Source organism: Apteryx mantelli, chromosome 4 (assembly GCF_036417845.1).
Source record: "Apteryx mantelli isolate bAptMan1 chromosome 4, bAptMan1.hap1, whole genome shotgun sequence".
NCBI classification, from domain to species: domain Eukaryota; kingdom Metazoa; phylum Chordata; class Aves; order Apterygiformes; family Apterygidae; genus Apteryx; species Apteryx mantelli.
In genome coordinates, this window is record NC_089981.1 from 765,060 (window position 1) to 1,017,796 (window position 252,737).

The window sequence follows — 252,737 nt, forward strand, 5'->3', positions numbered from 1 at the left end:
TGCCACCGCCTCTGCCCCGCGCCTGCCCCATGCCTGCCACCGCCTCTGCCTCATGCCTGCCACCACCTCTGCCCCATGCCTGCCACCGCCTCTGCCCACGCCAGCCCCTCTCTGCCCAATGCCTGCCCTATCTCTGCCCCATGCCTGCCCCATGCCTGCCACTGCCTCTGCTCCATGCCTGCCACCGCCTCTGCCCACATGAGCCCCTCTCTGCCCAATGCCTGCCCTGTCTCTGCCCCACGCCTGCCCCATGCCTGCCACTGCCTCTGCCCCATGCCTGCCACCGCCTCTGCCCATGCGAGCCCCCTCTCTGCCCAATGCCTGCCCTGTCTCTGCCCCATGCCTGCCCCAACTTTGCCCCATGCCTGCCCCATGCCTGCCACTGCCTCTGCCCACGCCAGCCCCCTCTCTGCCCAATGCCTGCCCTTTCTCTGCTCCATGCCTGCCCCATGCCTGCCCCAACTCTGCTCCACACCTGCCGCATGCCTGCCACCGCCTCTGCCCACGCCAGCCCCCTCTCTGCCCCATGCCTGCCCTATCTCTGCCCCATGCCTGCCCCATGCCTGCCACCACCTCTGCCTCATGCCTGCCACCGCCTCTGCCCACGCCAGCCCCTCTCTGCGCAATGCCTGCCCTGTCTCTGCCCCACGCCTGCCCCATGCCTGCCACCGCCTCTGCCCCATGCCTGCCACCGCCTCTGCCCACGCCAGCCCCTCTCTGCCCAATGCCTGCCCTATCTCTGCCCCATGCCTGCCACCACCTCTGCCCAGGGCAGCCCCCTCTCTGCCCAATGCCTGCCCCAACTCTGCCAATGCCTGCCCCAACTCTGCCCCACACCTGCCCCATGCCTGCTGCTGCCTCTGCCCATGCGAGCCCCCTCTCTGACCAATGCCTGCCCTATCTCTGCCCCATGCCTGCCACCACCTCTGCCCCACACCTGCCCCATGCCTGCTGCTGCCTCTGCCCATGCGAGCCCCCTCTCTGACCAATGCCTGCCCTATCTCTGCCCCATGCCTGCCCCAACTCTGCCCCACGCCTGCCTCATGCCTGCCACTGCCTCTGCCCATGCCAGCCCCCTCTCTGCCCAATGCCTGCCCTATCTCTGCCCCATGCCAGCTGTATGCCAGTCCCATCTCTGCCCCATCTTTGCCCTATGCCAGTCCCATCTCTACCCCATGCCATCCCCATTCCAGTCCCATGCTAGCCCCATGCCAGCTCCATGCCTGCCCCAGCTCTGCCCTGTGCCAGCCCCTTGCCAGCCCTGTCTCTGCGCCCGCAGCTCTCCGTGGACCAGATCAGCGCAGAGCAGCCGCTGGGCCTCAAGGAGCCGGACTGGGCCGAGCCGGAGGCGCCGTGCCTGAGCTGTCCTTGCGACGGGAGCCCCGACGGCCCCGCGGTCCCCGAGGGCACCCAGCAGCCCGCCGGCGCCCCTGATGCCTACGAGCTGCTGCAGAGCGCCCTGCGCCAGGAGGGGCTGCCCGGCACCGTGGACCGCACCGCCGAGCCCCGCACGGGTACGGGGGGCACGGGGGGGGGGGGGAGCGGGGCTGGAAACGGGCCCGGGGGGGGGGCGGTGGGGGTGGCTCAGGCCAGGAGCCGTCAACCCTCGCCGTGCCGGCAGGGTTCGGCCCGCTGGACGTGACCGTCTGCATCCTGGGCGCCCCCACCGCCTTCCTGCCGGTGCTGCTGGAGGGCGGCACCCGCTGCCCAGGTGCGTAACCCCCCCCCCCCCCCAAAAAATCCCCATGTCCCAGCCCCGTAGCGCCCGCCGTGGGGCGGCTCCCGCAGCAGGTGCCCCCGCAGGTGCCATGCTGCTGTGCCTGTCGCCCGCCTGGGCCACCCGCGCGCCCTCGGAGACGCGGCCCGGCGCCTGGTCGCTGCTGCTCTCCCGCGCCGTCTCCTTCGAGGAGGGCGGCCGCAGCGCCCTGGAGGCCTTCGCGCCGCCCCGCCGCGCCGCCTACGCCACCGGCGCCTTCGCCGCGGCCGCCTGGGCCGCCGAGCTGGCCCGCGACCTCGACTGCCCCACGGGGGGCTCGGCCCCGCTCGCCCGCCTCCTCGAGGACCCGCTGGCCGCCCGGGGGGTGCTGGCGGCCCGCGCCGGGCTGCCCGTGCCCCCCACGCTGGCTTTCGTCCCGCCGCGGACCGGGGGGGCCCTGCCGCTGCCCGGCGCCCCCGGGCTGCGCCTGGTGCGGCTGGGCGCCGCCGCCGCCGCCGCCGGCCAGGACGGCCTCATCCAGGAGGAGGTGGGCGCCTTCCTGGCGGGCGCCGCCATGGCCCCCTACGCCCAGGTGCGCACCGGCCGCGGGGCGACACGGGGCGATGCAGCGGCGCGTGGCTGCGGCAGGGCGGCTGTCGGGGTGATGTGGGGTGACACAGCAGTGCGTGCAAGCAGCGGCGCGGGTGTTGGGGTGATGCAGGGTGACGCGGCGGTGCGTGCGGGCGGCAGTGTGGCTGGCTGCCGGGATGATGCGGAGTGACATGGAGGCGCGCGCGAGTGGTGGTGCAGCTGTTGGGGTGATGCAGGGTGACACGGCGGTGCGCACGAGCGGCGGTGCAGCTGTTGGGGTGACACAGTGGTGCATGTGGGCAGCGGCACGGCTGTTGGGGTGGTGCGGTTGTGTGTGCGGGTGGCAGCGTGGCTGTCGGAGTGACGCGGCAGTGCATGCGGGCAGCAGTGTGGCTGGCTGTCGGGATGATGCGGAGTGACATGGAGGTGCACGTGAGCGGTGGTGCAGCTGTTGGGGTGATGCAGTGGTGTGTGCGTGCGGCAGTGCGGCTGTTGGGGTGACACAGTGGTGCATGCGGGCAGCGGCACAGCTGTTGGGGTGATGCGGGGTGACGCGGTGGTGCGTGTGGGCAGCGGCGCGGCCGTCAGGGTGACACAGTGGTGCGGACGGGCGGCAGCGCGGCCAACGGGGTGACACGGTGGTGCAGACAGGCGGCAGCGCAGCTGTCGGGGTGACGCAGTGGTGCGTGCAGGTGGCAGCACGGCTGTCGGGGTGATGTGGTGGTGTGGATGGGTGGCAGAGTGGCTGTCAGGGTGACGTGGTGGTGCATGCGGGTGGCAGCGCGGCTGTTGGGGTGACACAGTGGTGCGTGCGTGCGGCGGTGCGGCTGTTGGGGTGACGCAGGGTGACGCGGCGGTGCGTGCGGGCGGCGGCGCGGCCGTCGGGGTGACACGGCGGCGCTGTGCGCAGGTGGCGGTGCAGCCGGCCGGGTGGCGGTGGCGCGGGAGCGGCGCCCGCAGCACCCACGCGAAGGCGGAGGGGGCCGCGGTGGCGCAGGCGGTGCGGGGCCGGCTCCGCGGCCTGCGGGAGGAGGAGAGCGTCCTGCTGGAGGCCCTGGTGCCCACCGCCCGCCTGCCCGCCCCCGCCAGCCCCACACGTAAGCCCCGCCCACCGCCGCCATCTTGGCCCCACCCCCCCGCCCCGGGGCGGGCGGCCATCTTGGGCTCCCCTGGGGGAGGGCGGCCATCTTGGGCTCCCACAACCCCCTGGGGAGGAGAGCGGGGATTTGGGGTCCCCCCAACTGCCAGGGCAGGGTGCGAAGGCGGCTGCTTCGGCCCCCCCACGGTGCCCCAGGTTGGGATGGGAGGGCAGCCATCTTTGACTCCCACAATCCCCTGGGGCTGGGGGGGGGGAGGGTGGCCATCTTGGCATCCCACACCCTCCCGAGGTTGGGTAGGGAGGGGGCCATTGGGGCCCCGAATGGGTAGGGGTGGGGGCTGCGGTGCCGCGCTGGGAGCCTTCGTGGCGGGGTAGACACGGCCACCGCATCGGGTCCCCCCCCCCCCAACCTGGGGGGTGGAGGGTGGGCGGCCCCCTTGGCCAGCCCCCACGGCTGTGGGGTGGGGGGTGCCCAGCGAAGGCCGGCGCCGTGAGGCGCCGCCCCGTGCCCGCCCGTCCCTGCCCTCGTCCCTCGCCCCCCCAGGCAGCGCCTCCCCAAGGCCGCCCATGGCCCTCCGCATCTGCACCGTGGTCTGCAGGTCCTGGGGGGACCGCCCCCAGCTCTGCCAGGTAGGCCCCGCCCCTGGATCTGCTGGCTCCACCCCCCCGGGGGGGGCGGGCTGAGGGCAGGCAGCCAATCGGGGGAGTTGCCTCGGCTTCCTGGCTGGTGGAGTGGCTGCAGTCCCCGCCCCCTGCTCCCGTGCCCTGCTTTCAGGGGGTGGGCAGGGTATGGCAACGTGTGGCCCCGCCCCCAGGCAGTGAGGGGGCGTGGCCATGAGCATCCCCACCTGCCAGCAGGTGGGGGCGTGGCCATGAGCATCCCCACCCCCAGGTGGTGTGGGGGCGTGGTCATGAGCATCCCCACCCCCAGGTGATGTGGGGGCATGGCCATGAGAGGGCCCCCCCCGCAGCTTGGGGGCGTGGCCACGAGAGGCCCCACCCCCAGGCAGCGTGGGGGCGTGGCCATGAGCACCCCTACCTGCAGGCAAGTGGGGGCATGGCCATGAGCATCCCCACCCCTAGGCAGCTTGGGGGTGTGGCCACGAGAGGCCCCACCCCCAGGCAGCTTGGGGGTGTGGCCATGAGCATCCCCACCCCCAGGCAAGTGGGGGCGTGGCCATAAGCATCCCCGCCCCCTGGCAGCTTGGGGGTGTGGCCACGAGAGGCCCCACCCCCAGGCAGCTTGGGGGCGGGGCCAGGGACGTCCCCGCCCCCCTGGCAGCGCTGTCCCCGCAGGTGGCGTGCGGTGTGGGGCGGGCCGAGGCGCCGGTGCGCCACGGGGCGGCGCTGCCCCAGGGCCTGGACTCGGCCCTGCAGCAGTGGGGCCTCACGGAGCCGGGCCAGCGGCAGGCCCTGGCCGCCCGGCTGCGTCACGCCGCCGAGGCCGCCATGGCCGCCGTCCTCGACGCGGAGGCTGAGCTGACGCCCGAGCAGCGCGGCGGCGCCCGGGCGCAGACCGACGTCATGGGTGAGCGGCGGCCGGGCGGGGGGGGGGCCGGGGGGCACCGGGGCGCCCCGTGGCGCTGAGCCCGGCCTCCCCGGCCCCCAGGCGTGGACTTCCTGCTGACCTGCGTGGGCGACTCGCTGGAGCTCATGGCCCTGTCGACCAACGCGCAGCGGTGCCTGGAGACCTGCGGGCTGGCCGAGGCCATGGGGCGCGCCGTGGGCGAGCCCGCCGGCGACCTGCCCCGCCTGCTGGCCGAGACCATGCTGCACCGGGCGCAGCGCCACCTCCTAGAGGGCAAGGACATCCTGCTCATCGGGGCTGGCGGCGTCAGCAAGAGCTTCGTCTGGGACGCGGCCCAGGAGTACGGCCTCAAGGTGAGACCCGGGGCCGGCACCGACGGCCATCAGGAGGTTTCAGAGTGAACGCCCCGTGGCTGACGCGGGAGGGGGCTGCGGCGCCGGTGCCCCTGCCGCTGTGACGCCGGCCGTGTCCCTCGTGGGGGGGGGGGGGATGCAGATCCACCTGGTGGAGTCGGACCCGGAACACTTTGCGGCGGGGCTGGTGGAGACCTTCCTGCCCTACGACAGCACGGAGCACCGGCGGGACGAGGAGCACGCCGAGCGGGTGGCCGAGCTGGTGCGGGCCCGGGGCCTGCGCCCCCACGCCTGCCTCTGCTACTGGGACGACTGCGTGGTGCTGGCGGCCCTGGTGTGCCAGCGCCTGGGGCTGCGCGCCAACCCGCCGGCCGCCGTGCGCCTGGCCAAGCAGAAGAGCCGGACCCACCAGCACCTGCTGCGGTGCCGCCGCGGCCGCCCGCCGCCCGCCGCCTACGCCGTGCCCTGCTGCCACGTGGAGAGCCACGGCGACGTGGAGCGGGCCGCCGCCGCCCTGCCCTTCCCCGCCGTGGCCAAGCTGGAGTACGGGGCGGGCGCCGTGGGCGTGCGGCTGGTGGAGAGCGCCGGCGAGTGCCACGCGCACGCCGAGCGGCTGTGGCGCGACCTGCGGGCCGACGCCGACCACCCGGGCATCGGGCTGGGCTGGGGCAACAGCATGCTGCTCATGGAGTACGTGCCGGGCACCGAGCACGACGTGGACCTGGTGCTCTTCGAGGGGCAGCTGCTGGGCGCCTGGGTGTCCGACAACGGCCCCACGCGGGTGCCCGCCTTCCTGGAGACGGCCGCCTGCATGCCCTCGTGCCTGCCGGCCGACCGGCAGGCGCAGCTGGTGCGGGCGGCCCACCAGTGCTGCGTGGCGTGCGGGCTGGCCGACGGCGTCTTCAACGTGGAGCTGAAGCTGGCGCCGGGCGGCCCCCGCCTGCTGGAGATCAACCCCCGCATGGGCGGCTTCTACCTCCGCGACTGGATCCGCGAGGTCTACGGCGCCGACCTGCTGCTGGCCGCCGTGCTGGTGGCCTGCGGGCTGCGGCCGGTGCTGCCCGCCCAGCCCGCCGCCCGCACCCACCTGGCCGGCGTCATGTGCCTGGCCTCGCTGCACGGGCCGGCCCTGGGCGCCGGCGGCGGGCTGGCGGCGCTGCGGGCGCTGCAGGCGCGCGGCCTCGTCCGCCTCAACCGCCTCTTCGAGCAGCCCGAGGCGGGCGAGTACGAGGAGCCCTACCTGAGCGTGGCCTGCGGCGGCGCCACGCGCCACGACGCCTGCCTCCGCCTGCTCGGCCTCTGCCAGGCGCTGGGCATCGACTCGCCCTGCTACCCCGTCGCCCACTTCCTCTCCCACTTCAAATAGCCCCCGGGGAGGCACCGGGGGCCGGCGCGGGGCGGCGCCGGGCGGGCACGGCCGGGTGCCCCCGCCACGGGCACCCCGCCGCCCCGGCCGGCCTCCTCCCCTGCTCCCCTGGCAGCCCGGAGCCCCCATCCCCTGTCGTCCCCATCCCCTGGCACCCCCAAGCCCTGGCACCCTGCAAGCCCTGGCCCCAGCACCCCCAAACCCTGTCCCTGGCATCCGTATCCCCTGGCACCCCCATCCCTGGGCACCCCCCAAGTTCTGACCCTGGCATCCCTGGCACCCCCATATCCGTCCCCTGGCACCCCTGTTCCCTGGCACCCCCAAGCCCTGTCCCTGGCCCCAAACCCTGCCCCTGTCATAGCCATCCCCTGGCACCCCCATTGCCTGGCACCCCCAAACCCCACCCCTGCCATCCCTGTCCCCCGGCACCCCCATCCCATGGCACCCCCCAACCCTGGCCCAGCACCCCATCCCTGGCACCGCAAACCCTGTCCCGGCATCCCCCGCCCCAGGCGGGTGCAGTGCCCCCGTGCCGGGGCCACGCAGCATGGTGCCTTCGGGGACGTGCAGCCCGGCGCTCCATGCCGTCCCCAGGACGGGGGGGGGGGAACGCCCCGTCCCTGTCCCCAACACCGTGCTCACCAAGGCGGGCCAGAACAGCGGGCACAGCCTGCGGTGGGGCAGCCCGGCCTGCCCACGCTCAGCACCCCGGGGTGCTGGGCCAGCACCAGGAGACCCCGCAATAACGAACCGATGCGGGGAGACCCTGCAATAACACACCAGCACCAGGGGAGACCCTACAATAACAAACCAGCATGGGGAGACCCTGCAATAACACACCAGCACTAGGGGAGACCCTGCAATAACAAACCAGCATGGGGAGACCCTGCAATAACACACCAGCACCAGGGGAGACCCTACAATAACAAACCAGCATGGGGAGACCCTGCAATAACACACCAGCACCAGGGGAGACCCTGCAATAACACACCAGCATGGGGAGACCCTGCAATAACACACCAGCACCAGGGGAGACCCTGCAATAACAAACCGATGCGGGGAGACCCTGCAATAACACACCAGCACCAGGGGAGACCCTACAATAACAAACCAGCATGGGGAGACCCTGCAATAACACACCAGCACCAGGGGAGACCCTGCAATAACACACCAGCATGGGGAGACCCTGCAATAACACACCAGCACCAGGGGAGACCCTGCAATAACAAACCGATGCGGGGAGACCCTGCAATAACACACCAGCACCAGGGGAGACCCTACAATAACACACCAGCACTAGGGGAGACCCTGCAATAACACACCAGCATGGGGAGACCCTACAATAACAAACCAGCATGGGGAGACCCTGCAATAACACACCAGCACTAGGGGAGAACCTGCAATAATGAACTGATGCGGGGAGACCCTGCAATAACAAACTGGTGCGGGGAGACCCTGCAATAACACACCAGCACCAGGGGAGACCCTGCAATAACAAACCAGCACCAGGGGAGACCCTGCAATAACAAACCGATGCGGGGAGACCCTGCAATAACACACCAGCACCAGGGGACCCTGCAGTACAAAACCAGCACTGGGGGACCCTAAAATATTAGACCTGTGTGGGAAGACCCTATGATAAGGGACTATCCCTGGGGAGACCCTATGAAAACAAACCAGTGCGGGGGAGACTTTCCCATAACGTAAAGCCCCAGGGAGGACCAACAATAGCCCAGGGCCCCAGGAGACCCTACAATAACATGCCAGCATGCCTGGCCCAAGTCTCCATGTCCCCACTGTCCTAAGCAGCCCAGCAGAGATCCACCAGCGCATGTCCTCTCAGTCCAGGGAGACCCTACAATAACACCCCAGCACACACTGCTGTGTTGTGGTAGGGTCACAACAGCAGTGGTCGACAAGCCAATAATAATGTTGTGGTCCTACAACGGTGCAGCAGCATCCTCAAGTGACCCTGCAATAACAACCTGGGCGCACAGCTCGGGAGCCCAGCTGAGGCCACAGCACCACTGCAGTGCTTTTGTCACATCCCCGAGGGAGGGAGACCCTACAGCAACACACAGCCTGGGCATCCTGGGGGCCCCGCAATAACACACAGCCTCTCCGGTCCCTGGGACCCTATCGTAAAACTGGGACCTCCTGGAGACCCTACACTAACACTGGGACCCTAAAATAATGGTAGTCTGTGTAGTCGCTGAGAGCCTAAGACAGCATTGTACCCTACAATGACACACAGCCCGTGTATGCCCTGTGACCCTACAATAACACTAGTGACCCTCTAACACGCAGCCCACGTAGTCCCACGACCCTTCAATAACACTGTGGCCCTACAGCCCCATGCAGCCTGTGTACTCCCACTACCTGACAATAACACTAGTGACCCTACAGCCACACGCAGCCTGTGTGCTCCCACTACCCTGAAATAACACTAGTGACCCTACAGCCCCACGCAGCCTGTGTACTCCCACTACCCTGCAATAGCACTAGTGACCCTACAGCCACACGCAGCCTGTGTGCTCCTGTGAGCCTACAATAACACTAGTGACCCTCTAACACGCAGCCTACGTAGTCCCACGACCCTACAATAACACTGTGGCCCTACAACAGCACACAGCCTGTGTACTCCCACTGCCCTGCAATAACACTAGTGACCCTACAGCCACACACAGCCTGTGTGCTCCTGTGACCCTACAATAACACTAGTGACCCTCTAACACGCAGCCCACGTAGTCCCACGACCCTTCAATAACACTGTGGCCCTACAATAGCACACAGCCTGTGTACTCCCACTACCCTGCAATAACACTAGTGATCCTACAGCCACACGCAGCCTGTGTGCTCCTGTGAGCCTACAATAACACTAGCGACCCTACAGCCACACGCAGCTTGTGTACTCCCAATACCTGACAATAACACTAGTGACCCTACAGCCACACGCAGCTTGTGTACTCCCAATACCTGACAACAACACTAGCGACCCTACAGCCACACGCAGCCTGTGTACTCCCAATACCTGACAATAACACTAGCGACCCTACAGCCACACGCAGCCTGTGTACTCCCACTACCTGACAACAACACCAGTGACCCTCCAGTAACTGTGCGGCCTGACGCGGTCCAGGGTTGCTGTCTCTCTGGAGAGGGGCTCCCTGCGCCCTTCCTTCAAGATGACGTCACAACCAGACTCTATGAGGTCACAGCACCGGGCGATGACATCACAGGAGGGGGCGGAGCAACGAGGAGCACCAGGCGGAGAGCGAAGCGACGGAGCCCCCAGGCAGGGCGGCGCAGGCGGCGGGGGCCCCCCCGCCACCCCAATAAAGGCCGTGCACAGCCGCAGCCTCCCCGTGTCGTTGCCCCGCGGCAGGGGCCGGCGGCACCGCGGCGCTCCGCCGCCGCTGGCTCCCGGCGCGTCCCCGGGCCCCTGCGCAAGCGGTGACATTTCAGCCTGAACTCCTGCCCTTTGGCCACGGCCGGGCAGAGCCCCCCACGCCGCAACCCGATCCCAGCCCGGGCGCCGTGCCAGCCCGGGGGCCGGGCACTGCCTGCCGGGCAGGGGCTCAGCTCGGCAGCGCCTGCCAGGGCCCTGCGTGCGGGCTGTGCCCCTCGCCTGTGCCGGCGGCGAGGCGAGACTGGCCCTCTGCCCGCCCGGGGACACCAGCTGTTCCCGGTCAGGATGCCAGGTGCCCGGCTCCGGTTACCGGCAGGGAAGAGCTGCAGAGCCGGCAGGGAGGCAGGGCCGGGGCAAGGGACGTGCTGGCACCCGGGGCTGCCAGGGGAACCCGTGGGTGCCAGGCACCGAGGACAAGGGTAGCCACGCCGCCAGGGTGGGCCGGGTGGGGAGATGCCGCAGACCCCAGGGGGACACAACCGGGCTGGGGAGCAGGGAAGTGCCCTGGCCAGGGACAGTGACAGCCCGGCACAGCTGGGGACAGCTGGATACAGCAGGGCACAGTCCAGCACGGTCTGGCGCAGCCCGACACAGCCGACCTCAGCCTGGTACCACCGGGCACTGCCCTGCACCGCCTGGCAAAGCCCGACACAGCTCAGTACCGCCCAGAAAAGCCCAATAGAGCCCCCAAAAAAACAACAAGCCCAGCAAAGCCCAAAAAAGCCTAGCAAAGTCCACAACCACTCCAAAGAGCCCAAAACAGCACAAAAAAAGCCCAGCACAGGCCAGAACAGCCTTGAACAGCATCCCCCCTCCAAAAAAAAAAGCTGAAAAAAGTCCCCAAATAGCCCAGAAGAGCCAGAAGAGCCAGACGAGCCCTGCACTACCTGGAACAGCCCAAAACAGACCCAAAGAGCCCAAAACAGCCCAGATAAACCCAACATAGCCTGAAAAAGCCCCCAAAAGAGCCCCAAACAGTCCCCAAAGGTCCCCCAAAAGCCCCCAAACTGCCCCAAACTGCACAGCAATGCCCAGAACTGCCCAAGAAAGCCCAGCCCGGAACAGCCCTCCAAAGCCCCCAAAAGTCTGGCAGGGACCAGCACAGCCTGAAAAAGCCCAGCAGAGCCCAGCCCAGCCCAGCCCAGAATACCCCCAAACAGCCCCAAACAGCCTGAAAAAGCAAAAAAAAGCCCAGCACAGCCCCAAACAGCCCCCCAAAAGCCCGGCACAGCCCTGAACTACCCCCAAAAGCCCAAAGAAGCCTGGAAGAACCCAAATAGCTCAAAACAGTCCGACACCACCTGACAAAGCCCAGCAGAGCCTGGCACAGCCCAACAAAACCCGAAAAAGCCCAGCAGAGCCCAGAACAACCCAGCGCAGCCTGGCACTGCCTGACACAGACCAAAAAAGCCCAGCCCAGCCTGAAACAGCCCGGCACAGCCCAATAGAGCCTGAAAAAAAACCAACAAAACCCAGCAAAGCTTAGAACAGCACAACACAACCCAGCTCACCCTGGCACAGTCAGGAAGAGCCCAAACAGCTCCAAGCAGCCCCAAGCAGGCTGATATAACCCGAAACAGCCCAGCCCAGCCTGGAACAGCCCGGCACAGCCCGAAAAAGCCCAGGAACCCCAGACCCTGGAGGCAAGAAAGAAAGTCTGGAGAAAGGAAGACTTTCCCTTGGTTGAGGAGGATCAGGTTAGAGATCATTTAGGCAAACTTGACGCCCACAAATCCATAGGCCGGCAGAGCCCGACTTCAGCCCGGCAGAGCCTGACTCAGCCTGGACGCAGCCCAGCACAGCCCGACAGAGCCCCCAAAAGCCCGGCAGAGCCGAGCACAGCCCCCAAAAGCCCCAGGGACGCGGACCAGCTGGGGGAGAGGGGCGCAGGGAGCAGCTGGTGACCTGCCGGGGGCTGGGGGGACGGGGACGGGCACCAGCTTGGGGTGAGACGGCTGAGGACCTGGGCTTGGCTACAGGCGAGGGGGAGCGGGACCGTGCGGGGACTGGAACGGGGGTGGGATGGGGGCGAGGAGGACTGGGCCCTGCTGGCGACAGGGGCACGGGCCGGCCGCCACAGCGCCGGGCTCTCCGGCGGGGCCGGGCCGGGCCGGTGGCGCCCAGCTGCCGGACTCCACTTCCCGCGAGCCCCCGCGCGGCCGGACTCCACTTCCCGCAAGCCCCCGCGCGGCCGGACTACACCTCCCGTGAGGCCCCGCGCGGCCGGACTACAACTCCCGCGAGCCCCCGCGCGGCCGCGCCCCGCCTCCCAGCGTGCCCCGCGGCGCGGAGCGGCGCGGCGGGCGCGGGCGGCGGGGATGCCGCGGGGTGTCCCCCGGTGACGCGGGGCGCGCGCGCGGCGCGGCGGTGACGCGGCGGTGACGCGGCGGTGACGCGGCGGTCGGGGCGGGCCCGGCCCGGCCCGCCGGGGATCCCGGTGCGGCGGCGGCGGCGGCGGCATCATGGCTGGGGTGTTCGACATCGACCTGGAGACGGAGGAGGGCAGCGACGGGGACGAGCCCGAGCTGGGCGCCGTGAGCGGGGGCGGCGGGCCGGGGGCACCGGCACCGGGCGACCGCGGTGGGGGTCGGGGCTGGACACGGGCACGGGGTGGGACGGGGACGGCGATACGGCCGGGAACACCGTGCCGGGGCGCCGGGGCTGGGGTACCGGCTGGGGACGGTGACCGCAGCCGGTGCCCGTCCCGGTGCCGGGGACATGGAGCAGCTGGGGACGGGGCTCGGGGACACGGAGCAGCTGGGGACGGGGGTCGGGGACGTGGAGCGGCTGGGGGCAATGGGACAGGGTAATGGAGTGGCTGGGGGCGAGGGGACAGGGTCATGTACCGGCTGGGGACGGGGGGATGGGGTCGTGGAGCGGCTGGGGGCGAGGGGACAGGGTCATGGAGTGGCTGGGGACGGGGGTTGGGGACGTGGAGCGGCTGGGGGCGAGGGGACAGGGTCATGGAGTGGCTGGGGACGGGGGTCGGGGACCTGGAGTGGCTGGGGGCGAGGTGATGGGGTCATGGAGCGGCTGAGGACGGGTGTCAGGGGATGAGGGTCGGGGACATGGAGCGGCTGGGGACGAGAGTCGGGGACTTGGGATGGCTGGGGGCAAGGTGACAGGGACACGTACTGGTTGGGGACAGGGGTTGGGGACGTGGAGCAGCTGGGGGCGAGGGGACAGGGTCATGGAGTGGCTGGGAACGGGTGTCGGGGGATGGGGGTCGGGGACGTGGAGCGGCTGGGGGCAAGGGGACAGGGTCATGGACCGGCTGGGGACGGGGGTTGGGGACGTGGGGACAGGGTCATGGAGTGGCTGGGGATGGGGGTCGGGGACTTGGGGTGGCTGGGGGCGACGGGACAGGGACATGTATCGGCTGGGGACGTGGGGACAGGGTCGTGGAGCGGCTGGGGACGGGGATCAGGGACATGGAGTGGCTGGGGACGGGGGTCGGGGACCTGGAGTGGCTGGGGGCGAGGTGATGGGGTCATGGAGCGGCTGAGGACGGGTGTCAGGGGATGAGGGTCGGGGACATGGAGCGGCTGGGGACGAGGGTCGGGGACTTGGGGTGGCTGGGGGCGAGGGGACAGGGACATGTACCAGTTGGGGACGGGGGTTGGGGACGTGGAGCGGCTGGGGGCGAGGGGACAGGGTCATGGAGTGGCTGGGAACGGGTGTCAGGGGATGGGTGTCGGGGACGTGGAGCGGCTGGGGGCGAGGGGACAGGGTCATGGAGCGGCTGGGGGCGAGGGGACGGGGACATGGACCAGCTGGGGACGGGGGTTGAGGACGTGGAGCGGCTGGGGAGAGGAGGGCAGGGGCCTGGCTGGCAGACAAGGGGGCAGGGATGGGGACAGGCTGGGGATGAGGGGGGACCAGGATCAGCTGGGGACCTGGACGTGGACCAGCTGGGGACCGGACGGGCCTGCTGGGGTCTTTGGGACAGGGATATGGAATGGCTGGGAACAGGGGGATCAGGACCTCCCGGGGACTGTGGGATGGGTAGATGGACCGGCTGAGGGTGGGTGGGACCGGGACCTGCTGGGGACAGGGATGGGGGAGAAGTTAGCGATGAGGGGGACTGAGACCTGCTGGGGTGAGGGGGTCGGGGACAGGGACGGGGACCAGCTGAGAATGGGGACATGGACCAACTAGGGGTGAAGGGGCTGGGGACCTGGACTGGCTGCGGGTGTGGGGGACCAGGGCCGTTGGAGGACTGGGACCATCTGGGGACAGGGGATGGGGATGAGGGGCACCGGGCCCTGCTGGCAACAGGGGCATGGACCGGCTAGGAACAGGGAATGGGGACATGGGCTGGCTGGGGGTGATGGGATGGGGAGGGGGACGGGCTAGTGAGGAGGGGAACTGGGACCTAATGGGAACAGTGGTACAGGGATGGGAACTGGATGGGGGTGAGGGCGACAGGGACCAGCTGGGGACAGGGAGGATGGGGGTGAGGGGAACCGGGACCTACTGGAGATGGGGGGAGGAGGGATGGGAACGGGATGGGGATGGGGGAGTCGGGGTCAGCTGGGGACAGCGGGGTGAGGACGGGTATGGACTGGGGCTGTTGGGGACCAGGGCACAGCCAGGCTCGGGGTGTGGGGACAGAGGAGCAGCTGCATCACGGCAGGGCTTGGCTCCCCTCCGCAAGCTGGGCAGAGGGAGGGACCCGCTGGGCAGGGCTGTGGCTCAGCCCAAAAACATCCGGCTGAGCCGGCACGCGGCACGCCGGCACCTCGCCCTGGCCTGCATGCCGCGGGCACCCGCCCTGCTGCAGGCACCTTGCCTGCCGTGGGCACCCGTCCCGGCTGCCCTCCTTCGCAGCCTCCGACCGCCGCTGGGCCCTGCTAACCGCTGCCTCCTCCCCTAGGAGATGGAGCTGGAGCCGCGAGGGAACGGCCTGGAGTAAGTGCAGGGACACCAGGGTGGGCACGGCAGGCCCTGCCGGGGCTGGCGCGGGGGTGCTGCCGGCCCCGCTCAGCCCCGTTTCCTCCCCCCCCTCCACCAGGCCTGTGGGGCACTACGAGGAGATTGAGATCTCGGAGAGCAGCGTCAACAACGGCCCCGAGCACATCGGCCCGCACTGCTTCGAGCTGCTCCGCGTCCTGGGCAAGGGCGGCTACGGCAAGGTGGGGCGGGCTGGCGGGGCAGGGGGGCATTGCGGATGGACGGCGTTTCCCGTGGCGCGCTGCAGCTTGCGGGGGGGCGTGAGGGGGCCGTGACCCCTCCGTGGGTGCGGGCACCCCCTTTGTGGACCTCATCTCCCACCATGCAGCGTGGTGCCCTCCTCAGCCGCAGGAAGGGTCTGGGGGCAACTGTGCATCATGGAAGATGTAGTCCAGCTAGGACCAGTAGCCCTCCGTGGGGTGTAAGGGGGTTAACCAACCTGAGAGCCTCTGTGATGGAATGACTGGCTGGGTAGATGAGGGGAGAGCAGTGGATGTTGTCTCCCTTGACTTGAGGAAGGCTTTCGACACTGTCTCCCATAGCATCCTCATAGACAGGCTCAGGAAGTGTGGGTTAGATGAGTGGACAGTGAGGTGGATTGAGAACTGGCTGAATGGCAGAGCTCAGAGAGTTGTGATCAGAGGTGCGGAGTCTAGTTGGAGGCCTGTAGCTAGCGGTGTCCCCCAGGGGTCAGGACTGGGTCCAGTCTTGTTCAACTTCTTCATCAATGACCTGGATGAAGGCACAGAGTGCACCCTCAGCAAGTTTGCTGAGGATACAAAACTGGGAGGAGTGGCGGATACACCAGAGGGCTGTGCTGCCGTTCAGAGAGACCTGGAGAGGCTGGAGAGGTGGGTGGAGAGGAACCTCCTGAAGTTCAACAAGGGCAAGTGCAGGGTCCTGCACCTGGGGAGGAATAACCCCATGCACCAGTATAGGTTGGGGGCTGACCTGCTGGAAAGCAGCTCTGCGGAGAAGGACCTGGGAGTGCTGGTGGACACCAAGTTAAGCATGAGGCAGCAATGTGCCCTTGTGGCCAAGAAGGCCAATGGTATCCTGGGGTGCATCAGGAAGAGTGTTGCCAGCAGGTCGAGGGAGGTTATTCTCCCCCTCTACTCAGCCCTGCTGAGGCCACATCTCGAGTACTGCATCCAGTTCTGGGCTCCCCAGTCCAAGAGGGATGTGGCACTACTGGAGCAAGTGCAGCGAAGGGCCACAAAGATGATTAGGGGATTGGAGCATCTCTCTTATGAGGAAAGGCTGAGAGAGCTGGGCCTGTTTAGCTTGGAGAAGAGAAGGCTGAGAGGAGATCTTATCAACGTGTACAAGTATCTGAAGGGAGGGTGTCAAGAGGATGGGACCAGACTCTTTCCAGTGGTGCCCAGCGACAGGATGCGAGGCAACGGGCACAAACTGAAACACAGACACTTCCATCTGAACATGAGGAAAAACTTCTTCACTGTGAGGGTGACGGAGCACTGGAAAAGGTTGCCCAGAGAGGTTGTGGAGTCTCCTTCCTTGGAGATATTCAAAAGCCGCCTGGACGCGACCCTGTGCAATGTGCTCTAGTGACCCTGCTTGAGCAGGGGGGTTGGACTAGATGGTCTTTAAAGGTTCCTCCCAGCCTCAACCATTCTGTGATTCTGTGGTTATAGGCTACTTGGGGGCATCACTGCATGGCTGTGGACAAAGCTCCCTCAATCATTGTTGCAGGTATTCCAGGTCCGCAAAGTGCAGGGCACCAACACGGGCAAGATCTTTGCCATGAAGGTCCTGAAGAAGGTAACGTGCCCCCTGGCTCCCTCATGCTGCCTGGGGTGCCCCCGCTCACCGCCTCTCCATCCCCCCAGGCCAAGATCGCCTGCAACGCCAAGGACACGGCACACACGCGGGCCGAGAGGAACATCCTGGAGGCCGTCAAGCACCCCTTCATCGTCGACCTCATGTACGCCTTCCAGACGGGCGGCAAGCTCTATCTCATCCTGGAGTGCCTCAGCGGTACGGGCACCCGGGCACCACAGCCCCCGTCTGGTGCCTCCTCCGCGGCGAGGGCTGGGGGCAAGGGGTGGCTGGTGCCAGCCAGGACCTGCTTTGCTGCAGCCCTGGCAGAGCGGGCAGGGCTCCGTGGTGCCCGGCAGCAGGGATTTGGGGGTGCTGTGGTCCAGGGATGGCTCACGTGCCCCGTTTCTGCCGTGTTTTGCAGGTGGAGAGCTCTTCATGCAGCTCGAGCGGGAGGGCATCTTTCTAGAGGACACTGCCTGGTAAGGCTGGCTCTGTGCCCCGGGCACCCTGGCTGCCCCAGGTGGCAGGAGCGAGGGCGGGCTCCTACACCCTCTCGCTCCTGGCGTGGGAGGGGAAACTGAGGCAGGGGTGAGCTGTGCCGCTGATGCGGGCTGGAGCATAGAGAAGGGTGCTGGGATGCTGGCATATGTGAGGGCAGGGGCTGCCCATCCTGGTGTCCCCCAGGCACTGCTCACTGCCTGTGCCACAGTTTCTACCTTAGCGAGATCACGTTGGCACTGGGCCACCTGCACTCCAACGGCATCATCTACCGAGACCTCAAGCCGGAGAACATCATGCTCAACAGCCAAGGTGGGCAGCGGTGGCAGCCAGAGGTGGCCGCGTGGCCAGGGACCGCTGGTGGCCCCGGGGAAAGCTCTCATTCCTCTGTGACCTCCCACAGGCCACATCAAGCTGACGGACTTTGGGCTGTGCAAAGAGTCGATCCACGACGGGGCCGTCACGCACACCTTCTGTGGCACCATCGAGTACATGTGAGCCCCAGCGCAGCCCTGGGGGATGCACCGTGCCGTGGAGGGGGCCGTGCCGCAGGGTCTGGCCCAGCCCGGCGGCTCAGAGCCCCCATCTGTGCTCCCCGCCAGGGCCCCGGAGATCCTGGTCCGCAGCGGACACAACCGAGCGGTGGACTGGTGGAGCCTGGGCGCCCTGATGTACGACATGCTCACAGGATCGGCAAGTCAGACTTGTTACCTCCAAGGTGTCCCGGGTGGGGGGCGCAGGGACCCACAGCACCAGCTGTGCCAGGGCAGGGGGGGCAGGAGGTGCCCAGAGGGGACCCATGGGGGGGCTGCTGCTGTGCCTGGGAACGAGGGCAGGAGGTGCCCGGCACAGGGTGACAAGTCCCCAGCGGGCGCAATGCGGGGAGGCGAGTCCCTGCCTTCAGACTGGGCCCTGGCCTGACGCCAGCCCCGCGGCACCCGCCCAGTCTCTTCCTCGTCATCTCCTGTCTCTCGCAGCCCCCCTTCACAGCCGAGAACCGCAAGAAAACCATCGACAAAATCCTCAAGGGCAAGCTGGTGCTGCCGCCCTACCTGACACCCGATGCCCGGGACCTGCTCAAGAAGGTAGGCGCCAGCCCCCAGGTCCCAACCCTGCTGGTGCTTGTGGGGGTCCTGCTCTGTGTCCCTGACTGCTCCCCTTTCCTCCCAGTTCCTCAAGCGAAACCCCAGCCAGCGGGTCGGGGGGGGCCCGGGCGACGCAGCCGACGTGCAGGTACGGGCAGGGCGGGCAGGGGTGGGCAGCGGGGCTGCTGCCGGGCCTGACGCCCCCGTCCCCGATGCCTGCAGAAGCAGCCCTTCTTCCGCCACATCAACTGGGACGACCTCCTGGCCCGCAAGCTCGACCCCCCCTTCAAGCCCTGCCTGGTATAGCCGGGGCCCCCCGGGAGCCGGGGCGCTGCCGTGGGGCGTCGGGGGTCACCTGGGCACGGGGGGCCGGGGAGCTGCTCTGGGGGCTTGGAGGGGTCTGGGGGCCCGCAGGTGTCCAGGGACCGGGGAGGGCATGGGACCCAAGGCGTCAGAGGTGCGCTTTGGGGGGGGGTGCCCGTGGGGCCCAGGCGTCCAGGAGAGGCCCCACCACCACCACCCTGGCACCCACGCCCCCCGCCCCCTGCAGCAGTCGGAGGAGGACGTGAGCCAGTTCGACACCCGCTTCACCCGCCAGACGCCCGTGGACAGCCCCGACGACGCGGCCATCAGCGAGAGCGCCAACCAGGCTTTCCTGGTGAGGGGGGTGGGGTGGGGTGGGGTGGCCCCGCCTCCCTCGGGCAAAGGGGTGGGGCCTGTGAGTGACCCCGCCTCCCTCAGGCAAAGGGGTGGGGCCTGTGAGTGGCCCCACCTCTTCAGGTGAAGGGGCGGGGCCTCAGCATCCTCCCTGATGCCCCGGTTCCCCCCCCCCCGCCCCAGGGCTTCACCTACGTGGCCCCATCGGTGCTGGAGAGCATCAAGGAGGGGTTCTCCTTCCAGCCCAAGGTGCGCTCGCCCCGGCGCCTCAACAGCAGCCCCCGCACACCCGTCAGGTACCGAGGGCCCCGTGGGGGGTGCCGTGGGGGGCAACTGGGGGCAGGCACGGCTGGGGGGACCTTTCAGGGTGGGAGGGATGGGGACACTGGGGGTGGTGGGCTCCAGGGTGTTGCGGCAGGCACTGGGGGGGGCAGGGGGACTGAAGCCAGGGCTGGGACCAGGCCGGGACCCCCCCCACACACCCCAGGTTCTTGGCCCTGCTCTGCGGGCACCCGCTGCCCAGCCCCTCCGGGGTCCCCCGCAGTGGGACAGTGGTGTGGACTTCAGCCGGGGAGCACCCGCGCTCACCCCCTGTCCCCCCCGCAGCCCTGTGAAGTTCTCGCCCTTCGAGCCCTTCAAGGCGGGCGCCGCGGCAGAGCCCATGGAGCTGGGGCCCAGCTCGCCCCCCCCGCCCGAGGGCACGGCCCCGCTGCCCATCAAGACCGCGGCCGGTGCCAAGAAGCAGAAGGGGGGGCGGGGGCGGGTGCCCAGGTAGGGGGGGGCGGGGGGGGAGGCTGGGGACAGGGTGGGGGCGCATGACCCAGGTGAAGGAGGGGAAGCCCCGGGCCGGGGTCCCGCCCCACGGCAGAGGGCCCCGGTACCCGCCGTGGGGCCGAGCGGGCGCCCCCCCCAGAGCTGCTTGCGCTGGCATGGGGTGCAGGGAGAGGACGCGCCCCAGGGGGCCGGCAACGTGCTGCCAATCACTGCTGCCAATCATGTTTTTTGGGGGGGGGGCGCGGCCCCCCCGCAGCACAGGCAGGGCCCCACAGTGCCAGGCCCCCCCACTGGGGCAAGGGGGGGCGTGGGCTGGGGGTGCCCCTGCCCTGCTGCTGGATCTGTGCCAATTAAAGGACTTTGATCAGTCGTGGGTAGCCCTGTCCTCGGGGTGGGGAGGGGTGCAGGGGGTGGGGGGTGGCCCCCCCTGCCTGGGGGTGGAGGGACGAGGTGGGATCTCTGCCCCCAGGCCCTGCCCCCTTTTCATCAAGCCCCGCCCCTTCCCCTAAGCCCCTCCCCTTCCCCTAGGCCCCGCCCCCTCCAGCCCACAGAAGTGGCGGGCCATGGAAGGGCCAATCTGCTCTTTTATTGGTCAGTGGCTGCACCTGCACAGCCAATGGGGAGCCTCCGCCGGGGGCGGGGGGAGCGGGCGCCCAGAGCCTGCAGGGCCCCCCCGGGGTGGGGGGCGCAGCGGGGTCCGGGGTCGGGGACCCGGCCGGGGGGGGGGGCTCAGGGCAGGGCGTCACCCCGGGCAGGGGGCCGCCGCGGCCAGCAGGCCCCCCCCATGGCAGGGTGTTCCCCGGGGCTGGGGGACCCTGCGGGCAGGGGGCCCCCGAGGACAGGGGCCCCCCCGCAGGCCGGCCCCCCCCCCCCCCCCCCCGTGGCCTCAGAGGGCGGTGACGTGGGGCCGCGCGTCCCCCCAGGCGGCCGTCCCCGAGAAGGCGTGGAGGTCGCTGAGCAGGGCCTCGGCGCTGCCCCCCGCCACCTGCCCGGCCGAGGGGGGGGTCCCAGCCAGGTCCGCGGGCTCTGCGCCCGGCGCGTCGTCTGTCTCCACGGTCAAGGCTGCCGTGGCCTCCTCTTCCTCCTCCTCCTCCTCCTCCTTCTCCTCCTCTTCGTCCTCCTCATCCTGCTGGTCCTGGGCCAGGGCATCAGCTCCTCCTCCTCGTCGCGGGGGGGCCTCACCTCATCCTCGGCCTCATCGGGGCCCTGTGCCCGGGGGAGGCTGTGGCCCGCAGGCGGCTCCAGCGGCCCTGCAGCAGCGCCAGGGCCCGGCGACCCAGGGGCCGGGGGTGGTAGCGCCCGGCGGAGAGGGCGGCAGAGGTGGTGCCAGGCCAGGGCCAGCCCCAGGGCCAGGCACAGCAGGACGCCCACCAGGGCCCCCACGGCCCGGTCGCTGCGGCTGCCCACCGGTTCCGAGGCGGCCGCCAGCCCCGGCAGCGCCAGCAGCAGCAGCGAGCCCCGGGGGCCGCGGGCACGGCGGCGCTGCAGCCTGCGGGACGGCGGTGCCGGGTCAGGCAGCTCGGCACGGTGCCCGGCTCTTCCCTGCCAGCCCGGCCCGTAGGGTTTCCCCGCACGGTCGCAGCTTCCCAGGCCCTTCCCCGTCCCGGAAAGCTGGGCAGGCCCGGAGCAAAGGGCAGTGGGACCGAGGGGATGGGGACGCAAAGTGGGCCCCCGCTGCCACCCCCGCCTCCCCCACCCCCCCCGCCCCCCAGAACCCGGCGTCATGCTCGGGCAGGTGCCCACGCCAGCCCTGCTTGACGGGAAGCTGCAGGCAGCCGCAGCACCTGCAGCTGCAGGGCGGAGGAAGCCAGGCCTGCCGCCACCCCCGCACAGCCCCACGGTGCCTGCACAGCCCCACGGCTCTGTACAGCCTCGCAGCTCTGCAAGCAGCCTGTTGTGCACAGCCCCACGGCGCTGCACAGCCCCGCGCGCCGGCGCGGTGCCGCAGCCCACCCGGCCCCACAGCAGCTGCACAGCCCCAAGCCCTATGCAATTCCCCTCCTCCAGCCACACCTGCAAAGGCCCCTAGCCCTGCGCGCCCTGTCGCCCTGCCCCATAGCGCCTGCAAGGCCATGAGGCTGCAGCGTCCCACACAGCTGCACAGTGCCCACCCCAATTTGCCCCCCCCCCCCCCCAGCCCCAGCGTACCCCAGCAGCTCCAGAAGAACCAGCTCAGCCCATAACCCTGTGCACCCCTCCCTCCCCAGGGCCCCACAGCACCCTGTAGCCCCCTGCCCTGGTCTTGTAGCTCTGCCTGGCCCCACAGAGCCCAATGGCACCTGCTTTGCCCCCCCCCCCCCAGTAGCACCTGCAAGACCCCATAGCAAAGGCCTTAAAGCCTGTGCAGCCCCATAGTGCTGCCCCCACAGCCCTGCACACCCTATAGCAGTGGCAAAGCACCCCCCCCCCCCCCCCCAAAAAAAAAACCCCACCACATAGCACCTTCTCTGAGTGCTTCTGGGGAGGGCAGGAAAAGGGCTGGATTTGGAGGCAGCTCCTGCCTTAGGAGCCTGGTCCCACGGTCCCCTCATCCCCCCCCCCCCCCCCCCCCAGCTACCCTCCCCCTTTGGGATGCTCACCATCGCCGGGTGCTGCCGGAGCAGGTCCTGGTGCTGTGCTGGGGGGGCGGGGGGGGGCCCTCCCTGGTGTTTCCGGCCTGACGTGCAGCGGATGTATCGGGGGGGGGGGGGGGGGAGGATGGGTGCTACCCGCCTACCCGAAATGCACTCAGGCAACCCAGGGGTGTGAGGTGCTGCACTATAGCCGCGGCGGCCTGTGATCGGGCCCTGGCCGGGTGGGGAGGGTCCGGCGTCCCCAGCCCCTGCCAGCTCCGGGTCAGGAGCCCTAGGCCTGGCTCTGGCTGGGGACACAGTAGCCCCCCGCCGGGTGTGAGCACCCCCCCAACCATCCCCCCCACACACACACACCCGCCCGCGCCATTTCCTGCCCGAGGCGAGAGCGGGTACCCGTGACTGCTGCGCCTTCCTGCCCTCGCGCCTGGGGGGCTGCGGAGGAACACGCACGCACACACACACACACACACACACACACACACACCCCCCAGGAGCTCTCTAACCCTTGTGGTGCTTAATGCCCCTAGGCTGCCCCCAGCCCCCCCACTCAGCAAACGTCTTTCTTATAAAGAAACCTTTATTTGGAGTGAAAATATAGATTTTGACCCTGCACGGTGGGGGCGGGGGAGATGAGATGAGGGGAGGGGAAGAACCCCCCCCCAAAATATGGGGAGGGACACACTCCCATAGGCATGGAGTAGATGATGCCATGCCCCATAGGAGGGGTGGAAGACCCCACACCCCCCACAGGGACATGGGGGGGCGGAGGGGGTGCAGGGCATATAGCATTTGATCCTAGAACGACCCCCCCCATCCCGAGGGGGTGGTTGTGGGGGGCGATGGTCCATGATTTGGGGGGCACAGCCAAGGGCAGCACCCAGTAAGGCAATGGGGGTGATGGGGGAAGCGGCCACAGGACAAGGTGTGGGGGGGTTTGGTCAGCCGTACAAAACAAGGAGGCCCCAGCAGCAGGAAGGAGCCCCCGGGGGTGGTACTAGGGGGTCAGGGGACGGGGCTGGGGGTCCCTGGAGGTCTGGACAAGCACTGGGGGGCTGCGGGGCAGAGCCATGGTCCTGGCCGTGGTCCCTGGGGCATGCTGGGGTCCCCCAAGGGGGGGGCAGGGGGTCGCGGGGCGGCGGGCCCGGCCCCCCGGGCGCCCTAGACGTGCCGTTCTCGAGGCGGCTCAGCTGCTCCTCGAGGCGGAGATGCGCTGGCCCTGCTCCGTCACCAGCAGACGCAGGGCGGCCACCTCCTGCAGCACCTCCTCCAGCCGCCCCCCCGCCTGTGGGGACACCCTGCTCAGCCCCGCCCACCGGCCCTGCCCTGCCCCTGCCATAGCCCCACCCACCAGCCCCACCCCACTGTAGCTCACCCACCAGCCTCGCCCTGCCCATACTCAGCCCCACCCTGCCATACCTTGCCCACCAGCCCTGCCCCTGCCATAGCCCTGCCCACACCCAGCCCTGCCCCAGCCACAGTCCTGCCTACTGGCCCTGCCCACACCCAGCCCTGCCCCTGCCATAGCCCTGCCCACACCCAGCCCTGCCCTGGCCACAGTCCTGCCTACTGGCCCTGCCCACACCCAGCCCTGCCCCAGCCATAGCCCTGCCCACTGGCCCTGCCCACACCCGGCCCTGCCCCTGTCATAGCTCCACCACCAGCCCCACCCCACTATAGCTCCACCTACCAGCCTCACCCTGCCATACTCAGCCCCATCCCTGCCATAGCCCTGCCCACACCCAGCCCTGCCCCAGCCACAGTCCTGCCCACTGGCCCTGCCCCACACTCAGCCCTGCCCCAGCCATAGCCCTGCCCACTGTCCCTGCCCACCAGCCCTGCCCCCACCCTGCCCTGCCCCCTCTACCCCGAGCCCAGCCCAATCAGAGCCCCACCCCAGCGTACCGTGGAGCCGGCGGTGGCAGTGCCCAGGGCCGGGGGGGCGCTGAGGCGGGTGGGTGCAGCGGCGGCGGCAGCGGGGGACGCGGCAGTGGCGGTGGGGGGCGCCGCGGCGGGGCGCCCCTCATTGAGCACGTTCCGGCGGCTCACCTTGAGGTCCCGCTGCTTGCTGGGCACGTAGGCCTGGCGCAGGGAGACGAGCACCGGCCCCGCCGTCTGCCCCGCCACCCACTCCTCCGCCTCCATGGCCGCCTCGGGGCCCGCCGTGTCAGGGTACAGGTCGTCCTGGAAGAGGTCCGACTGCGCCCCGCCGCGCCAGTCAGGGGGGGCCGCCCAGGTGCCCCCAGCCTCCTACCTAGCCTGCCCGGGTACCCCCATCTCACCACTTATCCCACCGGATGCCCCCACTCCATCCTCCCGAGTACCCCCATCCTACTGCCTATCCCGCCAGGTACCCCCACCCCATCCTCCCACCCAGCTGTCCTGCCCTGCCCGGGCAGGTACCCCCAGCCCTCCCCGGCATCGCCACACCACCGGCGCATCTCCCGGCGCCCACTGTCCCCTCCCAGCACCCGGCTCTCCCTTCCACCAAGCAGAGCTCCCAGGGCAAGGGTAGCCAGGGGTCTGCTGCGACCATCGGCCCCCCTACCCCCGCTCCTTGCTCACCTTCCTTGGCACCGTCATGATGATGGGCTCGCACTTGCGCTCGTGCAGCTTGTAGAACCTGCCCGGGGTGGTGGAGGGAGGTCAGGGGGGCCGATGGGCCCTTCCCCGCTCCCACCCCGGGCCACCGACTCGCGCGGCCACCCGGGGCTCACCTGGCGATCTCACACTTGCTGACGTCCAGCCCGCGCTTGGGCATTCAGCCCATGCCCCGCTGCGGCTCCTTGCTGGTGAAGGTGTTGAGGAAGTGGATGTAGGGTGGCTCCTCGGTGATCTCGAAGTACCGGATGCTCGAGTCGCCCTGGGGGCAGGGTCGTTAGAGGAGGCCAGAGGGGCCGGGTGGGGATGCGGTGGGCACGGTGGGGGCCCTACCTTGCCGCACACGTAGACCACGTTGGTGTCGGGGTCGTAGAAGGGCAGCAGGGCCCCATTGCTCGAGTCCAGCTCCTGCAGCCCCATGGGCTCCTCCAGGTTCTCCTGCCGGGGCCGGGTGTGAGCCGCACAGAGCCCCGCCCCCTGCCCAGACCCCGCCCCCCTAGGGGCAGGGCCCCATCTGGGCCCCACCCACCCACAGGGACATGCCCATCCCCTCCACTCCACCCATGTCACCAAGGCAGCCAATCAAGAAGGGCCACCAGCCAGAAGCTCCTCCCACACAATGGCCACACCTTCCCAAAGACCCCACCCCCAAGACGCTCAGCCAACCAGAGGCCACATCTGTGGGAGGCCCCACCCTCTTCCAAGCCCCACCCACTGAAGGACACACCCACCCACCTGAGCTCTGGCCTCAGGCTCCCCGTGGGGGTGCCAGGCCCTATGGGCACCCCCGGGCCCCTACCCCAGCCCCACGGGCAACTCCTTGCCCTCACCCCTCGCCCCCACAGGCACCCTGTGTCCCCGCCAGCCCGGCCCCGCGGCGCAGCCCTCACCGGGTCCCACAGCGCCAGCTGCCGCTCGCTCATGCGGCTGAAGCCGGTGGTGAAGATCTTGCCGTCAGCCAGGAAGATGGCCCGCATGGGCCGTGCCCCCCTCGTGCGCCCGCTCCTTCTCCTGGCCGCAGGGCACAGGGTCAGCGGGGAGGGCCGGGGGACCCCCCAGGGACATGGGACAGGCAGGGAGGGCCGGGGGACCCCCCAGGGACATGGGACAGGCAGGGAGGGCCGGGGGACACCCCAGGGACATGGGACAGGCAGGGAGGGCCGGGGGACACCCCAGGGACATGGGACAGGCAGGGAGGGCCGGGGGACACCCCAGGGACACAGGCAGGGTCATGGGAGCTCCCCTGGGGACACGAGCAAGGCCAGGTTAGGATAGTCACCTTGGGGACATGGGCAGGGCCAGAGCAGGACAAGCACTGGGGGGCATGGGCAGGGCCAGGGCAGGATGGCAGCCTGGGGACACAGGCAGGGCCAGGGCAGGATGGCACCCTGGGGACACGGGCAGCAACACAGGCAGGAGGGCACCCTGGGGACACGGGCAGGGACACGGGCAGGACAGCACCCTGGGGACACGGCCAGGGCCAGGGCAGGCCAGCGCCACGGGCTCTCACCGCCACGACGGTGCCCCGGCGGGGGTCGATGATGCGCACGCTCTTGTCCTTGCAGGCAGTGCAGAAGCGGGCGCCGTCGCGGCTCCAGCTGACGCTGTAGATGAGGTCGGGGTGCAGCCCGTCGAGGCGGTACAGCTCCTCCGCCGTGCCCACGTTCCAGATCAGCACCGCGTTGTCGCACCCTGCGCGGGGGCACGGGCACGGGCATGGGCGCAGGCTCGGCCGCGGGGCCGCCCGCGCCCCCCCCGAGCCCCCGCCGCCTCCCCGCGGTACCTGCGCTGAGCAGGACGTTGCGGGCGGTGGGGTGCCACGTGACGATGCCCACGCGCTTCGAGTGCCCTTCCAGCACCACCGCGGGCTCCGTCAGGGGCTGGGTGAGCCCGTTCTCGGGGATCTGCCACACCTGCCGGGGCAGAGGGGGCGGTGGGCGCAGGTGCAGGCAGGGCACCCGGCTGCGCCCGCAGCCCCCCGGGCGCCCGCCAAGCCCCTCACCATGATGGTGCAGTCCTCCGAGCCGCTGGCGATGACGTGGTCGTTGTGGGGGCACCAGTCAATGTCGAGGACGGGGCCCGTGTGCCCGCACACCGTGGGGTACGACTTGTCGATGCGCCCCGTCTGGGGACAGAGAGACATGGAGGCGCTGCCCGAAACAAGCCCTGCTCCCTCCCCCCGCACCACCGAAGCTCGGCCCCACGCTGGTGTCACGAGCAGCACCGTTCTCAGCCCCGGTACCTTGTGCAGCGGCAGGACAAGGAAGGCGCCCCCACCACTGGCCTCCACGATGATGGCCACGAAGGCCGGGTTGACGGCACAGAAGGTGCTGTCCCAGGTGACCCGGGACACGCGGATGTCATCGTAGCACTGCTCCGTCTTCACCGGCTGCCCGAAGACGTGCCGGAACTTGCTCTGGCGTACCACCTTGCGGAACGACATGGCTGGGGCGCACCCCAGCGCGGGGGTCAGACGTGCCTGCTGGGGCGGCCGCAGGCAGAGCCGGGAGGCAGGGCCAGACACGCCACAAGCACGGCGTGGCTGTGGGGTCCCGTGAACCGCGGCACGGCCGGGAGGGGAGTAAGGCCCGGTCACGCCCCGGCCCCGGGGGCAGGCACGGCACAGGCAGGGCAGGGACGTGGGGCCGAGCAGCCAGCCAGCAAGGGCAGCCAGGCGCCTTGGCCGGGGCGCGCTCGCCGAGGGTGCTCCCTGCGGCAGGGAAGGTGACAGGGGGCACCCAGCCCTGGGGCTAAGGAAGGGGGGCGTCTCCCCCCCTGTCTCCCCAAATGGGCTCCCACCTCCCCCCGCCTGGGAGCATTTCTGGGGGTGGGGGGCGGCCAGGGCATCGCCGTTGAGGAGGGGGGGGGTCTGTCCCATCCCGCGCTCCGGGGTAAAGGGCGGCTGCTCTGCCACTCCCTGCCGGAGCCAGGAAGCCGGGATGGTACCTGCCCTGTGCCGGGAAGCCGGGATGGTACCTGCCCTGTGCCCGGCTGGGCAAACAAACCCCTCCCTGCCCTGCTGCCGGGAACTGGGGGGGCCCGGCCGGCCCCGGTGGGGGTGCAGGGGGCCCGGGGTGGGAGGCAGGAAACAGGGGCTCCAAGGGGGACAGGGATGGCCCCCACCCCAGGAGGGGATGGGATCAACCCGCAGGGGATGGGGACAGGGATCGCCCCCACGGGGAATGGGGATCACCCCGCAGGGAAGGGATGGGCTCGCCCCACCGGGATGGGGATCACCCTCCCACCCAGGGAGGGATCGCCCCATGGCAGATGGGGATCGCACCCCCCCCCCCCCAGGGAGGGATCGTCCCACCGGGGATGGGGATCGCACCCCCACTCCAGGGAGGGATCGTCCCACCGGGGATGGGGATCGCACCCCCACTCCAGGGAGGGATCGTCCCACCGGGGATGGGGATCGCACCCCCACCCCAGGGAGGGATCGCCCCACGGCAGATGGCAATGGGGATCGGCCCCCCCAACAGGGAGGGGATGGAGAGGGGATCGGCCCGCTGGGGATGGGGATGGGGACGAGGAGAGGATCGCTCCACGGCGGGGGGGGGGGGGGGATGGGGGATGGGGTCACCCCCCCGGGGAGGGAATCACCCCACCGGAGACGGTAACGGGGACTGCCCCCCCCCAGGGAGGGGATCGCCCCACCGGGGATGCGGACGGGGAGCGGGGTCGTCCCCTAGAGACAGGGCCGGGGCCGGAGCTGGCCTCGACGGGCCGGGAGGGACCCCCGGGGCCGCTTCCCCCGCGCCGGGCCGGGAGGGACCCGCGCCGCCGCGCACGACGGAGCCGCGGCATCGCCGGGCCGGGGCACCCCAGCGCGGCGGCCCCAGCCCCGCACTCACCGGCAGGCCGGGCCGGGCCGGGCCGGGCCCGAGCCGGGCGGAGCGGAGCGGGGCCGGTCGGGGGCCGCTGTCGCTGCCGGTGCCGGTACCGGTACCGGTACGGCCGGGAGGAAGTGAGCGGCGCCGCCCCGCCCCGCGCTGCCCGCGCCTGCGCACTGCGCGCCCGCGCTGCCGGGGGCTCTGCCGGGGTGGGGGGGCCGCCCGCGCCTGCGCACTGCGCGCCCGCGCCCCGCGCTGCCGGGGGCTCTGCCGGGGGAGGGGGGCCGCCCGCGCCTGCGCACTGCGCGCCCGCGCCCCGCGCTGCCGGGGGCTCTGCCGGGGTGGGGGGGCCGCCCGCGCCTGCGCACTGCGCGCCCGCGCCCCGCGCGGCCGGGGGCTCTGCCGGGGGAGGGGGCGCCGCCCGTGCCTGCGCACTGCGCGCCCGCGCTCCCGGGGGTTCTGCCGGGGGAGGGGGCGCCGCCCGCGCCTGCGCACTGCGCGCCCGCGCTCCCGGGGGCTCTGCCGGGGGAGGGGGCGCCGCCCGCGCCTGCGCACTGCGGCGCGGGGGCAGCGGGGGCCACGCGGGGCGCGTGGGGACGGGCCGGGGACGCGGTGTGGGGGCACCTCACGGAGGTGCCGCCGGGCGGCCCGTGGGCTCAGGGGCTGGTAGGCAGGGGGGGACCGCGGAGGGCACGTTGGTGAAGGACACGGGTGGCCCCTGGGTGGGGGCAGCGGGTGGCACCTTGTTTGGAACCGTGTGTGGGGCGTGGGCGGGGACAGCTGGTGGCACATGGGCAGGGACAGCTGGTGGCACGTGGCCAGGGACAGCTGGTGGCACATGGGCAGGGACAGCTGGTGGCACTTGGGTAGGGACAGCTGGTGGCACATGGGCAGGGACAGCTGGTGGCACGTGGGCAGGGACAGCTGGTGGCACTTGGGCGAGGACAGCTGGTGGCACATGGGCAGGGACAGCTGGTGGCACTTGGGCGAGGACAGCTGGTGGCACGTGGGCAGGGACAGCTGGTGGCACATGGGTGAGGACAGCTGGTGGCACTTGGGCGAGGACAGCTGGTGGCACGTGGGCAGGGACAGCTGGTGGCACATGAGTGAGGACAGCTGGTGGCACTTGGGCGAGGACAGCTGGTGGCACAGGAGCGAGGGCCGCGGGTGGCGCGTGGGCCGGGACCGCGCGTTGCAGGCGGGCGAGGGCAGCGCGCGTGCCGCGCAGCAGGCAGGCGCCGGCGTCGGCGCCGAGCAGGAGGTAGAGGAAGGGGTTGAGGCAGCTGTTGAGGTTGAAGGCCAGCCCCGTGAAGTAGAGGAGGTGGCCACCGCGGCCGGGTGCCACCAGCTGCGCCAGCTGCACCAGCTGGAAGGGCAGGTTGAGCAGCACGTAGGCGCTCAGCGTGGCCGCCACCACGCAGTGGAAGCGGGCGGGCGGGGCGGGCGGGCCGGCGCCGCAGCGTGCGGGCCAGGACGGCCCCGTGGCAGGCCGCGACGAGGCCGAAGGGCAGCACTCCCTCCAGCAGCACCTCCAGCCAGCGCAGCGGGGCCTCCCAGCCGCCCCGCTCGCTGAGGCACGCCGTCACCCCGGGCGCCAGCTCCACCGCCGCCGCCAGCAGCACGTTGGGCACGCTGCAGGCGCACGCCGCCAGCCACGAGCCCGCGCACAGCGCCGCCGGCAAGGCCGCCGGCCGCCGGCACCGGTACCACAGCGGCGCCCGCACCAGCAGGCACCGGTCCAGGCTGATGGTGGCCAGCAGGAAGAGCCCGCTGTGGTAGCCCACGCTGTAGAGCAGGTTGTGGAGGCGGCACAGCGGCGTGCCCAGCGTCCACAGGTCCCCCTGGGCCACTGTCCAGATCTGCAGCCCCGAGTTGGCGAGGAAGAGGAAGTCGGAGGCGGCCAGGCTGAAGACGAAGATGGCCAGCCCTCGGCACCGCAGGCGCCGGCCCGTCAGCCAGATGGTGACGGCGTTGGCCGGCAGGCCCGGCGCCGCGCAGGCCACCAGCAGCCAGCCGTCCCACGGCAGCTTGCCGGCGGGCGGCGGGGCGAAGGGCAGCGTGGTGTTGTTCGGCTCCATCGCCTGGCGCGCCGGGTGCTGCGGGGGGGGGGGGGGGGGGGTGGACGGGCTCAGGAGCGTGGCCGGGGCACCTGGTGGAGCAGCCCAGCTGGGCACGGCGACAGCGGGGACGCTGGCCCGGGGCGCCCTGTCCCTGCACGCCCAGGGGCCCCTCAATCCCCAGGAGCCACCTTGAACAAGGGTCCGACGTCCCCGCTGCAGCCCTTCACCCGTTGGCTGCTCTGGGGCTGCCTCAGTTTACCTCCTCCCGCCTCCGTTTTGGGCATGTCCCCCCTGCGCCCACCGAGCCCGGCCGGCACCCACCCCCAGGGTGGTGAGCGCGGCTGGACCTACCTTGATGGCGGCGAGAGCCCGAGCGGCGGACGGCGGGGACCGGCGTGGCAGGGCGCCCTGTTGCGCGGCAGCGGGCCCCTGCCTCAGTTTCCCCCTGCCTGGAGCCAGCCGGCGCCGAGGGAGGTGATGGCCGGAAGCGCCACCCGTTATCGGGCATCAGGAAACGCCGAGCGGAAGAGCAGAGCCCGCACCGAGGCCGCCGATGCCCGGAGCCGCACATGACGTACGCCGAGCTGGCACGATGCTATCGCGGTGGCCCGGCGGGGACGGGGACGGTCCTTATTTCCATGGCGCCTGACCCCCGGGGATGCCGCACCGGGGACGTGGGTGGTGGCCAAGCGCTGGGGGCACGGACGGGGACCGTGGCGGGTGTCACGGATGTGGCCACGGGGCGGCTCTGCGGGGGGACACGGGCGGTGGCTCTGCTGCAGCGCGAGCGCGGCGACGCGGACGGTCCCGCCGCTAATCCCCGCTAAGTGGCTTTGCCCTCCACAGGGCCACGGCGCGGCCGGGACGGGGGGGGCCCGTAAGAGCATTTCCCTGCCTCCTCAAGGCCTGGCCACCTCGGCTCCCGCTCCGTGCCCGCCTGGCTCCGGTGCCGGCCCCATGCCGCGCACCCAGGCCCCGGCCGGCAAGGGGGTCCCCAAGGACGCCGAGGCCTCGGGCAAGGGCGAGCGGGGGGAGGCGGCCGCGAAAAGCCCCAAAGCCCCCGAGGAGAGCGGCCCCCCCGGCACCAAGAGCCCCGGCGCCGAGTCGCGGCACGACGGCCACGGGCGGAAGAACAGCAAGAAGGGCCCCGGGGATCCGCACGCTGCCGCCGCCGCCAAGGCGTATTCGCCCTTCCTCAACACCGTCTTCGGCAAGGTGCAGGGCGTGGGGCCCAGGTGTCCCGCGGGCAACGGGGGGGTCAGGGACGCTCCGGTCCCTGGGTATGGAGGGGAGACGGGGGGCACCGGGGAGGGATGGGGACACTCCGGTCCCTGGGTACAGGGGGAGACAGGGAGCACTGGGGAGGGATGGGATGCTCCAGTGCCCGGGTACAGGGAGCACTGGGGAGGGATGGGGACGCTCTGGTCCCTGGTTATGGGGGGAAGACGGGGTGGGGGGGCACCAGGGCCGAGGCTGGGCTGGGGATGCAAGTGTGGAGCCGCGGGCACGGCAGGGACCGGACAGGGCTTTGTCTCCAATCCCTCTAATCCCTCCTGCAGGAGTTAATTTTGGTGCACGCTTAACGAAGGTGACACTGCTGTTTGCTTGGCGGGGGGGGGAAGGGGATGGGGGTTTGGGGGTCTCACTCTGCCCTCATGCCTTGCACGCCCATGCCCAGGAGCGGGACCTGTCCCCGGAGGAGCTGGACGGTGAGTACGGGGCTGCACTGGGTGCCCAGGGGTGTCCACGGGGCTGGCCAGTGGGCATAGCAGGCACCTTGGGACGCAGAGCCGGGGGGGGACACATCCCGTGGGGAGGTGTCCTCGGTGGTGCCCAGGTGCTCACGGCTGATGGTGGCCCATGTGCACGTGGGTGCGTGCGCGGCAGAGCTGCTGAATGCCTTCAAGGAGTTTGACACGGACCAGGATGGCTTCATCAGCTACAAGGACCTGGGCGCCTGCATGCGCACCCTGGGGTACATGCCAACGGAGATGGAGCTCATCGAGATCTCGCAGCACGTCAAGATGAGGAGTGAGCGGAGGGCCGGCTGCCGTGGGGCTGGGACACGGGGATGGGGGTAGGGGGCATGGTGGGGCTGGGACGTGGGGACACGGCTTGTGGGAGTGGCACCATAGGGGATTGGGGCATGGGGACGCAGGGACCAAGCCGCAGGTGGGCCATGGGGACGGGGCTGAAGGGTGGGCGACACAGGGCCAGAGGGCCCCCGGGGCAGTGCTAAGCCCACGCTTCTCCCGTGGCGCAGTGGGTGGCCGCGTGGACTTCGAGGACTTTGTGCAGATGATGAGCCCGAAGCTGCGGGAGGAGACAGCCCACATGGTGGGCGTGCGGGAGCTCAAAATCGCCTTCCGCGAGGTACAGCCGCCGTGGGCAGGCCACGGCCATGGGGAGGCCACAGGGGGACCGCAGACTTGGCGGGACCCTGGCCATAGCAAGACCATGGGAGGACCACGGCCGTGGGAGTAGACCACGGTCAGGGAGGTCTGCAGCTGCAAGAAGACCGTAGGGGAACCACAGCTGCAGAGCGGACCATGGCCACAGGGGGAGCACATCCAGAGGGGTGACCACAGGCATAGAGGGGACAAGAACCACAGGAAGACCATGGGGGACCACAACCACGGGGGAACCGTGATCATGACGGTGACCATGGCCACAGCGGTACCATGTCCAGGGGGGTGACCACAGGCATGGAGGGGACAAGAACCATGGGAAGACCATGGAGGACCACGACCATGGGGGGGATCATAACCATGAGGGTCACCACGGCCACAGGGAGAGGATGGCGGGGGCCAGGCAAGGGGGCAGAGGGGCCGTGTGTGGGGAGGCTGTGGGGAGAGGCCTGGGCCCCCCCAACGTGCTGGTGCTGGCAGTTCGACGTGAACGGGGATGGGGAGATCAGCGGTGCGGAGATGCGGGAGGCCATCGCAGCGCTGCTGGGGGAGCAGCTCAAGGCACAGGAGGTGGATGAGATTCTGCAGGACGTGGACCTCAACGGGGATGGCCGCGTGGACTTCGACGGTGAGAGGGCACCTTGTGGCCCCAGGGTTCCCCGGCCCAATGGCTCCGGGGGGCGGGGGGGGGGGTCACCAAGTGTGACAAGGGATGGGACCGGGGTGGCTGGGGAGTGCGGGGGTGACTCAGCCCTGCATCCACCTCTCTCCTCCCCTCTCGTCCCACAGAGTTCGTCATGATGCTGTCTTCCCGATAACGAAGCTGTGGGGGAGAAGGGGACCCCGGGCTGAGCCACCCCCACACACACAGTCCTTGTCAGCAGATCTGGGCACGTCCCCATCCCCCCAGATATTCCCTGTCTGGTGAGCGTTGATCATCCTAGCCTCTCTGGCCAGCATTAGGGTTCAGAGTGAACAGCTGGAGCTGAGCCCGTATCCGGGAGCTGGAGGCAGGGCAGACACGAGACCTCCCCTCCACCCCAATACCCCCTCAGAGGTAGCAGCAGGGGCCAGGGTGGGCAAGGTGAAACCCAATAAAGCTCTTTGTTCAGACGTGGAGGAAACTGCCTGCTGGTTGTGTGGAGGGGTGGGGGGTTGTGTAGGTCAGTGCCTGCAGGGGGGGAAAGGGAGTTTCCATGGCCACTCCAGACAGCCCTGTGTCCTTGGAAGGGTGCAGGCAGGATGCAAGCAGGTTGCAGGCAGGGTGCGGGCAGGTGCAGGCAGGGTTCATGCAAGTTGCAGGCAGGGTGCAGGTAAGTTACTGGCAGGACACAGGCAGGATGCAGGCAGAGTGCAGGCAGGATGCAAGCAGGTTGCAGGCAGGGTTCATGCAGGTTGTAGGCAGGGTTCATGCAGGTTGCAGGCAGGGTGCAGGTAAGTTACTGGCAGGTTGCAGGCAGGGTGCAGGCAGGTTGCAGGCAGGATGCAAGCAGGATGCAAGCAGGTTGCAGGCAGGTTGCAGGCAGGGTTCATGCAGGTTGCAGGCAGGGTACAGGCAGGTTGCAGGCAGGGTGCAGGTAAGTTACTGGCAGGGCACAGGCAGGATGCAGGCAGGGTACAGGCAGGTTGCAGGCAGGGTGCAGGTAAGTTACTGGCAGGGCACAGGCAGGATGCAGGCAGGGTGTGGGCAGGGTGCAGGCAGGGTTCATGCAGGTTGCAGGCAGGGTGCAGGTAAGTTAATGGCAGGGCATAGGCAGGATGCAGGCAGGTTGCAGGCAGGGTGTGGGCAGGGTGCAGGCAGGGTTCATGCAGGTTGCAGGCAGGGTACAGGTAAGTTACTGGCAGGGCTCAGGCAGGATGCAGGCAGGTTGCAGGCAGGTTGCAGGCAGGGTGTGGGCAGGTTGCAGGCAGAGTTCATGCAGGTTGCAGGCAGGGTACAGGTAAGTTACTGGCAGGGCTCAGGCAGGATGCAGGCAGGGTGCAAGCAGGTTGAAGGCAGGGTGCGGGCAGGGTACAGGCAGGTTGTAGGCAGGGTGCAGGCAGGCTGTGGGCAGGCTGTAGTGCTCACCCGTAGACAGTGGCTGAGGTGCAGGCCCAGGGGCTGGCAGAGTGGGCTGTGCCCCAGGTCAGCTGTGATGCTGCGCGTGCCCAGGAGCCGCTCGCAGGCGAGGGCTGAGGGGCCAGGCAACCTCCTGGGTGTGACACAGCTTGTGAGTCTTGCCAGGCTGCTCCATGCTCCTGCGCCAACATGCATTGGGCAGCCCCAAGGGACAGGGCAGGTCCCTGAAAGGGACATGGCACATCCTCGGGAGCGCTGGGGTGGGCAGCTGGGGGGGGGCGGTAGTCTGGTGCATCCCTAAGGGGGCAAGGCAAAAGTGGGATGTGCCAGGACACGTCCTCTGGCATAGTCCTAGAACATGTCACCAGGAGCAGGACAAGGACCCAGAGCATTCCAGGATGGGTGCCCACCGGTGGTGACAGTGTGTCGGGGGTGTCACTGGGGGGGCGATGGGGACAGGACCACCAGTGCCCATGGGGCAGCCTCGGGGTGGGGGTTCCCAGGGGGCTCAGAGGCCCTGTTGCCCCACTGGTTCCATGGTGTAGGGGTCATCACGTCTGCTTTACACGCAGAAGGGCCTGGGTTCGAGCCCCAGTGGAGCCAGCGTTCTCCTTTTCCCCCTATGTGGGGTCCTGCCAGTCTGCGCTCGGGGGGGGAACAGAGGAGCTAGGGCACCCCTGGGTGCCAAAGGGCAAAGGCAGTGAGTGGCCATGGGGCAGGGACACCTCTTGGGGGGGGGGGGGAACGGGAGACCTTTTCTTGAGGGGGGGATGGGGACAGTCCCTGAGGCAGGCGTCCCTGGGGGCTCCACTTTGGACCTGCCTGGGGAGGGACGGGGCCAGCTGCCCTACAGCCCCCCACATGCATCCCTGGGGCAAAAAGGGAGCCCCGGGGGGGCGTAAAAGGCCTGAGGCAGGGTGGCTCCACTGGGGCTCGAACCCAGGCCCTTCTGCGTGTAAAGCAGACGTGATGACCCCTACACCATGGAGCCAGCCCGGTGGGCACCCCCTGGCCTGGGACGTCACCCCGGGGGAGGGGACATGGGGGATGTCACCTGCCCCAGTCTCCACTGCTGCATTCCTGTCCTGGCGATGGTGGGTGCCCCTGCGCTCTGTGACACCAGGGCCACCCTCGGGTGCTGAACCCCCGGAGCAGGACAGGGTATCCCGGGGGTGGGGGGGGGTGTCCCGGCTGGGAAGAGGGGCCACAGGGGGCCGTGGGTGGCTCTGTGGCGCAACGGAGAGCGCGTTGGACTTCTAGCAGCAGCAGGCGGCATTCAAAGGTTGTGGGTTCGAGTCCCACCAGAGTCGCTGCTTTTGCTGGGGAAAGGATGGGGCACTGGGGTCGGCCCAAAGGGATGTGGGGTCGGCCCCAGATTGCCATGCAAAGGAGATGCCAGCTTGGCCCCAGGGGACATGGGGTCAACTCCAAGGGATGCAGGGTCAGCCCCAGCCCACCATGGGAAGGAGATGCCAGTTTGGCCCCAGGGCACTCTGGTCAACCCCAAGGGATGCAGGGTCAGCCCCAGCCCACCATGGGAAGGAGATGCCAGTTTGGCCCCAGGGCACTCTGGTCAACCCCAAGGGATGCAGGGTCAGCCCCAGCCCATCACATGAAGGAGATGCCAGGTGGGACATGGGGTCAGCCCCAGCCCACCATGGAAGGAGATGCTGGGTCGGCCCCGGGGGGACGTGTGATCAGTCCCAAGGGATGCCCCAGGCTGCTGCGGGATGGAGGCAGGGGGTTTGACCCAGGAGATGTGAACTTGGCCCCAGGCTCCCCGCAGTGGAAGGAGAGCCCCTGGGGGGTGACATGGCCCTAGGTCACCCAGGGCAGCACCAGAATGGCCGAGTGGTGAAGGCGTTGGACTTAAGATCCAATGGACATGTGTCCGCGTGGGTTCGAACCCCACTTCTGGTAGCCAGCAGCTCTGTTTTCCTGCCTGGCCCCATGTGCTGCAGTGGCCAGGGCCCCCAGTCCTGTCCTGGGACCCCCAACCTCACTGGGGACCCCATGGTGCACCAGGCTCTTGCGGTGCACCAGGGACCCAACCACCCCTTGGCAGTGGCACCCTGGTGACTGGAGCTGGGTGCTTGTGTCCTCACCCAAAAGGGCCTCCTGGGGAGCGGTGGTGATGGCCCGGCACCCATAGGTGCTGGCACCTGGCTCTGGGGTGCAATGGAGAGCACATTGGACTTCTAGCCAAGCACAAGGCAATCAATGGTTTGAGTCCCACCAGGATCATGCCCCCTTTTGGTGAGTCCCCCGTGGTGAGCACCCTCCTTAGGCAACCTGTCCTTAACGGGGTCCTGAGCCCCCCCCCCCCACAGCACAGGGTGCCTGTGTGATGCCTGGGAAGGTTGTGGGACATAGAGTGCCTGCAACGAGGGCTGGGGAGCTTGGTCTGCCCATGGTGACACTAGGGCACCCTGTGGGACATGGGTCCCCCCACCAGATAGTGCAGGATCCTGCATGTGGCTTCATCCTTTGTGCCCTGGAGACCCCAGGGGATGGGGACGCTTTGGTTCCCCCCCCCCCCATGCAGCCAGCCCCGTCCCCGTGTCCCAGCATGCCATGCCCTTGGGAAGGGGCCCAGCCACCCTCCGCCTCTCTAAAAGTGGAGGCCACAGGCCCAGCTACCAGAAGTGAAGATCGAACCCAGGTGGACACACGTCCATTGGATCTTAAGTCCAACGCCTTCACCCCTCGGCCATTCTGGCACACACAGGGTGGCACCATGGCCACCCCCGCTCCGCCAGGGACCCAGGTGTCTGGGACTGGCCTGGGTGGGGGTCATCACAGGGGCTGCAGGGGCAGCGGGACCCGTGCTCAACTTCAGGCACCCCACGAATCCTGCTGGGGATGGGCGCCGGGAGGAGGCCACCCTTCTCCGGAGCCCTTGGGCATGGTGATACCTGCCCTGAGTGATGGTTCCTGGGGAGCATGGCTAGGAGACAAGAAGAAGAGGAGGAAGAGGAAGGCCTGGGGGACCTTGTGTTTCCCGCCCATCCCCCCCCAATCAGAAGCTGCCCGGATAGCTCAGTCGGTAGAGCATCAGACTTTTAATCTGAGGGTCCAGGGTTCAAGTCCCTGTTCGGGCGCGCAGTGTTCCCTTTTGTACCTTCCCCTTCGGGTGCTTTTGTCCAGCTGCACTGTGGCCCCAGGTCAGAGCCATGCTGGGGGTCCCCAGCTCCCCCCGAGGTGGCCCCAACCCTGCAGAGCCACCTGGGCAGGGGGACCCATTGCAGTGCTGCGGGGGACACCGGGCCAGCAGGCAGTGCTGGGCCCCCTCCCTGCCTCCGTTCCTCCCACGCTCAGGGGCCAGGCCAGGACCCCCCCCCCCCAGGAGCCACGTTGGGGTCAGTGCGATCGTGGCAGCGTGGGGACGAACCCTTGACTCGGGCGGGTGGCCCCAGGAAGAGCCCACGCCGCCAGCTCTGCCCACCCCACGGCTCCCCCCAGGGCGATGGGGCAGCGGCTGGGCCCTGGCCCCCACCCCTCAGAGCACACGCAGCCAGGTTGGGGCATTCACAGGTTTTAATTTAGTTGTTCTTGTGGAAGGAAAGAAAGAAAGAAAGAAAGAAAAAAAAAAAAGAAAAAAGGCATCATACGCCCCTGCTTTCCTGTCATTTTAGGGATGCAGTGAGACCCTGCCCACAGAGCTGCCCCCCGGGAGGGCAGCTCTGCTCCCACCTCGTGTTTGGGGGTGCAGGGATCCCCTGCTTGCAGAAATGCCCCCCCAGGGGGACAGCTCTGCTCCCACCTCGTGTTTGGGGGTGGGGGGATCCCCTGCTCACCAGCAATCCCCTCCCTCCCCCCGGCCGAGCATCTCCACCCCGCTGTAGTGTTTTGGGACGCAGGGACACCCACTCGCCTGCTCCACGGAGATCCCCCACCCTGAGGGGCAAGGAGGGGATTGGGGGGGGGGGGGCTGGCAAGGGGAGAGGGACGTGGGTCACCGTGCCCCGCTGCCTCTGCCAGGGGAGGATAGCGGGCACAGAGCAGCCTAGCACAGCCTGCTGATGCCCGGGGCTGCCCCCTTCCCCTCAATAACCCCCGAGGAAGGCACCTCGAGGGGGGAGCCCAAGCCTGGGAGGGGCGGCACGGCCAGGCTGCACTCCGGGAAGGGTAGGGACCAGGGCACCGCAGACCCTGGAGCAGGGGCAGGCCGGGTGCCCGCTCCCCTCCGGCACTGCAGGGGAAGAAGGGGACCAGGGGCCCCTGCCGCTCTCTACATACATTATCATATACGCCTATAGAACAGGCTGCAGGGCAGGGCCCAGGTGTCCGGGCCCCCTGGCAGGGCACGCGGTGCCCAGGCGCCCCGAGCAGAAGAGAGCACCAGGCCATCTGGGGGCAGAGGAAAGGGGGAAGGAAAGGGGGGTGGGCGTGGGGGTGGGGGCAGAGACTAAGGCCAGCCTCAGGCTCTCCCCCGCGGTGCCTGCTGCCCCGGGCAGAGCCAGCACCCTGCCCTCCCTGGGAGTCGCGCTTGCTTCCCCCCGCCCCGGGCTTGCGCGTCCCCCCAGGGAGATGCCCAGGGCGCGGCTGACCCCGCGCTGGGGAGGGGGGGGCCGGGCTGTGCACGAGTGCATCCGGGTGGGATGGAGGGGGGAAAGCCCCCCCAGGGGAGCAGGCGCAGGGCCGGGCTGGCTCCCGCTCCCCACCCCGGCGTCAAGGTCAGTTTGGATCGGCTAAGGCAACCCCGGCAGGCGAGCGCGGCCGGCGCTCGCAGCAACACGTGGGGACGGACAGGCGGTTAAGACAGACGGACAGACAGATGCGCGCTGCAGAAAGCGCCGGGCGACGCTGGCCCAGCGCAGCTGCTCCCCTCGCAGTCAGCTCGCCTTCACCCTGCTGCTCCTCCCACCGCCGGCTCAGAAAATGTCCGGGCACAAGGTCCAGTCCTGCTTCTCCTTGCTCTCCCAGTAGCCGCCCTTGTAGATGTGCGTCAGCTCCTGGGTGATGGGGTCCTTCTTGCGCTCGAACCACAGCGGCTTGTAGGGGTCGTAGGGGGTGCCTGGGGGCAGCGAGGGGGTTAGGGACATGCGGCTGGGCAGGCAGCGGGGCGTGGGGTGGGGGCCCGCCCGCGCCCTCCTTACCGTCCTCCGTGGCCCTCGCAGCCTCAGCCTCGCGCCTCTTGCGGGAGATGCGCTGCTTCTCCTCCAGCCGCTGCTTCTCGGCGTTGGCCTCGTCCCAGCGCCCGTTCTCCATGAGGCGCTGGTCGGGGCGCCGGCGGCTGTCCGTGGGCGCCGTGCCGCTCTCCGGCGCGTTGAGTGTCAGCGCCAGCTCCGAGAAGTAATACATGTTCTCCGCGTACTTCCTGCGTCAGAGAGGGAGACCTCAGCCGGCGGCCTCCCCCACCAGCGGGTTTCACGTCCCGGCCCCTCTCCCCCACAGCTGGGCAGTGGGGGAGGCAAAGCCCTGGCCCAGGGCGGCCTCAAAGCCCAGCTCCTGCCTTCGGGACGTCGCCCCGGCCTGTGCCCCCGCCACGGGCGTGTGCTCCCGGCCACCCTACTCACGGGAGGGGGTTCCTTTTCCACAGCAGCACCCGGCTGTCCTCGGCCTCGTGGGCCCTCTGACGTCCCTCGGCGCCGTTGTCCCCCACACCCGGTATCACCTTGTAGCAGTCCATCTTCTCGTCCCAGGTGCCCAGCAGGACAAAATGCACCTTCCCGGTGGGGTCTGTCACCTCCCCGGTGACCTGCCAGGACAGGGGATATGGGGGACTCTGCGCCGGGAGGAACGAACAGCCAGAGAGACCCGAACCTCCTCCTCTCCTCTCCCACCCCGGAGCCAAACCAGAACTATTAACCCAGGGAACCCCCTGCTGCAGCACGCTGCAGACCCGCTAAATTTACATGGTTTAAAAGGCAGCTGATGGAGGAAAAGACAGAGCTCTGCCAGAAGGTCATTAGACCCTGAATCGTGACATCCAGGAGCCCCAGAGTTTGCCCTTGATTTACAGCCCCCAGAGGACCTGCAGCCAGGAGCGTCACATCTGGGCTATCTCCATCCTCATCCGGGGCAGACGAACCTCTTTCACCCCAGGGACCCTCCACACCCCAAGCGCTCCCCTTGGCGCCCCGCAGCAGCGCACCGCTGCCAGGCCACGCGGCAACATGGCCCCTACCTTCCTCGCCACGTCCCGAGAGAAGTAGCTGTAAGGAACGAACTTGAGGATGCACTTGTCTCCCGTCTTGTGATTGACGATCTCAATTTCTCCCGACTGCAGAAGGGAGGACAAGGTCAGACCCGGCCCATGGCCCCCCTTTCCCCCAGCAGTGGGGGGAAACTGAAGCATGGAGCGTTGACGCCTTCGCCTGGGACAGACGGAGATGGGCCCTGGGGACTCCTGGATACCTGTTGCTGGAGCGTTGTCCTACCTGGTCTATCCAGAGCTTGCCCACGATGATGTTGTGCACGGTGGTGGTGACCTTTTTCCACGTGTAATGGTTGCCGGAGGAGTGGAAGACGCAGTGGATGGTACCTGTGGAGAGGAGGGCTGCGCTGGGAACGGTCCCCTCGAGCCTGCCTGGCCCAGTGAGGGGCAAACGCCTCGGAGCAGGATGAGGAGCGGAAGCAGGTCATAGTCGGCCCCCCAACCCCTTCCTTGGGGATCATCCCATCCTGCACCTCCCAATCGCTCCCCTTAGCACAGCGCTCTTGGCTACCCGGGGCCAATGAGACCAAGGCCGACCACAGTGCTTGTGCCCGTGGCCACCTGGGCAGGTATGGGCCCTCCTCTGCTCCGGGGGACAGCCTGGATCCATGAGGGGATGAGGCGGGAGAAGGAACTGATGGGCATGGCCAAACCCAGGTCTTCCCAGTGCTGGGTTTTGCACGAGTCTGTCAGCCACAGTTCCTTAAGCTGGGCCAAACCGGCACCTCAGGAGTCTTCGCACAGCCCTGGGACCGCAGAGACTCGGTTGCACGAGCCACAGTCCTGCCCCTGCCACGCTCCCACTTAAGGCACGGAGACATTCTCCCTCCCTCAAGCGCCTCCCCGTGCGGCGTGCGTGCACAGAGCCACGGCGCTCACCCAGAGGCATGATGGAGAGGTATTTGCCCCGAAACTTGCTGGTGATTTTGATCTCCTGGCGAAGCGTCCAGCCGTGCTTGGAGTCGACGTGGTGGGCGGCCGCTGGCGGGTGGTGACACACCTGGCAGGGAGAGGGGACAGGTCAGCGCTGGCGGCCCGCAGTCAGCCGGCGAGCCCAAAGGAGAGGGGCTGGCGGTACCTGCTCGCAGAGGGAGCGGTAGCCATTCTCCTCCAGGCGGTCGAGCTCGAAGGTCTCGCCCAGGAGAGGGTTGAAGGGCTTGCTGGTGCGGAAGACGGTGGTGGAGTAGGACGAGACGGTGAAGGCGGCCACGTAGCACAGCTGCTCCAGGGAGCTCTCGCACTTGGCTGCCCGGTCGAGCAGCTCGGAGTACTCCAGGTCCTCCGTGAGGCGCTGCAGCATGGACAGGGGCTCGTTGAAGTTCACCTGGGCGAGAGCGAGAGGTGAGGGAGGGCCTGCGGGGTGCGTGGTGCCCGCCAGCCCGTCCCACCGGCAGCACCCCCAGCTCACCGGCATGGGGATCTTGGACAGCTCCTTCCCGATGCAGTTTTTCATGATGCTCCAGAGGTTGAGGCTGTAGTTGGGTTTGTAGGGGATGCGGGTCCTCTTCTCCTTCTTGGTGTCCTCTAGCTGGTGCTTGTACTGGGGAGGGGGGGTGACACAAGGGCTGCTGCCAAGCTGCTGCGATCGCTCCCCTTCTGCCCCCAGCCCGCTTCACCACAACAAAAGCTACACAGGAATCCACCCAGGAGGCCTCGAGCCCGGCCCTGCCTCGCCGGCTCAGAGGCAGCCGGCGGTCCCCCTGCCAGCCCTGCCGTCCCAGCGCTCGCTCGGTCGCGCCAAGAGCCGGGGCGGCTCACAAAGCCAGCAGAAAAGCCACGGTTTGGGGTTGGGAAGGGTGCAGGGCACGTGGCAGGACTGCTCCTCAGCTCTGCGACCCGCCGCCTGCTCAGCTCAGGCCTCTCCGGAGGGAGACCGCTGCTCGCGGCCGCCTGGGGCGCCTCGCGGTCCGCAGGACCACGCCGCCCCACGGCCTACCTGCTCGTCCAGGCTGATGTCGCTGCTGGTGCCGCTGATGTTGCTGCCAGTGCGTCTGCGGGGAGGAAAGGAGCAGAGTCGGGGCCTGGCCTGCCCCTGCCCTCCTCCCCGGACGGCTCCGGGCAGCGCGAGGCCGGGCCAGGCGCGGGAGAGCCGCTGGCCCTGGCTACTCACTTGTGACCCATGCTCTCCGGCATGGTGATGATCTCCGGGGCGTCAAAGAACTCGTTGTCGTCATCCTCATCGCTCATGTCTCCTTTCGCAGGGCAGCATGGATCTGGGCGGGGGGACAGGGACGGGCTCTACGCTTGGGCCCTCCTTGGCCCGGCAGGGGACAGGCAGCGAGTCCAGGGTCCCTGAGAGGGGCACTGGAGGGGTCCCCCGTCACCGCCGGCCAGGCAAGAGGCCAGCAGTCAGCCGTGCACCATCTCTGCCCACCCCAGCGCTAGGAGGCAGCAGACCAGGCTAGGAGGAGCCGGGGTCAGAGCAGACGGGGGAGTTTCTCACATCATAGGGAAACACCGCTGCAGGATGCTGCGGACACTCAGCTACATGGGAGGGGAGACCGGACAAATTCATCGCTCAGGGTTAGCGATATGAAGAAACCAGGCCTGGCTCAGGAAATGGTCTGGGAAACAGCTGGGGACTATCTAGAGAGCACCGCTGTTGGCCTCCCCTATTCCACTGCCCCCTTGGCACCACCCTGGCATCAGCCCCGCAGCTGCTCGCACCCCTCTGACTGGCACCCAGCACCCCGCGCAGGGGCCCCGCGGTACCTTTGGCCGAGCCTCCGGTGCCGGGTGCGTTGGCGGGCAGGACGGTGGCGCCGCGGAAAGCCCTCTCCAGGTGGTTGTGCTGCTTGGCAAGCTGCTCCAGCGTCTCCTCCAGGCGGATGCGCTGGTCCCGTTCGTGCTGCAGCGACTTCTGCCACTTCTTGCTGTGGGTCTGCGCCAGCACCAGAAAATCCCGGCAGGCCTGAAGGGAGCAGACGCCCAACGGGTGCACTGTTCAGCGCCCCATCGCCTCCGGCACAGCCTCCTCGTGCAGCACAGGAGGGGCGTCGGATTTATTCCCCCCGCGGGGCAGGGCGCAGACTCACGTTGATCATGGCGTTGGAGGTGATGCGGAAGAGGGTGGCTCGCTCGTTCACCTGCTTGATCTTCTCGGTGCTCTCGGCCGGCAGCCGGAGGGTCTCCAGCTCGCTGAGGGAACGCTGCAGGGCCGTGCCGTGCTTGGCAATGAGGTCGTTGCAGGTGCTCAGGTCCTCCACCTTGCTGGACAGGGTGCGCAGGGTGCTCTGCAGCTCCGTCTTGTCCGTCTGCGATACGGACTCATCGCCGGAGTCATCTGCCAGCGGGCAGGGTCGTTGGCACGGCGCTGCTCGGCCGCGGAGCCACCGGGCCGGCCCCGCTGCCTGTCCAGCTCCACAGCGCGGCGGGACTGCGCCGCTCCCGTCTCTCCGGCAGAGCAGCGCGGCCTGGAGCTCATCAGCTCCAGCCTCACGCCGAAACCGCCTGCCAACCCCCCCAGCTCCCAGGCGCCCAGGAGCGACCGCGCGAGGAGGCAGGTGCACCCATCAGAGCAGGGCAGGAGGCCTCTCTCCTTCCCGAGGAGGAGGAGGAGGAGGAGGAAGAAGCAGCAGCTGTGGGCAGGGAACAGCAAGGGCCGCGCCAGGCTCAGACCGCAGGGCTGCCGGGACGCAGCACGGCACGGCGCTGGAGGGAGAGGCCGCCGCGGGGCGGCACGCTACCACGACCACCACGGCATCCCAGACCGAAGGGCCACGGAGCAAGGTGGGAAAACGCCAGCGAGAGGCAGGTCAGAACAGACGGCTGAACTTCCCAGTGCAGGAGCAGTTACATTAGCGAGGGAGCGAGCGCCAGGCTGCTGGCGGCTCTCCAGGCCGGAGCCGGGCAGCGGGGAAGCCGGCTGCGAGCTGGCACAGCCGCAGCAGGCAGGACAGCACTGCTGAGCTCGCGCTCGGCCGAGCTCGCGTGCGAGAGCGCAACAAGAAAGCTGGAAACTCGGCAGGGCAGTCCGTGCCGGCCAGGAGTCCTGGCTTCTCAGAGGGCTCATTCGGAGCAAGAGCTGAGAGCGCAGGAATACCCTGGCGGCTCGGCTAACTTGCCCGCTCGGTGCCTCAGTTTCCCCACAGCACAGACCCTGCCAAATCCTGCTTTGGGAGCAACTGCGCAGCAGCCCAGGTCTGAGACATCCCTGGACGGTGTGCAGTGACACTGTCTCTGCACAAGAGCCCCGCAGGATCCCTGAGCAGGTGTAGGAGATGAACGGGAGGTGGGGGGGGACAAAAACCAAAAACAGGCTGCGTTTCGGGCTGGCAGCAAGCAGGGTGGCTTAGGGGACATGAGGGGACAGGGGCTCACATTCTGCGGAGGGGCAAAACTGCCCCACAGGCCCCGGGAGCAGGGCCTGCACAGGCATAGCAGGAGATGGGCACATGCTGCAAGGAGCTGGCAAGTCCCGGGGGCTGCAGCAGCACCAGGAGGGACACGAGGTGGCTCGCAAGGGGCTTGCGAAGCCCCGGCGGAGGCGCCCGAGCCCTCGCGGCGCACAGGCCCTACCTGACTCTTCCAGCATCTTGACAGCTTTGGCCTTGGCCAGCTCTAGGGCAGTGACCCAGCGCTGCCGCTCCACCTCCGAGCTGGCCTTGAGGTGGTAGGTCTGGGCGCCGCCGTTGGAGATGATGAAGTTGCAGGAGTCCTCCACGGTGATGTTGGCCGTGGCCAGGTTGATGGTGCCGCGGCAAGTGTGCCGCATCTCGGCTTTGGACCTGCGAGGGGGGGGCAGGTCGGGGGCATGGTGAGCGGGACGGGCAGCGCCAGGATCCCCCCCGCCCAACCCCGCCGCGGGAGCAGACGGAGCTGGGGGGGGGGGGAAGCAGAGCTGGCGGGGAGGAGTGGGATCATGCGCGAGCCCAGCATCCTACAGCTGCAAGAAACGCCCAGCTCTCCTCGGTAGCCGGGGGAAAGAGGCAAGGCAGAGGCGGGGGCTGGAGGGGGGCAGCCCCTCGCTGCGCCAGGCAGGCCGTCCTCGCCTCCCCCGTGTCCGGGCTGGCGCCGAGCTGCTCGGAGGCCACGGGAAGGGAGCCTGGCATTCCCCACGCCACAAGCGCGGCTATTAATAGGGCGAAGGCTCCGGCATGGGCGATTTTGCCAAGCCGGCCGGGTGGCCGCGCACCCAACGGCGGGGGGATTTCACGTGCTGACGGTGCGAGGGGGCCAGGGCCGGCGGCGCCGCTCCGGGGAAAGGCAGCGGGGCTCCCCACGCCCAAAGCAAACGCGAAGGCCACGTCGCTCGGCTGCGGACGCGCCTTCGCGGAGCGGGGCCGTGCCAGGCTGCCGCAGCCCCCCCTCCCCGGCTTCCACGTCACCGTGCCCCGGGTCCCGCCGGGCGGCGCCACCAGCCGCAGCGGGGCTGGCGGCACGGAGGCGCGGCGCAGCCAAGCCGAGCTCCGCCCGGGCCACCGAGGGCGGCTCGGCCAAGGTCACCGGGCGGGGGGACACGGGGGGGGGGGGGGCACCGGGGCCTAACGGCTGCTGGCAGGGGACGCCCGCGGGGGCTGCAGGCCGCGGGGAAAGATGACACCGGGCCTAACCGGGGGGGTGGGGGCGGGGCGGGGGCGGGGCCTACCGGTAGTAGCTGAGGAGGCCGTTGCTGAGGACGAACCAGCGGCGCTGGTAGCCCTTGATGTAATTGGTCCACTTGAAGAGCCAGCCCTCGCGCGCCGACCCGGAAGCGGAGCCGCCCGCCCCGGAAGCGGAGCCCGCTCCGGGAGCCGCCGTCACCCCGCCCGGGCCCGGGCCCGCCCCGCCGGCGGCGGCCGGCGAAGGCAGCGCGGGTGCCGCGCCCGGCCCGGGGCCTCCCCCCGCCGCCGCCGCCGGCAGCGCCATGGGGCCGGGCAGCGCCGCCGCCGCCGCCGCGCCGGGGCCCGGGGCCGCCGCGCGCAGCTCCGCCATCGCCCGAGGAGCCGCCGGAGCCCAGCGCCTCTGCCCGCCCCTCCGCGCGCGCTGCGCCGTCACCCGCCCCGCCCCCCGCCGCGCCCCATTGGGCCGCCGCCGGCCGCCTCGCCCCGCCTCGCCCGCCCTATTGGCGTGCCGGCCGCTCTGGGCGGTGCCCGCGTTCCTATTGGCCGGCAGCTCTCAGACTGCGCCCTCCTTCCCCCTCTTCAGCGGCTTTCCCGCCCGTCTGTCTCCTTGGCGGGCCAATCAGAAAGGCCTTCCTGTGGAGGGGGGGGAACCGTGACATCACCCAGCGCAGGGGGAGGTATTGGCCGAGCGGAGGGGTGACTCATCCCGCCGCGGATTGGGCGGGTGGCGGACAGGGGGCGGGCCTTGCGGCAGCGCGGGCTGCGATTGGCCGAGGAGGCGGCCGGCCTGGCAGCGGGGCAGCGTCGGGGCGGTGGGGAGCGACCTCCGACCCTTGACCCAGGGCGGCGGGGGGGGGGGGGAGGCGCCCCCTCCCCCCCCCCGCGCGCGCGGCCGCAGCGAAGGACACGCCACGCTCCCACAAGTATACAATTCATCTTTATTTACAATACCCTATAAAAATGTAAATTTAGAAACTTTATTCTCATGAACCAGAACCAAAAACAGGGAAGGAAAAAAAAAAGCACAAAGAAAAAAAAAAAATATAATAAATGAACTTTCCACTTGATCGGTCGGAGGGCAGTGAGGGGGGCCGGGGGGTGGTAGGCAGCCGGGGGGAGGGAGCCGGTTAATGCCAGGGAGGAGTTACAGGTCGTAAAATACCTACATGTGCAAATCTCTTGGTTTTCTTTTTTTTAAAAGCAAAGGAAAATTACCCCCCTCCCCCTCCCGCCTTCCCGAGGAGCAGAACAGCAGGATCCAACCGCAGAGGAGACGGAGGTGGCGAGCGGGGCCCGGCACCGCCGCCGGGGGCCCGGCCGAGCCCAGCCCGGCCCCGGAGCTGCTGGGACTGAACCTAGGTGCAGGCGAGCAAAGGGCGCATGAACGAAGGGGCTCTCGGGAAGACAAGGCAAGTGTGCAAAAGAGGTGTGTTCACGGGCCTGCTGAGCACGCTGGGGGGGCGGGGGGCCGCCGGGCGCAGCGGCCGACCGGGTCTCAGTGCTTGGTGGGGGCTGGGAGAGGGTCTCGCGCCTTCCCCAGGGCCGGGGGGGTGGGGTGGGGTGGGGGGGAGCGCCCTGGCCACCCCCCGGCCCCGGGGAGCCCGGGCATCGCACAGCCCCGCAGCCCCCCCTCCTTCCCGGGGCCGGGGGCCGCCCGCGTCCCTCAGTAGTGTGCGTGTGTCTACGCGGGGGGAGAAGCAGCAGCCGTTGTGAGGACACGGAGGGCGCTGGGGGGCAGGGGGGGGTCGGAGGCAGCAAGGACACGTAGCGCTCGGCAACCTAGTGGTGAGGGAGGGCAGGGGAGGGGAGGGAGGGCAGGGGGGAGAGACCAAACACACACCCAGCCAGGTTCACAGAGCGAGAGACACGTCTCCTGCACCGGGGCTCCCAGGGGAACGCGTCCCGTGAGGCTCCGCTTCGCGGGGCATCGCCTGCCCTCCATCCACTGAAACGCCCTGGTGCCGACGGCGGTGGGGCGAGGGGCCGCGGAGACCTCCTACCGGATCCCGTGCACCAAGCTGGTACCGGGAAAGGACGACGAAGGGGGTCAGAGAGCAGCCGCGCGAGCCTTCTCGCCGTGCGCGACGGTGCCTCGCTCGCGGGAGGGCAGAGGGGCAGCAAGCGGCGCCCTCCCGCGAGGACCGGCAGGAGCCCGGGCCGCCACTTACTGCAATTTTGTCTCCAGCAAGTTCAGCTTCTGCTGGTCAACGTAGCGAGAGAAGAGGGAGATCAGGTTCGAGGGGGTGGACACCGGCTTCGCCAAGGCCACCTGGGGGATCCGCAGCAGCTCCCGGGTTGCCATGAGCATCAGTTCCGTCCTGCCGGAGAGAGGCACAGGGAGGAGGGATGAGTGAGAGACGTTACTTAGCGCCCAGGAGCCAGGCAGCCTGGACGCTTCCCGGTTTCCCGCTGGGGACAGGGGCACCCCAGGTTAACGGGCCCTAGCGGCGTTTTGGCACTGGAACCAAGCAGGAGATGGTGGCACAGCGATACTGCGCCGTGTCCCCAGCGGCGTCGCCGCCTCCCTCCCCTGCACCCCGCTCCTCGCGTCGGCTGGGCCGCGCGACGCCCAAGGCGCAGCGAGCGGCCGGGCACTCACCACTGGTTGTCCTGCATTAGCTCCGTGTTCGCATCCGAGCTCTGCAGTTCCTCTCCGCGGCTCAGGACCAAGTACAGCAGGGACAGGCCGAACTGGCGGGGGGAGAGAGGCTCGTGAGGGAAGGACGCCGGGGGCAGGCTGGGCTCTGCGACTGCCGGCACGGAAGCGGCTTCCTGGGGCCGACGCAGATGCACGGCCCCCTCGTGCAACTGTAACTCTCGCTTCCTCTTTGCCACGGCTGCTCCCAGCTTTCCCCAGGCCTGCCGAGAGCAGCCAAGCTCCCGCAGCATGCAGGGAATGCTCCTGGCCGGACCCCAGACTCTCCCGCAGCTTCCCCGAGGCCAGATCCTCCTTCCCGCAAGGATGGACCACTCCCTCACTCACAAGCTGCTGGCTTTATCGACAGATGAAGTTGGTCCAGGACATGGAGCAAAGGAGGAAACCGAAGCACGGACGCACAGGAGCGACCGCGGGCCGACTCAGCTCCGGGACAGCTTGCCCAGGCCTCCCAACCTGGACCGCCTTCCTTCTCCCGCGACACTCCCCAGCATCACAGCCAAACAGCTCCTGCTCTTCCGAAACGCACGCAGCAGCCCAAGCTGAGAGCCCAGACGCTCTGGGCTGCCTGCTCACTCCCCTGCCTGGCTCACTGGTGCCATATGGTGACCGCATGGGTTTTTGGAAGCGCCGGCCTTACAGAGGGCCTGGATTTGGGCTGTGTTTACACCCAGCGGAGAAGGGAATGACAAACAGGGTAAACAAGCCGTTGCTGGCCTTTCGGGGGCTTTGTCGCACCTCACAAGGAAATCCCTGCAGCCGGGGACGGGTATGACAGGAAGAGCTTTCGTATCATTGCTCCTCTGTCCGAGCATTTTTAAGGTGCCTCTGGGAATCACCTCCGTCTCCTAATCCTCCCGGTACTCCCCACAAGCACACGCAGCAAGATCCTTGGCTGCCTTTACAGCGCCCAGGGAGGAAGAGGCCCCTTTATGGGCCTGAGTCATCTCACTTGTTTTAGACGTCCGTCCGTTGTGAGAAGCGACGGGCCGCACCCTGGAAGCGCCCGTCCCTGCCCAGACGGTAAAGGGAACCCGGCTTGGAGGGACACATTTGCGCTTCCAGGCGAATCAACCCCAGCTCCCGCAGCAGAGAAACAGCTGGCCAGCTCTGGGAGCACCTCCGGGCAGGCCTGGGCCGATATTTCAGGGAAGCAGTCTGAGAAAGGGACCTGGCTGTGGGAGCGCAGAGGAGGCCCAGGCCCGCTCAGACGGCTGATTATTCTGCGAGACCTTCTCATGAATCCCCTGGGGCAGGGGAGAGAGCCAGGGAGCTCTCTTGCAGCGGGGCAGGCAGCCCGTCGCTCCCGAGCTGTCCCAGCACAGCTCCTGCACCACGGCAGCGTCCCCTTCTCTGCCATGCAGCACCGGGAGCTGCTGGGAAACTGGATTTCCCAGCTAGGGGAAGCAGGACTGCGCAAGCTGACCTCCGGGATGCCACTGCCACGCCACAGCTGGACGCCCCGTCCAGCCCGTCCCACCACGGTCCTGGCTCTGAGGCGCTTGCTGACAGCAGAGCTGTTCCCGCAGCCGGAGACAAGCCCGGACCTCGCTGTGGCTGGCACGGGAGGGGAGAGATGGCTACAACCTGCCTCGCCGCGCTGCCTGGCCGAAGGAGCAGAGCAAGCGAGGGAGAGGGGCGCACCTTGTTTTGGAGCACAGCAGCGAGGTGCAGGTTGGTGGGTGCTGGCGCGGTCGCGCTCTGAGGTAGGTTCGTTAGCTGCTGCACAAGGCTGGTGACCGTCCCCAAGGGAAGGTGATAGAGAACGTGCGAGAAGGGCCTCAACAGGCAGGGCAGCACCTAGGGAGAGAAGAGCAGGAACCCCGTCTTGACTCAGGGCTCCAAAAAGGCAGGATGAGGGGAGCCAGCCTTTCCCAGGCATCCCAGCCTCGCGGGTGCCGCTGCCGAGACGGGATTTCACAGCTCCGGCTGCAAGTACTCCACCCCCGTGGCTACGTTCACCCACCTTTGAGCTGCGTCTCCTTCCCGGCAAGCACAGGCTCGCAGTGCAGGCTGCTGCTTTTGGCCGGGTTTCCCCCCACCCCAGGAGCTCGCAGCCCCGGCAGACCAGAACGCTGCCTCCGCGGAAGGGCTTGCTGCTGTTACACACACACACCGCCACTGCCGCCACCTCGAGCGGCCCTCACACGCTCAGGGCGCGACTCACCGAACTCTTTTCAGCAGCCCTTTCCCCCTCTGTGCATCCCTAGAACGGCACAGGCCAAAGCGGAAACTTCCCACTTTAAATTTAGGCTATTTTTTTCCTTTTTAAACAATCTCCTTTCTCAAAGCAAACTGGGGTTTATTTCACAGGTGCCTTAATTTTTGTTTCACATAGAAAAAAGACTGCAAAGAACATCTGATAACACGTCCCTCCGAAACTCCGAGACGCTGGCCTCTGCTTTCTGCCCTTGGAAGCTGGAGTCGCCCGTTGCCACCCGACGAGCCAGAGCAGCAGACCTTTAGCCAAGTTCTCCCTTTGCAAACGCTCGGCAAAGAGCTGGGGTCATTAAACAGAGGCACCGTTTATCGGAAACCCTCCCCGCCGGAGCCGGGCCTTGCTGTGCCGGCCCCCGGTGCCCCCCACCTCGCAGAGACGATCCCCGCTGACAAGGGGAGCCCTCCCGCCCCCTCGCAGTCACCTCGTCCTGAGCATCCTTCTTGATGAGGAAGGGCAGGTTCCTGGCCGTGGCCATGAGGACATCAGCTGCTTGCTCTGGTGACAAGAAGGGGAGGATACGGGCCACGAGGCGTTTTCCCTTCCGGATGCACATGATCTGCATGAAATGGTCGTCGCTCGGCCTGCCGAGGAGAAAAGCGGCTGGGAACGTCCCAGGGTACCTGGGGTGTCCCCGCGGCATAGCCCAGAGCCCAGCTCTGCGCTGGCGCCAGGCAGGGAAGACGCCTCCAACCAAAAAACGTCGCTGGAGAGAAGCAACGCAGGGAACGATGCCCCGTGGCCAAACTCTCCTCCAGGACAAGCCCTTCAGCTGCCTTGCCAGGCTGGGCTACCCCAAGGCAGGACTGCAGCATGAGCTCTCCCTGCCTCAATACGGACACAGCCCCAACCACCTCCACCTTTTCATCTCTGCAACACAAGCAGCGTTCCCCAGCTTCCAGCCATTTCAGAGACTGGCAGTGCTAAAAAGGATCCTCTGAATTAACTACGGAAAGGGCCAGGCCCGGTTTCCCATAGTACAGCAGAGAAGGAGCCGCCAAGGCCCTGCGTCCTCCCCTGCTCATCTGTGCCGCTGCAGCTACAGGTCAGGCAAGAGGCGACAGCCTTAAACACAGGCAGCCAGGGCTGTGCCGCGGTGCAGAGCTCGGGGCGGACCCACGTGCACGAACACGCAGGCAAGCGCCGTTAGCAGCACCCAAGCTGCCAGGGTGGAAGTTGTTACGGGTTTGTGACCACAGTGGACAATCGCATGGAGGAAAATGGCAAAACAAAGTGTGCGTGTGGGGGGAAGGTTATTTCACCCCTGTCCAAGTCGCCAGGAAGCAAGTTTAAACTACCTCTTATTTGGGAAATAGGTCACTGGAAAGCCAGAGACAACAGCTGCAAGTAGCGATAGACTGCATGAGCCCCAGGCAGCAACTGAGTTGCAGACGGCACATCTCTCCTCACCTCTCCTGCCCGGGTGCCTTCCCCCTCAGATTGTCATACATGTCACATATCTTCTGCTTCCTCTCGCCCATGAGGGCCGGCCGCTCGCCTTCCAGGCTCAGGAGGTAGCGTCTCTCGTAGTCTTCCACGTCCAGGAGGAGGCTGTACGTCTGCCGGAGAGACAGCGATCGCAGCAGGGCACGGGGATCCGCGCGCTCCTCGAGGGCGTTCAGACCAGAAACGAGTTCCTGAGCCCTGCCCCGCGGAGGCGCCCGTTTGCCCTCTCTCTGCCTTGCCGAGGGAATCGGGACATGCCAGTGGGGGTCACTAAATTTCGGGTCTGGTCTAGCCCTGCCCCACAGAGAGCTGGGACACGCTCGGCCCCCGCCGGGGCTCTCCTGTCTCCTTTGCTGCTACAGCAGCCGCATCCCTGCCCAGAACACGTCAAAGCCTCCTGGAGCCCCGAATGGCTGTGAAAGTTGACTGAGCAGGGACTCGGGGACCAGCGGCGGTCACCCCCTCCCGCAGCGGCCACGGAGGGGCGAGACGCTACTGCCTCCCTGTTGTGAATTGCCAACTGTCATCTACCAGCACGTCATCGAAATACGGCATGAACCTGCTCCGAATCCAGCGAGGACGAGGCTGGATCTTCTGGTCTTTAAAACCAGGGCACCTACGACTTCTTTCACTGGCCCCCCCAGGGGTTCCTCCGCACTGCACAGCGGTCTCGCTGGCCCCCTCCTCTGGCCCACAGCGGGTCCCTGAAGGTTGTGGCAGCCCCTCTCGAGCTCACCTTCTCGATCGTCACGAGGGTCTGGCGCCTCTTGTCTCGAACCTGCTTCTCCTTCGTCTCCTGCGGGGAGGGACAGCAAGTCAGAGCCGCGGCGGGCTCCCGCGCTGGCTGAGCGCGTGAGGCCACAGAGCCGTGTCGGAGGGGAGGAAGGGCCACAACTCACGTCGTCCTCGCTGCGGGAGGTCACGACTGCATCTATCATCTTCCGGGGGTTATTCACGCTGGAGACCGTGAGCTTCCCTAGCGAGCCCTCAAACTGCACTGCAGGAAGGGAGGAGAAGGGAAGCAGAGGGGGTCAGTCTGGGCCCAACCCCACGCCACCCTGGTTTATCTGCTGCCGCGGGTAGCCTCACGGCTGTCCCCAAACTCGAGCCCACACTGGAAATCCCGTCCCCAGCCCAGAATGAACCGCCACCCTCCACCTGCGGAGGTCTGGCCTACGCCTCCTGGACTGCCCGCTCTGTCCCCACTCCAGCCCAGTGCACAGCCAGCACTTACCTGGCTTGTAGGTGTGCTCGAGCTTTGCCACCTGAGGCGTGATGAGTTTAGTGCGTTCCTTTTTGGGACCGTCGCCCTGGACTTCCTCGGCTGCTGACAACTTCTCCAGCTTCTGGAAGTAATTCTGAGGCAGGGAGAGAGGAGAAGCTGTGACCCAGAAAAACGGCCGGCAAGGACTGATGCAGCACACGTGCCTTTCCCTGGCCCACGCCCCGCATACGCTCCGTCCCTCAGCCCATCGCTTACTGGTCTTGCCGACATCCAGCGTAAACCCCCTCGCAGCAGTTTAACCCCCTCGTTCTTCCCTCAGGACATAAAGAGGTAGTTATGTTCTCCTCTGGCATCCCTCAGGATCGCAGAGGTCTGTCTGGAAGCCTCTCCTCAGGCACCTTTTCCTTGATGCAACCAATGATTCCTTTGCTCTCTCGCTCTCCGAGGATTGCCAGTCCTTCCCAGCGTACTCCAGTTAGCCTGCATTGCTCTGCTAGCATCGTGCCCAGGCTGCACGCCGCGTCTGGCCGAGGCCTCCCACAGCAGCGCCCGTGCTCTGCGCTCACGAGCTGCTCCTGTCCAGCCCGGACAATGTTTGCCTCTTTCGCAACAGTGGGACTTTGTTCACTCACGTCCTGGCTGCAGCCACATCAGTTCCCGTCCTCTGCTGGGGATCAGCTCGCCCTCATCTCCGGTGAAAGCCCCAGGCAGCGCGAGCTGCCACGGCGTCCTGCTCGACGCCTCCCTCCAGCCTGAGGGCGAACACCGAGATCCGCTGCCCGCAGCCACCTGCGCCCACCTCCATTAGCTCTATCCAGAGCGCGTTTCCCCAGTTAGCCCCTCCAACCGCCAGTACAACGGAGCGGCCAGACTGGGAGCCAGGACGAACCGCACCGACCGCTTGTCTCCCCTCCTGCTGGGCCCTCAGCCTGCTGGGGAAGGAGGCTGGACCGCTTCGACGTGGGTCACCATGCCAAGGCCAAGCTGGGCGACTGCTTTCCCTGCTCGTGCTCCATGCTCACGACCGCGCGGCTGCTCCAGGACTTTTCTGGGAACCGTGGCTGGCTCCTTTCCATACCCTTCAGGAGGACAGGCGCTACACCTGCCCCTCTCCAGTCTTCTGGCTCCTCCACAAGCACTTTGAAATCGCTACCAGCAGCTCTAAGAGCTTCCAGGGCTCTTCACGCATCTCAAGGCGAAACGTGTCAGGCACAAACGCCCCAGGAACATCTCAGTACTTTCTGGGCTGTTCTTTCCCTAATTCTGATCTTCCCCATCACCCAGCAAAAGCCTCGTTAACCATCTTTAGCAAAGATCAGTGCTAAAAAAGGCGCCTTTTGTCCTTCCCTGTGGCGCCTGCTGTAGCCTTCCCTGCCTGTCAAACTGCAAACCCTTGTTTCTCCAACAGCCCTTGCAGGCTTCTGCCTCTTGCTGCTCCCTGCTCGGTTCGTGCGCTGGCCCTCGCCATTTGACCCCTACGTGCGAGCTGCTCGTGCCTGTAAAGGACAGCTCTGCTTGGCCAGGCCACAGCTCCACCAGGCCGTGGAGCCCGTCTCCCAAAGCAGATACCTAGAGAGTACAAAACCAGGTGGGCACAGGTGACGATTGCCCCAGATGCTCTCCCAAGCACCTTACAAGCCCGGCTCCAGGTGCTCCCACACCACACGTCCATGCTGCGTAGCTAAAAGCCCTCCGTGGATTTCCCCCCACCGCAGTGAAGTTGCCCTGTCTGCCCTCAAACCCAGCTAAACCTTGAGCATCCACCACCTTCGGCAAGAGCCCAACCGTCACCTTGCTTTGGCAGCTCCAAATCTGGCTCCTCCTGGCCCCATCTGGTGCTCGCTATTCTTGAACCGGAAGAGAGAGCGAGCAGTCACTCCCCATCCACCTTCTTCAACTTGCTGTTTGGACTCCATTGGCTTCATCACCATCCCCTCTTTTGGGCTAAAGAGCCCTCTCTTACGCAGCCCTTCCCTGTCAGGGCTACCTCGTACATTCAGGCCCCCTTAGGAGCCTCCCAGGCTCCTCTTTTGGGTGTTTTCCGCTGCCCTGGCATGCACAGCCGCTGGCTTAGACAAGCTGATTTCCCACTCTAAGGCCTTCTGCTTGCAGCACCCTCCAAATCGGTGCTGCTAGCAGCACCCAGCCTCTCCTCACCCCCGGAGACCCTGCTCACCAGTTGCCAGCACTCACTGCACCGAGGCAGGTTCTCTCTTACGGTCACCCCCGACTTCCCTTGCTGGGGAACGCTTCCCCCCCACCCCATCTTCCTTCACGGTCCCAGCCTGTTCCCTGCAATTGGATCTAGAAACGCTTCTTCTGCCCTCGTTTGCTCCATGGCTCATATCAGACTCTCAGCACAGCGGCGAGAGCCGCTTGCAGCGTTCCCTTCCTCCCCGACACCCATCGCAGCGCCCAGGTGGTGGGCGCCGGGCGACCCTGGGGACGCGCTGGCAAGACGCCGGTCCGGTGGCAGCGTTAAAGCGCTGCCCTGCAAGCAATCGCAGGCAGGCGAGAGGCGCAGCGCCAGCGGGCTGAGCGCCACTCTCCCCGGTACCTGGTAGTAATAGTCATCCAGGTAGGGATCAGTGCTCTGCAGCTGCATCATCTGGATCTTGGACACCCAGTCCTTCTCCCGTTGCAGCATGAGGTTGGCGTAGGGGTCTTTGCGCATCTGCTCCTGGTGGCCGCTCCGGTGGCCCCCTCGGTCCCCCACCGAGCCGTTGAGGCTGCGGTGCTGGCTGGCAGGAGGCAAGAAGGGCACCCGTGAGCACACAGGAGCTACAGGAAGGGACAGAGAGCAGTGCACAGGCTAGCCCCGGCAGCACAAAGCCCCCAGCAGAGGGTCACGCGAACCCTGCCCGGGACCGGCCGTCCCTCCCTGCCCGCCGCTCACCTCCGGTTCTGCTGCTGCCGCTGGTGCAGGAGGCGGCGGTGCTGGGGGTGAAGGTGGGTCGTGTCCGGCCGGAACATCTGCGGCTGCGGCCTGAGGAGAGCGGGAGGTTTCAGAGGCGGCAGGCAGCCGCGGAGGGCCCAGCCCCGCCCGGCGCGGGGCCGGAAGAGGCACGGCACCTACCTCAGGCTCTGCAGGTGGGATCCGGGGCCCGGCGGGTGCTGCGGCTGGGATGGAGGCGGAGCAGGGGGAGCCCCGAAGAAGGCACGAAACCCGCTGGCCGGAGACATCATCTGCCCAACTCTGCCCTGGAGCAGCTTGGGGTTCACAGAGGGAAGGGGGCTCCCGACGAGGCCGGAGACGCGGGCAAACTGGCTGGGAGACATTCGGCCAGCCTGGGAGGGCACAGAGGACACCTCAGGGTCAGCCAGGGAGAAATTCGGGGCCGAGGAAAAGGGCCCAGCCCGGGCAAGCTGCTTCCGCCCGGGATGGCCAGGAACAGCCACGAAGGGCAGCTGTAAAGCCAGCCCCGATGGCCAGACCAAGGACCAAGGAGAAATGCAGCACCCCCCACCCTGCCCAGGGATCTGCAGGAAGGGAAGGCGGAAGGGGGAGGAAGCGAGGCTTTACCTGGGCTCCTCCGAGCAGCTGCGCTCTCTGCAGGTGGGTGAGGACGGGCGAGACGCTGTGGGGGAACGGGTGGCCCAGGAGGGAGGAATTCTGGGGAAAGAGAACGGAAAAAGACCCTGGTCACAGCTCTGGCACAGCCCTCCCAGGGAGGACAACCCAGGGGACAGACGTGGAAGCGGGAGGGCACAGGACGAAGCCCCGTGAAGGTGCCCCAGGCAGGCTGGGAGCCAGGCCAGGCTCCAAAGAGCAGGGTTAACTCTGCCCGGGCCACGGCACGTCGGGGCGGATGGGCCAAGCTACGGGAAGACAAGACAGAGCAGTTTGCTGGCTGCACGCATGACAGCGCAGGCTCCAGCGATCCGAGAAAGCAGCTCATCTGCCCAACAGGGCCTGGAGTTACACGCGGGAACCGAAAAGGAACTGGGGAACGGAGCGGCCGAGATTTCACGGGAGGCTGAAGGACTTCACAGCGGCGCGGGCCTCGAAGGCAGCGCCCGCGGAAAGGGGTCAAGAGGAGACTCGGTACCGGTACGTTGCAGAGCTGATTGGGGGACATCCTCTCGCCATAGGGAGCAGGGTAACGCTGCTGCATGGTGGCCCGGATGTGGACAGGCTTCGGACAAAGAATCTGAGGGCAGGGAAGCAACACAATCCAGCGGTCAGTCCCCCGCTGAAAGCAGCCGGAGCCAGCGGCCCGCACGGCGGAGCCGAGCGCGGCTACCTGCTGGTTGAAGTTGGGCACAGCGGCCTGCTTGGGAGGGGTGCCGATGGGGACGGCCCGGACCGGGGGGCTCCCGATGATGGGGGACGACGAACGTCGGGGCAGCGCCCGCTCTGAGGGGTCCCGCTCTTCCTCCCGGGCCTGCGGGGGTCTCTGAGGCAGAGCGTAGTCCAGCACGGACACCGAAGGCATCTCCTGCGAGCAGAAGGGGAGAGAAACCTCCCCCCGGAGTGACAGTCACTTACTGGGACCGTGCAGACCAGCTGGGAGCAGGGAGGACCGGCACCACGCGTCCCAGAGATATTCAGCCGCGAGAAACAAACCCCTCCGCCTCGAGGTGCTGCCATTCCCAGAGCTCACAAAAGTGCGGACATTTCTGAGACAGAGCAGTCAGCGGGGATAACGTGCCGGCGATAAACCACCCCGGCCCGGCTCTCCAAGCGCAGAGGGAGCCAGGAGGGCAGGGGGAGATTGCCGAGAGGCAGCTCTAAATGAACTGGGCCACCTCGAACTGGACTCGGCAAGAGGCAAGCAGAGCGCGCTGCCCCGCTAGGCTGTTCCAGAGGGGCCGCCCAGCGCCAGCAAGCCCTTAGCGCTACAGCGAGTCTCACTCTTTAGGACCCTGCCGCAGGGCTCAGGGAGAAATCACGGGGGACATTAGGGAAGTCTCCGTTTCCCCTTTCAACAGAGGCTCCAGCTCAGCGATTTGGACACGAGATCCAGGACGGGCAAACCGCAAGCGCCCAAGCGCGTCCACACGATTTCTGCTCCGGGCGGGGTGAGCTGGGATGGGGAGAGCATCTCCCCTCCTCCCCGAGCAAGCTCGCGGCTGAGCCCCGCCACGTCCACACCGCGGCGTCGTACCTGAGTGAGAAGCGGCCCTCGGATGCGCCGCAGGACGGCCGAGCCATCCCAGATGCTGGAGTTCAGCCCTGCTGGCTGCTGGAAAGCAGACGGGGGAGTCAGCACCGTGGAGGCCACCGGGCCCACCTCCACCCTGGCCCTCCGGCCCCGCTCCCACCTGGGCAGGGGTCCTGGTTTGCACCGCCCGCATGATGGCGGGGTCCTCCAGCTCGCTGTCGATGACCAGCCTGGTCAGCCTCTCCGCCAGGGTGTCCTCATGGTCGCCCAGCAGGTCCGTGTCGTCCCCGCCCGGGCCGTCCCGCTCCCCGGCCGCCGCGGGCTTGTCTTCCAGCTCCGCCAGCCGCTCGTGGGCCTCCTGCCAGTCGTCGTCTGCGCGGGATTCGCAGCAAGGCCGTGAGGAGGGGCGAGCCCACCCCGCGCGCTGGCCTTGTAGCTCCCCCGCCGCAGGCCCAGCCGCGAGGGAGGCGCTCAGCAGGGCAGAGACGGCAGCGGCAAGGGTGGGGGCAGCAGGGGCTGCGGAGATTTCGCACCAGGGCACCGCAGCGGTGAGGGAATAAGGGGGAAACGCAAGCACTCACCAACAGCCCCGGCTCCAAACGTGTCATCGTTGAACTGGTCGATATCTTCATCTTCCTCGCCTAAGGCCTGGAAGGCATCTTCATCTTCGTCCAGCGGACAGTCCTCCAGGGACTGGGGAGAGCAGGGGATGAGCACGCAACCCAGTGCCGCTTGCTGCCTGCTAATGCGCTAGGCCAGGCCTCTTCTCCCCTCGTTCCTTTCGCATCCCTCGTTCCCACTGCCGTGTTTTATCCTTCTAGGAGAGGAGCCCCCTAACCCTGCCCCAACCACTTCAGGAGACTTCCTGCATCTTCCTCCCCCATCCTGAACCTCCTAATTTGTCCCGGACCCCCACCTTCCCCCTGAGCGGCTCTGATCCCCTCTGACTAGCAGGGGGGGGGGCCACCAGGAGAACAGAGACCAGACCTAACGGCGCAGAGCAAAAGCTCATCCTGGCCTAGGCCAGACCTCACACAGGCAGGTGCTGCCAAACAGCCCTGCAGCAGCGCTCCCTGCCGATGTCTCCCCCAGCGGGGGCAGGGGGTCCCCACTCTGCCCCCCCCAGGAGAGCCCGCTGCCCCCTGTCTTAATCATGAGGTGTGCAGAGACCTGCGCCACGGCAGCCCATGGCCCGCCCCAGGCCCCATCTCCTCCTAGAGCCCCCTACCAGGCGCCCCCATCAGCCCCCAGAGCACCCTGCCAGGCACCCCCACAGGTCCCCTTTCCTCCTAGAGCCCCCTGCCAAGTGCCCCCACAGGCCCCATCTCCCCCCAGGGCACCCTGCCAGGCGCCGTCTGCCTCCAGGGCCCCCCCCCCCAGGACCCATCTACCCCCAGGGCCCCTCTACAGGCCCCATCTCCCCCCAGGGCTCCCCGCCAGGCCCCGTCTCCCCCCACCAGAGCCCCCCCCAGGCCCCGTCTCCCCCCAGGGCCCCCCACCAGGCCCCATCTCCCCCCAGGGCACCCCGCCAGGTGCCGTCTCCCCCCCCCAGAGCCCCCCACCAGGCCCCGTCTCCCCCCAGGGCCCCCCACCAGGTCCCGTCTCCCCCCAGGGCTCCCCGCCAGGCCCCGTCTCCCCCCCCCAGAGCCCCCCACCAGGCCCCGTCTCCCCCCAGGACCCCTCACCAGGCCCCATCTCCCCCCAGACTCCCCCGCCAGGCGCCCCCATAGGCCCCGTCTCCCCCCAGGGCCCCCCCGCCAGGCGCCCCCACAGGCCCCGTTACCCCCCGGCCTCGCCCTGCCCCGGGCCCCGCCGCCCCCCCCCCTCACCTGGTACCGGAACATGGCGGCGGCGGCGGCGCCCCCCGCCCCGCAGGCTCCGCGCGGCCCGCTCCGGCCCCGCGCCCCGCCGCGCATGCGCCGCCGCGGGCGCACGCGCATGACGTCACCCCCGCCCTCCGCCGGCTGCCGGAGTGCGGGAGGGCGGGGAGGGGGGGAGCGCGCCATGCGCATGCGCGCCCAGTAGGGCGCGGAGGGCCTGGCAGGGGGCGGAGCGCCAGGAGAGAGGTGTTAGCCCCGCCCACTCCCTGTCTTAAAGGTGCAGTGCCGCGGCGGGCTCCTCTTAAAGGGCCAGCGGCCACTTTTCTGCGTGTGGGTTTCGCTGCGCCTGTGCGTCCCCGCGGGGCCGCGCCATCCGCGGGGCCTCACAGACGGGCCGGGACAGGGCTGTGCCCGTCGTCCCCCGCAGCCGTGTCGCCCCAGCCATGCCGCCACCGTGTCCCCAGCCCTGCTCGTGCCCCGGGCCGGGAGGGCGCCCGCCCCGTCGGGGCTCCCCGGCGGCGCCCTCGCCCGTCGCCTCTAGGGGCCGGGGGGGGGGCCCCCCCCCTCGTCCCTCCCCGGCGCCTCCTGCCGCGGGGATTAGCGGAGGGACAGCGCGGGGGGGCCCCGGCCACCGCGCCCCGCCTGCACGTCGGCGCCGAGCAGCAGCCCCGCTGCCCGGCGCCCCGACGGCCCCGGCGCCATGAAGGACCGGCTGGAGCAGCTCAAGGCGGTGAGCGGCCCCGGGGGGGGGGCGCCGGGACCGGCTCCACGGGGCGCCGCGGCGTCACGGGGATGCGCGACCAGCGGCACGTCGCCCCGCATCACCCAGGACATAGGGTGCGGCGGTGGGACCCCCCACCCGGGATGTGTGGGGCTGGGGGTGCCCGGCTGTGCCCCGTGTCCCGGGATGTGGGGTGGGCGGTGGGACCCCCCACCCGGGACGTGTGGGGCTGGGGGTGCCCGGCTGTGCCCTGTGTCCCAGGATGTGGGGTGCGGCAGTGGGACCCCCACCCGGGACGTGTGGGGCTGGGGGTGCCCGGCTGTGCCCCGTGTCCCGGGATGTGGGATGCAACGGTGGGATGCCGACCTGGGACGTGTGGGGCTGGGGGTGCCCGGCTGTGCCCCGTGTCCTGGGATGTGGGGTGGGCAGTGGGACCCCCACCCGGGACGTGTGGGGCTGGGGGTGCCCAGGCCGGGTGCCTCCCCCCCGCGATGCCGTGCAGCCGCGGGGCGCGCGAGGGGCCGGGCGCGCGTGTGGGTCAGCTGGGGCCGCCGGGCCCCGCATCTGGGGCGGTTACTTCCTCCCCCGCGCTCTTCCTCGCCGGCCCCCATGCAGGGGTGCCCGGCCCCACGGCAGCGGCGACGCGGAGCTGGCAGCTTGGCAGGGATTTAGCGGGGATTACGGAGCCGGGGGGCAGGAGGGGGGATAAAACACTTAGGAGGGAGAGTGAGGATTAATGTTATTTTTACTCCCGGGGAAGGAGGAGGAGGAGGAGGGGTGGGGGCAGAGGGGAGGATGCCTGTCCGTCCCCGTCCCCCCCCAGCACCGCTGCGGCAAGGGGGGGCCGTGCCGAGCCCGGGGCGCCCGGCAGGTTGGGGGGGGGGACACCCACGCCGGTGGGGCCGGGGCGCTGAGCGCCGCCTCGCCGCCGCCCGCAGAAGCAGGGCGCCGCCGCCGCCGAGGATGAGGCCGAGGAGCTGGAGATCGCCGTGGACAACACAGCCTTCATGGACGAGTTCTTCTCCGAGGTGAGCGGGGCGGTGGGGCCCGGGGGGGGGGGGCAACGCTGCTCCCGCCTGACCCCCCCCCACCCACCCCCTCCTTGGCCAGATCGAGGAGACCCGGCAAACCATCGACAAGATCTCGGAGAGCGTGGAGGAGGCCAAGAAGCTCTACAGCGTCATCCTCTCGGCGCCCGTCCCCGAGCAGAGTAAGGTGCCGCGCACACGGGGGGGGGGGGTGGTGGGTGCGGGTCGCCGGGACGGGGGGGGGCCCCTCGGCGGGCTCCCGCCTCAGCCCCCCGCACCCGCCCCCCCCCGCAGAGACCAAAGACGACCTGGAGCAGCTCACGGCCGACATCAAGAAAATGGCCAACAGAGTCCGCAACAAGCTGAAGAGTGAGTGGGGACGTCCCCGCCGGGGGGGGGGGGGCCGGGAACCCCCGCGGGCACCGGGGCCGGGTGCCCGGCGGGGCCGGGCTGCGGCGGTGGGACGGGGCGCCCTGACGGCGCGGGGTCTCCGCTCCGGCCAGGCATGGAGAGGAGCATCGAGCAGGACGAGGCGCGCTCCTCGGCCGACCTCCGCATTCGCAAGTCCCAGGTGAGGCCCTGCGTGCCGCGGGGGCCGGGGACACGCCGCGCCGCGCCTCTCACGGCCCCGCGCCCGTCCCCAGCACTCGGTCCTGTCCCGCAAGTTCGTCGACGTCATGACCAAGTACAACGAGGCGCAGGTCGACTTCCGGGAGCGCAGCAAGGGCCGCATCCAGCGCCAGCTGGAGATCAGTGCGTGTGTCCCCCCCCACCCCGCCGACCGGCCGCCTGCCCCCTGCAGGCCCCGCCCCTTTCGCGTGGTGGGCGGGGCCTAGACCTGAGGGCGGAGCCAAGCCATACAGGCTCCTCCCCCTGGTGCCACACTGCCCCCTGCTGGCCAGGGCAGGGCTTCTGCAGCAGGCCCCGCCCCCTTCCTGAGGGCGGGGCTTCTCCATAAGGCCACGCCCCCTTCCCCGAGGGGGCGGGGCTTATGCAGCAGGCCCCGCCCCCAGCAGGGGGGGGCCGGCGGGAGGTGACCCTTTGCGCCCCGCAGCCGGCAAGAACACGACGGACGAGGAGCTGGAGGAGATGCTGGAGAGCGGGAATCCCTCCATCTTCACCTCGGGGGTGAGGGCCCGGGGGGGGGGGGCGCCGTGGGGCGGCAGCGTCCCGCGGGGCGCAGGGACCCCCGGCTGACCCCCCCCCCCCGGCCCCCCCGGCCCCGGCTCTGCCGCAGATCATGGACTCGCAGCTCTCGAAGCAGGCGCTGAACGAGATCGAGGGGCGGCACAAGGACATCGTGCGGCTGGAGAGCAGCATCAAGGAGCTGCACGACATGTTCGTCGACATCGCCATGCTGGTGGAGAACCAGGTGCGCGCCCCGGCGCCGGCCCCCCACCCCCCCACCCCGGGCACGCGTGCGGGGGGGCCACGCGGGGCCTGGGACGGCGTGGGGCCTGCGCACGGGGACCTGTGCACGCCCCCCCCCCCCCCCGCCACGCGAGCACCGGCCGCGCGCACCGGGGGAGGGCGAGCGCTGCGGCGCGGGGCGCTCAGCACCCCTCTCCCCCCCCGCCGCCCCGCTAGGGAGCCATGATCGACCGCATCGAGAGCAACATGGACCAGTCCGTGGGCTTCGTGGAGCGGGCCGTGGCCGACACCAAAAAAGCCGTGAAGTACCAAAGCGAGGCCAGGAGGGTGAGCAGGGCCCGGCGCCCCCGCCGTGGTGTCCCCTGCGGCATCTCAGGGCCCCTCCGCACCCATTTCCGCTGTCACTGGGCCCTGTGTCCCCCCCAGCCCTCTCCAGAAGATGCTGCTTTTGGCAGGGGTGGGGGCAGGCTTGCTGGGCACAGCTGCCCTCATCATCGGCCTCGCCGTGGGGCTGAAGAAGCCCCCGAGGCCGTCAGTAAGTGGCGGGGGGCAGGCAGGCAGGCAGGCACCCACGGCGGGTGCTGGGCCAGGGGCATGTCCAAAGGTCCCCACCGGAGCTGCACGTCCCCCTTCCCCTGCTGCAGTCCCTCCCGCCGGCGCCAGCAGCAGCGGTGCCCCGCGGGACCCCCCCCCCCCCCCCCGGGCGCCGCGGGACCCTTCTCTGCTCCCCCCGGCCCCGTCTGCCTCCTCCCTCCCAGAAGCGCCCCCGGCCGCCCCCAGCTCCCCGTCGCGGCGGCACCACGTCCCAGCCTCACGGCCCCCCCTCGCCTCTCTCGCCAAGTAGAAGAAGATCCTGATCATGATCTGCTGCATCGTCCTCGCCATCATCCTGGCCGCCAGCATCGGCAGCATCTTCGCCTGACCCCCCCCTCTGCCCTCCAGGTGACCGGGCGCCTCGGGGCACGGTGGCGGCCGGAGCCCCCCGAACCTGCCTGGGGCCTCTCCCGGCTGGGCCTCAGCACGGCTCGGGCTGGCAGGATTGGTCCCAGCGCGTCGGGGAGGAGGGGGACGGGGAGGAGCTGCATCTCCTTCCTCAGCGGCCCCTCTTCCTCCTCCTCCTCCCCCCCCCCGGGGTTGCAGATGGCCTTTCCTGCTCCTGCCCGGCTGATCCCACCCACGGGTAGGCCCCTGCCGCCGCAGGCCCTCCCTCGTCCGGCGGAGTCGCGGGACACCCCGCGGCGGTCCCTGCCTCCGCGTCCCGGAGAGCGGCCGGAGGAGAGCGCCCTCCCGCCTCGCTCGGCGGCGGCCGCCTGCGCTGGAGCCCTTCTCCTCAATAAAGCCATCAGCCACGACGCTGCTCAGAGGGGCTGAGTCCAGCCGCAGCGGCGGCCCCCGGTCACGGGTCGATGCCGGGATGCTCCTGGCCTCCTGTTCCGAGCCTGGGGTCTCCGCGCGACGCGGCAGCAGGCACGAGAAGCAATGGGGCGGGGGAGGTTTATTCAGGTGGCCCGGCCCCCGCCTGCGCGTTACACCCGGTGCTTCAGGAAGAACTTGCCCCAGTAGCGTCCCTTGAACTTCAGGTCGTAGGGGCTGAGATACTTGCGCATCCCCAGCATGTTGGCCGTGACAATGCGCTCGAAGGTCCAGGGGTTCTGGTTGTGGAGCCGCTTCTCCTCCTCCTCCTCCCGCATGCGCTGCAGGGTGTCGCGACTGACGGCGGCCGCGGGGAAGGGCAGCTTCCTGGCCACCTGGGTGAGGAAGGCCTTCACCTCCCCAAACTCGCAGCGCCCACCCACCTCGACGAGCAGGCGCCCGCTCTTCACCGCCGTCACGTAGTGGTCGATGGGCCCTTTGCCGCCCCCCATGCGGTGGCCCAGGCTCTTCCGGGTGACGGGCTTGGAGGGGGCCGGCACGCGCCACACGGCAAACATGGTCTTGGGGTCCATGCAGCGGCCGATGGTCAGGCGCATCATCTCGAAGTGGCCCCAGTGGAGATAGCCGCCCCCCAAGGCCTGCGGGGGGGGGGGGGGGGGGGAGACCAAAACGTGTCAGGGACCGAAGCAACCGGCTCGGCTGCTCCCAGGTGGGTGCAGCCCCCCCGGGCGGCCCCGTGACCCGCCTTGGGCCGTGCCCCCCCCCCCCCACGCCCGCTCCTTCTTGCTGCCCGCGGAGGGGCCCGCGGTTCCTGCCCCGCTCACCAGGATGCCGTACTGCCCCTGGGTGAACTCGGTGGCCTCCCTGGAGGGGCCACGGATGTCGCGCAGCCTCCGGGGCTCCCGCCGCACTTTGGGCACCGCCGGGACCTTCTCCATGAACTTCAGCTTGGGCTTCTCCGGCAGGACCACATCTGGCAGGGGGCAGGCGCGTGGAGGTCACGGCAGGCCCCGCCGGCCCTCGGCTCCCCGGGCCGCGCCGTGCGGCGGCGGAAGGACCAGGCCGTGACGGGGGGGGGTCGCCCCACTTACCGCTGTAGTCCGGCGGCAGCACGTACTTCTTGAGGCCGGCCCGGGGGACCACAGTGCTACCGGGACCTGGGGGGGGCAGGAGGCGGCTCAGAGAGGGGCAGGGCCCCTCGCTGCACCCAGGCGCCCGAGCCCCCCCCCCGCCCCCTCCAAGGGCCCAGGCGTCCCAGACTCCCTCCCCTCCTGCCTGTCGTCCGCGTACGCGCTGCCCGCGCTGCCCGCGCCGCCGGCCGCCGGGGACCCCGGCTTCCCCCCCCCCCCCCGTCCCGACCCCGCTGCCGCGGCCGCCCCGACCTTCGCGGGCCGCCAGCGACCGCCCCAGCTGCCGCCACATCCCCGCTGCCGCCAGGCCGGAACTCGCCGCCGTGCGTCGCCATCTTGGGCCTTCCCCTTAACCCGTCCGGGGGGAAACACTTCCGGCCGACGGGGAGGGGGGGGGCAGCGCTCCCGCCTGAGGTGCCCGGCGGGGCGCGGGGCCGCGGCAGGTTGGTTCCGGCCCGGGCGAGGGCACGTCGCACCCCCCGGGGCCTCCCGTGGGGCGGCGTGTCCCCCTCACGCCCGGCCCAGCAGGCCCGCAAAGGCGGCCAGGCTCCCCCCCCCGCCCCCCAGTCCCGTCCCGTCCCGTCCCGTCCCGGGGGCGGCAATGAGACAGGCAGGGCTGCATGCAAGAACTGTTTATTGCGCGTGGCGGAGGTGGCGGCGGCGGCGGCGGCGGCGGGTCCCTCGGCGCCTCAGTAGGTGCTGAAGACGGCCTGGATGTGCTCCCCGTCCCGCGGCTTGTAGGTGTCGACGCCTGGGCGAGGGCGCGGCGTGAGCCCGCGGCACTGCGGCCCCCGCCGCCCCGGCCCCCGCCCCGGCCCCGGCCCCCCACCTTGCTCCAGCGCGTCGCCGCCGCTGAGCAGCCGCCAGTAGGTCTTGTCGGCGGTGCTGGCGGCCAGCCCGTGGATGGAGACCACCATGGCGCCCCAGGACGTCGCCTCGGTCTGGAAGCTGCCGCCGAGAGGCACCGGAGGGCAGGCGGCTTGGCGGGGCCCCCCCAGCCGCCGCCGCCGCCGCCGTCCGCCCCCTCCCCGGCCGCGGGGCCTCACCTGAAGTGAGCGGGGTCCTGCTCCTGGGCCGCCCGCAGCACGGCCAGCAGCACCGAGCCGGCCGGCACCCGCACCCGGGTGCTGTAGCTGAAGTGGGCTCCCCTCAGATGGTTCACGACGGAGTAGTACACCGTGATGCGGGGGGCCAGGGGCGCCGTGGCGGACGGCCTACCTTGGTGAGCCCCGGCCGTGCCCCCGTGCGCCGGGTGCCGCGACGCGCCGCAGTCCAGGCCGGCGGCGTCCAGGTACGTGCGGCCCAGCAGGGCGGGCAACGCCTGGGCGACGGCCATGGGCTGCTGCAGGTGGTGGCGGAGCACCGCGGAGAAGGCCTGGGCGCAGTCCCACTCCCGGGGGGCGTAAAACGCCGCCGTGGCGGTGAGCGCCTGCGGAGGGCACGAGCGTGAGGGGGCCCCGGGCGGCCGCGCCGCCCCCGGCGCCGCCGGCTCCCCCCTACCTGCAGGGCCAGCCCTGTGCTGTAGATGTTCCCGATGATGCCGTCCCCCTGCTCCTGCTGGTCCAGGAAGGCGTTGGCCACCCGCGCCACCGCGTCGTGCAGCAGCTCCCGCAGCTCGCCGAGGCCCTCCGCCGCCAGCCGGCCGTGGGCGCACGTCAGCGCCAGCGCCGCCACGGCGCGGGTGTCTGCAAGGCCCCGGCGTCAGCCGGCCGCGGCACAGCCGGCGGGCGGAGGCGGCTGCGGGGCCGGGGGAGTCGCTCACCCACGGAGAGCCCGCTCCCGGGGCTCAGCACCTCCTTGGCCAGCATGACGGCGGCCACCTCGTAGCTGCCCGTCCCCTCCAGGCACAGCGCCAGGACGTCCAGGCTGAGCTGGTAAAACGTGGTCCGCGGGGCGCCCTCAAGCACTGCAAAGCGGCCGGGCACCGTGAGCCAGCGGCGAGGGGGACGCGGTGCCCCGGGGAGGGGGGGGGGGGGGGGGGCTCGCGGCCGTCCCGTCCGCGCCGTACCCAGGTAGGCCACCTCCTCGTCCGTCCTCTCCTGCAGCCGGCGGAGCACGTCGACGGTGTGCCCCAGCGCCCGCACCCGCCGGGGGCTCTGGCAGGAGGAGAGCAGGGCGAGCGTGTACAGCGCCAGCTCCCCCGACGTCATGTCTGCGGGGACAGAGAGCAGCCGGCAGTGCGGGGCCCCCGGGCACGCGGCCCAGCCGGGCGCCCCGGGGCCCCCACCTACCCTTCGGGGCCCTCTCCACCGCCGTCTTCTGCAGCTGCTGGAGCAGCAGTTTGCAGTGGCTGTTGGCGCCGGCGCCGGCCAGGTTCAGCGCCAGCAGGACGCTGGGGTTGGGCGGCTCGGTGGTGCCGGCGGAGCCCTCCAAGAGGTGCAGCATCCGGGAGACGGCGTTGTGCGGCGCAGCTGGAAGGAGCGGGGTCGGACACGCGGCGGGACGTCGCCCGCAGAGCCCCCCGCCCCAACCCCGGGCCGCCCCGGCGAGGACCGACACTCACCGCAGCCGCCCGCCAGCCCCAGCAGGGCGACGACGCCGAGGGCCACGCAGAGCATCCTCTCGTCCGGGGGGGTCCTGGCCTCTCCGGGCGTCCTCCCTGCTCTGAGCCGCCTCTGCGAGGGTGGCCGTGCCCGTCCCCCTCTTATCTGCTTAGCCACGTGCCTGCCGCGGCCGCTCAAGGGTGCCCCAAGGAGACGCGGCACCGCGTGCTCGCGGGGCCGGGGCGACATGGCACCGTGCGTCACCCTCGTTTTTTGGGGCAGTGCCCGGCTCCCGCGTAGGCCAGCGCCTTGCGATGGAGTCTGACCCCGCAAGCGGCCTCGAGCTTTGCCCACCGCCACGGGGGCGCGGGACCGGCTCTGCGCTGCCGGGAGCAGGCAGGGGAGACCCTGCCCAGTATGTCCAGTATGCCCAGTGCCCCCCCCCACGCACAGAAGCTGGGGCTGGTGCTGTGCCGGCGGGGGGGGTTGGTTTCTCCTCCAGGCGACCTCCGCCACGGTGGGGAAGACGGAGCGGGGTGGCACGGAGACGGCAGCGCTGATGCCGACCTTGTCGCCCTTGGCCACGGTGCCACTCACTTGGAGGGTGGCCGGGCGGCACGTGGGCAGGGCGGGGAGAAACCTCCCAGCTTTGGTTTGCTCTCACCTGGCTGGGCCTGAAGCTCAGCTGCAAACTTTAACAAGGGGAATCCCGCCTGAAAGGATGGCCGGGAAGCTGAAGGGAAGCGCTTTATGCTGCCCCAGCATGTTCACTCTGAAACCTACTAAGCGTCAGGAGGCGGCTGACATGCTTTTCCCTTAGGGACCTTCGCGGCAAGTCAGTCCTGCTCTTGGCTGCCCTGGGGAACTGAGCGCTTTGGAGGACACGGCGGGGATCAGCACGGCGCGCGCACGTGCCGCCCTGCCCGAGGGAAGGGGCAGTGCCGGCGGCGGATGGAAACTGGGCAGCCGGCCAGGTTGCTCGGGGCCAGGCATCGCCAAGGGCCGAGGGGACCGCGGGGAGGTGGGAACATCCGCCCTTGCCTGGGGCTCCAGAGCACCTCAGCCGGGTGAGGTCCGGGTAGGACCTGCCCTCCAGGGAGCGGGTGACCTAGCGTGGGGCGCGCTGCCTCCAGGGCCGGGCGCGGGGCGGGGGCCAGCGGCACACCGGGCCCGGAGGCAGACGCCGCTCCTGCGCCCACCCCACGTCTCCCCGCAGGGAGGAGCGGGGCTCGGCGGGACGGGCCGCAGCTGGGTGCGGGCGCAGCGGGGAGGCCCCATTGGGAGAGCGGCGGCCACCTGACCACGGCCCCAGGTGTTAAAGCAAGCGGGGCAGGGCTGCTCGTCCTCCTCCTCGCTCGCGATGAAGGCTCTGGGGAGGCGGTGGCTGGCTCTGCTTCTCCTGGCTGGCGCTTGGGTGCCAGATGCCCTGGGTAGGGGGCTGAGCTTGGGGGGCAGAGGGGGGTTGGCCGGGTCTCTGCCCTGGGCACGGCTGTTTGCAGCGGGGCTGCTGGTGCGAGCGGTGCCGGGAAGGCAGAGCCCCGGCCCAGGCTGGCGATGCCGAAATGCGGGCAAGCGGGAGGACCCCGAGTCCAGCCGTGCCCGTCCTGCCCGCTGCAGCCTCCCCGGCCCTGCCGTCAGCGGGGGCTTTTGGGCTCTCGAGCGGGCGGCGTTGCTCCCGGGGAGCTGGGAACCCGCCGGGGACCCTCACCCGCTGCCTCTCCCCAGCTCCTCCCGGCCGCCCGGACGCCCTGGGGCTCCGCCGTGCCGAGACGCCCGCGCTTCGCCCCGGAGGCGCGCGACGGTGAGTGGCCGAGCGCCGGGGCTCCGGCTGCGCTCTCCGCTGGCCCGAGTCCCCGCGGAGCCGGGCTCACCTGCCGCCTCCGCGTCCCCGCAGGCGCTCGGCGGACGGGCGGCTGGGGCGCTCCCTCTCCCCGCGGCGGCACCGCTTCCAGCTGGACGCCTCCGTCTTCCCAAGCGCCGCCGGCAGCCAGGTTGGTGCCAGCGCAAGGCGGCTTCGGGCCAGCGCCATCCCCGGGGGAGCGGCACGTGGGGGCCGTTCCCGGTCCCGGCGGCGGTCCCGCAGCATGCCTGTCCCCGCAGATCTGCCACCACTGTCACCCGAAGGCCGGGGCTGCCGGCGAGTCCGGCACAGCCTGCCCGTACGACCGTGCCGCGGACGGCACCGACCTCCCGTGCTGCGTCCGTGCTGCAGCCTCCGCCGGGCTTCCCCTCGCAGAGCTCCCGGGGGAAGCCGGCACTCGCCCCGGATCGCCGTCGGAGCCGGGCACGCCGCCGCCGCGCCGCCCCTCGGCGCCCGTGGCCGGAGGGGAGAGGAGGGACGCGGGTGAGCGAGCAGCCTCCCGCGGCGCCCACCGCGGGGTGCCCCGAGCATCCCCGCGCGGGGGCACCCGGGGGAAGCGCCTGTCACCCTCACTGCCGCGTCTCCCGCAGGGCCGGCTCTCCCGGCGCCCGGCCCCACGCTGGCCATGGTGGCCATGGGCTCCATCCTGGCCGCCGTGGGCATGCTGGGCTGCTACCGCTCCGCAAGGCGCCGCCGGCACCGGGCGGGCGCCCCCCGTGAGCCCCCCAGCGTGGCCATGGTGCCCACCGCGTCCGCCTCCAGGAACGCCGCTCCTGGGAACCCCGGCATGGTGTGAGCCTCCCGCTTCGGCAATAAAGCCGTGGAACGAAGGATGTGTGCGGCTGGGCGTGGGAAGGGGTGGCGGGAGCGCTGGGGGCGCGGGCTGCAGGGCAGCTGGAGGGGGCTGGCGCCTCGCACGGGTGCTCCCGGGTGTCTTGGCACGTGGCCGAACGCCTCCAGCCTGGGTCCTATCCGTAAACCCCTTTTTCCTCCCGCGCTTCTCCGGGGGGCTTGGACCCCCCGTCGCGAGCGCAGCTCCGCTGCCGGTGCGATGCTTCGCCTTGTTGCATCGGCATCTCGCCGTGCTGCCTCCGGGGCAATGTCGCCCGGCCCTGTTTTTCCGCGTGCTGCTCTTCAGTTATTCACTTCTCTTGTTTGCTTCCTCCCCGGCCGGAGCACTCGACTCCGTAACCCCGCACCGGGATAACGCGCGGAGCGCCGCAGGGCCGAGGGCGGTGGAGCTGCCCCGGCGGCGGCAGCAGCTCTCGGGAACCCGCTTCACCCAGCCCGGCTTCGGCGACGGCGGTGGGTTCCCGCGGCCCGTATCCGTTCCTCGCCGCAGACTCCGAGGACGCACGAGCAGCCGGTGCCGCCGCCGCGGTGCTGGGACGAGCGCCGTGCTGCTTGTAGGGTTTCTCCGCGCGCGGGACGAGGGGGCTCCGGCGCGTGGCCGTGCTCGGGCGCGCTGGCGGCACGCGCGTCCCCCGTGCTGGCCAGGTCCCTTCCGCCACGCAGGAGGGAGCAGTTCCCGTGCGGGCTGGGCACCCGCTTGTTACCCCCCCCCCCCCCCCCCCCGCCGCCGCCGCCGCTGCCAGGCTCCTCCGCTTGCGCCGTTCTAGGAAGCAAGACTTTCATTTCTGCTTTTCTCAGAAAACACGTGAGCCGCAGCCCCGGTCGGGGGGGGGTGGGGGGGGGGGAATCTCCCTCCGCGCCCCACCCTGGCACTCGCTCCCGACCCCTTTCCGGGTCCCGGCGGCTCGGTGCCGGCCCCGCTTTCCCGGGCTCCCGAGCGGAGGGGAGGGCGAGCCAGCCCGATTGCAGCGCGAATGCCGCTCGCCGTCGCCCCGGGGAGCCGCCCGCAGCTGGCCCAGGCTGGGCGCACGGCGTGGGCCGGCGGCTGGGTGCTCGGGGTAAGTCGCGGTGGCGGGGGGATCGGTCGCCGTCCCTCGGGCGTCCCCCTTCTCTAAGGCGCCTCCGCCGCGGGGGGGGGGGGGGGGGGCTCGCGGCCGTGCTGGTGGCGCTCGCGCCCTGGGCACGTTCCCTTCCTCGCAGGTGGTGCAGGTCTTCACGGGGCTCGTGCTCCTCGGGCTCGGCGGCACCTTGTTCTTCGCTTCCGGCGACCGCGAGCTGTGCATCGCCTACTGGTACCCGCTCTGGGGGGCCGCGCTGGTAAGCGGGGAGCCTGGGAGGGCTTCGCCGGCCGGACCGGGCAGGCAGGACCTGAGCGCCTGTTCTTCTCTCCCTTCCAGTACGTCGTCGCCGGCTATTACATCTCCTCCGCGGCTACAAACCCCTCGAGACATCTGGTGAGCGGGAGAGGGGTGGTGGCGGTCTTCTCCTGCCCCAGTGCCCCCCGGGGCAGCGGCTGTTCCCCCTCCCCAAATGGCCCCTCTCTGGGGCCCCTTGGAGGTGGGAAGAGGTTAGAACTGCGTGGTGGGGCCGGAGCGTGGACCGAGTCCGGCTCAGTCTCGCCGAGCTGCTGATGCCGGCACGGCTAACCCTGCCTCGGCCCCTCCAGGTGTCCTGCAGCGCCGTCTCCAGCTGCCTCGGCTTCCTCGCCTCGCTGGTGGGAGCTGTGCTCCTGGCCCTGGACCTGGACCTGCTGCGGGTTTCCTTCCGCCACCCGCTCCGGGGCGTCTTCGCCGTGTCCCCGCTCTGCGAGAGGAGCAGCGTCCCGGCTGAGCACTGCCGCAGGCTCCTGATCTACGAGCTGGTGAGCTGGCGGGGGCCGGCGGGACGGGCAGGGGAGCCGGCACGCGGGCGCAGACGGCGCTGGGGCCAAGCTGGTGGTGCAGTGCCCTGTCGTCCCCGCTGAGAGTGGGGCTGGTGGCATCTGGGCTCCCAAGGGGGGGTTGTTTAACCCCATGCGCCAGGACAGGTTGGGGTTGACCTGCTGGAAAGCAGCTCTGCCGAGAAGGACCTGGGAGTGCTGGTGGACACCGAGTTAAGCATGAGGCAGCAATGTGCCCTTGTGGCCAAGAAGGCCAATGGTATCCTGGGGTGCATCAGGAAGAGTGTGGCCAGCAGGTCGAGGGAGGTGATCCTCCCCCTCTCCTCATCCCTGGTGAGGCCACATCTGGAGTACTGTGTCCAGTTCTGGGCTCCCCAGGACAAGAGGGATGTGGCACTACTGGAGCAAGTCCAGCGAAGGGCCACAAAGATGATTAGGGGACTGGAGCATCTCTCTTATGAGGAAAGGCTGAGAGACCTCGGCCTGTTTAGCTTGGAGAAGAGAAGGCTGAGAGGAGATCTTATCAATGTGTACAAGTATCTGAAGGGAGGGTGTCAAGAGGATGGGGCCAGACTCTTTTCAGTGGTGCCGAGCGACAGGACGCGAGGCAACGGGCACAAGCTGAAACACAGACAGTTCCATCTGAACATGAGGAAAAACTTCTTCCCTGTGAGGGTGACAGAGCACTGGAACAGGTTGCCCAGAGAGGTGGTGGAGTCTCCTTCCTTGGAGATATTCCAAAGCCGTCTGGATGTGGTCCTGGGCAACGTGCTCTGTGCTTCCCTGCTGGAGCAGGGAGGTTGGACTAGACGGTCTTTAAAGGTCCCTGCCAACCTCAGCTGTTCTGTGACTGTCTCCTTCCCCTCTTCTTCGCACAGGGCTTGCTGGTGCTGATGATGATCTTCACTGTTTTTGAGGTGGTCATCTCTTCCATCGCATTCAGCTACAGCCTGGTGAGGATGCTGGCTTGGCTCCCAGCAGCCTGAGGCAGCACTAGCGGGAGAGGGGAGGGCCAGGTGTGCGGGCCTTCGACTGGGCCCGCGGCGAGGCGGGGGCAGCAGTGACTAACATACCCCTAGCTCTCTCTGCAGAAGGACAGAAGCTTGGACCATCAGCTGATGGAGCAGGCCTTCCCGTTGCCGGAGCTTCGGCCGCTGCAGGCTGCGGCTGGGACCAGTCCCTCCCAGTCCCTCCCCTCTGGGCTCCCACCGCCGTACTCCAGAGGAAACTTCCCCTTGGAGCCTCAGGGCGTTTGATTTCCCCAGAGCTTTCTTTCGGGAGCACGCTGGAATGCAGGCGAGCCCTTTCTGCTCGCCTCAATCCCTGCAGGATCTGAAGAGGGTGAACGTGGCTCCTCCCGGCTCTCGAGGACAGATCGGCCGGGCATCGGTGGCCCGCCACCCGCTTCTGCACCAGCGTCCTCACCGAGGCGGTGCAAACCTGAGACAAGGGGGAAAGAAGGGACCTGGAAACACAGGGTTTTCTCAGACGTGTCCCAAGTCCTAGAAGCCACCAGGATGGGAGGCAGTGGATGGGAAGGGAGGTGCCACACGCTCGTGAGCCAGAGGATGGAGCGCAATCATGCTGCACGTAGCAACTCTCTTGCCCACCTGATGCCAGTCCCGCTACTTGCGTAGCTTTCCTCTTGGGCTGTAAGTTTTCCCAGCCTGATCCCGTCTCTAGCTCTGTGTGAACTATGTTGAATATCTGAGAGTGTGAAAATGCCTTTTTTTGCCTTTTTTTTCCCCCCCTTTAAAATGTGGTGCTCTCCTGAGTGGACGTGTCCTTGCCTGGCTGGGCGGCAATGCCCTCGAAGAAATCGCTTCCCCTGGGCTGGTTGGGCTGGGGCTCGGGACCCACGGGCGGGCAGGGGGGTGGGCAGCTCCGGGAGGTGGGAGCTCGGTCGGTGCGGTAGAGCCACCGAGCTCCTCCTGGCTGGTTCCCGACCCCTCCCGTCGCCCTTCAAGCTGCGGCGCCCTGATAAGATAAGGAGGAGAGGAGTTGGGCAGGCTCGGGTGCTGCCGCGGGCTCCTGGCAGCAGCCCCGGCAGGGGCAGGACCCGCTCCGGCTCCCACGCGGGGGGCAGAAACCTTTCCTGGGTCCTGGTTGCCGCAGCTTTGCCCCAGCAGCCCCTTTCCAGCTCACCCGTGCCGGGGCAAGGAGCGGGGTCTCGGCAAGCGGCCCGTGAGCGTGCCACGTAGCGAGACCGCTAAAGCTGTAAGACCGTGAAATTCGGACTCTTTCCCCCTGTCCGAAAAGCCCCCAAAAATCCGCAGGATGCGAGGGGAAGCCGCGGGGCTGGGGAAGGAGCGGAGCTGCCGGAGCCGCTGGCTGCAGCCTCCCCCCTGCCTCGCCGTGCGCGGCGAGCTCCTCGGGGAGGGCGCGTTGCTCTGCCTAATGGCTTTGATGGATCCTTCTTCCAGGAACTCGCCGCGGTGCTTCGCTCCCTCGCCTCCATTTATTTATTTATTTTATTTTATTTTGAGCCCCGCTGCAAGCGGAGGTGGGGGGGGGGGGCTCCTGGGTGGGCTTAGCCCTGCTGGGGTGGGGGGGGGTAGCTATAGCTGGGGGGCTCAGCGGGGATTTCCATGCTGTCCCGCTTCCCCTGGCACCCCCGTTGCCTCATCCCCCCCCCCCCCGGCACGCCGCCGGCCCCCGAGGGGTCGAGGTCTGAGCCGCTTTCCCCTTTTGGGCCGGTCCCCGAGGGTTTTCTGGGATGCAGGCGGTGGGGGGGGGGGGCAAGGCTGGGGCACCGCCGTCCGGGACGCCAGGGGCACCGGTGCGGCGTGGGCCCCCCCCCCCCCCCCCCCGGTGCGGCGTGGCCCCGCGTGGGGTCCGCCCGGGGATGCTGCGGTCTCGCCGCCTCTGACGCCGCGCCGCGCTGCGCTGCGCCAATCGGCGCCCGCCGGAGCGGGATGTAGGGCAGCCCCGGCGCTGCGGGGACCGGGGGCCCGCGGGGCGGGGGGGTGGGGGGGCCGTCCGTCCGTCCGGCGGTCCGTCCGTCCGTCCGGCCAGCTGCGCCCATGCCAGGCATGGGGCCCTTGCGGCTGGGCAGCCGCTCGGTGATGTACACGGCCGAGACCCTGTCCAAGGGCAAGAACCGAGTGATGGGGGTGAGTCGGGGAAGGGGGCCGGGGGGGGGCAGAGAGGGAGGGCAGCGACCCACGGCCGCTGGGGATGGGGGGCAGCACGCCCCCTCCTCCCCCGGCTCCTCGCCCCCCATGGGGGGGGGGCAGGACGGGCTTTCCCAGCTCTGCTGCTGTGGGGGGGGGGTGATGTGCAGCCCCTCACCCTGTTATCGGGGCTGGAGCTGGTCATGGAGGGCTCCGTCCTGGGGGGCTGGGGGGGGCGTGCGATGGGGGGGGGCTGCACTCGAGGGAGCCCCTGTCCCCTCCAGAGAGCTGCAAGGGGGGGGGGCTGAGATGAGCCTCCGGAAATGGGGCTGCAGTGACCCCCCCCCCAAAACCCCCCCAGCCTGGGCTCCCCCGTCTCTGCAGCGCTGCCGAGGGGGGGGGGCTGCTCCGGGGGGGGGGGGTCCGGCGGGGCGAGGGGACCCCGACACCGTGCCAGCCCGTCCTCGGGGGGGTGTCCAGCCGCGCGCACCTCCCCGCGCCCCCATCCCCGCGCTGGGGCGGGTGGGGGGGGCGGCAGGGGGGGCAACGTGCCCCACTTCCTCCCCTCCTGCCTCCTCCGCCAGACCATTCAGATCATGACCGGCTTCATGCACATCGGCTTCGGGATCGTCCTGACGACGCTCACCAACGTCTACACCTCCGTCTTCGTCATCGGCGAGATCCCCTTCCTGGGCGGCGTGTCTGTGCGTGGCCGGCGGGGGGGGGGGGGGGGGGGCGCGTGCTCGCGGGGACCCCCGGGGCTCCCCCAGCCTGCCGGGGACCGGGCACGCGTTTTGGGGAGCGGGGGGGGGAGCTCTAGCTCAGCGGCTCGGGACAGCGAATTGCAGGGAAACTTCAGGACGAGCAGGATGCAGAAGGATGCGGGGTGGGGGGGGGGGGTGCGCGTCCCCTACGCCCGTAGCTGTGACCGCCCGCCTTTCTCGCCCCGGCGCAGTTCATCATCTCGGGCTGCCTGTCCATCGGAGCGGAGAAGAGCCCCACGGAGTGCGCGGTGAGTGGCCGCTGCCCGCCGGCCCGGCGCCTTCCCCCGCGCCGGCCCGGTGTCCCCGCCGCGCCGCCGGCTCCTCCGCCGGCGCCCCAACGCCTGCCCGTCTCCCCGCGGCCGCAGGTGAAGGGCAGCCAGACCATGAACGTCGTCAGCGCCATCTTCGCGCTGCTGGGCATCGTCGCCTTCATCGTCGACCTCAACCTGAACGGGCTCTACCGCTCCGGCTTCGACTACAGCTATCTCATCGCGGTAAGCGGCGCGGGAGGCAGAGCCGTTTTTGGGACGCTCGCCCCCGAAACGCGTGCGCGGGGGGGGGGGATCCGCGCCGTGCCTCCACCGGGCGCTGCCGGGAGTGGAGCCGGAGGGTTTGCATGCCGACGGGGTGCGTGCCGTGCCGTGCCGTGCCGTGCCGTGCCATGCCATGGCGGCGACGCTCACGGGCACTTCCCCCCCCCCCCGCCTGGAGCTCGCAGGGAACGGGATCTCCATCGTGCTGCTCATCTTCACCGTCCTGGAGTTCTGCATCGCGGTCGCCACCGCCAATTTCTGGTGCCGGGCCACGCGCCTCCGCTCCAACGAGGTAGGTGGGGGGGGGCGGCGAGGCGAGCGCAGCCCGAGGAGGCTCTGGCGGCCCCGCGGGACCCGGCAGCGGCGCCCACCTCCTCCTCCTCCTCCTCCTCCTCCTCGTCCCTTGCAGGCCATGCTGATCGTGCCCGGCACCATCCGGGCGGACCTGGCGGTGCCCCCGGCGGAGCTGCCCCAGCCGCCCAGCTACACCGAGGTGAGCCCCGAGCCCGGCGTGCGGGGGGGACGCCCGGGGTGGGCAGCTCCCGGGAGCGGCGGCCACCCTTCCTCCTCCTCCTCCTCCTCCTTGCAGCTGGTCGCCCCGGACGTCTAGCCATGTGCCGCCCTCGAGGACGTCCCCAGCGCGGAGCCCGAGAGCAGCGCCGGGTCACCTCCTCGCGCCGCATCCCGCCTCCCACCCGCCGCCCCCCAACCGGCCGCCGAGGCCGAAGGCCATGGGCATCCTCGTCCCGACGCGCGGCCGGCCTGGCCCTCCTGCGGACACCCCCCCCCCCTCCTCCTCCTCCCCGGGGCGGCTTTCCACTCGTCTTCCTCCCCTGCTCCCGCGCCCCGCGTCGTCCCCAGGAGGGGCTTCTTTTCGCCCACCGGCTGCTTTTGAGAAGGGTCTTTGTGAGCGTGTGGGGGGGGGGGAGGGTGTTTTGGGGCCTCCCGGGGTGTTTTAACCACCCGGCTGGCTATTGGGGGTTCGCTGATGTGACGTGACCTGCCGGAGGTCCGGCAGCAACGCAGCGGGTAGCGCGGAAACCCCCCGTCGGATGCGTGCCGGGGGCCGTGTAGATAGCCTGCGTCCGACTCCGTCTTCCTACCTCGGGTTGCACCCCGTTGGCTTTATTTTATCTTTGAAATAAATGCTCTGGTCGGACCTCGGCATCCTCATTTACGGGGTCTTTCTCGCAGCGGCAGCTGCAAAATCCACCTCACAAGCGACGGAGCCGGGAAGGCTAAAAGGAGGAGGGAAGTTCAAGGGTGTCTCCGAGAGCGGCCGGCTATATACAGCGCTCCCGGAGCGGCTGCTCCGCTCGCGGCGATGACGGCAGGGTTCCTTCGGTTTCGCAGTGCCGTGTCGCCGTCGCCTCGCGCCGGACGAGGAGCTGCCTCGGGGCCGGGCTCGGTGATGCCCCGAACCTAAAAGAGCGCCAGCAATCCCTAGAAATTCACCGATCCGGCGGGTTTTTGAGGCGGCTCTCGGCCCGTTTTGAGCGAGCGCCGAGGTTTGCCGGCTCCGCACGAGCTCGCCGCTGCCTCGGGTCCGTTCGGGGCACGCGGGCGCCTTCCCGCCGTCGCGCCCGGGGTGCTCGAGGCTGACGGCGGGGCCGAGCCCCCCGCGCGCGTCTGCACGGTGCAGAAGGCGTTTGGGGTGGAGTTACACGTTTTCTCTCTCATTTCGAGCAGCCGCGCACACACACACAGAGCTCAGCCGAAACCTCATGGATTATTCACTCGCTGTCAGTTATTTCTGTTCCCAGCTCTGAAAAAATAATGAGCCGGGTTCAGCGCGAGAAGCCCCAGAGGCGCGGGGAATATGGACAAACAGGCTGTCTCGGCTCTGATTTACGGCCCGTCACGGCTCCCAATCCTCACCGGTGCCTCCGGAGCCTCCTGCCGCTCCGGGGTGGCCAGCGAGGAGGTCGCTGCAGCGGGTTTGGAGCCCGGGAGCCGGCAGCGCCGGGGTCAGATGGGTCTGTCCGTAAAGCTGCTTCTAACGCCGATCGATAGCGTGGGATTTGCAGGCTTTCAGTGAAATTGCAGCCAGGTCAGAGCAGCCTCCCCAGGCAGCCCAGAGAGCGTCCAGGCTCCGGCTCCTCCCCGGCGGGCCGGCGCTCGGGATAAGGAGCCAGGCAGGGGCCGGAGCATCTCTCCAGCCGCCCCTGCATCCGCCTCTGGCCTGGGCTTTCACCCACAGCTTTGGGCTCCGCGTCCGTTGCTGTGAAATCGAACGTTAAAGCCGTCGTAACCAAAAGCCCGCATGGTAATGCGGAGGACTTTCTACCCGGAGCGTGTTTCAAGGTTTTCCACCGCTTTGCTGTGTTTAGGTGCAACTCGCTCCCTTACAGGCAGAAACACGCGTTTCGAGGCTCTGTGCAGCTGCGTCCATTCCCTGCAGGCGCACAGCTCTGCTTTGCAGCCCAGAAGCCCGCTGGGGAGGAAGGGCCACCTCCCGGCAGCGAGCTGCCCGCAGCACGGCCCAGCGGGGGCCGGGGACAGCGCGCGGCACCAGTCGGGACCCGGCTGGGCGACGAGGGGTGGTGGTGGGGGCACGCTTGGCCGGAGCGCGGTGCTGGCGAGCCGGCAGGGTGGTGGCACCGCCAGGGCCATAAAAAGGGTGGCGACGCGGGCAGGGGACGGGGACCGTTGCCGGGGCAAAGGCCGGCTGCCGACGTCTGCCTGCATCAGCGCGCCCCGTGCCGGGGCGCTGGGAGCCAGGGCGAGGAGAGCGGCGGCGCGGTGAGTGCCTCGCGCCAGGGTGGGGGGGGAGGAACGGGGAGATGCCTTCGCCGTGGGCACGGTGGACGGCGAGGCGATAGCGAGGAAGGCGGAGGGATGGGGGATTTGTGCCTTCCCCGCTCCGGGCGCAGGGGAAACCTGGGGCGGCGCGCGGGGCTCGGGGCTCGCTCCCGGAAGAGCTCTGCTCAGCGGAGCAGCCGTCCCGAGCAGCCCCGAGCCCTGGTGCCACCGCCGGGACTCCCCTTGCCTCTGGCAGCATCTCCGTGGGCTGGGAGAGCTGGAGGGACGGCCAGCGCGCCGGTCCCTGCGCCCCCCGCCCTGCGAAACCCTTTGCTGCTATCGGCTCGTCTCGGAGCAGCCCGCAGGTCTGTGCCGCCTCGAAGCGCTTATTTACGGCATCCACAACAGCCGCTGCAGCTGCAAACTGGCCTCGAAGGCAGGACCAGCGCCTCTCCCTCCGTGTCGGCTGGGTTTGCTCGGAAAGGTCTGGCTTTCCCCTCCTCGGGCTGGGGGCTGAAAGCTCCTCCGGGAGCTGTCGATGTTCCCCAGGGAGCAGATCCCTGTGCCGGCTCCCGCAAGCAGACCTACGATCGACCTCCCGTATGTATCTGCTCAGCCCGTCGAACGCGTGCCGCGGCCCTCGGAGATGCCTGAGGGCCAAAGGGCTTCTCGGCCGGTCCTGGCAGCCCCCAGCGGGTCCCCTCTTAGAGGGCAAGAAAAGCAAAGGCCGCAGCTGGCAGCTGAGCAGGCTCGTGCTCCTCGGGTTGGGAAAGACAGCTGGGAAGGAGAAGGAGGGCGAGGAGAGCACGCGATGCAGCCGAAGATGAAAAGGAAATGCTGGTTCCCCGGCTTTATTTGATACGTGGGGAACATCAAGTGAAGCGAGCTGGCTGGGAAGGGGCCGCAGGAGGGGTTTCTGCACCCTGCAGTCAGTGAAATGGGGGGACACAGGGCTGAAAAGGTTCGGAGACCAGCCAAGCAATTTGGCGTGGAAGGGGCTGGGTGGGGGGGGGGGATAAAACCCACCGTGGGCTACCGAGAGCTGGTTCGAAGCTGCAGCGCGTCCCCCGTTCGCCCCGCTGCCGGCGCCGGGCGAGGGGGACGGTGCCGAGCAGCCGTCCGCGCGTCCTCTTCCTTGCAGCGCCCGGGATGCCGCGGCAGGGCCGGGGACCGTGCCCAGAGAGCCCTTGGCCGCCTTGCCTCCCTACGCCGCCGGCCAGCCCGCGCCGGTGGGGCAGGGGGCCGTGCCGAGGGGCGGCCGCTGCAGTCCGGCGCCCAGAGCGTCCCCGAAAGCGGAGCTCGGCGTGCTGGGGGTAAGGGAGAGCGCCTGCCAGCCCTCGCCCCTGTGCCGCAGGGCTTGCGGCCACCCCCCGGGCTTCCCCGCGTCCCTTCTCCTCCCTAGGGCCTCCAGGTCCTCCTCGGCTTGCTGCACCTCGGCTCCGGCGGCATCCTCGTCTCCTTCGTCAGTAAGCCGGTGGAGATGCTGACCATGGAGTCCTGGTACCTCTTCTGGGGCGGAATCTTGGTGAGGAGCCCGTCGGCCAGGGCTGGAGCGGGCAGAAGGGTATGGTGCCCCGGGTGGGAAGGGTGACAGGGCACGCGGCAAGCTCCGGGCGTCCCAGGACACCCGCAGTGACCCTGGCCACGCTCGGCTTCCCTGGGGCCGTGCCCCGCAGAGGGGGCAAAGCCCCCAGCCACCCCTGACCCCGCAGGGGACCGGTACGTCCCCACGGTTTCAGGGCAGTGCCCGCTCCGTCATGCCCACATCCTCCTCTCCAAACAGTTCATCTCCTCCGGCTCCTGCTCCGTGGCGGCAGAGAAGAACAAGGGCGTCTGCGTGGTAAGCGGAGACGTTGGGGGGGGGGGGAGCTCTGCGGCTGAGGAAACCCTGCCGAGGAAAAGAGCCAAGGGCGACTCGGGAGGGGGGGGCTGGAGGGAGCCTGCCCCGAAGAGGGTGCCCACCTGCCTCCGTGCCGCTCAGGCGAAGGGCTGCGCGGCCCTCAACGTCGCCAGTGTCCTCGCCGCGGTGGCGGGCGTCGTCCTCCTGCTCTGGGACCTCAGCCTCTGCGACAAGCTCCGCTACGGGCCCGCGCTGCAGCAGGAGCTGGTGAGCGCTCCGGGCTCGGCTCGTGGGGCCCAGGCGTCCCGGTGGCCGGGCGGGGGAGGCGGAGCGGGGCGGGGGGTGCCTGTTCCCAAGGGCAGGTCGGGATGTGCGCAGGGGACACGCTGCTGCTGCTGCTGCTGGAGAGACGACCTCTTCCTGCAGGTGCAGCGGCTCATCGCTGCCTCTCGAGGATATTAGTATGCTTTCAGCGTTACCCCACGCTTTCTGAGATACGCAAAGTTTATGCAAGGGGGGAAAGGTGCTATTTGCTCCCTCCCCTCCGTGGCTGGGGCTGTAGCATCTCGGTAAAGCCCTGGAGCGAGGCGAGGCGATGCTCGCTGCTTGGTCTTAGCCGGCCTCTCTCCTTGACAGCGCTTGGCTAGGGGGCTCTTGGGCATCCTGCTGATGTTCACGCTGCTGGAGACCTGCATCACCCTCATCTGCACCTACTTTGGGTGGCAAACCCAGCTGGTTACCTCCGCGCAGGTGAGCCCCCGCGGCGGCCAGTCAAGGAGGGGGAGGCGGGAGGACTCCTGCCACCGGCAGCGCCGGAGGGAGAAGGGGCTCCGGGGAGGGCGATGTGGGCCCCCCCCAAACCCCTGCGGAGGCACCACGTGGGACAGCACAGCATCGACAGCCGCCCGAGGAGCAGGTCCAACCTAGCAGGACCTGGCGCTGTGGGCTGGCCAGCGAGGGCAAGGAGTGACGGGCTTCCTTGCTCCGCAGGCTGCAGATTTCACCCCCAACTTCGTACCTCCGCCCGTGGCGGTGCTGCCGCCTCCGCCGGCTTACGACGAGATATGTGTGAACACAAACAGACAGGCCACGTAGGGGAGGGGGGGGATTTGGAGACGGCACGGCCCTGAGCCGGTCCCCTGCTCCCCCCCCTCCCCGACTCTTCGGCTCCCCTCTCCTTCGTGAGACCTGTCTCTCCCTCCCAGCTCCACCGAGCACGCTGGCCGCACGGTGGCTTTCCGAGCGTCGGATGCGGAGCCCGGACGGAGCCCGGCTGGCTGCATCCCCAGCCCTGTCTGCAGGGCTGGCACCACGGCCCCCGCATCATCGCCTCCCGCCAGGGATGGCATCCTCAATAAAACCCTGAGAGCCGGACACGCGAGCGCCCTGCGTTGCGGCGAACGGGCAGGGTTCGAGGTTGGGGAGATGCTTAAGGAGAGCCAAATCGCTGAATGGTCTAGGTTGGCCGGGACGCTGGGGGGGGGGGGGGTCCTGGTCCGACCCTTGGCCCCCAGCGGGTTAGAGCAGGTTGTTCAGCGTCCGGTTGTGTTTTTGAATATCTCCGAGGATGGAGATCCCACGCCTCTCTCGCCTCTGTCCTGGCGTCCTTAGAGCTGTCTGCCTGAACGTGCTCCTCCTCCTGTGGAGAACTCCTGTCAAACCAATCAATCAGGCATAATTGCAGAAAATGAGAGGTTTTCTTGGAAAATGTAATGGGATGTCCCTTAAAAGGGAATCCTTTCTCTTTGGGCCTTGTTCAGGCCTCGGATGATACAGCGGGGTGCGGTGGGGTGCTGGGTTTTCCGGGACAACCGAAAATGCAATGGGAAAACCAGGTCTTTCCTGCAAAAGCTATTCGGTTTGCAACCCCCTGCCCTGCAATGAGCCTTGCCAGGGGGGTTTCAGGGCTGTCCTCTGCCCGTGCTGGCAGGCCTGGGCTGGCCCCGGAGCCGGTGCCCCGCTCCCGGGCTGCCAGAGAGAGCAGGGTGCTGGCGGCAGGTCCTCGCCGGGCGCCACCGCGGCGGCGGCTGAAAGCGCCGGCGGGAGAGCAGGACTTTGGCAGGTCTCTCGGGGCGACGGCGCGGAGAACGGCGGGAGGGGTGGGGGCCTGGTTGTCGCCCAGGCAGCACCCAAGGTCCACCACTAATAAAATCAGCCCTTTGGCAAGAACAGCTCAGTTCCTTCCCGCTGGCGGCACGGCCGCCTGTGGTGGGGACGGGGACGGGGACAGGGACGGGGACACGACGCGGTGAGTGCAAGGACAAGCGATGCCCGGGGTGGGGGAGCTGACGGGGCCGTTGGGAGATGGGTTCGGGGGGGGACATGAGCCTGGGGGGTCTCCGATGGCTTCGCCTCAGCCTTTTGGCCTGGAGGGCATGTGGGCCAGGGGTATATGGCGGAGACCAGGTTATCTGGGCGAATCCCGGTGGTGGGAGAGGTGACAGCACACAGGAGAGCACTTGCTAAAGCCGGCTAAGAGGTGCCACCGTTGCTTGTTTTAAGCCAGAGCCCTGCCGCCCTTCTGCCCTCCCTGCCTGGCCGGGGCCAGGTTGTGGGGCCGGGCCGCGTGCCCCGAGGCAGGACACCAAGTCGCAGACGGCCAAAGTGCAACTTGCTGTCTCCCGTGACGGCAGAGCCACGTGGCCCAGCGTCCGCTCCCGCTCACTCCTTCCACGGGAGAAGACCAGTCCCGAGCGCTGGTGATGGGCAGCAAGAGGGAGGCGGCCCTGGCTCTCGGGGAAGGGGGCTGTCGGTGGCCCCGGCCCCGGAGCCCTTTCTCCTCCCTGCACCCGGGTGAGGGTGTGCATCCCAGCCCTGGGATGGGAAGGGAAGGGAAGGGAGAGAAATAGGGTGGGGAGGAAGAGGAAGGAGGTGAAAGGTAATCAGGACAGTGGGGCAGGACTCCTGTCCTACATGTTTGCTCTGGCCAAATCTAGCGGAGATGCTGGCCCCCTTCTTCCTCTTTGGCTCATCAGATTAACACTCCTTGAAGGGCACTTCCCGCTGAGCCGGTCAAAGTTATGAAGTGCCAGCTCTGGGATGTCTTTTTCTCCATGTCAAGCTGCCCCTGGGTTCCCAGACGTGATTTTAGTCCCGGGGGAGACCTTCTGCGCCACCAAGAGCTTTCTGAGTTGTCGTTCTCCCTCCGCCCGGGTACCAAGCCGTGCGATCCCACCGGGGTAACCGAGGCCGCTCGCTCTCTCCCCAGGGTCCTCGTTCCGTGGCAGCCCCGGAGCCGCCCATCTGCGTCCACCCTGCCGCGCTGCAGCCCCAGCCCGAAGGGTCTTGGTGCTGGTTTCCAGCCGTCCAGGATAGTCCCATGGGAACGCTCCATAGCCGGGTACTCTGAACGCAGGGGATCGGCTTCAGCAGGTGCTGACAGACAGGGACGATGGCTGAGACCCTTTCCTGGGTGAAGCCCAAGCTCATGGGGGTGAGCGCAGCCCTTCTGCCCTACCGGGGAGCTGTCGTAGCGTGGGGCCGCGCTGGGCTCCCCACAGCCCCTCTCCAAGGTGGCGGGACTGCAATAGACCCTCATGCCTCCTTACGTCCCGGCAGGCCCTCCAGATCCTCATCGGTGTGGCTTGTCTCAGTTTCGGCGGGGTGGCCTCCATTATCACCGAGCCCTTCTTGACCTACTGGACTTTGACCGTGTCCACTGGCTATCCGTTCTGGGGTGGCCTCATGGTGCGTACAGGTGACGGGGCATCTTCTGAACCATGGGGTGGGCCACAAGGTACCAGCATGGGACTCGCAGCCAGGGAGGGGGGCTGAGGATGCCACATCTCTGATGCTTTCCCCTTGTGGCTGGGGAAAACTTCTACCCTCCCTGCAGGGAAAGGAAAGCTAAATCCTCCAAACCTGGAGGCTCTCTGGGCAGTTGCTAGCCCCAAAGCGATCCCTTGTTATTCCCACCTCTGCACATCTAGCCCACATGCCGGGCAGAGAAGATGAGCCACAGGGTCATGCCGAGCGCTGGACACGAGTGCTGCAGCCCCTGCCATGGCCCAGCTTGGGGGACGGGTTGTGTCCTGTGCCGTTTCCCATTGCGAGGAGACGGTGGTAGCTGTGCCAAGGCAAGCCTTCATTCACGTGAAGATCCCTGCTTTCTCTTTCCAAGGCAGTTTGTCGCTTCAGGATCCCTCTCGGTGGCTGCGGAGTATGTTCACAAGCCCATCCTGGTGAGCATGTCCCCTTCCAGCGCTTCCCCATCCATCCCTCCACACTGCCTTGCTCTTCCCAGCACCTAGGCATAAGAAGAGCTCCGCAAAGCCCGCTTTCGAGCGCAGGCAGGACTTGGGTCCCTGGACTTGGGTTTGGACGCTGAACACAAGACGGAGCTGAGGCCAGATGCTGGGGACGGATGCAAAGGTCGGGCACAGTCTTGTGCTGTCGGTAAGCCGGGCCTGTGCACCTCTCTTGCAGGTGAAGGGCAGCGTGGGAATGAACATAGTTAGCGCCATGTTTGCAGCAACTGGGATCACCCTCTTAATAGTAGAGCTGGTTGGAAACAAGGTGTACGGATACTCGACATCATTGGATCTCTTGGTAAGTGGCTCCACGAGCGGTCTCTGTCCGGTGCAGCCAGCCACAAGGGTGGGTTTCCTTCCCCTGCCCAGTTTGCGTTCCCCATTCGGAGCTAGAAGTGGCCACCAAGCCAACGCAGCAGAAGCTTTTTGCAGTTGCCGGGGTTATGCACCAGCAAAGAGCCAGGCTGCCATCTCATGGGCCATCCGCTCAAGTCCCCTGCGTGAACTGTGATGGCTGCCAGCCCCGGCTTGACTCATTAACTGGGGTTGCCATTATAAATAAATGGCATTTATAACTTTATAAACTCCTTATTACTACGAGTTTTTGCTGGCTTTGTTTTCTGACAGTTCAGTGAGTTGAACTGACTCGAGAAAGCTTGCTGTGACTGACATGAGTGAGGAGGCTGGAGAAAGCTGGGCTGGTCAAAAATCACTGGGCTCTGCTGGGAAGGAAGGAAGCAATGGTTTTCATCCATATCTTCCTTTAGCCCTGGGAAAATGGCTGGTGAAAGGCACTCGCATTTTTTCAAGTCACCAGTTGGATGTTAGCCCACGATGTGATTTCCATTCACGCTTATAGAGAGCTGTAGCAGCACCCTGACAAAAGAGCTCTCAGGGCTGGGTCTGGGGAGCGTACGACCACATGTGGGGTGGGCACTGACGAGGCAGCGGTTCCCACCCGGGTGAAGAGCTGTTACGCTGCTCCGGCAGCACTGACTGGGGCCTCAAATGAGCTGCTGGGGCCAAAGGTGGGTTCCTGGCCATATGCATGGGGCTGCCACACGCGTGTCACGATGCTCTGCGGGGCCGTGTCGTCTGCAGAAAGCTGACAACGGGATTGCGGGCATGATGCTCTTCATCAGTCTCCTGGAGTTCTCCATCGCCATCCTGCTCTCCCACCACAAGTCCCATGCTACCCACCACCTGCCCCAACCTGTGAGTAACCCTGGCTGGATCCACACGCATGAAGGGTGCTGGGGACAGGCACAAGCCCGGGTCACAGCAGGGTGGGACTTGGTGTGAGCTTGGGCTGCGTCAGTGGAGGTATCTGCAATGTTCCTGCCGTGCTGGCAGAAGTGCCTGTGGGGTCCCCAGGGCACTGTGCAGCCCCAGGATATCTCCAAGCCCCGTGGTGCTGATCAAGGTGACGAGCAAGGCGAGGACGGGAAAGTGCCAAGGGCTGGGGATCAGGTGGGGCTAACAGTTCTGCTTTGCAGGCCCTGCCTTTCGCGTCCCACGCCGTAAGCAGCAACCCTGCAGGTCTGCCCATAATCTCGTCGGCTCCCCCAGCCTACTGCAATGATGGCTACGCTCCTTAACGAGGGCCCAGCACAGCGTCACAGGAGCCTGGCCTGGGTAGCAGCAGACCCCATCCGTGCCGGCGTGAGTGGGCTCTTCCCTTTCTGTGGATGCTGTCCGGAGCTTGCACGGAGCCGGGGAGATCCTGCTTTCGTCCCATGGACTCCTTGCCACAGCCTGACTCTGTGCATGGAGTCAAACCGCAGAGTTAAACTGGAGGAATGTCCAGCTCTGGCAAGACCCCACCTCGGTTGCTTCCCCTCATGGCGCCCACAATAAACTGGAGGTGGATGGATGCCGGTCTGCCCCGTGAATGGGCTCTGTGCTTGGGGAGAGAGTCAGCGCGGGAGGGGGACCTGCCACCAGGCAAGCCCTGTTGCCTCAGCCTTTTCCCCATCCTTGCTATCCCAGAGACGCATACAAAATGCTTGGGGTGAAAATGAATGGGAACAGGCACAGGGGGGCTTGGAGGGGCATCCTGTGTGTTCGGCACCGCTGTCCACGCAAAGCCTTGCCTCACTGGCCTCCCACCCCTCAGCCTTGGTCCTCCAGCTGGAGCTGAGCAGCACTCTGTCCAAACAAACTGGATAAAAGGGTGACATACAGACAGAAGAGAGACCTCGGGTTGGGAAGAAGATGAGCGGGAGGAGAGGGCGCTGAGGCTTTGGTACAAGCTGGGGGGGGGGGACAGCGATGTCTTCCGGCTCTCTGTTCAGTGCGCCGTAGCTGGGTCGCCCACAGGATCAGGAGATTGAAGGCTCAGGGACATCCTGGTAGATCCTACAGATCCTGCTCTTTTATTGGTTTAAGGTTGGCCAAATGGGCTTGTCTCTCGTTGCCTGTGTCCAGCAGGCAGAGCTAATTTCCCAAGCATGTCTTTCAGCCCACCATTTTTCAGCCTTCTACCCCTTGGTAGTCCCTGGTACATGCCGGGAGCCCTGTCCATCTCTCCACCGGTGAGAAGTTTCCTTCTCACTCAGCTGTGGCTGCTGTGTGAGGCTTACACACGAGGTGTTGGAGGTCTCCTGACAGTGACACTGCTCCTGCTGTTTTCTCCCTGCCTTTGCCTCATTGGGATAGGACAGAGACCTTGCAGAAGACCACAAAGGCTGAAGGTCAAAGGGGAAGAAAGAGGAGGCAGAAAGGAAAATAAGGAGGTATCAAAAAAACCCATGTCTGGCAAGAAGATGACAAGAAGCAAATAGCTTGCCATCTTCATTCCCAGCCATCTTCATTCTCTTCCCATCTTCACCCCCCTCCCTAATTCCTTAGCTAAAAGCATCCTTGCCCTGCAGAAACCATGTGATATTTCGCTGAAGCCTTGGAGACTCAGGACAGGTTTTCTACAGCATCAGAAGTTTTGCTGGAAGTAACAGATCAAAGGCTAGAATATAGCAGGAAGATGATGATGGATGCATTTGGAATAGGCTTTAGGAATGATGCCAACGCAACCCACTACCAAATAACAACAAAATCCCACCTGATGTGTTTCTGAACAGCAGCCAAATCCTGCTTCTGGCATCACAGAGCTCTCTGGTCACTCTGGATGGGGCAGGCAGAAGGTGGAGGATGCATTACCCTTTGGGTGGGTTTCAGGGTTTACAGTAATTTTAAAAGTCTTTAGGATGGTTCAGTGGGGACTTCTGGAGAGGTGGCACAGATGCTTGCCTGATACTGGCTTTGTGTGTGCCACGTGTTACGGCCTCTTGTTCAAGGAGTTTTCCATAGCACGTTCCCTGCTCCAAAAGGTTGTCTTTGGTCACGGGTTGCGTTCTTTCCTCGCAATGCGGTTTCCTCTCTCCTGCATCCCTTCACGGCAGCCAAAGTGCTTGAAGGCGCCAAAGAGCAGAAATGTGCTAGGCAATTCTCACCAGTGTTTGAGCAGCCACGTTCAGGCACCCCAGTCAGCCCTGCGCTGGTCGTGACAGCGAGAGAGGGCAAGGGCTGAACCAGCATGCAGCGATGCTTCCCCCAAACTCTCTCCGCACCTCTGGCAATTTGTGGCTCAGGGATTTCCCAAGCCCGGGGAAACGTCTTGGTGTTTAACACCCTCGGTGGAGGTTCCCTCCGTGGTTTTGTCCAGGTTTGCTTGGGACACAAAGAGGGGACAACACGGACCAGCGGCCTGGGATTACAGAGCAGCATATTTGTCTGCAGAGAAGAGAGAAGGGTTTGGCATCATGACCACCCAGGGATCTTTATGGCTTCCCAGGGAAAAGGGCAGAGACAAAAAACATCTTTTTTCCTAACTGACACTTGCCCCAGAAAATGTGGATTTCTCATTATGGAACCAATATCATAACAGTCTTGCTAGAAACAGAAACATTTGGAAGAAAAGCAAAATGTTGACTTTTGGTATTTTTATGGGGATATAAAGTTTTTCACAGGAAGCAGAAACTTTCTGTGAAAAGTATTTATCCATCAGAATCTGTTTTCTTTGGGAAAAAAAAAAGGTAGGGCTTATTGGTTGGAAAAAGATTTTCAGTTCCACTAGGCTCATAAACTTATTCAGTGCTGGCTGACTCAGCGTCATCGAATCACAGGATAACTCCGGCTGGAAGGGACCTAGGGAGGTCTCTGGCCCAGCTCCTGCTCTGAGCAGGGTTAACCCTGGGGTCAGACCAGGTTGTCTGGGGCTTTTGCTAGTTGGGTCTTGAACACCTCCGAGGATGGAGACTGCGCGGCCTTGCTGGGCCCTGCTCTACTGCTTTGACTGTCCTCATGGGGAAAAAGTCTCTCCTTGTACCCAGCCTGAGCCTTCCCTGCTTCAGCTTATGCCTGTTGTCTCTCTTTCTGCTGCCATGCAGCACCAGGAAGAGTCTTGCTCTATCTTCTCCATATCACCTCCCTGTAGGCTTTGGGGGGCTGCTATTAGGCCCCCCCCCGAAGTCCTCTCCCTCCAGGCTGAACAGCCTCTACCCTCTGAGCCCAGCCATCCAAACAGGTTTTTAATCCATCCGGTAGTTCACCCACCCAGACCGTGACATCCTAACTTGGATGCAAAAACACTGTATTGAATTCATTGAACTTGTGAGTTCATAATCTACGGATAATGTATGTTTATACTTACACACCCGTACCGAAAGCTATGCTCACACGTACAGTTTTTGCCCTTTTTGATCATCTCAGCTAACACCCGCTCTCAGTCTGTGCTGGATATACACATTTGCTCTGTATGCATGTGTTTAATTTGCTGAGTTTCCTCCTGGAGATGTAAAAGAAAGAATAAGCATCAAGGGAAGATTTGCATCTGCTGGGAAAGCAAAATTCTACTTTAAAAAATCTTAGGAACTCACTGTATATATCAGTGAAGTCAGAAATGCCTGCAAATAAAGGGCTGGAAGGCTACACCGTCCAGGACTTGCCACTCTCCAGCATCTGCTCAGCCAGATGCTAAAAAAGCTTCACCTCCTCTGGCATCTGTTTCCAAAGTAAATTGTAACATCCTACCTTGGGCTCCTGCCATCCCCAGCTGGACCCTGGCTTTATTTAGAAAGGGAAGAGCACTTTCTCCACGGATACCTCATTCGGAAATGGGTTTTGCTCAGACACTTAACAAAGCCCCGCTGCAGGGATAAGACCAGTCATGGATGTTTCCGGCTGAAAGGCTGAAAATTCAGGAATGCTTTAGGAATCCAAAACCATGGCTTTGGGAGGAAATCCACCGTAGTGAGGTGGTTTCAGCTGGGAGCGCATGCTGTCATTTATATTAGCGGACACCATGCCTGTACAAAGGCTACATGTCAGTTCCCATCATTTTCATGGGCTTACCCCATGTTTAGCTACAGAGAACGAAACAAGATCAGAGCCCGAATGAGAAACTAGTTAGCATCAGCACGTCAAAAAAGGCTCTCCCTCCAGAGAGAGATGTTGTCAAGTTACCAGCAAAAATTAAATATTAAGAGCCGTCAGGAGTGTGATTAACAGTTGAAACTCATCCATCTCCGTGTTTTTGCTGGAAAACTGTGTCTCCAGTTGCAGCCTTGCACAAGTCCAAATACTCTGCTCTCTCACAAGAGGCTGCGCGATGGAGGAATGCCATCCAGTGGCTCTTCCACAGCACGCACGCAGAGCAATGCTAATGCTATGCACTCTAACAGCATGTCGCTATCAGCAGGCTTTGGTTGCCTACAATTTTCTGCCCGGCGGCTGCCGCTGAACGGCGGGTTTGGGTGGGCTGTGGGACTGGGTGAGCCTACTGAGAGCTCAACCCCGCTGCCTGGCCACGCTCGGGATGGTGCAGTTCGCCCGGAGACACAGAGGCAGCAGGAGCCCAGCCAGGAGCCAGGCTGGTGGGGAGCTGGTCACTCACTGCTCCTCACTGACCAGGTTTGTCCTGACTGCTCTTCCCAGCTCTTTTCTAAGGACCGGTTTAGATCGGTTTGCTGAGAATCTGTTTGTTTGTCATCCCTCCAGCTACTGGCACCAGTTCCCGGCGTGTGGGAACACACAGGAGGGCATGGGAACTGGGCTTGGTCTTGTGACAGGAAACCAAAGGTGCTCTGTCTGGTTAGCTGATGGATGAGGACCTCAGGAAATGGTCTGACTGCAAGGACACAAAATGGGACACCAGTGAGGTCTCAAATCAAAGCTCAACGGCTAAGGCCAGGCAAGTTCAAGCGAGACCTGCAGTACATGGCAGTGAGGAGACCGAGTCCTGTGGCAAACACGAGGGTACACAAGCTCATCCACGCTGCAACGTGGTGGCCACCGTGGCCCTTGTCCTTGGCTCCTAAGCAGCCATCGTGGTGGCCAGTTTGTGCCTCCGCTCAGCCGCTGGCTGGTGCAAGGCTGTCTCCACCCGCGCTGCTTACCTGGTGTCCTTTTCTGCGGCTCCCTTCTGCTCATGGGCTTGGGGCCCATCGCCCAGTGGGACAAGGTGGCCACCCTGGTCCACACAGCAGTCAACCCACTGGTCAGTTCCCACGGTTTACAGTCAGCACAACAGGGATGTGAAGAAAGCCTTCAGGAAAGCCCTCGGAAGAAACATAAGAGCCAGCTGATCTGCATGGATATATGAAGGAACAGCCTCACACCCAGGTCCCTGCAAACAAAATGGACAAGGCAGGAAACAGAGGTGTCACCGATCCCTCCATTTACCAGTGGAAAAACAAAGACACGGCAACTTTATATGACCTACTATATACGCCTAATTTTGATATCACTATTATTTCGCTTCCCCAGGTCAGGCAGCCCTGAACTACAGGCTGCTGCTTATCCCTTGCTTGAGTTTATACCCCGTCAGCTGGATTCAGCTCACCTATGTTGGACTCTAAAAGTGGCGTCTAGTCCAAACCAGGTGTCTCAGCTCCCTCTAGGGTCAAAGGAAAGAATAAGGCACTTCTAACAGTTGCTTCAGCTGCTCCTAAAATCATCAGGAGGAACTGCCCTGTGGAGGGTCCTGTCTCGTGTTGGGCTTGAGATGACAAGTGTAGACAGAGGTGGTGATATTTAAGGGAGATGTGCTGAGCCCCTCAACACTGTTGATGCTCATGCCTGTAAATGTGATGTGAAGCCAGCCTTAAGCTCCCTGTGACAAAGCTAGCAACTCAGAGATATCAGGGCATTGTGTTTAAATATTCCTGCTTTTACATGGAAATAGCTCTTGTGGAGCCTCTGGATAGGGTCAGAAATTCCCAGCCTCTAAAGAAGAAAAAAATCCAAGCAGGGTCCCAGAGCCATGTCTGCCAGCACCCTGCTCCCTCCCATCTGTTCCTCAAACCAGCTCCCACCTCAGGCCTCTCACAGGTGGAGATCAAGTCAAACCTCATCCCATTGCTTCTCCAGCACATCAGCCACCTTGGGCACAGGAGGCTGTGTCCCTCCACGCAGTCCTAGAGCCGAAGCCCTCTGCAGCGCCTCGGTGCTGGGGAGCTGACCCAGTGGAGGTGCTGCTGCTGAGTTTTACCTTCTAAGCACAAGAGGAGCCGAGGACAGGATGGGACTGGGGCCAGCATCCAGCAGACTTTGTACGGACAGACGCCCCAGCAGCACCGCTGGGCCCATCTGCTGCTCACGTCTATCCCGGGCCCGTCAAACGAGTGGTGATTTGCCAGCGCTCGTCAAGGAAACCTGGGAGGTCCTCGCAGGCCAGCACGAAGGATCCCAGCCGTCCTCGCAAGCAGATGGGGACGACGGCCCCAAAGGAAATAGCCGTTTTCTGGCAGACCTGGAAGACAGTGGTCCGAGGAGGGAGGAAGAGGGCCTCAAAGCCTGTGTCTCGTGAGCTTTTTCACCATGTGCGGTGGCTCCGTTCCCAGGCTGAACTCTAATTTCCTATTGGAAAGAATCGCATCTCTTTTTGCTTTGGGAGGACGAGTGGTTGGAGACCCCTGCGCTAACAGGCTCCCGCTGGGTCCCACACTGGGAGCTGTCTGGCAGCGCCTGCACCACCCACTGCTCGGCTGTCCCCACCCCAGGCTCGCTTGTGGGGGGCTGGCTGTCATCAGCGGAGACGGACCCACAGTATCGCGCATCAGACGTGGTCAGGAAGGAGAAACCTGGCTAAAACTAAAAGGCAACGAAGGAGTTTTGTTAAGAACTTTATAGACTGACAATGTTTATAATGTTTGTGCTCCACCCCATCTCACTCCTTTCTTTCCTGCAAGAGAAACTCTGCCAGGACTGGGAGTCTCTTAATTGCTGTAACAAGCTGCCCAGGGCTCTGCAAGCCAGACGCTTGGGATGGGCAACTGCTGGTGTTACGTACTTCTGCAATCCCAGGGTGGGTGAATGAGTCTCCAAGTGCCTTATTAGGACTCTCCCAGGACTGGTGCTTGGCTAATTGCAGAGCTAATTGCTGAGCGCCCCTCTCTGAGCACTTAGCGGCTCCCCCGTTTCCAGGGGTCCACCTTCACTACCTCGAAGATGCTCTCAGCACATCTCTGATAATATGGTCTCCTCTCTGCCTCCCTGCCTCCTCCCTGTGCTCCTATCCTACGTGGCTCTGCCCGCCCCCAAAGACACCTGGGGACACCATAAAGCTTCATCTACCATTTGCTTTTGGGCCAAGGCCCCCACCCTGAGCCTCCTTGGAAAGGGAAGTGCACGGCTCTGAAGGCACCTGGGCTGAGATATACCATGCTTGGAGACAGGGGGGCTTACACCTCCCTTTCCAGGTGACACATGATTGCCTCACTGTTCAAAAATGACTGCCCAGCCCATGACGTCGTTTATCGGCGTAGCAAGCAACTCCCATGCAGAGTCCAAGCACCAGCATGACCCAGGGACCTTGCCCAGGTGGCAGTTTGGATGCAGCCAGCCTGGGCTGACGGTGAAGACGGTTTGATAGTCTGAACGGGAGCTGCTCCATGTGAGCTGGTCCCAGTGCTAGGGGCTGGTGCCAGGCAGGTCCCACCAGGCCAGAGGTAGTGCAGGAAAACCTTGTCTGCTGGGCCTGTTGCCAGTGCAGGGGCTGCACTCTGGGCATGGGAGCCACAAAACCTCCTCAGCTAGCCGTCTGGCATCCCAAACCCCACGTGCAGACCTGAACTGCCTTCTTCTCCCAAGTTTTTACGGGCACAACTGCCCCCTCCCAGCCATCCCTGTGGGCTGAAGTGATGTAGTAGGTGTGAGTAGATGAGGGGAGCCTGAAGCCCTCCCCTCCATCGGTGCTCTCAGAGCAGCTGTGGGTGTGGAGTGGCCCCCACAGCTGACACGCAAAAAAATGCCCACAACTGGGGATGGAGGGCAGGATGGGCCCAAGCCCAGGCAGGGGGATCTTCTTGGAGCATCCCAAGGGACAAGCGTCCAGCTCCTTCCCCAGGCTGCAGCGAAGCCTGCACCATGGGAGAGGGTGCCCACCACCGGCTCGCAAAGCTAGCCCCTCTCCCTGCGCCGTTCTCCCACCCCATTCATGTGCCCCAGAGTTTAACCCAACCCCTCCCTCGTGCAAACACAGATGAATGCATGCACGGTTTTCGTCAGCAGCTCTCCCCTCTGTTGGCAAAGCAGCCAGGATCGTGCTTGTTGAGCAAGAGGGACCTGCTGAGATTTCCATGAACAAACTTCCCGCAGGGAGCAAAGGGCAGCAGGACCATGTTCCCGGCAGGTCTGGACTGTTCCAGCCGCCTGGAGCCTGACCACTTCTTCCACAGGGCACACGGGCAGTGAAGGGACCACAAGGACCCGCTAACATCTGGCAACACGCAGGAGGACAAGGGTAAGCTGAGGCTGAAGGAGGTACCCAGGCCAGGGGTGAGGTGTGGGGAGCAGGATGGCGTGTGGGACATCCTGGTGTCAGTGCAAGAGGATGTCAAAGCCTCCCATGGCAATATCCCATGTGCTGCTCCAAAGAGGAGGGTGGGAGCCAGCCCGGTCCCATCCCCACCGACCTTCAGCCCCGCTGTCATCTCTCTGGCACACTGGGAGCTCCGGTTCTCTCCCCACGGCTCGCTCTCCGCCTGCCCCTGCTCCCCAGCCCTGCTCTGCCCACAGGAGATGGCAGCCACAGTAACGGACTCTGGTGGCGTGAGGATCATCATGGAGGTCATCCCGGCCACAGACACCCCAGCAGCCCAGCAGGCCTCCAGCTCCAGTCTGTCCACACCTGTCGCCTCATCCTTCCGAGTCCACAGCTTCAGAAGGGCTCAGCCCAAAGCGCTGGGGGTGAGACCACAGTGCCCCAGGCGAGCGCACAGGGGACACGGGTCGCTGCAGCCCCTCTGCCTGGGACATGCTGGGGGGAAAGCTGGGGCTGGCCCCGAGCGTCACAAGGGATTGTCCTTCTTGAGATGCCCCAGCAGGGCTGTATGAGCAAGAACTGGCCCCTGCTTGGGGGGGGGGGGGGCCGGTTTTGAGACTGATTCCCTTTCCTCGTCTGCATGGTCAGCTCATACAGTCATGCCAAGCACCAGCTGAGCACTTAGCTAGCCCAGGCTCCTTTCTCAGCGCCACTGAGGGCAGCAAGAACTTGGTGTGATGCTGGCAACAGTGAGGATGGGGTGCGATTTGGTTAATGGCTACGGTAACTTGGCATGCAGTGCTTTGGACCAAGAGTGACTGGGGACCCCTCTCCCCTCTGTCCCTCCCCAGGCCATCCACATTGTCACTGGAATCATACGCTTCTGCTCTGGGATCATCCTGACCACGGCAGAGCGTGATATCCCTTCCATCACTGTGGCCAGTGGGGTCCTCTTCTGGCTTGGACTCCTGGTAAGCAGGGACATGCCTGGGCTCCACCTCCCCACTGCCGGACAAGGACAGGGGGATCTCAGTGGATCTACTGCTGGTGCTAAATCCCCTCATTACTAGGGTCTCCTTTTATGCCCACATCTTCTGGCTGTCTCCTCTTCTGGGGCTGGGGGGGGTTTGTGACTGCAGACCCAAACATTCCCGGTGTGTTGTTCAAGGGGCTGTGGGATGTGTGCGACATGCAATGGGGAGCAAGGGGGGGATCCTGCTGCTGACTCTCCCGTCTCTGTTTTTGGAACAGCTCCTGGTCACAGGCTCTCTGCTGGTGGAAAGTGGAAAAAGAGAGAACATCCTGCTGGTAAGAGGGTCACTGAGCAGGTTCAGTCACAGCCAGGCAGGGTGAGGAACACAGAGCTCATGGCAGGCTTCTGTGGTTTCTGCCCCTCTGCAGCCTGGATTCATCCCATGTCTCTTCAGGGCCTAAAATGAAGCACCTAACACTAGGCTTGCCCTCTGGAGTTGCCCAGTTCTCTTCCCGTCAACCACTGAGGGTGGTCAACACCTCAAGCTTCAGGGCCTCTATGAAATGTTTAGAACCCAGTGGAGTCACTTGCAGATGATGGGGAGAAAAAAAAAGTCACATGGGCCATCTGCCCTTCAGCGGCTTCCCCAGGAGGCCAAATGGCTCCACCCTGACCGCTAATCAGATCTAACCCTGCTATAAGGAGCTTTACTGGCTCCATGAGGCTTGGCAGCTCTGGAGTAAATCCCCCCCTCTCAACTTTAGTCAAATCACCCAACCTCTCTGAAGCCCCTCTGCTCAGACAGCTCGAACAAAAAGCACCAAGCGTCCTCTTCCCAGCTCTGTGTCACTGTATCACGGGGGTTTCTGAGCTCCCTGCAGGCAGGTAGGGCTTCTTGCTCTGATCCATACTGCTGCTTTGCTCTTGGTGGGAGCAGTAGGGATGGAGTGCTGCTGACGGCTGACATGATGTGACCACGACAGGTGAAGACCTGCTGCATCTTCAGCACTGGGGTTGTTCTGAGCACCCTGGTGGCCACCATTGTCCATGCCACGGCTATCACTACGAACCTTCCCGGGTGCGAGCACAACTGGCCTCACCAGCTGAGAGGGGAAGACTGCTTCTACACTGACAGAAAGGTACAGGCTCCTGGTCCCCCCTCAAGCCAGCCACCACCTACGGTCTCTTTGCCATCACTTGGCTGGCCCAGGACAGCAAAAGAACTGGTGTCAAAATGCCCCATGGGTCGGAGTCTCCCATGGCTGCGTAGGCAGGAGGATAAGGGGATGGGGTCACTGCTGCACAAGGGAGGTGGATGACTCCAGCTGCCAGCAAGCGAGGCCTGCAGGGCCATTTTGCTCTCCTCCCTGCAGATCCTGAGCGACGGCTTGAACTTGACGTTCATCATCTTTTGCCTCCTGGAGTTCTGCATAGCGGTGGCAGCCCTGACGTTCGGTTATGCCGCCATCAAGCAGCACAACTACAAGCACATGGTAAGGATGGACCCTCATCGAGGACTGGACGTGGTCATGAGGCTTCCCTGGGACGGGTAACAGCCCCATTGCCCTGGCAGCAGACTCCCCAGCCCAGATCCCTCTGAAGTGAGGGAGAAGCCAGCTAGGGCACTTCAGTGGAAGCAGGGCCAGATATGTCCCCCCTTTCCTCCTCTGAGAAGGCACCATCGACAAGGTCAATGAAAGCTGGTATGCTCATGGGGACTTCTCCGCGTGACCCCAACGAGACCCAAAGTGTCATTTCTGCTTTCCCTTATTTTCCAGGTTTTGTAACGTCAGCAGAGCCGGCGTCCTTCCCCACCAGGCCAAGACGGGCATGCCTACCCACCCCTGTTGTCCCCCTGCCACGCCAATGTGTTGGAGCTGCAGAAGCGGCTGCAGCGGAGGCACTGGGAGGCGGTGGAGGGCCGGGGGCAGAGGGGACGCTGCGGCTCTTGGCTCTTGTTCCGCGTGGTGTCTGCAATAAACAGGTCACCCTGGCTGGCCTCGCGGGCGTCTCTGGGGCTCCCGGGCCCCGCGCCACCGGGAGGCGGCGAGAGGCCGCGGCAGGCCTCGCCGCCGCCCCGGGGGCACCATGGCAACGGGTCTAAGGTCACCGGGCCAGGCACAAACATGGCGCCCGCGCTGCCCGGCGTAAATATGGCGGCCGGGTTGGGCTCTGAGCATGTGCGGCGCGTGGCGCGCTAGTGACGTCATCGGGCGGCGCCGGGCGGCCGCGCGGTGGGGCGGCCGCGCGGGGTGCTGATGACGTCATCGGAAGGCGCCGGGCACGCGGCGATGGGGCGGCCGCGCGGGGCGGCAGCGGGACCGGAGACGGGGCCGGGAGCGGCCGGGGAGCGGCAGCCGGGCCCCGGGGCTGCCGAGGGAGGCCCCGGCCCCGGAGAGACCCCGGCGGCGGCCCCGGCCCCGGCCCGGCCGGCGCGGAAAGCCGCCAAGGGGCGGAAGGAGGCGGCGGCGGCGACGATGATGATCCCCCGGGGCAGGCCCAAGTCGGGGCGGGTGTGGAAGGACCCCGGGAAGAAGAGGTGGGGCCGAGCGGGGCCTTTCGGGGGGGATCAAGGCTGCTGTGGGGGTCACTGAGCAGGGGGGAGGCGCGGGGGGGGGTCTGGGTTGGGGGGTGGGGGTGGGTTGACCCAGGGGGGCTCTGGGAGGGGTCCTGAGTTGGGGGGCGAGGCTGCAGGGGGGAGGGTTGAGCCATTGGGGTGGTTTGGGGGGACGCCTGAGCTAGGCAGAGGTTTTGGGAGGATGTGGAGGGGGATGAGGCTGCTGTGGGATGCCCTGGATGGGAGAAGTCTTGCAGAGATCCTGACCCAAGGAGTTTTTGGGGGGGAGCAAGGTTGTTGTGGGGCTCTCTGAGCTGCGGGGAGGGAAGCGCTCGCTCCCTCAGTGGCTGACGCAGCCCCTCTCCCTGTCCAGGTTCTCGCACATGATCCAGGACAAACCCCTTCGCACCTCCTGGGAGCGGAAGATGAAGGAGCGGCGCGAGAGGAAGCTTGTCAAGGACCTGGCGCGGCAGCTGCAGGAGGGGAAGCAGAAGGAGCGAGAGGTAACGGGCGTCCAGGCCCCAGCGCCTGGCAGGGAGCGCAGGAGCCGGGCTCTCAGGGCACAGGACCCCGTGGGCAGCTGGGGCAGCATCACCCAACCACTGCTGCAGGGCAGCAGCACTGCCCCTGCCCAGCTCTCTCCCTGGGGCCGTGGTGACCCTGGTGCCCTATGGGGAGGGTTTGCTGGGGCCTGTGCTGTCGCAGCCCTCACACAGAGCTGCCTGGTCTCTTTGCCAGCATGGGGTTTCTGTCATTTTGCGGAGTCAGGCCGTGACTAGAGACTTTTCACCTCTCCCCGTTACCCAGCTGCGTGTCTTTGCCCGCATCTAGGGCTTTGGGGTCACGGGATTGTAATGGCAGAGCATGTTCCATCTGCAGGCTGCCTGCCCGCCAGCTTGCACAAGCCCGGCTCCTTCCAGCAGCCGTTTTCCTGGACTGTGGCCAGGCAAGAGAGTGAATTCTCTGTTGTTATGCCATATCCAGGCGGTGACAGTCACATGCTGCACGTCACTGACTTGCAATAAACTCATGCGGCCAGTTCAAATCTCATGGAGGAAAAAAAAAGTGCTGATGGCCTGACTTTGTGCTGGCGGATTTTGTGCGTGGCAGGTATCGCTCGTGCTGTTCTAGCCCTGCAGCCCTCGGACTGGTGTCTCCAAGAGGGTGTGCGCGTTTGCTGCCAAAAGGAAGGGCGCAGCCTTTGCCGTGCTGGCGTCCCTGCTTCGTTAGTCATCTTGGCTTGAACAGTCGTGCGGCCCTGGGGCAGTTGCTTCTGGCTGGAAGCCCATCTCCCCGGGCTTCTAGTGGGCACATCTGACTTGTCCCGTGGCACGGGCACGGCTGGTGCAAGGGACACGGCGGGAGGAGAGGGGAGCGCGGCCCTTCAGCAGCACCGCGGTCGTGCGGTTGGCGAAAAGGGGCTGTGGCTCTGCGCTGCGAGTCAGTGCTGGTTTAAGTGGTGTCTGTTGTCCCCTCCAGTAGCTGCACTACAGGCAGGAATAAAATAGAAAGCTGAAACTGTGTCCTGGCCAGGTCAGTGGAGATGGAGGTCATGAAGTTGTTCCCTTGCTCTTGCTCCCTGCTGATGTGTAGGTCGGAAAGAGGGAGCTCCTGGGTCTGAGGGAAGGTGGCCGAGTTTGCTGATGGCTCTCCCGGCTCGTGTGGGTGGTAGAGGTGTCTCCCCTCCTTTGCCTGGATTTGCTCTGCCTCCTCTGCCATGTCCCCAGCCCAAAGGACAGGACCTACAGCGAATGTTTCATGCTGTTCCCACAGGAAAAGAAGCGGAGGCGGGAGGAGAACCTGAAACGGCGCCTGGAGAACGAACGAAAAGCAGAGATCGTCCAAGTGGTGAGTCGCGCTCTCGAGCACCTCCCAGGCACCCGGGGCATCGCACCATTGCAGACCTGGCTGCGTCGAGATCCAAGCGTTGGGCTCTGGCTTATTCCAAGCCTTCCGCTCCCTGCTTTGTCCCCTTTTCCTGGGGGCTTTGAGAGATGCTTTGAGCAGCATTGAGAGGACTGAGGAAAGGACCAACCCAGCTGGTTCTGTGCACGGACTTTGGTCCTTGCTAGGTCCTGTCTTTGGCAGTGGGAGGAAGAAAATTCTCTTGCAGCTGCTTGGCTGGTCGGTAGGCTGCTGTCCTGCAGCCCCGTACAGAGGGGCCTGGCTCCTGCTGGGTGTCTCCAGCTTGGCCTGGGCTGTGCCGGCCACGCTGCTGGGGTGGGCAACGTGAGGGTGGGAGCCCCGGCGTGCCTGCCTGGCCTGGCTCTCCCCAGCGTGGTCTCTGTGCCAGCCCTGAAAACTGCCTTTCTTTCCAGATCCGGAACCCGCTGAAGCTCAAGCGGGCGAAGAAGAAACAGCTGCGGCGGGTGGAGAAGCGCGACACGCTGGCCCTGCTCCAGAAGGCGCCCGTGCGGCGCAAAGCGGTGGCGGAATGAGACTGGTGCCTAGGGAGAGGGCACCAGGCTGCAGGACAGACGCACCGTCCTGGCCTTGGCCAGCCTGCCGCTCCACCAGGCCCAGACGGCTGGGGTTCCCACAAATCCCGCTCCTCTCTGGTCCTCCAGGGATGTTTCCTTGGCTCTGTGGGCAGGAGATGCTGCCCAGGCCCTCGGCGTTGGATGGAGAGAGGGACAGAGCTGGTGCGGGTTATGCAGTGGGGTGACCATCAGAACAGGCTGCCGGATCTCTCCTTCCCTGTGAAGTTGGGGTGTTGCTGATGGGCTGGGACAGGGCTGGATCTTGTCTGGCACTGGAATGAGAACTGCTTCAACTGCCCAAATCTGCCTTTTCTTTTAAAAAGGGAGCGTGAAGGGATCTGGACTTGCCTCTAAGGGCTTGGGGTGGGGGGAGTCTGGCATCTCCAGGACAAGCTGCTGCTCGGGGCCTTCACTCTGCCAGGGACTGAGCGATCTCTGGGCTGGAGCGGATCTTCCTGGGGTCGCAGAGCACCAAGGCCTTCCTTAAGGAGGGGTCTCGCCCTGCTGGAGCCCGTTGTGCGGGATGGAGGGGGGAAGTGAGTTCGTCTTTGCTGTGGTACGGAGCTCACAGAAGGGGAAAGCACAATTCACGTCAGACTCCTGTTGTCTTTCTTCTCCAGGGGATGCTGGGGGGAGTTGGAGCGTCTCTGCAGGGCAGGATGGGAGTTGGAGCTTGGGGTGGGAGATGGTGGGTGGGAGACGGGTGAGAGGAAGGGGCTTGGGGCTGGAAACCCACACGTCTCTCCCCACGTTTGCATTTGTTCTTCTTGCCCTATGCGTGCCCGTTTCTGTCGATGGGAGCTGGACATAAACAGCTTTGTCTTCAGCTTGGTGTGACGCAGACCTGCGCACGCTGTGGCAGGAGGGTCCTGGCCTGGGGCATAGTGGGCTTCCTCCAAGGAGTGGAAGGGAGGTGGGGATGAACGGGAGGCTGGGGAGGGAGATAAGACCTTGGCCGCTGCAAGGCCTCCTGGCACGGGAGGCGGCGAGGGTGGTGCCCAGGGCTGGGAGCTTGGCGTGGGAGCCGGCAGCCCGCTCTCCTGGGCTGCCAGGAGCATCGCGGGGCGCAGGCGACCCCAAGGGGCCGGGCAGAGCTAGCAGTTGGATGGGGATTAGGGGGTTTCCCAGGCGCAGGGCAGCACCCAGCCCTTGATGTATGCGTAATTTTTTTCCTGCCTCATCATGGATGAGAGCAGGGGGGCTGGAAGGGGGTGAAATGGTCTGCTGGGAGCTGTGGGGTACGGCAGAGCCGTGGGGCAGCCCTGGGCCCAGCCCAGGTTGTCGGCCCTGCGGGCAGGAGGCCGCGCACTCGCTCGGCTCCCTGATTGCTTCCGTGATTAATGATTGCCTCGGTGGATTGCCTGGATAAAGGGCGAGGGTGGGGGCGGGCGGGCGAGCCCTGCCTCCCGCCTCCTCCCTCCGAAGCCGAGTGCCGCCGGCCAGCCTGCACCCAGGCCGGGTAAGGGGGGCTTGGAGCCCGTGCCCGTGGCTTCGGGGCTGCGGAAGCTGGGCTGGGGCTGCGCGGGTGCACCCAGCGCCGCCTGCGACCGCCCCGGGGCCGGCGCGGCGGTGTGACGCGCGGCGCCTCTGCACCCTTAGGCCAGCCATGGCGGCGGAGCTGACGGTGACGCCCTCGTCCTCGCTGGCCGACCGGCCGGTGCGGGTGCGCGTGCGGGGGCTGGCGCCCTCCCAGCTGGTCACCCTGCTGGCCTCGCTGACGGACGAGCGCGGCGTCCGCTTCCAGGCGCGCGCCTTCTACCGCGCCGACGGCGACGGCGAGGTGGACGCCGAGCGCCACGCCGCCCTGGGGGGCGACTTCGCCGGCGTCTGGCCCATGGGGCTCTTCTGGTTCCTGCGTCCCGACGCCCTCTTCCAGCGGCTGGTCAAGCGGGACGTGGCGGGCGGCCCTTTCCGCGTCCGCCTCGAGGTCTTCGACGCCCTCCGCCTGGTGACGGGGCCCGAGGACCAGCCGCTGGCCGCCTGCACCGCCGAGCGGTGGTACGTGGGCCCAGGCGTGCAGCGGGCCCCCGTCCGCGAGGGCAGGGTCCGCGGGGCCCTCTTCCTGCCTCCAGGTGAGCAGCCGCGAAGCTCCCCGTTGCCCTTCCCCGGGAGCCAGCCCTGCAGCCGGCGGGACCCGCGGCTCCGGAGGGCGACGGGGGAGCCTTCGGCCTCCAGCATCCCGCTCCGCGGTTTACAGCTTGGAGATGGGCTCGAGCGTACCTGGGCTTTGACGGTTTTCCACGGATCCCCCTCCCCGGGAAAACCTTTGAGCCCTTGGGACTGGGTTTTTGGCCGCTGGGATGGCAACAGGGTTTCTGGTTTGGGAGCGGTATCCCCGGTGCCAACGGGCACCTCTCGCTGCCCGCAGGAGCCGGGCCCTTCCCGGGGGTGATCGACATGTTTGGGGGCGCTGGGGGCCTCATCGAGTTTCGAGCCGGGCTGTTGGCCAGCCGGGGCTTCGCAGTGCTGGCCCTGGCCTTCTTCGCCTACGACGACCTGCCCCGCGCGCTGGCCGAGCTGGACCTGGAGTACTTCGAGGAGGCAGCTGACCTGCTCCTCCGGCACCCCAAGGTGAGCGCTGCCGCGCTGCGGGGGACCCCAGCACCCTGGTGCGGGGAGGTGCTGGTGAGCGGGGGTGTCCCCGCAAGCGAGCAGGGTCACCTGGCTGCGGTGCCCGCCGCAGGTGCGAGGCCCTGGCCTGGGTGTCATCGGCGTGTCCAAAGGGGCGGAGGTGGCCCTGGCCATGGCCGCCTTCCTCCCGCAAGTGGCGGCCACGGTGTGGATCAACGGCACGGCCTCCCTGCACGGCACCCCGCTGCTCTACAAGGACGTCCGCATCCCCCCCATCCCCTACTACCCCGAGCGGCTGGTGCTCACCGAGCTGGGGGCCTTGGACAACGCGAGCGTCTTCGGGGACCCGCGGGACCCCGCTCACAGCGGCTCCGCCATCCCCGTGGAGAAGGTGCGGGGCAAGGTGCTCTTCGTGGTAGGGGAGGCCGACCGCAACTTCAACAGCAAGCTCTTCGCCGAGCTGGCCACGGCGCGGATGCGGAAGGACAGCTACCGCCTGCTCTGCTACCCCGGCGCCGGGCACCTCATCGAGCCGCCCGGCTCGCCGCTCTGCAGCATCTCGGGCATCCGGGGCAGCCCCATGCCGGTGCTGTGGGGCGGCGAGCCCCAGCCGCACGCCAGGGCCCAGGAGCACTCGTGGCAGGAGATCATCCGCTTCCTGGAGCTGCACCTGGGCCCCGCTGCCAGCTGCCAGCTGTGACGGCGGCGGGGCGTCCGTGGGGGGGACGGAGGGGCCCGGAGGAGCAGATGCCAATAAAGTGCGAGACCACGGCCGGTGCTGGTGTGGGTCCAGCCTGCGTTCCTGGGAAGGGAGGCACCAGCCTCGCGGGCAGGGTCCGGACGTGTTGGGGAACTGCAGGACCGGAAAGCCCCCGCCGGGAAAACATGGTCCCTCGTGGGCTGCGCCCTGATGTCCCCGTTGCTGCGGTGCCCCGGGTGCCGCCTGTCACCCCGGCTCTGCCGCGGCTGGGGCGTCCTGCAGCGGGCGCATCCCCACCAGCCCCCTCGGCCGCCTCCGCCAGCCCCAGCACCCTCTCCTGAGCTATCCCTGTCCCCGCTCGGGTGGTGCCGTGACCCCCTTCTCCACCCACCCGGACCTCCCGGGCCCTGCACGGGCTGGTCCTCGCTGAGCCGCCCGCTTTCGTGGGAACCAGGGCTCTCGGAAAAACTGGAAATGCGGTAGCAGATCCTCCCTGGAATGAGGGGGGGCTCCCTGCTCTGGCCCAGCAGTTTACAAATGGGCTGGGAAGCAAGCAAAAAAGTCCCCTTTCCTGCTTGTATTTAAACAAGCTCCAGGATGCACCCGGGTACAAGCGGCCCCACAGCTGCATCCATGCGTTGCTGACCTGAGGACGGCCGTCTGTCTGTCCCTGGACGATGCAATAGCTTGTGTATGTACTTTATACACAGTGAATATAGTCTGAGCATATAGTGCTAGGATCGCGGTCACTGGGCCGCTAACAATTCTTTGGTGAGCGTGTTGACATTTTAATCAGGCTAACGATAAACCCTTGATTTTGTGCATGCAGCATGTGCCTTTTGCCCAGGGCAAGCTTTTGAGTGCCACAAACCAGCAGGAATTTGAGCAACCCATTTGGTTGCACCAAATTAACACCGTTTCTTTGCTAAACATCTAAAAAAACCCCCAAACTCCTCCTGCCTTCCTTCGCCAGGCTGTGTTTCCCCTGTGGACGTGGGCAGCACGGTTTCCTCCTCCCCGATGCCATCATCTCCAGCCCCACGCGTCTCCTGAAGTCCTGGTTTTGGCAGGGGGTGTCTGGCACCCTCTGGGCCCCTGGCTCCGGCGAGACTTTGCTTGGCTCTCCTTTCTTTCCTTCCTTCCCTCCCTGGGTTTGCAGCTCCCACACCTGGATTTGAGGTGCTATATATATATATATATTTTTTTTTTTCCAGGTGATTTTTCTTTTTTTCCCCCTGGAAAAGCTCAGAGAGTCCCAGTCACTTTAGCGAGAGCAACCCCGAGCCCTGTACCCTCTGGTTGCAAACTCCTTTTCAGCCTGGCAGAGGAAAAGCTGGCACAGTGATGCCCAATTCGGGGGGGGGGGGGGGCTTATTAATGCCAGCACTCCCTATTTACAGCCCACCACCCCATGACAGCCTGGAAAAAGGATTCCCCCCTCCCCCACACCCCCTCCCGGCTGCATAATGGGGCTTCCCGCATGGGCAGAAAGGAAAGAAAAAAGAGCAAAAGGCAAAGGGAAGGTGCTGCTTTTTGCTCGCTCCAGGTTTCACCACCGTCTTGCTCTTCCAGGATGATCTCTGGACCTGGTGCTGAGGCAGGCCCAGAAGATCCTGAACAGGCCACCAGGTTCTGAATCCCATGGCAAATCCTCAGTCTAAACCACCAGCCCCAATCCTGCAAAATAGAAAAGCGGCCCTCAAAAATCACAGACTAGTTAAAATAATAATAAAAAAAAAATCGCAGTTCTTTTTTCCTTTTCCTTGGATTGCACAGTCTCTCTGCTGGTCTGCAGGGTTTGGTGTCTCCGAGTTCCTGCTTTCTGTGTGGTCCCTGCCATCAGAGAGGTTGAGAAATAATCCTTTCCCCCCACTAAGAGAGCAAACGATCCCCAACGCCTGCCTGACCCCAGGAGCTGGGGCTTTGAGACAACCCTCTTTTTTTTGTTCTCTGGAGTAAAAACGTTCACCTTGGTGAGCAGCTCTCCAGGTGTGGGAGCTGGTTTTTTTTTTTCCACCCTGTCCAGCAGTAAAAAACATCCTCACGGGCATCAGAGACAACCCCAGACTGGGCACTTGCCTTCCCGCATCCCTCCGGGAGCCTGGTAAAATCCTGCTCTTCCAGCCTTTTGCTGCTACGCAAGCAGGGCCGGGGGGGTGGGTTGTTACTGCCGCTGTCTTCAGGCGCGAGCAGGCTCCGCAAGCAGGGTATTTGCAGCTTGCGAGTGCAAAGCAATCGCTGCCAGGGCACAGAGGGTGATAGCAGAAGTTAATGAGCTACCAGGATGAGTCAGACTAGTGTCTGGCTGCCAGCCGGATCAGGCACCTGCCAGCCGGTCGGGCGGGAAGGGTTGGCCTCCGGAGCTCCGTGCAGCAGAGCGCTGCCGAGATGATGCCCTCTCTTGCTAACATGCTGCTTTTTTAACTGTAGATTTTTATCCTTTTCCACGTTGGTGACTCCTTGAGCTAACAATCCCACTTGCAGTGGGCTGGCAGGAGGCTCCCATCAGTGGAGAGGCCAAAAATGCATTTGGTAGGGACAGGGAAGCCCTGAATCCAAGGGCTAGTCAAGCCCGGTCTGGCTGCTCTCAGAGCTGATGGGCTTGTGACCAGGAGCAGGAGTGTTGCACGCTCAGATTTCATATCGATGGAGTCTCGTCCCTAGACCCTCCATCCTGCGCAGCCTCCATGTCCGCTGCATTTACAGCCCCAGCAACATCCGCACCTTCATGCTGAGGTTCTCCTGAACCCCATGCTGGCTCCAGTCGCCCGTGTTGGACCCCTCTGACTTGAGTTGATCCTTGCCAAGGGCAGGAGGATCTCTGCGTGGACCTATCATCTCTGACACAGCCATCATCACTGCAGCTCTCCCCCCATCTCCCACAGGCAAGCACTGCTGTGAGGATGGTGAATACCGCCTGGTGAAGGTGCTCAGGGACCCAGCTTACGTGGAGGTTCACATGCTGGGGGGAGAGGAGCCCGGCCTGGCTCAAGTCCTGCACCGATGCAGGGCCTGCCCTTGGCAGAGCCCCAGCGGCCCATCCCGGTGGATGGGTGAGGAAGGCAGGGAGAACAGTGCCCCCCCATTCCCTCTCCCCAGCAGGCAGGTGGGCAGCTTTTCCTTTGTCCATGTCCATGTCCGTTCTCAGGTGACAACTAAAGAACCCGGCTGGTGCCCTTCAGCCTGGCCTCGGCCGAGCTGCCGTCCCCCCCATCATCATTTCCACCTTTGTCTTTCTGGACTCTGCCTCCCAGAGAGTCCTTGACAGAGAAGTAAGAAACGGCCAAAACTTCCCGGGAGGAAGGGGGACACGAGGAGCCTAATGTCCCTCCCGCCTGGCAGTGACCTGCAGGCAACCTGGCTTGCGAGGAGCCGTTCTGAGGCTGTCAGACCTCGCAGGAGCTGGGGTAGATGGTGGTGTAGGGAGCACAGGAAGGTCTTCATCTGCAGCCACATCTGGCCACCCTGGTACCCGTCCCCTTCCACGAGGGGAGATGATTGGATCAAGAGGTCGTGGCTGCTCTGCGCTCCCGAACTAAGCCCTGATCCTCCTGGGTGTGCGAGCAGAAATGCCAGTGAGCAACACCACCTCCAGCAAGCCGAGCAGCTGGAGATGCTTCTACCTCTGGATTCCAGCGTCGGCCTCAAGGTACTGTGGCACGCTGCGGAGCCCTGAGCTCCAAAATGCTTTTCTTGGAGTCCAAATAACTAAAACTGCCTCGCTGGGTCGTGGGGACTGTTGGCTTTCCGCCACGCTGGAGTGGAGTGAGGGAAGCAAAGCGGAGGCCATGTCTATCCTATTGCTACAAGAGAAATGGTAGAAGCTGGTGGGCCAGAAGCATGTAACGTGGACAGTGAGCCTGCGGGTCGAGGTGAGCTAGACCAGTACAGGCCAGTCACTGATGTTGCCCTTGCACCTGGGTTCCAGGTATACATCTTTTTTTTTGCAACGTGTCCATCTGCCACTTGTCCCTGCTCATGCCATGTGTGTGTTGGCTCTTAACCAAAGCCGCATCGCTACGGAGCTTAGCGGATGCTGTAGAGCTGGTGGGAGAAGGGAAAGGGTGAAGCAGCGGCATCTTTGAAATCCTGCAAGGGTACTAAGATGTTGCACGCTGCTCGGAGCAGCTTTTCCTCCGTGCGTGCAACCAGAGATGCCGCTGCTCTGCCCAAGCCCTGGGTAAGAAAGCTATTGCCCAGTAAGGCAGGCCTGAATCACTGCTGAGTGCTTACGTTTGGGCCATCCGTAAACCAGACGTGACTTGCCGGCCTTCTCCCCATCAGACGGTGTTGTCAGGCCAGACCCGTCTCCCGTGCTTCCAGCTGTGCTGTGCCTGCTGGTGGTGGTCATCCTCACCGCTCCGAGTCTGCTTTGGAGAGGATCCTGTTCACCTACGTCGCAAGCCCTGCAGGGTAAAACAGGAAAACAAGCTCTGGACTGCGGTGAGAGCACACCGCGACAGCAAAGGGATACCGGGGGGAAGGGAAGGAAGGGTCATAGCTCGGCGCTACGCTGAAGCATCTCCTGCGGCCTGGACCACAACCACATCCTGCCCAGCGCCGAGCGAACCGATGTGCTTGTCTGTCTCCGTCTCAGACCTGCCCATGGAGGCAAATAGCTGCTGATGGCCAGGCACAGCCTCCTGTGTACGTGGAGGAAAACAGCAGTCCTCAAAATATGGGGGAAAACCCGGAGTCCAGCTAAGCCAGGCGCAGAGGTGGGATGCCTGGATGGCACAAACTGTTGTGCAAGTGTCCGGATGGGCGTAGAGGGGTCAGGGTGAGCAGGATCCTCCCCAGCACCAAAGCCGAGGCTGGCAAAGCCCGGGGATGGGCAGCCTGAGCCTGCCCCAGTCTGACAGCCGAGCCTGAGAGTCCAGGTCTCACCCTGCGGGGTCTCTCAGCTGGGCAATACCGTGGTGGCCCCGTGGTTCCTGTGTTCTCCACATATTGCTATCTATCTTGTCTCTGCTGGTCATCTCTTGTTCTTGGGCTTCACAAGGTTGCTCATTCCCATGTATTGCATGGCCAGCACTGGCCTCAGCCTGACCTTGTCATCTCCTGAGGAACTTCCTAAAGAGCCTTGCTGGCCTCTGTCACCCTGGAGATGGTCATGAGTCTTCTCAGAGATGCCTTGGGCTGTTTATCAGGTCCTGAAAAATGTCTGTTTTCTGCTTAATCTTCTGTGCAGGAGAAGGTCTAAGCTTATGAATCCAGCCCCAGCTGGCCTCCAGGCAGGGGCTGCAGGTTGTGTCACAGCTTCCAGCCCTGCAGCGATGTCTCTGATGCACTAGGTGCCTACCTTTAGCTACAGAGGAGGGACCTGGCTGCCCCCATCATAGTGTCTCCAGGGGAACGGAAAGACTCCACAGACCCAGCTACTGCAGGTGATGATAGCTCCTACCACCCTTTCCGGTCAACCTCTAACAACAGCCTCTTGGCCTCCGCTATTCTCAGCTCTTCCTGCTGGGGAGGAAATAGGGGTTGGTGTATGGCTGCACCAGGTCTGTTGGCTCCTTAGGCTGAAGGACAGCAGCTCCTCCAAGGCAAGATTTTAAATGCCCCCAGATGCTTTTTTTTTTTTTTTTTTTGGGGGGGGGGGGGAGCTGAGTCAGTTTGATCTGTGGCAAGATGAGACCCAGAAGGGAAACTTGGACTGAGGCCTAGGGAAAACAAAAGGCAGCGGGAACCCACAAAATGCTGCGGTCAGCAGCAATTAAAAGTGACCAAGGTCCTTCCTCTTCATCGCAGTGTGAGTTGGCCAAAAATTGGGTCTGTGGAGCTCTGTCTTTGACCGTGCTCACACCACGCAGCAGGACATCAGCTCCAGGGCTCAGGGAAAACTTGTCTCTGGCTCTGCTTTTTTGGCTTATCCATCACTTGACCTTCAATTTCCTTTTCTTTATGAACTCCAAGCCTCAGTTCTGTACCTTCTCCGAGCAAATGAAAGCTTAGTGATGTTGTTATCATTTGCACAGGCATCCGATCCCGGCCCTTACGTGGACACCTGAAGTAGCCCTAGCTCTTGTAGCAGTCCTGCAGCACCCTTAGGCTGAAAGCTCTGCGGAGAGCACTACAGTGGCTTTACCGTTATGAGCAGTGAGTTTCCCTGGGCCCAAGCCTGTTAGGACAAATACGTGATGACCCAGTATGCACTGGTCAGCCTACCTGGCTGGACCTGGGCTATCCATGAATCTAAAGCTCTCTTTTTTTCCACATCTGACCAAGCTGTAAGGTGAGGGCAACACTAAGCTGACTAGACACGAGGGCTATTTGTTTGCAGCTCTGGCCCAGGGGAGCATCTCAGGGCAGAAAAGGGCAAGGACACAGCCAAGGGGGTGGCCTGGGGAGCCCTGGCCCTGGGCCATGCTCAGAGCAGCAATCTCACTTCCCCAGTTGCAAGAACAGTTTCTCCCGACTCCTTGCTGCTGCAGGACAAACTGTTTCTTCGAATGACTTTCACTTCCCCCCAGCACCACTGCAAGCAGGGCAGAGGCAGAGCCGCAGGCACCGGGCAGGAGGATATGCGGGGACCAGGTTTGCTTGCAAGATGATTTGGAGCCACCTACCTAATTCCCTCTCTGCTGATCCTCGCACGCTGCGTGCACTGTGCTGCTACAAACCGGCAGCAATCCCGATGCTACGACCAGCTACACCCTTAGGCTGCAGCCACTGTGCCCTAAACAGGCTCCTGATCTTGTGGGTGGCCCAGCTACGGTGCACCTGACGGGGAGCCAGGAGGCATTGCTGTCCCCCCCCGACTTGTGCCAAAGCATCAGTGCTGTGCGGAAAGAGAGACATGCGAGCCCATCAGCCCTCTCGTCCCGCTTGCCTGCTCCCTATCCCAAGATCTCCTTTCTGTCCGCCTGTGGCCACATTATTTAATTTGCTCCGTCCAGCTTGGTTGGCCAGGAGAGCAGGCAAGCAGTCTCGATTCCCCATTTGGAGTGACAGTTTCTCCTGCCTTGCCACCACCTCAGGACAAACCGTTTGAACAGCTTTCGCTTCCTCCCCATAACTCTGACATGGCCGGGAGAAGTCTACCATAGGGAGCGGGGATGGGGCAGCGAGGTCGCTCATAGCGTGGGAGCCGTGATCTCTGGCACGAGGAGCATTTTGCCGTGCTCGTCCTCCCTCTGCGGGGCAGGAGGCACTGTCCCAAGCACGGCCCCTCAGGTCATCTGATTGCCCCCCCACACACACACACTTCCCAGCCTGGCGGGTATAAATTGCTCTCCCACTGAGAGAGCCCATCACCGCTGCCATGGGTTGGGGATGGAGCCGCTACCTCGTGGCCCTGCTGCTCCTCTTGTCCCCGGGGCCGGGCATCGCCTTCTCACTCCTGCAGTACCGCTACGACTGCGGGGACTACGGCATGCAGCTCCTGGCATATCCCACCCGAGGCCGCACCGTCCGCTTCAAAGTCTTGGGTAAGTAAGCGGTGGGGACGTGAGCACGAGCCCGCCTGGCTCTCCTCCGGGGGAATCCCTCCAGGGCAGTGCATGATGATCGAAACCCAAGTGCCTCCACGCCCCGAGCTGGGGTCTCGTCCCCTGGAGCACCTGTGCCCGGGGGGAGCCTCAGCGCCACCGGGGTGAGCCAAATGCGTGAATGAGTTTCTGGCATAGGACCTCTCCCAGACTGTGCTGCTGAAAGGGGTCGTGTGGAGGGGTGGATTTCTTGTAGCTGCATCCCTGGGAAACATCTTGACACTCGTCTCTGCAGATGAGTTTGGCACCCTCTTCGAAGTGGCCAACTGCTCCATCTGCCTCCACTGGCTCAACACCGGAGTGGATGGAGGGGTGATCTTCTCCTCCGGCTACGAAGGCTGCCATGTCCTGGTAAAGGTGAGGGTCCCACCCCATATGTCTTATGCCCAGCTGCCAGCAGGCGCTGGAGGTGACTATCCCTTCTGCCTTGTTGCAGGAAGACCACTACATCCTGAGGGTCCGCATGGAGGAAGTGCTGATCAGCGGGGTCATTGCTGCCTCCTACGAAGTCAACATGACCTGCCCGCAGACGGCTGACTACAGCATCCTCGTGGACGGGAACATGCGTGTTGAGCACCAAGGGAATGGCATCCACCAGACTCAGGCTGGCGTCCTCGTTCCCCTACCCCAGCCCCAGCCTGGCCTCCTGCACCATGTGTCCCAGTCTGCCTTAGCTCTTCCTGGGCACCAGCTCCCGCTCCAAACCCATTCGGACCAGGTCCACTCCGTGGCTCAGCCCCATCCGGGTCTGGTACATCCTGGACTTCAGCGCCAACCCCAACCCAGCCTGATTCGCGCAGGGGTTCAAACCCAACCTGGCCAGGTTCGCCCGGGGGTTCAGACCCAGTCAGGAATAGTACGCCCGGGAGTTCAAGCCCAGCCCCCGCCTGGCCTCGTGCACCCAGGCGTTCAGACCCAACACGGCCCAGCTCGTCCTGGGGTTCAGCCCCAATCCCAGCCAGGCCTGGTTCGGCCCCTTGCTCGGCCCCAGCCGGGTTTACGTCCTGGCATCCAGTCTCCGGCCCAGCCTGGCCTGCTACACCCTGGGGTTCAGACCCAACCTGGCCTCGTTCACCCAGGATTTCAGCCCCAGTCCCAGCCTGGCCTCGTTCGCCCAGGATTTCAGCCCCAGTCCCAACCTGGCCTTGTTCACCCTGGACTACAGTCTCAGTCCCAGCCTGGCCTTGTTCACCCTGGACTACAGTCTCAGTCCCAGCCTGGCCTCGTTCACCCAGGACTGCAGTCTCAGTCCCAGCCTGGCCTCGTTCACCCAGGACTGCAGTCTCAGGCCCAACCTGGCCTCGTTCACCCAGGACTGCAGTCTCAGCCCCAGCCTGGCCTAATGCACCCTGGTGCTCAGGCTCTGGCAGGCTTAGTACGCCCTGGCATTCAGCCCCAAACCCAACCGGGCTTAGCTCGCCCTGGCCTTCAGACCCACTCTCAAGCTGGTTTAATACACTCTGGTGTCCAGACCCAAACTGGACTAGCTCATCATGGCCTTCAGTCTCAGTCCCAACCAAGTCGAGTGCACCCGGGTGTCCAGACCCAAGCTGGACTAGCGCGACCTGGCCAATCCCGACCGAGTCTAGCGCGCCCTGGGCTTCACCCCCAATCCCGACCAGGTCTAGCACGTCCTGCACTTCAGCCTCAAACCCAGCCAGGTCTAGTGCGCCCAGGATTTCATCCCCAAGCCCAGCCTGGTTTGCTGCGTCCTGGGCTTCACCCCCAGCCTGGCCTGCTGCGCCCCACGGCTCTCTTCTACCCCTCTGCAGGGGCAGGTATTCGCGGTCCTGCCAAGGGGGAGGGGAGGAGGGGAGCGGCACGGTGCAGGGTCTTCTCTGCCCCCGGAGCAGTGCCAGTGGTCACGGCCCTGAGGGAACGCTCAGGGAGGCCGCCGGGATGCTCAGCGGAGCGCCCGCCCTCACCCCTCTGCTGCCCCAGGTGCCCAGCTAACGAGGGAGCAGTGCCACGTGGCTGCGGGGAAGATCCCCTGCACGGCCCCGCAGGGCCGCGAGGCCTGCCTGCAGGTGGGATGCTGCTACGACGACATGGACCGCATCGCTCCCTGCTATTACGGCAACACAGGTAAGAGGCTCACAGGTCTCTCTGTGGAGATGTCTCCACCTCTGACGCGCTTCACCACCACCCGCTGGTGCGGAGAAAGGGGCCTGGAGGTCCCTACTGCAGCAGGCACTGGTGGTGTTTGCCAGAGCCTCTAGCCCAGGGCTCCAGAGAGAGAGACAACCAACCACCTGGGATCCACGGGAGACCTGCACCTCCTTGGAGAGCCAGCTAAGGCAGGGAGCATTGCAGAAAGCACTGACACGGGACCTATGCTCTTGGCCCATGAGGACCCGGACTCTTTTTTTAAACCTATGATGTCCACTGGGCACCCTATTTCCTTACGTTGCAGCAACCGTCCAGTGCCTGCTGGATGGGCACTTCATCATCGTGGTGCCCCGGGGCCTCTCCACCCAGCCCTACAACCTGGACAGCGTGCGGCTGGCCAATGCTGAGGCCCACTGTGATCCCGTCAAGGTGACGGAGGCTTTTGTGATGTTCCGCTTCCCCGTCACTCAGTGTGGTACCACTGTCCAGGTAAGGGCACGGCCCCCTGGCTCCCCTGGCAGCTCTGCCCACGGACCTTGAGAGGGAAAGCTGACCCTGCGCGTGTGTTCACCCCAGGTGATTGAGGACCGGCTGATTTACGAGAACCAGCTGATCTCTACCATCGATGTACAGTCAGGACCACAGGGCTCCATCACACGGGACAGCGTTTACATGTAAGGGGGGGGAAGGGGTGGCTGAGCTGGTTCCTGGCTATGAAGAACATCAGCTCTCCCTGCCAAAGGGACCTGGGAGCTTGCATCTCCCCCTTAGCAAAACCTGCCCTGCTTAGCCTCTTCCTAAAGCACCTTGCAGGTCAGGACCCCAAACAGCTCCCCCTCTTCCTGGCTCCTGTCAAGTGTTTGGGTGCCAGAACTGAGGACCGATGTAAGTATCAAGGCCTGAGAACATGGTTGTGCTCTGGAGGTGCCCAGCTCTCCTTCAGCAACAGGAGCTGGTCCCTACTTAGGGAGAGGACTAATAAAGTTGCTGGGTGAAAGCCACAGAGGTGTCTAGATATAGCCTACAACTCCTCTAAGCTGGGCTTTCGTGTCTGCACCCTGCTCTCTCCCACGCAGCCTCCACGCTCGCTGCATCTACAATGCCAGCGACCTCCTGCCAGTCCGTGTTGAGGTTGCTGTGCCCCCCACAGCCGCACCCCTGGTCGAGCCAGGGCCTCTCCGGCTCCAGCTGCGCATTGCTACTGGTAAGCAGCCCACCCGTCAGCCCCGTGGGTGTCCCCACCGGGCCACAGCTAGCTCGGCTTCTCCCTCTTCTCCTACAGATGAAAGCTATAGCACCTACCACGAGGACAGCGACTATCCCCTTGTGAAGGTGCTCAGGGACCCCATCTACGTAGAGGTTCGCCTCCTGCAGAAGACAGACCCCAACCTGGTTCTGGTCCTGCACCAGTGCTGGGCATCCCCCAGCACCAGCGCTACAGCAGAACCCCAGTGGCCCATCCTGGTGGACGGGTGAGTGGGAGGCAGGCAGGGAATGGAAGGGCGGCAAGAGGGGCCCATCAGCAGTGACCGAGGGTCCCTCTCGTGCGCCCAGGTGCCCATTCGTAGGGGACAACTACAGGACCCAGCTCGTGCCCATGGGACCGGCCTCGCCGCAGCTGCCCTTCCCGAGCCACTATCAACGCTTTGTTGTCTCCACATTCACCTTTGTGGAGTCCCCCTCCATGGCCATGCTTGAAGGAGAGGTGAGGAGGGGGTGGATGTGCACCATGACAGGAGGACTTCTCCATTCAGCCCTGCAGGGTGAAACGTGGGTTTGGTCTCAGCTCTCAAAGAGAGACTCAGTTACAAGCACTCAAACACAGTGCATGAGACCCTGTGGCTTTTGCTCTGCAGCATCAGCCCTGTGACTGGGCCACTGACCTCAGAGCTTTCCAGAGGTTCCTCCTGGGTACTGGGCTCCTCCCTGCCTGCCCATGGCAATGAGTGCAAACTCAGCCGATGATACCTGCAAAACCACACGTGCTCAGCCACATCTAGAGTGGCTCAACACCCAAGAAATAGGCTCCTTCCAGGAGACTTGGTGAATACAGCTCCCCAGGGTTTGTTCTTCAAGCTGCGGGGACATCCACCATCCAACTTCTAATGTCAGCAAGCCCCCATATCAGCACCCTAAACACACCCCTGGTACTTCTGCTGAGCAAACGCTGTGGTTTCCCACCCAGCAAAAGATCCCTGGCTCATGATGTGCAGGCACAGGCATCGCTACCACATGCCAGGTAGTCTCCCCTCTGCTCTCTGACTGCGGCCCTACAAAGCAAGCAGGGAGTCTACGCTGTATTATAGGGTTTCCTTCAGGTGAAGGGGCTAGGAGCTGTTTCTCACGAGGCCAAAGGGCTGGGCTTCCTGTCTGCCAGCTCCTGGCCCACCAGCGTGCCAGATGCTAACGCTGTGCCAATGCATGGCTTTCAGGTGTACATCTTCTGCAGTGCCTCCGTGTGTCACCTCGCGCAGCCGGAGCCCTGCCGGCCCTCCTGCCAGCTGGGAGTGCCGTCAAGTAAGTCTGGGCGCATTCAGCCAAACGCACTGGGAGGGTTTTCCTAGTAGCACCCAGCTGCCAAGACAGATGCTGCCCTGCTCACAACGTATAACACGTGCTCCTGCGTGGCCTCAGTGCATGCTCCCAGGCTGGCCCATGGTGGCCATGGCTGGAGGAGCTGAGAAGGTTTGGCAGCTTGTTTGGTAACGGCATGCAGGCCGTAGAGGGAGCTCCGGTTGCCTGCGGCACACCTCCGCGTCCTGCTAATTGGCAGCCTTCTTCCATGCCAACTCCTGGTGCCCCTCCACAGGAGCCCGCCGGTCTCTGGGTGACAAGATGACACCAGATCCCGTGGACACGGTCATTTCTCAAGGACGCATAGTCTTCCAGGAGAGCCCCAAGGTGCAGAAAGGCTGAGCTCAAAGGTGTAGGGTGAGTTTTCCTGCTATGGTCAAGCAGACCTCAGGTGCTAGCTGAAAATGTAGTTTTCATCTCTCCTGTTACTGTCCTCCCCACCAACTGCCCCTTTGACCCAGGCAGCAGTTCACATCCTTCTCCTCCACAGCCCTTGCCTCCAGGAAGGACCTGACTGGATATCTCCTGGCTCTGCTCTCCCTCGTGGCAGATGTGCAGGGCAGGAAGGAGAAAAAATAAACCAGCAAAAGTTGTGGCTCAAGCTAGAGGCTTTTGTGGTGTTTTGTCTGTGGGGGACAGGAGCAAAAAAGGTCTCCTGTCCCCACCTCAGAGACTGTGGTACCCACATCCTCCTCTGAGCTTCCCTTACATGTTACAGGCAATCATATAATCTCTTACCCCTCCGGCTGGTGGCTGTGATGTCTCCCTCTCCATCTAGCACTTTTCTCTGGTCCGTTAGATCCTCCTCTTTTCCACTGCCTCTTTCACACAAGCCCTCATGCTGATTTAAAGGAGAAATGCATCTATCAGTGTGTTTGCTGTCCATGTAGCTCCCCCCATGCACGTCCAAAGGAAACACCTACATACCTCAAGGCATGGAATAAAGAGGGACTGTTTGAGGTTAGAGCACACACAAGTGCCACACAGGATTGGGGGTGGTCTAGAAACCCTGGTTTCCCCCCATGCAAGGGCAGCCGGGTGCATGGGGCCGAACTTGACATTCAGCCACACAAAGGGTGGGCTAGCTTAGAAAAGGGAAAAACTGCAGCACCTATAAGTCCAGGCCAGCTCCTGGGGCAGGACCCACATGGGATATTCCCCTTGTGCCTGGCCCCAAGAACTGGGCACAGATTTGCTCTTACAGGTACCTACCTCGCCTGCACCAGCCAGTTATCAAAGCTGTGGACAGTAGGACAGCAAACACAGCACCTTTCCCTTCCCCGAGCCCTCACCCAAGCCCTGGTTAAACTGCGAAGGGCTAAATTCAGCCTCCTCTGTCCCTACCCACCTCAGCCCTCAAGATCCTGCAGAAAGCCCTGGTAGCCAGACCCTGGTGCTCAGCGCAGTGCCTCTGCCTGGCCTGCTCCCAGCCCCCAGCATCTGCTGCAGACAGGACAGACGATCCCTGTCAGCCCTAACTCGCTGGGGCCACACATCTGGGTTCTGGCAGTGCTCTGCCCTCCTGCCAAGCTGCTGCTCATCAATACAGAGCCCTCGGCCCTCTTGGACAGCAAACAGCATGCTCAGGGATGCCAGAAGCAGGGAAGGGAACGCAGGGACAGGCAGATCAGATCACACTGATGGTCTGGACAGCCCAGAGCCAGGAGGTGAAAGCGAGCTTGAGGAGCTGGGTGAGCTTGAAACACTTCCCAGCATCCCTTCCCACTGTACACCCTGTCCCCCGGGGGTCTTCATGGCAGAACTGAAAGGGCTTGCAGAAAGATGCTTTAGCCCCTCACAAAGGTACCAGGGAGGAATTCTGTGGCCTCATCATGCCGGGAGTCAAATCAGAGAGTGCATAGCCGCCTCCTGCCAATCTCCTGGGCTTCCCAGGTAACCAGGGAGAGCCGGTGGCTGCTGCAGGACTGGACCTTGAGCCTCACTGCAGTGACACTGGAGCAGAGACCTACAGCGATCCCCTCCTGTCTCCATCCCAGGGGTGGGAGATAGATCACAGCCGTTTCTAGTTGGAGGGGAAGAGGCCAGAGACAGAGCCCAGCCTGCCCAGCTCGTGGGGACCCCATCAGAGGTTTCACTCCCACAGAACTCAGCGCAGCACATTAACTTGTTTCTCTTACCTCTCCGGCTGCCTCAGGCATAGGTGTCTGTGGAGGATGGAAAGCACCAGTCCAGCATCTCAGCTCCTCAGTGGCGCTCATTCGACAGAGACGCATACGGAGGTGGGTGCAAGAGACCCCAACGGGGGCCCATCTTGCCTTCAAAGAGACACCCAGAAGAATGGGTGAACTGCACCCAGAGAAGCCCTTTCTCCTCAAGCAAGCACAAAGCAGGAGCCAGGCTCAGACTCAGCTGTCCAAGGCAAAATAGATCTACCCTTTCTGCTCCTCCAGTATCTGGTGGGAAAAACAAGGCCAAACTGTGCCCCAGGATCTGCTACCAAAGATGCAGGGAGAGGAGCAGCTGTTTGATAGGGGTCTTTGAAAACATCGGGCCTTGCCTGGCTCCAGGCAGCCCTAGGTTTGCCGCCGCTCCAAAACACCCAGATCTTTCATCGGACCCTTCACACAGGACTAGATACCTCCATGGCCTGGGTGTGAGAGGTCATGAGGGAACAGGGCTGCGAGCACTGCCCAGCTCACCAGAGGCGGCACCTGAGAAAGAAACACGTCCTCGTGCTCACAGCCAAAGCTACAGCAGGCCAGCGTAAGAGCAGCTGTTCCACCAAAGCAGGGGACACGTGTCCCCGTTAATGGCTTCCACACACCAGTGGTGGGGAACACCTCTCGGGGCAAGCAGGGTGCTCCGATTGCCAACTGTGTTACCCAGTGCCAGGAGCACTGCAGATGCAGCCAACTGGTCCTTTCACCCTCCTCCTGGGCACCCAGATGACAGCGAGTTGTGCGCGTACCAGGTAAGATGAATAGTTCTTTATTTCCGTAATGAAACTAGATAGCTGCTTACAAAACCTGCACATTCTCCCCCCTCCCTCCCTCCCTCCTTACACGCATCCCCACTACGGTCTCTCAATCACAAACACCCATCAGCAAATGGGTTGGAGCCTTTTGTTGACTCGGTTACAATCACAGAAAAGAATCTAAAGCCAGAAAGACAAACACGAAACCAGAAAAGGAGAAAAACAAAACAACAAATCCATGAAGCACAGGGAAGGCGACATCCTGGTAACTTTCCTTCTGCCAACGGCTAGGGCAGGGAAGCCCAGAGAAGCAATGAAACACACCTGCCTCCCTCCCCTCCCACACAGCCCCCCACCCCCACCCCAATACTCCCTCCGTCCCTCCCCAAACCCCAACACGGCAGCGTGAGACCCCCTTGACCCCACGTCTGGGATTACAGACTGTAGAACTTCAGGCTCCGGTCCATGCCCGTTGAGGCGATGAACTTGGCGTGGTGGCCAAAAGCCACTCCTGTGGTGAGGCCGCTGTGCTCTGGGGAAGGAAGGCAGCACGTGGTTATGGCACGAGCAGGTGAGCTCGGGCAGAGCAGAACACTGGGCTTTAAAGGAATTAGCCTCTGCTACATGCTCTTTCCATGCTGAGGGTCACTGACTCGCAGCAGCAAGAGCAGAAAAAGATCATCTCCAAATCCAGCCTGCTCTCGAGATCCCGAGAGTTCACGCTGCACAGCCAAGGAATTGCCTCACATTTTCCCCCACACCTGGGGTAACTACTGGCAGAGACACTGGTGGGGAGGGTATCACTTTGCACCCCATAGCTAGGTCTGCAGCGCCATGTACACCAGAACCAGATTTCCTCTTCCCAAGGAGTGCACCCGAACACCTCCCCCTCCAACTGTCCCTCGACGTGCCTCCTCCCAAAACCTCCACCAGCCAGAACCCCTCACCTGTGAAGTGAAGGATTTCTGTCCACTGCTTGCAGATGTAGATCTGAACATCTGTCCCACCCAGGGCCAGGTAGGTGCCGCTCTGGTCAAAGATGAGAGACTTCACCTGCAGAGGAGAGGGAGAAGCAAGGCTTCAGACCGGGCCCAAGAAGCTCCAAACTGGCCACTGGGGGCCAGGGAGGCAGCAACTCTTCTCCATGCCAACACCCCATAGAGGCAACCCCCTGCAACTGGCACCTCCGCATCAGGCTTCCCCAAAACGGAGGAGCGCAGTTAGCATAGGGCTGGGAAAGTGGACATGGCGACAGCAACCGGCCAGCCTGCCCAGCCAGGCAATCGCACCTCAAAGTTATTGTCCAGCTGCAACGTCTTGAAGTTCTTAAGCTTACGCAAGTCCCAGAGCTTGACAGAGGAGTCGTCCGCAGCCGTGGCGAGATAGTAGCCGTTCTCAGAGAAGGCGATGCTAGTGATGGGGCCTGAGTGCCCTGGGAAGTTGGCCACGTTGGTACGTTCCTGGGAAGACAGTTAAATGCTGGTGACTCCTAGGGAAACGCCGACTCAACATCCTCAGCCCTCCAGGGCAGCTCTGGCGGGGGTTTGGGCAGCAGTTTGGCAGAGAAAGCCCAGGTGAGCACAACAGCCCACAAAGGGGCAGGATGGCAAGAATTTGCATTGCCCAGAGAAGTAGGGGTGAGGAAAGCCATGGGGCACTGTCACCCCATGCAGCACCCAAACTCTTACTCTTCACATCGGCTCCAGGGACATGACAGAGCAGATCCCTGTTAACTGCCACGTTCTGTCCATACAGCTGAGCCAAGCAAACAGCCTTATGCCAATCTGTATCATCAGTCCGCTTCAGTTACTCATCCCACAGCGGAGCCAGACAGGCTGCCTGCAAACCCTCCTGCTCCCAGGAGCTCTCTTAGGGACACAGCAAACACCTTCTCGTCACAAGAAGATCCCGATCGCCAGCTACGGCGCCAGAAAAGAGGCAACTCTTGAGCTGAAGCTTTACGTTTTTGGAGAAAATATCAGAAGAGATCCCCAAAGCCTCCCCCCAGACTCTCGCTCCAGCAGACATTGGTTCCGCGCCTTGGACTGAGCACTCTGCTGGGCACCAGACTGAACAGACCAATACTGGCTATGTCCCCTTGCACTTCCCCAAACCCTCTTGCCTGCCCAGAGCTACCCTTACCTTCAGATCCCAGATCTTGATCTGGGAGTCCATCGTCCCTGTTCCAAAAATGAGCCCGTCTGGGTGGAACTGGGCACAAGTGAGAGCTGCAGAGACACAGGGAGAAATTCAGAGGGCTGGGGAGAGTCTATCCTGGGAGACCTTCTCGCCTTGTTACCAGGGGGCCCCCACACAAGGTTTTCTGGGCTCTTGGAGACCCAGGGACCTGTGGGCAGAAAAATCCCTTCTCCACAAACTCTCAACAGTCCCCAGGGGTGGGGATACCCAGCTATAAGCCTTACCACAGCCAGAGCTCTCATCCGTCACCTTGGTGAGGACACGGCCTGTCTGGATATCCGAGAAGGCCCAGTACTGGAAGAGACGAACAGAGCGTTGAGTACTCAGAGATGAGGCGTAGGGGGGCGTCTGTACTCTCTGAGCTGGGTCTCACCTGGTCATCAGAAGAGCTGAGGAGGTAGTCACCTGTCGCATGGAGACTCAGCCCTGTCACAGAGCCCTCGTGGGCACGGACAACTTGCACACACGAGGCATTGGGCACAGACCAGATCCGGATGGTTGCATCAGGAGAAGCTGAGAACACCAAGTCCTAGACAGGGATGAGGCAAGGAGGTTAATGCCAAAGGCATACGGTCAAAAGACTTTCATCTCTCCATCTGAGAGTTTCCTGCAAACGAGAACTGGCCTATCACCAGTCTGCCTGAGATGAAGACCACCCCTCTCCTAGAACAGACCACCAGGAGATGGGTCCAGGATGTCTGATCTAGAGCCATCTGCCTGGGAGGGAAGAGGCCAAACGTGGGCGTAACCGCACCTGAGATGGGTGGAACACGACACTGGTAACCTTCTTAGAGTGTCCCTTGAGCGTTGCCAGGATCTGCTCTGAGCTCTTGTCAAAGACAATGACGTTTTTATCAGCCCCGCCTGGAAAACAAAGCGGAGAGTTGTGAGAAATGGGAGTGTGTGGCCAGCCAAGTCCAAGTCCATCCACCTTTCCTCAGGACCACGTTGTCCTGAGAAACTTTGCACTGAGCCGAGAGAATTCCTTATGCCCCTCGCCACATATCCACCCCCCGGAAGCACAGAGAAAGGAGCCTGCCCCAAAGCAGTCACAGCTCTTCACTAACAGCAGCCAGTCCCCCACAAGTGGAGATGGTTCCCTTACCAGTGAGGATCTTGTTGGTGTCGGAAGGACAGAGGTCCAGGGCAAGGATCCCTGGGATGCTGGCGCTGTGCAGCCCCTGCACCAAGTAAAAGGACATCGGATTAATATCACAAGCAAGAAAACGCCCCAAAGGGAATTGAGAGGCCCTTGAGGGGAGCCCAGCGTGTTTCCTTCCAACAGTGGGAGTTTGTGCCACATCTGTTCCAGCACATGCCCCATCCCCGGCTGCCCGTGACACAAAACGCCATGAACCTCTTCCTGCTTTGCCCAGCAGCAAATCTGTTGCTCATTAATGCTGCAAAGCGGCACAGGAGATGCCTGGATGCCCAGCTGGCAGAGCCGAGCTTTCAAGCCCTTGTCTCATGCCACGGCACTCACCACATGCGAAGCAACCTGCCGATACTTGCTGAGCTCCTCTGGCTTCACCAGCTCCTCTGGAACCGTCTTGCCTCTCTGCAGAAGAAAAACAACGTGGAGATAAATAACGGCCTCCCTCCGGGGCACTTCACATCCTGACTTCCACAGCACCTGGTTTCACATCACCCAAAGCCACTCAAGCTCCATCCCCCAGAGCGAGATGCAGCCCCTCACCTTCTTACGCTCCGTGGTCAGCACCGTAGCCTTGTCTTGAAGCTGCAAAACAAGAGAAGGTTGGTTACAAACTGATTCGGGCTCTCATGGCGAGAAACCGGAGAAGGCCATGGCAGCACGAGCAGAAGATCCCTTACCTTCTGAATGATCTCGGGGGTCATGCCTGCAAGCTCTCCCAGATCCATGGACTCCCCAGCACCCTGCACAGGACAGAGAAGGGGGCTGGTTACATCCAGGATGGGAAGAAAGGGGAAATGTGCTGAGATATGCAGTTGAGACTCACCGCCACGTTCGGCTGGGAGGACGGCACTGTCTGGGGCACGATGAGACCAGCCTGGGGTTTCAGAGTTGCCAAGGCTGCGGAGGCAGAGAAAGCCTACGAGTTAGACAGGCCACTCGAAGGAAAAAGGAGATGGTGTCCAGCACAGTGATCTCTATCCAGCCTACCTGCTCCAGAGCCACACATTGCCTCTCCTCCCCAGCCCACTCTCCCTGAGACCCACGACATTCTCCAGGGGCACACAGCCCCCCCACAGCTCCACGTCACCTTCTCTGGCCGCGGTGACCTCCTTGGTGAGCCGAGCAATGACACGGCAGGCGGCATCGTGCTGGTAGAGCGCATGGGACAGCTCCTGGCGCGTAGTCTGCAGCTGCTGACGGAGGGTGAAGCTATGCAGCATGACAGCGTCCTGGCAGGAGGAGGAAGAGCCAGACAGGCAGGGGAACGCATTAGCCTCAGTGCAGTCACCCCTTCCTCCCAGAAGGGGCCAGCACTGGTGCTTAGCTCCATTCTCAGCCCCAACCCAGCCAGGGGCCAGCACTCACCCACTCATCCTGGAGGGCTTTCAGGATGGCTGGTATGCTAGTAGCAGACGGCGGCTTGGGCCGGATCGGGTGAGCAACTGGGAACGAGACAGTGGGAACGCATCAATCTCTGGGGTCAGCTGGGTTCTCAGCATCGCCTAAAGACACCGTCTTCAACCAATCCCTTCACACACACACACACACGTGCTCCTTTCTATCTATATCCGCTAGCAACTCATCCCTTCAGCTCGGCTTTCTGACTGCATCACTGGTTGATGGCTTGGCCTCCCTGGGCTATCAGGGAGGGCACCATTGACTAGTCCCTTGGGAAATTTTTTCTCAGGGTCTCAGCACTTTCTCCTCATGACTTTGAGCTGCTGCCAGACCAGATACAACCACCAGTCCAGCTTATCTGGCAGCCTGCCCAGGGCACAGCCCACAGTAGCCACAGCAGAGCAATGCAAGGTGCCTAAAACCCCATCTGTGCACATCCCGCCTCTGCAGATCATAGATCTTTTCAGCTGAACATCACTGCTGCACTGACGCCACTCTGCTGCCGCTTCTCCAAGTCCTTTCTCTGGCAGCATCACCCATGTTAATGAATTCAACTGCCTATGCCCAAAATGACTTGTGCATCTCTGTCCTGCACCCCCAGTCCTGACGCAGCCAAGACCCTTGTGCTTCCCCAGAGAGAAGCAGTACAGGCACCGCAAAATGCAGGAACTCGGGCTCTGAGCATCCCTGGCTGGGAATTAGATCTGCTCCTGGCACGTGCCCTTGTTACCTTTGATGTCTATGAGCTGCTCCTCCGAGAGAGGCTGGTTGTTTACAGGGTCGGTCCCATTTTCTGCAATGTATTTCTCGATCAGCCTGCGCTCGTAGACATGGTTGGAGACTGGGGACACGCAGGGGTGCTCAGGCACCTCGTTAGAAACTGTTCGAAGGAAAGAAGGAAGATTGCATGGGTTACAGCACCACTGCATGGCATAAGACTAGGTCCTGACGTGACTCAAGTGCTGGCAGTCCCTGCCGGCCTGCTGCCTCTCACGGGTGAGAACAAGGGTCACCCCAAAACCCCACGTCCTCTCCAAGAGTGAAGCCGCTCTGTGCGACATGCCCTTGATACGAGGGGCAGAGCAGAGCTCCTTCTAAGGCATTTATTGCCACCTCTACACCAGGCAAGCGAAGCATCTCTCGTTGCTCCCCTCCCCATCAGGCAGCCCAGGCGCAGCGGCCAAGCGCAGCGCGGCCAGCGCCTCAAAGGGCGGCTATTAACAAGCTTTCCTAAATCCCTCTCCGTATCACGCCGCGAGCGCGGCTCGGGGCCCGGCACCCCCTGCTCATGCTGCCCGTTCAGACAAGGCGCCAGCGCCAGCTCTCTCCTCGCGGCTGGCAGGGCGGAGAGGCAGCCGCTGGCTGCGGGTGCCCGCACGGGCCGGTAAAACCCCTTCTCGGCGCTGCGGCCCTGCGCCGCAACGCCGGCGGGCGAGAGCCGAGCGCCCCCCGGCACGACGGCGGGGCCGCGGCGGGGGCCCCGCACGGCGAAGGGACGTCCGCCAAGCGGGCCGGGCCGGGCGGGCGGCCGCGCACTCACTGGAGCAGATGAGGGCCATGGCGGGCCCCGGGGCCGCCCCGCCGCCACCGGGTGCGGGTGCGGGTGCGGCGCGCGCGGCCGCAGTGACGCTCCGAGCCGCTCACGCGGGCCCCGCCGCCGGAAACGGAACTGCTCCCGGCGTGCCCCGCGCCCCGAGGGGGGGGAGGTGAGGCCGCCGCGCCGCTTCCGCCGCGCCGCTTCCGCCCCGCCCCCTGGCGCCGCGGGAACGGCGCCTCCCGGCGTGCACCGGGGAGAGGAACCGGGGCGCCCCGCCCCCCCGCCCCGCCCAACGGCCGCCGGGGAGGGCCGCGTTGCCATGGCGACCGGCGCCCAGAATGCCGCGCGGCGCGCCCCCCGCCCGCCCCCGGACTACGGCTCCCGGCGAGCACCGCGCCGGGGCGGGTTCGCTTCCGGCCTGGCCGCGCGCGCGGGTCCCGGCCCGGCCCGGCAGCGCCCCCGCGCGGCGGCGGTGAGCGCGGCCCCCTGCCGGGGGGGGGGGGGAGCGAGGGGACCTGGGGGGGGCGCCCGAGGGGAGAGGGGGCAACGGGGGGACGGGGCTCTCGGGAGATGGGTCCTGCGGGAGGTGCGGAGGGACGGGCGCTAGGGCAGCGGGGACCCAGCGGCGTGGGGAGCGGTGGGGTGTCCCGGGCGGCGAGGGACCCGGGGGGGGGCGGGAGAGATGGGGCAGGCGTGAGGACGGGGGACCGGGGGGGGGCGGGAGAGATGGGGCAGGCGTGAGGACGGGGTGCCGGGGGGGGGACGGGAGAGATGGGGCAGGCGTGAGGACGGGGTGCCGGGGGGGGGCGGGAGAGATGGGGCAGGCGTGAGGACGGGGTGCCGGGGGGGGGCGGGAGAGATGGGGCAGGCGTGAGGACGGGGTGCCGGGGGGGGGGGACGGGAGAGATGGGGCAGGCGTGAGGACGGGGTGCCGGGGGGGGGGGGACGGGAGAGATGGGGCAGGCGTGAGGATAGGGTGCCGGGGGGGGACGGGAGAGATGGGGAACTTTGGGATCAGGGTCCTGGGAGATCGTGGGCACCTCGGGGATCGGGAGTGATGGAGCACCCAGGAGGCAGAGACGTGATGTGGGGTGATGTGGGGTGTCTGTAGATGGGGAGAGACGGGGCGCCCCATAGCGCTGGCTGCCTCGGGGGCCAAGGAGGGCCGGGGTGCCAAGGCGGAGGTGGCAGCAAGGGCCGGGGCGGGACGGGCTACTTGGGGGGAGGACCTGGGTGCTGGGGGGAGCAGGGTGTCCCGGAGGAGCCGGCGGCGATGGTGACGGTGCCCCTCGGCCCCCGGAGCGGCCGTCCCTGCCGGGACGGTGAGGGGTGCCGGGCGCTGGGCTCGGCCGCCCGGGAGGGCCCCCCGCCGCCGCGGCCCGCAGCCCGCCGGGGACGCCTCGCTAAAGATAGCCGCCGGCCTGCGGAGCCAGGGCTGACTCAGCAGCGGGCGCCCGCCGGGGGCCCTGCCCGGCCCGGCCCCTCGGCAGCCCTGCGGACGGACGAGGGCTCTGCCTGCCCGCGGGGCGCCCACCCTGGGGCAGCACCACCTCCGGCCTCGGAGCGGGGAGCCGGCAGGGCCGGCCGCCTCCGGCCCGCCAGTCCGGGGGATCGCAGCTCGCCGGCGAGGCGCTGGGAGCCGCTTGGGTGTGCTTGAGAAGCTGCTGGGCTGAGGCCAGGGCTGAGGCTTGAGTGACGGCGGAGGTGGCCTCCGGCGCCACGGGGAAGGTGTCAGCTGCTCGGCGCCCGCGCCAGCGCGGGGGCAGCAGGGCCCCTGCCCGTCCAGCCCAGCGCCTACCCAGGCTCTCTTCCCCCCCCCCCCAGAGATTCCTGGACTGGACGCAAGACCGAAGATGGGGAGCGATCCGTGGCGCCGGCTCCTGCTCCGGGCCGTGCTGGCTCTGCTCCTGGGGGCCACCTTCCTCGGGGCGGCGGCGGGCAGGGTGGACGACGGGCAGGAAGGCTCCCGGAGGCAGGACGCCGTCGCCGACGACCTCCTCTCGTGGCTGGGCCGAGCTGCGAGGGACACCCTGGAGACCTGGGTGGGCCGCGAGTCCCTGCAGCTGGTGGCGAAGGTGAGGATCTCCGTCGGGCCGTCCGCGGGGCAGCGGCAGCGGCAGGCGGGGAGCCCACGTTCCCGCTGGCTCTAGCAAAGCCCCGCAGAGGATGCAGGAGCCTGCACCCCGGAGAGGGATTTGGGGGCGCCTCTCCCTTTCACCCTGGGGCGCAGGGAAACCCGGGGGGCTTGGATCTTCCTGTGAGAAGAGCTGCTCTGCCTGGACACCAGTGCTGTCCCAGCTGTGGTGGGATCCATCCCTCGCTAATCCACCCGCTGGGCCACCCGGCCTCCCCAGCCGAGCGGCAGGGAAGCGAGCCCCGCTCGTACCAGGAGATGCTTGTTCCTCCTGGGAGAGGCAGCAAAGCTTTTCTCCCTCCCCGTGGTGCATCCTCTCTGCCAGCCCGTGGTGCCGAGCAGCCTTGTCTCTCCCTGTTCCTCACAGAGCCTCTCCGCTGTGCTCTGGACCGTGTCCTCGGGCATCTCCGTGGCTCTGGCTACGCTCTGCAAGATCCTGGGAGACATCCTGACTGCCTTTGGCCTGAACGGTGAGCCAGCCCTGCTGCTGCCTTCCCCGGGGTGCCCCCACTCCAGCCGTGCCCTGAGGGCAGGCCGGGCAGAGTGTGGGGGGGAACTGAGGCCCAGGGAGACCAGCGGCCTGCGGGGCTGCTTTGGTGGAGCCCGTGGCCTCCCTTCGCCGGTAGGAGCGGGGGGCTCCTGGCAAGGGTTTAACATGGCCCTGGGTTTGCTCCTGAGGCCGGTCAGGTGAGGGTCGGAAACTCCCGCCCCAGCCTTTCGCCGGCAAGGAGAGTCTCCTCCCTCGCCGGGAGGGTCGTGGCCGGGCTGGCTCTGATGCCTTTCTGCTTTCCAGGGGACATCCTGGTCCAGAGCGTGAGCCTGGGCCCCGGCGAGGTGCAGAAGCTGCTGCTGTGGGGCTTGGCCCTGCTGCTGAGCTCCTGGCTGCTGGCGCGGCTGCTGGGGCTGGCGCTGGACCTCCTGGAGCACGCGCTGTGGTGGGTGAAGCTGTGCTGCTTCCTGCGCGCCTTCTGCTACATCGTGGTCTCCCAGGAGAACCCCACGGCGCAGGCGGGGCTGCTGCTGGGGCTGTGGGTGCTCTACGCCCTGCTGGGGCGCCTGGCGGGGGCGCGCGGCCCCAGCGCTGAGCTGGAGGCCACCGTGCGCAGCCTCGAGTGGAAGGTGGAGGAGCTGCGGCGGCGGCAGAAGTGGGGGGGCCCCCGGAACCGGGAGGAGGAGTGAGCTGCCCCCCCCGCCCCCCCATGCCGGTGGCCCCAGCGCTCCCAGTGCCCAACCTCCCCGCTGCACCCCCGCACCCCGCCGCTGCCCTGCCCACCCCCCGCCGTGGCACGTCTCCCTTCCCGTTGCCACCACCCTTCCCCAGTTCTCCCAGGAGGTGTTTTTAACCAGCCCGGGGGTGAGCTCCAGCCAGGAGCCCCGTGTCCCGGCGAGGGGAACAGGGCGCCTGCTCCACGCAGCACCCGCAGAGCTGGGGACCTGCTCCCTACGCGCACGCCGCAGTGCCTTCGTTCGAGCCAGCGGTGCCTTACGCAGCCCGCACCCACGGAAGGAGATGGGGGGGGGCTTGGTATGGCCACAGTGACCTCCTTCGCCCCCCAACTCCAAACCCAGCCCCCCCCCCAAAGAGGAAAGCGGGGGCGCGTTTTAATCCGCGGTGCGTTCGCCTCGCCTGGCAGCGGCGCCACGCATCCGCCCGTGCCAAGCGCACAGCCGTTGTGTCCATCTGTCCGGGGAGCGGGTACGGACGCAGCTCGGCGGGAGGGCGAGGATTCGGCTTACCCAGCTGGGCACCTGCTCCGCTCCTCTGGGCGTCCCTCGGAGGGGCGGTCTCCAGCCACGGGCCTCCCTTTGGGGAAGGTGACGGCGATTTCTCTCCCTTCCCCAAAACCGGGGCTTGCGTCTGTGCCCGGCGGGGGTGCCAAACTGCTGCGCGTGCCTCTCCTCGGAGATGGCTGCCAAACCCTGCCTTGGGGGTTCTTGTTTTTTAAGCTGCTTTTTAAACTATTTTGATACGTGATACCAAATAAACACTATTTAATCACAGCCCGGCGAGTTCATTTTCCCGTCCCAGCCGAGAAGCAGCAAGGACGAGACCGGGCCCGGCTGTCCTGCACGGGATGCCTGCGTGGGGAGCGGCGTGGGCATGCCGGGGGGCCGCCCCGGCGGCGGGATGCCTGAGCCGGGGGCTGGCGGGGGCAGCTGCCGCGAGCTGGGCTGCCGTCCCAGCCGTCCCTCCCTCCCGCCTGCTGACCAGGCTTTCGGGCAGCGAGCCCTGGCGCCGCCGCGCAGCCCGGAAAGGGGATTAATGGCTCCTAAGTGACCGGCTCCGTCCCTGCCACCTGAGGCCCCCGCGCGCGCTGTGCCCCAGTCTGGTGGGTCCCTCCGTGGGGTGGGGGACGCCGGCTGTGCTCTGTCCCCCTTGTGCCAGGCCGTTTCCCCACCACGCACACGGGGATGGGCCCCAACCCCCACAGCGGGTTTCTTGCCCCCCTTGTCCCCCCCCCCCCCCAACGCTGTCTGCTTTAACTCTTTGCGAGCTACGTGGGGCTTCACTGGCGTCCCTGGGACCTGCTCTGCCCCCGGTTTGGGGGAGGCAGGTTGGGGCAGGTGTGCTGGGCGTGGGTCCCGCATTTCTGGGGCAGGTGGAGGGCGCCCAGGGCCCGTAGCAGGCCGCGACACGCCAGGCTGTGCACGCCGGGCCGCGCACGTGCCTCCCTCCATCTGTTTGCCGAGGCTGGAGGATATGGAGGGAGGTTAGCCGTGCCAGGATCCGGCCCCTTCCCTGTCCCCATCGCCCTCCAGCCGGCCCCGCCACGGGCGCCCGGTTGGTGCTGGGCTGGCTGGCTGCTTGCCCCTGTCTGCCTCTACCCTCCCAGTATTGCCCAGTGTCCGCCCAGTCCCGCCAGGGCCACCAGGATCGGTGGAAGGCAAAGCATGGACGCTGGCCTGGGTGCAAGCCCCATCCTTGGTGATGGATGTCTCCAACATGCCTGGCACTGCACACCGCGGGGAGGGGTGCTCGGCGCTGCACACCGCGGGGAGGGGTGCTCGGTGCTGCCCGTCCCGGGGAGGGGTGCTCGGTGCTGCACACCGCGGGGAGGGGTGCTCGGTGCTGCCCGTCCCGGGGAGGGGTGCTCGGCGCTGCACACCGCTGGGAGAGGTGCTCGGCGCTGCCCGTCCCGGGGAGGGGTGCTCGGTGCTGCACACCGCTGGGAGGGGCGCTCGGTGCTGCCCGTCCCGGGGAGGGGTGCTCGGTGCTGCACACCGCGGGGAGGGCTGCTCGGCGCTGCCCGTCCCGGGGAGGGGTGCTCGGCGCTGCACACCGCGGGGAGGGGTGCTCGGCGCTGCCCGTCCCGGGGAGGGCTGCTCGGCGCTGCGCCCCGCGCGCGGCCGCGGGTGCTTAGGACCCGGCGGGGGGGGGGGGGGGGAGGCGGCGCCGGTGCCGGTCCCGCCCCGGCCCCATTGTCTGCGCGGAGGCGGAGGCGGAGGCCCCGGAGCGGCGGCGCCGCTCGCACGGACGCGCCCGCGCAGCCCGCCGCGGCCATGGCCCCGCCGCCGGCCCCGGCCCCGCCGCCGCCGCGCGCCCGCCTGGCGCTGCTGGCCGCCGCCCTGCTCGCCGCCGCAGGTGAGTGCGGCCCGGCACCGGCACCGGCACCGGCACCGGCACCGGCACCGGGAGCCTCGCGCCCCGCGGCGCTCCGGGAGATGCGCGGGCGGCCGGGCCCCCCCCCCCCCCCGAGGCCACGGGAGCGCCGCGGTCGCGGTCGCGGTCGCGGGGGATCCGCTCCCGTGCGCGGGGGAGCCCTCGCGATCCGGGGGGGATCTGCCCCCCCCCCTCCCCACGCGCACGGGATCCCCTGCAACCGGGGGGGGGGGTCTGCTCCCCCCCCCCACCCCCCACCCCGTGCACACGCGAGCCCCTGTGATCTGGAAGGGATCTGCTCTCCTCCCCGCCGGGCCCACGCGTTCCTTTGCGACCCGGAGGGATCCTGCCCCGCCACCCGTGCGCGTGGCATCCCCTGCGATCCGGGGGGATCTGCCCTCCCTCCCATGCGCACGGGATCTCCTGTGATCCGGAGCGGATCTTCTCCCCTTCCCATGCACATGGGATCCCCTCCAATCCAGAGTGGATCTGCTCTCCCTCCCTCCTTGCACACGGGATCCCCTGTGGTCCAAAGAGGAGCCGTTCTCTCCTTTCAGTGTGCATGGGAATCTCTGTGTCTGCATGAGATCTTCCTGGTGTGCACAGGAGCCCCCATGATCTCCATGGGATCTGCTCCTGCGTGCATGGGTACCTCTGCGATCTGTGTAGGATCTGTACGCCCCATGCACGCAGGAACTTGTGATCCAGCTTGGATCTGCTCCCCCCATGCACACGGGATCCCCTGTGATCTGGCTTGGACCTTCTCCTTCCCTTTGCATGTACATGGGATCCCCTGTGACCTGCTGGGGGGCTGCTCCCTCCTGCGCACAGGGAATCCGTGACTGGGATCAGGTCTGCCCCTGTATGCATGGAAAGCCCTTTGCCTGTGCTCCAGCTGGGATCTGCCCTGTGCACACGGGAATCCCTGGGGTCGGGATGGGATCTGCCCGGTGCACTCCGGAATCGCTGGGATCCGGATGCCCTGTGCCTGGATCCGCCCCTGTGGGACCTGGTACCCTCCGTCCCCCTTCCTCCGCTGGGGACCCCAGCGATGCTCCCCCAAATCGGGTGCAAGCGGATCCCTTCCGTCGCCCCTCCCGGCGGGCTGCCACCTGCAGCCTGGCCTGGCGCCCCGGGGCGGGGGGAGGCGGGCAAGGAGACCCTGCCAGGCCGAGCCGGGTGCTGCAGGGATGCCGCCCCCGTCCCCGCAGCGAGCGGCGACGCGGACCCCCCCGACCCCGTCTACCTGCCGGCGCACCTGGAGGTGCTCGACGTGCCCGAGTACTACCGGCTGCAGCGGGCGGACCGGGACCTGCCGGCCAACGCCTCGCTGCGGGCCCGCTCGGAGACCTACCTGCTGCTGCGGCACGGCGCCGCGCCGCGGCCCCTCGTCCGGGCCGCCTACGCGCCCTTCAGCGCCCGCCAGGTAACCGCGGCCCCCCGCCCGGGCCCCGCGGGCTCGGGGCGAGCCGGGACGCCCAGGCAGACGCCCGTGTCCTTGCAGGCGGCGCCGGCGGAGAGCCCCCCCCGGCAGGAGGCCTCGGCGGGCTGGTCCATCCGCGCCGTGCCCGTCGAGAGCGCGGCGTCGCCCGCCCAGCCCTTCGCCCGCGTCCTCTTCCACCTGCAGGGCCCCGACTGGCTGCCGGGCCCGCGGGAGCTGCCCTGCGTCGCCCTCCAGGCGCAGCACCGCGGCCGGGCCGCCCGCGGGAGCTGCCGCCTCCAGGTGGGTGCCGGGGCCGGGCGCCGGGGCCGGGCGCTGCCGCCGCCGGCGACGCTGAGCCGCGCTCCCCCTCGCAGGCACCGCTGGGCGTCTGCGTGGTGGAGCTGGAGATCCCCCCGGCCTGGTTCTCCGAGCCCGCCGAGCCGGCGGAGCTCTACTACGGCGAGTGCGGCCGGGCCGGGGGGCGGCCGGAGGGGCTGCGGCGCGCCGGGCGGCTGGAGCTGCGGGGCGCCGAGGCGGCGCGGCGGCAGGAGGTGCGGCTGGACGACAAGGTGCTGCTCCGCGTGCCCGAGGCCGCCCTGCGCCCGGGGCAGCTCTTCACCGCCACCCTCGTCCTGCGGCACAACTTCACCGCCGACCAGCTCACGCTCCGGTGAGGCCCCGGGCCGCGGCGGTTGGGCGGGGGGAGGACGGACAGACGGACGGACGGACGGACGGACGGACGGACGGAGGCGGGCGCCGGGTGTCACCAGCCTGGCGTGACGCGGCACCCACCGGCTGCGCTCGCAGGGTGAAGGCGAAGAAGGGGCTGCAGGTGGTGGCGGCCCGGCCGGCGGCCCCCGCTGCCTGGGCCGCCCAGCTGGAGCGGTCCCGCGGCGCCAAGCACTCCACCGCCGTGGTGACCTGCCGCCGCCGCGGCGCCGGGGGCCGCTGGCCCGCCAGGTGGGGCACCGCGCCGCCGGGGCAGGGGGCGCGGGGTGGGGGGGAATTCACCCGGGCGCCCACCAATCGGGGCGTGGGAACCCCTCCCCCCTCCCCCCTCCCCCCCGTGTCCCCTCCGATCAGAACCAGCCCCTTGCGGGAGGGGCTTGGCCAATAGGGGAAGGTGCGTTGGGTGTCACATGACTGCTAGAGCGGGAGCACCAAGTCACCCGGGTTTCAGCCAATCACAGTGGAGGGAGGCAGCCCGCAGAGCCGCGCCCCCCCCCCCCAATTTACCCAGCCGCCAGCCAATCACGTTGCGTGCCGCTGGTAGAGGCGGTCCCCCCCATTCGCTGCCCCCTCCCCCCCCCCCGGGCGCCAGCCAATCGCGGTGGAGGCAAGGTGCCATTGGCCGGGAGGCGGGGCAGCGGCGGTTATCCCCCCTCCCGCCAGCCAATGGGAGCGCGGCCGGGGGGGGGGGGTGGCCCCCACCCACGTGCGGCGGCGCAGGGCGGCCGAGGGGGCCGAGCTGCTGCACCTGGACCTGGCGGTGGAGAACGGCACCGGCGGGGCGGCGGCGGCGGCGGCGCGGCCGGTCACCTGGCAGGTGGAGTACCCCGGCCAGGATGCCGAGGCCCAGAAGGACAAGATGGTGTGGGAGATCCAGGTGTCGGAGCGGGACATCCGCGCCCTCGTCCCGCTGGCGCAGGTGGGTGCCCCCGCCGCCGCCGCCGTGGCCCGGCCCCCCCCGGCCGGCGTCGCGCCCGGCCTCAGCGCCCCTCCGCCCCGCAGGAGCTGGAGATCGTCAACACGGCGCCGCTGAGCGGCGTGCCCCGGGCCGTGCCCGTGAAGCTGGTGGCCGTGGAGGCGGGCGGCGGCGTGGCCCAGGTCGCCGAGCAGCTGGGCTGCGAGTCGGCCGACAAGCAGGTGCTGCAGGTGAGTGGGGCGCCCCCCGGGGACCCCCCGGGGACCCGCGGCTGCCCCCTGCCCCCCGTGCCTGTCGCCCCCGCCAGGTGGCCGACGCCTGCGACGCCGTGTTCGTGGCGGGCAAGGAGAGCCGGGGCGCCCGCGGGGCCCGCGTGGACTTCTGGTTCCGGCGCTTCCACGCCTCGCTGCGCTTCACCGTCTGGGCGCCGCTGCTGCCCCTGCGCGTCGACCTGCGCGACACCACCCTGGAGCAAGTGCGGGGCTGGCGCCTGCCCGGCGCCTCCGCCGACAGGTGAACCGGCTGCGGGGCGGAGGAGGGCTCTGAGCTGGGACGAGGCGCCGGCGGAGGCCGGGGCGCTTCCCCGGCTGAGGCCTGTGGCGCTCGTGACACGCACTGCCGCCCCGCTGAGCCCCACAGCGCTCGTGATGCGAGTCCCCCCCCCCCCCCGTGCTCGCGATGCGCCCCATCCCGGCTGAGGCCTGCCGGGCTCGTGACACGCGTGTCTCCCCGCAGCGGCCCTGCCGAGGCAGAGGAGCCCGGCGAGGAGGCGGAGCGGCGCGCCCGGGGCTGCCGGCCCCAGTACCAGCGCACGGCGGTGCGGTTCCTGGCGCACTTCGTGGCCCACCCGCTCGACGGCGGGCGCCACCTCGCCTACCTGCCCGGCGCCGAATGGCTCCTCGACGTCTCCCACCTGGTGGCCGCCCGGGCCCGCGTCGTGGACCCCCGCGTGGCCTCGCTGGAGGGGGGGACCGTGGTGGTCGGCCGGGAGCCGGGGGTGACCTCCGTGGAGGTAGGGATGTGGGGCTCAGGGTGGGGGAGAGGGAGAAGCAGGGGCTGGGGAGAGGGAGGCGGGGGGCAGGAGGGGCGGCAGGAGACCGGGACGCATCCCTCAGCCCGGCGTCCCCCGTGTCCCCAGGTCCGCTCGCCCGTCTCGGACTCCATCCTGGGTGAGCAGACGCTGGTGGTGTCGGAGGAGAAGGTGACGGTGACGGAGCTGCGGGCCCAGGTGGTGTCGGGGTTGTCGCTGACGGTGACGGCCGAGCCGGGGCACCCCGACGTCATCGTGGCCGCCTGCCAAGGGACAACCGCGCTGCGCTCCCCCAAACAGGTGAGAGGGACGGGACGGGCGGCACCGAGCATCTCCCATGGGGGGGGGGGGGGACGGTCCCGCGGTGTCCCCTCGCTTCCCGGTGCCAGCCCGCCTCGTGTCCCTGGCAGGAGGCGACGCTCTCGGTCTGGCTGGCCTTCTCCGACCACACGCTGGCCCCGCTGGAGCTGTACGGCTGGCAGGAGGCGACGCTGGCCGTGGCGTCGCCGGACGCCGCCGTGGCCTCGGTGCGCCCGCCCGGGGCCACCCCGTCGCGCCCGCTGCTGGTGGCCGAGGGGACGGGGCGCGGGGCGCTGCTGCAGCTCAGCCTGCACGCCCCGGACGCCTGCCGCAAGGGCCGGCACCGGGCGGCCCCGCTGGCCACCGGCACCGCCTGGCTCGAGGTGGGCCACGGCCGGCGCCCGCCCACCCCCGGCAGCCCCAAGCACCGCGGCGGCCGCCCCCGGCCCAGCTCACCCTTCCCGCGGGCCGAGGGAGCCATGTCCGGGGAGGCGGTAACGGCCCCGGCAAGCGAGCCGCGGAGGAGGGACCCTGCCGGTGTGGGACCAGCCTCCACCAAGCTCCAGGGGCTGGGGTCTTCCTCGGAGGAGGAGGAGGAGGAGGAGGAGGATGGCTACGGTCACAGCCGCGCCAACGGGGAGGAGGAGGAAGAGGAGGAGATGGTAAAGGCCCCCGAGCGGGTGACTGACCTGGAGATCGGCATGTACGTCCTGCTCGGCGTCTTCTGCCTGGCCATCTTCATCTTCCTCATCAACTGCGTCTTCTTCGTCCTGCGGTACCAGCACAAGGAGCCGCTGGACGCCGGCGCGGCCGCCTCCGCCCCGCAGCCCCACAACTGGGTTTGGCTGGGCACCGACCAGGAGGAGCTGAGCCGGCAGCTGGACCGCCGGCAGCCGGAGCCCAGCACCCAGCTGGCCCCGGGCCCCCAGGCCGGCGCCGAGGGTGGGCGGTGCTGCTGCGGGGTGCCCCCGGGTGCCGTGCCGGCGCCCGGCCCCGCTGCTGAGGAGCCTGGTGGCAGCCCGCTCCTGGGCGCCCCGACGCCTGGGGCCACCCCGCCCCGCAAGGAGGGCGGCGCGCCGGGGGGCGGCCGGAGGAAGCGCGTGGAGTTCGTCACCTTCGCGCCCCCGCGGGCGCCCGAGGAGCCCCCCCTGCCCGCCTCCAACGTCCAGTCCATCCTGGTGGCCAGCGAGGACGACATCCGCTGGGTGTGCGAGGACATGGGGCTCCGGGACCCCGAGGAGCTCAGGAGCTACATGGAGAGGATCCGGGGCAGCTCCTGACCTGGGGGGGAGCTGTCCCCAGCCCCCCTGGCTGGTACCAGGCCAGGCAAACCAGTAAGGGACCGACCTCCTCCTCCCCACACCTCCCTGCTACTCCCTGGGGAGACGTGTTCCTGCCCCACTTCCCCTGCTCGCGGCAGGCCATGCCGCGCTGGGGGACCCATCCCTGTCCCCTCCCTGGCCACCGTGGTGGCTGGAGCCCTGCGCCACCTGGAGAGACTGGCCCTGGATGCCTGTGGCTCCATGGGAAAGGCATCGCCGTTAGGGACCAGCTCGCACGGCCGTTGCCTCCCAGCTCAGAGCGTCCGCCCTCCTCGTGGTCCGCGCCAGCTCCCCAGGCCCACCTCGCTGGGAGGTTCACCACTGCCACCACGCGCCCAGGCGTCCTGCTGGTCGCCTTGGCGTTGGAGGGTGTTTTTGTCACTGGGAGCTGCCCCAGGAGGGGGAACTGCGCGGAGGAAGCCTCGGTCCCCTTATTGCTTTGGGTCTCATTGCGACATTGTGTTCATAGTGATGATGAGTCCTGTGGTCTGATCCCGGGGACTGGCCCGTGTCCCCCTGCCCCATCCCCAGCCCTGTCCTCCCACAGCGAGGAGAGGGGCTGGGGGCGCGAGCTCATCCCCACCTTCACCCTGGCCGTGCATCCGTTTTGTATGATTGGCATTTTATACCTGTAGCATTGTGGGGAGGGGCTGCCACGAGGGGGGGGTGGTGTGTTATTTATGGAAGATTTTTAATTCTGACATTGTTACAAAAATAAAATATTTTAAAAAGCTGACCTCCCTCCTCCCTGTGGCATGGCGTGTCTGTTCCTGCTGGGGAGAGAAGGGGACTGGAGACCTGGGTGCCTGCACGGCCACCTCCCGCCATAGCCCCCATCTTGCCGTGGTGGGCTTGGGATGTGGGGGGATGGAGATGTGATTCCTCCACCTGAAAGGGCCTTTCTGTCATGGAGAAGCTGCCCAAGACAAGCCCCAGCTGTGCTGGAGAAGCAGAGCCCTGGCAGGGAAGTACATGAGGGAACTGCAGGAGTGCTTGGAGGAGCCCATCACGGGCCCGTGGTGGAGGAAGGAGCAGGCATGTGGCTTTCCGGGGGCTTGAACCGACAGCAGAGGATGCAAGGCCTGGAGTGGGCTGTTTGCATTGGGCTTAGCGTGGGAGGGAGAGGAAGGCAGAGCCAGTCACGGGAAGGGCTTTGGGCTCCGTTCCTGGCTCTGGCACAGCCGGGGTGACCTTGGCGTGATGGCCCCGTTGGCACACGGACAAGTCTGGCCGCGTTGCTCCGCTCTGCTCTGCCTGGTGAGGAAATGGGCTCCCCGGGAGGCTGTGGCCATGTGGGGAAGGGAGTTGCTCCCCTCCCCATCACGCCGTGCAGCATGGACTCCCACCTTCCTCGGCCCATCCAGACCTAACGCACACAGGACCAGGATCCCCCCCCTCCCCGTCTTGCCCGGTGCTGGAGCCCCACCACAGGCAGGCCCCTCCAGCCAGAGCAACAGGCCCACAAACAACTCGGACACCCCTCTGCCCTCCTCCTCCACCCCTGCAAACATTGGTGAACCATCTCCCCCACCACACAGTCACGCAATAGGTTTACTGGTGAAATCCAGCAGGTTTAGGGGGGACATGTCCATGCCAGTCCCTTTATTCAGGGATGCACTGTGGATTTCTACTCCTCTTGGACCCCCTCCAAGCTGTTCTGGTGGTCCTGAGATGTCCCCAAATTCCCACAGATATCCCTAGCAGGATCATGCCAGGAGAGCACAGGGGAAAGCTCCCCCCCGCCCCAGCCCTCGCCATCACCCTGTTCCTTGCAGGCTCTCTGAGGGCTGGACCGGCTCAGGGTTGCATCACCAATCAATCAGAGATGCAGGAAACCTTCCCTCCTGCCTTCCCACACATCTGGTTCCCTCTCACAGCAGGCCTCGAGCCATTCCTGCTACTCCCCAGAAACCCACGGAGAGGAGGGTCCTGGGGCTGCAGAGAGGGGGGGGTGAGCAGGGATCTTTATCAGAGCGCTGGCTGCCCCGGGGACCTGTCCCATCTGCCTTGGTGGGACTGGGGCCAGCCTCCTCTCTCTGAATCGATGTGGGAATGGGGACAAGGCCTGGGTCACCTCTCATGGTGTCAGTCCTCCTCCTGCTTCACACAGAGGCGGCAAGTGCCAGGCTGCCGTGGCTGTTTTTCATAGTGCACGGAGATCCAAGCAAAAAGAAGGCAGGTGACCGACTGGATGCCCGCCAGCAGGAAGAAGTAATAGTCCATGCGGCAGTTGTTAATATTGCCTGAGAAGAGGAAGGACAGTCAGAACCCAGGGGAGCTCTACCGACACCCCCGTGTTACGCTGCACCCCATCCCCGCTCTGCTGGCCACAAAGGTGGCCTAAGCGCACAGGAGAAATGGCCTTGCAGAGGTATGCAGAATGTGAGCCCCAACCTAGGCCCTCCACCCCGGTGCCGCTGCCCCACTGGCTCACGGGGCCATGTCACCTCCCGCCAGCTGGCAGGGCTCCCAGCCTGTGCTCACCGTAGTCCTCTGGGCAGTGCATCCACCCGTGGGAAGGCAGTGAGAGGAGGGTCAAAAGCCCAGAGCCCAGGAGCGAGCCCACCCCGGAGATGAAGAAGAAGAGACCCATGATGGCTCCTTTCATGGACTTGGGGGCCTCAGAGTAGGCGAACTCAAGGCCTGTGAGAAAGCAGACAGAGCACGTGGTACTCATGGCAGGGCAAGGCCTTGAACCCTTCGATGAGGTCTGCCAGCTGCCCACCAAACAAACAACCTTGTCATGGCTGAAGTCTGCAGAGTGCAAGTCGCTGCTTGGCAGGGTGCGCACAGCCGGGTGCCCTGGGGCCGTGTGGGGCGAGGAGGGGAGGGCACCACTTACCTGGGATGCTGGCAAACAGCTCGCTGATGCCAATGAGCAGGTATTGGGGGATCTGCCACCAGATGGGCAGCGAGGCGGCCACGTAACTGTCCTTGCCAATGAACTGCGAGACAGTCTGGTTGTGATGCACATACTGCAGCCGCTCTCTCTCCAGGACACCTGAGGGAGACCGGTGGTGAGGACAGATGGAGTGCCCGCTCATTGCAGGCTCACACCCCAGTGTCAGGCTGGGGCCTCACCTGCTGCAAGGATGGAGGCGAGGCCAAAGAACATGCCTAGGGACATTCGCTTCAGTGCTGATGGCAGTAGCTTCCTCCTCACCAGGAATGGGTCGATGACCCGGTCTTTCAGTGGCACCAAAGCTAGCAAGACCACCACGTTGGCCAGGAGGAGCCAGGCATCTGGAAACTGCAGGCAGAGACAGGTCAAGACCCAGCAGTTGTTCTCAGGAAGGAGCTCAGCATCCCTGGGGATGTCCCTGGCTCCTGACCCGGCCCTCGCTCAGCAGGTCTGCGAGCTCCCAGCCCTATCCCTCACCATGTAGTTGTGGGTGGTGCTGGCACGGGTCTGGCTGTGCTGGAAGATGCTGGGGATGCGGAGGTGCAGGCCCTGCAGGTAATAGGTTGACTGCATCTAAAAGGCACAGTGAAGGTGACTCTGTTGGCTCAGAGGTGAGGGGAGAAAAGCCAGCTCCTGAACAGACCCACCACCCTGTCTGCCCCCAGTCTTTCCTCCAGCCGGTGTGAAGCACGTTCCTTGCTGGGTTAAACTGCCCCAAGACCGCTTGAAAAAACAGGAACTCTAAAAACCTCCAGCAGAGCCAAATGTACAGCTCTGGGCATTAGGTGGCATGTAGCATGGCCTCCCAGCCCAAACTCATGTCTTGGGACCATGCACATACCCTGCACCACATTCCTCCTGCCTCAAGATACCCCAGAGCACCCAGGTCCTCCACTCCCTTCAGAGATGTTCCTACAGGCTGTTCCCCTTGAGCGACTGTCGAGTACTGCCTATTCACCAAGGTCCTGGCAGATGCCTGCTTGAAAAGCAGTCCTACCATTAAACCTATCCCTGGGCCCATCAGTTCTCATAGCTACCACTTCACTTGTCTGGGGAAACTCAGTGTCTCCAGCTGGCCCCTCTGGAGAGACCAGCCAGGGCCAGGATTTTGGTCCCATCTTGCCCCTTGCCTAGCCTACCCAACTGCCTGGCACAGAGGCCACCCATCACACCTCACCTGGAAGTAGACCATCCAGTAAGGGATGAAAGCCAGCATCACAGGCAGGATCTTGGCCATCACCTGGAAGTTGGCAAGGTCCTCCTCATAAGATGGAGCCCCGGGCTGTGGTCTGCTATCGGGGAAAGACTCCCTGGCCCCAGCCTGTGACCGGCGAGTACTCAGCCTAGGAGGGAAAGACAGCATGAGAAGGGCCAGGCATGGGGTGACTCTGCTCCCGGCAGACCCCCCAGCCCTGTCTCACCTGGCCCTGTTGCCCCCCAGCCAGGTACAGCCGCAGCTCTGTAAGGCCAGTTTGATCATGACAGAGACTTGGCTGCCCGTGGGGGGCTTCGTAACAAAGGTGGGGGTGGCCATGAGGAAGATGAAGAGGGCCAAGGCCAGGCAGGCAACAGGGATGAGGTAGCCGACCAGAAAACTGATGTTCTGCTGGATGAAGGCCACCACCAGGAGGGCAAAGACAGCCCCGATGTTGATGCTCCAATAGAACCAGTTGAAGAAGCGCCGCGTGGTGTCCTCGCCCCGGTCGGTCACCTGCCAGAGCAAGAGAAAGCAGTGTGGAGGAAAGTGCCCCATAACCAGCTCAGTGCCAGCAGTGCCTGGGCAGAGCCAAACCTCAGCCCTGAATGCAGGGTTTCCATCTCATCCCCTGTCCTACCAAACTCCCGCATCTCTGCTGTGCTCCAAACCTCCTCCACAGCCCCCTCTCACCATCTCCTGCTTCTCTTTACCCCTCACCTTCCAGTTTTCTACTCCTTCCAGTGCCCCACTTTCCCCAGCAAGGCTCCACCAAGGGCCTTGAAGGATTTGCAGGTGATCTACAGGGATGAAACCATTCTGGGAACCAGCACATCTGCTCCTCCCCGCAGCCTTTCTTCCTGGGTTGTGAGGAGACTACCCCTTGGTCTTTGCAGTAGAGGAACAGAAACTGGCAGGTCCATTGCACATGGCAAGTAGCCGGAGCTGGAGGAGCTTTCTGAGGAGGGCCAGATGGAGGAGGACAAGGCAGGAAGGCCCACTTACCTGGTCAGCACCGAAGGGGGTGAGGTTGGCCCTGGTGGAGCTGACGCCCAGAGCCAAGAGCAGAAGGCCGGAGTAGACCACGGGGGCACAGTACTGGTACTGGGATTGCCCTGGGCACGTCCTGGTGTGGTCCGCGGAGCAATTTTGGATGGAGTAGGAGGGCATCTGCCCGCACAGGGAGAGGCGCCCATCGAGCGAGGCCGTGGTGGGCAGCAGGCAAGCTGCCAGGAGGTACGGCAAGAAGCTCAGGGCCACGGTGCCGTAGCGGCCCAGGTAGACATCCGCCAGCCAGCCGCCGACGGGCGAGAGCAGGTAGGAGGCCCCCAGGAAGAGCAGGGAGGCGCGGGACGCCTGGGTCCCGCCCCAGTTGAAGGTGCTGCTGTTGAGGTAGAGCACCAGGTTGGCGGTGATGCCGAAGAAAGCCGCCCGCTCCAGGCTCTCCACCACCAGCACGGCCGCGCACGCCGCCCACCGCCCCTTGAGCGGCGACCCGTCCCGGGCCCTGCCCGCCGCCAGCAAGGGTCTCCGCTCCCCGCGGCGCCCTGCCGGGGCCATGTCCTCCCCTCGGCTCGCGGTTGCGGCAGCCCTCCGCGCCCTCCCCGGGCTGCGCGCCCCTTCACCGCCGCGTCCGGGTGGGACGGCCGCGTCTCCCTCTCATGCCTCTGCCGGCAGCCCCTTCCTCGCCCGGCTTTCCCCTCCGGGCCTCTGCCCCAGGCTCTCTTCCCTGCGGGGCGGGCTTCCTCCGGCCTCTTCCCTCTCCGAGCCCCCTCCCCTCCACTCCCTGGCTCCCGCTTCCCCATTTCTCTGATGAATAGAGACATCATATGACGACCCGTGGCTCAGAAGCGAAACTCCCCGGCCCCATGAGCCGGCGCAGCTTCTCCTTTCGCAGGGTGGCCGCTCTCCCGGCCTCGGTTTCCCCCTCTCTCCGCCCCGGGCTGGGGCGTTGCTCTCCCCCGTCGCTCCGGGGAGGGCATTCCCGCACCGCTCTGCTGGGGGATTCGGACCCCCTCAGTCCGGGGCGTCTGTGGCATCGAAACCCCTTGCCGGAGCCGCGCTCTCCCCCGGCCACGGGAGCGTCCGGGCTCCAGGCCGCGGGCTCGTGCCGTGCTGGGCGGTGTCGTGTGTCCGGCCGAGGCGCCTGGAGCCATCGGTGCTGCGTGAGCCTCGCTCCGAACCGCTATGCTGACCCCCCCCCCCCCCACACACACAAATCCCACAGCTCGCAAGGTCACAAGCGCTTGTTTTGCAGCCCCATTTCCCAGGGAAAGGGGCCTGCGGGATCGCACGCTCCCCGGGCACGCGTGCTTGCCTCTCCGGCAGCTGCCGCCAGGCTGGGCCGCGCGCGCGAGCTTCAAGATTTTAAGAAGTTTCGCAAAACAAAACGGGTGGCCGAGGAAAGGAGGGCGCGAGGGGGAGAGATACGGCCTGTTATAGCCCTCCGCACCCCAAAACTCAGGCCCTGGGTCGCCATGGCAACCAGCAGACCCCCCCCCCCGCCCCCCGGGGGGCTGTGGCCTGCACCAGGCCGCCATCACCATGGCAACCGGCAGTACCCCCCCCCCTCCCCCCAACCAGGGCACCCCGGCCCACACCATGGCCCCAGGGAGGCCCCCCCGGGAGGCCCCGCCGTGTCCCAGGGCAGAGAGGGGCACCCCGGCCTCCAGAGGGCAGCAGGGCTGCGCCGGCGGGCACCCGCCATGTGGGTGCTCCCCGGGCCGAGCATGGCGGCCGCCCCGAAGATGGCGGGGGAACGAGGGGGCCGAGCGGGGGGGGGGGGGGGGGGTCGCTCCCTCCCCAGGGGCTCTCTGCCCTGGCTCCCAGGGTGGCTGCGGCACTGCTGGGGCTGCCCCGAGGTCCTCTGCGCCAGCGCCCGCTGCCTCCACTGCCCTGTGAAGGTCCCGCAGCTCCGAGCCCCAGGGAGACCCCCCGGGTGGGCCCCAGTCTGGGACATGGTGGGATGCCAGGAGACGCAAACCCTGGCCCCAGCAAGGCCCGCATCCCCCTGGGGCTGAGTGCCACCAGGTGTGGGGCCACAAGGTCCTCGTGGCTCCCCAAGGCGGTGCTGTGACGCACAGGGATGCAGCAGACGCGTGGTGTGGTCCCTGAGCGAAGCCCACCTAGATCTACCCCCCCTTCCCTCTTCAGGGGTGCCACTTCCCCCCGACAAATGGCTCAGTTGTTTGCTGCACTTTGCAGGATGAAGCCACCCCAGCAACTGCTCTGTTCTGCTCACTTTCTCCTCTGCCTCCACCCCCAAGATGCTGAGCTGGCTTCCTGGAGACCTCAACCACAAGACAGAAAAGGAGAGAGAGGCAGAGAGAGAGAGAGAGAGAGTGCGGGGCTGCACCAAAACCATGCCTCCAAGCAACTGAGAAAGGCAGTGGGAGGACAGGGCTGCCTGACCCCGTGGCTCCCAAGCCCATGATGGGACCGCTCGGCAGCCTGTGAGAACGATGGAGGTACTCTACATGCTCTTGGCAGCTCTCTCCTTGGCAGCGCCCAGACAAGGTATGCCACCTTCATCACTCTCTCCCCCCCTCCTTTCCTTCCCTCACATCTCTTCATGAGGGGACCCCCCAGGCACAAACTCTCATACCGTGAGATTCAAGCTAAGGTAATGGCTCTTCTGTCTTTGGAGATGGGCACCTTCCACTTCACCCCGCTCTGGGCCAGTCCCTTCCTGGAGGTAGGTGCTTGCAACTGTCTTGAAGTTGTTTGCGAAGCAGAGTGGATGTTATCAGTGTTGATTCAAATTCGGTGCTGAGCAAGGATGCTATGTAGGCAGCTCTGGAAACCAGCCTCATTTCCACCCCGAGATGCTAGGCACGGCATGGGGCTGCGGTGACCTCCACCCTTCCTTCACATGCCTTCTTACTGCTTGGTTGGAATGAGCTAAAGGGGTTCCCTGTTTCGGTGCTATTGAGTTTGGCAACTATAAAAGGACTCTCAGGATAAGTGTCTTTCCCACGGTGGGGGATGGAGGCTTTTCCCACGCTCTCAGTCTCCCCCAGATGCCTTTCAAGCATACCTCCGAACAGCCATCGTGAGATAAGGGCACAAGGGACAAATCTGAAGGACCCTGAGGTGAACTGTCCCATCTACCAGCTCTCACACCCTCCCTGCCTTGTGGAGGACAGACCAAGCCCTCTACTCCGTATAGGCAGCCCTTTTGACCATTGCTTGCTGTGAATCTATCTCCCTTCCCTCCTGAGGAGATGACCAGGCCAAGATGCCCCAAAACACCACCCAAGAAGGCAACTGGTCCCCAAAAGGAAGTTTCCTTCCTGCTCTCCAGGCAGAGCTGAGATGGAGAAGGGGTCCCTAGCGGGATGCAGGATGGGGGGTGGTGGGGCTAACTGCAGAGCCACGTCACAGGGGATCAACATGGGAAGACAGGTGACAGCAGAGCACAGATGGCCAGAGACCTGCTCTAAGAAGAGAGCGTACAGCTGCTGATTTGCTCCCCAAGAAATCTTTCAAAGGAGATTTCCCCCATGAGTGCCCCCTCCTCCTTGGCTCCTGTGGCAGACCTGGGCAGAGCAACAGAGCCTTCCTGTAGACAGCCACACAAGGCCAAAGCAATAGGAATTTGTCCCTGCATCAATGGGCTTGGGGAAGCTCTCCCTGCTTTTTCCCCCATACCGAGGTCCTCACAAGCAGCCTTTGGATCAAGGGCACACAATGGACAACCAAGCCCTTCTGCTGATGCAAAATTGAGGCAAAGCACTTTGCTAATGTCAGCCTTAGACAATCCAGTATTGTTATTGTTATTGGCCCAGGACGAGCTTAACTTAAGCACCTAACATAGGTGTGGCCCTCTCTGAATTTTAGGCACCTAGGCTAAATCCTCTGTAAGTCTGCACTGTGGGGGGAATGAAGGTCCCTAGCAGATGGGTCACATCACCTGCATTGGGCGCTGATCTGAAATTAGCCTCAAGAAGCGGATTATTGCCATTATTAATAACCAGGCTCACGGGCAGTCCCTGACACATCCCAACCCACTTGTCCCTCAGCGTGTGAAGGAATCCCCTCCAAGCGCTGCTTTCTGCTGAGTGAATGGACAAGCCAATTTCCCTGGGACCCATGTTCCCACCATGCTGCTCAATGCTGGCACAAGGCTTTTGGTGCCTTTTCTCCAGCTCCCGTCATAGCCGATCGTTTTGTCAGTCACTGCATCTGAGCAGAAAGTTTTCATGGGATGGTGCCACCTCCTCCTCTCAGTTGTGCAGCGTTCAGGGTGTTTTCACACCCAAAATGGCTGACAGAAACAACGGCTAATTCTGTGGCTGCTGTTGTTACTGATCAATTAATGAATTGTCATCTCCTGTGTTTCCACCTAACGGCTCCTCTTTGCTTCTTTGTTGTTGTTCTTCTGGTTTCCTCCTTGGTCCCGCTGGCCTAGATGTGATTTGGGTTACAATAGTTTTACTTCTGTTGGCACCACTTTAATGGCCAGGGAGGAATAGGGGAAGGGAGGAGGGCTGCCAAAGTGACCTTTGGGAGTTCTGTGTGCAGTCTCAGTCTGCTTTCCGAGGGGAACAAGCTTCCACGTCCTAGGAAATCCCCAGGACCTCAGCCCTGGCTCTCCTTGCACCCCCACCATTGGCAGGGTCTGCATGGAGGGAGACCAGCACTCCCTCCCTCCTCCCCATGCTCTGGGGCTGGGGCAAGTCACCCAGCTGGGCTGGACCTGCCCGACAAGGACGTTCAGGGCTGTAAATCAACTGCCTTTTGCCTTTGCTAAAGCATCCCAATTTAGGAATGGCAGAATGGCCATACGGGGTGAGAGTAAAGGTTCCTCCAGCCTAATGTCTTCCCTCTGTCTGTGGCCAGTCCCGGAGGCTCTCACAAGCAGCAGGACCCTGTGATGTGGCTCCTTCCCGCTGCGCCTGTCCTGCTTCTGTGATCACACTGCTTTGCAAGCCCATCACGCTCCCCAGGTGCCTTTTGGGGACTATTTCTTCGTCTCTGTCTCTTATCTTTTTTTTAATAAGAAGCCGGAGACCATTCAGGCAAAAAAGCAGCAGCCAGGGAAAAAGCAGCAGCCAGAGGAATCGTTGCTAGAATCACACCTTGAGGCTTATTTCTGAAATCTTGTCATATGCTACCCATACAATAAATTCTCCAGTGAATTGACTGGCAAACTGTGGATCTTGTCTTACCCAAATGACCAGCAAAGGATCATTCCTAAAAGTCTATAAGCAATCTTGTTTTTTTATGAGATTTTGTTCCACAGAAAAAGGTACTGACCGTATTTTTTTTTTGTGAAGCCTACTCTCCCAGCACCCTGGGATGTCTGCCCCAGACAAAGGCATGCTGATGCAAACCCCACACAAGTAGGTTAAACAAATTGATATATCATGTAGCAATTGAGGGACAGAAGTGAAAGCAGGATTTATAAGCGCTGCAGAGTGTAGCACGAGGCTGCTAACCCCACAGCCCATGATCCTTTTGGTTATTTTCTCTGTAGTGCATAGCATCTTCTGTTTCCATACAGTCCATTTAACCGGCTCTTATTTAAAGCAAGGAGAAAATAAATTTTGTTATTAAGATGCATGCAATGGCCTCAACAACAGCAAATTTGTTTTCGCAGTAGCAGGGCTCATTTTGATAGATCACATCCGGCATACTTAGAAGCATAAGGGGCTAACTCAGCGTCAGACAGTGTCGCGCTGCGTTGTGCCGGTGGGGAGGATTCGGCGTGCTACGGCAGATGTGTGTGATTGATTGCTGGGATCTTGCACGTTGACCTCAGGTAGTGGCTAGCAAGGTGTTTGGGAGTGGCAGGGAGTCCTCTTCCCCTTGACCTGCGCGTCCAGTGTTGGCACTGTGTTGTACACTGCAGCCGGGAGCCTCTCATGGATCAGTAGCTCAAAGCTATTTGGCACGATCTGAGCACAGAGCAGAAAGACAAGTGGTGTATGAAATACAGGGCACTCGACACACAACATTTCTCTTCATTCAACTGGTTTGCCATGAAATTTTTTAAGTGACCTCCTCATGCATCTTGACGTGCCTCCCTGAGAGGTGGCCAAGCGCTAGCAGTTTCTGCCGTAGGTTGGGGAGCCACTGAGGCAAAGCAGAGGATTCACATGGCCAGACGTGAAATGACTGGTCCTGCCTGGCTGGTTGGTCTCATCTCCCTTTGCAGCTGCACTGCTGAAAGGAGTGTCAGGACAGGACCTAGCTCACCATGGCACAGGCACCTCCAGCGGCTCATGCTGGGCTCCTGGTGGAGCACCTCAGCCATGTGAGGTGAGATGAACCCAGACTGAGGCCTTCAGCAGAGAAGGGAACGGTGCCAGGTCTGTCTCTGGTCCCAGGTCCATCTCTGGTCCCAGCTCTACTCCGGCCACTTATTTTGGGTGCACTGGCCTGGCTGAGACTGTAGGAAGAAGAGCTCTCCGCACTCCGCATTGATGCTGTTTCCAGGGGCTGAGCAAGGAACCCTGCATCGCACCCTTTGCTATCAGGGGAATAAATAATAGCATGATTTCAACTGCAATTACAGCAAAGACACCTAGCCTCATCCTTTGGCATACATCCTCTGCCCAGGAGGAGCTGAACAGCAAAGTCAGGCTGTGTATTTTTTCTGGTGATAAACATCAGAGCCCAGCGAGGAGCTCAGCAGGGCTGTCAGCTCCCTGCTAAAGCCCTTGCTGAAATGGGCTGTTGATGTCGGTTAAATTAAAGGGAAGGGAGAGAGAAAGGACAGCAAGACAGGGAGGAAAGAATCAGAGAGACGCGACTGAAATGATACCATGCCCTCGGGGCACAACCCGCCAGCGGGGAGAGATAAAAGTGTTTCATCTAAAACTAAATTGCCGTGACAGTGACATCTATTCAGCTTGCTGGGGTCTGGGGACAGGCGGGAGAGCCTTGCGCTAAGCCCCGGGTTGAGCAGAGCAGGGAAGAGCGCTGAGCCTCGTCCTGGCAGCGGGGAGGCCACGTTTCGGGTGCTAGCAGCTCCTCCCCGCAAAGGAGCCCTCGGCATGAAAGCCAGGCGGGTTTGGGAGATGGGAATGCCAAGTGCTTTACGCTTGTGGCAGTGGAGAGGTTATCGCTCAGCCCAGGAGCGCAGTGTGTGCTGGAAGGCAGGCTGGCAAGCAGAGACGGTCCAGGCTCATGATGCTGCTTCGCAGCTGAATTTTCCTATCGGTGAGCAGTTTCTCAGTGTTTCTACATTTAGATCGAGTTTCTGCTTCCCTCTGTCCTACAAACGGGTCTTTCAAAACGTGTCTTTCTGCTCCAGACTTGGCCCTCCAGGCACGTCTCCCCCATCCTGCCTTCAGAGACCTTTTCAGCCCCTGGGCCGGGAAGGCCAACGCATGAAGCCAGGGATTCAGTTTCAGGGGTGCAGAACACTTGTACCCAAGCGCAGCGCAGCCTGGGAGACCAGCTCAGGAGCTTGTCACAGTGCTTCCAGTTGTGCTCGCTGCGGGGCCACCATCTTGTGGTAGCCCAGGGCTTACCATTTTGTCTGTCATCTCCCTGGCTCCGCGTCGCCTTCCGGCAGGGCTCGTGAGCCGCAACACGCACGGCTGCACCGTGCTGCTGCCAGCGCTGGGTCCGCCTGTCCCCGCACGGGAGCTGGGCACGTCCGTGGTACTCGGAGGGTGTGCGGAGGATGAAGCTGGTGGCCACAGGGGCATATTCATACTCCATCAGGCACGCAGGGCCCTGGGGACCAGGTTCAGGGTTGTGTCTTTTTCCGTGCTTTTCCTCAGAGCCAGGTCTCTGCCCTGGACTCAGCAGGAGTCAAAGGAAAAGCCACTAATGGAGGATTTCTCTGAGCAGCATGAGTTCCTGGGATGAGTTTCTGCAGCGAAAGGAAATTGCATGAGCGTGAGCAACAGGTTAACCCCACTGTCGGTGGTGGATTTTCCCCTCTCCTAGGTCCCCGGAGCTGCTGTCCTACCCTACAGTTCTCCTTTCTCAGGCCAGCATTTACCAGAGCCAACCCCACAAGCTAGCTGCCTCTCCTGACAGACTTTCCTTCCTTCAGCAGCCTCTTTCCAGGTCCTTGCCTTGTCCGGGCAAAGCGGTAGGGCTCCCTTTCGCAGGCACTTTGGGCTGCACAGGGCCGTTGGCGCAGGAGCCGAGCAGAGGCAGCGGAGCAGCACGAGAGACCCACCAGCCCAGCCGACCTCCACCTTCACGGTGCCTTGGCCTCCCAGGGTCAGCAGCGACTCCAGGCAGGCACCTGAGACGACGGGTCCTAAGTCACACCTCGGATGAGCTATTTCCACGAGCAGGAAGGGAAAGTGGCCTGGCTCGGGTGCGGGCCTGCAGTGGTCAGGGTTTTGCCATGCATCTCGTGGTAGCTGGTGGGGCATCTTCCTTCACCGGGAAACACCAGCCCCTTGAGCCGTGTTACTTCATGAGCTCCTCGCTGAAAAAGACAGCCAAATTTCTGAGCTCTCAGGAAAGTTTGAGAAGGGCCCTGAATTCATCTTTCTGAGCTGTAGACCAGAAATCAAATCAAAAGAACTATCTATCTCCTAAAACCCGCCTCTTCTAACCTGGTTTCACTATTTGGGGTGAGGCCTGACTCACTGTTTTTAATGTTTGGTTGGGCCAGGTTGTTGCTACTGTTGGTTTAAAATCTGTTTTTGAGTAAGTCAGGTTTGTTTGCAAGGGTGTGTGTGTGTGTGGGGGGGGGGAGTTTCCAACCATGCTGCAGCAAAGCTCCCGAATGATGTGCCAGAGCAGACGGGAAGCGAGATCCTGGCTCCGCTCCTGCCCGCGCTGCAGCCCCTGTGCATGAGCGACCGTAGCGAGGTGCTGACACGGCTCGGATATTTGCATGCCGGCATGCTAACGGATCTGTGTCCCTCTGTCTTGCCGTCTGCAAGCAAGAGAGCAAACCCAGCAGCCCGCACGGGAGCTCTGAGACAGCCGCCTGCTTTGCCTCCTGCAGTTGCAACAGCCATGCCGTCTGCTGCTTGCAGCATCTCCGAGCCTTACTGTGAGAACCAGAGCAGAGCCAAAAAGGTGGTTTTGCTTTTCTCCCTCCAAAAAACTTCGGTGCTTTGCCCTGCCAAAACTATTCAGCAGTCCAAATGCTTCCCTTTGGCTGTGTTTTCCAAGTTTTACAAATTCAGAGGGCTGGAAGAAAAACTGCAGAAAAAAGGGAACAGAGAGGGGCCACGAGATCACTCAGACTCCCAGGGAAAAGGAAGTGGTGGTGGAAATCTTCAAGACAGCCCTGCTGTTGCACGGTGGAAGGTTTTTATCATAACCAAAGCCGGGTAGCAGTACTCTTTGGGGTAACACGGTGCAGCAGGGCTGAAGACAGAGCAAATAAATAACTGCTGAGAGGGATTTTTTTCAGCTGCGCGCTTTGGTTCCTGTCCATGCAATGCCACCTGCGGAGGCCTGGCTGCATGCATGGAGGAGGGCTTTGCTGCTGGGCTCCTCTCTGCTCCCAAATCTTTCCCTGTTCCCAGCCGGGTCCCAGGGCTGGCAGCCAGGCCTGGCAGACGCAGAAGCCAGGGTTCAGCAGGGATCCTTTCCCGTCGCCACAGGGCTAAGGCTGTGCGACAATGAGTGAGAGGGAAAGAAAACTGCAGGCTCCTCCAGCAAATGGCTTAATTCATCCTCCCAAGCTAGTTTCTCAACAGGGGTGAACCAGCATAACTAGTATAGCTGGCCATGGTATCCCAAGCCAAGGGTCGAGCTCTTCTCTTGGCAAGGACTTCGCACAGATGAGAGCTCTGGGTAAGCAAAGGGAGACAGCCTGTGCCAGCAAACAAGTTCTCAGACTGGCTCTTGGCCTTGCGATGGGGGTGAGCTTGGCCCACATGTAGGGCCAAATTCCCACGTGGGACAAGCAGGTGCAATTTTGTGGGGCCGGCAATAACACCAGCTCTCATGTTGGCTCCAGATATCCACTGACCTAGCTACTGCTTTTGCCTTCATCGCTCCCGTTGCCAGCTCTCAGCTTCTCTCTAGGCATGCATACAGTCCATCAGTGCAGCCATCACAGCACCATACCTTCCACCTCAGCTGCAGGTTGGAGGGGGATTCCCTCTGATCCGACTCCTCTTGGGCATTAACACAGTGCCTCTGAAAGTTTTGGGGTTTGCCCCGTGCCTCAGTGCACATCCTGGTGAGGGGAACGAGCAAGAGGATGGGGACAGAGGCTCCTGCCAGGCTCTCGACCCTGGAAAATCTCACTTCATGCCGTGACTGCTCCTTCCTTGTTCCAGCCCAAGCGAAGCCAACAGGGCCTCCCACCAGCCTGGAGAGCAGCATCACTGGAAATGCCTCTGCGGAGCCAGGTGAGAGCAGGAGGGGCAAGGAAAATCCCTGCTCAGTGCCTGCCTCCCTGGGGGGGGGGGGGGGCAGGTCAATGCCCGCGAGACAGAGCAGTATGCGTTTCTGGGGCTCATCTCCTCGGATGCCAGCCTGGGGGATGTCCAAGCACGTGTAACCATGTTTTGGTGCAGAAGGAAGGAAGCATATAGGTGGGAGGGCTTGCAGGTCCCCAGCTCCTGCAGATGGGTAGGTTGGGGGGCATCACTACATAGCAGAGGGGAGAGCGTTCCTGCATCCTCACGCTTGGCCGTGGTCCACGCAGGTGTCCTTGGCATGGCCTCACTCCACCTGGCAAACGAAAGCAGCCCCTGTGGGGGAACGGTGCAGGCGCTGCACCGCGGGCAGCGGATACCAGTGTGCCAGGAGTCCTGGAGCATCGCCGCGTCCCACGCTCTCTGCAAGCATCTGCACTGCGGAGATGCAGAGGAATCCAGTGCGGCAGGTGCTCCCGCTGCGGCACCAGCTCCCTTCAGCAACGAAGCCATCCCTTCCGCACGCAACGTCTGCGCGGCCGTGACGGCCGACTGCAGCGGCTGGGAGAGGGGGCCCTGCCTGCTGAAGCTGGCCACCATGCCCCACTGCTGCAGAGCAGGGCTGGCTCGGGTCACCTGCACAGGTAAGAGCAGTGCCCCTCAGGTGGGACTCTGCCCCATCCATCGCCCAAGCTCTCCTGCAAGTCGGTCCCGGGACTAGTGCAAGCTGGATGTCTCCGCTAGGTCCCAGAAGGTTGCGGCTGGCCGGCGGGAGGAGCCGCTGCGAGGGCCGGGTGGAGATGGAGCAGGCGGGTGAGTGGGGCACAGTGTGCGACGACGCCTGGGACCTCGCCGACGCCGACGTGGTGTGCCGGCAACTGCAGTGCGGCTGGGCCCTGCACGCGCGGGACAACGCCTCCTTCGGCCGGGGCAGCGGGCTCATCCTCCTGGATGACGTGAGCTGCGAAGGGCACGAAGAGCATCTGTGGGACTGCCCTGCCACCCAGAAGCACGACTGCAGCCACAAGGAGGATGCTGGCGTGGTGTGCTCAGGTCAGTCCCTGGTGCCCGGGCACCCTTCTCCCTAATCGCCATGTCCCGCAGGGACAACGCCCTGCCCAGGAGAGACTTAGCAGGGTTTGGTCTCCGCCAAGAAGGGGTAAATCCCACTGGCAGGAAGCCCTCGGTGTTTATCCGTGCGGGATGCAGGCACGCATGTTCCTGCTGATCCCCGAGATCTGCCCTCTCCCCCGCAGAGCACCAGCAGTGGCAGCTCTCCGGGGGCCGGGATGGCTGCGCGGGCCGGGTTGAGGTCTTCTTCAGGGGCACGTGGAGCACGGTGTGTGACAGCACGTGGTATGAGATGGAGGCCAGCGTGCTGTGCCAGATGCTGGGCTGCGGGCCGCCCCTCGAGCGGCCCTCCTTCAACCACACGCTGCCCGGCAAGATGCTCTACGAGTGCACGAGCCTGCAGCCGTCGCTGGCCGACTGCAAGTGGACCTACAACAAGTCAGCTCCCTGCCACCAGTCCCGGGCAGCCGGCGTGATCTGCAACGGTATGTGACAGCCCTCTGCAGCCGAGGGGGAGCCCCGGGGAGGGGAACTGGGCAGGAGCTGGAATCGCATCCGGCTTGCCCCTGTCTCCAGCTCTGCCTGGTAGGCGACACCGCCCCTGAGGACTGGCCACCTCCGTGCTCCTGGCTGGCCACGGGGCTGAGCACCAGCCCGGAGGCTGAGTGCATGCTCGTAGCTGTGGATCCCCCATAAAAATAAGTTGCAACCCTGCCTTTTCTACCCCAGCTAATTCCTGCCTCCCCTCCTCTCCACGGCCCTTCCAGGCTCCCAGGGCTTGCAGACGCCGGCCCCGATGGAAACGCCGAAACCAAGCAGCGTGACACGCCTGAGCAGTGAGTAGGCAGGGCAGAGGCAGCCCTGTCCCTGTTTCCCCAGCTGCAGAGCCTCAGTCATGGCCTGAGTCTGGGGGCCACCGTGGCAATCTCTGCCCGGGGAGAGATGTGCGGCAGCACCGGCTCGCAGGCAGCATCCGGCTCGCCCACATCGCCGCTGAGCCTGGGGGAGGGCAGGGAGGGGAAGGGGAGTTCCAGGTGTCACGAGGTGTGTCTGTTCTCTGTTTCACCACTTGCAACCCCCTCCCAGCTGGGGACTGCCTGAGTGAGACGGCCCGGAGCCCTCTGCACATGCCGCTCTTCATCCTGTGTCTGGTTCTCGGAGCGCTGCTCCTGCTTACCACTCTGGCCTTCATCATCACCCTGCTGAGGATGAGGAAGATGAACGGTAAGGAGCCCTCCGGGAGCGTGCGCTGAAGCGTCTGCCCACAAAAGAGGCAGTGCTGTGGGCCCGGTCAGGGTCTCCCGGGGCTCGCCTCAGCCGTGGGAGCTGGGCGGCCTGGGACCCGAGGCCAGCTGAGAAGGGATCCCCCCCACCTCTGTCCTTGCAGCCCACACTGTGTCCTCTTCCTTGCTATCCGGGCCGGTCCTGGTGACCCACAGTGCTCAGGGCCCTGACGTGCCCTCCGGGGTCTCCAACGACTACAGGCAGATGCCCCCCAGCCTCCAAAAAGAACAAGGTAGGTCCGGCAGGTTGCCCCCCATGCCTCCTGTCCCCAGGAGGCACCAGGACAGAGCCCAGCCCCTGGCTTGTCCCTTGCCCTCGCTGCCAGCACAGGACAGCCCCGCCACGAGCTGCAGGGCTCCTCTTGGACGAGCGTCCTCAGCCAGTGGTGGTGGGGAGCCGGCCTCGGGCTCGAGGGCCACGGGGCAGGACATCCCGAATGGTGATGGCCTGGCTGGCGGGGGTCTTGCCCCGCAGACCTGCCGGTCGCGCCCCTTCTGGCGGACAAGGACTCCGACTCCGACTCCGACTACGAACACTACGACTTCAGCAGCAAGCCGCCCGTGGCCCTCTCCACCTTCTACAGTGAGCGTCCGCCTCCGCACCCTGGGCTGCCAGCCCCACAGCGTGGCGATGCCCCCACCCAGCCCCTCGTTGGCCCCCGCGCCGGGGCTGATGCACCGTTCCTCCTCTCTCGCCCAGACTCCCTGCGACGCCAGCCAGGGGAGCAGTCGCTCTCCCTGACGCCGAGCCGGGCCGGGCCGTTCCCTGCAGAGGGTACGAAGGGCCTGGGGGGTGTCCTGGGGGGCGGGGGGGATCCTGCTTGGTGAGGCTGCTCCTCTGCCCGTAATGCACAGCAGGCACGGCGCTGGGCAAGCGGTGGCCCAGAGGCTGATGCCATCCCCGATGCTATGCAGGGACAGCCGCGCTGCCCTCTCGGCCCCGCAGCAGAGCAAGCAGCTCCTCCAGCTCGTCCGCCTCCACAGAGCCCTACTGCAACAGCAGCGCGGCCGCCCCGTGCCCCTGGGCCTGCCCGCAGCCCCCAGCTGAGAGCACCCACCTGCACGCAGCACCCCCCGCGCACGGCAGCACCGAAAACCCCCGTGCAGGTGAACCGGGCGCCGGTCCGCACTGACACTCGGGCAGCGGGGCTGCGAGGCTCCGGGGATAGGGATGGGGATGGGGACAGCCCCAGAGAGGGGAATGGGGATGGTGAGACCCCAGGGGATGGTGAGACCCCAGGGGATGGGAGCAGGGATGGGGACAGCCCCAGAGAGGGGAATGGGGATGGTGAGACCCCAGGGGATGGTGAGACCCCAGGGGATGGGAGCAGGGATGGGGATAACCACAGGGAGGGGAAAGGGGATGGTGAGACCCCAGGGGATGGGAGCAGGGATGGGGATAACCACAGGGAGGGGAAAGGGGATGGTGAGACCCCAGGGGATGGGAGCAGGGATGGGGATAACCACAGGGAGGGGAAAGGGGATGGTGAGACCCCAGGGGATGGGGGCAGGGATGGGGATAACCACAGGGAGGGGGAAAGGGGATGGTGAGACCCCAGGGGATGGGGGCAGGGATGGGGACAGCCACAGGGAGGGGAAAGGGGATGGTGAGACCCCAGGGGATGGGAGCAGGGATGCGGACAGCCACAGGGAGGGGGAAAGGGGATGGTGAAACCCCAGGGGATGGGAGCAGAGATGGAGAAAGCCACAGGGAGGGGAAAGGGGATGGTGAGACCCCAGGGGATGGTGAAACCCCAGAGGATGGGAACAGGGATGGAAGAGGCCAGTAAAAGACTCTGATTTTCCCAGCTCCCCCGGGAACGCCCCACACGTCTGTCCCTGTCCCAACGCTCTCCCACCCCTGGGTGCCCATGTCTCCTGCAGAGCCTAATCCTGCTGACAGCTCCAGCACCTCGTCGGGGGAGTGGTACGAGAACGTGCAGGCTGCGGAGCCAGCCGGGGACCCACCTGCACGCTCTGGTGAGGATGCCGTGCTGGCAGAGGAGACAGGAGCAGGGCTGCAGAGCACCTCTGCCCCCGCAGCATCCAACACGGAGGCTCCTCCTGCAGCCCCAGCTCCCTGCCCTTTCCTCCCTGACTGGCTTTTCACTGCAGGTTGGCCAGCTCCTTCCTGCCCCTCAGGGGGACATGCACAGGACCCTGACACCTCCGAGGGCAGCGACTACGATGACATCCAGGCCTCTGCCTACTGAGGCTGGCAACTGGCCATCTCTGGGCTGCCCGTTGCCCTCCACCTGCCCAGCTCCAGGGAAGGGGGTCTCGGCTGCTCCGACACCACAGGACTAGCACCCGAAGAAGAAAGCCCTAGTCCAGGCCAACGCCTGGACAGACAGGCATAGCCACCAACCTGCCCCAGGAGGAACCAGCACATCCCCCAGAAATCGATCCCTTGCGGCCTGGACCTGACCTGCTTGCAAATGCCCACAGTACTGTGGAGCAGCTGGGCGGTGGGTGGGGGTACACTGCGGTGGGGGGGCTGAGACGGCTCCACGGATGGCAAAGGAGGGCACAGCCTCCTGGGTGGGACCACTTGGCATCTCGCTGTGGCCATCTCCTCTGGGCATCTTCTCCGGACACCTCCTCCATGCTGGGGGTGGGGAAGGCAGTGTGGACACCAGACCCAGCGGCACGCTTGGATAGGACAGGGATGCTCAGAGCAGGCGAGCTGGGGGGCTATGCCAGGCTCCATGCTGCAATTAAAAGCTTTTCCCAGTGGGTAGCTGAAGCAGGTCAACGTGTCCTGTGGCCGTGGGTGGCTGGGGTGGTTGGTAACTATCCCCACAGCAAGGCTGGTTCTCCAGGCACCTTCCTCCAGTCCTGTGCCCTGTTGTTCAGGGACCCAGAGAGCAGCGTTACCAAAGCACCGGTCAGAGCCAGCCCTGAGCCAGGACTGAGCACTGCAAGCTCCAGCGGGGAGCCCAGCTGCAGGCACATGCCAAGCACCTGGCACCTTCTCCTCCTTGAGGAGCATCTTCTCCAAGAGCTCTTGGAGGCAGGCGGTGAGGTCAGGGCTGCAGGAAGGGTGCTTTCTCCCTGCCGTGCACCACTGCACGGCTGCTGGAGGATGTGGTTTCCCCTGCCCAGGGCCAGGAGCCCATGGCAGGTAGCTCCCCAACTGGGCATGGGCATGGTGGGAAAAGACAGACCTCCTGTTCCGCAGCCTGCCGCAGCAGGGAGGGGATGCAGGTCACAGGGATGCGGGGTGGCACGGATGTGGGGTGGCAGGGATGTGGGGTGGCAGGGATTGGGCTGGTAGTTCCCTAACCATCCCTGACACCCAGTGGCTCTGCAGCGATGAAGCCAGAGCCCACCCTGGGCTTTCCCATCCCCTGCCAGGCCACGGTCCTCCACAGCCCGGGCCCTGCTCCCAGGGACACATGGGCCCATAAGTCCTCACCAGGGTGCTCGAGGGATGCTGGCAGCCGGGGGCCAGTCCATGGCACAGCTGTGTCCCTCCGGATCCCATCTCGTCCTATCTCCTCCATCCTCATGGTCCCTGTCCTTGGCTGAGCCTGAGGAGGAGCCCAAGGCAACGTCACCCAGAGCCGAGGGCAATCGGTCACCGGTGGTCTCAGTGACTGTACCCAGCCCAGCTCAAGCCCCCCAAAATCCCCGACTGAATGCAGCACCCAGTAATCACCCGTGGGGACCGAGGACCACACGTGCCCAGCCCTTGCAGCCGGTGGCCCCCTCCTTCCCCCGCATCCTTGGGGTGCCCCAAGGGCTTTCCAGGTAGCCCCGCGGCGCTCCGCTGCACAGCGAAGCGCAGGGTGCCGCTGTGCCCCGCACAGCTCTTTCCACTGGAAAACCTAACCCCGACGCGATGCGCATCTCCCTGCCTCGGCTCCTATCTACCTGCCCATCTGCGGGTTTCCATTTCCCTCCTGCGAGGACAGCTTCCTCCCGCCGAACCCCTGCTCATCACAAGGCGGTGCTGGCGGGCCCGCGGGCACCTTTTGTGGGTTTATTTTTGGGGGGGGGGGGGGCCCACCCACCGGGACCTACCTCGCAGCCGCGGGTTCAAACCCGCCTCAGTGGAAAATTTGCCCCCCTCTGCCACATCCTTCAGCTGTTTACCGAGGCGAGCGGCCCCGGCAGCGCGAGAACAAAAGGGCCGCGCCGCTTGCCGCAAGAATGGAGGAAGCACCGAAATAGCAACGAAGCGGCCCGCCGCTCCCAGACAAAGGGGAGAGGAGACAAGAGAGGCGAGCGCCAGGAAACGGCTGGCTGGCTGGCTGCGAGCGCGCAGGGGCTGGGGGCACGGGCCGAGGGGCTGCGGGGGGAAAAGCGTGCTGCTCGCGCATCGGCGCCCGGGCAAGCTCGCGAGGCGCTGTGGAATGGGACCTCGAGGCTGCGGAGAAGGCGGCAAAGTCCCCCGCGCGTTTGCGAGGGTGCTCGTCGGCGCCGCGTTGGCCCCCCCCCCCCCCCCCCAGCACGTCCGGGAGCGGCTGCATTGCCCCGTCCCCGGCGCGGCCCCACCGACAGCATCCTCAGCGCGGAGCACCGGGGCGCTCCGTTCACCCGGGGGGTCCGCGGTTCCTGCCCGGGTTTCGGGGCGAAGGGGCGGAGGGGCCATCTCCAGCCGCGAGAGCGGTACGTCAGGGCCAAACGTTTATTCGACAGCTGCTGCGAAGTGCCGCTTCCGCCAGCAGTGGAGTTATTAATGCACTCGCGTGTCGGTGGCAGGCGCTAAGGAAAAATCACCTCCGTGATCACCAGGATAATAACGCCACGGCAACAGCTAACAAGCCGGTTCATATTCACACCGAAGGCAGCTCCTACATTTTAAATGGCTGCTTCTCGCGGGCCGGGAGCGCATTAGTACATCCAGTCACTCCGCCCGTCCCCGACCCCCCTGGAAAGGTTTTATAACTGTCACCATCTGTCACAACGCATAGACGATGCCCTCCTCTCGCGCCCAGATTAAGGGCCGGGTCGATGTGCATCGCGGGCAGCTTGCAGGGGCGCTGGAGCAGAGCCGGCGAGCGAACGCTGCCTGCAGCATCTCGGAGCAGCTCTGGCCTCCAGGTCGGAACTCCTCTCCAAGGGGAGACCTGGCCTGCCGCCCTCCATGCATCCCGCAGGATTTAGGCACCTTGGGGTGATTAGGGTAAGGTTTGGGATTCTCAGGGCCAGACTTCGCTGTCGCAGGGCTGGCTGAGCTACTGGTGCAACTGGCACAGAAGCTCATCTTGCGTGACAGGCCCAGCTCGGTAGGGATTTCCCAGCCCGGCCTTGGCGGCCGAAAGCCGCTGGCCCGGGCGAGAGGAGGCACCGCCGCTCCCGACGGCTCTGCTTCCCCTGCACGTTCCTCATCCAGCAGGTCCGGCGCTGCTGAACCCATTTGTTTCAGCGTGAGCCTGCAACGAACCCAGCAACCCAAAAGCGAAGCACGTCCTATCGCCCGAAGAGCACCCCGAGCGCGCGTGCGCGCGCTTCACAGCACCGTGCAACTGCAGCAAACCGGCACCCTGCAGGAGATCAAAACGCGCTGCCTGTGCAGACGCGCTCGTGGCGGGCTTGCTGCTTCGAGCCGCCACGTGAGGAGGGACGAAAGGCTGCAAACCGCCCCGGAGCCCGCGCTCCTCCGCCCTGCGACGCGGCCGTGAATAACTGAGCAGGGCTGCCATCGACTCTTCGCGCGCCTTGCTGCAAAGCGCAGCCAGACGTGCAAACGGGGGGAGCGCTCTGGCGCGAATATTTACCAAAGAGCAAGCGTTTAGCCCGGAGACTTACCGACCCAGCAACACCGCCAGCGCCAGCTGCTTTCCAGGAGGCTGCTTGTGTTTCACGGGTGATAAAACCTGGCTGAAAACAGGGATCAGAAAGGCTAAAAATCATACGGGAGTGCAGCCAGAGCAGACACCGGGGCATTTCCCAGCACGGAGGTCATGGGGGGAAAAGGAGTGTTGCTTCACGGAGGGAAAATTTTGCAGGAATTGTTATTTTTCATCAAGCCAAAATGTTTGTTTCGCTCTGGTGTTGAAAGCCGGTGGTCAACGTGGAAAGAGCCCTGTGGGATAGCAGCGTGTGTTTGCCTCTTTGTCGTTATACCGCAGCAGAAGGGAGAAAAACAAGAGGGGTGAGAAATAGGGAGGAAAAACTCCTTCTGCACTTCTTAAAATTCTTTTCCAGCTAGAAAACAGTAAAAATAATTTTCAGAAACCTGACCCTTGCCCGCTTCCACCCGTGAATAATATTAGAAATGATAACCGAGACTTGGAAGATGCCTTCAGCTGCTGTGATTTTGGCTTCATCTTCCTAACACCCTCTAAGCTGCATGAGCAGGACTTACCCGTCAGGGCTGAAAACAGCCAGTGCAAAGACCCGGCAGCCAGCAAGGGGTCCAAGTACCACCGAGAACACCCAGATGTGGAGGCAGTGCTGATGCTGGCCTCCTCGGCAACCCACGGGGATCAACCGGTCCTCCCTGACCCGAGTGCTCCCACCCGGTGCACCACCTTCATCCCCTGCTCCAGCGGGAGCGAGCAGAGAGCCCTGGGCATGGGGCAGCCTAGCGGAGGGTCACCAGCCCCTGAGAAACCTCCCCGTGCCATGCTGGCATGGGGCATCTCTGCCGTCCTCCCTGACCATCTCTGCCGTCCTTCCCGACCATCTCTGCCATCCTCCCTGACCATCTCTGCCGTCCTCCCTGACCATCTCTGCCATCCTCCCTGACCATCTCTGCCATCCTCCCCGACCATCTCTGCCGTCCTCCCTGACCATCTCTGCCATCCTCCCTGACCATCTCTGCCGTCCTCCCTGACCATCTCTGCCGTCCTTCCCGACCATCTCTGCCGTCCTCCCTGACCATCTCTGCCCTCCTCCCCGACCATCTCTGCCGTCCTCCCTGACCATCTCTGCCGTCCTCCCTGACCATCTCTGCCGTCCTCCCTGACCATCTCTGCTGTCCTCCCCGACCATCTCTGCCCTCCTCCCCGACCATCTCTGCCGTCCTCCCTGACCATCTCTGCCATCCTCCCCGACCATCTCTGCTGTCCTCCCCGACCATCTCTGCCCTCCTCCCCGACCATCTCTGCTGTCCTTCCTGACCATCTCTGCCATCCTCCCTGACCATCTCTGCCATCCTCCCTGACCATCTCTGCCATCCTCCCTGACCATCTCTGCCATCCTCCCCGACCATCTCTGCCGTCCTCCCTGACCATCTCTGCCATCCTCCCTGACCATCTCTGCCGTCCTCCCTGACCATCTCTGCCGTCCTTCCCGACCATCTCTGCCGTCCTCCCTGACCATCTCTGCCCTCCTCCCCGACCATCTCTGCCGTCCTCCCTGACCATCTCTGCCGTCCTCCCTGACCATCTCTGCCATCCTCCCCGACCATCTCTGCCGTCCTCCCTGACCATCTCTGCCCTCCTCCCCGACCATCTCTGCTGTCCTTCCTGACCATCTCTGCCATCCTCCCCGACCATCTCCGCCATCCTCCCTGACCATCTCCGCCATCCTCCCTGACCATCTCTGCCTGTCCTTCCCGAGCATCTCTGCCCACCGCCTGCCACCCACCCACTGCCCCAGCAAACTTCCTCTTGAGTCGTGGAAAATCTTGAGCCCAGCACTAGTTTTGAGGCAGGAAACTCCCAGAAGAGCTGTGGGGGGGGGGGCCTGGGCGCTTGGTAGCACAGCCGCGGATTCGGAGAGCGTGGCTGGGGATGCGGGGTGGAGGGTGAGCCCTGCTGCTCCCGCCTTCCTCCCCCAGCCCCGGCGCTCGGCAGGGCCCGAGGGGAGAGCGGCCAGCCCTTGCACCAGGTCGCAGGGCAATGCCCAAGCGGGCGGGATGGGGCTGCCGCTGTGGGTCACGGGGAGGAGGCAGCGAGGCGCAGCGAGCCCTTGCCTTAGGACGAGGGACCGGAGAGGGTGCGAGGAGGGGGACGGCGCTTGCTAACCTCATCGAACAGCCCCCCCGCCCCGGGCACAGCAAGCGGTCCGGCATCCAGGCGCGCGTGATAACCCTCTCCCCTTCGCAGAAACGTCGCCAGGCCAATGGAAAAACAGTCATCTTCTTCGTTAGCATGCATGACCCGGATTCGGAAGGACTGATTAGAGCATAACCGATCAGCGCCTCTCCCTCCCCACGTGCCCTTGCAGGGCCGTGCAGTTTCCCGGGATTAACAGGGAGAAACGGGAGCAGCCCGACCCGTCACAGCGCATCCTGGGGGGGGCAGGAACACCCGTCGCCGGCCGAGGGGCAAACGCCACACGCTGGCGTCGGGGGTGCTGCCGGCGGGGCACGTGGCCGGCCAGCCCGGGCCGCTCGCGCGCGGCTCCCGCGCGGTGCGGGGCAGGAGCCGGCGGCTCGTGCAGCGCCGGGCGCTGCAGATTTCCTGCCCCGGAGCCGCAAAGCTGCTCACCTCGGCTGGCGACCGCAGGCGGCGATAAGGGAGTAAATATAGAAGGGGGAGAGAAGAAGAAAGCTGGCGAGGGCAAGGGGAAGTGTTGCTGAAGCAGGGGAGGCTGTTTTTGTTGGGGACCGGCGTTACGTAAGAGCCACCTCATGTCTCTCCGGGTGGCATCCCAGCCCGGACCGACCCTCAAAGCCAGGGGCGTCGAGTTTAGTGGCAGCCACTGGTTTTCCCCACCGAAATCCGGCGTCGGCTCTGCGGGCAGCATGATCCTGCACGGAAATAGTTCACCGACACCCATAGTCAAGGGACCTGCTGCTGGAATTGGGATTTCTCCCCCCACTGAAGGCAGCTTGCTGCCTAATCCGACTATCCTGAAACCCCTGGTGTCCTCCCCGGCTCGGTGCGACCCCAGCCCTGGAGGGTCCCAGAGCCAGGCTGCTCCAGCCAGTCTCACCCAGGGAGGCAGCTGGAGTGTCACCGGACAGGGATGGGGATGGCGATGGGGATGGGGATGGGGATGGCGATGGAGATGGCAATTGTGATGGCGATGGGGACGGGGATGGTGATGGGAATGGGGTGGGGATGGAGAGGGGGATAGAGATGAGGATGGAAATGGGATGGGAAATGGGGGACAGGGATAAAGATGGGGATGGAGATGGGGATAGGATGGAGACGGGAATGGGAATGGAGGTGGGGATGGGATGAAGATGGGGATGGGGATGGAGATGGGGATGGGGCTAGGGATGGGGATGGAGATTGGGATGGGATGGGAATGGAGACGGGGATGGGGACGGGGACAGGGCCAAGTCCTCTGGGTTTCTTCTCTCCTCATCGCTCTTTCTCTTTCTTATTCTGCAGGATCCGGCAAGGAAGCTGACGGGTTCAGACTTCAAACGAGCAAAATGTGACGCAAAAAAACCACAGAGGGAGGAAAAACAGCCTGTTCCTCCCAGTGCCCCCCCCCCCCACCGCCCTTCCCCGGGCCGGGTAGCAGAGGCGTCAGCACCCCGAGCGCCTCCCGCTCAGCCGCCAGCGCCGGGGCGGAGGAGGCAGCCGGCGGTCCCGATGGCAGCCCGGCATCCCGCGCTGGGGCTGCTGCTCGCCGTGGGGACATGGGGTGAGTACCCTGCGCGGGGACATCCTTTCGGGGGCCGGTGGGTCGTGCCAGGGTCCCGCGGGCGCAGGCAGCGCTCGGGCTCAACGCCGCGGCGAGGAAGGTCCAGCTCTGGCACCGCGGGCTGCGCTAGATCCAAGCCCAAGTGCTTTTTTTTTTTTCCAGGGAAACAGGCTGGGGTCGGGGACACCGTGCACCCACCCCCCCAAGCAAGAGTGGTTTGGGATGGCTTTTGGAAGAAGGGCTAGGGCAGGGAGAAAGGGGCTTTGAACCCAAAAAAACCAGGATGAAAGCGTGGGGCTGCTGCAGCCCGGGAGCGAAGCAAGTGCGAACCCGGGGGGGGGGGGGGGGGCCATGCCGCAGCCGGGGCCACGTGGGTGCCGGCCCCCCAAAACCCCAGGGGGCCTCCCGGTCCCCAGGACGGGCACCACCGCCGCCGCCCCCAGCGCTACGTTACCACCTGGATGCTCGGGGGCGTTCAGCTCTCCGGCTGCAGGCATGGCTCCGCGGGAGCTCGTGCGTTAACGTCTCCTTCCCGAGCGAGCGTCGGGCCCGGCAGCGCAGCGCGCCCGGCGAAGGGTATCTGCGGGCGCTCGCTCCTGCCCGGCGTGCACCGGAGGCCGGGTCCTCGTGGCGCTCGGTGCCGCAGCGATGCCAGCCGACAGGTCCACCATGCAGTTGGCCTGGCAGGAAGCAGTACGGCCAAGCCACATGAGGTCGTTCATATATATATATTTTTTTAATTAAAGCCGTGAGGAGGAGGAGGAGGTGAGAGCAGATTCCCCAAGAAAGCCAGAAAAATGCTCTTTTATGACTGAGGAAAATGGCGCTGGGAGGGAAGAGGGCGGATGCATGATGCAGAAACCCCAGTATGTTAAACCAAGCTAGAGACCAGGGGTCCGGGCTGACGGCAGCAGCAAAGATGCCGATTTTCCCCCTCCCGTGAGCTATGTGGCACCCAAGCACCACGCAGAGCGCCAAGGAGATTCCGCGGGAATCGGTAAACCTTGGGCAGAAATAGCCCGTGACAGCCTGGAGACACCGGTGCCCCCAACCCCTGGAGACACGGCGGGGCTCCGCGCGCCGGCTCTGGCCGCGGCCGCCGAGCACGGCGGCTCCCAGGGCAGGTTTTGGGCCGTGGGGAGCCTGTGCGGGTGCGCTGGGGTTTCTGGACCACCCTCCTCAGCGTGTGTCGCTCACCGAGAGCTTGGCGCTGGGGCTCTGCGGTCCATCATCTCAGCAAGGATCCAGCCAGCGAGCAGGCTCTCGGAGGGCTTTAAGGCTATGATGTGCTTAATACGAGCAGGACCCCAAATCCCTTTGGGCAAGTGCTACCGGGGAGGGGGGGGGGTGTCACGCCGTCAAAAGGCTCAGGGCACACTGCATGGTCCGGGGGGTTTCTTCGCATCCGTGTCTCCCTTTGCACGGGATGCTTCCCGCGACGGAGGTGCCATCAGCCCGCGCGGCCCCGTCGCGGCCGGGGGGGGGGGGGGCAGGAACGCAACTCACGTCTCTCTCCTTTGCAGCCCTCTCCAGCTGCGGAGAAGCCGCTCCGAGCCCCAAAGGTAAGTGTCGACATTGGGCCACCCCCCCCCCCACACCGGGTGCCCAGAGCCCACGTGTGGGTCCCGTGGACGTGGGCTCGCCAGCACGGCCTGTGCTCACGCCCGCACCTCTCCGTGCATTTTCCTTCCCTGCCCCATTTCACGAGCAGCCCTTGCTGCCATTTCAGAGCACGCCGGTGCCCAGGAGCCGGGCGCATCTCCTTGCAGCGGGATGACAGGCAGCCCAGGGCTTCCCAAAGGCCGGTCCTGCCGGCTGCAGCGGTGCCGCCCGGTTCCCGCGTGCCGGCGGGCACCCGGGCACCGCCGCACGGTGGGAAACACGCCGATAGATAGCAGCTCGCGGGGAGAGGAGGAAAGCCCCTAACAACGAACGCCTGTGCTTTCCCCGCAGAGCTGGCCTTGCGGCTCGCTGGCGCGGGCTGCCGATGCTCCGGGGCGCTGGAGGTGAAGCTGCAGGGCCAGTGGAGAAGAGTGACCCAGGACACGGTGCGCACGGCCACCGCCGCCGCCGTCTGCAAGCATCTGGGCTGCGGGCCCCCCGCTCCTGAGGACCTCCAGGTCACCTTCTCCCGCGGGAAGGAGGCGTGCATGAGGCTGCTGGGGTGCAGGGAGACAGCTCCGCTGGCGGAGTGCAGCTGGATACCGACCAACTGCACGGACCGCGCCACGCTGACCTGCAGCGGTGAGCCCGGCTGCCTGCCCCCCCCTCCCGGCCGCCCCCGCGACCCCCGTGGCCCGCCTGGCCCCACCTGGTGCTCCCCTTGTCATTTCAGAGCCGGCCAAAACCACCAGCGAGCCCACGCCGGCGCCCGAGACCACCACGCCGGAGCCTGCCGGTAAGAGCCCGTCCCCGCCTGCCTGCGCCGCCGGCTGCTCCGGCCACGGCACGGCGAAACGGCGTCCGCCAGCCGCGGCGTGGCGACGGGCGCCGCTGCAAAACGGGGAGCAAACGAGCCGACGCGACCCCGCGAGACACGGGCGTCTCAGTGGGATCCCTGGGTCTCATTAACGCCGTTTGCAGCGTTAACGGCGCAATTAAGCCTCGCCCGTTTTAGCGCATGCAGCAGGATCGGGAGGCGGCCGCTGTGTCGGCACTGTCCCCTCGATGGGCATACGGGGCGGCGAGCGGCGGGTTGTCCCCTCTGCCCAGCGCGCCGAAGGGCAGGTCCGGACCGCGCGGGTGCTGGCAAGCGGGACGATCGCCAGCTCCGCGATGGCACGAGGGGCCAGCGGCTCGCCGGCCCGGCGGCCGCGGCAAGCGGGGTGGCCGGGGTGCCGCACATCCGGCAGTGGACGCGGACGGCGAGATGCCCCGGGGACGCGGCGCGTGCCGCAAGGAGAGTTGCGCTCGCAGGTGGAGAGGTCGCCTCTCCGATCAAGCGGGCGCATCGTAAGCGACGTCCCGGCCGGCTACGAGCCGCTCTCTCTCTCTCTCTCTCTGTGTGTGTCCCCTCGCCAGGGGCTGCCCGGCTGAGGCTGGTGGACGGGAACTTCAGCTGCTCGGGCTTCGTGGAGCTGTACCGGCAGGGGCTGTGGGGCGCCGTCGCGGCCGACGCCGGCGCCTGGCCCGAGCTGGCCCCCCGAATCTGCGAGGCGCTGCGCTGCGGCGGCCTCATCAGCGACCGCAGCACGGTGCCGGAGGCGGGGAGCCACTTACCGGTGCGGTGGGAGATGGAGAGGTCCTGCAAGAGGCGCTCGGTCCTGGACTGCTTCAACCGAACGAGCGACCGTCGGGGGAAAGCGCCTGCCTTCGTCGTCTGCTCCGGTGAGGCAGCCGCTCCTCCGCGCCGGGGGGGTTGCACGTCCTCCCTCGGACCGGCTTGCTTGTCCCACGCGCGAGGAGAGGGCAGCAGTGCCCACGGCCGCCCCGCCGCGCTCGGGCACCCACCCGCTCCCACGCTTTTTCTTCCTCGTGCGAAGACAAAACAGGAAATCTCCGTATCACGTGCCCCGACGCCGCTCCATTCCTCTCTCCCGCAGGCTCCCAGCCCCGGGCCACGCGGAGGCTGGCGGGGGGCCTCACGCCCTGCGAGGGGCACATCGAGGTGTTCCACGGGGACCGGTGGCAGGCGCTGTGCGACGAGCCCGGGCAGCGGGCCGAGCGGGCCGAGCAGATGTGCCAGGAGCTGCGGTGCGGGAAGCTCTCCTCCAGCTCCGCGCTCAAGGAGCCGCCGGCGATGGGCATCGCCTGCGCCGCCCGCAACCTCCACCTCTGCCCCGCCGGCCGCGGAGGGCTCCGGACCTGCTCCCGCACCGGCGTCGTGTGTAAGCAACAGCGCGGCCGCGCCGGGTTGGCAGAGCCGGGATTTGCCCCTGCGGATGTCTGGGGGCAGGTGGAGGAGGTGACTCCGGGGCTGCAGGTAGCGGGTGGCACGAGGGGGCACGGCACAGCAACATCCTTGCCCGGACAGCCTCCGTTCCCCTCCGCGGTCCCAGCAGGGGCGACCGGGCTGCCGCGGCTCCCAGCACCGGTCTTTGCCGGGAGACGGCGATCCCAGCTCATGACGCCCATCCACCCTCTCCCCAGGCCAGGACTCCAAGCCGCCTGCTGCTGGCCTGGGAGCCGGCACCATCGTGAGCATCTTCCTGGCCCTGGTTCTCTTCGGCATCCTCCTGCTCCTCTGCGGGCCCCCCGCCTACAAGAGGCTGATGAAGAAAAGTAGGTGACGAGCTCTGAGCCGGAACTGCCGGTCCCGCGGCACCTCTGCCTTGCATCTGCCCTGACGCCCGCAGAGATGCACGTGCTTTTCCCCGGCCAGCCTCTCGCGGCGGACCTCCGCAGCCGGGGCTGGGCGCTTCCCGCGGGACCAGCCCTGCCCCGGCGTTCGGTGGCACAAATCCCTTTTTCCCATCGTCTCCCTGCACCCGACCTGTGCGGCGCTGACGCAAAAAGCCTCTCGGATCGGGCAGCGCTGTGCATTTTGCACGCTGCGGGGAGGATTAAACGTGGCGCAGACACAAAAGAGCAGGTGGACCATGTTCCGCGAGCCGTGCCTGGCATCCAAAGGGTCTCGCCACGTGGCAGAGGGATTACCGGGCACAGCAGATTATCTGGCATGGCATACGGGGCCCGCGGGCAGCAGCCGCGTGGGGGAAAGCAGCCAAAGGGAGATGCAGCCCGCTTCTGGCAGAGGGATCAGGCAGCTCCCCGGGGAGATCAGACAGGTCCTGTCTCACCACCCTCCCCTCCTTCCCCTTCCAGTCTCAAAGAAGAAGCAGCGTCAGTGGATCGGCCCCACGGGATTCAATCAAAACGGTGAGGAGCACCTGCGGGTGGGCAAGGGGCAAGGAGGGGAGGCGGGTGGCGGCGGTCCCTCCCTGCACCGCTCCCGATTCCCCGTGCCCATCAGCATCCTCCGAAAGCCGGCCCCCGCTCCCAGCCGCGGGACCCGGGTTTCGGGCTCGCTCAGAGGTCGCTCTCGCCAAGCTGCCGCCGGACCACAACACAGGCGGCGGGGCTGCGGTGCGAACGGCCTCCGCACGGATCCGCCGCTCCGGCTTCCTGCCGCCCGCTGCCGCTCTGACTCACCGGCGCCCCGGTGACTCAGCGGGGAGGGCTGAGCCCCGTGCGCGCCCCATCCCGCTCTTACTCAGCCCCTCCGCGCCGCCGGCTCGCCCGGAGGCCTCCGTGCCTGGGTGCGAGCAGAGACCGTGGCCGCGGGCCAGAGGACGGGAGGACTCTCAACCTTCTGCTGAAGCGGTTGGCACCGCGAGCCGCCTCCTTGGTCCTTAACGCTCGCTCCTTCCCGCCGTCCGTTCCAGTGTCGTTCCACCGCACCAGCACCGTCAACCTGAGGCCGCGGGCCGAGGGGCTGAGAGCACAGGGGGAGGACAACGACTACGCGCAGCCTCCCAAGAAGAACCCCTACCTGTCAGCTTATCCAGGTAAGGCGCAGCGAGGAGGACACAAGGGAACGGCTTCTCCGCGTGCCCTTCCCGCACGCGTCGGCGGGGAACGATCAGACTGGTGGCGCTGGAGGGAAAGCCACGTCATAGCGAGATGCAGCCGCCGCTGTTGTCGACGCCAGGCGACAGGCTGCTCCGGGGCTGGAAGTCTGCTCCCCAGCCCTTCCACCTCTCCTTGCGGACCCCAGGGAGATATGGAGCACGCCACAGTTTATTCCCTTCACAGCTCTGGAAGGCGCATCCCGATCTTCCAACCCTCCAGACAATTCCTCCGATAGCGACTACGACTTGCACTCTGCCAGGAGAGTGTGACTTCCCTGCGAGAGGTAAGACCCCCTCAGGTGCCCTTTTCTTCCTGGGCTGAGCCATCTTCTCCTCTCCTGTTATCTCCTCGCCCAAAGCTATCACAGGACATTCGTGTGCACGACAGCTAAATCGAGCACCTGCTGGATTAGCCTGCCTGCGGCTTCTTAGACTCTGGCAAACATCAGTCTTGTTTTCTACATCGCTCATTTGCTTGCCCTGCAGACAGAGGTGGGATTCAGCGTACGGGGGGAAAAAAAATGAACAAAACTGACAAAAGAGAAGACAAACACCTGAGAATTCTGCACTGATCATCTTGGAAGAAAGCCTTTCTGTGTCCCGTCCCGTCCCCCGGAGATGTAACGGCTCTCGTCCCACTTGCAGGGAGGGAGACTGGGGAATACCTTTGCCAGCTGGAGATCTCCCCAGCCTGATTTCCAGCTGTGGAGCGTTCTCAGAGCCCCCGCTAAAGTCAGAGCCAAACCTGCCGGCGCACCTCGCGGCTGAACCTCAAACCCGAGCGCTTCACTCTGGGCTGCCCAAATTCGAGGCGCTGAAGATCAGTATCTGCTTGCGACAAGCACTGATCACAAATCTCTCAGCTCTGGCCTAGTCTAGCTTGGCTTTGGCGCTCTGCTATCACCCTGGTATCTGAGCACCTTTCCGAGAAAGCTTCATCTCACTCACCCTCTTGTTTCTAGGCCTCCCACCTGGGAGAGTACAAGGTGGGATTTTTTTAAGCTATTCATATGAGTCTTAAAGGCACACGGGTAGCAGCAGGCCCTGCGTCTGCACAGAGAGAACAGAGCCACAACGTTCACAGCAGTTTGGAAGGGGGTTGCCTGCTTCTCCGTCCCTCTAAACTAGGATAACCGCACTCCTCACCCCAGCGGGGCCAGACTGAAAGCGAAATCTGCTGCTGTCTACAAAGCTCTCAGATACCATGGGGATGAACGTCATGAAAAAGACTGCCATATCCTTGACTTTCGAGTTACTTAGCAAGCTGTGAAGATGCAAGCTTGGCTGCGTTTGCCACTCGCTAGAAGCCTAGACGTTTGAAGGAGAGTGGCTAGCTTGGGATCCTGCCTGTGCACGTGTGAGTGGGGCTTGAGCGAACGCATACGGGAGAGCGTGAGGTTTGTGCAGACGCATAAAACAAAGCACAGACACAGGAAGAGCATGGGAAGGATAAAAATACTGAAAACAAACCTGATATATTTAATAAGCAATAACTGTCGTAATAAAATCGGTTTTCTAGTAATTACGTCTTGTTCTCTTCCTTCCCACACTACAAATGCTGTTCCTTAAGAGCACCAACTTCCCAACTAGCAAGGGAAAATGGAGAACAGAAATGACAGCACAGGGGATGCATGAGAAACAGTGCTAGAGGAGGGAAGAGACCAGCTGATGGAGAAAAGCCCTGACCAAGCAGGCCCCTTCGGAAAGACGAAAACAAGAGAGCAAGCAAGATGGCTCAGAAAGAAGATGGTCCTGCAAGAGGGTGAAAGATTTTATTGACAACATCAAGAGAAAGTTGGTGTAAGGACACCAAAAGGGCATTAAAAAAAAAAATCAATAGAAAATATCAACTGGATGCCACGTCATTTCCCAAAACAATCACTGCCATGACCCTGCACGCAATTTATCAAGTTTTATTATTGTAATTAACCACAGATATGGAATTGTTTCCATCAAATCCCAAAGGCATTCATCTTCATCTAGTCCATTAGTAATCTTTCCTTATAAATAACTTAGGGGGATACAAGCAGAATTCGGAGAATAAAGTGCTGAGCAAAGCTAATCCCATTTCCATTAAAAACTTGTCATTCACTCTGCTATCTAGTGTTTCCTGAGGAGCGAAGGGAGACGTGAGGAACGTTGGAGCCCTTAACATCCAGAATAACCCCCCTTTCCCCCAGGGCACCAGAGGAGAGAGGCAGAGAAAGCGGCAGGCCGTTGAGGCCCTGTGTTTCACAGAACTCTACCGGAGGTCAGCTGTGAAGAGCCAGATGGCAGGTACCGATCCGATCCTCACTCTTCCCCAGCTTCCCATGACCCGAGACACATGCCTCCTTACCCCCAAAGCAACACCAGCTCCCAAGACATCACGTCGGTGCAGTTTACTTCACAAACCCACATAATACCCAGGTGTTGAGCTCCAGGGAGTTAACAGAGCCTTGGTGCCTCGGTGAGATAGTGCACAACCAGCACAGGCAGGGAACAGCTCCTGCGCTGGACAAGAGGGAGTGGTAAAGAGGCTCACTGGCAAGCTGGGAATACCTGAACTCAGCGGAGTCGGGAGCCACCTCTGCTTCGGACTAGACTGGTACTCATGGGGCAGACGGAGGCAGCGATGAGGAAAGTCTGACCTCCCAGTCGGCTGGGAATGGCTCGAGTAGAGCTGGTCTGGAAGTTATTTTGCACCAGCATAAAAAAGCCAGACATATCTCAAGGCCTGGCCCATCCCAACAGGCTAGCTAGCTGCTTCTCCCTGCCAAGACAAATTACAAATCGATTGCCAGTCTGGTTGGCTGTTTCTCATTTCCAGGAAGGCCCCAGGGAAGCAATGAGCATTTAGTATTAGAAATACCGTCAGAAGATTCCCACTGCATCTTTTGAACACCTGTGAAAAGGCTTAGAATTATTATACTGCATATGTTAGAGAGAGAGAGAAAACCACACGCATACAAAGAAGAGTCTCTCGCTCACCCATGCGCACACACACAGAGGAGTCAGGTTCTCAGCTGATGCGATCAGTGCACGTCATTCCCATGTATCTCAGTTGAGAATCTAGATGACTGCTTGTATTTTATCTCAGAGCCTAGACTACCTGATCTGTAAGTGGCCACTTCAGCCGACAAGCAGTCATCACGACCATCCTAAAAAGATGCAGCCCAGGGAGACAGCATCAGCCTCACCGACCCCTGGTGCCTCTGCTGTCTGCCTCACGTCAGAGCCATGCCTCTTTTCCTATATAATGCTAACACATGGACGGGCCTAAGAGCAATGCTCTCAATTCCTTCTTCTTCCTCCGTCCACGAAGAGGAGGGAGCAGCCCAGGAGTCCTGATTTAGTAGCCAGGCCAAGCAGGGCGCTGCGGGTTTGGAAGTGGGGGGTACGCAAAGGGAGGGGATGGACCAGAGGGATAGGCAGGCTGCAGGGGGATCGGGAAACTAGGCAGGGGGGACTGGGTTGGGTACGGGCACTGAGGCCTCCCTGCCCCAGGAGGGAAGTACGGAGGGTACCCCGGTCTCGGGGGGGGAGTAGAGGGGGGCTGTGAGCCAGGAAAGGATGGGGCAGGAGGCGGGCCTCGGGACGGAGACCAAGAGTAGCCTGCTGCCGAAGATGAGCCTCCGGTCGGAGGCCTGGGATACCCCGGTGTCAGGTCACCAGCCTGTGCCGGCGGGTATCCAGGACCTGGAGGAGGTTTATAGGGAAAGGTGGGCTGGGTGCTGGGCTGAGAGGAAGCAACGTGTCCCACAGTGACGGGGGCTCCAGAGAAAGGAGCAGGAGGGAGAGCTCCGTGGGCTGTGGGGCCGACTGGCATGCCTGGAGCTGGACTGTAGGGCAAAGGGAAGGAAGGTGCCCCAGACGGGAAGGACTGTGGCTTCTGCTGCTCTGCAGGCCCAGGTACGTGAGGAGGTAGATGCTGCTGAGAGTCTCTGCTGGGCTCCTGCGACACTTCTGACTTCTTCAGTATCTCCTGAAGCTTTTCAACTCTAACCCGGCGCAAGTGGGACAACTTCCTCATAACGGAAAACTGCTCGAGAAATGTCTCCAGGGGTACCTCACCCTCCAGGAACTTCTCAGCCATATTCTGGAACATAAAACAGCTTTGGCATGAGTACCGTTTCCCTCCACCTTCTCCCCCCAAACCTAGTTTAGGATTTACGTCTCTGTCAGAGACATGTAGAGAACCGTTGTGCCACACAAGAGCAAAGAAAGGGCAAACCATTTTTTTTCAGCAACAATGTCAAACTACAAAGAGATAATCCTTGATTTAAGGGATTAGGCTTGGGAGCGCAACTGCAAGTCTTCAAAGACTAATCACTTGAATTACTGATCAATTTAAATCTTAAGCTCACCTCAGACTCTTCTTCGATTTTCTGACTTTCCACCTGCAGAAGATCCAGCAAGGTCTGAGGATGCAACGCTGCTGAAAATTTCTCTGGGGGAAAGAGAAGTAGGAGCAGAGCAAAAAGTGAAACACAAAACAAGGCAGAATCATTAGTACATAGCCCTGTCATACAGCGCCTGCACTAGTCATCTGTTCCACAGCTCTGCTCTGCAATGTGAGACACACAACGGATAAAGCAGTAGGAGCTATTTTCTTCTCTGTCACATCTCTGTTCCCCTCCTCACTCTCACAGGAGGAGCCTTCCTGCCTTGGAAAATGTTGATGTGAGGAGAAAATCTGAAGAGAAAAGAACCTTAACCACAGCTGCACTGGAAGGGCTTTATGCTGAGACAGCATCCTTAATCTGTCCGGTGGAGTTTGACCAGGAAATGGGAGAAAATAGATTTTAGATACAATAGGGTCCTTTCTGCCACCGCCCTGCTTGTCTAAAGAGCTTCTCAGTCTGCTCAGTATGGCCAGCGCGGGGAGAGGCAAGAAGGAAGGACGTTGCACCAACTACAGTCCACACGGCTTCACAGGAAAGAGCGCAAGATTTGGAAATGCTCACCCAGTTTTGCCTTTTGCTCTTTACAGCGCTCAGCTAGCTTCTGCAGCTCCTCATATTTGTTGGAGAGGTCAGTACGCCCGGTTTCCAGTGGCGACTGGAACGTCAGGTTCTGCTCGGCCAAGCTCCGATTAGCGGCAAGAGCCATCTCCCTTTCCAGCTGCAGCTCCTGAACCTGAGAAAGGAGATCCGAGAGCCAGTGAGGGACCACACATCCTAACCAAGAACAGCCGTCCCTTGCCCTTGCAGCAGAGTTAACCCATACCTCCCTAGACTCCAAAGCCAGGTGCTCAATCTCCTCCGCATTGTCTTGCAGTTCCTGGAGCTCCTCCACTGTCCGGTTCTTCAGCGTATCCATCCTCCCAGAGAAACTGCAAACCCCTTAGATGGGGAAAGGAAGTCAAATAAAGACTAGGCTTTCTAAAGTCAACTCTAAATAGATACTAATTCTATTACGGATTAAAACAGCTTTGCTAAACTACTTGAAACAACTATGCTAAGGCAGTTCCATGCTATAAAGAAGCAGCGAGACTGAGGGCAGAGTGAGAAGAAAAACACAACATATCTAATCACTTCTTTGGCAACTGATTTTTTCCTTTTCACAGAGTATTTGCAAAGATTACTTGTGTGTGCCAGACATTTTTGTCAAGGAAACACCTACTCACATCCACTTTATACTAGGACTACGTCATCCTGATTCTCAAATTCCAGCTGGCTGGCTTTTTTTGCACTGTCCCATTCAATATTAGTGTTCTGCTAAGCAAATCTCTTAGATCTGTTTATATCCATCCATGCTTAGGATCCACAAACACTGATGTGATCACCTTTGTCACATGTGTCTTTCTGCATCTCTAACTCCCCAGTTCCTCAATTCCTGTCTCATTTTATGCATTTTCCTTTTAGCTACATGGTGCCATCGCTTCCCTTGCTTGTTGGTACTACCCTTACGAATAATGCTATTATTTAATACTTTCTACACAGTGAATTTGATTCAATACTTGCAATTTTGAAAACCAGTGGAATAATACTAAAATCAATGAAATAACAGATTGGCTGCACTACTGTCCATGATTTATTCCCAGTACCTTGTGACTGCCTCATAATATTCAGCAAATATTACACATTCATGTCATGGGCTCTAGGAAAGGTGTGGGGTGTGATACAGCTGCATACAACAAAAAACAGGAGTGAAACAAAGGAGCAGTGCACTCCTGCCCAGAGGGAAAGAGACATACCAAATAGACAGCTGATGGGGACTTCTCTGTTGTCCTAACTGCTGCTGGCTCTTCTACCTTCCATCCAAGTGAAACATCTCAAAGATATCGTTCTGTAGGTGTCACATCAGTCTCTGCAAGTAACGCGGAGTGACAAGCTCACGTTCGGGATTACAAAATCTCTTCGCTCAGAACCCAGCCAAACCCATTTAAGGAATAACCACGTAAAACCAGGCAGGGGAATTTGCTCCCACACCACGTGCATACATACATACATACGTACGCAATGTCACCGTTCTGCCATCAGAAACGAGCTTATATGGGGGGAGGGGGGTCCCATTAATAAGGCTGACGGGGCGTTAAGGCAGAAAAGGCAGGAAGAGCGGCAAGGGGAAGCCGGTTCTCCGCCGCCGCGCAGGCCGAGGGCGGGCGGGCGGGCAGGTTCTGCGGGGCGCAAGGCAAGGCCGGGGCAGAGCCGCCGCCGCTGCTACGGCTCCAGCGCGGCGCCGCACGAGGCAGGGCCGCTCGCCGATCCCGCACGCAGCGGGAGCCGGCGCTGCGCGCCGAGACGCGGCACAAGCGGGGAGGCGCCTCCGCGAGAGGCCGCGTTCCCCGGCTCCCCCTGAACCCGCGCTCGGAGAGAGGCGCAGCACCGGCGCCCTCGGCTCGGCGACGCGGGGGGCATCGCCGGGGCATCGCATCGCCGCTCAGGGCCGCCGCCGATGCCGGCGCGGTCCCCGACGAGGGGAAGAAACGCCCCCCGCCGCGGCCGTTGGGGGCGGCGCGGCGCGCGAACCCCGCCTCCTCTCGCGAGACTCGGAGCGGCGAAAGCCGGTGTGGGGGGGGCGCGAAACGGTAACGGAACCAGCACCCTCCTCCCCGCCCTCCTTCCCCACCGGGACTCACCTCCGAGAGCCGGGCACCCCTCCCTTCGCCACACGCTTCCGCGTTCCGGTCCGGGAGCGGAAGTGGGTGGCACCACCGTGCCCGGGCGGAGGGGGGGGGGCGGGAGGTAGTGGCGCTCACCCTCCCCGCCCCCCCTCCCTCCCCCGCTTAGGAGGACCAGGATGGTGCATCCCGCCCGCCGGCGGGGAGCGCGCCGCGCGCCGCCGCCATTTTGTGCGGGCTGGGAGCGCGGCTGATGGCGGCGGCGGCGGCGTCGTGTCCTGCCGCCGCTTTCGCGCTCCCCTCGGCTGGCTGCGGGCCAGGGGAGGCCCCCCTCATGGCTCAGGGAGTGGCTTCGGGAGCGCTTGGTGTCCCCGTCCGGGCTGCGCCCCGCCGGGCCCCCTGCTCCAGGCCCCGGCTTGAGGCAGGGCCTCGTCCCGTCCCCGTTCCCCCAGCTGCTCTCCTTAAAATTGCCTGACTCTGCGCTCAGGACCTCCCTTTCGCCCCTGTCATGACTGCTGTGCATGACAGCCGATTCATAAAAACGGGCTGCTTCGAAATGTAAGCAGTGCATCACAGTTAACACCGCTGAGAATGCCTGAGCGCAGCCAGTGCTAGTGCCTGACTCCACAGCGAGCTGGAGCACTGCACGCAACGGTTTTGTCGGCTCCATGTGTCAGCCCAGAAACGCGGCTGTGGTAAAGCGCGGGGTTCTTTTGCTCGTGTCTAACAGCACATGCACGTGCTGACCTGGATGTGAGGGGGCGTCGGATTTTGGACTGGTAGCAGCAGCGCTGTGACTCTCCTGTGCATCGATTCACAGAAGTCTCCACATCAGCTCCACTCTGTGTATCAGCTGTTGTTACTGACTTTTTTTTTTTTTAACCTGTCTTAAGCTCATTAGGAAAGGAGAAAGACTGCAGAGACAAAGATCAATCTTTGCAACAGAGTTAAAAGCAGGGCTTTTAACATATCTTAGGTTGTGTACAGCGCAGCCAACTGGTTCGGATTCAGGAGTAGCAGGTTTAAGCTGCTGCGGGGTTTATGGTTAGAACTGAAGCAGTGCAGACCAATCCTGTCTTGTCACCATCTCACCAAAGCCTCTCAGCCAGGATCTTCCGTGTAGCCAGCCTCCTTTGCAGTTTGTATTCTAGAAAGGAGGTCTAAGAGCAAGGCGATCCACTCTGAAGCTACATTATCCTCTGCAGGTCCTCTTGCTCTGAATAGCTGCTGGTGTCCCAAGCATTCAAATGCTTGTCATTTCAAGTAACCTGGAATTCTCTCGCTATATTCCTGATAAGTCCAGCCCTATGAGAAGTGAAAATTAAAATAAAACTTCCTTCCCAGGTAAAGGGATGGAGCCAAGATGAGCATGGAGAGGTAACAGGGAGTAAAGGTAGAGCAGAACCGGAGATAGGGGATAAAGGTTGATGGAAGTGCAACAAAAAGAGAGGACAGAGCAGCAGAGGTGTGATAACGAATATAGACTGTTTAGCTATGGCCTGAAATATCAGTGTGGATGCAGTACCTACAGACCCCTGCAATGTGTCAAAAAATTGTATAACAACAACAACAACTTTATTTCAGGTGACGTAGCTGGAACCAAGAAATAAAATTAAATCTCTTGAATACCTGTGTTAGGTCTTCCTTGCATGAAATACAGGAAAATTCTTTGGCAGTGTGAAACAAAGCTGTGATCCGGAGTCCGGATCCTCTATTGTCCTCCGGTTTTCTGCTTGCTCATACTTCCATATTCTTGTGTAAGCAAGCAGTGCTAACAGCAGTCTTAGGATGGGGATGACCTCCATGTTGCAAGGTGAGGCAGGCTCAGGAGCACTGAGGAATGTGAAGGAGACTGCAAAGTGTTGGTCAAGGTCATACAAAAGTACTGGGATCCCGGCACACGTCTCCTAGGAAAGGCACCTCTCTTCTCTACAGGAAACAAGCACCATGTGAGAACCCTTGACTGTTGTATAGTATGAGTCATATGAACGCAGACTGGTACCATATGGTCTAATCAAAGACTGATTTGTTTGTAGCACTGCTGATAACCAGGTCAGAATAATGTTACTGCAAGGAATGGACTTGACTTTCCAAAGAGAGATGGATATTTTCAAGGCTTATTTGAGAAGCAGACTCTATGAACATGGAAAGACTGAAGCACGTTTCATTAAGAATTTACATCAAAGGATTGAGCAGAAGGATATACAAAGTTGTGTTCAAATTTGTTCTTCACAGTGAAGGAAGAAGCATCTAGAATGGAAAAGTATCCCATGCAAATGATCAAGTGTTACTCCAGCAATCAAAAATTTGAAAAATTGGTATTTTCTGGTTCACATGGAAGGGTACATCCATTTATCTGTTTATTAGCACCATTAATTTGTAAAAGAGACCTATAGTTTTGACTGATGATTATGATACATCACACAGTTACTTTATCAGAATTATGACATGAAAGACCCCGAGGCAGAAAGGCCAATATCCAGTAAGCATCTTGAGCCAGAGTGACTGAAACAGCCAAGTGGCAAGAATGGCAATTATTCTTGCTGCAAGCAAGAGTGGGCGTGAGAATACAAACTGAAGGAGGCTAAAATCCCCTGTAAGGAACAGAGGCACCTAAACTCAAAACCGAGACTACTGATTGCCTGTCTTGAGATACGCTGAGAACATTGAAAAGAAGCAAAGTGTAACCAATTGCCAGGAACAAGCACCTGCAAACACAAGGTTTACATGGGCAGCTGGGCAAGGCCAGGGCAAAAAACAGATGGAATGAGAACAAGGATGCAGTGCGAAGATCTCTGAGGTTCAGCAACTGTTCTCAGCTTTGGGGTATATTTAATAGCTGAGCTTTTAAATTACATTAAGTACCAAATTAGAGGGTTTAAATCAGCTGTGCTCTTCTGACTCAACAGAGCCCTTGTAGCCCAGGACAAAGCATGTGAGAGATTGGAGTAAAACATTTTCAGGAAGGAGTATCCAGCCACAGATCAGTCAGGTCAGGTTTAAGTCTTGCTACCCTTAGAAAATGAAACTCGAATCAAAAAAGTGTTTTGGGATAAAATGGAAACAGTACAAAAAGACCCTCTCGCGTAAAGGAGTCCAACTTGGCAATCCTGATCCTTATTCAGATTTCCCAGTTTGTTTATTGACTAGCCAAATTCATTTGCAGTATTGGTTGACTATCCCTTCTGAGCCCAGTAGTTAAATGAAATTTGTGGCATTTCTCAGTAGAAGAAAAAAATTCTGAAAGCGGTGGATTTTTAAAATGTGATTCTGTATATTATTTCCAGCCCCAAGTTCGCTCTCTCACCTAACTACTGTTACTACTACTGACCTAACTACTAGCCTACTGCTGAAGATAGAAACAAAGCCCTCTTTCCTGGTGGCCCTTTTTGGCATGACTGCAGTTAATTTGGCTTGCACTGTAGACCACTGCACAAACGTAGATTCTAAATTACGGTATAAAAGGAGAGCTGCAAATAACGTATAAAATGCATTCCCAGAGATGCATCTCTGTGTTGCACACCTACACTGAGGCAGCGGAGAGTGCTCTGATTAAGGACTGAGAGGCACTATGGTGTTGCTTGGAGAACACACAGTAATGCAGTGGGCTAATCCGCGCTGCTTCCAGATGGTCAGGAATATCTCTGTGGGATAGGATGCCTTAGGAGTGTCAAACCAAACTTCCCACCTCTCAGTCTGCCTTTTATGAAAGAGACAGGAAAGACATGGAACAGGGATTAGAAAATAAATTTCCTTCATTAATCTGTAATTACTAAGATATCTGTAAATACTAAGATACAGTGTTGGTATATCTCAGTAAGATAATTTTTCAGACTCAGCCCTTCAAGCCTACGCACATAAAATTCTGGGAACGGATATATTTTCCTAAACAATAGAGCAAAGATAGTTCTGCCCAGCACCAGATCCATTTGATAAGGTTGTTCCTGATCTTAGTCATCACAGTCCCTAGCCACACAGAAAGCCTGAAAATTCCTATGCAGTCTTGTTTATCCCACAGGGTTGGGAACATGAAGTTAAATGCAACGTAAATGTTGTTGTCTAATCACTTACAGTTCCCATTTAGGTTTCTAGGCACACGGCCATCAGGCTTTATTGTATAACTTAGGAGATCGTCTCCTAAGCCTTGTGGCAATTGTATTCCTGACAGAACTGCACAGGAATCCATACACTAGGACATCAATCTGGGATTTACTCCAGGCATTTACTTACTGCCACTCAGGGTTTGCTCTTCTTCATCCCTGGGATCTAAGTCATGTTACTTCCTGTTTGTCCAGAAGAGCAGGACATCTTCTACCCCACTTTCCCAGCAGTAGTGGCCCCATAAAATGTGCAGGTTCCTTAGTTGTATCTTTCCCAACTGGAACATAACAGTTGCCTGAAGAACCATCAAGAGCATTTACATCTCACTCAACTATGATTAATTTTTGAAAAAGCCTGCTCTGCTCCCAGATCTTCAGGTATCCATCCTGATATGGGATTAGATGAATGTCTGTAACACTGAGATGAAAAGTAGCATATTTCCCTTCCAGTTTCCATAAGGAAGCCAGTTTCCCCACCATATGTCTGGATTGAAACTTGGGACAAAGATAAAGAAAGCTCCAGATCCTGTTCTCCAAACCCAGTGAAATATCTTCTGTCCTAGTGTTTGATCTGAATAATTACATGCTTCTGAATTAGGGACTATCATTTTGGGTTTGTCTAGCGTCTAGAGTGTGAGCCGATGCTGAGTGTTCTTTGGTACTACGCAAGTATAATGATAACCAGTGACTGTGAACTCTATTTCCTCTCCTTCTTCTCCACTGTTAATTAAAATCACTAGAAACACTTTGTTTTAAGCAAGTTCTGTCCCCTAACACTCTCTCCTTCCCACTGGAAGGGATCTGGTTGTAAAGGTGTTAGTCCTTGCAAAAGCGGGAAAGAACAAATTTTTCCAAATACTTCCTTTGTACTTCCATTGTACTTTCCTGCATTTCTTATCAAGGTTGCTACATAGATACAGAAACTTTACATATGAGCAAACAGCAGCACCAAGGCATTGCTCTGTAGGCAGCGTTCCTTTCCTTCCCTTTCTCGGGCGTAAGGACACACACCTCATCTGCCTTTTTTGTCCTGTCAGCTAGACAAGAAACACCACATGCTATGGCTAGTGGGAGCAGCACAGATGCTGTGCAGCCTGCAAGCTGCTTTTAAACGGAATGAATCAAGTTCAAGTTGTCCCCAAATTATTGTCAGTAGAAACATTAATAAAATGTTCCCTCCACTGCCAATGTTAGGTGACAGTAGATGAACTGGACCCTGTCTGTCAAGGGTGCCTTCTGAAGTTGCTAGGTGCTTTTTTTGGTGTTGCATATGAGCCATTTAAACCTGATTAGCCCGGCCTCATTCTGAGCCCAGGAAAGGTTTCTATACGCAGGAAGTCAAATCAAGCATTATTCAACAGACATTAAAACAACAGACATTAAAACCTTATATTGTTCTGGACTGAAAGCTGAACGCAAGCAAAAATCTTTGGGAATTTTGTTGAACATTAACCATAACCTAGCCACAATTGCATCAGTAATCGGCTAACCTGAACCAGAAGTGTCCTAATTCATCCATTCAGTTAGTCCTAATCCTCTTTTGGAGAACGTGCAGAGATTGTGCGTGTTGTTTGGTGCCCTCTGCTGCCGAGCGGAGCTAAAACAGACAGTCACCAACCTTCACCACCCAGCCTGAGCTATTCAGCCCTCCCAGCCACCTGCACTCAAGCGTACCCCCGTGCCGAGCAGGTGCCCTAGCCGCTTGCTGTAGGCAGTGTCTGTTCCCCTGCCCTCTCCTCAGCAGCGTTCTTTGCAAAGGTGGGATGCAGCTGAGCTTTGTATTTTGTGCTCTTCACAGCTCAGTTTTGAGCTATCTCGGAGTTCTCATGTGAGGAACAGAGAAGGTTGCACACTTCTGAAATACTCCAGAAGATTCCCCACTCCCTTTGGTAGGAAAGGACAGATTTTTCCAGAATGCAGCATGTCTCATTCCCTCCATTTCTCTAACAAGGTTGGAAGCATCCAGGTCAGCAACCAGACCATTGGCCTGAGTGAGAGTGAGGCTGGTTCCTTTTTCTACTGTGTGCTTTTTGATGGTATCCCGGGCCTAGCCTTCCCCAGCATCGCTGTGTCTACAGCCATCCCTGTCTTTGACAACATGATGAATCATGGTTTGATATCTCAGGCCCTCTTCTCATTTTACCTCAGTTCATAAATTGAGGCTGGAAGATCCCCTTCGCCTATAGCAAGATACATACCTGTATACCATGTCTCTCAGCAGTTGTTCCCAGAGATGTCTCCATCAGAATTCCCAAACTCCAGGCAAGCCTTGGGTGAAAAATGGGAGGTGTTTAAGCCTAGTCACAAACCACACATTTTTGGGAACATCATAACCAGTGGCATAAGAACCACACTTGGAAAATTTGCATGGGGAGAATCAGGTTTATAGAGTTTAAGTGTCATGGAAAACGTAAACTGATTTCAACTTACAGCAGCACTGAGTCCCACCATTCTGTTCTGTTTCTTGAAATAGATGACAACAGTCTTAGGACCACTGTGAAAAAACATACTTCTCAGCTACTCCAGAGTTCCCCACTTGCAGTCTTGTTGCAATGTTTTATGCAATTGCTATCAACTCTTTAACCAACCACTCAACATCTCTCTGCTGTCCTCTCTCTCTTCTTTAGTGAGAACAAGATGAGTTTTGTGACTTTCGGAGGCATTGACGATTCCTGCTTCTCTGGAAGACTCAACCGGATACCTCTGTCTGCTGAAACTTACTGGCAAATCTCTATGGACAGGTAAGTTCTGCTCTTCCCTGTACAACTTGAAGCTTTTGGCGCAAAGAGGCAGAAGCAAGATATCTGGAGCAAACAAAGAAAATGCACAGTATAGAGACAGGAGAGGAGCCATGCAAACACCTTGCACAAAACGTAGGCAGAAGGCTCACCAGCTGAGATATTGGGTCAGCAGTTTGCAACTTTTCCGCAAGAGGAGCTTGCTGTGATGTGCTCACCTCCACAGAGCAACACACTTCTACAAATATCTGCACCAGCTGGAAGTTAACACCACATACTGATACATTTACAGCAGATTTGAGGAGCAATAGATACATCTTTGGCAGCCAGGCGAAATTTCCCCATCTGACGTCAGTAAGACATTCGTTGGGATTTAGGTAGTGAGATCAAATGAGACCAAAGTGTTCTGGGACTTCATTTTCTAGCATCACCATGAACGGCCAGGTCATCGCTTGCCCAAGGGGCTGCCAAACTGTGACTGACACTGCTACCTCTCTGCTGGCTGGGCCCCTCCATTCCACCACTGTCATCCATCACAGCATTGGTGCCAGTGAGGACTCCAATGGCGAGGTGAGAGTAGGAAGGAGGGGTGGATAGGGGCTGAGTTGTGCACTGCGCAGATCTGACTGGGACCAGAGCAGATTTCCCAAGTCACTGATTCTGTGAGTACATAACCACGGACTGCAGCTGTCCTGAGTACAGGTCAACAGGATAATTCCCCAGTTCCCCTCATGTTTCAAGTCTCCAATCACCCCTAGGTGTCTGAGCCAAAAAAAGCTACTTTCAGATCTGAAGCTGTCACATTCAGTTCCTGAAAACATCTCACTGTGTAAAAGTTATTGGCCACCCCATGTAACACATGCAGCTTGCCTTCATTCACGTGATACTCCCTGGAAAGATTGTCTGAGGTGGGCCTAATTTTTCCCCCTACTTATTCCATTTTCCCTTTCAGTATGTGGTCAGCTGCGGTGCTGAGAACTGCTTGCCTGACATTGTCTTTGTCATCAGTGGTATCAAGTTCCCTGTGCCTGCCAAGGCTTACATCCATCAGGTGAGTGCCTGCCCAGAAAGCGACCTTGGGGGCTGTTTTGGAGGACTAGCACCAGAGGCCACCGCACTGTTTGCGCTGCTTACTTCCCTCTCCCATCTCATGGCACAAAGCTGGAAGGACATAAACGATAGACAGTCAAACTGTTTTTGCCTCCAAACTCAGGGGACCTAAGGATCTCCCCAGAGGACTCCAAAAGCAATAACCAAGATTGAGGAGAGCCTAAGTGGAAAGGACTGGGGAAGGAGAGGCAGCCACTGAGGTGTCTGCCTCAGGCTGTCACCAGGACAGGGAAATTCAGTGGAACAGGGAAAGCCAGCTGCCTTACCAGGTTAGGTTAAGCCATCTCATTGCAATGTACATGTACTGGGGAATAAAAGCCAAAAGTAAGTTCTTCAGAGAAAAAGAACCCTTAAGTCTGGAGAGGACAGCACTAGCCTTTAGCATGAGCCACTAGCACCTTGCAGCTGAGGAAAGGCAAAGAGTAAGCTCATATATTTCTGCAGCCAAACAGCAAAATCCTTCCCATAGGAATTAGCCCACAAGATTGGAGGGCTATGCCAATTAAGTACTCCAACTTCTTTGTCTAGCTGATATACAGTACCCTGAGCAGGTGGCTGGATGACTTGCTATTAAAACTTCTCTGTAGTCAGCACGTGTGTTTCAAGGTATCTCATCTAAGCCCTGGTCCATCTTCGTGCTTCTTAAAGATGGGTATTAAAGATTTTAAAGCACATTAAAAGTAATCTTGCAGTACTTCCAGAACTCAGTAGCTCAGATAAATCACTAGAATTTAAGTTCAATATTCACACTAAGAATTTGCAGACACACCAAGGCTATTGCAAGAGTGGTTTTGAAGGCACCATCATCCCTGCCCGGTATGGAGAACTCTGGAACCTCAGCGAAGTCTTCCTCCACCAATACTACAGTGTTTATGACAGAGCCAACAACCAAGTGGGCCTGGCCCCTGTGGCATGCACACAGTGATGGCCCAGCAGGATTGGCATGGTGTGCCATCCCTGCTTCTCTGGAGCCCCTGTTACACTTCAATCTGATATAGTCACCCCATGGGGACTCGGGCTCATTCCTGACCGTGTTCACACAATCTCAGACTTGGAACAAAGGTTCCTTTATTATTTCCAAAACTAACAGTACAACCAGACCCTCTCTTCTTCCCCTGAGTGACTGCCACACAAGCTGTTCTTACTGCAGCTCCTCGACTGGAAGCCACACTTCTTACTAAACCTGTCCCTGCTGTCTGGCACCCTTGTGCTAGGGAAGGTTGCTCCCATAGCAAATCCCAGCTTGCTTGGATATTTCTTGCCGGGCCATGTTGCTTCTCCTCTGTATGCATCAAAGAAAGAACTAGCGAGTTATTCTGTAGGTTTCATCTGGGAGAAAGCATCTTCATACTGCTATTTGACAGTCATTTTGCACCCTGAAGGTGATTCTTTTTAGTCTTCTCACATTTCTCCTGTTCTTAGCTTTCTTAATGCTGCTTGACACTTGTTCTGAGATTTTTCTCACATTGAATTTGACAGCTCCTTCATTCTTTGTGCAATGATATGTCAAAAATCAATGACTTTCTGCACACAGGAATTCTTTCATTGGCTCGTGGTGCTGGTATCTATTGATAAAGAATGAGCTCATTCCAAAACTTCCCTTATTTTGACAAGTGATTTCTTCCTGTAAAAAAAGGCACATTCTGATTCTCAGTGATTATGACTTTGCGTGTGTAACTGTTTCAGCAACAATTTTATGCAGTATGAATAAAAGAAAGCTTTCAAAATTTCTTCAAGTCTTTATTTCACGCTACAGTAAAGGGCAAGGCTGAATTTGGGATAAAATTTGAGTGTTCAGAAGAGGTTATTTCATCTAGAGGCCCATACATCAGCTTATAAACACAGGACATAACTTTATGGTACAGCAAAAAAAAAACTGCAAAGGGAATAGGCTTTCAGCTGTTGTTACAACAGACTTTTAGTGACCAGCACCTGTGCAATGCAGAGCTCTCAGCCTGTGAAAAGTTGTTTAGGGAAGAGGCTCTGACACCTGCAATAAGGAAAGTTCTCTGACACCCAGCAAACATTGCTACTTACAGGCCAGGAAAAAACATGTGTGCAATCCAAAACGTTAAGTTTATTTGTTGCTGTATACCCTGTGGAGCTTTAGTTGTCAGAAACAATTCTGGTCACTGTGAAGGGGGCTGAATTACCGAATGTATTCATTTCACTAAAACACAAATCTAGAACTTGAGGCTTTCTCAGTTTGTTGAAAGTGATCACCCAACACTTACTGTTTGCCCAGAAACAAGGCTGTCATATAAGAAAGTACTGGTTTAGTCTCCTGAATTCTATTCTCAGGTGAATGCTTTCCTGAGCAATTTTATTTCTGAATGTGCTGATTGTTTTTCCAAAAAAAAAAAACAAACCCAAAACCCCCAAAACTTTGAAGAGCTATTTACTTAAAGTAACTTAAAACTGAATTCCAGTTTGCAGGAACTGAAAAAGGTAACTTTTAATGTCCATGAGAAAACAAGGGCAGTGAAAAAATAAATTTTGTATCCCTTCATGCAAAATGCAGAATGCAAAGATTGCAAAAAGCAGAGGACAGAAATGCAAATCACTCCTTAGTCTTGAAATTTATCTTTATAGAAAATTAATCTAAAAATCTTTCCATTCTCTGGTGACACACATGAATATTGCTTGAACACCATGTTTAATGACTGTTTTCCAATAGTGGCCCATTTTCAGGAGAAGACACACTGCAAGATTGGCTTCCCACCAAAAGCAGAGGAGACCAGATGAAACTGTCATGTGACAGTGAGTTCAAGCTTTAATCAGTGAAGCACAATTCATTAACTTTTGGCTGAGAAAGAGGAATTTAGCACTTGAAATACAAGACGAACTTCAGTGCAGAAAGAAACATTTGGGGGTAGCTCACCAAAACATCATATGACCCAGAGCAGTTATGTTCTGCAAAACAAACATCTGGGCAAATATCTCTCCCACAAATAGACAAAATTCCTTTTCTCAGTAGCAGTGTTTGAGTTAATGTAATATTGAGTCCCATCCTGAGAGAGATATGGAGACACTGTCTGAAGTATCTTACAGAAATGCGGTGGAGCAGCAAGCAGAACTTCCAGGAGTCTGTGTCATAAGAATAAAGCATGAACTAGAACAGACTGCAGAGCTGACTGTGTACGTATCACTAGTTCCTAGTAGCTGGTAATGTTTACTGTAATTTCAGTAGCCATCAAGAGCAAGGAGCAGCTGCAAACTGCTTTAAGTAGCAGAGGCAGGAGAGATTTGCACAAATATGACAGGAATCTATGTTCAACTTAAAAACATTATCTGATATTTAAAGGATTACTACCTTTCCAAGAACATGCCACTTGGTACACCCAGAGCAATGATGCTTGTCTGGTTATCACAGTCTTGCAGGGCCATTGCCTCAGCTGACAGAATACAGATCATGAAGTGACATGTTTACTGATGTGCAGAAAGCTGAGGAAAAAAACAACCTATTTATCTGAGAAAGGTTTCAGTGAAGTAACAAGTAAAGAAGCTTGAAACAAACTCGGAGGTAACCCTGTTAACTTCCCAGCACTAACACTGACAGTAGTCATATTTTAAACTAAGTCAACAGTGTATGGTATTTTACAGATCAGCTTGCACACTTAATTTACTGAAGACCTGCAGCCTCGATAGACAGGGCAGTGAGATGGGGGAAACTGAAAAAAGGAGAAAAGACTACTGCTTTCATGAATTCAGTGCTGCTGGGAGATATCTAAGAAGTCCTCCTTTCCCCTCTGCTTAGCCTGCTAGATATCTCTAACCCAAAAGGGCCAGCCCTAACCAGGAAAGGATGCTGAAGTCAGTCTCTCAACCGATTTGATTTTTGATCTTTTTGCTCAGATAGAGGCACTATTTGTGCCTGTTCTCATTAATTTGGAATATGAAGCCCCGCTCTAGGAGGATCTGGAATTGAAGCCTATGCAGTAGCTATTTACTTCATATGGAGCCAAAGTGCCCCCACTGGGTCTGAGAACTGGAAGGTTTTGCATATTAGTCCCAGTGTTCCCAAGCCAGATACTGGCTAAGTGAAAAAGGGATGAAAATAGATGCAAACATCAGCATTTCTCTCCCTGAACCTGCCGAAGCACAGGTCCCTTGTTCAACCTTTGTTGCAAGTCAGTAGCTGTGCACTGCAGGATCCCTGGATGTTTGATATTCCTCAAACTCAGCTCAGCAGGTGAAGAATTCAAAGCACAGATCACAGTATGAGACTAAAGGCGGGACTGTGCCCTCCTCTTACTTAAGGGCCACATGTCAAATCGCAGGACACATGTGCCTCTGAACTAGACACCAGGACAAAGAAGCTGTGGCTGAAGACTGAGGGTGCTGCCGGTACCAAGTTATTTAAATCTCCCTCCTTAAATCTGATCTGCTTTGCTACTCCCCCACCACTTCTTGAAAGGCCTGGAACAGGAAATGGAAAATAAACTCTTCCAAAAGGCGTATTTCACCACAAACACCTGGCGGTTATCAGGACATCTAACTTTTCTCCAGACCAACTCCAAAGCTCCATACAGGAGCTGTGAGATAAACTGCCAGTAATGGAAACATTTTCATACGCAGTGCAGCAAGGACAAGCCTACCCGCTTCTGGACCCCTTTGTTGGTCTGTTCCTTACCTTAGATGACATTGTTCCCCGCTTCATAAGGAAGACCTTTGTGTCCTTCACCTCGTGGCTGCGTATCCCCAGCAAGCCTGGAGTACACAAGAACAAGGCTGACTGACTGTTACGCAATCTTATGGCTTCTCCTGTTATTCCAGATGCAGGGGCTGCTCCTGGGGCAACTCTCTGGATTTACTTGTTCTCAGGTAACGGTGAGCCTTCAGCAAGGAAATGATGATGGACAGGCCAGGACCCTGCATCAACAGCTCCCCAAGCATCCAGGCTGTGGGAATGTGAATTTGACTGCAGGGCCCATTCAGGAAGGCAAAGAAAATCTCCTTCCCTTTCTACCCCCAGAAATTACAGTGGCCATATACTGCCTTGCTCCCCCTGTCACTGCCACACAGCACACCACCTCCTCAGCCACGTCACTTCTAGTCCACATTCACCATTTACCTTCTGTTCTCTGCTGCATGGCTGCATTACATGTGTTTTCCAACTCGCAGAAGGTTTCAGGTCCATCTTCCAGGGCCAGCAGGATCTTCTTCCCCAATGCAGTCTTAAACTCTTTGAAGCAGGAACACTGCCTAACACTTGCCCATGGTTACAGGTACCACAGAACTACAGCTACCACCACCAGCACTAAGAGCAGACAAACTGCATCCCACTCCAGTTTCTTTGGACCTCCTACAGTGTTATCTACAACAGCAAGAAATACTCGTTTGCCAAGCCTAATAGGCAGCAGCTTCTGAATTGCCTCCCTGGTGGAGTATCTGGGTCTCAGTCCTTGGAGAACAGAAGGGTGGAAAAAGTCTGAACTTTGACAGTTATCCAAATCTTACCCTGATGGAGCTCAGTGGAAAGCTTATATGCCTTGTCAGTGCTGCTTTGGAAAGGCAGTGCTCTGCAGCAACACAAGGAGCAGCGCACAGACACTGCTCTGCACAGGGTATAGCCCTTTCCTTCCACCAGCGGTTAGATGTGAGAAGGCTTTGTGAAGGACCTCATACATCCCTCCTGGTGCGTCCCTCAACACAAGGCAATCAAACAAGAGCTGGGAAAACAGATGAATCAGGGCTGTGAATCTCCCCTATATACAAACAGGATTTGCAACACCTGTTTCTAGTGTTTGCAGGACACTGGGCAAATCACTGCTTGGTTCTGCCCCAGCTGTCACTGTGGAGCAGAAAGAGTAATAAAACCTTCTTTGCCTGTCTTGACCATTGCAGTGGAAGAGGCTTTGCACAGCAGAAGCAGTCTCTTCTTCTGTGTGTGGACAACATCCAGCATGTTGGGGAAAAGAAATTTAATTCCTCCCAGACAAATCTAATGCCCCCCCCGAGAAACGTCAGGGCTGCTGGCTAAGGTGATTTACCAGCCCAGCTGCATGTCTACCTAGTCTCTGATCTGATAAACTTCTATGAATAAATGTTTTAATGTAGCAAGGACATGTTTGCTCCAAACCAGATCCTTTGTTAGGGCTGTTCCTTATCATAGCTAATATTCATCAAGATGTGTTGCCTTACTTACACAGGGCCAGGAGTGTAATAGAACTAAATGAAAAATAAATGTTGTTGTCTAATCTGAGATTTTCTCTGTAATTTATGGCTACACGTAGGACACAGGCACGTGGCTTGGCTGCACAAGGCCACTGAGGAACATGACACCAGGGCTCCATACTGGGTTTTGAGGCTGTAACTTGTTGCCAGGTCCAAACTGTCACTTTCTATTTTGGGGGCCAGCCAAGATCATCTCCTTTCCAGACCCTCTGAACCCAAAATTGAAGGCATTGTAACTTCCACTTTTGCTCAGGGAAAATGAGGGTTTCTTTTCCCTTTTACCCCATAGCATCACCTGTCAGAGCCTACCAGGTTCTTACCCACTTCATTCGTCCCAGTGCAATTTATCATTTAACTTCAATTCTCATTATTCAGAGCTGGATTGAAACTGGTACTTGAGGGAAGAGAGCCAGCTCCAGTCCGTATATTAACCATAATCCCTGTTCATGGACAGACAGCAACCTGGCAGAGTTGTGGTCACAGAGGATGTCTAGGTAAGGCACTTTAACCTCCCCATTCAGCATCCAGTCTGCTAATAGGGAATAGGGTTAGAAACCCTGGGGAGTATGTGTCCTGGAACATGTTTGTTTTAAGGTAAAATAAAAGAAACTGGTATCTGTAATAGATAAAACAGCGGAGGAAATAGCTGTGTTTGCCCATTGAATATTGGTGCAAAATTAAGAAAATATGATTCACTGTTGCTGTGAAGCCCATGTTATTGGAGTTATGTGGTCAATCCTTGTGTGAACCCCTGGGTTTATCACAGGGTTATGACCACCAACAGCTCAGATGCATGCCAAAGCTTGGTTCAGTCACCCATGCGTGGGTGTCCCATGGCAGCCCAGGGTACCCACCATCACGGCATGAACGTGCGCATGGACAGCATCTCTCAAAGGACTGCAGCTCACAAAAGCAGCCTGGGTTTCTCCTAAAAGAACAGGTCATTAATGCCATCATGTTGCTGGCAGCTGAAGTCTCACTCCAAAAGGCTGGGCTTAGGCAGAGCAGAGCTGATATCCTGCCAAGGAGACAGCAGCCAAGGAGCAGGAATGATGCCTAATGCTGGATTTGGTCCTGCAGCATTCGCTGTGAACTCCACTTGCCAAGAAAAACACCCATCACTGAGATCCTGACAGTCAGGATCCCGCTGTAGAGGAGTCCGTTTTACTAATGCACGAGTCAGGAACCCAGGCTTGCTTTCGTTTCAGCATGATGATATAGAGAGTCTTTGCCCAAAAGGTCTTCCCATATGGAGAGTAGAGGATCTAGGGAAGGTCCCAGCTCTTCCCTTGAATTCTGTAGGTAAAGCATGTGCTGGCTTTGTGAATGGGGGTGATTCACAGAGAGTAGCTACGTATGCAGAGAGACCAGAAAGCCAGCTTGCAGGGCCTGAAAACCAAGACTTTCATAATACCAAGGCAATATAAAAGAAGGAGCATCTCTTAGACAGAAGAGGAGAGGGGAAAGATAAACACTACTAACCCGGGAATATCCTTTAACCAAAGATGAATGCAAAAATGTGTCCTGGCCTCACTGATGAGATGCAAACGGGTTTAAACTCAGTCACTGAGCACAGCTAATACTCTTCTAGATATCTAAAAAAGGAGACTTCAGCCTGGGGCCTGTTTTCTCTAAAATAACAGCTCACCAAAGGGGCTGGAGATGCCTGAGAGAGACTGAAATGCAAAACCTGTCAGCAACTTTTGAGAGAGAAAGTGCGAGTACTTAGCCTGGCACCAGAGAGACCTTGACATGCTGATAATCATCGGCCTCCTGTATCTTTGCAACAGTATTTTCTTCTTGTAGGTGCCATTAATTACTGTTTGAATAACTCCAGACTGGAAATCTTGGGGTGAGTTTGCTTTTCTTATCAGGGATACTGGCCAAACAAGAGTGGCTTGGTGCGCTGCGTATATAAGGAGTGGGATATGGGCATTGCTCCGTATTTGGCACCTCTCTCCTTGCACTGGCAATTGAGCGTAAGGAGACATGATGAAGCTGCTCCTCCTTCTCGGCTTGGTGGCTCTATCCCAGTACCTTGTGTCCAAGTGAGTATCAGGGGTGGCTCGCAAGAGGTGCCGAGCACTGCCATGCTGCCACAGGGCATCCCGAGCGCCCCGATGCCCAGGCTCTCTCATCTGCTTGAGGTCCTCTGAGCCAGGGCGATGGCCCTGGCTCCCCAAGGTGGGGGGTGGCCCCCTGGGTCCCACACCAGGCATTTCGGGGACTGCTGTAAGAGACATGTCCCAGGACTCGCACAAGGGGATTGCACAGCTCGGACCCACTGCTACGTGGGGCAGGGGGGGATGCACAGCCCTGGGGGGGGGCCGTCCCTGCCCCGGCAGTGCAGGACCGCGCTGCCCTCCAGCCTAGGGCTGGTGGCTGCTCTTCATTACTGAGAAGCTCCTCTCTCCCTCCTCGCCATGCAGGATCTCTCTGAGGAAGGGCAAGTCCCTGCGGAAGCCCCTGAAGGAACATGGCTTGCTGGAATACTACCTGAAGCACAACCCTTACAACTTGGCCTCCAAGTACTTCCCCACTCTGGCTAGCACGGTCTCCTCTGAGCCCCTGGAGAACTACATGGATGTGAGTACGGCAGACAGGCGGCAGCCTGGGGGCTGGTGCAGGCTGTGCAGCCCACCTGCCCACTGAGTCCTTACCCATCCTGCTTTGACAGATGGAGCACTTTTTGGCACCATCTCCGTCGGCACCCCGGCCCAGGAGTTCACTGTCCTCTTCGACACCGGCTCCACCAACCTGTGAGTGCCCTCGGTGTACTGCTCCGGTGAGGCCTGCAATACGTGTTCGGCAGTCGCTGGAGGCTGTGGAGAGGCACCACCCCGCCCCCTCCCCGGGCACCCCAGTTCAGCCTCGTAGCCCAGAGCAGCATCTCCTGCAGTGCCTTGCAGCACCATCGCCTTATCCTTGGCCCCCATGTCCAAGAAGTGACTGGCCTGTGACTGTCTCTCTCCTCTGTCCACAGCCAACCACAACCGCTTCAACCCAGCAGACTCCTCCACCTTTGAGAGCACCAACGAGAGCCTCTCCATCCAGGGCACTGGCAGCATGACCGGCTTCCTTGGCTATGATACCGTTGGTGTAAGACAGAGATGCCTCAGCCTCTTGCTCCGCAGCAGGGGAGATATCAGGCATCTCCAGGCCAAACTGAGGCACATCACCTTCTCCCCGTCTCTCTGACCAGGCTGGGAGCATCACAGTCAGCAACCAGATCTTTGAGTTGAGTCAGACTGAGCCTGGTGATTTCTTCTACTGCACCCCTTCCAATGGCATCCTGGGCCTGGCCTTCCCCAGTATTGCTTCCTCCGGAGCCACCCCTGTCTTCGACAACATGATGAGCCAAGGCCTGGTGTCCTAGGACCTCTTCTCTGTCTATCTGAGCAAGTAAGTCAGGGCCAGAGATGGCCCAGTCCTTGCAGAGGTCTTCCTAGTCCTTTCACACTGAATGGGCCCCAGTCATGCACAAGACCCAAGCCCAGGCCTTGCACAAAGCACTCCTGCGCCTTGCTCTGTGTGACATGGTGGCACACCATGTCTGGTCACAGCTTCATGCAGTGCATTTGCCACAGCCCCTTGTAACAACTGCTCTGGCCGGGCGCCTGACTCTTCTCCCCTTCCACAGCAACGACGAGAGCGGCAGCTTTGTCATGTTCGGTGGCACTGACTACTCTTACACCTCTGGAGGCCTCACCTGGATCCCTCTCTCTGCTGAAGGCTACTGGCAGATCACCATGGACAGGTAACCCCACTGAACCAGGGCTGGGAGAGGGACAGGCAGGCATGAAGGTAATGCCTGCAGGACCAGGGGAGACACAGCCCGCAGAGCCCACGATGCTCCGATGCCCTCCTCGAGCCGTGGCTGGCGAGTGGAGAGCACAGCCTTTTGCTGCTCAGTGGCTCATGGCACCAAGATGCTCACTCCTGTCTCTCTGCTCCAGCATCTCCACGAGCGAGGAGATCCTTGCCTGTGCATCCAGCTGCCAGGCCATCATCGACACTGGCACCTCTCTGCTGGCTGGCCCCAGCAATGCCATCGCTGACATCCAGTATGCCCTTGGCGCCAACTCCAACGGCGAGGTGAGACCCCAGGGGAGCAGGAGAAGCAGGCAGGGCTTTGGGGAACCCCTTGTCCTGCAAGGCTCATGCTGAAGGCCCAGCCTGGTTGTGTCCTGGGGAGGGTTCATGCCCCATGCACAGCTACCAGAGCAAAGTCAGGGGCTCTGTCTCCCTCTAAAGGCCAGATCCAGTCTGGAGATGGAGCCAGCTGCTGCTGCTGCTTGGAGCTAAAAGCCCCTCTCCAGGGTAGAAGGGCAGAGTTAAACCCCTGGGGCAGCTCCATGGTGCGTTGGTCCCCATCTCTCCCAGGGACTTCCGTGCCAGCTCCTCACCCGCCTGCACAGCCGCTGATCCCTGCCTGCTCCTCTTTCCCCACAGATCAGCTGTGACAGCATCAGCAGCATGCCCGACATCATCTTCAACCTCAACGGCAACGCATTCTCTGTGCCCACCAGCAGCTACATCTTGCAGGTGAGCATCCTGCACGGGAAGGAGGTTGGGGCATGTGGCCCCCGCGCACCCTGCAGCTAGGCCAGGTGGGGCTCCCGGGGGTGAATAATCTTTCATGCCTCCAAGGAAAGCTGAGGGAGGTGGCATCATCCCTCCATAGCCCTGAATCCCCATGTTTAGGGTTACGTCTCTGCAGAACTCAGTTACCTGCAGAACTGCCCAGCCCCTCTCACCCCTCAGCTCAGCTCGAGGGCTGGGGCAATTAAAGCACTGATAACCATGGGGCTCCGTGTTCTTGACTGCAGAAGGATGGGTCCTGCAGCCTTGCCTTCGAAGGCCTGAACCTCCCCACTGACTCCGGTGATCTCTGGATCCTTGGCAACATCTTCATCCATGAGTACTACGTGGTCTTTGACGGGGCCAACAACAGGGTAGGCCTGTCCCCTCCGTCTCGAGCGTGCCAGCGCCATGCACATCTGCAGCCCGTCTCAGAGGGAAAGCTGGGCTGGTCCTGGCCCAGCGCTCTCATCCCCTCCTGCGACAGTCATCCTACAGAATAAAGCGGTGTAAAAGCACCAGCGTGCCGTGTGTCCCTGTGAGGGGCTGGCTCAGCCTGTGCCGACGCTGACGCTGCCAACGTATCCGTGGGCTGACCCTAACGTAGGGCCACAGAGCTGTCGTGCGGGGGGTGCAGCCCACAGTGTGCCACGCATGACTGTCTCAGTGGGGAAAACACCAGTTGCGTTACCCCAGCTGAACGGCAGGCCCGTGGCCTTGGTCAAAGGGGGGGAGGACGAAGGGTTGAGGCTGCCCTTGGACACGGCAGGTTGCGTGGGCAGCACGTGGAGCCTGGGGGCTCACGGCAAGCAGAGATGGTAGCGCTGCAGGTGATGCAGCAAGGTGCAGGTGAGCTGGGGAGCGGAAACTGTCAGAGCCAAAACAAGGGGCAGCAAATCCTAGCCCCTGGGCTTCACCTCCCCAAGCTGCTCTGCAGGCTGGCTCCGGCGAGTGCCAGCACGGTCCCCGTGGGCCACGTCCCCTCAATGTGACAGGCAGGAAGCAAATAAAACAAACAAGCATTCGCAAGAAATCACAAGAGCTCAGATACCACCTACAGGCCTTGCTCTGCCTGGCGGTGGCCATCCAAACACGATGCAGCTAGGACCTGATAACATCACATCCCCCCTGGCACAGACAGGCAGGGCCAGGCACCACCAGCAGGTGCCTTGTCCCATCCCACCCTTGATGCCAGCAGGTGTGTTGATGCACCGTGGCAGTCCGGCATCGGGGCAGCCCCCAGCCCTGTGCCCTTCAGCCATCCCAAGTGTGGTGCCCAAAATGCCAGCAGAGGAAAGAGCAGAGAGCTAATGGCTTCTCTGCAACAGATCCTGCTGCAGGACCTCGGTTGCAGTGAGTCAGTCCCCAGGGTTATCCCAACAGTGCGGGCAGGGCAAAGGGAGGTTTCCTAGCCCTGGTGCCCTGCCACCAGCTGCAGACTGTAGTAGGGAGAGCATGTTTGCCTTCCCCAGCAATGAGACCAGGAGCTTCGTGCTGTTCGGGGACATCGACACGGACTCTTTCTCTGGGAGCCTCCACTCGATTCCCCCTCTCGCAGGAGAGCTCCTGGCAGATCCCCGTACAAAGGTGTTGCTCCCTCCCTGTGGTAGCTGGGAAATGCCGAGATGCCCATGAGAGCCAGAGGTGTGCAGGGAGCCCTGTGAGGCCACCAATGCCATCTGCTGCCCCTGAGCCCCTGCCCCACGCGTGCTCCCCGCGGTCCCCGGGGAGCCATGGCACCGCAGGCTGCCTGCCCAGGAGTGGCTTCAGCATCCAGGGCACCTGCGCCCTCGGCTTTGTGGGCATCGACTTCCCCTTCTGCAGCTGGTGAGCTCTGGCTCCTGAGGGATGTCTTCCTGCGCTGGTACTGCAGCATCTTCAACAGGGCCAACAACGTGGTGGGGCTGGTAGCCACAGGCTAGGACACGCATCCACGTGGAGCATCTCGCTTCCTGGTGCACACCAGAGCTGCGGGGTGGGGGGGACATCACCACACTCATCCTGCCAGCAGCGGGAGGGGATAAAGGCACGCAAGAATAGCGCTGTGAGCTGTTTCCGCCCCTGGGACAAGGAGCACGACCATCCTGACACGCAGCCCCGCAGCCCCCAAGCTGTGCGATGTCTCTGCAGCATGCGTGCCGGTCGCGTACAGCACCGCGTCCCCTGCTCGGCATGCCACGAGGCATCCTGGGCGGGGGGGGGGGGTGGAGGAGGAGAAGAGGGGATGCTCGGTAATCTTTCCCAGATGCCCTCCAGGCCGCCAGCGGCACCGCGCTGCTTGGCGGGACGGTGCTGCACCCAGGGCCGGGCAGAGCTGGGGTCCCAAATCAGCCCTCGCAGGCTCCTGCTGCAAGGGCCAGATACGGCCCAGGTCACAGCACGGGACCGCGCTAACGGCCCGCTGTCCCCAGCCCCAATCCGGTGGCGCAGTGCCCGGCACGCCAGCCAGCCGGACCCGCTTGCCCATAGACGGCAGCATCCGTCTCCCCTCTTGCCAAGCCATTCCCGAGGGGTGCAGAAACCATCACCACGGGGCTGGGGCTTGGGGGGGGAGCAGGTAAGGGGGGCAAGGATGGCTCTCCTGCTCCCAGGGGACCGTTCCGGCACGGTGGCAGCAGGGCCGGGAGCTGCCGGCTCCCTGGTGAGAACGAGGGTCGCCAGGCCAAGAGCTGCCGGCTCCGGGGACTTTGCTAGGGACGGGATGATGCCCGAGGCGGCTCCCCGGAGCTGTGGCCCCCGGCCGGGTTGCTGCTGCCGCGTGGGGGCAGGCGCCAGGACACGGCGCCCTTCAGCCGGCGCTGGGGGTTGCTCCGAGACGCGCAGCGGTTTGCCCTGGGGAAGGTTTTGCGCCCACCCCGCGTGCTCAGCCCGTGCAATAGGGGCCTCTCCGTTTGGGCGGTCGCTGCCCTCGGCCAGCGGCACTCCTGGCCGCTCACCGCTCGCTTATCGGGCCCGACTGATAGAGCCCCGTGCAAAGCAAACGCCGCCACCGAGCTGATAGGGCCCACGCAGCGCCGTGTTTGTTCCTGGCACACAAGCCCGCGACTCACAAAGTTCACCACCCGCCGCCACGGGCAAGGGTCCCTTCCGGGACCGCACAGCGTGCCAGGTCTGACGCCAGCTCCGACCCCGCAGCCAGCACGGGCCGCTGAGCCTTCAGCCCTGCGCCGGCTGCTGGGTGCTCTCACGGCAGCCCGTCACCAGCCTCTTGCCGCTTCATCCCAAAGCCAGCCCTGGGCCCCCCCTAAGACATAGGAGCCCACCAGCACGTTGCACCTGGGGACCTCTCCTGCAGCCCGGCGCCCCGAGCCCCTTCACCCACCCCACGGGGAGACCGGCTCCATCCCCGCAGCTCGGGTGGGAGCACCCACATGGTGCCTCCGGCCGAGGGAACCCCGGCCCCGCATGCCCACCCAGCCCCTGCACCTCCCGTGCAGCTGTGCAAACAGCCCCGGCGCTTGTGACAACCGCAGGCTGGGGCCCCCGGCTGCCCGGGGTAGAGCCGGGGTGCTTGGGCGGCCCTTATCGTGGCGGTCGGCACTCCTTTTCCGGGCTCTCAGGACACCTTGGCACGGCCCCTATATAAGGGCTGGTGCTGCTGCCGTGCTCCATCCCCGCATGCTGGCGCGAGGCTTCGCCATGAAGTGGCTCTGGCTCCTGGGGCTGGTGGCCGTCGCTCAGGGCCTGCAGAGCAAGTGAGTAGGATGGGAAGGCACCGCATGGGGCAACGGGTCCCTGTCGGCGGCTTGGGGTGAAGTCCCACGGCCGGCTCTGCCGCACCGCAAGCGTAGGATGCTGGATGCAGCCCGCGCTTCAGGCTGGGGAAGGCAGTGCTTGGCCCCCTATGGCTTGCGGCGTCTCCCGTCTCGGCACGCTGGAGGTGGATTGCACCGCGTGCAGGGCTGGGCTGTCGTTCACTCGTTATCACCACCTTCTTCACTGGCTAAACCCAAGCGGTGGCTCCTTGGAGGCACAGATCTGGCTTTTTCTCATTTTCCTGGGCAAAAACGAGGCGTGGGAGACCTTCTTCTGTGGAACCATCCAACCTCGGTGCCTTATAAGCAAGCTTCTTCCAGGAATTTCCACGTTGTTTGCAGTCAGCCCCCTGAAAAGTCCTGAGCAGAAGCAAGGAAAAGCCACTTCTCGCCGCCCAGAGCCACATCTCTCCCCCGTCTTTAACTGCAGCCTTCTCTCTCTCTCAGGATCAGCCTGATGAAAAAGAAGACCCTGAGACAAACCCTCACGGACCACGGCTTGCTGGAGGACTTCCTGGCCAAACACCCGCCGTCTCTGGCTGCCAAGTACTTCCCCACCGCAGCCACCGCCGAGCCCCTGACAAACTACATGGACGTGAGTGAGGGCAGACCCGGGGGCTGCGGTGGCCTTCAGCTGGCGCCGGGAGCGGCGGTGGGCAAGGCCGCGCAGGGGGAACCGCACGCACGGGCGCTTTGGGCACGCTTCGGGCGAGCAGGGCTGGCCCTAGCGCCGCGGGGTGGAGGTCTAAGGCGCTCTGTGCCCTCGTTCGGCAGCTGGAGTACGTGGGCACCATCTCCATCGGCAGCCCGGCTCAGGAGTTCTCCGTCCTCTTCGACACGGGCTCCGCCAACCTGTGGGTGCCCTCGGTGTACTGCTCCGACGGCGCCTGCGGTAAGCGTCGCGGGAGCAAGGCCAGCGGGACGGTGCCCCCCCCCCTCCCCCCCGGCGCTGACCCATCTCTCAGCCCAGATGCGGTTGTCTCTGCTCTCCTGCCCTAAAGAAGGGCGCTAAACCACCCCAGCCGGCCCCGGGGGATGCCAGAAGCAGCGGCCACGACAGCCCCGTCGCGCCGTGCTTGCTGCCGGCTCCGGTCTTCACCCCGCTTCTCTGCCGCCGCAGCCGATCACCGGCGCTACAACCCGGCGCTGTCCTCCACCTACCGCGGCACTACCACCAGCGTCTCCGCCTGGTACGGCACCGGCAGCATGACGGGCTACCTGGCCTACGACACCGTCCAGGTGAGCGCCTGGGAGGCTGGAAAAGGCAAGCCGTGCCGGCTGGGGCAGCGGGTGGGAAGGCGACGGCGGGGGGGTGAAGCCGGGGCAGGGTGAGGAGAGGAGTCACGCTGGCGCTGCCCAGGTCTCTCCCCGGCCACCTGCAGTCGGGGCAGTGTCACCCAGGACACGTGCCTGACCCTCCCCGCTCTGCCCCCGCAGGTCGGGGACATCCAGGTGCCCAACCAGATCTTCGGGCTGAGCAAGACTGAGCCCGGCTCCTTCCTCTACTACGCACCCTTCGACGGCTTCCTGGGGCTGGCCTTCCCCAGCGTCGCCTTCTCCAGGGCCACCCCAGTTTTTGACAACATGATGAGCCAAGGCCTGGTGTCCCAGGATCTTTTCTCCATCTATCTGACTCCGTAAGTCCAAGCTGGACCTGGGCAAATCCTTCCTCGTGCTCTTGAGGCATGTGGCACAGCCATCAGGTCCGGCGAGGCTGGAAACGCAGCCGTTGCTGGCGTGCCGCAAAGCTGGAGCTCTGCACAAGGGCTAGAGCAAACAGCTGGAAGCAAACGTTACCGGTGGGCAGAGCTCAACTTTGAGACAACCTCATTCCCAAAGCAGGTTTGAACTCGCGCTTTGCTAGCCTCCCCGCAGCAGGTCTCCCTGATCGGGGGCCCTGCGCCCCTCTCTGCGCACAGTGCTCTAGCCAGGTCCAAGGAGACACAGCGGGCACCACCGTTCCCCCTGCTCTCCCTTTGCCACCTGCCCGTCTCCACCGGGAGACAAGGCGTCGGGAGCCCCCGGGGAAGGGCTGTGTCCCAGCTCCATGGCAGTCAGCAGAGCATCCCCCGTCATTGCCCCGGCCCTCGCTGACTCCCCTCTCGCCCCCTCTCCAGCAATGAGAACGGCAGCTTCGTGATGTTTGGTGGCATCGACGACACCTGCTTCACTGGGAACCTCAGCTGGATCCCTCTGTCTGCAGAAACTTACTGGCAAATCAAAGTGGACAGGTAGGGCCCACCCCTCCATCTCGCTATGCCACCGGGTCCCCGCCAGGATGCCCACCTCATGGGTGCCCCTCTCTCCCCAGCATCACCATGTACGGCCGCCCCATCGCCTGCCCCTACGGCTGCCAGAGCATCGTGGACAGCGGCACCTCGCTGGTGGCCGGACCCGCTGCCGGCATCAACAACATCCAATACGAAATCGGTGCTGGGGGGGCCAGGAACGGCTTGGTAAGTGCGAGGGGACAGGGCGGGATGGGTGGCGGGGTTGGTAGGAGGAGCGAGGGATCAAGCGCCCCAGCTCTGCTTCGGGTTGGGCACGCGCTTGCCACGGGAATGGTCGGGTCTGAGGGGTACGGCTCTTGCTTCCCCCAACCCCCACAGCACACGGTGAGCTGCAGCTTCATCAGCCTCCTGCCTGACATCGTCTTCATCATCAACGGCACCCAGTTCCCGCTGCCACCCCAGGCCTACATCCGCCAGGTAGGTCCACGTGCCAGGCCCGGCCGGACGCCGCTGTGCCACCCTCAACGCATGGGAGGACAGCCGCGCCGTCCTCCCCGACGGGGCGCTCGCCAGCCCTCACCGCCGCCTCCCGTCCCCACTAGCTGCGGGACGGCTCCTGCGCGAGCGGCTTCGAGGCCTTCGAGGCCTTCGACTCGGCAGCCGGCGAGCTCTGGATCCTCGGGGACGTCTTCCTGCGCCGCTACTACAGCGTCTTCGACAGGGCCAACGGCATGGTGGGGCTGGCGCCCGCGGCGTGAGCCTGCCGCCGCCGCCGCGCAATAAAGGCGCTGCCGACCCCGGTCCTCCCGCCGGCCTCGCTGGGGCCGTTGAGCGCAGGCAGGAAGAGGGGACGCAGGGCATAAATACCGGGGCGACTTTATTGATGCCGCACGGGGAGCCCGGGCCCAGGCCCACGTCTCGGCCGTCAGGAGGAGGAAGGCCAGCCTGCCCCCTTTGCCCACGACGGGGGCAAGGGCAGCCACTGAGGACCTGGGGGATGACGGTGCCGGTCTGGTGGCACGGGGCACCCAGCTCGGCATCGCCCCCATCTCCTCCCCTCCACCTCCCGCACCAGCCCAGCCAGGGGGGAGCGTTCAGGCCCCGTCCCGCCCCACGGCCACCCGCACGTCAGCACAGCGCGAGGAGCTGGGGGGGGACCGCGGCTCCCAAAGTCCCCAGGGTCCGCGCACCCTCCGCCCCAGCGAGAGGGGCAACGGCCATGGCGTTGGAGCGGGGAGCAAGGACCCTCACCCTCCCTGTGCGCCAAGTGGGGACACCCACCCACCCGCCCGCCCCACGGGGGCCTGTCCTGCAGGCCTCTTCCTCCTCCTCCTCCTCCTCCTCACGCTGCACCAGGCACGTGCAGCACCCGGCGCGCTAGGGAGCCGCACGCCCCCCGGGCTGCTCCCTGCTGGGTGGCGGCGCGGCCGAGGGGTCCGCATCCTCGGGAGGTCCCTGAGCCTCGCGGCTCGAGCCGGGAGCCGCAGCGCCGAGGAAGCCAGCGGGTCCGGCGACAGCAGCGGGCAGAAGGGGTGACAAGGGCCCCCCGCGGCGCTCCGGGGGGCTCGGCCCAGTCGGAGGAGGCTCCCCAGGCACCGTGCCGCCCGGAGAGGGGCCGTCGGCCGCTGCGTCGAGGGGCCGAGTGTCCAGAGGATGCGGGCTGGCGCGGAGCAGAAGCTGGGCCAGGCGGCGCGGGGAGCCGGCGGATGGCAGGACGCCGGGACGCGGGGTGCCAGCAAGCAAGTCCTCACGGGACGGGGACGGGGACGGGTCGCTGCTCTGCGGCAGGACCGGGGCATCTGCTGCTAAGGGAGAGAGACGCCTTCAGTTAGCACCTCACCTCCTCCCCCCACCAGGCCCCTCTCCGAATCCAGCCCGGGGCCGGCGGGGCGCAGCTGCATCCCGCACGAAGCCTCAGCGGAGCGAAGGGCCCCGGGGCGCAGCCGGCACGGTCAGGTTGTGCGCGGCACTGCAGCGCCCATCCCGCTCGGAGCACCGTGACGGCAAGGGCGCAGCGGTCCCGCAGCCGAGCCGGACCCTGCCCCGGCACCCCGGGGCATCTCCGGGCGTCCCCGTTACCTCGGCAGGGCGGGCAGCAGGCAGCCGGGAGCGCGGCAGGCTCCGCGCAGGACCGGGCGCACGGTCTCCTCTCGCAGCTCACCTCCCCGAACTGCGAGCGAGCGAGGGCAAAGGCGCGGGTGAGAGGGCTCCGCCGGCCCCCGCCCCACGCTCCCCTCCGCCACGGCGCCTGCCACAGCCCCGCTCACCCGGCACGTGCAGCGGGTGCAGGGCTCACGCTCGGGGCTGAAGGTCTGGCCGTTCGCCACTTTCCTGCCCTCGTAGTTGCAATCTGCGGAGAGCGAGGGCGAGGCGCGGCTCTCGCAGCAGCCGAGCGAGCGCGCTCCTCCCGCCGCTGCCTGCATCCTGCAAGCAGCCTCTCCGGCTCGTCTCACGCGGCGCCGGGACAGCCCTGCCGCCCCGCCGGGCTGAGACGCGGGACCCGGCAATTGCCCGCGGCCTGGGGTGGCTCGGGGCTGCCGCTTTCTTACCGTTACACACGGGGCAGCACTCCCCTTCCGGGTGGAACGGGTAGGTGCAGAAGATGGCACAGTCCACGGGCGAGCAGGCCACCGAGCCCAGCTGCAAGACACGGGAGGGACACGCGCAAAGGCTCTGCGTTAGCACGGACCAGGGCAGGCTGGGGCTCCCAGGCGGGGGAAAAGGGGGTAACTCCAAAACACCGAGTTTTTTCCTGCAGGGGAAGAAAAAATCGGGGCCCAGCCAAAGGGACGGGATCTGGAAGCGTCCGTTCTATGCACGCAAAACCAAGGCTTTCACCTCCGAACGCTCCCACAGAAATCGGGCAGCAATTTGCGCGCTGACTCACGGACGTTGTTGCCCCACGCTTTCACGCTCCGGCGGGCCAGGCTCCCCCCGCAAAACGGAGGCCAGAGCCGAGCCCCGTGCATCCGGGGAACAGCGCCCACCCTCAAAAGCCAGCCACCACCGACATTTTTGCTGCTGGCGGGGCGTCTGCCCCCAGAAGCAGCCCTCACCAGGCAGATGCAGCTTAGACAGGGGTCCAGGACGGACGGGAATGTCTCGTTGTTGTAGAAGATCCTTCCCATGTAGGTGCAGCCTGCGGGGAGGAGAGGGTGAGGTTACGCTCCCCGGCGGGGACCCGCGCCTGCTGGAGACCCCCCTCCGCCGAAGCACAGGCTCGCCGGCTCCGATCCTGCCCCCGGCTGGCAGTAGGTGCTCAGAGAAGGGACGGGGGCGTGCGGCCGGCACCTCTCCAGCACACACCCGCCGGCTCCCTCGGGCCCCGTCACCTGCCGAGCAGTCAGGACAGCACTGCCCGGGAATCCGGATGGGGTAGGGACACGTCTCCACGCAGTCCGTCCGCTTGCAGCTCACGGAGCCGTTTGCCTGCGAGAGAGAGAGACGCACTTGACAGAAGCCGAGGGCCGGTGCCGCCTGTCCTGCCCCTGCTCTGCTCTGCTCCACCCCAGAGCTGGCTGCACCTCGGCGTCGGGTACAGCCCTCTCTGCCGGGATCCTTCCTTGAAGCTGCCGTGCTGGGAGCGCCGCTCTGCGACAAGGCGTACGCTTCGCCCACGGAGTTGCCGGACGGAGCAGGAAACGGCCAGGCTGCTGGCAGCGAGCATCCCGGGGATCCCAAGGGAAGGGCTACGTGTCCCGGGAGCCCAGACAGGAGGAGGGCAGCAGGTTCAGAGGAAGCAGCCAGAGAGGCGCTTTGCTTCGGTACCTAAACCACCTCTCTTCCCTTCCCGGACGCCTGCCCCCGCGGCCTCCCCGTGCCACACGGAGCCAGGGAGCCGCAGGGGCAGCGCAGGACGGGGACTGGCACCGGGAGCCATGCAGGGGGGCAGGGGCAGGTAGGAGGAGTGAAGCAGAGCAGGTTCTCATTCACCTGGCAGATGCATAACTCACAGGGATCGCCCGGAGACCAGATCTGTCCGACAGGAAACTCAACCCCGTTGTCATCCACAAAGCAGCCTGGCGGGCAGAGAGGGATGGCGGAGAGGAGATTGGGGCGCGTGCAAGGTCGCACCGAGCCCCGCACCTTGCTAATGCACGCTCGCACGCGTGCACGCACGCCACCGGGCCCCGCCGCGTCCTGTCCCGCTTGGGCACGCGCGCGCAGCGCGGTACTTGCGCACGCATCCCGTCCGACGTCAGTTCCCCACGCGTTGCCTCTAAACCCCGCGCTGCCCCCAAACGCCCCGCCTGTCCCCATGCAACTCCCGCGTCCTGCTGTCCCCATGCAACTCCCGCGTCCTGCTCTCCCCCTGTCCTCAGGCGTCCCCCGGGCCCCCGCAGTGGCAGCTCACCTGAGGCGGGCGGGGGGTCCCGGCAGGCAAAGCAGCACTGCCCGGGGCCCAGGTGCCACTCGTGCCGAGGGCAGTCCAGCGCAGGGCAGGGGGCGAAGGAGCACTCCACCTCGCCGCTCTGAGGAGACGGGGACACGTCACCTGCTGAGCCCGCAAGCCCAGCTGAGCCCTGCCTCCGGGGCCTTTGCTCCAGGGCAGGGGCCTGTCCGCTTCGCAGGACCCAGGGACGGGCCAGATCCCCCCCAGCAGCGTGGTGGGGGAGGGCAGGAAGCCCCGTGTCCAGGAGCATCCCCAGGAGACTACCAGACCCGCATCCTCCGCCCAGGACGCCCACGCCGGTGGGTACGGGAACCTACCTGGCAGACGCAGGTGGTGCAGTCATCCCCGTCCAGGCTGAACCGCGCTCCGTGCACGTACGTGCGGCCGTGAAAGTTGCATTTCGCTGGAGAGGAGAGAGGCGGCGAGGCCAGGGCTGGGATCAGCCAGGGACAGGGAGCAAAGCGTGGATCCTCAAGAGATCCCCTCCTTGGGAGGGCTGCGTCCCCCGGGCTTCCCTCCCACCCCGTGTGCGCCCAGGGGAGGGTATGCGCTGGGGGGCAGCGGGACCCACCTGGCTGGCAGGAGCAGCAGTCAGCCGTCGAGGCGCTGGGGCAGGGACCCGGAGAGCACTCGGGGGAGATGCAGGAGACGTTGCCGGCCTGAGGAGGAGGAGACAGCGCGGCAGCCAGGGCCGTTACTTCATGCAGGCTGGCAACGTGCCCCTTTCCCATGATGGGAGAACGATCCTATGCCAGCGATGGGGTCTGCGCCAGCATCCCGCACATCCCAGCCCATCGCCGCGGAGGTGGCACAAGCTGGGAGCAGGACAAACCACAGCAGCCCAGCCTGGTGCATCCCCGCAGGTCCACCTGCAGCTTGAGGGGCCCGAGGTGAAAACCAGGAGAGGCGTGGGGTGTCAGCAAGGACAAGGGGGGGGGGGGGGGCCATCCCCATCCCCAGCCCCAGCCCCAGCCCCAGCCCCAGCCCCAGCCCCAGCGCGGTCTCACCCACCGCGCGGCTGGCGCGGACTCACCAGGCACAGGCAGACAGTGCAGTTCCCGTCCGGCAGGGAGAAGACGTCGCCCTCGGCCCGGGCCACCCCGTCGTGCAGGCAGCCTGGAAGCGAGGCCCAGGGGGGGCAGGTTACCGGGGGGGGGGTGGTAGCAGGCAGCGGGGGGGACACGCGCGGGGAAGGCGGCTCACCTGCGCAGCTGGGGCAGCACTGGCCATGCGGGGCGGGCAGCGGGTGGGAGCAGGCCACGGGGCAGCTCAGGGGCTCGCAGAGCACTCGCCCTCCCTGCGACGGCACGCAACGCGCCGGCTCAGCCGCGAGGCCAGCCGGCACGGCACGGCGCGGCGCGGCGAGGCGGCAGGGCAGCCGGGGCGCTTACCCGGCAGGCGCAGCTCCGGCAGCCCGGCTCCGTCCAGTGGGCGCCGGGCTCGCGGGGGGCTCCCCGGTGCCAGCAGCGGGGCGCTGGCAGGGCAGGCGACGGCGCAGGGGTGCCGGGAGCTCCGTCCGTTCGCGGCGGCAGCGCGGCGGCTGGGGACGAGGGGGCGGCAGGGGAGGAAGGCGCCGGGGTGCCCGGAGCTGGGGCCGGCAGCTGGGGAGAGGGGGAGCCCCTGGGGAGCAGCGGGGGCCCCCCGGCGCCAGGAGGGAGCAGCAGGAGAGCGGGCGGGTGCTGCAGGGACTGCAGGATGGGGGACGGGGCCGGGATGGATTTGGGGAAGCCTGGGAAGGAAGAAGAGAGACGTCGCTTCGGAGGCAGCCGGGACGGCAGAGCCCGCTCTGCCCCCCGGCCGCGGCGCAGCGGTCACCTTCGCAGGACGCCCCGTCGCCGCTGAGACGGTACCCGGGGCGGCAGGAGCACAGGTAGCTGCCCGGCGTGTTGTGGCAGGCGTGCTGGCAGGCCCGCCTCTCTCCGGGCCGCCGGCACTCGTTGACGTCTGGGGGACACCGGGGACAGGTCAGGGAGGACGAGGGTCCCGGATGGACGGATGGACGGATGGAGGGCCGGCCGCGCGGCTGCACTCACCCACGCACGAGTGCCTGTTGCCGTGGAGGTGGTAGCCGGGCCGGCAGGAGCAGCGGTAGCTGCCGACGCTGTTCTTGCAGCGGTGCTGGCACGGTGTCGCCAGGCACTCGTCCGTATCTGCCGGGCGGAGGGTCAGGAAGCGCCGGCGGCGGCGGCAGCGGCGGCAGGTCCCGCGGCCCATCCCGGCCCGGCTCCGCACTCACCCTGGCAGCTGTGGCGGTCGGCGGAGAGCCGCATGCCGGGGCCGCACTCGCAGACGAAGCCGCCCTCGGTGTTGACGCAGGGCCCTTCGCAGGCGGCGCTCAGGCACTCGTCGATGTCTGGGGGCGAGAGGAAGGAGCTGGAGGCGGGGGGGGGGGGGGGGAACGCCGATGCCGCCGCCGCCGCCGGCACTCCCGCCCTCGCTCACCGGTGCAGCGGACGCCGTTGGCCGTCTCCGCCATGGAGAAGCCGAGGGGGCAGACGCGGGCCACCTCCTGGCACCCGCCGTGGTTACAGGAGAGGTCGCAGCCGTACTCCCCGCACGCCCCGGGCGGCTCTGAAACGCAACCGAAAGGGTCCGCAGGGCATCCGCTCTCGCCGCCCCCCGGCCCCGGGATCCGTCGCGTAGCGGAGGCGCTGGGCTCGGGGCTGCTTCGGCCCCAGCTCTAACGCCGGACGCGGAGCACGGAGCCAAGCCCAGGTCCCGGGAAGCCCCGGCTTCCCAAAGGCAGGCCTCCATCCCCGCTTCCCAGGTGCCCCCGCGCACGCATGCACGCACGCCGCTCCGGGGCCCTGCCTGCACCCTGCCTGCGCCCTGCCTGCGCCCTGCCTGCTCCGAGAGCATCCTCAAACTCCAGCCACTTCCCCCTGGCAGGGGCAGCAACTGTCACAACAGGGAGAGACAAGGAGCAACCGGCCCCACCAGAAACACCCGCTATCGCCATGCCGGGACGGGAGCTAGGAGTCCCGGTGCTCGCTGCCGCCACCACCACGGAGCCAGAGGCAGGCGGCTACCTGGGCAAGTGATGCCTTGCTCTCCATCCGGGCAAGAGCAGAGGTTGGGGGCGATGCACGAGCCGCCGCCGCAGCCGAAGGAGCAGAGCGCTGCGGAAAGGCGGGAGAGGCAGCGGTTGGGGGGGGGGGGGGGGGAAGGGGACCCCCACGCCGGGGCGCGCCGCGAGGTGCCGGGGCACCCGTACTCACGCAGGGTGCACTGCCCGCTGCCCGGCGACAGCATCCACCCGGGGCAACATCCGCTGCCGAAGCCCGAGAAGCAGACGTGCGGCCCCGCGCGGCGCCTGAGCGAGGGAGGAGACGCTGAGGCCACCGCGCCCCCAACTCCCGTCCCCGTCCCGGCTCCAGCGGGCACCGAAAGTCCAGGGGGAGGTCGGCGTATGGGGGCTCCCAGCCACCGGAGACCCCTTGGCCTCGGGAATGGCCATGAGGATTGGGGGGGACACGCAGGAGCGGGCACCCGCGGACGCAGCCCGCGCCTCCCCATCCCGTGCAGCGGAGCGCGACAGGGATGCGCTGCGTAGGCAGGCGTGGGGGGCGAACCGGCGGCCCCGAAACGAGGAGGGACGGGCAGAGAGGGCTCGCGCCCCGGCGAGCCCAAAGCACGCAGCGGCGTCGGGGAAGCGCTCGCGACGCAGGGGAGCGGCAAGGCTGAGAGGCTCACGCTCCGCTTGCCACGGCCACCCCCGGACGGACGGACGGATGGAGGGGCGGATGGAGGGAGCCGAAGGTCGAGTCGGCGGCGCTCCCCAGGTGCAGCCGGGAGAGGGAGAAGGGAGAAGGGAGGAAGGAGGGGGGGGGACCCGGCTACCTCTCCGCAGCAAAGCTGGCCGGCTTCTTCCTCCCCGGGTAAACCCTGCCCTGGCCGCCTGGGAGGAACAGGGACACACAGGCAGCCTGGAAGAGCAGCTCGACCAACATGACAGGCGGCGGCTGCAGCCCGCGGCACGCTCCCAGCGCCTGCCTTCCCGCCTGCCTTCCTCCTGCCTTGGCGGCACGGGCGCCTACCGCACGCTGGCCCTTGGCCCTGCTCCTCCTCCTCCTCCTCCTGCCTGCCGGGGCCGGGAAGCCGGGAACAATGCGGGGGGTGGAGGGAAGCGAGAGCAGCGAAGGGGGCCGTGGAGCGCTGCTGCCGCCGGGACCCGACTCTCCACCCACCCCGGCGCGCGTCCCCCCGCGCCCGGCGGGACCGGAGGAGCCCGGTGGCGCGGGCGAGAGCGGGCAACGGCGCGCGACGCCGCACGCGGGGGCTCGCGGAGATGCTCGCGCAAAGGCGCGCTTGCCTGCGAGCGCAGCCACGCGCGGGGCATCCCGGGTCGGCGCGGACGAGCCTCCGCTGACCCTCGCCGCCAGCGCCGTACGCCACAACGCGCGCGCGTGTCGGGTCCGTCCGCCCGCAGCGGCGCGGGGAGAGGAAGGATTCCCCGGGACAGCAGCCCTGTTGTTCGCAAGGGTTTGCGGGGGAAAGCAGCAAAAACATCCCCCTTCTCTCCTTTCCCACATCTGGCAAAGCTCCGGCCTGGCCTCTCCCAACCCCTCCTCCTCCTCCTGGCGGCACTGGGCCGCTTTCCCAGCCCTGCACAGGGACCCACCAAAGCGGAGCGTGCAGCAGAGAAAGGGGCCAAAGTGGAGCCGGGCCGGTGGGGAAGGGCACAGGGAGGCTCCGGTGCACCCCGGTACGTCGCCGCCGCACCGGGGGCGATGCCGGCAGCAAGAGGGGCACGGAGCTCCGCGCCGCACCGCGGAGGCTCAGGGTGCTACGGGGGCACCCGGAGCACGGCAGCGCCCTGCTCCGAGGCGCAGGAGCCCACCTCTCTGCCCCTCGCCTCTCTGTCCTTCCCGGGCCAGGGGCTGAAGCGAAGGTCACAGATCGGTAATGATTTACACCAGGGAGCAAAGGGCTCACGCTGCCGGCCTCTATTTTAGCGCAGCGAGACAGGGCAAGCACCCGCAGCACCGCTGGAGAGAGGGAGCCACCCTCTGCCTGCAGATCTGCACCCGCCTGGGAGATTTCCTGGCAGGGAGCAGGACCCTGTTTTCCAGGGTTGCAGGCGTCACGGGAGCTGCCAGTCCAAAGCAGAGACAGGAGACGGCAGAGCCGGAGATGTGGGCGCTCTCTGCCCAGGGACCCCCCGATGCTGTTTGCACACCAGCGTTGCTGAAAACCCATTCACGTAGGGTTACGAGCATCGCGTTACCACCTGCAACACCATTTTGCTCAGTGACGACGCGTGCAGGAGACGGGTAAATTCGGGCCCTGCTGCTCTCCGCAGGCAGGTCTGGCAGGGGCGACGGAGGCTGTTTTGCTTCCCTAGGGGACCCTCTGCTTTTGGGTGCATGGTGAATGCCGAGGGAAAAGGACCAGACTCCGAACGAGAGGCTGAGGAACCGAGTTGCTCTCCGAAGGTGAACGCAGGGACCAAACCCAAGCTAACAAACCTGCCTGCTGGCAGAGAGTATGAGCACAAAATCCAGACTTGTTGCACATGGTCACAGTCCACTTCTAAGCCTAAACACAGTCTCTACGAGCAGAGACACATCCAAATATAGCCTTCTCTATACAAATTCCTCAAAGAAACCAGGGCTTGCCTAAGAGTTAAGGCTCGCTAGCGGGAGCCTGACAGAGTTTTCGACACAAGCTCACGTTTCAGAAACGCTGTCCACCTCTTCGCCTGCTCTCCTCCGCGTGCAGGCAGGCACAGGCTGTTTTAAACGGCGTTCCTGCAGAAAGGGAAGACTCGGGGGGGAAAACCTATACCGTTACACACCTCCCAAGGACACCCCAGGAACCGCCTTGCCGGCCATACTGGAAGGGTTCCTGTGCCTTTGCCGAATTTTCGGCGCTGGGCTAAAAGGCTCGGAGATTTAACGGCCGTGCAGGGAAGGGGAACAACCTGTCCTCCTGGCCCATCTCACCAGCCACCCAAGCGTGCTCCCTCTTGGTGCCCGCTGGCCTTACTTGACCTGGCCACCAAGCCAGCTACGTCAGGGTCAGGACACTCAGGAAGGTAACTAGCGGTTCCCAGAGCAGTGACAGCACGTGGCTTCGCATGGCAGGATCCGGCCCAGAGAGGGTGCAGGATCTGCGGGCTTCATCTGCCAGAGCACCCCCCGTGCCTGCTGCCAACAACACAGCAACTTCTGCGCCTGGGCTCCAGCGGTGACGGGGAATCCTCCTCTGCTCCTCCAGGCGGCCCAGGCCGTGCCACGCGCACGTCAGGAACGGTGGGGCTCACTGACGTTTTTAACCCAGAGGGTTAAAGATCAGGCTTGCGTACCTGGCAAGTCAGTGAGAGCAGGGATGATCTGGGCCAGCTCAGGCAGGGAGACTAGACGCGACCAGGGGCCCAGCACAATCCAAGATGCAGAAAACACCACGTGGAAGAGGGTAACTGACCTTGGGGACTCCTCTGTCACCCTTGTATGCATTTTGGCAACAACCCAACAACGAGCCAGGGTAGCCTATGTCCACAGCAGGAGGCAGTCCGCAGCTTGGGCAATTTACAACACAGACAAATGGAGGGAGACCAGAGGGATAATTATTAATCCGTATTTAAATGCAGAGAAGTGAGGCCCGGTGGGGGTGAAAAGCTCTCCCACGACCCCACACTGTGCTTGCGGAAAGCTTGTTTGCAGGTGTGTGGCAACAGACTGGAGGCCTGCAGAGCCAGGTGTACCCTCAGCGCAACCCCCCATTGCAAGGAGCAGCGGTCCAGGTCCTTGAGCCACAAGTTGCCAGAAGCAGAATTCAGCATGACGACCACCAGTTGATGCTTGAGTGAGACCAGCCTCAGACCCTGCATCTGCCAGCCTCAACCGTCAGCTGCATCCAGCCAATCTCAGCAGAAGCAAAAGACTCTGCAAGTCTACAGTAACAAGTATCTCGTGTTAAACCTTCGCGTGGGAAAACAGAGAGAGGGTGATCTGGTCTCACTTTCCTCCCAGCACGGGAGGAGGCAGAGAAGCAAAGAGGGCAAGGCTTCCCGTCAGCGGCACAGCTAGATTCCGTTCACGATTGCATGAAGCAAGAACACCAGTAACGAGCAGCCACAACAGAAGGAAGATGTGGCAACAAGAAGAGGCTGAAAGCAAGCCCCCATCGTGGAGCCCTGGCACCCCAGCCATATAGGAACGCATACTAAAAGCTGGAGCAGGCCTGAGGCTTGCAAGGAAATTGTGGGAAGGGCTAGGACTGAGTTAGAGAAGGGGTTTCTGGCTCCCATCCCTTTAGCTGCTGACTCTGACCACTGCCAGGGCCAGGACACCAGACTGAACGGAGCCAGAGTCTGACCCAATCTTGCCATTCCTGTGGTTCCTAACTCCAGGGCTATTTATACCCTGCCCACTGGACAAGGGACTGCTAGCAGAGCGGCTGAGCCGGATGGGCTGCCCTCCGGGCATTTGGGAAACACAGGAATCCTGTCCTGGACAGCATACTCCCCTATGGGCAAGGTGGCCACACGCAATCACAGCAGCCTGGGAGGGCTCTGGGAACAGAGCGTTACATCTGTAAAAATCCAGAAACTCCCTTTAAAATCATCTCTGCGATAACCTTGTCTCCAACCGTGTTAAACCACTGGCACACAGAGCAGACCTCCTTACAGCTCTCTGGTCACTGAGTGCTGTTTGCAAAGAATCTCTGTAAAAGAGAGAACAGAACATGCGCCTCCTTGTTCCCATGAATTTGGGAAGTACATGGGCACTGCTGGGTCACTACACCTCCTCCTCTCCTACCTTGGTGCAAGTGCCACCATGCAAGAAAGCTGGTCCCACAAGCTGCCGAGAAACACTGCTTGAGAGACAGCTATAAGGGAGAAACAACCAGAAAAGAGATTTGATTCTTCCAAAGGGACGTACACAGTCAAAGACTCATTTGGATTCCTTGCTCCGAAATGCAAACTCCTCCCCTCGCTTTACCAGGGACACCCAACAACACTGCTGCCAAACCCGTCTGCACTAGGCAACACCAAGAGGCAAAATCAGAATTTCTATCAAGTCAAAAAAAAGCCACAAAAAAGCATCTGGAAAACACACACACTCCCCTCAGCACCTGATGGATCCATCTGCCCATCTTCTGTCAGATCTACAGCTCCCGAACTGCTCCCACCGAAACCAAACTGGGGAAAACGTTTCAACATCAGAAATTCCTGCAGGAAACAACATCGGCTTGGGAAGAGGGGCTCCCTCGGTCAGGTCAAGGACACGGCTCCACCATGGCAGCACACAGAACAAGTATCACACCTAAAGACAAAACGAGGAGCAGAATGCCAGGAGACAGACTTTTCCTCGTGGACTACTTTATTTGGTAAAACTCAGAAACCAACAGCTGATTTTGCTTTCCAGAGCTTCCCTCCCTGAGCGAGGCACGAATCCTGCAGAGAGAGAGAAGCATGCTCTGCCCTCTCAGCTTTGTTACCCAGATGTAGAGGCATCCTCCCCCGCTGCCCCACACTTCTTACCAGCCCCAGAGATGACTCCTTCCAGCCCTCACCTGCACCACAGAGGCAGCTTTGCTTCTTCCAAAAAACACAACAAATCAAAAAGAATCAAAAATGAAACAGAAAGCAAAAAAAACAAACAAACAAAAAAAAAAAACCAAAACAAAACTAAAGACGACAGTGAAGAGCGAATCCAGGCAAGGGCACCCCATCAGCCAAGCGCTACCAGTTACCCAACAAGAGCAACCAGCGAAGACCAGTTCTGGGTCAGCAGCCGAGGTCCGCAGGATCGGTGAATCCCAGCAGGCAGTGACATGGTGCCCGACCAACAACACCCCCCAAAATCTCTAACAAGCTGGCTCCCATTCAGAGACTCCTTCCCCCACCTCCCCTTGGGCAAGGACCACCGCCTCTGGTGTTTAGTGTAGCTGGCCAGGGGTCTCCCAGCTGCAGGCGGGAAAAAAGACTCCCTTGCTCTACACGGAGGAAGGTGCTAGGGAATGACCCTGAATCCTGCTAATGGATCCGGGTCAGCTCCTCCACAATCTTTATCAGGTCATCTACGGTGGCCTCCCTCTTCATGCCGCTGCCGTCATCAATCTGCAACAAGAGAAAAGGCATCAGAGTACAGGGACATCAGGAGATGCAGTGGGGAGAGGAACACTCCCAAACCATCGCCTCATGGTAGGACACACATTTAGGATTTACTAGAGCCAGGATTTCTGAGCAGGTTCTCTGCTGCTAACTTGGAAGGGCTCAAGCCCATATCAGCCCATACCCATCTCACCTGCAGGTTTGCCACCACCTCCTGCATCTTGGGCCTGCTGATGTCCAAGAAACTTTCAATCAAGTCACCATCAATGAACCCCGTAGCTGGTTCCGTCTTGCGTTCAGTGTGAAATGATCTCCAGGTGCCAGAGTCAAGGAGCTAAATCCATGTAGAATAACACCAGCCCCAGACTATGTCCAAAAAAGCCCCACTGGACACACACAGCAGCTGCCCAAGACACACAGACAATGTTGCATCAAACAGGATCACAGAATTTGTGCTACACTTTATCAGGCTATTTTATGCACCCAGTAAGGTCTTGGGGACTTTATCTTACTGCATGTATAAACTGTCTTGAGCACAATCAGCTCCTGTGATTGACAGGTACCCAAAGAAGAGCTGCAGTACCACAAAGCGAGCTTCACCTCAAACCTGGTAAGGTACACTTCTCTGTGACAGGCACCTTCCCTCAAGGATGAGCACAAAGCCCTAATCAAGCAGCACACGCTACTGCCCGCTCCAGCTGATGTGCCTTCACCCCAGAATGTCTCCAACAGAGCAGAGAGAAACCTCCAAACACTTCCTCCCCCCCCCCCCAGCTCTGCTCCTGGCTCAGGTCCGATTCACAAGCCAGCCTCCCGGCGTTCACTACCACCATGGGCTCCTGGCTGAGCCACAGAAGGATATAAAGAGTGCTCGATCTTGCCCACGCTCTTGATGACTTTATTGAGCCTGTTCTGCATGTCCAGCAGGAGGTTGTACCAGCTCTCCGACAGCGAGGTCACCAGTCCTGCAGAGAGCAAGATGGTGACAAGGGGTCAGGGCTCATCCCAGGGACCCTAAAGCCACACTGCTGCAGCTCCCAGCAGGCATGGATAAGCAAGCTGCTGAGACTGGAGCTGCAGTGGAAGCTGATGCCTGGGAGGGTTAGGACAAGAAAGAAGTTTCAAGGAAAGGCAGAGCAATTTCCTTTCCTGGAGGTTCTCCAGAGAGAAAAGTAGCTTTTCAAGGGGAGCAAGAGTATGAAGGCATTTCTGCATTCAGAAAGGCAGATGCAGCAGAGGCAGGGGTGCGGGGCAATTCCTTGTCTGTGAGCACTCATGGCACATCACAGTGTGCTCTCTGGAAAGGCCCTATGGCACATCACAGAATGTTACTAGACTGGAGAACAGAGAAGAAAGGAGACAGGAGCCAACCCCAGCCCAGGTCTCAGCAGCAGGGAAGGGGACCGGTTACCCTCCCACTAGGGCTGGGTCACCCTGACCCTTACCAATCATGCCGTTGACTGTGCCGAAGAGAACTGAGCCCTGCGTTGGTGTAGACGTCTCACCCAGGTTCTGCATGACCAGAGACCCATGGCAGAAAACGTTGACAAATTCTCCCAGATGGGACAGCCCCACCTCTTGCAAGTGCTGGCGCTCTTCATCGGTTGTGGCAGCACTGAAATCCAGAGCAGCCTGCTCAGTCTGTGCCAGGGGTGAAAGGCAAGCTCCCCCACTCCCATCTCGCTGCTCCTCAGAGCCAAGCATGCTTCTCCCCGCTTTCCCTCCTGCCTATCTGACATACACACCTCTGCAGCTGTAATATGGAGACCAGAAGGCCCTATCGCCCTGTCCCTTCTATCACACACTGCCACATCCCCCTCCTTACAGCCAGCTCACCTGTCCTTCTGGCATACAAACAGGTTAAAGGCGTTCTCTGCTCCCAAGAAGTTGTCATCGTCCAAGATCTCTACAGCACTCATCCAGTTTGGATTGAAGTCCCGAGCAATCTGAAAGGGGACAAGATGTACCAAGGAGAGGCAGTGTGCACAGATTGGCCCTGCCCTGTTATCCAACACCCTCATCCCACCCAACACCAACATCTGGGAGCAAGGCAAGACCCAGTCCATCCCTCTTAGCTAGACGAAGAAGCTGAGTGAAAGGCACAAACTGCCTTCTGGAGATAGCCTCCAGCCTGAGCAGCGCTCAGGGAATGCCATGGGATTATCTGGGAGAGCGTAGACCAACCTGTGGAAAGTCATGCCCAGAACCATTCTAACAATTTCAGTGCACAGACAGTCCTGGTGCCTGGTACATTCCCCAGCTACGCTGCATTTGCTGGCAGAGTCGCAGCAACAATCTCACTAAGCTATCCCAGCTGCACAGCAGGCAGTCCAGATGGCAACACCCTGCTCCCAGCAGGCACCACGCATGCCTCCAAAGCCTGTTCTTCTTAAGGCTGCTGCCATACAGCCCAGTTCCCCAACAGCCCGGGGATCTGTCTCTCCAGGGACCGCAGGGATCTGTTTAAAACCATGTCCAGGTGATTATGTTCTCACAAAGCCCTACATCCTTGCTCGTCTTCAAAGGGGCAGCAAGGCAGGGTGAGCCAGGCTACCTTCTTTTATCACCTTAAGCAGTTTCCCCTGCCCAGAGCCGCTTGGAATAGGCAGTGCAGGCTCCCAGCACCCTTTCGACCAAGGCTATCCAAAGAGCATTGGTACCTCCTCAAAGTTTCCTTCCATGGGCTTGTACGCAAGGAGCAGGACAGACCGCATCAGATCTCCTACAAGGATGAAGTCTCCCTTGGTCTTCAAGTAAAGCGCCATGATGTTATTGTAATGGTTGCACTCTGTGCGCAGCTCTTTCTCAGCTGTCCACTCATACAGGCGCACCTGAAGCGAGGAACATGGCTCTGAGCAAACACAGACACACACACACCAGCCAGAACATACTCCGCAACAGAGAACAGGGACCCTGCTGACATTCTCATGGCTGGAACGGTCTCCAGCTCCAAATACATGCTGCTAAAGCAATTCAGGGTCTTACAAGAGCCCTACCGTGCTGTTGATGCTGGCTAACAGCTTCCCATTGAACTCCACCATGGAATACACAGCCCCTTTCACCTCCTTCTCTGCCAGGCTCTGCAGCTTCCCTGAAATAAACCAACAGACCGTCCGGTTACTTGCCCTGCACTCCCAGGGGTCGCAAGCCCAGGGAGTTCTCAGACAAGCTGCTCTGCACAAAACTGCTCTCCCCAGAGACTCTCCGTTTCTTAGAGGACCTGTGGGCAAGTAACGCAGTAATGATATGAGAGCAGGGGCAGAAATACAGAAAGCAAATTCCAGAATCCAGTTCTCATGAGGCATTCCTGGGCTTCTCTGGGAGACGGGGAAAAAAACGGAAACATGCCGTGATGGCTTGGCCTGCAGCAGAATGAAAGCCACTGCAGATCCTGTCTATGGGCAGCTGACAGCAGGCCCCTCAGCAAAATACATCCCAGCCTGCTACTGAGATTTGTGAGCTCTCTCAGGCCTGAGAAGCTCAACTCCGATATCCCTCAAGCAGCAGGGCTTAGCCATGTGAGAACACCTTGCTCTTACCGTCAGAATAGTGGAAGACAACAATGCGGCCCTGTTTGGGCTCTGCCTCCTCAGGATACACCATGGCAGTGCCCACAATGAAGTAGGTGTTTGGATCTTTGCCAAGCTTGCAGGAGACCAGGCTAAGGGCGTATTCATTTTGCAGAAACTGGTGAGCATGAAGCACTGCAAAGAGAGAAAGGCAGAAACAGCTGGGTCCCAGCAGGCAGCACCTCCATGTATGGCTAGAGCGGCCTGCCTAGGGACAGCTAAAAGCTTAAAGACATGTCCAAGCTACAGAGTCAGTGGCTGCCTGGAGGTCCCCTCACCTATTCCACCCCACACACGCCTTACGCCATCAGATAAAATAAACCACTGTGCCTTAAACCTGTGCCCTTCCTCAGCCCTAAGGCTGCCATTTCTTCAGGAAAAACGCTTTGACTGAAGGAACTGTGCAAGATCACAGGTCTCGGCCACAAGCTGATGGACTCGCTCTGGAGAAAACTGGACAAGGGTGCAAGCAGCATTTGAAGCTGGTACCTTCAAAAGTATGCTGATCTATAATGAGCAGGTTGTGCACCTCCACCTCCTCTCCAAAGGATGTCTCGTGTGGTGCCGTGCTGCTGGAGAACAGCTTGCTGGTGCTCACGCTGCTGGATAGGGCCTAGGACACAAAACGATCAGTCACATCCTCACACCACTTAGCATGTCCACACACTACTCCACACAGGCTGAGACAACAGAGGAACAGAAGGATGAACAGGAGAGAAGGCAAGGCAAGGAGCTCCCGGAGCCTGAGTAAGGGGACACACTCCCTGCACCGGTAGAGATGTATGACACGCACAGCAGAGAAATCTGAACGAAGAGGTACCAAATCCAGCCCTTCGTTTCATGAGGTAGCGCTGCCGAGCGACAGCATTAGTAGAAGAGTTTACACAGTGTTGAGGCTTCCACCACAGCTACTGCCTGAAGGGAACTCGTGCCTGCATCCCTGGGAAAAGGAAACAACTTGAAATTGAACAAAAGCCTGTACTGGAGACTGAAGGAGCAGCACCCAAAGAAACAAAGGTGATCAGACAGAGAACAGCGAACATGCTGAGCCTGCCAGACAGCAGCACAGAGAGATCTTACCACCCTATCTCCTCCCAGGCTGCCACAAGGAGAGCATGTATTCAGAGCTTTGGAAGAGAAGATTGCCAAGGAAAATCTGCATCATCGTTTGGCTTGAGGAGACACAGAACCACAGCCCAGAGCTCAGGCACGATCTAGCAGCTCCCTCTCACCTGCGTGCTGGCGCTGGGTCTGAGTGCAGTGGTACCCCCACTGGCATCCTGCACCTCGATACGACTCGAGAGCACACCAAAACACTGTGACACCTCTTGGTAGCAGATCTTCCTGCAAGACAAACAGAGCTGTGTGAGAACCAGGACAAGCCACTCCAGGGAGAGCACTGAGGCTCAGGAGATAACAGGGATAGAGCCGCTCACTTCCCCAGACTGCGTCTCAGGTCTAGCCACAAATTCAGTCAGTGTTCTGAGCCCGCAACAGGAATGCTGACTGCATAGCTCGCCTCAGTCCCTGGGGAAGTCTCCCTCCAACCTCTTCCCATGCACCACAGCATGGGCCTGCAAGCCAGACTCCCTCCTGCTGCTCACCTGGGTGATTCATAGAGGGGAACTGTGCGGATGTGCAGCTTCTGGATCTCATCAATAGTGCCGATTGTCAGGGTGCTGTTATTGGCCAATGCCAGGCTGTACAGGAGGGAAACGATGAGCAATGGGGCTTGTAAAGCAGGTGGCACAGACAAGAACCTCCCTCTTTCCCCTCCCAAAACCGCTGACTCCAGGATCCCCTTCCGATGTTGCAAGGATGTAAACAGGGTAGCTAGATCAGCACAGCTTTAAGGTCTACCAGTGCACAGAGGAGAAGGACAGATGTTTACAGGACAGGAATGTGTGCAGGTGTCTTCTCATGGGAGACCCACCAAGCAGCACAAAGGACTGATCAGTGCCCTAGGAGAATCTAGGGCCTGGATCACTGTATTTTGTGAGCATGATTATGAAAAAGGCTCTCCCTCCCATTTCACACAGCTGAGGGCCAGTGTCGGGTGTACAGCTCCTCTGGACATGATAAAATGGGCCTGCTGGGCCGAGCCGATAACAGTGCAAATCACTATCCGTGTCACCCTTCACCAAGCTTGTGCCAGTGCAAAATCCAAATCTCCCCCAGCTGGATCACAAAAGGCAAAGTGCACACTCACCTGTCAGGATACCCATCCGAGTTGAGGGGACACATGTAGTTCACCTCCTTAAGGTTGACATTGGAGAAGACCAGCTTGTGGTTACTGCTGTAGATCACGGTGGGGCGGTCAGAGCAGGCAAACACATTGGTCGTGGACAAAGAACGAAAAGTCCTCAGGACAGTGGGCTGCGTCCCAAGGGTCACCTTCTTCCGGTCACTCAGCAAACCTGCAGAGAAAGGGCACCAGTGTTGGGAGCTACCCCAACGGAGCTTTCAGGAGCATGATGGCAGAACAGAATACGGCTGTGACATGCTGGGAAGAAAGGCCCAGCAGAAATGAGCATGAGTAAACGCATCCTGCTGTCAGCAAAGGGCAACAAAGGGCTAGATGTAAGCATCAACCCCCTGTGGGACAGCTCCTTTCTCCATAGGATCCCCTAGAGAAAGGATCCACCAAATTACTGTGCCTGTGCTCAGTCCCATCTGAGCACAACTCCATCAGGGTGGGAGAAAAGGGTTTTCAGAACTTACAGGAAAAGAAAGAGATTTCCAGAAGGAAGGGAAAAGAGCAACAAGGAAGTAAGAAGGCATGAGCCCAGCCACCTTCCCCAACAACCCACTTGGTGTGAGCCCAGTAGTCACCTGTCTCAAGGCTGAGCCCAAAGTAGAAGAGAGCCCCATCCCCCAGGGCACACAGAAGATAATGGCTGCTCTCAAAGGTTGTCATCAGGATGGAACGAGGGATGATTTCTGCAGGGAGCAGTAGAAAAGAAGGCTGATGTCACTCATGGCTGAATCAGGTCAGTCACCACTGCCACCACCTGGCAGCCCCAGGAGAGCCCTACCTCCTCCCAGCATCTCTTTGTGCAGCAGCTCAAATGAAGGCAGCTTTAGGATGCGGGCAGAGATATCAGTCCAGAGCCCGATAGCACACAGCGGGGACATGCCGTTACTGTCCCCCAAAGGGGTGATGTCCAGGCAGGCAACTTCATGCTCCATTTCTGTGCAGCTGGCAGGAAGGAGGAAGCAGAGGTATCAATTTGGAGCCCAAAGAGAGACAGCGGAGGTTCTGACCCCTCAGGCCAGGAGAGACTCGTACCCACCTGATCTGCCTGAGCTCCTGGGGTCTGATCTCCAGGTAATACAGGGCTCGTCCCACAGCCACCACCACCTGGTTACTGTTGCAGGAAGCCACACTGATGTTCTTCCCATTGGGCTCTTTCCACTCACTCACCAGAGCTTTGGGCTCCTGACTGACCAGTCTCACAGAGGCAGAGGTGATCTGCAAAGAGAGAACACATCTTTCTTCAGAGCCAGGACAACGGCACCCTTCTGACAGGGAAGCACTGCAGACCCTGCCCCAGATGAGCAACACAGACCTAGGTTACCCCCACAGTCAAGAAGGGCTATGGGATCACCACACGAGAGACGTCTCTCCCTGCTTCTCCAGCACAGGCATTACCTGAATCAATTGCTGATGGGCCACATTGCCACAAAAGAAAGTCTGCTGATCATCCACAAACCCTGTCAGCTCTGTCTCTTCCACTTCCTCTCCGTTTAACATAAGAACCCTGAAAGGGAAAGGGTTATACTGTTATATCACACTCAAACATGCAGCCCAGAGCCTGGCTCAGTGTTAAGCCCATCTTACCTGGTCTGGCCAACAAAGGACAGCACCAATGTATTGTCTGTCTCACGATGAGAGTCTGACCTCAGGGGCCACAGGCCTGCAACAAAGAGAGAAGCCATATTTGCTCACAGGGAAAATTCCAAAAGCTGATGGGTGGCAAGTCCCCTGCCCCAGACCCCAACCTCAGCCTGCACAGAAGACATGTCCCCACTGTGCCCTCTCAGGCTGCAGGTTGTATTTGACAGCACCGAAATGCAGAATAGCCCACGCACCTTTAATTCCTGGCAAGTCAATGCTGGCATGCTCATGAATCCCAATGCCATTCCGGATGATCCGCAGCGAACCCTCTTTAAATGCACCCGAGCAGGTGACCAGCTGGAGGAAAAGCAGATGCTCTTTACCAACCATAGCTGGGAAGCTTTCTCACTCCTCCTTGTAGTGATGGGCTCAGTGGAAGATGGGGCCCCCATCTACTCTATTTCTCAGAGGAAATTCTTTGGCTGCTGATCCTTCCCCACCCCCAGAAGGACAAACCCTTCCTTGTGAAGGAGGGTCTCCAAAAAGCAGCCTTTCCACTCATACCACTCTTCAGCGGAAGACCTCAAAGCTTCCCCTGCATCTGGATAAGACTTTGAGCTTCTCTGATGAACAGATCATAGTTTCTTCCTTCCACGGACACCCTGCTGCATAGACTTGGCTGGCCCAGACCTTCCCAACGCTAAGAAAGGCAAGGCAGAACCAACATTACCTGCCCTTGGCCTTGTCTTTCCAGGTCTACCACACACATGTCGACGATGGGACCAAGGTTGGTGAAGGTCTCCATAGCCACTACGTAGGAGCCCTGTTCATTGCTGTCCACATTGAGCTACAAACAAACACAATTACAGGTTTCCAAAAAGATAGGGGAAGCAAGTGGCAAAGGGTACAGGGAAAGAAAGGAAAGTTTCTCCCTATCCGAGCACACCTCTCTGGGCCCAGATGAAAGTAAAGATGTACAAAATCCTGTCTGAACATGCAACTAAGCCAGGAGAAGGCTGCCACTTACCTTCACAAGCTGGGAATCCCCAAGCCGAGAGCCAACAAACACAACACCGTTGTCCAGGTAGGTCAAACACTCTGCAATAGATGTCTGGGAATTGAGAAGATGCAGATGAAGCAGCTAGCATGAAAAGGACCCTGCCATGCCTCCCAAGCACCACTTCTGAACTGCAGCCCAACAGGAAGCCCCTGGGGACGAGAGGGTAATTTAATCCCCTTATAGAATCCACGCAGTTCAGACTTCTTCCAGGGATGGAGTGCAAGCACCAGACACAATGAAAACCTAGGAAGACGGTGGACACATTCAAGTGCCCAAATAGGGATTTCCTCAGCCCAACTGAAACTTCAGAGCTCAGAGATGTGACAGCCAGAGAGTGTGAAACATTATCCCACCCCCAGGCTCCCAGAGAGATGCCGTTCTTGCCACTCAACCCTCCATGGAGCATTTCAAGCTTGCAGAGCCTCTGAGCCCCTCAACTGAGAGGGAGCATGCACAGCATGCATGATATGGCAGCAAGGGGAAGAGCGCTACCTCTCCAAGCAGTTCCACACGCAGGTCCTTCAAAGTGACAGTGCCATCCATCTGTTCCTCCTTCTCCAGGAGCAGCATGAAGAGACGTCCCTCCATGTCCCCCAGCAAGTATCGGGACCCATTGGGATCCACACGATTGTGGCACACAATTGTACTTTGCTGCACTCCGAGGAGGAGGGAAGAAGGTGTTGTTAGGAACCCATCAAAGCAACCACAAATGCACATCTAGCAAGGACTACCTCCGTACACACCAGAAGAAAACAAACACATCCACAATGCACCAGCTGCTAGGTACATCTTCAGCATAGTCTCATGCCAAGGCAGTCTTTCTGCTCAGCAGGAGATGGCTGGATTCTTCCCTCAATAAACCATATCAGTGAACACATCCAGAATCTGTGGTCAAACTGCCTCACTAATGCTGGTTTTCCACAGATGAACAGCATGAATTCTATTTGGGACCTACAGAGCTCCAGAGAGCTCCAAACCTGCTGCTTTTCTGGACAAAACCTCTACAAATGTTTTGTTCTGTGTGGTGGACACTGCCTGGCCTCCTGTCAACATATTTGGTTTTGGCTTAGAAATCCTGATCTTGCAGGTCTTTATTGAACGCAAACATCCCATTGACTTCAAGCACAGATGTGCACACACTCGGTTTGCAGGCCAAAGCCCAGATCTGTATGTCAGCAAAGCGCAGACAACTTGTTCTGTCTGCTCCAATGTAACAAACTCTCCAGCACAGACCAGTAGTGGTCTGAGCAAGCAATATCGGTATTTCTTTACCTGAGATCTACAGCTCTTTTCTAGCCCATCATTATTTCCAGCTTAAAAGGATCTTTTGATCACAGCTCAGGTCCTCCTTCAGACTAGAACAGCACCTCAGCAATGCCATTTGTGCTTCCTGTACCATTCAAATATGGGAACTGGCTCATCCTTCTGACAAAAAAACACAGGCTCAAGTTCTGTCACAAACTCTGTAAGTCTTTTTTGCTTTGAACAAGTGCCCCAATCATACACCAGCGGACTCAGTCTCCAAGGGGCTCATTCATACCTTTCGCTGCCTGAACTACAACCCTACTCTGGCCTGGACCAATGCCCAAACCACTAATTGCCTCCTAATTAACCCCTTTCTCTGGGGCCCAACCAAGATTTGAGCTTTACTGCATTATCTCCAAATACTCCACAGACAGCAGGGCACATTCCCAGCCACACACTGCAGTGCAAGCACACACTGCCATCAACACAAGGATCACATATATCCCTCAGGCCCCCCAAAATACAGACCAGGCATTGTCCAAGACACCCATTCACCAAAACTCTGGGCCGCTCCATGGGAGTAAGTGGCCTTATTAGACTACATCTGAGGACAAGAGTAGTTTAAGTTCCGGAATGCAAGTGGCCTGATACCCTCCCAGTACTCAGAGACACACCTGGGAATGGAGGAATTACACAGGACACATTTCTAGAGACCAGCGTTCACTCACCTTGATGATGGGTGGAGCTATAGCTAGATATTTGTCTCCGTTGTGATAGGTGATGGACTCCTGCCCAATGATGATTGCTCCTCCAAAAGGCTCTGGCACTGCGCAGGGGAAAAGACAAACGTCTTATTAGAGAACCTGTGCAACAAGACTGAGGCATTAACCCTCAAGGATGAAACAGGAGGGAAGATCTACAAAGAAGGACCAACCTGCAATGACCATGGAGGCTTCAGCCTCTACATTCTCCTGCTTCCAAGGACCTTTGTTAAACTCCTTTTCTCGCAGGGAGACCTCATATGTCTTGACGTGGCGACCCTGAGGGTCCTGAAAGAGAAACCACAAATGACAATGCAACAGGCACATGCAGACACGAGCGTGAGCCTGACAAGAGCCTCGTGTGCACAACATAAAGGGACCCTGGAAACATAACCGACTAGCAATCGCAAAGCAAGGACATGATGCCTTGTCTCCTGCAATAACGCCGTCACCTAGTGACCACAGAGCTGCTGAGGATTTCCATCCTGCTCGCTTCCTCAGACTCCATCAAACTGTATGCGTGTCTACACACACAAACACTAATGAACACATTTTCCCTAATGTTATCCGCACACAGAACACCCTTTACACAGGTGTGTGTGCCAAAGAACACTTGAAATAATTTCTGTGTTTTTACATCCACAACTGATTCTCTGGGATTTGTATTTATCCGACACACAGCTCTCTACAAATTCAGGTATGAGTGCCACTGTACAAAGTCACCACCATCACCAGCTCCAGTAAGGAGTTTTGGAATTCAGTTCTACTGCAACAGCGCAGGTGCCAGAGCAGCTGAGCTCCCAACTTGATTCTACTCAGGCTTTTTAGCCCAAGTTTCCCAAGCAAGCATATAATCTGCTTGCTAAACAATTCCCAGACTGCTCTGTCATTCCAGTAATTCCTGCCCTGGTGGGCAATTTCAGCCAAACCTGACAAAATACAGAGGTCTCAGATGTAGTGAGTCCATACAGGCTTCACCGAAACAAGTGGTGGGTGGAAGAGAGGCACCCAAATCAGCGTCCCATCGTGGTAAAGGTTGTCTATGCTAACAGACAGTTGGGAATCCATGTCAGAAAAAGATGTACAAGTGTTGTCCAAAGCACAGAGAAAGCTTTGATTGGAACCCACTGGCCTATTTCATGTCTAATAAGCTAACACAGGCTCTAAGCCACAGGGAACTAGGTTTCCTTGGTCATGTTGCTCACAGAACTACTTAGAAAGAACCTTTCATCTTTTTATTCATTATGTCTCACTATTTTCCAGATCAAATCTACAAAAATAAGTAACAAAAATAATAATAAAAATAATTTTTCTTCCTCCCCGGAGCTGCCAGCTTTATAAACAAACACTCAAAGGAAATCTGAGTACCTCCCAGTTTACACTCAGACTCTGCAGCTTAGCAAACACCCTCACTCATGATGCTAGAGGCGTGTGCTGGAGAGGGCTAGCAGTGCAGCACCGGGGGAAGCAAAGTGCAGTACTAGGTAACAGAGAAGGGGAAGCTAGGAGAAAAGCGAAGAGAGATACACACGGGGAATAAAGAGAAAAGGAATTAGCACAAAGAGAGCACATTCAGTCTGTTTTAAAGCTGAAACACAGCTTTAGAATGGCAAAAGAGTAATTAATGCAACTTTGGCATTTCTGGACCTTTTTACTCCCCACAACAGCATTTCTCAAATCTTTTTCATGAACTTGTTCATATTTGTGGTGTCTTCCTCTGGTTTCAAAAATACAAAAAACATCTCAGACATTCACTGCTATTCTACTCGGTCCAAATCTTGTGATCATGATTAATAAATTGAGAAAGAATTAGACATAGAGAAGAAGCTTGGAAACTTTCCCCTCTCCGCACACACACGCAAGTCAGACACACAGGGACCAAAACAAATCGAGTGTTTTATGTAAGCCCTAATGAGTCAGACAGAACTTGCATCTCGCTCTTGCTGCAAGGGTAAAATTTGTATGAAGAGTCTGTTAACATGGAGAAAACCATTAATTTACTCCTTATTCTTACAATGTCTGTTTATAACAAACGAACCATTAACGGATTAATCTGTAATACAAAAATGTCAGATCCCTCGAGATAATACCCTGTTTTACTCACCAACTACAGGAGACGACGAAGTTCCTTGTTTACAATGCTCTTGAGGACTGAGTGGAAACCTGGCACTCCTGCCCAAACTGACACCGACTTCAAGAATTTGGCCAGATCTCTCTCTACCTCAGTTTCCCTGCTACACAACAGCAGCTGACTAACCGAACTCACAGGTACGCTTGGCACTTTACAGAGCAATAAACACCACTGCTGGGCTTCCTAGCTTTGCTGAAGTGACAACCTGAAGCGAGTCACAACCTGAAACAGTATCACCAGCCTCTTCTACTACATATTTCTACAGAGCAAAGACTGGCTAAGAGTCTTCCCTTCTGATACTAGGTTTCAAATTCAGTGTGGCTGCATGGAAATAAATTGATCCCCAGATACACTCCACATTCAGACAGAAATAAGACCGGCAAGTATTCTGAAATCATGTACAACGAAGGCTCTCTAGGTGAGACTCCACTCTCTGTCACAGAAGGGATCATGAGTCCCTTCTCTCCTAAATAAAAAAAAAAAAGAATGGCAGTATGTTTTGAAAGAAAACAGGGCTTGCTCCTACCTATTAGCAATAGCTGAAAGACCTTCGCTTTTCAGGTAGTGTTTCTTAATTAACCCCCTCCCTGCTTTCTTCCTCTGTCTGCAGTGTTAAATCACTGCGCAGGTCTCGATGAAGTGGGCAGGACTCGACGGCTGGGCTAGTTTACCAGCAAGGCTGAAAAGAGCGTGCTGAAACTTCCTGATTTGTTTAAATGATAAATGAGAGCACCAGCTAATCACTGGGGCAGGGGAAGAGCGCTGCCTTGACACAGGGGATCTGGGCAGCCCTTCCAACTCCTAGCACATGCGAATTCAACAGTAAAGGCGGTTTCAGTAGCACCCACCTCTCTCAAAAGTGTCCCCAGCAGAGACTTTGAAAACAGAAACAGAAGAATCAAGGTACTGCTACCACGTGGCTCATAGTGGCTAGGTCATACCGTGAGAGCTAAGAAAGCCACTAGATCAAAGCTGAACTAAATTCACACCAGATCCTGTGCAGTCATCAAGCGACAGTAACTTTCGGTTAGGCCCAGGCTAGACCTGACTTTGACAAAGCAAAGAAGATCCCTTGTCTCGTCAGCACAGCAAAGGCTCTTTGTTTCAAAGCAAGTATTTAGAGATAGGCCTATAAACATTACCTCTGTGAGAATCCAGGCAATAGGAGAGATTATGCCGCCTTCTTCACATCCCTGCAGTGGCCTCCCATCTACCACCAAACAAGCCATACCGCCTTTTTTAGGGACAAGATTCAAGTATCACAGCAGTGCCTACAGGAAACAACCTACTCAGACCCTAATCCACCTGCTCAGCACTTGCTGAAAAGACCTATACATTCCTCCTAACTCTTTAATAAGAAATGGTCCCATCTGAAGCATCAGCTACACAGCTCTCCTGTGAGAGAGTGTTTCCTCCCGTCTCCCAGAAACGGAAGAAATCAGCGAGGAACGTGGACTTTCCTCAGCTACAAAATGAATCTGCAGGAGTCAGGACTCTGTCTTTTGCTCTGCCCACTGGACCACAACACTGCTTTCTGCGGGCTCCATGACACTAACTGTTCCAATCCTTCTAGAAGACCTTTAGAGACCTTGACTCATGGCATATCAGTCCAGCAATTTCCAGCATCCTCTGCTTGAGTCACCAATCACGAACAGGGTACCTGGTAGACGAAGCAGATGGTCGGAGCCTGACAACCATAGAGAAATTTCACATCGATGACTTGGAGCTCTTCCAGGCGGATGTTAAAAGCCTTTAACTCCTTGTTCTCCCGGTCCAGAGGGATGACCTTGAAGAGGCCGTCATAGAGTCGCAGGCCAATCATCCGGCACTCTGGGTCAATGATGCCGATTATACCTGTCTCCGAGGGACGACCGATACGATCCTGAGCGCAGCCATGGAGATGGGAGAGAGAAAGAGCAATCAGCGTTAGAAAAAGTATTCCCATGCAGGACCCAAGAAGAACACTAGGTACAAGAGTTACTATCCCACAGCTGAGGAAGGACTCCCCGCATATCACCTAACAAACTTTAAAATATTGTCTGGCAAGCCAAAGGAGATTTTCAGCATCTCCCTGGTCTAAAAGAGCAGGTGCTTTCCACCAGAGAACCTGGCAGAGCTCCCAAAGCAGACAGCTAATCATAATCACAGCCACTCCTGCAGCCCGGACACCTGGCTTTCTCTCTTCCAAGACTCTTGGAACTAGGCATGCCAGGACAAGACCATGCAATTGCCCTTCTAGTCTCAGCTCTCTACTGAATGACCTCAAGTAAGTCGCACTGCTGTCCTGCACCTCAGCTTTTTCTATCACTGAGAGACAACGATGCTTTCCACTGCTATAAAGTGTTTTGATATCTATGACTGAAAAACACTCTTCAAAAATCAAGTGCCATTATCAGCCTCCGCAGGCCCCTCAGCTTTACATGACGGGGGCCGATATCAGCATCTCCATATGTCACAACGCAGGGCCATGGCCTAGAAAGATTAAGCATTTTTCCCCAAAACACACTGACACGTTACTGACAGGACATGCCCACCTACACTTCCTGGCCCCTAACCCTGTGCTCAATTCCACTAACAATAAGTCAACAGAAGCTCAGCAGTTGAAAACAGATGGAAGATATTTTAGCTTGACAGCTGATGCAAAACATTTAGCTAATGACTAAAAAAAAGCCAAAGAGGCACATGAATTTCTGACCTGCTCAAAAGGCAAGATTTTAACCTGCACAAAATAGAACAATAGAGAACATCTACAATTATGTTGTATGATCACGATGGTAAAAGTAACTTCAGCACTAATGCTTTTGGTGTGCAGCATGCAGAGATCTGTCCCAAGGTATGAGAGGAGTCATTTTCCAGGGAAAATTCTACCCTATGCTGAATTTTGAGGACTAATTCTCTTTACAGGAGTACATCAAAGCAACCACATTATTCCACAAACTACTCCAAGAACACACTCATAGCTGCGTCCTCAGGGAGTCCCTGAGCTCAAGATTGACTCACTGGAAGCAAAAACCTTTAGAAATAGTAATAGCAGCAGGGGAACCATATCAGAATTAGCCGTAGGAAAATAACCGTAAATTCTGTCCTCTAAACTTGCCAATGTCAATAGCAAGTAAAACCAGCCCCAAAGAAGGGACTTCGCATCTTCCAGGACTTGACCAGGTACTGCAAATTCACTCACCTGCACGTTGCCATGGGCACGGGTGATAATATCAATGCTGTCCCCATTCTGCTTGTACTCAAGGATACACGCATTGTACTTGGCTGTCAGGATGAACAACAAATCCTTGCTCTCACCCTAGAAAGGCAGAACAGTGATACGCCCTCAGGAGGTTTTCACAGAGAGAAAACCCATCCTTGAACCTCAGAGCACCTTGCGTTTGCTGCTCTCAGCCCGTGGGCAGCCCCATCCCCTTGCACCCCGCTCACCTTTGGGCGGAAGAGCTCCATAACAGCGGTCTTGCCATACATGCCCACCTCCTTGACAGGCCGCAGCCCCTCTGCTGTGACCACATAGATCTCAAGCCGGGTGTTCTTGGCAATCAGCAGATTCAGATCCTCCGCGGAGGTGAAGTGCCCTGAGAAACAGAGCGAAGAAATCATTGTTCAGCTGCAAAAAGGCAGCACCTGACAGCGCGCTAACCAAGCAGCCTGCGCCAGGGGAACCCTGCCTATGCCCCCTGCTCGCACTGTCTGCCTGCGCATCCCTCGCGGGGAGCAGCAGCCTCTCCATGGCACCAGGCAGCGCTCCCAGCGCTCCCACACCCCTCCACCCGCCGCGGTGCCCAGGAAACCCTGCTGGCACCCTTTTCTGCACACCCGCACGCTGCCCAGCCCACTCAGCAACTGCTCCCCCGGAGCGCCAGCTCCTCAGCCTTCCCCGCGCGACCCCGCACCCCAGGCTCCCTCCACCGTACCCCCGCCAGGACACGCTGCAACACCCCCAAAGCGCCTCGCGGTCTGGTGATGTGACACAGACGTCGCCACCACCTGCCCGGCAGCACCCCCTCAAACTCCTGCAGCACCCCCGGCCCCCTGCCGCCCTGCAAAATCCCCAGGGACCCTACTTCACCCCTGTGCCCACAGCACCCCCAGAAACGTCAAGGCAACCCCAGCCCCTCCAGCACCCCACAGCATCCCCTGGGAACCTCCGACGCCCCAAGAACCTCAAGTTACCCCCAGCTCACCCAGTGACCCGCAGCACGGCCAGGAGCCTCCCAGCTCCCCCAGCAGCACCCCAAAAACCTCAAGGCAGCTCCAGGTCCCCAAGAAATTACAAAGCCCCCCCAGCAACCTCATGGCAGCCTCTCCCCCCCCCCCAGGAACCCCTCAGCACCCCTGCTGCCCCATAGCCTTCCCCAGCACCCCCAGGAACTACACAGCAGCCCCAGCTCCCCCCGGGAACCTCCCCCAGCCTGCCTGGCGCCCCACAGCCCCGTCCCCCAGGTCCCCACAGCACCTCCGACACCCCCCAGGAGCCCCCCAGCACCTCCAACAACCCCACGGCGCCCTGGTGCCCCACAGCACCCCCAGCCCCCCAGGGTGAACCACAGCGCCTCTGGCACCCCCCAGCGCCCCCAGGTGCCCCACAGCACCCACAGCCCCCCCACTGCCCCATAGTGCCTCTGGCACCCCCCAGGTCCCCACATGCCCCGCAGCACCCTCAGCTCCTCCAGGCACCCCGCAGCACCTAGGGCCCCGCAGCACTCCCCAGCCCCTCCAGGTGCCCCCCAGCACCCTCCAGCATCCCTAATGCCCCACAGGACTCCCCAGCCCCTCCAAGTGCTCCCCAGCACCCCTAGTGCCCCGCAGCACTCCCCAGCACCCCTAGGGCCCCCCAGCACTCCCCAGCCCCCCTGGTGCCCCGCAGCACCCCTAGTGCCCCGCAGAACTCCCCAGCCCCCCGTGGTGCCCCCCCAGCACCCCCAGTGCCCCCCAGCACCCCTAGGGCCCCGCAGCACTCCCCAGCCCCTCCAGGTGCCCCCCAGCACCCCCCAGCACCCCTAATGCCCCCCAGCACCCCCCAGCCCCTCCAGATGCTCCTCAGCACCCCTAGTGCCCCCCAGCACCCCCAAGTGCCCCCGCACCCCCCGGCCCCCAGGGCGCCCTCCAGCCCCCCCCCGGCGCCCCTCGACCCCTCCAGCCCCCCGGTGCCCCCCTCCCCCCCGCAAGCCCCCGGCGCGAGGCCCCTCCTGCCCGGCGCACGCGCCGCCGAGCGCTGCCCTCCCCCCGCCCCCCGCCCCCCCCCCCAGCGCGCGCGCGGCGCCGCCGCGGCCTCATCCCTGCCCCCGCCGCGGCCGGTACCGGTGACGCAGCCGTTCACCGCCGTCGGCTTCTGCGCCGTCACGACGTAATTGTAGGACATGGCGGCGGCGGCGAGGGGATGGCGCGGGAGCGCGGGGAGGGCCGATGCCGGGCGCGGCGGACACCGAGAGCGGGGCCTCACCAGCCCTCGCCGCCGCCGCCGCCGCCGCCGCCTCTTCCGCCCGCACCAGCCACGCGCAGGACGCCGCCGCGCCGCGCGGCCAGAGAGGCGCCCGCGCGCTTGCGCGGCGCGGGAGGCCCGCGGGGCGCCCCGCGACGTCACCGGAAGGGGGCACGCGGGGCCGCTCTGCGCGGCGCGGAGGACCGCGGCGGAGCAGAAGAGCGGGAGGTGCGCGGAGAGGCGGGAGGGAGGCGCTGCGCCGGGAAGGGGGGCCGGGCCGCCCCGCCGTGAGGGGGTCCCCGCTGTGGGGCTGCACCCTGCAGACCCCCTGGGGCAGCCTCCCGCTGCTTTGGGGGACACTGAGCCCAGCGCTCTGCCTTTCAGCAGGCGCCTTGTGCCGGTCCCCCCCCCCCCCCCCCGCTGCCACCCCTGGTGCATCACCCCACGGAGCCACCCGTGTCCCCCCCCCCCCCCCGGGAGGGACCCTCTGCCTGCGCCCCTCCAGGTGCCCCTGGTGCATCACCCCAAGGAGCCACCCATGTCCCCCCGGGAGGGACCCTCTGCCTGCGCCCCTCCAGGCGCCCCTGGTGCATCACGCCACGGAGCCACCCGTGTCCCCCCCCCCCCGGGAGGGACCCTCTGCCTGCGCCCCTCCAGGCGCCCCTGGTGCATCACCCCACGGAGCCACCCGTGTCCCCCCCCTCCCCGGGAGGGACCCTCTGCCTGTGCCCCTCCAGGCGCCCCCGGTGCATCACCCCACGGAGCCACCCGTGTCCCCCCGGGAGGGACCCTCTGCCTGCGCCCCTCCAGGCCCCCCTGGTGCATCACCCCGCTGGCACCGCGCAGGGTTTGGGGGTCTCTCCCTGGGCAAGGCCATGGTGAAGGGATCCTTCTGCCCGCCCGGAGCCGGGCCACGGGGTTGTCCCTGTCCCTGCGGGTGGACCTTGCCCTCCCCTGCTCCTCCTGCCCCTCGCGTCTCCCGGCAGAGTTTGGACTCCGGCTGAAGGCTGCGCGGGGGATTCGTCGCGGCCGGGGCAGCAGAGCCAGCCGAAGAGGCTTTGCTCCGTGCCTGCCGCCGCGTCTCCCTGTCACCTTTGCAGCGTGGCCGAGCCGGAGGGGTCTGAGCCCGTCCTGCCGGAGCTGCTCCGCAAGAGCCCACGCCGCCCACATGGAGGTGAGCCCGGGAAGCTGCTGCGCTCTCCCGGGTGCAGCGCAGCAGCCTCCCTGTCGCCGCCGTGCCGCCGGACCAGGCCCAGGGGAACACGGGGGGGCCGGGGCTGAGGAAAGGCCCTGCCCGCGCTATGCAGCAGAGACCTTCCTCCTCACCCTGCCGGGTGCCGGTGCCAGAAGCCAAGCCTGGAGGAGCGGCACCACGGCCGGTGCGACGTGGCCCCATCCCGAAAAGGCATGGTTTCCACCCCGCTCCCTTCCCTGGCCTGGGTGGGGTGGGGTCCAGCACCACGAGGGCTGGGGGGGGGCCCCCTCCCGTCCCTACGTCCTGCAGCGCTCCGGCCGCCGTCACCCTGTGCCGCTCCCCGTGGCTGCCTCCTCTCTCTGCCGCGCAGGTCTCCAAGAAGCTGGTGAACTCGGTGGCCAGCTGTGCGGATGATGCCCTGGCAGGGCTGGTCGCCTGCAACCCTGGCATCCGGCTCCTGCAAGGACACCGCGTGGCCCTGCGAGCCGACCTGGAGGGCATCCGGGGCCGCGTGGCTCTGCTCTCCGGAGGGGGCTCTGGCCACGAGCCCGCGCATGCCGGTGAGCGGCCGTGGCGTTGCCCAGGAGCTCGTTTGCCTCTCGTCTTGTGTGCTCCTAAGCACCCCTCTGTCCCGCTCGCCAGGATACATCGGGAAGGGCATGCTGACCGGAGTGGTGGCCGGCGCTGTCTTCGCTTCCCCCGCCGTGGGCAGCATCCTGGCAGCCATCCGGGCGGTGACGCGGGCTGGCGCAGGTTCGGCGGCGTGGTGGGGCGCGGGGTGCGGCGGGAGGGGACCCGCCACCGCAGCTTCACCTCCGCACCACCTCCCTCCCCAGCGGGGACCCTCTTGATCGTGAAGAACTACACCGGGGACCGGCTGAACTTCGGGCTGGCGCTGGAGCGGGCGCGGGCGGAGGGGGCCGCCGTGCAGATGGTGGTTGTGGGGGACGACAGCGCCTTCGCCGCCCCGAAGAAGGCCGGGCGCCGCGGGCTGTGCGGCACGGTGCTCGTACACAAGGCGAGTCGCCCCGCAGCGCCCCTCTTTCCCCAAACCCTGGCGCGGAGCCGCGTGCCGGCCCCTCCCGGGCACCGGAGAGCCGCAGCTGGCGGGCGGAGGCGCTGGGGTGCAGCCCAGGGCTGCGGGCTCCCGGCGGTGCCGCGAGCCCCCGTTGCATCCCTCGGGGGCTGCGGGTTCTCGAGGGAGGGTGCCGGGTGCGGTGCTCCGGTGGGTGCAGCGGCCGCGGCCCTTGCTCAGCGCTGCCCTTTTGCAGGTGGCCGGGGCCTTGGCCGAGGCGGGGGCGAGCTTGAACGAGATCGTGAAGACGGTGTCGGCAGCTGCCAAAGCCATGGGTACGTGCGTGGGACCCCGTCCCTCGGCCGTCGCTGGCTTCCCGAGCCCCGGGGCTGGTGCTCCTCAGAGCAGGACGCTAGTGCATCTGGGACCTGCCCTGTCCCCCGGCCCCATCCCGCCCCGGCTCCGCAAGGCTGGCAGCCTCTTCCCTCCCTCTCCCTCCTCAGTGGCGGTTTGCACATGAGAGACACCAGCTCGGGGTGGACTTCAGCCCGGCGCAGGGTTGCCCTGCACGCGCTCCACGTGCCTGGGGCAGGGCCGGCCCTGGCAGCCCTCCCGTGGCCCCTGCCCGGCTGTCCGTCTCCCGCCACCGCTCTGAGGAACCAGCGTGCTTAACCCCTTCCTTCTTCCCTCCCCGTGCAGGTACCCTGGGCCTCAGCCTGTCCCCATGCAGCGTCCCTGGATCCAAGCCCACCTTCCAGCTGGCTCACGATGAGATGGAGCTGGGCCTGGGTGAGGAGGTGCTGCTTGTCCCCTCCTGTGCCCGGGCCTGCGTGGCTCACGGCACGTCTCTCCGTGCCTGGCTGTTGGCCGTCACCCCCGTGGCCAGGGGCTGAGCGCCCCCGCGCCTGCATGCCTGGTGGCACCCATGGCATCAGACAGTCTGGCCTTGGGGACACGGGGTGGGTGTCAGCTGGCCTGAGAGGTGGTGCCCGTGGGTACGGGACGGCTGCAGCCAGGCGCAGGGTGACGCTGCCCTGTCTTTGCAGGGATCCACGGCGAAGCGGGTGTGCGCAGGATGAAGGTAAGCGCGGTCCCATCACGCCTCCCCTCCCCTCGTGCTCCTCCACCCTCCGCTCACAGCCTCCTGCTCTCCCCAGGTGGTGTCGGCAGACGAGGCTGTGGAGACCATGCTGACACACATGACGGACCCTTCCAACGCCTCCCGCCTGCCCCTGAGCCCCGGTGAGTCCCCCTGGCCCTCCGACGGCCTGGCCCCCGCTCAGGCACGAGGCCTGGGGCTCACTGCGCTCCCTGCTTTCCAGGCAGCTCCGTGGTGCTGGTGGTGAACAACCTGGGCGGCCTGTCCTACTTGGAGCTGGGCATCGTGGCCGGTGCAGCCGTGCGCAGCCTGGGTGAGTGTTGCTGAGCAGGATGGAGACGGATGGGGGGGAAGCAGGGGGTCCCAGGGCACCGTTGCCTGGCTCTGCCCGACTTCTCTGCTCCCAGGGACCTCCCCCAGCCCGCTCACGGCCACCCTGTGCCCGCAGAGAGCCGAGGCGTCCACGTCGCCAGGGCCTTGGTGGGCTCCTTCATGACAGCGCTGGAGATGGCCGGTGTCTCCCTCACCCTCATGCTGGTGGACGAGGAGCTCCTGAGGCTGATCGGTGAGTGTCCACAGGCAGGGATGTGAGCGCAGGACAGGGACGTGTGGGCCAGGGCTCCTCCCAGGCACGGGGACAAGGGGGTGTCCCAGGAGGCCTGGTGGGCGTGCAGGACCAGTGCCTGGTTGCCAGCATGGGCAGCACTGCCAGGAGGAGGTGGCGAGGAGCCGGCAGGGTCCTGCAGAGCTGTCGCTCACCTCTTTCGCCCTTCGCTGCTCTAGATGCCAAGACCACGGCCATGGCTTGGCCCAACCTGGCTGCAGCACCTGCAATGAGCCGGAGAGAGGAGGTGCCAGCGCCAAAGGAGGAAGCGGAGACAGTGCAGCCTGCGACCGGCACGGGTATGGGCAGCCCTGCGACTGTCACCTTCCCGTGCCTTGGTATCACCACCTCTTCCTGGGGACGAGGGCAGGCAGGTTTCCTCGTGTTGCTGGGCACTGGGGTGGTGGGACGCAGAGGCACAGGCTCACGTTTCCCTTCTGCAGGGACTGGCGGGCAGCGGGCACAGCTGGTCCTGGAGCGCGTGTGCAGCACCCTGCTCGCCCTGGAGGACGAGCTCAATGAGCTGGACCGCGCTGCGGGCGACGGGGACTGTGGCCACACGCACGCCCGGGCCGCCCGAGGTGGGGTACCGACACCCGGCCCCGGCCCAGGGACGCGTGGGGAGAGGGTTCCCCCAGCCACCGCCTCCCAGGGAGCAGGGACACCCCCCAGGACATCCTTTCCCGGGGAGTAGGGACCCCCCTAGCTGTTCTCTTCAGCTGGGAAATGGGGGTCTCTCCCTGAACCGTCCCTTCCTGGGGGATGGGGTCCCAAGGTGTCCCTGCGCCCTGCCCTGCTCCCAGTGGCACTGCCCTCGGGGGTGACGGGGAATCCCTGGTTGCACCCAGGAGGGGCAGGGGTCCCCAACTGCCCCCGGGGGCAGTGAGGGATCCCTGGCTGTCCCTAGAGGAGTTGGGGGGGGGGGGCCTCCAGCTGCCCCGAGGGGTCTCAGCGCCAGCCACCTCCCCGCTGTGTCCCTGCAGCCATCCAGGAGTGGGTGCGTGCCCGGCCGCCACCGGCAGCCCCGGCGCAGCTCCTCTCCGCGCTGGCCGACCTGCTCCTGCAGGAGATGGGCGGCTCCTCGGGGGTGGTGAGTGAAGGGCCGCGCGGCGGGGGGAGAGCAGTGGGGCTGGGCCAGGCCTGTCGTCCCCGCGGGACCGGGGCCATCGGCCCTAGCCACCACGGGCACCGACGGGGCTGGCGTGCCCGCAGCTCTACGGGCTCTTCCTGACGGCAGCCGCCCAGCCCCTGCACCGCCGCGGCGACCTCCCGGCCTGGGCTGACGCCACGGACGCCGGCATCGAAGCCGTGCGGCGGTGAGCGGAGGGGGCGCGGGCCGTGGGCCCTCCGCGGGACTGCGCCCGCGCCCCTGCCCTGCCAACCGCTCTGCGCCCTGTGCAGGTACGGAGGAGCCGCTCCAGGCGACAGGACCATGGTGAGTGCTGCCATCGCCGGGCCCGCGGGGCGCGGAGTCACCCCCCGCCCCGAGCCGAGGAGGCCACCGGCCGGCCGGCCTGCCCGCGGCCCTGCTCCTCAGCCCTCCCCTCGTCTCCCAGCTGGACTCGCTGTGCGCCGCCGGCGAGGTCCTGCAAGGCCTGCGCGCCCCCGGAGCCAACCCGCTGCAGGTGCTGGGCGCCGCCGTGCAGGTACGGGGGTGCGGGGGGGGGGGGCCCAGAGCAGGGCAGCCCGAAGGCAGGCCCGGAGGCGGCAAGGGCAAGCGTAGGAATTGCTGTGCCAGGCTGCCGGGACGCACAGTATATCCAGGCTGGGAAACACCGGGTGCGGGAGCAGGAGCGGGGAGCCCGGGGTGTGTCCTGAGCGGGCCCCGTCTCCTTGGCAGAGCGCGGAGGCCGCGGCGGAGGCCACCAGGCACATGGAAGCTGGCGCCGGCAGAGCCAGTTACATCAGCTCGGCCCAGCTGCTGCAGCCGGACCCCGGGGCGGTGGCGGCGGCGGCCGTGCTGCGGGCCGTGCTGGAGGGGCTGCAAAGCTGAGAGGCGGCCGATCCCCCCCCCCCCCGCCCCGGCAGCCCCTCCTGTGCCCCCCGGCTCTGGGGGTGGCGGGAGATCAGACAGCGCTCCCCGCGCATCCCCAATAAACCCTTCGTGGTCCCCCTAACCTGGCCCAGAGCATCTGTCCCCACGAGGAGGGGGACGGGACCAGGGGGTGCAGTCGGCTCCGCGCTCCGGCATGAGCGTGACTGCTGGGGAGAGGAAGGAAGCTGCCGGGCCATCCACGAGCCCTCGCGAACGGTCCCTGGCTGGGTGCTGCGAGAGGAAACCACAGGGCTCACACGGCTCCAGGCACGAGGCCTGGAGGAGGTTCCGAAAAAGGCCAAAACGGGAACTGGGGCGGGGGCAGAGCCCGGAAGCGTTGGCTTATGCCAGCGCCTGCCCTGGGCCGATCTGTGCTGGTCCCACGGCACCGGGGGGGGGGGGGGGGGGGGGGGGGAGCCACATGGAGGGGCCACGCTGGGCACAGGGGCCTGGGGGAGGCACAGGGCTGTGGCCTGCTTGAGCCCCGGCTGCCGGGGGAGCTCCAGCTACCGGCAGCAGAGGGGAGGGCCTGTACGAGCACGGGGGGCAGCGCAGAGAAAGCCAACCCCCCCCCCCACCACCCCCACCGGAGGGGACACGTCTGCTGGGGAACACGGCACCCAGCTCGGCTAGAGATGCCTCAGCTCTGCCCCGGTTCCCCACCTGCCTCCCCCCGGCCAGGCCCGGGCACCGGCCCCAGTGGCGGTGCAGCACCAGGAGCCGCTCTCCGGGCACCCATCGCTCCCGCCCTCGCTCCCGCGGCCCCGGTGGCGCCAAAGGAGGCGACGGCAGGTGCGTTGCAAAAGCCAGTGGTTTATTACCCTTCCGCCGTGACGTTCAGGGACTGCTCCCACCACCCGGCCCCGCGGGGCAGATGGGGAAGGGGCAAGGAGCCGCTGGCCGGGGAGACGCGAGCAGCCCGACAAGGCACGGCGCGAGAGCCGTGGCAGCGGGCCGGGACCTGCTCCTCTCCATCCCCGGGCTGAGCAAACGCGTACGGGGCAGCCGGACGGCTCCGGGCCCAGGGGCGCCCACGCGGTGCTGCGTGTGACGGGAACGCTCCGCTGGTGGCGCCCGACGTGACATGGCCCCGACAGGTCCGGCCCTGCACACAGGGCCCAGACCGGGCTCCGTGGGCCGGCTCGGGGGCAGCCATCCCGGCGCGGGCCAAGGCCCAGGCTCCGGGGCCGGCCGGGCCCCGCAGGAGCCGGCTCGGCGTGCTGGGCGACGATGAGGACGGGGCGGCAGGAATGCTCGCGCTGCACGTGGCTCTGTCCCCGTCGCGACGCCCCTCGCCCCGCGCGGCCCAGCAGCCATCGCCGAGGCAGGCAAGGGGCCGAGGCCCCGGGGGAGGCAAAGGCCGCGGCCCGGGCCTGGGTCCGTCCCGCTGGCACAGCCTGCCCTCTGCAGGGACGACGTCTCTGCCGCGAGGGAGCCACCCCCCATCCTCCCGCGGGCACCGGGAGCTCCTGGCGAGGGGAAGGCAGCGGATCGAGAGCATGGCGAGCAGAGCAGCGAAGGCATCGGAGAGCTCAGGGCCGGCGGTCCCAGGAGCGCGGGGTGCTGCGGAGGCGTCAGCGCTCGGCGCTGAGCAGGGGCTGCGGGAAGAGCGGCCGTGAGCCCGGCACCCCTGCCCACCCTGGCAGGACCCCCCCCGTCCCACCCCGCCCCCGGGGGACCCGCCTGCCGGAGCTGCGATGGGACACGCGTCCCGGAGCTCGGCTCTCCAAAGCCGCCCCGCGCCCCGTGCCGTGCGGCGCCCCGCATCCAACCCGTGCCCCGCCGCAGCCCCGGCCGGCGGCGCCGCAGAGGTGGTACCTGGCGCGTGTCCACCGAGTCGGCCTCCGGGCGCTTCCAGTCGGGCCTGGCCAGGGCCCACAGCACCAGCACCCCAAAGAGCAAGATCAGGAGGCCCAGCGTGTTGGCGAAGACGGCCTCAGGGGGCAGACGGGCGTACGCCGTTGTCCCGTTTTTCCTTTGGAAGAGAAGGGCAACGCTCACCTCGCCCAGGGCAGCCCAGCCCTGCCACACGCCACCCTCGGCTGCGACGTGGCGGCTTCTCGTGCCGTGACGGGAACGACCCCGCTGTCCTGATGGCCGGTAACGCTGCTCCGGGGCCTCCCTGTGCCCATCTGTCCCCCGGCCCGTGCTGAACACCCGGCCTCCTCCAGGTGCCCCTGCAGGGAGGGAGCAGCCAGCAGCAGGTGCCTAGGGAGGCGGGTGGGTGTACGCGGCAGCCCCGGGGCAGCCCAGGCCAGAGGTGGTGGCCAGGGGTTTAAGACCTACCAGGAGCCTTCCTGGAGGTGTTCAGCCTCCACCTAAGCCCACAGAAACCACCATCCACCCTGGCGTCCTGCAGCAGGGAGTCCTGCAGGTTAACCCCATGCTAAGGGGGAAACCGCTTCCGTTAGTCTGCCCCTGCCGCCGCCTAGTGTCACTCGGTGCCGCTTCTGCTGGCACCGAGAGATGACGAAGGGCCCGATCCCCTCTTGGCCTCTGCTCCTGCAAGGCCTTTCCCCTAGCCTGGTCCGGAGGGCCCCGCACGCCCCCCCCCCCCCCCCCACCGGCCACATCCCAGGCGGTGACACTCACAGGCTGAAGAAGAGCTTCTCGTTGATGCCCGACACGCACGAAGCCACGGCCAGCATGAGGATGGTGGAGCCGAAGAAAACGTGGACGGGCTTGTAGAGGGCGCGGAGCCAGGCGGGCGCCCAGGGCAGCAGGAAGGAGGCGAAGCCGGCGAGCCACTGCAGGGACGGGAGGCCAGGGCTCAGAGCAGGCAGTGCGGGGGCCGGGGCACGGCGCGGCGCGGCGCGGCAGGGCCGGCGCGGCACTCACCTGGCAGGAGAAGAGCAGCACGGTGGCCAGCCCCAGCCAGCTGTGAAGCGAGTACATGTTGGGCGTGCCGCGGGCATCGTGGAAGCTGAAGACGGCCACCAGCCCCGGGACGGCGAGGCAGAAGGCCGCCAGGGCCAGGGCGCCGTGCAGCACCTTCCAGGGGAGCTTGGGGCCGCGCCAGGAGAAGGGCAGGCGGTACACCAGGGCCGCTGCGGGGGCCGGAGGTCAGACGGGGCCGAGGGGTGCCACGGCCCGGCCCTGCCCTGCCCGCGCCACCCCGCTCACCTGCGCCGTACAGCACCACCAGGCCCGTCACCATCAGCACCGGGTGCCAGTTAAACATCCGGGCGCTGCCATCCCAGGCGAAGCCGCCGCGCCACTGCTGGCACCAGGCGCTCACGAAGGCCACGCACGCGACGCCCAGGCCGCCAAGCAGGGCGCAGAAGGGCAGGAAGGGCAGCTCCAGCATCCCTGCTCCGGAGGGACAGCGCCTGGGGAGAGCGAGGTGCCCGCTGAGCCTCTGCCGGGGCTGTGCACCCACGCCGGCGCTCTCCTGCCGACAGGCACCCACCGGGGAGGAGCCAGCCTGAAAGGGGAACTGGCCGCTTGAGCGCCGTTCCCAGAAGGGAGGCCGCAAGGAAGGGGCGGCCGCCAGCCCCACCGCTGACCAGGCCGGGGGACGATGCCCGGGACCCAGGGCCGTTCGGCAGGGGACGCACGCGGAGTGACACACAGCCACGTGCCCCCGGCAGTGCTCTGTCGTGCTGCACTGGTGCGCAGCCCAGCGGCCAGGGCCTCGCCGGGGCGGTGGGGGGATTTGGGTCCTGTCCCTGCTCCCCCAAACCCCCAGGTCTGTACCCCCAGCACCCACCTCCACTCTGCCAGCCCCACACATCTGCACCCCACTTCCGACACCGGGGCGGCGGGCTCACGCAGTCCCAACCTGCTCCCCATCTCCCCCTGCCCCTCCTCCTGCCATGCCAGCCCTCACCCCACCTGCTCCGCCAGGGTCGGGGGCCCTGCCAGCCCCGCCGGTGTCACCCACGGAGCCCCACAGCCCTGCCTTGGGGTGCGGGGAGAGGCTGGCAGGGCCCCTGCCCTCGGGGCGCTTCTCTCACCCACAGGGGCCGCGCAGGGTGAGCGGGCGACTGACAGGGACGGGGCCCTTGCCCATTTGCATAGCGTTTTGCATCTGCCTCCACAAATAGAGAGTTCTGCCCCGTGCCGGCGTGGGGGGCAGCCCCGTCCCTAGCAGGGTGGATGCTCACATGCGCTGCGACAGGCCTGCCCGGGCGGCCCCCGCCGGCTCTGCCCGCCCCGGGGGAGCACGAGGCTCCGCGTGGCCGGGCAGCGCGCTGGCAGCGGGCGTCACCGCCCGCCCGCAGCGCCCACGCAGCGCCCACGCAGCACGGGGGATCACGAGCTGGGCCACGCGCTGCCGCCGAGGCCTCGCAGAGCTCCCGGCGGCGCTGCTCGCGACACCCGAGCAACGCGCCAGGCGGGCCAGGCTCACGCCAAGGGGAAGGAGCTGGACGCCGCCGGGGCTCCCGGCGTCACCAAGAGCCAAGCGGGGAAGCAGCGCCCGGAGCAGCCCCCGCTGCTGCAGGGAGAGCGGCGCCTCGCACCTCCGCCCTCTCCGCCACCACCGGGGCGCCGCGCACGCGCAACGGGGGGACGACAAGGGCCACGTCCTCAAAACCGCCGGGCCAGCGCCACGGCGCCCGGCGCCACGGCTCCCCCCACACGCAGGAACAGGGCGCCCGGCCCCACGGCTGCCCCCCGAGCCCGCGACGGGGCCGCGGCGGCCTCGGGCCCGCGCCCGCGCCCGGCTGGGCCTGCGCCGCGGCCCCGTACCTCCGGCCGGCGCGGGGCATGCCGGGCCTTCGCGGCCGCTCTAGCCGGTCGTCTCGGTGCCGCCCCGGGCCCACCGCCCGCCGCCCCCCCCCGCCACAGAGCGCGTGGCAAACCGCGGCTAGAGCGGTGCCCGCGCGCTTCCTCTGCCCCTTCACTTCCGCCGTCGCCTCAGTGGCTGGGCCGTTTCCATGGAGATGGAAGATGGCGGCCGCAGGTGGGCGCGCCGCCGCTCGCAGGGGCCCCGGCGGGGACGGGGGACACGGGGATGGCGGCACCACCGGCACCGGCAGCCCGGGGGACAGGGGGTACTGCGGCCTACCTCGGCCCGGCGAGCAGGGGCCGGGGAGAGCCGTGGGGAGCGGGCCTGGGGGCAGGAGGCCCGGGGGCGCTGCGGCCTGCTTAGGCGCTGGGGGGGGGGAGGTGGGCGAGGGGCCGCCGGGGGAGCCCGGGGCTTGGGGAGCCCTGGGGAGGGGGGGGTAACGGCTGCGTGGCGGCCAGGCGTCGGCCTTACCCGTGCTCCTCGGGGACGACGTGCTGCTTTCTCGGAGCGGCGCAGGCCCTGGCCTGGCTGTCGGCGGTGGGAAAGCCGTGCAGGGGGGCTGCGTCCCCTCGCTCGGCCCCAGGCAGCCCTGCTGCTTCGCCCTGTCCTCGGCGCTCTCTGACCGGCCGCCTCGGACTGGGTGCAGGGTCCAAGGGTGGAGCGAAAAAGAGCGATGCTGGGTCACAGCATGCCCAAACCTGCTCCCCTAGCGTGGCCTGCCCTGGACTGCCCATGAGGCTGTCTGTGGCTGTGGGATGTGGCTTCCACTCGCTTGTCCACCATGACAAGGGTGAACAACCTGCCTGGACTGTCCTCCGGTTTCTGCCCCAGGGCTCATGCATCTTCCTCATCCCTGAATTTCCTTCTATCTGTTCCCTGAGATTAGGGGCTGCTGTAAGGCTTAAGAGTGGGAGAGAGAGACTCAGTCTGAGTCTGCTGCACGGTGAGAGAAAGCAGAGGGGAGACAGCTCATTCATAAGAGCCCCAGCTTGCGGAGTAAGGGCAGGAGCACGGCTCTGCATAGGAACCTGTGGGTGTCTCTGCTTGGGGCAGAGAACTGGGACGCTCGTTGCTATGTATGTGCAGCATGAGAGGAGCCTGGCACGTTGTTCCCTGAGCTGGGCCTGGCTGCAGAAGTGCAGAAACCAGCAGGCTCCTCTTCGGATGTGCTTTGGATTTCCTCACGGTGGGGTGCAGGAAGAGCTGAATTCTCTTTCAGTTGTGGGGTTTGTGTCCGGCCCTGCTGAGCTGTGTCTCTGCTCCCTTCTAGGTTCCAGGTCCTGGCTGTAGGGAGAGGCTGTGGTACGAGAGGCGACGCTGAGCCCCTCGGCTCCGGAGCATGAGCCGGCCCTGCTGCTTGGGATGCCGGGGCTGAGGGCTCACACCTCTGGCGAAGGAAGATGCTCCAGACCAGTAACTACAGCCTGGTGCTGTTCCTGCAGTTCCTGCTGCTTTTCTACGACCTGTTTGTCAACTCCTTTTCTGAGCTGCTCCGCACAGCTCCTGCTGTCCAACTTGTCCTCTTCATGTGAGTGCCAGGCAGACCTAGCGGGGTGAGCGGGGGCATGGGAGGGCGGGGGTCTCCCGTGTACCGCAAGGGTGCTTACAACGTCTCTGCCCTCCTGCAGTATCCAGGACATCGCCATTCTCTTCAACGTCATCATCATCTTCCTCATGTTCTTCAACACCTTCGTCTTCCAGGCCGGTCTGGTCAACCTCCTCTTTCACAAGTTCAAGGGGACCATCGTCCTGTCAGCGGCCTACCTGGCGCTCAGCATCTCCTTCCACGTCTGGCTCATGGTAGGGCCATGGCTGGGCCCCGGGCTGCCCGCTTCCCCCCGAGGGCGCGCAGGCAGGGCCCTGGCGCGCAGGCAGGGCCCCGGCGCCCTGCTGTGCCGGCCATGACCCCTGGCTCCCTTCAGCCCCTCTCCGCTGTGCTGGGCGTCAGGGCAGGGCAGGAGCCTCCCACCACGCATTTTGTCCCGCACAGGTTGGAAACAACTGCTCTCCCGGGTGATTTGGGAAAGACTTAGTCTGTGTGAGCAGCTTTTCCGTAGGGGGGTGAGTGTCTCCGGGTAAACCCTCTGCTCCCAAGAGGGCAGTGAAGGCAGGAGCAGTGGGAGATTTAGCAGTAGAGACGGGGAGCTCTTCTCTTAGCCTCTGGCCGCGACCCCCCTCCTCACGGTTCCTTGTCCCCGTGCGATCGCACACTTGCCACCGGCCGCAGTCACGGGCTTTTAGGCTGCGGCAGTGACGCAGCAGACGTTCCGGAGCCGTGCTCAGCCCAGGAGGCGAAGGCAGGTCGTTTCAGAGGCAGGCGCCGAGCTGCGAGAAGCGTGGACCAGCCTGAGGGCCTGCTCGGCGCTTCCCTGCCGCATCCCAGCCCCCTCCCCGTCGACCTGCTGGACAATCCTCTTTCCCCACAGAAAGCCCTCTGGCTCTGGCTCTGTTCTGGCACACGCTGCCCTGGGTAATCCCCAGCCTGAAGGTCGTGACAGCAGCACCTGGGATTACCTGGGATTAATCCCCAGCAAATGCCAGCGCCCGGACGCTGCCAGCAGCCTCCCGTCTGTGGGTATCTGGCAGCACAGCGAGCTGCCAGGGTTCCCTGCTCGTCTGAGAAGCGTCTTCCCCTTCCGCCCCTTCCTCAGCCCCCCTCTGTCCCGGGCACCAGACCCCAAAAGGAGCAGCCCCCAGCCCCCCCCCGGCCCCTGAGCACCCCCCTGCGTAGCCCCAGCTCTCCCGGGCGCGGGGCAGGGCAGCGCCCCAGCTCCGAGGGTGCCGTCGCCACCCCGCTCCCGGGAGCGCTCCGGTTCCCCGGGAGAGTCGGTGCTCGAGGGCTGGGAGCTGCCCGAGCGCACGGCCGGGCTTGCGCTGCCCACACGCCGTCCGGGCAGGGGCTTGCCAGGGATTTGCAGGGATCCGAAGTCTGAAGCTAGAAGAGGTCCTGGCTCGCTGTCGAAATCCCCTGAGCCGCTTAACCTTTGGGGCAGGGGGCTGCCCCCGGCCGCAGGCTGCTGCTCGGAGCCAGCCCCCCTGCCCGTGGGTCCTTGCCCGGGCGGTGAAGGACCTCGCTCTCCCCCGGTGGGGAGAGCCTCAAGGCAGCCACGGTCCTCGGGGCGCGGGGACAGCCCTCTCCCGCTGGCATCCCCAGCGCCCCGGGCTGGGGGAGCCGGAGGTGCAGGGTGCTGAGCTCTCGTGGCCCCCGGGGCAGTTTGTTTCTTGGCGCTGACACCCGCCATGTGCGTTTGCCCACCTCAGAACCTGCGGTGGAGAGACTCCAGCCGCTTCGTGTGGACCGAAGGCCTGCAGACGCTTTTTGTCTTCCAGCGACTGGGTAAGGGCTCGCCGTCGCGGGGTGCTGCCTGCCTCGCGGGCCGTGCTGGGGCAGCCCCGAACCGGGCACGCAGCTTGGCACCCGCACCGGGGTGCCTGGAGGCACCGGGACCCCGTCTGGGAGCCTGTGGGACCTGACTCCGGAGGGAGGCAGGTGGGGGTGGACGCGGCCCTCACCTCCCTCCCTCCCTCCCTCCCCCCGCAGCGGCCGTGCTTTACTGCTACTTCTACAAGAGGACGGCGGTGCGCCTGGGCGACCCCCTCTTCTATCAGGACTCGCTGTGGCTGCGCAAGGAGTTTGCTCAGCTCCGCGGCTGACGGCTCTGCTCGGCCTTTCAGCTGCCCGCTGCCTCGCCTCGGCGTCCGCAGGCAGCTCCTGCGCCGAGCGACACCCTCGCACGCCGGATCGGCGCTCGCCCGTGCCGGCTCCGCTGGGGTCCCCTCCGTTCCTCCTCGTCCGTGGGCCCGGCTGCTGCCTCGTCGGGGAGGGATCCAAGAGGCCAGAGGGCTTGTCCTGGCCCTGTGCCTCCAGCCCAGCCATGTTCCTCCTCTTCCTTCTCCTCCCGGGGATCAGTCCTTCCACCTGCTCCAGCGCGGCTCGTGCTCCAGTGGCAGCAGGAGCCGCAGGATGCACGCGGCGGGCCCAGCCCTCCAGCGGCCGGGCTCTGTCCTGGCGTTACATCCCCTGCTGGGACTTGGGAGTTTTTGTAAATTGTAAAGAAATAAATTGGCTGTGTTTTCCAGAGGCTGTCGTGTGTCTGTGTGTGCCGCAGGCACCCCTGGGCCTCTCCTGTTCTTCTTTTCCTCCCTTGGACTGCGATGCCACGTTGACGGCAAGCTTCGTGGGTGACTGTTACGGAGAGAACTGAACTGATACCGTTGCTTGCACAGTAACACACAGACAGTGTGTTTTCAGCCACAAAACTGGGCCTGTTTGCACCTTGCAGCACCCCCACAGGGTCGTGCAGGCCACGGGTCCCAGTTGGGGACCCTCAGACGGACATAGAAGCAGCGTGGACTCCGGGTGGCACTGGTTTGTCCCCGAGCTGTCTTGTGCAGAGTTGGGAGGGTGGTTGATGCGGTGCGTATCCGAGAGCTGGCGAGATGCGACCTCTGCGCTCCCGTCCCCAGGCACAAGAGCAGGTTCCCCGCGTCCGGGCTGGCGACAAGGGCTGCAGGACACGTGAGAGCAGGAAGGGAAGCGGCTCTGGGTGGCCGGGGGAACGCAGGGGCCAGCTGCTCACCTGTGAAAACACAGTTTCCCTGCCAGTCTTTGTGCTCCAGGAGGAAGCGCTTGAACAGAGGGGGCCCTGGAGGGCGGCCGGGGCTCCCCGTCCTGCCGCCAGCAGCCGCCGGCGCCGCGGCGAGCCCCGAGGGCCGGGCCGGGGCCGCGAACCCGCGGACGATGGGAGGCCCCCTCCAGTCCTCCTCGACCATAGAGGTGGGCGGAGAGAGCGGCCTGGCGCATGCCCCTCCGAGCACTCCCGGCAGCGAGGGCGGCTGTGGCCGGTCTCCATGGAGATGGAAGATGGCGCCCAGGAGTGAGTGCGGGGCCGGGGCCGGGGGGCGGCGGGAGTCGGACCGGGGGGGGGGGGGGGGGCCGGGCCACCCCCCCCCGCCGACGGCCGGTGTGCGCCCGCAGGCCGGCAGCTCTCCTCGGCGCCGCTGCAGATCCTGCTGTTCCTCAACGGCTGGTACTGCGCCACTTACTTCCTCCTGGAGGCCTTCATCTTCGTCTACAAGGGTGAGCCCGGCCCCCCCCCCCCCCCCGCCCCGGCCCCGCCGCCCCCGGGCCGCCCCCGGGCCCCGACACCCCCGGGCCGCGGCGGCGCCAGCGCTGAGGGCGGCGGCGGCTGTGCCCGCAGTGCTGCTGCTGCCCTACCCCTCCGCCAACCTGGCGCTGGACGTGCTCCTGCTCTTCCTCTACCTGGGCGTTGAGGCCACCCGCATCTTCTTCGGTAAGTCGCGGTGGCCAGGGCTGAGCCGGTGGCCGGGCTTTGCTCAGCGCCCCGGCGGGTAAGCGCTGGGGCTGCGGCAGCACCGTTTGCTGTGTGGCCCCCCCCCCCCCCCCACGGCGGGGTCCTGGCCGCAGGTGAGCACGGCCCCGGCTGGGGGGGACCTCGCTCCCCTTGCGCTGCGTGAGGCGGAGGTGGGGGCCGCAGTAACGGTGCGCTGCGCAGGGTCGAAGGGCAACCTGTGCCAGCGGAAGGTGCTGCTCTCCATCAGTCTGGCCCTGACCCTCCCGGCGGCCACGATGGCAGCCTACTACCTGCTGCTCCAGACCTACGCCCTGCGCCTGGAAGCCATCCTCAGTGCCATCCTCCTGGTCTTCTACGCTGCAGAGCTGCTGCTCGGCATCCTCACGCTGGTCTCCTTCTCCAGGTACGGCGGCGGCCACCGGAAGCCGCACCGCGCGGTGCAGGGAGGGAAAGAACCCCCCGGCACGGGGGGAACCGGGCAGGGCGAGCCGTGGGGCGCAGCCCCCACCCTGGCCCGGGGGCCTGCCGCCGCCTGCCGCCGCAGCCCCGTCTCCCCTTCTCTGCAGCAGGGATTCGTACTGAGGCACGGCGCCACACGGGACGGCACGAGGGGCGGCAGGGAGCCTGCGGCTGCGCCGGTGGCTCCTTCGCCCAGTGCGCGCCCTGCCCCGGGCTGGCTGCGGCGGGAGGAACGGGACCGTGCCACCGGGCTGGCTCCGCTCCGGGCGCTGGGCTGAGCCCACCTTGGCGCTGGTGGGCACCCGCGGCTCGGCCTCGTGGGGCAGGGCAGCCTCCACCCTGCGCCTTCCTCTCCGCTCCGCCTGCGGCACGTGCAGGTAACTCGCCGGGCAGCGCCCACGCTGCTGCCGCCCGGCACTCCAGCCCCACGCGGCGGCACCCGGACCCCACGGCTTGTGATGCACAGGTCAGTTTGAGATATGGAGAATTATTTTTTTCTACTGCATCCTCAAAAAAATTTACTATTTTCCAATAAATATTTATTTTTACCTGGTGCCTGGGCATCTAGCTTCCCCCAGGGCAGCAGGCCGGACACGAAGTGCTTGCGAGCCTCCTGTGCCGCACCCCGCTGCCTGCGCTAACTCCCCCCCCCCATGGCTGCCCCACGGCGCTGCCTGGAGCCAGCGCAGGGGGCAGAGAGGCCACGTGTGCCTGCGTGGCCACGTGCCTGCAGGACCAGCGCAGAAACCCCTCCGGCATGTTAGAGGCCAAGTACCACCCTGCCTGCGCTTCTGGTAGCCCCAGCGCGTCGGTACCGGCCGCTCAAACAGGAGCGCTGTCCCCGCGGGGGCACCGGTGCAGCCCCGAGCCCTGCTCCACTCCTGCTGGGGAGCGGCAGGCAGCGGCGTTATGAGTCGCCCTGGTCCCTAGCTGCACAAATAAGCCAGGCCTGGGAGTCACCTGCATTAGCAGGG

At 63.4% G+C, this 252,737-nt stretch overlaps 36 protein-coding genes, 1 long non-coding RNA gene and 6 other non-coding genes across 70 annotated transcripts; 28 read left to right on the forward strand and 15 right to left on the reverse strand.

Annotated features, from left to right (window-relative positions):
- Nucleotides 1–1,285: 1,285 nt before the first annotated feature.
- Nucleotides 1,286–6,633, forward strand: CARNS1 (carnosine synthase 1). Its single transcript, XM_067295361.1, has 8 exons — nucleotides 1,286–1,514; nucleotides 1,622–1,711; nucleotides 1,804–2,288; nucleotides 3,198–3,384; nucleotides 3,931–4,016; nucleotides 4,683–4,914; nucleotides 4,996–5,267; nucleotides 5,410–6,633. Exons 3-8 carry the CDS (start codon nucleotides 1,809–1,811, stop codon nucleotides 6,631–6,633), a joined length of 2,481 nt encoding a protein of 826 aa, XP_067151462.1. The 5' UTR covers nucleotides 1,286–1,514; nucleotides 1,622–1,711; nucleotides 1,804–1,808.
- A 5,788-nt stretch (nucleotides 6,634–12,421) lies between these two features.
- RPS6KB2 (ribosomal protein S6 kinase B2) lies at nucleotides 12,422–20,160 on the forward strand. 2 transcript variants are annotated; one of them, XM_067295743.1, is made up of 15 exons: nucleotides 12,422–12,576; nucleotides 14,919–14,953; nucleotides 15,057–15,177; nucleotides 16,709–16,777; nucleotides 16,846–16,993; nucleotides 17,199–17,256; nucleotides 17,487–17,587; nucleotides 17,679–17,769; nucleotides 17,878–17,972; nucleotides 18,253–18,360; nucleotides 18,446–18,508; nucleotides 18,583–18,660; nucleotides 18,911–19,018; nucleotides 19,201–19,313; nucleotides 19,624–20,160. In XM_067295743.1, exons 1-15 carry the CDS (start codon nucleotides 12,505–12,507, stop codon nucleotides 19,834–19,836), a joined length of 1,473 nt encoding a protein of 490 aa, XP_067151844.1. In that variant the 5' UTR covers nucleotides 12,422–12,504; the 3' UTR covers nucleotides 19,837–20,160. The 2 variants fall into 2 exon arrangements, with proteins under 2 accessions (XP_067151844.1, XP_067151845.1); XM_067295744.1 differs by having other exon boundaries at nucleotides 17,878–17,968.
- Nucleotides 20,161–20,677: 517 nt separating this feature from the next.
- Nucleotides 20,678–21,848, reverse strand: PTPRCAP (protein tyrosine phosphatase receptor type C associated protein). The gene is given in 5 exon segments (XM_067295231.1): nucleotides 20,678–20,931; nucleotides 20,934–21,005; nucleotides 21,008–21,101; nucleotides 21,103–21,280; nucleotides 21,805–21,848. Coding segments are annotated over 5 exon segments (642 nt in total).
- Nucleotides 21,849–22,923: 1,075 nt separating this feature from the next.
- CORO1B (coronin 1B) lies at nucleotides 22,924–28,967 on the reverse strand. Its single transcript, XM_067295745.1, is given in 13 exon segments — nucleotides 22,924–23,568; nucleotides 23,571–23,646; nucleotides 24,267–24,560; nucleotides 24,927–24,984; nucleotides 25,079–25,224; nucleotides 25,296–25,400; nucleotides 25,853–25,951; nucleotides 25,953–25,973; nucleotides 26,473–26,654; nucleotides 26,746–26,875; nucleotides 26,965–27,087; nucleotides 27,205–27,407; nucleotides 28,817–28,967. Coding segments are annotated over 12 exon segments (1,701 nt in total). The 5' UTR covers nucleotides 27,406–27,407; nucleotides 28,817–28,967; the 3' UTR covers nucleotides 22,924–23,302.
- Nucleotides 28,968–29,420: 453 nt separating this feature from the next.
- On the reverse strand, nucleotides 29,421–30,892 carry GPR152 (G protein-coupled receptor 152). Its single transcript, XM_067295233.1, is given in 2 exon segments — nucleotides 29,421–30,239; nucleotides 30,241–30,892. Coding segments are annotated over 2 exon segments (1,452 nt in total). The 5' UTR covers nucleotides 30,874–30,892.
- An 872-nt stretch (nucleotides 30,893–31,764) lies between these two features.
- Nucleotides 31,765–34,363, forward strand: LOC106492592 (calcium-binding protein 2-like). The gene is made up of 6 exons (XM_067295746.1): nucleotides 31,765–32,070; nucleotides 32,534–32,564; nucleotides 32,743–32,886; nucleotides 33,119–33,228; nucleotides 33,744–33,891; nucleotides 34,053–34,363. The coding sequence occupies exons 1-6, from the start codon at nucleotides 31,813–31,815 to the stop codon at nucleotides 34,079–34,081; spliced, it is 720 nt and encodes a 239-aa protein (XP_067151847.1). The 5' UTR covers nucleotides 31,765–31,812; the 3' UTR covers nucleotides 34,082–34,363.
- A 1,489-nt stretch (nucleotides 34,364–35,852) lies between these two features.
- Nucleotides 35,853–35,925, forward strand: TRNAV-UAC (transfer RNA valine (anticodon UAC)). Its single transcript has one exon. It is a non-coding gene; the product is annotated as a tRNA-Val (tRNA).
- Nucleotides 35,926–36,240: 315 nt separating this feature from the next.
- On the reverse strand, nucleotides 36,241–36,313 carry TRNAV-UAC (transfer RNA valine (anticodon UAC)). The gene has a single exon. It is a non-coding gene; the product is annotated as a tRNA-Val (tRNA).
- Nucleotides 36,314–36,544: 231 nt separating this feature from the next.
- Nucleotides 36,545–36,632, forward strand: TRNAR-UCU (transfer RNA arginine (anticodon UCU)). The gene is given in 2 exon segments: nucleotides 36,545–36,581; nucleotides 36,597–36,632. It is a non-coding gene; the product is annotated as a tRNA-Arg (tRNA).
- Nucleotides 36,633–37,159: 527 nt separating this feature from the next.
- Nucleotides 37,160–37,242, forward strand: TRNAL-UAA (transfer RNA leucine (anticodon UAA)). The gene has a single exon. It is a non-coding gene; the product is annotated as a tRNA-Leu (tRNA).
- Nucleotides 37,243–37,959: 717 nt separating this feature from the next.
- On the reverse strand, nucleotides 37,960–38,042 carry TRNAL-UAA (transfer RNA leucine (anticodon UAA)). The gene has a single exon. It is a non-coding gene; the product is annotated as a tRNA-Leu (tRNA).
- A 308-nt stretch (nucleotides 38,043–38,350) lies between these two features.
- On the forward strand, nucleotides 38,351–38,423 carry TRNAK-UUU (transfer RNA lysine (anticodon UUU)). Its single transcript has one exon. It is a non-coding gene; the product is annotated as a tRNA-Lys (tRNA).
- Nucleotides 38,424–38,841: 418 nt separating this feature from the next.
- OSBP (oxysterol binding protein) lies at nucleotides 38,842–47,395 on the reverse strand. The gene is made up of 14 exons (XM_067295747.1): nucleotides 47,070–47,395; nucleotides 46,001–46,209; nucleotides 44,518–44,765; nucleotides 44,195–44,393; nucleotides 43,593–43,695; nucleotides 43,419–43,473; nucleotides 42,891–43,022; nucleotides 42,561–42,806; nucleotides 42,362–42,482; nucleotides 41,706–41,809; nucleotides 41,453–41,548; nucleotides 40,842–41,023; nucleotides 40,422–40,642; nucleotides 38,842–40,339 (listed from the first exon to the last, which is right to left on the reverse strand). The coding sequence occupies exons 1-14, from the start codon at nucleotides 47,393–47,395 to the stop codon at nucleotides 40,197–40,199; spliced, it is 2,385 nt and encodes a 794-aa protein (XP_067151848.1). The 3' UTR covers nucleotides 38,842–40,196.
- Nucleotides 47,396–47,945: 550 nt separating this feature from the next.
- PATL1 (PAT1 homolog 1, processing body mRNA decay factor) lies at nucleotides 47,946–61,578 on the reverse strand. Of its 3 annotated transcripts, none has more exons than XM_067295748.1 (19): nucleotides 61,505–61,578; nucleotides 60,257–60,368; nucleotides 59,836–60,047; nucleotides 59,679–59,753; nucleotides 58,815–59,009; nucleotides 58,620–58,721; nucleotides 58,094–58,183; nucleotides 57,647–57,858; nucleotides 57,467–57,556; nucleotides 57,128–57,311; nucleotides 54,580–54,703; nucleotides 54,245–54,342; nucleotides 54,082–54,141; nucleotides 53,310–53,458; nucleotides 52,324–52,483; nucleotides 51,326–51,481; nucleotides 49,625–49,716; nucleotides 49,194–49,343; nucleotides 47,946–49,043 (listed from the first exon to the last, which is right to left on the reverse strand). In XM_067295748.1, the coding sequence occupies exons 1-19, from the start codon at nucleotides 61,517–61,519 to the stop codon at nucleotides 49,022–49,024; spliced, it is 2,298 nt and encodes a 765-aa protein (XP_067151849.1). In that variant the 5' UTR covers nucleotides 61,520–61,578; the 3' UTR covers nucleotides 47,946–49,021. The 3 variants fall into 3 exon arrangements, with proteins under 3 accessions (XP_067151849.1, XP_067151852.1, XP_067151851.1); XM_067295751.1 differs by having other exon boundaries at nucleotides 59,679–59,756; nucleotides 61,505–61,547; XM_067295750.1 differs by lacking the exons at nucleotides 47,946–49,043; nucleotides 49,194–49,343; nucleotides 49,625–49,716; nucleotides 51,326–51,481 and adding an exon at nucleotides 51,537–52,181 and having other exon boundaries at nucleotides 59,679–59,756.
- A 493-nt stretch (nucleotides 61,579–62,071) lies between these two features.
- Nucleotides 62,072–65,967, forward strand: STX3 (syntaxin 3). Its single transcript, XM_067295753.1, has 11 exons — nucleotides 62,072–62,225; nucleotides 63,155–63,244; nucleotides 63,327–63,426; nucleotides 63,539–63,613; nucleotides 63,748–63,815; nucleotides 63,889–63,997; nucleotides 64,299–64,372; nucleotides 64,482–64,616; nucleotides 64,832–64,942; nucleotides 65,460–65,557; nucleotides 65,756–65,967. Exons 1-10 carry the CDS (start codon nucleotides 62,196–62,198, stop codon nucleotides 65,535–65,537), a joined length of 870 nt encoding a protein of 289 aa, XP_067151854.1. The 5' UTR covers nucleotides 62,072–62,195; the 3' UTR covers nucleotides 65,538–65,557; nucleotides 65,756–65,967.
- A 127-nt stretch (nucleotides 65,968–66,094) lies between these two features.
- On the reverse strand, nucleotides 66,095–67,458 carry MRPL16 (mitochondrial ribosomal protein L16). Its single transcript, XM_067295754.1, has 4 exons — nucleotides 67,372–67,458; nucleotides 67,081–67,146; nucleotides 66,814–66,962; nucleotides 66,095–66,627 (listed from the first exon to the last, which is right to left on the reverse strand). The coding sequence occupies exons 1-4, from the start codon at nucleotides 67,409–67,411 to the stop codon at nucleotides 66,142–66,144; spliced, it is 741 nt and encodes a 246-aa protein (XP_067151855.1). The 5' UTR covers nucleotides 67,412–67,458; the 3' UTR covers nucleotides 66,095–66,141.
- A 233-nt stretch (nucleotides 67,459–67,691) lies between these two features.
- Nucleotides 67,692–70,510, reverse strand: CBLIF (cobalamin binding intrinsic factor). Its single transcript, XM_067295752.1, has 8 exons — nucleotides 69,623–70,510; nucleotides 69,351–69,530; nucleotides 69,128–69,271; nucleotides 68,882–69,025; nucleotides 68,620–68,804; nucleotides 68,166–68,548; nucleotides 67,949–68,067; nucleotides 67,692–67,870 (listed from the first exon to the last, which is right to left on the reverse strand). The coding sequence occupies exons 1-8, from the start codon at nucleotides 69,849–69,851 to the stop codon at nucleotides 67,809–67,811; spliced, it is 1,446 nt and encodes a 481-aa protein (XP_067151853.1). The 5' UTR covers nucleotides 69,852–70,510; the 3' UTR covers nucleotides 67,692–67,808.
- Nucleotides 70,511–70,586: 76 nt separating this feature from the next.
- On the forward strand, nucleotides 70,587–73,082 carry LOC136991785 (nascent polypeptide-associated complex subunit alpha, muscle-specific form-like). Its single transcript, XM_067295234.1, has 3 exons — nucleotides 70,587–71,403; nucleotides 71,497–71,946; nucleotides 72,054–73,082. The coding sequence occupies exons 1-3, from the start codon at nucleotides 70,963–70,965 to the stop codon at nucleotides 73,080–73,082; spliced, it is 1,920 nt and encodes a 639-aa protein (XP_067151335.1). The 5' UTR covers nucleotides 70,587–70,962.
- An 89-nt stretch (nucleotides 73,083–73,171) lies between these two features.
- On the forward strand, nucleotides 73,172–75,968 carry LOC136991875 (B-lymphocyte antigen CD20-like). Of its 2 annotated transcripts, none has more exons than XM_067295363.1 (6): nucleotides 73,172–73,373; nucleotides 73,516–73,632; nucleotides 73,713–73,769; nucleotides 73,982–74,176; nucleotides 75,073–75,147; nucleotides 75,286–75,968. In XM_067295363.1, exons 1-6 carry the CDS (start codon nucleotides 73,290–73,292, stop codon nucleotides 75,448–75,450), a joined length of 693 nt encoding a protein of 230 aa, XP_067151464.1. In that variant the 5' UTR covers nucleotides 73,172–73,289; the 3' UTR covers nucleotides 75,451–75,968. The 2 variants fall into 2 exon arrangements, with proteins under 2 accessions (XP_067151464.1, XP_067151463.1); XM_067295362.1 differs by having other exon boundaries at nucleotides 73,174–73,373; nucleotides 75,274–75,968.
- A 1,187-nt stretch (nucleotides 75,969–77,155) lies between these two features.
- LOC136991876 (membrane-spanning 4-domains subfamily A member 12-like) lies at nucleotides 77,156–79,764 on the forward strand. 2 transcript variants are annotated; one of them, XR_010883984.1, is made up of 7 exons: nucleotides 77,156–77,307; nucleotides 77,892–78,011; nucleotides 78,263–78,319; nucleotides 78,437–78,565; nucleotides 78,790–78,896; nucleotides 79,014–79,097; nucleotides 79,194–79,204. XR_010883984.1 is itself a non-coding variant. In XM_067295364.1 (7 exons), the coding sequence occupies exons 1-7, from the start codon at nucleotides 77,218–77,220 to the stop codon at nucleotides 79,212–79,214; spliced, it is 615 nt and encodes a 204-aa protein (XP_067151465.1). In that variant the 5' UTR covers nucleotides 77,156–77,217; the 3' UTR covers nucleotides 79,215–79,764. The 2 variants fall into 2 exon arrangements, 1 of the variants encoding a protein (XP_067151465.1); XM_067295364.1 differs by having other exon boundaries at nucleotides 78,783–78,896; nucleotides 79,194–79,764.
- Nucleotides 79,765–81,700: 1,936 nt separating this feature from the next.
- On the forward strand, nucleotides 81,701–84,295 carry LOC136991877 (membrane-spanning 4-domains subfamily A member 15-like). The gene is made up of 7 exons (XM_067295365.1): nucleotides 81,701–81,946; nucleotides 82,488–82,659; nucleotides 82,749–82,871; nucleotides 83,130–83,186; nucleotides 83,328–83,453; nucleotides 83,823–83,936; nucleotides 84,177–84,295. The coding sequence occupies exons 1-7, from the start codon at nucleotides 81,885–81,887 to the stop codon at nucleotides 84,279–84,281; spliced, it is 759 nt and encodes a 252-aa protein (XP_067151466.1). The 5' UTR covers nucleotides 81,701–81,884; the 3' UTR covers nucleotides 84,282–84,295.
- A 1,099-nt stretch (nucleotides 84,296–85,394) lies between these two features.
- Nucleotides 85,395–86,859, forward strand: LOC136991878 (uncharacterized). Its single transcript, XR_010883985.1, has 3 exons — nucleotides 85,395–85,434; nucleotides 86,395–86,619; nucleotides 86,745–86,859. It is a non-coding gene; the product is annotated as an uncharacterized lncRNA (long non-coding RNA).
- A 46-nt stretch (nucleotides 86,860–86,905) lies between these two features.
- LOC106495001 (membrane-spanning 4-domains subfamily A member 12-like) lies at nucleotides 86,906–89,265 on the forward strand. Its single transcript, XM_067295235.1, has 5 exons — nucleotides 86,906–86,922; nucleotides 87,307–87,367; nucleotides 87,612–87,734; nucleotides 88,538–88,651; nucleotides 88,933–89,265. The coding sequence occupies exons 1-5, from the start codon at nucleotides 86,906–86,908 to the stop codon at nucleotides 89,032–89,034; spliced, it is 417 nt and encodes a 138-aa protein (XP_067151336.1). The 3' UTR covers nucleotides 89,035–89,265.
- A 7,829-nt stretch (nucleotides 89,266–97,094) lies between these two features.
- On the forward strand, nucleotides 97,095–99,722 carry LOC106494995 (membrane-spanning 4-domains subfamily A member 4D-like). Its single transcript, XM_013955381.2, has 6 exons — nucleotides 97,095–97,175; nucleotides 97,451–97,621; nucleotides 98,048–98,167; nucleotides 98,448–98,504; nucleotides 99,153–99,308; nucleotides 99,543–99,722. Exons 2-6 carry the CDS (start codon nucleotides 97,454–97,456, stop codon nucleotides 99,720–99,722), a joined length of 681 nt encoding a protein of 226 aa, XP_013810835.1. The 5' UTR covers nucleotides 97,095–97,175; nucleotides 97,451–97,453.
- A 726-nt stretch (nucleotides 99,723–100,448) lies between these two features.
- CCDC86 (coiled-coil domain containing 86) lies at nucleotides 100,449–103,796 on the forward strand. Its single transcript, XM_067295366.1, has 4 exons — nucleotides 100,449–100,708; nucleotides 101,100–101,229; nucleotides 102,500–102,574; nucleotides 103,045–103,796. The coding sequence occupies exons 1-4, from the start codon at nucleotides 100,461–100,463 to the stop codon at nucleotides 103,162–103,164; spliced, it is 573 nt and encodes a 190-aa protein (XP_067151467.1). The 5' UTR covers nucleotides 100,449–100,460; the 3' UTR covers nucleotides 103,165–103,796.
- Nucleotides 103,797–104,575: 779 nt separating this feature from the next.
- LOC106494986 (bile acid-CoA:amino acid N-acyltransferase-like) lies at nucleotides 104,576–106,551 on the forward strand. Its single transcript, XM_067295367.1, has 4 exons — nucleotides 104,576–104,665; nucleotides 104,806–105,278; nucleotides 105,575–105,777; nucleotides 105,890–106,551. Exons 2-4 carry the CDS (start codon nucleotides 104,813–104,815, stop codon nucleotides 106,475–106,477), a joined length of 1,257 nt encoding a protein of 418 aa, XP_067151468.1. The 5' UTR covers nucleotides 104,576–104,665; nucleotides 104,806–104,812; the 3' UTR covers nucleotides 106,478–106,551.
- A 7,190-nt stretch (nucleotides 106,552–113,741) lies between these two features.
- ZP1 (zona pellucida glycoprotein 1) lies at nucleotides 113,742–118,992 on the forward strand. Its single transcript, XM_067295368.1, has 11 exons — nucleotides 113,742–113,907; nucleotides 114,203–114,324; nucleotides 114,404–115,745; nucleotides 115,909–116,052; nucleotides 116,381–116,565; nucleotides 116,653–116,750; nucleotides 117,153–117,280; nucleotides 117,359–117,548; nucleotides 117,631–117,781; nucleotides 118,509–118,593; nucleotides 118,886–118,992. Exons 1-11 carry the CDS (start codon nucleotides 113,742–113,744, stop codon nucleotides 118,990–118,992), a joined length of 2,718 nt encoding a protein of 905 aa, XP_067151469.1.
- A 2,956-nt stretch (nucleotides 118,993–121,948) lies between these two features.
- On the reverse strand, nucleotides 121,949–128,003 carry PRPF19 (pre-mRNA processing factor 19). Its single transcript, XM_067295755.1, has 16 exons — nucleotides 127,879–128,003; nucleotides 127,069–127,218; nucleotides 126,306–126,382; nucleotides 126,028–126,169; nucleotides 125,764–125,837; nucleotides 125,618–125,680; nucleotides 125,481–125,522; nucleotides 125,268–125,342; nucleotides 124,890–124,965; nucleotides 124,539–124,648; nucleotides 124,158–124,313; nucleotides 124,009–124,078; nucleotides 123,728–123,813; nucleotides 122,875–123,045; nucleotides 122,533–122,638; nucleotides 121,949–122,117 (listed from the first exon to the last, which is right to left on the reverse strand). The coding sequence occupies exons 1-16, from the start codon at nucleotides 127,895–127,897 to the stop codon at nucleotides 122,020–122,022; spliced, it is 1,515 nt and encodes a 504-aa protein (XP_067151856.1). The 5' UTR covers nucleotides 127,898–128,003; the 3' UTR covers nucleotides 121,949–122,019.
- A 245-nt stretch (nucleotides 128,004–128,248) lies between these two features.
- On the forward strand, nucleotides 128,249–131,229 carry TMEM109 (transmembrane protein 109). Of its 3 annotated transcripts, none has more exons than XM_067295761.1 (4): nucleotides 128,249–128,347; nucleotides 129,700–129,950; nucleotides 130,377–130,479; nucleotides 130,803–131,229. In XM_067295761.1, the coding sequence occupies exons 2-4, from the start codon at nucleotides 129,729–129,731 to the stop codon at nucleotides 131,186–131,188; spliced, it is 711 nt and encodes a 236-aa protein (XP_067151862.1). In that variant the 5' UTR covers nucleotides 128,249–128,347; nucleotides 129,700–129,728; the 3' UTR covers nucleotides 131,189–131,229. The 3 variants fall into 3 exon arrangements, with proteins under 3 accessions (XP_067151862.1, XP_067151864.1, XP_067151863.1); XM_067295763.1 differs by lacking the exon at nucleotides 128,249–128,347 and adding an exon at nucleotides 129,122–129,603; XM_067295762.1 differs by lacking the exon at nucleotides 128,249–128,347 and having other exon boundaries at nucleotides 129,122–129,950.
- Nucleotides 131,230–133,510: 2,281 nt separating this feature from the next.
- TMEM132A (transmembrane protein 132A) lies at nucleotides 133,511–140,066 on the forward strand. 2 transcript variants are annotated; one of them, XM_067295758.1, is made up of 11 exons: nucleotides 133,511–133,592; nucleotides 134,822–135,036; nucleotides 135,115–135,333; nucleotides 135,408–135,703; nucleotides 135,841–135,993; nucleotides 136,483–136,681; nucleotides 136,765–136,908; nucleotides 136,986–137,191; nucleotides 137,414–137,690; nucleotides 137,817–138,008; nucleotides 138,119–140,066. In XM_067295758.1, the coding sequence occupies exons 1-11, from the start codon at nucleotides 133,511–133,513 to the stop codon at nucleotides 139,286–139,288; spliced, it is 3,153 nt and encodes a 1,050-aa protein (XP_067151859.1). In that variant the 3' UTR covers nucleotides 139,289–140,066. The 2 variants fall into 2 exon arrangements, with proteins under 2 accessions (XP_067151859.1, XP_067151857.1); XM_067295756.1 differs by lacking the exon at nucleotides 133,511–133,592 and having other exon boundaries at nucleotides 134,623–135,036.
- Nucleotides 140,067–141,084: 1,018 nt separating this feature from the next.
- Nucleotides 141,085–144,987, reverse strand: SLC15A3 (solute carrier family 15 member 3). The gene is made up of 8 exons (XM_067295236.1): nucleotides 144,433–144,987; nucleotides 143,654–143,943; nucleotides 143,410–143,575; nucleotides 142,710–142,805; nucleotides 142,412–142,580; nucleotides 142,173–142,331; nucleotides 141,815–141,973; nucleotides 141,085–141,573 (listed from the first exon to the last, which is right to left on the reverse strand). The coding sequence occupies exons 1-8, from the start codon at nucleotides 144,985–144,987 to the stop codon at nucleotides 141,416–141,418; spliced, it is 1,752 nt and encodes a 583-aa protein (XP_067151337.1). The 3' UTR covers nucleotides 141,085–141,415.
- Nucleotides 144,988–153,980: 8,993 nt separating this feature from the next.
- CD6 (CD6 molecule) lies at nucleotides 153,981–159,418 on the forward strand. Its single transcript, XM_067295237.1, has 13 exons — nucleotides 153,981–153,984; nucleotides 154,647–154,718; nucleotides 155,018–155,371; nucleotides 155,472–155,780; nucleotides 155,984–156,283; nucleotides 156,566–156,634; nucleotides 156,885–157,022; nucleotides 157,186–157,323; nucleotides 157,557–157,664; nucleotides 157,782–157,856; nucleotides 157,997–158,188; nucleotides 158,966–159,051; nucleotides 159,152–159,418. Exons 1-13 carry the CDS (start codon nucleotides 153,981–153,983, stop codon nucleotides 159,386–159,388), a joined length of 2,082 nt encoding a protein of 693 aa, XP_067151338.1. The 3' UTR covers nucleotides 159,389–159,418.
- Nucleotides 159,419–166,527: 7,109 nt separating this feature from the next.
- On the forward strand, nucleotides 166,528–172,432 carry CD5 (CD5 molecule). The gene is made up of 10 exons (XM_067295238.1): nucleotides 166,528–166,579; nucleotides 168,103–168,141; nucleotides 168,533–168,823; nucleotides 168,915–168,977; nucleotides 169,601–169,906; nucleotides 170,122–170,406; nucleotides 170,669–170,800; nucleotides 171,344–171,397; nucleotides 171,904–172,026; nucleotides 172,274–172,432. The coding sequence occupies exons 1-10, from the start codon at nucleotides 166,528–166,530 to the stop codon at nucleotides 172,357–172,359; spliced, it is 1,431 nt and encodes a 476-aa protein (XP_067151339.1). The 3' UTR covers nucleotides 172,360–172,432.
- Nucleotides 172,433–173,988: 1,556 nt separating this feature from the next.
- Nucleotides 173,989–179,235, reverse strand: VPS37C (VPS37C subunit of ESCRT-I). 3 transcript variants are annotated; one of them, XM_067295760.1, is made up of 6 exons: nucleotides 179,153–179,235; nucleotides 178,268–178,380; nucleotides 177,298–177,403; nucleotides 177,036–177,207; nucleotides 176,436–176,518; nucleotides 173,989–176,167 (listed from the first exon to the last, which is right to left on the reverse strand). In XM_067295760.1, exons 3-6 carry the CDS (start codon nucleotides 177,388–177,390, stop codon nucleotides 175,421–175,423), a joined length of 1,095 nt encoding a protein of 364 aa, XP_067151861.1. In that variant the 5' UTR covers nucleotides 177,391–177,403; nucleotides 178,268–178,380; nucleotides 179,153–179,235; the 3' UTR covers nucleotides 173,989–175,420. The 3 variants fall into 3 exon arrangements, with proteins under 3 accessions (XP_067151861.1, XP_067151860.1, XP_013810905.2); XM_067295759.1 differs by having other exon boundaries at nucleotides 177,298–177,413; XM_013955451.2 differs by lacking the exon at nucleotides 179,153–179,235 and having other exon boundaries at nucleotides 177,298–177,413; nucleotides 178,268–178,654.
- Nucleotides 179,236–186,352: 7,117 nt separating this feature from the next.
- LOC106494944 (pepsin A-like) lies at nucleotides 186,353–188,007 on the forward strand. The gene is made up of 3 exons (XM_013955294.2): nucleotides 186,353–186,542; nucleotides 186,925–187,023; nucleotides 187,846–188,007. The coding sequence occupies exons 1-3, from the start codon at nucleotides 186,363–186,365 to the stop codon at nucleotides 188,005–188,007; spliced, it is 441 nt and encodes a 146-aa protein (XP_013810748.2). The 5' UTR covers nucleotides 186,353–186,362.
- A 7,241-nt stretch (nucleotides 188,008–195,248) lies between these two features.
- Nucleotides 195,249–198,343, forward strand: LOC106494936 (pepsin A-like). The gene is given in 9 exon segments (XM_067295240.1): nucleotides 195,249–195,307; nucleotides 195,689–195,849; nucleotides 195,943–196,062; nucleotides 196,243–196,358; nucleotides 196,462–196,661; nucleotides 196,900–197,016; nucleotides 197,216–197,354; nucleotides 197,712–197,804; nucleotides 198,089–198,343. Coding segments are annotated over 9 exon segments (1,260 nt in total).
- A 3,136-nt stretch (nucleotides 198,344–201,479) lies between these two features.
- Nucleotides 201,480–204,584, forward strand: LOC106494926 (pepsin A-like). The gene is made up of 9 exons (XM_067295369.1): nucleotides 201,480–201,535; nucleotides 202,043–202,190; nucleotides 202,370–202,487; nucleotides 202,716–202,834; nucleotides 203,033–203,232; nucleotides 203,713–203,826; nucleotides 203,907–204,051; nucleotides 204,205–204,303; nucleotides 204,429–204,584. Exons 1-9 carry the CDS (start codon nucleotides 201,480–201,482, stop codon nucleotides 204,582–204,584), a joined length of 1,155 nt encoding a protein of 384 aa, XP_067151470.1.
- A 570-nt stretch (nucleotides 204,585–205,154) lies between these two features.
- On the reverse strand, nucleotides 205,155–216,392 carry VWCE (von Willebrand factor C and EGF domains). 10 transcript variants are annotated; one of them, XM_067295770.1, is made up of 21 exons: nucleotides 213,688–216,392; nucleotides 212,060–212,117; nucleotides 211,438–211,532; nucleotides 211,249–211,338; nucleotides 210,662–210,790; nucleotides 210,456–210,572; nucleotides 210,253–210,369; nucleotides 210,035–210,163; nucleotides 209,611–209,948; nucleotides 209,423–209,516; nucleotides 209,253–209,335; nucleotides 208,791–208,878; nucleotides 208,537–208,622; nucleotides 208,181–208,298; nucleotides 207,760–207,845; nucleotides 207,159–207,255; nucleotides 206,883–206,965; nucleotides 206,376–206,466; nucleotides 206,094–206,176; nucleotides 205,906–205,996; nucleotides 205,155–205,631 (listed from the first exon to the last, which is right to left on the reverse strand). In XM_067295770.1, exons 1-21 carry the CDS (start codon nucleotides 213,734–213,736, stop codon nucleotides 205,204–205,206), a joined length of 2,550 nt encoding a protein of 849 aa, XP_067151871.1. In that variant the 5' UTR covers nucleotides 213,737–216,392; the 3' UTR covers nucleotides 205,155–205,203. The 10 variants fall into 10 exon arrangements, with proteins under 10 accessions (XP_067151871.1, XP_067151870.1, XP_067151868.1 ...); XM_067295769.1 differs by lacking the exon at nucleotides 213,688–216,392 and having other exon boundaries at nucleotides 212,060–212,445; XM_067295767.1 differs by lacking the exon at nucleotides 213,688–216,392 and having other exon boundaries at nucleotides 205,155–205,628; nucleotides 211,438–212,148.
- Nucleotides 216,393–216,490: 98 nt separating this feature from the next.
- On the reverse strand, nucleotides 216,491–235,340 carry DDB1 (damage specific DNA binding protein 1). Its single transcript, XM_067295764.1, has 27 exons — nucleotides 235,189–235,340; nucleotides 233,314–233,462; nucleotides 233,066–233,182; nucleotides 231,545–231,766; nucleotides 227,927–228,041; nucleotides 227,721–227,818; nucleotides 226,240–226,398; nucleotides 225,715–225,798; nucleotides 225,418–225,534; nucleotides 224,942–225,044; nucleotides 224,691–224,766; nucleotides 224,502–224,610; nucleotides 224,143–224,321; nucleotides 223,885–224,048; nucleotides 223,682–223,789; nucleotides 223,059–223,266; nucleotides 222,454–222,549; nucleotides 222,082–222,193; nucleotides 221,339–221,462; nucleotides 220,820–220,984; nucleotides 220,277–220,371; nucleotides 219,941–220,111; nucleotides 219,117–219,226; nucleotides 218,726–218,895; nucleotides 218,143–218,245; nucleotides 217,474–217,597; nucleotides 216,491–217,286 (listed from the first exon to the last, which is right to left on the reverse strand). The coding sequence occupies exons 1-27, from the start codon at nucleotides 235,247–235,249 to the stop codon at nucleotides 217,203–217,205; spliced, it is 3,423 nt and encodes a 1,140-aa protein (XP_067151865.1). The 5' UTR covers nucleotides 235,250–235,340; the 3' UTR covers nucleotides 216,491–217,202.
- A 115-nt stretch (nucleotides 235,341–235,455) lies between these two features.
- On the forward strand, nucleotides 235,456–241,339 carry TKFC (triokinase and FMN cyclase). 3 transcript variants are annotated; one of them, XM_067295777.1, is made up of 18 exons: nucleotides 235,456–235,537; nucleotides 236,296–236,483; nucleotides 236,875–237,064; nucleotides 237,147–237,257; nucleotides 237,341–237,522; nucleotides 237,776–237,854; nucleotides 238,219–238,308; nucleotides 238,566–238,600; nucleotides 238,677–238,761; nucleotides 238,842–238,931; nucleotides 239,067–239,183; nucleotides 239,402–239,521; nucleotides 239,666–239,803; nucleotides 240,206–240,312; nucleotides 240,435–240,538; nucleotides 240,624–240,657; nucleotides 240,779–240,868; nucleotides 241,063–241,339. In XM_067295777.1, exons 2-18 carry the CDS (start codon nucleotides 236,478–236,480, stop codon nucleotides 241,213–241,215), a joined length of 1,731 nt encoding a protein of 576 aa, XP_067151878.1. In that variant the 5' UTR covers nucleotides 235,456–235,537; nucleotides 236,296–236,477; the 3' UTR covers nucleotides 241,216–241,339. The 3 variants fall into 3 exon arrangements, with proteins under 3 accessions (XP_067151878.1, XP_067151879.1, XP_067151877.1); XM_067295778.1 differs by lacking the exon at nucleotides 235,456–235,537 and having other exon boundaries at nucleotides 236,102–237,064; XM_067295776.1 differs by lacking the exons at nucleotides 235,456–235,537; nucleotides 240,435–240,538 and having other exon boundaries at nucleotides 236,103–236,483.
- A 711-nt stretch (nucleotides 241,340–242,050) lies between these two features.
- On the reverse strand, nucleotides 242,051–246,049 carry CYB561A3 (cytochrome b561 family member A3). Of its 6 annotated transcripts, XM_067295783.1 has the most exons (6): nucleotides 245,214–245,352; nucleotides 244,381–244,586; nucleotides 244,096–244,304; nucleotides 243,850–244,004; nucleotides 243,076–243,232; nucleotides 242,051–242,855 (listed from the first exon to the last, which is right to left on the reverse strand). In XM_067295783.1, exons 1-6 carry the CDS (start codon nucleotides 245,285–245,287, stop codon nucleotides 242,832–242,834), a joined length of 825 nt encoding a protein of 274 aa, XP_067151884.1. In that variant the 5' UTR covers nucleotides 245,288–245,352; the 3' UTR covers nucleotides 242,051–242,831. The 6 variants fall into 6 exon arrangements, with proteins under 6 accessions (XP_067151884.1, XP_067151883.1, XP_067151885.1 ...); XM_067295782.1 differs by lacking the exons at nucleotides 242,051–242,855; nucleotides 245,214–245,352 and adding an exon at nucleotides 245,950–246,049 and having other exon boundaries at nucleotides 243,104–243,434; XM_067295784.1 differs by lacking the exons at nucleotides 242,051–242,855; nucleotides 245,214–245,352 and adding an exon at nucleotides 245,721–245,888 and having other exon boundaries at nucleotides 243,104–243,434.
- A 68-nt stretch (nucleotides 246,050–246,117) lies between these two features.
- Nucleotides 246,118–250,068, forward strand: TMEM138 (transmembrane protein 138). Its single transcript, XM_067295786.1, has 5 exons — nucleotides 246,118–246,163; nucleotides 247,260–247,517; nucleotides 247,618–247,789; nucleotides 249,251–249,326; nucleotides 249,531–250,068. The coding sequence occupies exons 2-5, from the start codon at nucleotides 247,390–247,392 to the stop codon at nucleotides 249,641–249,643; spliced, it is 489 nt and encodes a 162-aa protein (XP_067151887.1). The 5' UTR covers nucleotides 246,118–246,163; nucleotides 247,260–247,389; the 3' UTR covers nucleotides 249,644–250,068.
- A 774-nt stretch (nucleotides 250,069–250,842) lies between these two features.
- TMEM216 (transmembrane protein 216) lies at nucleotides 250,843–252,265 on the forward strand. Of its 2 annotated transcripts, none has more exons than XM_067295370.1 (5): nucleotides 250,843–250,866; nucleotides 250,968–251,069; nucleotides 251,191–251,283; nucleotides 251,506–251,707; nucleotides 251,871–252,265. In XM_067295370.1, exons 1-5 carry the CDS (start codon nucleotides 250,854–250,856, stop codon nucleotides 251,884–251,886), a joined length of 426 nt encoding a protein of 141 aa, XP_067151471.1. In that variant the 5' UTR covers nucleotides 250,843–250,853; the 3' UTR covers nucleotides 251,887–252,265. The 2 variants fall into 2 exon arrangements, with proteins under 2 accessions (XP_067151471.1, XP_067151472.1); XM_067295371.1 differs by having other exon boundaries at nucleotides 251,874–252,265.
- Nucleotides 252,266–252,737: the final 472 nt, after the last annotated feature.

Bases quoted from the DNA above. Each gene is read 5' to 3' on its own strand.
- OSBP (XM_067295747.1), bottom strand. From the start codon at position 47,395: ATGGCGGAGCTGCGCGCGGCGGCCCCGGGCCCCGGCGCGGCGGCGGCG. The intron at 46,210-47,069 runs GTAGGCCCCGCC...CCCCCCTCGCAG, and splicing joins GGCCTCCTCAGCTACTACCG to GTCCAAAGCCGAGATGCGGC. The intron at 43,023-43,418 runs GTAGGCCGTGGG...CCCCCTCCCCAG, and splicing joins ACATCAGCCTGGACGAGCAG to TACAAGCACCAGCTAGAGGA.
- TMEM109 (XM_067295761.1), top strand. From the start codon at position 129,729: ATGGGGAGCGATCCGTGGCGCCGGCTCCTGCTCCGGGCCGTGCTGGCT. The intron at 129,951-130,376 runs GTGAGGATCTCC...TGTTCCTCACAG, and splicing joins CCCTGCAGCTGGTGGCGAAG to AGCCTCTCCGCTGTGCTCTG. The intron at 130,480-130,802 runs GTGAGCCAGCCC...TCTGCTTTCCAG, and splicing joins GACTGCCTTTGGCCTGAACG to GGGACATCCTGGTCCAGAGC.
- TMEM132A (XM_067295756.1), top strand. From the start codon at position 134,662: ATGCTCCCCCAAATCGGGTGCAAGCGGATCCCTTCCGTCGCCCCTCCC. The intron at 135,704-135,840 runs GTGAGGCCCCGG...CTGCGCTCGCAG, and splicing joins GCCGACCAGCTCACGCTCCG to GGTGAAGGCGAAGAAGGGGC. The intron at 137,192-137,413 runs GTGAACCGGCTG...GTCTCCCCGCAG, and splicing joins CCCGGCGCCTCCGCCGACAG to CGGCCCTGCCGAGGCAGAGG.
- LOC136991876 (XM_067295364.1), top strand. From the start codon at position 77,218: ATGCCAGGCATGGGGCCCTTGCGGCTGGGCAGCCGCTCGGTGATGTAC. The intron at 78,012-78,262 runs GTGCGTGGCCGG...GCCCCGGCGCAG, and splicing joins CCTTCCTGGGCGGCGTGTCT to TTCATCATCTCGGGCTGCCT. The intron at 79,098-79,193 runs GTGAGCCCCGAG...TCCTCCTTGCAG, and splicing joins AGCCGCCCAGCTACACCGAG to CTGGTCGCCCCGGACGTCTA.
- STX3 (XM_067295753.1), top strand. From the start codon at position 62,196: ATGAAGGACCGGCTGGAGCAGCTCAAGGCG. The intron at 63,245-63,326 runs GTGAGCGGGGCG...CTCCTTGGCCAG, and splicing joins TGGACGAGTTCTTCTCCGAG to ATCGAGGAGACCCGGCAAAC. The intron at 64,617-64,831 runs GTGCGCGCCCCG...CCGCCCCGCTAG, and splicing joins CCATGCTGGTGGAGAACCAG to GGAGCCATGATCGACCGCAT.
- MRPL16 (XM_067295754.1), bottom strand. From the start codon at position 67,411: ATGTGGCGGCAGCTGGGGCGGTCGCTGGCGGCCCGCGAAG. The intron at 67,147-67,371 runs GTCGGGGCGGCC...TGCCCCCCCCAG, and splicing joins GTCGCTGGCGGCCCGCGAAG to GTCCCGGTAGCACTGTGGTC. The intron at 66,628-66,813 runs GTGAGCGGGGCA...CCCCCCCCGCAG, and splicing joins AGGGGCAGTACGGCATCCTG to GCCTTGGGGGGCGGCTATCT.
- VWCE (XM_067295766.1), bottom strand. From the start codon at position 211,735: ATGGGGAGGCGCGGGCTGCGTCCGCGGGTGCCCGCTCCTGCGTGTCCC. The intron at 210,370-210,455 runs GTGAGTGCGGAG...TCCGCCCGGCAG, and splicing joins CGACCGCCACAGCTGCCAGG to ATACGGACGAGTGCCTGGCG. The intron at 208,623-208,790 runs GTGGGTCCCGCT...TCTCCTCTCCAG, and splicing joins CTGCTGCTCCTGCCAGCCAG to CGAAATGCAACTTTCACGGC.
- PRPF19 (XM_067295755.1), bottom strand. The intron at 126,170-126,305 runs GTGAGTGCTGGC...TCCTCCTGCCAG, and splicing joins AAGCCCTCCAGGATGAGTGG to GACGCTGTCATGCTGCATAG. The intron at 124,079-124,157 runs GTGAGACCCAGC...CGTCTCTTCCAG, and splicing joins TCAGCTCTTCTGATGACCAG to TACTGGGCCTTCTCGGATAT.
- TKFC (XM_067295778.1), top strand. From the start codon at position 236,611: ATGCAGCAGAGACCTTCCTCCTCACCCTGCCGGGTGCCGGTGCCAGAA. The intron at 238,601-238,676 runs GTAAGCGCGGTC...TGCTCTCCCCAG, and splicing joins CGGGTGTGCGCAGGATGAAG to GTGGTGTCGGCAGACGAGGC. The intron at 240,539-240,623 runs GTGAGCGGAGGG...CGCCCTGTGCAG, and splicing joins GGCATCGAAGCCGTGCGGCG to GTACGGAGGAGCCGCTCCAG.
- CBLIF (XM_067295752.1), bottom strand. From the start codon at position 69,851: ATGTCGCCCCGGCCCCGCGAGCACGCGGTGCCGCGTCTCCTTGGGGCA. The intron at 69,026-69,127 runs GTACGGCGCGGA...GCCGCTTTGCAG, and splicing joins CGAGGAGGTGGCCTACCTGG to TGCTTGAGGGCGCCCCGCGG. The intron at 67,871-67,948 runs GTGGGGGGCCGG...GCCCTCGCCCAG, and splicing joins CGGCGACGCGCTGGAGCAAG to GCGTCGACACCTACAAGCCG.
- LOC106495001 (XM_067295235.1), top strand. The intron at 87,368-87,611 runs GTGAGCATGTCC...CCTCTCTTGCAG, and splicing joins ATGTTCACAAGCCCATCCTG to GTGAAGGGCAGCGTGGGAAT. The intron at 87,735-88,537 runs GTAAGTGGCTCC...TGTCGTCTGCAG, and splicing joins CGACATCATTGGATCTCTTG to AAAGCTGACAACGGGATTGC.
- LOC136991875 (XM_067295362.1), top strand. From the start codon at position 73,290: ATGCCGCTCGCCGTCGCCCCGGGGAGCCGCCCGCAGCTGGCCCAGGCT. The intron at 73,633-73,712 runs GTAAGCGGGGAG...TCTCCCTTCCAG, and splicing joins CGCTCTGGGGGGCCGCGCTG to TACGTCGTCGCCGGCTATTA. The intron at 74,177-75,072 runs GTGAGCTGGCGG...TTCTTCGCACAG, and splicing joins GGCTCCTGATCTACGAGCTG to GGCTTGCTGGTGCTGATGAT.
- LOC106494986 (XM_067295367.1), top strand. From the start codon at position 104,813: ATGGCGGCGGAGCTGACGGTGACGCCCTCGTCCTCGCTGGCCGACCGG. The intron at 105,279-105,574 runs GTGAGCAGCCGC...CGCTGCCCGCAG, and splicing joins GGCCCTCTTCCTGCCTCCAG to GAGCCGGGCCCTTCCCGGGG. The intron at 105,778-105,889 runs GTGAGCGCTGCC...TGCCCGCCGCAG, and splicing joins TGCTCCTCCGGCACCCCAAG to GTGCGAGGCCCTGGCCTGGG.
- TMEM138 (XM_067295786.1), top strand. From the start codon at position 247,390: ATGCTCCAGACCAGTAACTACAGCCTGGTGCTGTTCCTGCAGTTCCTG. The intron at 247,518-247,617 runs GTGAGTGCCAGG...GCCCTCCTGCAG, and splicing joins GTCCAACTTGTCCTCTTCAT to TATCCAGGACATCGCCATTC. The intron at 247,790-249,250 runs GTAGGGCCATGG...TGCCCACCTCAG, and splicing joins CCTTCCACGTCTGGCTCATG to AACCTGCGGTGGAGAGACTC.
- LOC136991785 (XM_067295234.1), top strand. From the start codon at position 70,963: ATGAAGGCTCTGGGGAGGCGGTGGCTGGCTCTGCTTCTCCTGGCTGGC. The intron at 71,404-71,496 runs GTGAGTGGCCGA...GCGTCCCCGCAG, and splicing joins CGCCCCGGAGGCGCGCGACG to GCGCTCGGCGGACGGGCGGC. The intron at 71,947-72,053 runs GTGAGCGAGCAG...CGTCTCCCGCAG, and splicing joins AGGGGAGAGGAGGGACGCGG to GGCCGGCTCTCCCGGCGCCC.
- LOC136991877 (XM_067295365.1), top strand. From the start codon at position 81,885: ATGTTCCCCAGGGAGCAGATCCCTGTGCCGGCTCCCGCAAGCAGACCT. The intron at 82,872-83,129 runs GTGAGGAGCCCG...CTCTCCAAACAG, and splicing joins TCTTCTGGGGCGGAATCTTG to TTCATCTCCTCCGGCTCCTG. The intron at 83,454-83,822 runs GTGAGCGCTCCG...TCTCCTTGACAG, and splicing joins CCGCGCTGCAGCAGGAGCTG to CGCTTGGCTAGGGGGCTCTT.
- CCDC86 (XM_067295366.1), top strand. From the start codon at position 100,461: ATGGGGCGGCCGCGCGGGGCGGCAGCGGGACCGGAGACGGGGCCGGGA. The intron at 100,709-101,099 runs GTGGGGCCGAGC...CTCCCTGTCCAG, and splicing joins AAGGACCCCGGGAAGAAGAG to GTTCTCGCACATGATCCAGG. The intron at 101,230-102,499 runs GTAACGGGCGTC...CTGTTCCCACAG, and splicing joins GGAAGCAGAAGGAGCGAGAG to GAAAAGAAGCGGAGGCGGGA.
- ZP1 (XM_067295368.1), top strand. From the start codon at position 113,742: ATGGGTTGGGGATGGAGCCGCTACCTCGTGGCCCTGCTGCTCCTCTTG. The intron at 116,053-116,380 runs GTAAGAGGCTCA...CTTACGTTGCAG, and splicing joins CTGCTATTACGGCAACACAG to CAACCGTCCAGTGCCTGCTG. The intron at 117,782-118,508 runs GTGAGGAGGGGG...CATGGCTTTCAG, and splicing joins TGGCCATGCTTGAAGGAGAG to GTGTACATCTTCTGCAGTGC.
- DDB1 (XM_067295764.1), bottom strand. From the start codon at position 235,249: ATGTCCTACAATTACGTCGTGACGGCGCAGAAGCCGACGGCGGTGAAC. The intron at 225,799-226,239 runs GTAGCGCTCTTC...CTCAATTCCCAG, and splicing joins GTGTGGAACTGCTTGGAGAG to ACATCTATTGCAGAGTGTTT. The intron at 223,790-223,884 runs GTAGGGCTCTCC...TGCTCCCTGCAG, and splicing joins CAAAGAGATGCTGGGAGGAG to AAATCATCCCTCGTTCCATC.
- RPS6KB2 (XM_067295743.1), top strand. From the start codon at position 12,505: ATGGCTGGGGTGTTCGACATCGACCTGGAGACGGAGGAGGGCAGCGAC. The intron at 15,178-16,708 runs GTGGGGCGGGCT...TCATTGTTGCAG, and splicing joins GCAAGGGCGGCTACGGCAAG to GTATTCCAGGTCCGCAAAGT. The intron at 17,257-17,486 runs GTAAGGCTGGCT...CCTGTGCCACAG, and splicing joins TTTCTAGAGGACACTGCCTG to TTTCTACCTTAGCGAGATCA.
- VPS37C (XM_067295760.1), bottom strand. From the start codon at position 177,390: ATGGATACGCTGAAGAACCGGACAGTGGAGGAGCTCCAGGAACTGCAA. The intron at 177,208-177,297 runs GTATGGGTTAAC...CTCCTTTCTCAG, and splicing joins TGGCTTTGGAGTCTAGGGAG to GTTCAGGAGCTGCAGCTGGA. The intron at 176,519-177,035 runs GTGAGCATTTCC...TCTTTCCCCCAG, and splicing joins AGAGCAAAAGGCAAAACTGG to AGAAATTTTCAGCAGCGTTG.
- SLC15A3 (XM_067295236.1), bottom strand. From the start codon at position 144,987: ATGGCCCCGGCAGGGCGCCGCGGGGAGCGGAGACCCTTGCTGGCGGCG. The intron at 143,576-143,653 runs GTGAGACAGGGC...TTTCCCTCCTAG, and splicing joins CTGGGGGGCAACAGGGCCAG to GCTGAGTACTCGCCGGTCAC. The intron at 142,581-142,709 runs GTGAGGGATAGG...CTCTGCCTGCAG, and splicing joins GCACCACCCACAACTACATG to TTTCCAGATGCCTGGCTCCT.
- LOC106494926 (XM_067295369.1), top strand. From the start codon at position 201,480: ATGAAGTGGCTCTGGCTCCTGGGGCTGGTGGCCGTCGCTCAGGGCCTG. The intron at 201,536-202,042 runs GTGAGTAGGATG...TCTCTCTCTCAG, and splicing joins GCTCAGGGCCTGCAGAGCAA to GATCAGCCTGATGAAAAAGA. The intron at 202,191-202,369 runs GTGAGTGAGGGC...CTCGTTCGGCAG, and splicing joins CCCTGACAAACTACATGGAC to CTGGAGTACGTGGGCACCAT.
- CD5 (XM_067295238.1), top strand. From the start codon at position 166,528: ATGGCAGCCCGGCATCCCGCGCTGGGGCTGCTGCTCGCCGTGGGGACA. The intron at 166,580-168,102 runs GTGAGTACCCTG...TCTCCTTTGCAG, and splicing joins GCTCGCCGTGGGGACATGGG to CCCTCTCCAGCTGCGGAGAA. The intron at 171,398-171,903 runs GTGAGGAGCACC...CGTCCGTTCCAG, and splicing joins CACGGGATTCAATCAAAACG to TGTCGTTCCACCGCACCAGC.
- PATL1 (XM_067295751.1), bottom strand. The intron at 54,704-57,127 runs GTACCGGGGAGA...TCCCTGCCTCAG, and splicing joins TGGATGACTATTACTACCAG to AATTACTTCCAGAAGCTGGA. The intron at 49,717-51,325 runs GTGCGCCCCTCT...TCCCCCCGCCAG, and splicing joins CTGCTGTGCTCCAAAACAAG to TTCGGCCTGTCCCTGCTGTA.
- CARNS1 (XM_067295361.1), top strand. From the start codon at position 1,809: ATGCTGCTGTGCCTGTCGCCCGCCTGGGCCACCCGCGCGCCCTCGGAG. The intron at 3,385-3,930 runs GTAAGCCCCGCC...TCGCCCCCCCAG, and splicing joins CGCCCCCGCCAGCCCCACAC to GCAGCGCCTCCCCAAGGCCG. The intron at 4,915-4,995 runs GTGAGCGGCGGC...CCCGGCCCCCAG, and splicing joins GGCGCAGACCGACGTCATGG to GCGTGGACTTCCTGCTGACC.
- TMEM216 (XM_067295370.1), top strand. The intron at 251,070-251,190 runs GTGAGCCCGGCC...CTGTGCCCGCAG, and splicing joins CTTCATCTTCGTCTACAAGG to TGCTGCTGCTGCCCTACCCC. The intron at 251,284-251,505 runs GTAAGTCGCGGT...TGCGCTGCGCAG, and splicing joins GGCCACCCGCATCTTCTTCG to GGTCGAAGGGCAACCTGTGC.
- CYB561A3 (XM_067295779.1), bottom strand. From the start codon at position 245,287: ATGCAAAACGCTATGCAAATGGGCAAGGGCCCCGTCCCTGTCAGTCGC. The intron at 244,587-245,213 runs GTGAGAGAAGCG...CGCTCTCCCCAG, and splicing joins ACCCTGCGCGGCCCCTGTGG to GCGCTGTCCCTCCGGAGCAG. The intron at 243,435-243,849 runs GTGAGTGTCACC...CCCTCCCTGCAG, and splicing joins GAGAAGCTCTTCTTCAGCCT to GGGCACCTGGAGGAGGCCGG.
- LOC106494944 (XM_013955294.2), top strand. From the start codon at position 186,363: ATGAGACCAAAGTGTTCTGGGACTTCATTTTCTAGCATCACCATGAAC. The intron at 186,543-186,924 runs GTGAGAGTAGGA...TTTCCCTTTCAG, and splicing joins GTGAGGACTCCAATGGCGAG to TATGTGGTCAGCTGCGGTGC. The intron at 187,024-187,845 runs GTGAGTGCCTGC...AAGAATTTGCAG, and splicing joins CCAAGGCTTACATCCATCAG to ACACACCAAGGCTATTGCAA.
- LOC106494995 (XM_013955381.2), top strand. From the start codon at position 97,454: ATGGCAGCCACAGTAACGGACTCTGGTGGCGTGAGGATCATCATGGAG. The intron at 97,622-98,047 runs GTGAGACCACAG...GTCCCTCCCCAG, and splicing joins CTCAGCCCAAAGCGCTGGGG to GCCATCCACATTGTCACTGG. The intron at 99,309-99,542 runs GTACAGGCTCCT...TCCTCCCTGCAG, and splicing joins GCTTCTACACTGACAGAAAG to ATCCTGAGCGACGGCTTGAA.
- CD6 (XM_067295237.1), top strand. The intron at 156,284-156,565 runs GTATGTGACAGC...CGGCCCTTCCAG, and splicing joins AGCCGGCGTGATCTGCAACG to GCTCCCAGGGCTTGCAGACG. The intron at 159,052-159,151 runs GCACGCTCTGGT...CTCCTCCTGCAG, and splicing joins AGCCAGCCGGGGACCCACCT to CCCCAGCTCCCTGCCCTTTC.
- LOC106492592 (XM_067295746.1), top strand. From the start codon at position 31,813: ATGCCGCGCACCCAGGCCCCGGCCGGCAAGGGGGTCCCCAAGGACGCC. The intron at 32,887-33,118 runs GTGAGCGGAGGG...CCCGTGGCGCAG, and splicing joins GCAGCACGTCAAGATGAGGA to TGGGTGGCCGCGTGGACTTC. The intron at 33,892-34,052 runs GTGAGAGGGCAC...CTCGTCCCACAG, and splicing joins TGGCCGCGTGGACTTCGACG to AGTTCGTCATGATGCTGTCT.